This window comes from Eubalaena glacialis, chromosome 9 (genome assembly GCF_028564815.1).
Source record: "Eubalaena glacialis isolate mEubGla1 chromosome 9, mEubGla1.1.hap2.+ XY, whole genome shotgun sequence".
Taxonomy (NCBI): Eukaryota; Metazoa; Chordata; class Mammalia; order Artiodactyla; family Balaenidae; genus Eubalaena; species Eubalaena glacialis.
In genome coordinates this window covers 50613822-50902179 of record NC_083724.1, presented here as the reverse complement: position 1 = coordinate 50902179, position 288358 = coordinate 50613822, and the positions used below count along the sequence as shown (strand labels likewise).

At 37.9% G+C, this 288358-nt stretch overlaps 2 protein-coding genes across 9 annotated transcripts; one reads left to right on the top strand and one right to left on the bottom strand.

Moving 5' to 3' along the window:
* Nucleotides 1–104031: 104031 nt before the first annotated feature.
* PTAR1 (protein prenyltransferase alpha subunit repeat containing 1) lies at nt 104032–142930 on the bottom strand. 4 transcript variants are annotated; one of them, XM_061201203.1, is made up of 8 exons: nt 142783–142930; nt 132736–132905; nt 123346–123412; nt 114572–114676; nt 112276–112489; nt 107041–107345; nt 104859–104893; nt 104032–104774 (listed from the first exon to the last, which is right to left on the bottom strand). In XM_061201203.1, the coding sequence occupies exons 1-8, from the start codon at nt 142866–142868 to the stop codon at nt 104551–104553; spliced, it is 1206 nt and encodes a 401-aa protein (XP_061057186.1). In that variant the 5' UTR covers nt 142869–142930; the 3' UTR covers nt 104032–104550. The 4 variants fall into 4 exon arrangements, with proteins under 4 accessions (XP_061057186.1, XP_061057185.1, XP_061057188.1 ...); XM_061201202.1 differs by having other exon boundaries at nt 104032–104893; XM_061201205.1 differs by lacking the exons at nt 123346–123412; nt 132736–132905.
* A 95-nt stretch (nt 142931–143025) lies between these two features.
* On the top strand, nt 143026–278613 carry CFAP95 (cilia and flagella associated protein 95). 5 transcript variants are annotated; one of them, XM_061201197.1, is made up of 6 exons: nt 143026–143083; nt 148483–148589; nt 229324–229442; nt 230658–230717; nt 260642–260699; nt 278396–278613. In XM_061201197.1, exons 2-6 carry the CDS (start codon nt 148530–148532, stop codon nt 278585–278587), a joined length of 489 nt encoding a protein of 162 aa, XP_061057180.1. In that variant the 5' UTR covers nt 143026–143083; nt 148483–148529; the 3' UTR covers nt 278588–278613. The 5 variants fall into 5 exon arrangements, with proteins under 5 accessions (XP_061057180.1, XP_061057179.1, XP_061057181.1 ...); XM_061201196.1 differs by having other exon boundaries at nt 143032–143140; XM_061201198.1 differs by lacking the exon at nt 143026–143083 and adding an exon at nt 213573–213681 and having other exon boundaries at nt 148500–148589.
* The last annotated feature ends 9745 nt before the right edge of the window (nt 278614–288358 follow it).

Genomic DNA, 288358 nt, shown 5'->3' with positions numbered 1-288358 from the left:
AATGTGATGAGGGAGCAAGAAGGCAAGTGGTAAAAAATGTAGATGAAGAGAAGATTTCCTGTTCTGACGGGAAATGGATAAGTTAAAAATAAAATGATACTGCTCCATTTATTTCTAAGAAACACAGTAGAAGTTCTTTAAAAGAAACACCCCACGGTCCCAACCAGAATTTAATTTGCTTCAAAAATGAGGAGTTCCGCCTTTAGTTGACTCTGTGATCATCTCCTTTGGAGTGAAAAAAGAAAAGCGGCAGCAGCATCCACAGTTACTTCTAGAACTGGTGAATGGGCATATTTATAGTTTTTAATTCAAGCTTCCTCTAACCTAAGCTTTACCCTATGCGCTTTGAATAATACACTGTAGTACTCATCTCTAAATAAAAGCACATATTTTTCTTTTCTTCTGTTTCCCCAAAGTATTTTGTGATAACTTTTGACTTACTAAAGTAAAACATTAATGGGACAAAAACTGGTCTCCTTGTGCCAACCAGTGGAGCATGGAAAGCAGTACTAACCAGAGGTTAGAGCTGTGCCTCCAGATTCAGACCACTTGGGTTGGAATCTCAGTGTTGTCTCTTACTGACTGACCATGGATAAATGTTTTAAGTTGGTTAATCCTTAATTTCTCTATCTGTAAAATGCGGATATTACCAGCGGCTCTTTCATAGGGTTTTTGTGAAGTCATGCATGTAACATAGTAACAGCTAAATAAATATCAGTTATCATTAGACTATGCCTACAAAATATTAGTGCTAACAAGGCAGTACAGGGTAGAAACAAGCCACATCTACTATTTTTAGATTCCTCTGACCACAGGAGATAATCATTTAGTTGGAAGTATATCATACTGTAAACTACCCTATAACTCACCCTTATTATATGCAGTGGTATTCCCCCAATAACACTTAGTATCATATTTGGAAAAGAAATCACAAAATCTTTTTAATTACCATGATGAAAACTGTTGACTGCAAACTCAGTAGTAAAAAATAGAAATGTTTGTTCTTTGATCAAAAAGATAAAAAACTTTGTGAAGATGGAATTATGAAGTTGCCTGAAAAATGGAAGAAGGTAATGGAACAAAATGGTGAATATGTTGTTCAATAAAGGTCTTGGTGAAAATGAAAAAAAAAAAAAAAAGAAATGTTTACCTAGGTGGAAACTGCTACAGTGGTGAATTAGTACACCCACACAAGGTCAAGTACATCTTAATCAATCTTATTTCCTCTTTTATTTTTTAATTGAAAGGATTTTAAAAAATCTATACCATCATCAAATTACTCAAAAGGAAGTGGGGGGAGGGTAGGTGGATCAGAGAGCAGAATTATAACCAATATTCACAGCTAACTTCAGAATATCAAAAGAGCTAAAAAGAAAACGCAGTGAGGAAGACTAATGACACCTTGGGAAGGGATGACGGCCCATTACATGCACAAGTCTTCTTTAAGGCACTAGCCTCCATAAGAACAGTATTTCCAACATACTACTTCAACATACAAAGGGAAAAGAGGTCACAAAGGAATATCTAAATACCATTATCTTCAAGAGGTCCCCTTTGGTTTTCTCCTCCTTAGAAGCAGTGATACAGACCCAGTAGATAATTACATGCAATTACCTAAAGCAAACTGAATTAAAGAGCACCCATGCTGAGAACTTAGGTTTAGGTCATATACCCATCAGGTATCCCTTCCCAACTTTGAGCCCTAATTATGCGATGTTTCCATCACCCTCTGTCCCTCCTCTAAAGATGTGGCTTTTTTCCACCCTTGTGCCACTGTGTTAGCTTTAATATTTTCTAGACATAATCTAATAACAGCCACTAATATTTAATTAGCCCTTCTTATGTGCAAGTAGGTGATACCCACTGTGGTATGGGATCTGCTTTTCATCTAAAACATCAGTTTAACCTATAAACATGTACTGTATGTGTGACAGACTAGGCTAGGGCACTGAAATGAACATAAAACAAACCAGATGTCAATTCTATTCCTTCATGCAACGTTTTTAAAAATGCTTACACTTATTCCTTGCTGAGCATTATACTGGGGAGCGGGAAAAAGAAATGATATTAAATAAAAATAATGACAATTCATGTCTTGAAGGGTTCATCTTCTAGTGGTTGACTTATTCCCTGTCTGTAGAGAGCCTAAAGCCAGATGGAGAAGACTTACACACTACCAAGATGGCATAGTGTAGAAACTGACTGAGCAATTATATTTATACTGGATAACCAATGATGGAATCTCATCTAGTGAGTATGTATGTATTCCGCCTACATGTGGTCATTACCATCATCAACAAATATTTATTGACTATTCCCTATACACCCAACCCCACTTTAAGAGCCAGAAATATGGTTTAATAATAAATTTACCCCAGGTCATGATGCATGTTTGCTGTAGGCTTGGGAAACTGTTGAGAATATGGGAGTATGATTGGAAAGAAGTGGGGATTATACCTCCACTCTCCCCAAAACTGCATCCACCCCTAGTGCTAGGTCATGCAACTTTTAACACCAAATATTTGGGACTTATACCTCTTTTTTTTAACTGTGGTAAAACAGACATAATATAAAATTTATCATTTTAACCATTTTGGGGGTGTAGAATTCAGTGGCATTAAGTACATTCACATGATTGTGAAACTATACTTCCCTTTAAATCCTGCTTTCTTGCCAATGAGAAGATCAAGTCTGGGTGTTTACTGACATACTTAAACAGGCAATGCTAAAGCTCCAGCATCTCAATGTTTTATTGATACTATCCAATTTAAACACACACACACACACACACACACACCCCCTAGGTAGAGCAAAACAGGAGCAGCAACTACATTTTTTAAAATGTCAACTTTAATTGCTTGGTAACGCCTGCTGGAATGTGTGGGAGGTGGAATGGCAGCATGGATGCTCCGGATTTGTCATCCTTGGACTAGTCACTTTAGTGCAGGTTCAGAGCAATGGAACAGAGCTCAGACTCTGACAAGCACGCAGCCATGGACAACAGCTTTGTGCAGCACCCGCACGACTTCTCAGACTCTTCAACCACTGCAGATATAAGCAGCTGGGCTGGCACCAGCTCTTTTCTAGGAACCACTCAGTTTCTCTTGATTCAGTTTAATTCGCTCAACGTTCAGCGTACCCTTGCTATGTGCAAGAGACACTGTTCCAGATGCTGCAATGACTAAATGAAAAGTAGGGTAAGTTCCAATCCCCTAAAGCTTACAGTGTGGAGGGAGGTCAAGGCAGGTACTAGAATAACTATTATGTGAGGAAGGATATGGTACTTTCCACAGAGAGACAAACAGAAGTGGAGGTATAAGGAAGTCAAGGTCACTTGTTACATTCAACTGAGATTGATCTGGGCTAAAAAAGATCAGAGGGTTGTGACAGGGAGGATCAGACAGGGGTGAGAGGTAGGGCAGACCCAGGTAGAAGGAGAAGTGTGATCTATGGCTCAGGGCAGAAAAGGACCTAGGCTGAAGGCAGATTCACTAACACAAAGACAGGCGAGGTCTCAAGTGTCATAAGAAATTCTTAGCATATATTTTTAGCCTTTACTTTTAAAGATATATAGAGGAAAGGTACAAACATGTTGGATCCAGAAGGATCTGGGTTCAAATCCTAGCTTGCCACCTATTAGACTTACGTGGGGGACCTCAGGTAAGTCTCTCAGCTTCTCTGAATGTCACACCTACAAAATAGGGACAATAATGTCTACCTCGATGGACTGTGTGAAAGTTAACTGAGATGCAGTTTGTAGAGCAGCGAGCAAAGTATTCAGCATGTGGCAGGTACTAATACAGTTTGCTTCCCTTTTATTTAAAGGGCTTCCGAGGACTGCACTGGACCACAAAACTACATGGGTCAATATTTATTGAAATAAGCACAGTACTGTTGCTTTGAGGCAATTCGAAAGGAATTCAAGTCTTAGTTCCCACTCTCAAGGAATTCATCCAGTGGTGAACAAAAAGAAATGTATATCTTCAAGAGCCATAAGAAAAGAAATTACATTCATCGAATGGAACCCATAATATGAACATTACTTTAGAAACATACTCTCTGAGTGATTACACAACAGTCGTTTGTGAAGGCTGAGAGCACCGGTGAAGCTACTGGAGAGATCTCTAAATCAGGGAAGGAGATATGAGACGCATAAATACTACACTCATAAATACTACAAACATATTTGCTATTTTATCCCTACTGTTTACTAGCTGTGTGACCTTACACAAATTGTTTAAACTCTCTGAATCTCTCCTTCGTCAACCATGAAGAGCAGATTGCATTCTCTCCTGTCTATCTCAATGGGTGCTGTGAGACTCAAAATAATGTATGTGGACAGGCCCTGCCAACCGCCAAGAGCCATATAAAGACAAGTCATCATTATTACCATCACCTCAAAGAGCACAACAAAATCTCTCAGTTATTAAAATACGGGCCCCCTCCCTGTGCTTAGATTCGGACAAACAGAAAAACCAAGATGAAATTTTATCTGCTTATAAAACAAAACCTGCTTTATGAGAAAGTTTGAACCTGACACTCACTCATTTCTTAAATTCTGGTTTTAATAGACGTTTCCTGACCTAATTATTCACATTGACAGAGGTACTTGGGCTGCCCCCGCATGTGCAACACACACACACACACACACACACACACACACACACACTCACACTCTATGTTCTGCTTGATGACGTAAACAGCAAATTTTCCATTCCTTGTTTGTACAGCCAACAAAATTCTCTGACAAAAATAAAAATTCTTACTCTGGCTTTCTCTGTAAAAAGTTGCCTGAAATCTCTCAACCACTGGAAAAATAAAAAGTTTCCCAACACTCAAAAAGCGGCAATTAAGTACTGAACTGAAAACAGTCTTCCCTTGACAGCTCTGTCCGTCTTCTGGAAAACTAGGTCCCAGTTACTAACATTGCCTCTCTCTCTTTTGCCCCAAATTAGATCTGGCAGTTAGTACTGGTGGCTTGCAACTTCTCCTGAGGATGGTCTAGTGGGTTAAAAAAAAATTATTCTGTAAGCCAGGGCAAAGCCTGGCATAAACGCTAGTCCCTCTTTCCCCTGCAAAGTCCTCAGGAAGAACATGAGAGGCCGTAGGGTACACGTTAAGCTGAGGAAATGGGTAAGATGGAGAGACTGTCCCCAAAGACTGCAGGGAGGTGACACACCACGTCTTCCTTCTGTGGCTGGTCAGGAGGAGCCCCACGGGTCAGAGAGCAGCCACAGGGCCCTGTCCCGGCCCTTTACACCCACTCACTCCGTCTCTGCATGGAAAGGCCTGGGTAAGAGGTTAAAGGAGGCAGGCTCAGGCCAGTCTGGCCACACCTGTGTTGTACACAGATGAACAATAATGAGGTTCCAGAAAGGAAGAGGCGGCTGGAACAGCACAGGGCACAGGTGGCAGAAGGAGGCAGTGCTGCTGGGGATGAATGTGTGAGCTGGGCTTGTATCTGAGCCCTGCTTGTACTGACCGAGATGCAGGGCAAAATATATAACCTCTCAGTGCGTCAGTCTCCTGACCTGTAAAATGGGGATGGGTTGGACTTTTGTTAAGCATCAGCGTTTGGCACAGAGTGATCATTCACCAAATGGTACCTGTAATTACCAGCGAGGTGAGCTTAACTACAGATACTGAAATGTTAAAGGTGCTGACAGCCTGGTGAGCTGGTTGTCTTGATGCAGGTGGTATTTCCTTCAAGTACTAACTCCGCAGGTATTACTTCGCAGAGGATTACACAAAATAATTAAGTTAAATGTTGGATGTCAACACAGTTTCATCAACATGACCTTGTTGTCTGGTACTTCAACATCCTGAAATTCCCTTCTGAAAGGTTACCTACGAGGTCCTAGTTTTCCATTTATTTGACACTGCACCACTCAACACTAGTTATCTTTCCTTTATTTGAGAAAATCTGTGTTCTCTTGGTTTTCTGAAACTGCAGCCCCCTGGTTCTCCTGTTACTTCTTTGACTGCTCCTTTGCCCTTAGCCGGCTCCTCGTCCATCTGGACCAGAAGGGAGGCAACCCTCATGGTGGCTGTTCTCTTTGGCTCTCCCAGCACTCTGTATCCCGCTCCTCACCTATGTCATCCACATCTCTTCTAGTATTTCCCCCACTCTGCTCTTCTACCCGTGTCTCCGCTTCAGAGAGTGAGACCCAACTTTTCCCAATATCCATGATACATCTCAAGCTCAATTTGCCAAACAGATCTTTCCCTGCCAAACCCATGCCCCCTCCACCACCCTGTCTTGGTTAGTACCCGACCATCCTTCCAATCAACCAGCCTAGAAACCCAAAGTAAAAGCAGACAAGCCAGTGACAAACTCTCATCCATGGAGAGTCTGTATAGCACAGCAGCTCAGTGTATCACGCTTGAGTAGGCTGCTCAGGTTCAAGTCCTGGCCCCACTACTAAGTAGCTGGAGGAAGTTATTTATTCTGTGTCTCAGTTTCCACATCTATAAGATGGGTATCACAATAGTCCCACAACATAGAGTGGTTATGAGGATCAAATGAGCGTATATATATATATCTTAGAAAAGCACCTGGCACCAGCACTAAGCGAGTATTGGCCATGATTACAACTGTGCTTCATGAATATAACAGGAAAATAGGAGTGAGTCATGCTCAGCAGGCTTTGTAGGCAAATGTTTTGTGATCTTTAATCTACTTTCTGCTAATGAATAAACCATGGCATTTGGCAGAAACGAAGCAATTAATTGGAACCCTCTGTTGGCTATGATTAGTCATAAACCATGTCCTACTGTCCCAAATGGCAACCTGACAAACAGGATAGGTGTTTCCTCCTGGTCCATCCAAGCCAGAGGGTTCTGAAAGATCACCTGATGCAGTAGGCACCCAACCTGATGTGTACCCAAAACACCCCGAGAGCTTTTTTAAAAACGTAGATTCCCAGGGCCCAGACTCTGCGATTCTGTTTTAGTAGGTCTGGGACGGGTCCCAGGAATATGGGATGCCATCCACGTTTGGGATCCACTGATTCAATCCATTATCTTTCTGTCAAAGATGATGAAACTAAGACTGAGCAGAATCAGCTCACCCCCCTAAGTATCAGAATCGCTAAGAGGCAGAGCAAGGCTCACACATGTCACAGATGTCTCCTCCAGCAAAACCATCTCTAGAAAGTGAAACAAAGAAATGAATCATACACTGAGGCTTAATCTCCAAAGGTGATTAAACATGAGCACGTCTGTGTCGAGGTCATTACGAGAACAGGGAGGTTCTGGCTAGGTTTCGTGGGTTCTTCCATTTGCAGAGACAAATGCCACTGACAGATGTTTCTGGCCTGTGAAGTCATTCAGTACCAATAGCATTTAAGGCCAGTGCAATGAAACAAACGTCTATTTTTATACCTTTTTACACCAAGAAGCCTTTTGGGATCTTCTTGAGATTACATGTTCTTCTGTATGTCCCAGAACAGCTTATCCAGAGCCCAGGAACTAAATTCCTGCCCAAGCTAAAGATATCTCCCTGGAGGTGTCAGTAAGGATGGGGAATATGATTTCCCAACCACTCACAACGAACCCCTCTAACGTTTGGAGAGCAGCTCATGGTCAGCTGTGGTTTTGGCAATCACAGCCCATAGAAACGGCACGTGTTGCCTTTGTGATTTGCACAGGCAGCAACAGAATCTGCAACAATGACCTCATGAATCTAGTGTCTACACCCTTGGCAGAGCCAGGGGTCATTGCCAAAGATGCTCTAAGGGGGTCCCACTAGAAAGAGAAGACCCAAGCTTCATCATTAAATGCCCAGTGTCTGACATGATCTTTGGATCAAACAGCTAAGTTGTACTTGAAAAGTCTGGGAACCAGCAAGTTCAAGAGAGGCTCATAGGCACCCTGCCCTAAAAACCTAGATTAACAATCTATAGTTGTTTTGAAATGTGCAGCTGGTAGGTCAGTGCTTTACCCATACCTGACCTGAGATTGCAACAGAATAGGTGACATGAGGGTGATTCTACAAGTTCAGGGAGGACCTCATTCTCCTTTATTCCTACATGCTTCCTCCACTTCTCCAATAGATTTTCTTTTCTTTCTTTTTCCTTTTTTTACTTAAGACTTGGTCTGTGTGTTACAAAGCAGAAATCCTATGGAGGAGTGGTACTTTTAGCTTTTGCACATCCTCTTCTCAGAGGGAGTTTGATAAAAGAAAGCGGTAAGTAAGCTTGATGGCTCAAAGGGAAGAACAAGATTTGGAGCAGGAGGTAGATGGGTCACAGAAAATCTTCCCCAAACTCGATTTTGCCAAGGGCTGACGTGACTAGACCTGTTAATTGTTCTTAATTTTACCATATATAAAACTCAGCTGGACCACGGTGCTTGACGAATGCAGATTCTAGACTCCAAAACTAGAAAATCTGATTCAGGTTTGGGGTGGGGCCCAAACCTGCATTCTTACAGGCTCCCTGGCCATTTGAACACAGCCCGACCCCCTGCACGATGTGAGCAACAGAACTGGTGGACAGTTGTGTTGTTTCTAGCTTTGTGACCTTGAGTAGGTCACCTTAATGTGTCTGATTCTCCCTTTGTGTGTTGTAAGACCTCTCTCATGTGGATATGTTGAGAATTATACAAGGTAGGTGTGAATGTATTTTTAGAAATGTAAAGCAACATAAAATGTGAAACATAAATTATCATAATCCTTTTTTTTCATTTACTCATTTGTAACCTGTATTTAGAACATGCTGGCAAACTGCTTCTGAGGGAATTCTGGATTCGAAACATAAAGTTCCTGGAGGCCCAAATTAGAATACTGTGTAGTCTGAGCCAGTTTCTGGTGAAAATCAAATGGTCTCTAAATTTAATAAAGAGCAGCATGAATTTATGATACATTGAATTTTAAAGGAGTACCCATACTGTGTAAGATCAGCATAGCGGTGGATGGGGGATGCTTCAGATGAAAACATCCCACACACTTACAAAGCATATAATGCTCATTCTTACCATACCAAACAATTTTCTCAGAACTGGGCCAAGATCCCAAATGAAAAACACATTCAATTTTGAAACAATTTTTATAGTTCAAATAATTTCTTTAATTCTCCTCTCTTATTAATTATTAAGGAAAGTACCCACAAAATAGCATTTTTCTTTGCAAGTAGGAGAGTCTGTGTTCAGTTCCCGCTGCTGTCCTGTGGGAAGTTGAATAGGGCTGCCCCTCCGCCTACCCACAGAGCTCAGGTGAGGTGCCCAGCAGGTAAAAGACCTGGTTTTACATTCTCATCCACGTCAGACCTTCCACCTTCAGTGGAAAGTGAAACTTGTTCTGAATTCTAGAGGGCAACACACCGAAGTCAAATTTCCAAGAAATTACATAAATCTTCGCAACAAAATTAACAGGGTGTGCCCAAAACTTTGTTCTTGAGTGAGGGTTTTAAAACCAGGCATGATTTATCATTTAAGTTTTCATAAATACAGAGAAATCCAGATGTGAAGTTGAGTTTAAATAGATGTCAACAGTAAGTTTAAAATGCTTTAAATTCTTTCTCCACTGTCAAAATGCGACATATTTTTTCCAGGTTTTTCTTCTTTTTTTTCAAAGGAAAAAATAGGTCATGGCCAGCCTTTGTTACAGATACGTAATTGCTGACAACCAAACCACAGCAATAGTCTCCCAAGAGTATGGAGGTCTCTTGTCTCCATACTGCCTTCGTGGAGCTTACATTCCAGGAATCTTTGGGCTCTATCTGTGTGTAATATAAATTCAAACTCCTTTCCCTACCATACAGGGCTCTGTACAACATGGCCCCGACACTGGGCCACCTTTCCCTTTCCTAGCGCGCTACAGCCCACAAAGGCTTTCTCTCCGGCCTTAAACACACCAGGCTTGCACCAGCTGTCCCTTCCGCCTGGAATGCTTTCTCCCCTCATCTTTCCCGGGACTGCTCCTTTTTGACATTGGGATCTCCATTTACAGTCTGTATTTCTCACTGAGACCTTCCCTGAGTCTGATCACTCTTTATCACGAGGCCCTATTTAATTCTCTGCATAGGACTTATCTCCAGCTGATATTTCTCTTGAACATTTATATTTTTGCTAATTGTCTTCTTCCTCAAATGAAATGTAAGCTCCATAAAACAGGGATCTTGTCTGAATTGACCACTGTGGTATCCCCAGTGCCTAGAACCTTCCCTGGCACATAGTCAGCCCATCAATATTTATTGGACATGTGAATAGGGGAAACAGTGAGGTTGCATTAACTGGGCTTAGAGATATGTCACCCATAGACCCAATCAGTTTAAACTTCTGTTCTCTTCTGGAGCTAATTTAGTTAAAACATAATTCAAACTTTTCATTTGTTTTTTATAAAACTTAACATTAACCATATTATTATTAGAGAAGTGCTACTAAAGTCTGAAACACATCCCAACAACTATGAGAGGTTTTGACTCAATGCACGACCATGAACTTGAACATATAAGACAGCAACACATGTCACCGGGCTTCAGTTTCATCACTGCCTAAATTACTCTCTGGGAATAAATTCAGAAGATTAATTCTCAAGCACATTATTGGCGCAGTATATCCAGTGCTACCCTGATCATCTGAAAAGGTTTTATCTGAGTTATTTGGTAAGGGGATTAACTTGGATACTGGGGGAAACTCAAACATTAACTACCATTTAAATATCATTCTAGGTCTAGAAAAAGCAATTTGTTAAGTACAGGTTATGTCAAATTTTTGTTCAAGCCTTTAAATGAAGTTGCCCTTTTTCTAGGCCCAATTGGTAGATTCTAAATATAGTTCACAAGCTTATAAGGTCAGTGAAGAGCAACCTGCATACTGGTGATGTGTGTGGCTATGCTGAGGATGAACTGAGCTTCAGCCATAAGCATCTACCAAAAAGTGAAGAGCAGCCATATTGGCTCATTTCTTGGCCACAGAGGTCTTTCTACTGCACAGGAGTAAACTGGTTTTTGACAAACATGCATTAGGAGTTGTTAGTACTTTAAAAGGATAATATAAAAACCAACAGTGGTGATCCAATAAATCAAATTCAAATCAGTATTTCTCCATTTTAATATGTTACCACACTTCCCATTAAGGACTAAGAGTCACAAATTTTATGATAATACACAAGACAGTAAGAAAGTGCTGTAAGCTACACTGCATACATCAGCATGTCCTCAAAAATATGGAACAGGAAAAATGAAATGTGCTGCCCTCTTTATCTGTCACCCAATCTCTGAGACCTTTGGCTGTTTATATAAATTTACTCTTTAAGACGTGGACAAACCTCCTTGAGAGAATGGAATAGGGACATAAGCTCCCAAAGCCTAAGAAAGAAATATGATTTTCTGTTCATGTCCTAAGGCATACCAATATTCTTAAAAGCCAATGACGTCTCTTCTTATATTTATTTACCTACTAACGCCAGCCATTAAGTCCACAAAGTTTATAATCCTGAGGCCAGTGGGAGAAAAGCAGCACTTGGGGGGAAAAAAAACTTGGATAAATTCAGAAGTATTATTTTAAATAATGCTTTTGCTTTTTCAGATTTCTACCTCACTAATTCTGGCTGTCAGTGCTTAAAAGTGCCTTCTAGTCACTATTCAAATCCTTCCATGCAATGGTACACATAGCTGACCTATTCTTTATTCTGAATAAAGCTAAACCACTCTGTGGGCATTCCTTAAAACACCGCAAGAGCAAGTTATTAGTAAGAATGTAAACAGAAACACACTACATCATATTTACCACAAATATGAACACTCTCAACGTGAGAGATAATTTTTAAAATATCCCAAAATCACTATGCTTTTTAAACTGTGGAGAGTCCCTTTTTGTTTGGGTTTGGTTTAGGTTGTTTTCATTATCAAATAACACCATTTTTAGATTCATTATAGTTCAATGCAGTTAGAGTCACCCTAGGGTTTTTATTTTTCCTTCTCTCTCCCTCTCTCTCAGTCAGTGTGGAAAACAGCTCTCTTCCGTTAACTAGATCTCTGGGGAATAGATCTTTCCTTAACTGGCCTGCATGGGAGGGCAGACTTTCTAATTTTATAGCAAATACAAAATATTTGTGGGTGGGACATGCTCGTTGAGTTCATCTGGACCAGCTCCCATCCTAACTGCAGAACTCCTTTGACAGTATGTGTGCCATCGGTGTCAATTCATTGTTATAACGTAAAGGACTTTCCCCAGTGACATAATGAGAAACCAAGTGGAAGTTGTGTTAATGCCACATGAAACACAGATGACGGCTACTCCAAAACTCTGGAGTCAACCTTCTCCTTCCTCAAAAGCAAATTCTTTGATTTCCTTCCATTATCCTCAATGACTCTCTCTCACCCCCAAAGTAACCAAGAGAGATCCCACAACACAGAAAGAAGCTTGAGAAAAGAACATGAATTAGGCTCCCAACCAGAAAAAAATGAGGTCCAAATTCCTCCATTTTATGTTACCACTCATTTTAGCAAAAGCTATGTATGATGTGATGGCTAAAAGGCAAAAGCATCAGTGTGGGAATGAGGTACCTGAGTATGGCAGACAGACCCTAAAGTGACCCCGATGATGCTACTTCCTCTTGTTCATGCCTTTGTGTGATCCCCTCCCCTTGAGGGCAGGCATGACCTGTAGACTTGCTCCTAACCAACAGAACATAGCAAGGGCGACAGGATGTCACTCCCATGACTAATATATAGTGAGAGATTCTCCTTGTTGGCCTGATGAAGTCAGTTCCCATGTTGAGAAGTCCACATGGCAAAGAGCTGTGGGTGGACTCCCGTTCAAAGCTAGTAAAGGCTGGGCCCTCAGTCTTACAGCCTCAAGGAAATAAATTCTACCAATGACCTGAGTAAGCATGGAAGTGGATTCTTCCCTGGTCAAGCCTCCAGATGAGAACATAGCCTGGCGGACACCTTGAGTGCAGTCTTGTGAGTCTCTGAACAGAGGACCAAACAAAGCTTTGCCCAGACTCTCGACCCATGGAAACTGTGAGATAAGAAACGTGTGTCGTTTTAAGCTGCCAAGTTTGTGGTAATCAGTATGCAGAAACAGAAAACTAATTCACTGAGAGAAGAAATGAGATAAGTCCCTCTCTGCCCACCCTGCAAAGGAATCAGGGTCATTCTAAGTCTGGCTACAGAGCTCTTTGCTAACCCCCTTCCTGTGCAGATAATCCCAGGAAGAAACATTCAGACAGAGCTGGACAGAGCCAGCTGAGCGCCGTATCAACTTTTCCAAAGGGTGCCTATTAGCTTCTTAGACGTTCTGGGTCCTCCGACGGAAAGCTTATTAACCAGAGGAGCTTCTTAAGCAGACAATGAAAAATAACGGGCATAGTGACATGTTCTAAAATCTTATTATACTATATACAGGGAACTTCTAAGTAGCTTTACTTAAAATTCCTGGAAATGCAGAACAATGACATATAACCAATTTGTCTTTGTCTGCCTATAGCTCATGTTTTTGCAAATAAGTTTCCATTAAATCTCTATACCTGTGAGTTCTCATCATCATCTTATCAGTTCTGGAATAAAAGTCAATTATAAAAGAAAGAATGCTTAATGTGGCCTTCTGCTTTGAAGGTATTTTTACAGGGCTGTAAAACTTCCTGTGTTAATCTCTACCTATGTTAACTCAATTACATTTCTTAGACTTTCAATAATTTCTTTATAGCTGTTTTATAGGATGGCAAGTTCAAAAATTAATCACATAAGGTTGCTTAGATAAAACTATACAAAAGGTATCTTTAGAATATGTAGTTCCTATAATAAGCGGAGCATAAATGGAAAAATTACAGCTAACGTCTAAATTGAAACCAATAACACTTAAATATATCCATTATATGTTGAGGATTCTATCAGAATTCCTCTCCTCCACGTGTTCAATGTCAGTGTCAAATATTTGGTTAATGACAAGGTTATTTAGCTAATACTTAGAATATTTAGTTCTTAGTTGAATTTTTACTACACATTATAATTAGATAGCTGATGTTAATGTTAACCCAATTTCTGATATTAATCATGGTACATGATATAGATTTAGATAATCTCTAAGAATCATTCTAGTGCTAATAGTTCATGATTATCTTACTTTTTGAGTAATATTTATTCAGCATATGTATGTATTAAGAAGTAAAAACAGATATAATATCATCCATATAATGATGACAACAAGTTGCATTAAATGGAGCCAGAATTCATATTTTGTGTTACTGCAGATGTTGAAGTTCCAGAAATTTCCAGAGGGACAAAGCATGGCAAAGGTCTGAGAGTACAGGTTGAGAGTCTTAGTTCAGTTGTGCTTAAGGCAAATCAAAAGTCTCAAGTCTGGGAATTCAATCAAGTTAGGGAATGTAACCATCAATCACTCAACAAATATTTATTGAGCATCTGCTATATATTGGCACAGTTTTAGTGCTGGGGTTAACAGCAGCAAATAAGACTGACAAGGTCCCTGCTTGCATTCTAGTTGGGGGACAAAGAGTTAACAAGCAAGCCAACAACTGATCAAAGTAATTTCAGATAGTGGAAAGTTAATTCAAGTGAACATATTAGGGAGGTCCTACTCCTGGCCAGGCAGTGCTCTGCCACTAGAGATGCATCACTGAACAAAACAGACATAGATTCCCACCCTCATGGAGATCACAGTCTACCAGGGGAGAGAAAGAAAAACAAATCACAATAAGTAGGTAATTTATGCACTGTGTTAAAAGGTGATATACGTTATGTTAAAAAGAGAGAGAGGGACTTCCCTGGTGGCTCAGTGGTTAAGAATCCTCCTGCCAGTGCAGGAGACATGGGTCCGATCCCTGGTCCAGGAAGATCCTACATGTCGCGGAACAACTAAGCTTGTGCGTCACAACTACTGAGCCTGCGCTCTAGAGCCCGCGAGGCACAACTACTGAAGCCCACACGCCTAGAGCCTGTGCTCCGCAACAAGAGAAGCCACTGCAATGAGAAACCCGCGCACCGCATCGAAGAGTAGCCCCCGATCGCCGCAACTAGAGAAAGCCCGTGTGCAGCAGTGAAGACCCAACGCAGCCAAAAAATTAATTAATTATTTTAAAAATCTTAAAAAAAGAGAGAGAGGGAACAGGATAAAGGTAATTAGAAGCGTGTACGTGGAGGGGCAGTGGGTCACAATTCTAATTGGGGCAGTCAGGGTAGGCACCAATAAGATGATGACTTCTGAGCAGACTTGAAGAGGAAATGTGCTACAAAGGAGGTAACACAGGGTTATGATGGAGTGACTGGAGAGAGGTGCAGGGGGCCACTTTAGATGAGTGGCCAGGGGAGTCCTTTCTGAGGATATGGCATTTTAACTGAGACCTCTATTTCAAGGAGGAGCCAGACATACAAAGATCTGGGAGCAGAGCATACCAGGCAGAGGGAACCACAAGTGCCAAGGTACTAAGGCAGGACTGAGTTTAGCATGGAGAAACAGAAAGAAAGTGAGAGTGACTGGGCCTAACAACCAAGGAGATGGGGCCAGGGATGTGGACAGGGGCCAGGTCATGTAGAATTAAGTAAAAAAGGTCCATTTTGATCCTCAGTTGTTCTCCCTCTCTGCTACATTATTATCCTCTCACGGTCTGTGGATCCTGTTCATCAGTTTCAAACACATTCTATTGATATCATCTCCTATCTCTCAAGAACCATCCCACTCTCCTGGCTACCACTCAATTTCTTCATCTCTCCCAGACACATTTCTCCAAGGAAAAGTCCAGACATGCTGCCTCCACCTCCTGGCCCTCCCATTTCCTCTTCAGTTCTCACTCTAATTGGATCTGTCTCCTAACACTGCTCTTGCTAAAGCTGCCAATGCTCTCCACATGTCCAAATCCAAGGGACACTTGTCCTTAACTTATCTGTCTGTTACCTTTGGCATAGGTGACCACGCTGTCTTTCTAGAAGTACTCTTCTCTCTCCATGACCCCACAGCCATCCTCATTTTCTCCTAAATCTCAGGCCTCTCCTCAGTTTCTCTTCTTGGGAATGACCCATAAATAAACACAGGTGTTCAGGTGGAAAAGTACTTAGGGGCTTTGGTCACGTGAAAGCTTATTCATCAGCCTTGATGGCCTTGGCCTGGGGCAAGTGACTTAGTCTCTGAGAGACAGTATAGTGGAAAAGATGGAACCAGAGCAAGTGAGACCTGGACTTGCACTTCCTAACTGTGTGACCTTGGGCAAGAAACCATGTCCCCAGGACTCAGTCTTCTCACCTGTAAAATAGGGAGTTTAACAGCTGCCTTGCAGGGATGTTATGATGATCAAATAATTTATCCTTCTCAAGTTCTCTGGCCAGTGCCTGGCACTTGGTAGATGCTATTCTGTTGGTACTGTCCTTCTGAGGCTCAAAAAGAGTACCTTCTGTCTGGATAACAGAGGAAAGAAAAATAACACAAAGGGGGGAGAAAGAAAATCCATCACTAAATTGTTCTAGGTGGGGGTCACAGCTAATGACCCACAAACAAATGAATTTTGCCCTTATAGACCTAAAATTCTCAAGTGTGGGAAGAGAATTCTAACATATAAAATCTCTTCCAATTACCAACTGGAAGCAAATAGTAATCATTACTGAACACTGCAGCCCCCTTCCGCCATCAGATGTATTCTACATACTTTGGCTTTAATGAGTAAGAGGCAGTGCAGGGCAGGAGTGCAGCTCTCCACTTCCTAGCTCTGAGACTGGGCAGATACCTTAAGCTCCCTATGCTTCAGTTCTCTCAATAGTAATATGGGACTAATTACAGTATGTATCTCATAGGATTGTTCTGAAAATTAAACGAGTTAATAAAGATGAAGTATTTAGAACACTACCTGGCACAAAGTAAGCTCCTAATAAATATTAAGATGAGAATGCTGATAACTACTATTTTTAGCCCAATATTATTGGAGTTCTCACTTCCAACCCACAAAGTGATCTGAAATCAGACATCTGAATTACTTGTCCATATTTGTCATTTTTCTAAATAAGACAATCTACATTTGTATACATTATAAGAAATAGATGTTGTTGGATACTCTTCCAATGGCCTCTCTGGATCTACTCTCTATCTGCTCTGTGTTCCAAAGCTGACCTGCCTCAATGGACTTCCTTATCCTCTAGCTTCTGGTTAGATTCAACCAATGGGAGGTATAGGCAGGATAGGACAGAGGAAGTAAAGTGAGTTCTGGGTGTCTGTTCCTATAGCTCCCTCTCTGCTAAGTCACCTCTCCCAAAGGTCACAGCTCCTGCCAGGCTGCCCTCACTTACAGCTCCAGCTACTTTCTCCAAGGTTTGGTAATCTTCCTTCTCCTGGCCCCTTCAGGCCTAGAGGGTGGTGAAGCGTAACGGCTCCCCGCTGTTGCAAGCCCCAGAATGTTTCATGATCTCTTGTTTTCCTTAATCCCGAACATAAGGTTTTAAATAGTCCCTTCAATAAATTACTTGATTGTTTCCTGCTGGGACCTAGCCCGACAAGTAAGTCAAGCTTAGTGACATATGGCCAAGCAAAACCTGAAGGCAAGAGAGCACCTTGAACACTTTAGATATGTGAAAAAACACAGTGGAGCCAGAAGGCTGAGACTCTCACGCAAAGCACGCCACTTCAAACTCTTGCCATTTGAGCTGGTAACTTAGAGCGCAAAGTGGGAGACCCCAATCCTCTCAGCATTTACTCTCCTCGCTGACATTCTGGTCAGGTAAATGTTATTTCCTCTGACAACTTGCAAGATAAGTACACTGGTACACTGTCTCTCAAATGATCAAAGTTTCCTCTCTATCCGCATTCAATCCACCGAGGCACTTGCTACCAGGTCCTTGAGAACAAGTTCAAATACAAGTTTCTCTAACGCTACCTCACCTTATCCAAGCTGGCTTAGAGGAACAGGAGTTGAAAGATACTTCCTGGAGCTCTCCCTGTTAACAATCAAGTCAGCAGTAATACTGAATGCCCCAGGGCTTCAGCTCTTAATTATAACCAGGAGCTTAATTTTAGAAGGTGACACCAGCAGCAGTTTTCAGCTTCACCATATGAATTAATCATGAGTTGCATCTTTAGGTCATACTCTATACGAGAAAATTACTCAATAAATGTTTGTGGGCTGCTTTAGTGATAAACTGTTGGCCCAAGTAAATAAAATGGGTAAAGTACGTTTCAATACTCTGAAGCAGCAGGCCCAGGCTAAGAGATGGTTCTAATATGGAGAATTTCTCATGCAGAGAAGCTGTGTTTGTTGTGTATAACACGTTCTATCTGTTTAATGTGGACCCAAGAGCAAAAGTGATATAAAGTATTAAGATCTTCAATATTGACATGATATTAAAAAAATCATGATTACTGAACATTAATGCTGAAATGACATTTTATTAGGAAAAATGGATAATGGGTCTAAAAATGGAGCTAAAGAAGAGGTGTTTAACATAGGAAAAAGAGAGCCAGGACACATGAGATAAAGAAAGAAAATTCAGGAACATCAGGCCAACTGCATCGTCCAAGTGCGGCACATATTTTATAAATCATGACGTTACCATGAGTGCCTTCCTGTAAAATCCACAACTGAGCAGCATTAGCAGCCTCTGAAAATGATGTTATTTCTTCCAAAACACAACACAACTGATAAGCTGTAACTTTATTGACTCAAGAGACATGCTGCTGAAGAGCTGCGTACAAATCAGATTTTTGTACAGAGAATCATATTTCAAATGCACTAGGGGATCTAGCTTTACGGAACAAACACTCAAGTGAATACTTTGTAAAGTGAATAATAAAGCCCTTACCCCTCGCGCTCTCTTCATTTATGTGTATGAGGTTTTTTTAAAAATTAATTAATTAATTAATTTATTTTTGGCTGCGTTGGGTCTTTGTTGCTGGGTGTGGGCTTTCTCTAGTTGTGGTGAGCGGGGGCTACTCTTCGTTGCGGTGCATGGGTTTCTCATTGCAGTGGCTTCTCTTTGTTGCAAAGCACGGGCTCTAAGGTGTGCGGGCTTCAGTAGCTGTGGTGCCCAGGCTCAGTAGTTGTGGCTTACGGGCTCTAGAGCACAGGCTCAGTAGTTGTAGCACTCGGGCTTAGCTGCTCCATGGCATGTGGGATCTTCCCAGACCAGGGCTCGAACCCATGTCCCCTGTACTGGCAGGCGGATTCTTAACCACTGCACCACCAGGGAAGTCCTATGTGTATGAGATTAAACAGTTGGTTTGTGTGTGTTATGCATGTGGGTATGCGTGAATATGGGTTTAAATAGTGTAAAGAATCTCCGGCTTCAAGTCAGCAAAAGACTCTGAAGTGATTAAAAGTCACATCAAATGTTTACTAAGAAAAGACCATCTTGGAGTCAGTCTAAGCAAAGATATGAAAAATCTTTTACTTCAGATGCCTCAGGGCCCATTCAGAAGGTTAACAGAAAAAAGATAAAAGGTTTAACCTTTAATGAAGTCACAAGAGAATAACGTAGAGATTTAGCCTAGGACAGGGCTTCTCAAACAGGAAGGTCTATGCTCTATGCTAGAACTGTAGAATTTACAGAGGTTTTCATTTCTGTGATAATCCAATCTTCTGTTCCCACCACTTGCACTAAATCATTTTATTACTTATAAATGCAAAAAACCTCTACTTTGCAGGGACAGTTTGCAATTGAAAGACATTTTTATAATATTATATTCATCTATTCTTTTTTTTCCAAAGACTAAATGTTTATTTTTTATTATATTGTAGTTCATTCAATGGAATTCTGTACATTAATGACAATGAACGAATTAGAACTATAAAAAATGGATAAAACTTAGAAACATAATGTTAAGCAAATGGAGAGACAAAAATACATACAACGATTCCATTCACATAAAGTTCAAAAACATGAAAAACTAAACTACATTGTTTAAGAATGCTTACATAATGGTATAACTTCAAAGAAAAGGAAAGGATTATCAAAAGTTAGATAGTGGTTACTGGTGGAGGGCGGGAGAGATTTATGATAAGGGAGAAGTACACTGGGGACTTCTGGAATACCAGCAACATTCTAGTTTCTAACGTTGTGACTGGTTACACAAGCGTTTGTTTTACAATTATTTGTTAAACAATCATATATGATTTATGTACTTTTTTCTGTGTTATTTCAGAATAAAAAAGAATCCACTGCCCACATATTTTATTTTATTTTATTTTTATTATTATTATTTTTTAAAACATCTTTATTGAAGTATAATTGCTTTACAATGGTGTGTTACTTTCTGCTTTATAACAAAGTGAATCAGTTATACATATACATATGTTCCCATATCTCTTCCCTCTTGTATCTCCCTCCCTCCCACCCTCCCTATCCCACCCCTCTAGGTGGTCACAAAGCACCGAGCTGATTTCCCTGTGCTATGCGGCTGCTTCCCACTAGCTATCTATTTTACATTTGGTAGTGTATATATGTCCATGACACTCTCTCACCCTGTCACATCTCACCCTTCCCCCTCCCCATATCCTCAAGTCCATTCTCTAGTAGGTCTGTGTCTTTTTTTATTTTTTTATTTTTTTTATTTTTTATTTTTATTTTTATTTTTTGGTCTGTGTCTTTATTCCCGTCTTGCCACTAGGTTCTTCATGACCTTTTTTTTTTTTTTTTCCTTAAATTCCATATATATGTGTTAGCATACTGTATTTCTTTTTCTCTTTCTGACTTACTTCACTCTGTATGACAGACTCTAACTCCATCCACCTCATTACAAATACCTCCATTTCATTTCTTTTTATGGCTGAGTAATATTCCATTGTATATATGTGCCACATCTTCTTTATCCATTCATCCGATGATGGACACCTAGGTTGCTTCCATGTCCTGGCTATTGTAAACAGAGCTGCAATGAATATTTTGGTACATGACTCTTTCTGAATTATGGTTTTCTCAGGGTATATGCCCAGTAGTGGGATTGCTGGGTCGTATGGTAGTTCTATTTTTAGTTTTTTAAGGAACCTCCATACTGTTCTCCATAGTGGCTGTATCAATTTACATTCCCACCAACAGTGCAAGAGTGTTCCCTTTTCTCCACACCCTCTCCAGCATTTATTGTTTCTAGATTTTTTGATGATGGCCATTCTGACCGGTGTGAGATGATACCTCATTGTAGTTTTGATTTGCATTTCTCTAATGATTAATGATGTTGAGCACTCTTTCATGTGTCTGTTGGCAATCTGTATATCTTCTTTGGAGAAATGTCTATTTAGGTCTTCTGCCCATTTTTGGATTGGGTTGTTTGTTTTTTTGTTATTGAGCTGCATGAGCTGCTTGTAAATCTTGGAGATTAATCCTTTGTCAGTTGCTTCATTTGCAAATATTTTCTCCCATTCTGAGGGTTGTCTTTTGGTCTTGTTTCCTTTGCTGTGCAAAAGCTTTTAAGTTTCATTAGGTCCCATTTGTTTATTTGTGTTTTTATTTCCATTTCTCTAGGACCTGGGTCAAAAAGGATCTTGCTGTGATTTATGTCATAGAGTGTTCTGCCTATGTTTTCCTCTAAGAGTTTGATAGTGTCTGGCCTTACACTTAGGTCTTTAATCCATTTTGAGCTTATTTTTGTGTATGGTGTCAGGGAGTGTTCTAATTTCATACTTTTACATGTAGCTGTCCAATTTTCCCAGCACCACTTATTGAAGAGGCTGTCTTTTCTCCACTGTATATGCTTGCCTCCTTTATCAAAGATAAGGTGACCATATGTGCGTGGGCTTATCTCTGGGCTTTCTATCCTGTTCCATTGATCTATATTTCTGTTTTTGTGCCAGTACCAAACTGTCTTGATTACTGTAGCTTTGTAATATAGTCTGAAGTCAGGGAGCCTGATTCCTCCAGCTCTATTTTTCGTTCTCAAGATTGCTTTGGCTATTCGGGGTCTTTTGTGTTTCCATACAAATTGTGAAATTTTTTGTTCTAGTTCTGTGAAAAATGCCAGTGGTAGTTTGATCCCACATATTTTAAATATCACATTTTCATATCTATATCATACATGGTATGTGAAAAACAAAGAACACCTGCATTATGACTAGTATGTGGGGTTTTTTTCTTACCCACACATGGCAAATTATGTGAACACAAGAAGTTCAACTCTTTAGTGATGCCATAAAAAAATACAAGTTAAGAGCTATACTGTCCTTTTTCATTTGCCAATCTATAGGCTAAATTAAGGACACTGCCCTAACTCATTAAGGGATATGGGGAAAGCATTAAGACTGTAAAAGAAAACAACAAACTATAAAATATGGTTTCTCAAATTTTCACCATCTGTGAATCACTTAATGGGCATTGCACATAACATGATCAATTTATGTAAAAAAATATTCACTGCATTTAAAAACACAAGTAAAACATTTAAAAATGAATAGTAAGATGTTCCTATCAGTGAGAGAGATGACTGCACACTCTCACCATTGTATGTATATCCAGTGTATTTATTTTGCTTCTTATTTGAATTAAACTAGAAAATCTTAATTCAATTATAGCTTGTCAGGAAGTCAGCAATATTTGGTAGTGGCTCTATGACAGTGGTCCCCAACCTTTTTGGCACCAGGGACCAGTTTCATGGAACACAATTTTTCCATGTACGGGGGTGGGGGCGTGGAGGGGGTAGGGAATGGTTCAGGCGGTAATGCGAGCAATGGGGAGCAATGGGGAGCGGCAGATGAACCTTCGCTAGCTTGCCCACCACTCACCTCCTGCTGTGCGGCCTGGTTCCTAACAGGCCATGGACCAGTACCAGTCCGCAGCCTGAGGGTTGGGGACTCCTGCTCTTATTTTCATCTATTCTTAGCTGAGGTCCAAAGCTCACAGAAGCTACATGGTCCTATGCAAATTTTTCTCTTTTAAAAGGTAGTTATAATCCTGTAGTGTTAAATTTGAATGGGAAGGATCAGCATGAACTCATGACGTATTTCGTATTGTAAAAAAATATGCATTTCCCAACTCTTCCAATTAACCTGGCCTAGAAATGATGAGCAACCCAGTAGCAATGAGTAGCCCCAATGGACTGTGGTCTTTACCATTTCTCACTAAAAGGAACCAGGGTTCATAAGAGAAATGGTTGAGTCCAGGTATGGAGCAGGAAATGTAAGAGACGAACCTGGAATATCTTATCACACTAGAAGCAAGGGAGCTATCAAAGACTACTAGGATAATGTCCAAAGGATTCAGGAGCCAACTTTAACAGGCTCCTACTGGCCAAACTGTAATGGATGAAAACACATCAAATGTGTTTAAATTCAGGGCACTAAAGTCAACAATAACAATATAAACTTCTCCTCACTGGTTACCTCTGGAGGGTGTGAGAAAACCAACACTTTATTTTGAAAACTGGTAAACAAAGAAAAAGAACAAAGCAATTAGCCTGCCTTGCCAGTGTGAACTGTACTTCAAAGCAACCAGATAAATGACAAGGGGAAATTTCTCTTTATAGAAGACATCCATCTAATAAAGGAGGAAATGATAAAATTAGAATGTCATCATTTTGTAATGCCCAATAAATCAATAGATTTAGAAAAACCATTTATGAAATGGTCTTGCAAAAAAAATCAAAACTGAATCTGATGACGCCTCTAGATCTGACTACCAATTTATATAAAATGTGAAGACCAGAGAGGACGTTAAATGACACCACAGGGGATGGTCAACAAAATCCAGACTCTGGGACAACCCACAGGAAAATCGACCTGTTTGTTTGTTCAACAAATAAATTATAAAGGGAAGAAAGAGAACAGAAAATATTAATGATAACAAAATTTATTCAGTTTTGATACCAGTCTATTGTGCACAGTACGTATATGTACAACTTTTTAAACCATTACACAAGCACACAGAGACAAACATGTCCTAGATGCATATGTAAACAAAAAAATTGCTTTAAAATTACTAGAAAACTACTACAGTTTTAGAATATCATATTTTTGATTGGGAAATCATAAAACTTAGTGTGAGCCCTCACACTTGGGAAATAAAGGAAATTTGGAAAACTTACAACAGTAATCCTCAAATGAGGCACAGCACCCTTTGAGGGAAGTCTAGGATTGTTGGGAACTATATAATTTGCAAAAGCTTGCAAATTACATTAAAAATATAAGTTTATACTTGGAAAATTGAAAAATATTTAATGTATATAATATTATGATGAGTCAAAATTTATTGATTTCTTACCAAATTCCAGGTTCTATGCTGAATATTTTACATATATTATATAACAACCATCGGAACAAGTATTACTATCCCTATTTCTCACCAAGAGGAAGTAACTTCCCCAATGCTATATAGCTAGTAACTGGTGGATCCAGTACATGATTCCAGAAATTGTGTGGGGTTTTTTTTAACCACTTCACCATTCTGCTTCAAGAAAAGCTGAATCAACTCATCTTGGATTCTAGATATACATGGAAGATATGCGGCTTTTAACCAGGATTTGGTGTAGAGTGTCTGACAGATGAAAAAAAAAATCCTTCAGAAGCATTCTGAGAATCTTTTAGGGAAAATGAGATTTTATGCTGATCATATTAGGGCATAGATTTTGAGATGAGGAAACAGTATCTTCAAGCCTAACAGAATAGAGAAAATCAATTAAACCAAAAGTTGGTTCTTTAAAAAGATCAACAGAATAACAACCAATGCCACAGAAACAAAAAATCATAAGAAAATACTATTAACAGTTATATGCCAACAAATTGGACAACCTAGAAAAAAATGTACAAGTTTCTAGAGACATACAGCCTGCCAAAACTGAGTCAAGAAGAAACAAATAATTTGAACAGACCAATCGGTAAAAGTGAAATAGAATCTGTAATAATAATTAAAAAAAACCTCCCTGCAAACAAAAATCCAGGACTGGATGGCTTCACTGGGGAATTCTACCAAACATACAAAGAAGAACTTATACAATCCTTCTCAAACTCTTCCAAAAGACTGAAGAGTAGGGAACACTGTAAAAGTCGTTCTATGAAGCCACCATCACCCTCATACCAAAACCAGACAAAGACACCATCAAAAAAGAAAATTACAGGCCAATGTCTTTGATGAATCTAGATGCAAAAATCCTCAACAAAATATTAGCAAACCGAATCCAACAGCTCATAAAAAGGATCATACACCATGATCAAGTTGGATTCATTCCAGGGTTGCAAGGATGGTTCAATGCAAATTAATCAATGTGATATACCACATCAACAAAAGAAAAGACAAAAACCATATGATCATCTCAATAGATGCAGAAAAAGCATTTGATAAAATTCAACATCCATTCATGATATAAAGTCTCACCCACAGCCAATACTCAATGGTGAAAAGCTGAAAGCCTTCCCATTAAATTCTGGAACAAGACAAGGATGCCCACTCTCACCACTTCTATTTAACATAGTATTGGAAGTCCCAGCCACAGCAATCAGATGTGAAAAAGAAATAAAAGGTATCCAAATTAGAAAAAAAGAGGTAAAATTATCATTATATGCAGATAACATGATACTTTATATAGAAAACCCTAAAGACTTCACACAAAAACTATTAGAACTAATAAATGAATTCAGCAAGGTAGCAGGATATAAGATTAATATACAGAAATCTGTTGCATTTCTTAGTACTAACAATGAAATATCAGAATGAGAAAGTAAAAAAACAATTTTGTTTAAAATCATATCAAAAAAAAAAAATGTAGGAATAAACCTAACCAAGGAGGTGAAAGACCTATACGCTGAGAACTATAAGACACTGATAAAGGAAACTGAAGATGATTCAAAGATATGGAAAGATATCCCATGCTCTTGGCCTGGAATAATTAATATTGTTAAAGTGGCCATATTATCCCAAGCAATCTACAGATTAAATGCAATCCCTATCAAATTACCCATGACATTTTTCACAGAACTAGAACAAATAATCCTAAAATTTACATGGAACCACAGAAGACTCAGAATTGCCAAAGCAATACTGTGGGAAAAGAACAAAACTGGAGGCATAGCCCTCCCAGACTTCAAACAGTACTACAAAGCTACAGTAATCAAAAGAGTGTGGTACTGGCACAAAAACGGACATGTAGATCAGTGGAACAGAATAGAGAGCCCAAAAATAAATCCAGACATCTACAGTCAATTAACCTTCAACAAAGGAGACAAGAGTATACAATGGAGAAAAGATAGTCTCTTTAGCAAGTGGTGGCTGGGAAAGCTGGACAGCCTCATGTAAATCAATGAAGTTAGAACACTCCCTCACACCATATACAAAAATAAACTCAAAATGGTTTAAAGACCTAAATATAAGACATGACACCATAAAATTCCTAGAAGAGAACATAGGCAAAACATTCTCTGACATAAATCATAGCAATATTTTCTTAGATCAGTCTCCCAAGGCAAAAGAAATAAAGGCAAAAACAAACAAACAGGACCTAATCAAACTTATAAGCTTTTGCACAGCAAAGGAAACCATAAACAAAATGAAAAGATAACCTCCAGACTGGGAGAAAATATTTGCAAATGATGTGATCAACAAGGGCTTAATTTCCAAAATATACAAACAGCTCAGCATGAAAAAAATCAAACAACCCAATCAAAAAATGGGCAGAAGACCTGAATAGACTTTTCTCCAAAGAAGACATACAGATGGCCAACAGGCACATGAAAAGATGCTCAACATCAGTAACTATTAGAGAAATGTAAGTCAAAACTACAATGAGGTATCACCTCACATGGGTCAGAATGGCAATCATCAAAAAGTCTACAAATAATAAATGCTGGAGAGGGTGTGGAGAAAGAAAACCTTCCTACACTGTTGGTGGTAATGTAAATTGGTGCAGCCCCTGTGGAAAACAGTAGGGAGGTTCCTTAAAAAACTAAAAATAGAGCTACCATATGATCCAGCAATCCCACCCCTAGTCATACATTTAGAAAAGACAAAAACTCTAATCCTAAGAGATACATGAACCCCAATGCTCATAGCAGTACTGTTTACAATGACCAAGATGTGGAAGCAACCCAAATGCCCATCAACAGATGATTGGTTTAAGAAGATGTGGCATATATATATAAACAATGGAACATTACTTGGGCATAAATGAAATATTGCCATTTGCAGCGACATGAATGGACCTAGAGATTATCATACTGAGTGAAGTAAGTCAGATACAGAAAGATAAATATTATATGATATCACTTATATATGGAGTCTAAAAAAATAATACAAATGAATTTATTTACAAAACAGAAACAGACTCACAGACATAGAAAGCAAACTTATGGTTACCAAAGGAGAAAGGGCTGGGGAGGAGGAATAAATTAGGAGTATAAGATTAATACATACACACCACTATCTATAAAATAGATAAACAACAAGGATTTACTGTATAGCAGAGGGTACTATATTCAATATCTTGTAATAACCTATAATAAAAAGGAATCTGAAAATATATATTACTGAATCACTTTGCTGTACACCTGAAACTAACACAGTACTGTAAATCAACTATACTTCAATTTTAAAAAAGATCAATAGAATTCACTAACGTCTAGCTAAACTGCTCAGAATAAGAGAGAGAGAAAACACAAATTACCAATATCAGAAATGACATGAGACATCACCACAAATCCTACAGATATTACGAAGATAATAAAGGAATATTGTTGACAACTCTATGCCAATAAATTTGATAACATAAATAAAACAGACAGATTGCTTGGAAGACATGCAATCTGCCAAACTTTACAGAAGAAGAAATAGATAACCTGAGCATCCCTCTGTCTATTAAAGAAATTGAAGCCACAGTCATAAACTTCCCTATAAATAAAACTCTAGACCCAAGTGGTTTCACTGGTTAATTTTACCAAACACTTAAAGAAAGAAGCAATACTGTTTTATACAAACTCCTCCACAAAATAGAAGAGGGGAGAACTCATCATATGAAGCCAGCGTTATCCTGATACCAAATGAGACAAAGATATCACCATCACCAAAAACAACAACAAAAAAGTAAAAACCTACAAAACTATGGACAAATATGCTTCATGAACAGATGTAAAAATACTTAACAAAATATTATCAAATCAAACCTAGCAATATGAAAGAAGACTAATATGTCATGACCAAGTGGGGTTTATCCCAGGGACGCAAGGCTGTTTCACCATTCACAAATCAATCAATTTAATTCACCATACCAAAGGACTAACAAAGAAAAGCCATACAATCATCTCAGTGCACACAGAAAAAGCATTTCAGAAAATTCAACTCCCATTCATAATAAAAACTAGGAATAGAAGGAGAGTTGAAAAGGTCATCTCTAAAAAACAGCTAACATCATACTTAATGATGAATGACCACATCTCTCCCCATTTCTATTCAATACTGATGGTCATAGCCAGCGTAATAAGGCAAGAAAAAGAAATAAAGAAGTAAAATTTCTTTACTCGCAGGTGACATAATCATCTATATAAAGGAAATCCCAAGGAACCTATCAAAGTTATAAAACTAATAACTGAGTTTGGCAAGGTCATAAGACACAAGGCCAATATACAAAAATCAACTGCATTTTTACATGTCAGCAATGAACAAACGGAAGCTGAAATTAAAAGGAAATATCAAACACATGATATAGGGATAAATTTAACAAAATATGTTCATTGAAAATCAAAAAACATTGCGCATTGCCTAACCCTAACCTTAACCTTAACCCTAACCCTAACAGAACACATTGCCTTGCGTTCCTGGGATAAACCCCACTTGGTCATGACATATTAGTCTTCTTTCATATTGCTAGATTTGATTTGATAATATTTTGTTAAGTATTTTTACATCTGTTCATGAAGCATATTTGTCTGTAGTTTCGTAGGTTTTTACTTTTTTGTTTCTGTTGTTGTTGTTAGAAAAATTAAGGAAGAATTTAATAAATGGATAGATGTACCATGTTCATGGGTTAGAAGACTCAATATGTCAATATTGAGATGAGATGTCATTATCCTTCAAATGATCTATTGCTTCAACATAATCCCAATCAAAATCCCAGCAGACTTTTCTGTAGAAATTGACAAGTGGATCCTAAAAGTGTATGGAAATTCCAAGGACCTGATTCTAAAATATATATGGAATGCAAAGTTGGAGGATTCACACTATAGTCGACCCTTGAACAACACAAGTTTGAATTGCTCAGGTCCACTTATTTGCAGATATTTTTCTATAGTAAATACTACAGTACTATATGGTCCATGGTTGGCTGAGTCTGTGGATACAGAGGAACCCTGGATCTGGAGGGCTGACTATAAGTTATTCATGGATTAACCCCCATATTGTCAACTGTTCTTGATAAAATATAATAAAACATATTATATTTTAATATAAAGCTACAGTAATGAAGACAATGTGGTACTGACATGAGGACAGACATATAGATCAATGGAACAAAACAGAGTCCAGAAATAGATCCACCATGTATGGTAAGTTGACCTTTGACAAAAGTTCTAAGATGATTCAATGGGGAACAAATAGTCTATTCAAAAAATGGCACTGGAAGAACTGGATAGTCATATATGAAAAAAAGAACCTCAATCCTTAAGTCTCACTATATAAAAAAATTAGCTTGAAAAGGATTGGAGGCCTAAATATAAGAGCTAGAGCTATAAAACTTCTAGAAGAAAACATAGGAGAAAATCTTTGTGATCTAGGGCTAAGAGAAGATTTCTTAAACAGGACACACCAAAAGCACAAAGTATAAAAGAAAAATTTGATAATTTGGGCTGGGCTTCATCAAAATTAAAAAATTCTGTCCTTTGAAGGACAATGTTAAGACAATAGAACAAGTCACAGACTGGGAGATAATATTTGCAAAACACATATGTGCTAAAGGATTTGTACCTAGAATAAAAACAACTCTTACAGCTCAATAATAAGACAATCCACTAAAAATATAAGCAAAACATTTGAACAGAACACTTTCCTAGAGACAACATATAAATGGCCAATAAGCACATGAAAAGATATTCAAACTAATCAGTCAGTCATTAAGGAAATGCAATGAATTAGCTCTATAACCCAATTAGGGTGACTAAAAATAAAAAAAAAACTGGAAATTCCAAGTGTTGGCAAAGATGCAGAGCAACTGAAACTCTCATATGTTGCTGATGGAAAAATCACAATGGTGAAACATCCATTTTGGTAAAACAGTTTGGCAGTGTGATGGTTAATTTTATGTGTCAAACTGGATGGGCCACAGTATCCAGATATTTGGTCAAACATTATTCTCAATGTTTCTGTAAAGATGTTTTCTGGGTGAGATTAACACTTAAATCAGTGGACCTGAAGTAAAACAGATCACCCTCCATAACATGGGTGAGCCTCTTCCAACCAGCTGAAGGCCTTAACAGAACAAAAACCAACCTCCCCTGAGCAAGAAAAAATTCTGTCAGCATACTTACTGCCTTTCAACTCAAACTGCAGCTCTTCCCCAGATCTCCAGACTGCTTGCCTATCCTGCAGATTTTAGACTTATTAAGACTCCATAATCACATGAACCAAGTCCTTAAAATAAATCTCTGTCACTCTCTATATATACATATCCTGTTGGTTCTATTTCTCTGGATAACTCTACTATAGGCAGTTTCTTATCAAATTATGCATATACATACATATGATCCAGCAGTCCCATTCCTAAGGATTTACCCTCCTAAAAAGAAACAACAAATGTCTACACAAAGACCTTATATTTGTGAATATTCTTAATAGTTTTATTCATAATAGTAGAAAAATGGGAAAAAGCCAAAATGCATATCAAGTGGTAAATGGATAAATGTACATCAAGTGATGTGTCTATATGATAGGATAAAAACAAGATGACAAAAAAGGAACTGCTGATCCATGCAACAACATGGATTAATCCCAAATGTATTATGTTAAGTGAAAGAAGTAAAACATAAAAGATTATATGCTGTAATATTTCATTTATATGACATTCTTAAAAATAGCAAAACTATAGGGATAGAAAACAGACTGTAGTTGTCAGGGGCTGAAGGGGAGGGGAGGGGATTGACTACAGGGGTACAAGAAAACTTTTTTAGGTGACATAAATGTTCTGTAGCTTGATTGTGGTGGATGTTACAAAACTGCATATGTTAGTTAAAACTCATCAAACTGTATACTTTACAAAGATGAATTTTATTGTACGTGCATTACACCTCAATTTTTATAAAAAGCATAACAATCAGTTGTGAAGTAAGCATTATGAACACTGCAAATACTTCCATAGGTGCCTATAATATTTCTTTTTCATTTCTTTATTTATTTGTTTATTTGGCTGTGCCGGCTCTTATTGGCGGCATGCAGGATCTGGTTCCCTGACCAGGGATCGAACCAGGGCCCCCTGCATGGGGAGCGTAGAGTCTTAACCACTGGACCACCAGGGAAGTCCTAATATTTCATTTTTTTGAAGCCCATGAGCTCCTTCTGAGGTCTTTCTTCACCTGCCCAGGCCCAATGACCTTGCCCTCCTCAATGTCCACAGCCCCTTTTCCATACCTGTCATGTGGCATAGAATGGTGTCTGCGTTAGCAACTATTAGGTTGAAAGAAATTGATGCTCACTAGGCTTCCCTGGTGGCGCAGTGGTTAAGAATCCGCCTGCCAATGCAGGGCACACAGGTTTGAGCCCTGGTCGGGGAAGATCCCACATGCCATGGAGCAACTAAGCCCATGCGCCACAACTACTGAGCCCGCATGCCACAACTACTGAAGCCCGTGTGCTACAACTACTGAAGCCCACGTGCCTAGAGCCCGTGCTCCATAACAAGAGAAGCCACCGCGATGAGAAGCCCACGCACCGCAATGAAGAGTAGCCCCCGCTCGCCACAACTAGAGAAAGCCCGCGCACAGCAATGAAGACCCAACACAGCCAAAAATAAATAAATAAATAAATTTATTTATTTAAAAAAAAGAAATAGGAGCTCACTCAAGCTGGCTTATGTATATGTGAATTTACTAGCGAGGACATGGATATTTTATGGAATTTGAAAAAAGGAAACACAGCTGACCTCAGGAAGGTATGAGACCAGGAACTGGCATATCTCCTCTCCTCCTCAAGAGCAGGTGGTCTCTCATAACTGTTTCTCTCCAGTCATATCTACCTCATGCTTCTTCTCTTTCTTGTTCCAGAAACAGGAGCCAAACATGGCCAGCCCAGCCCTGTCTTGTCTCCTACCACCTAATATAGTTTCATATCCAAATTCTCAGGAGAAAGAAATGAATTGATTCATCTTGAGGACTATTTGGCTAAGGATACAGAGCTTATATCCCAAGCCCCAATATCCAGTGAACAGGGGCTGGCCTAGGAGACAACTCTCTGGGAAAGGGATCAGCTTTCTGACCTGTGAGGCCCTACCTGAGCTGACACTGACCACCATTTTTCATACCATTGTCCTTTAGCTCCTTGTTATCCCCAAGGACTCCATCATAATCCTGGCCTCAGTGTCTTTGCATTTGCTGTCTTTTTGTCTAAAAGGCTCATCCCACAGATATTAACAAGGCTGACTCCCTCACTTCATCAGGCCTCTGCTCAAATGGTCAGGTTTTCCCTGGTTGCCATATCTAAAACAGCAAACTCTATGCCATATTCTTTGCCATTACTCTGCTTTATCTGTCCTCAGATCACTGTAAAACACACACACACACACACACACACACACACATACCTGTTAATCTATTTTTCTCCATTAGAATGTAAGCTTCATGAGAGTGAGAACTGTCATGTTCCCTGCTGTATCAATAGGACTCTTGGTATCGGGCATAGAGTAAATGTTCCATAAATATGTTTTATAAAGTACTAATTAATTTTTACATACCCACTTTAATTCAGTGACCATCATCACAGTCCATTTATCCCCACTGATAATATCCCATGGGGGTGGGGTATTTCCTACCATGTCTATGCCCGTATTTTCTACTCTTTCAATGTTGACCTAGTTTTTTTCCATCCCCCCCCCAGCCAAATTCCGCTGTTAGTTCTCAATAAGAGGTTCAGGTCAATTCCTCTTTAGCCATTTAATCACGTTCTGGCAGCTTCAGTTTGGCTTTCCCTATCCATAAGACCCAGATGCTCTCACTAGAGAGTTATATTTCTAGAGGTCCAGCAACCCCCTTCTTCTATCCAACTTGGCCACATCTTAGATGGGACCTCAAGAGTTTAAGCTTCTTTAGACACACCTACAGGACTGGGCACAGTAACTTGTAAACAAAATATGCTTAGCAAGTGCTTGTGGATTGACAGTTACTGATTGATCATTCAGTACACAGGAACCTAAAATAAAAACCTTTGTTCCAGACAATTTAATAATAGTGAGCACGTACTATTGTTGCCCTGTACCGGGGGCTGGAGCCAGAAGAGATGAACAATACAAAGTCCTTAGACACTGCCAAGGGACAGGCTGTTCACTGCAGGGATTAAAATACCACACAGATAACTAATAAGGTAGATTATAAGAAGGGTACTGAGAGGGAAAAATATTCTCAAAGTCAAGGAGAGTAGGGCAAAACAGATTCTGGATGTGTGATGGGGGAGGTATTAGAAAGGAGGCAGCATATAAAAAACCTTCGAGAATGGAGAAAAGAAATACTTAGCACTGAATTAAAATGCAGATAAACATTACATGTGAAAAATATAGAGATGTGGCTAAAACAGTACTTAGAGGTAATTTTATAGTTTTTAAATACAATTATCAGGAAACAAGGAAAGTTTTAAAATAAATGAGCTAGGCACTCAAATAAAAAAGTTGGGGAAGGGCTTCCCTGGTGGCGCAGTGGTTGAGAATCTGCCTGCCAATGCAGGGGACACGGGTTTGAGCCCTGGTCTGGGAAGATCCCACATGCCGCGGAGCAACTGGGCCCGTGAGCCACAACTACTGAGCCTGCGCGTCTGGAGCCTGTGCTCCGCAACAAGAGAGGCTGCGATAGTGAGAGGCCTGTGCACCGTGATGAAGAGTGGCCCCCGCTTGCCACAACTAGAGAAAGCCCTCGCACAGAAACGAAGACCCAACACAGCCATAAATAAATAAATTAAAAAAAAAAAAAAAAGTTGGGGAAAACCCCCCCAGAGCAAACCCAAATTAACAAAAAGAAGTAAATAATTAAGGTAGAAATCCATACATTAGAAAACTAAAAAAAAAAAAAAAAAAAAAATTGAAAAAGTAACATTACCAAAAGATAGTTCTTTAAAAAGGTTTGATAAGATAGACATCTGCCAAGACTGCCAAGAAGAAAGAGGGAAGATTCAAATAAAACAGAATATAAAAGGAGAAATTAGTATAGATAAAACTGAGGTTTAGAAATAAAAGAGTGGAGAATGTCTAGAGAGAGGGAGATGGGGGAAGACACTCCAGGAATAGGACACAATGTGAGCAAAGCCTGGGGATGGGCATGTTTGGGAGACCACAAGTAATTGGTTTGAATAGAGGAAGTTGGGGATATCTGTTGAAACTACAAAATAATTCTGGATGGAGAGCCAGGGTCCTAATGGTGAAGCCTCTTAGAAGCTGACTTTATTCTGAGTAGGGCCTGAATAGGGCTCTGGAAATGGAACCCTAGAAAACAACAGCGGGGGAAGAATATATCTGGACTGGAAGGTGACTAGAAGTATGTGTGGGGATGGGACTAGGTTGGTGGGGATGGGAGAGGTGTCAGATGCTGCCAAAGGGTCAAGCCTGAAGTTGCTGGACTGTTTATTAGGAGATGCACGATAATCCTCAAGATAACAGTGTCAGATGGGGGTTAGACTGCAAAAGAGATATAAAGAAATTGGTTGAGGGGTTGAATAATTACAGCTTATATGTTTTTTACTGTTCCCAAAGCATTTTTCACCTTATTTGTGGCATAGGCAGGTAAGAAAGAATGTAACTTGTCCAAGCCACATGAGCCAAAAGAATTGAAGCCAATTTCTCTAACATGATCAAGACAGAAATTTGGTCAGTTATCTGAAAACATCAGTTAAAGTAAGAACTCATAACAACGTGACTCATGCAAAACATTTTTCTTTCATTCAGCTACCCCTGCCTGAACTTCATTCTGTGTTTGGTGAGTTCATCATTATGAGTCCAAGTTAGGCAAGAAACATGAGAGAAAAAAAACTAGATACCTGCTTGCCCAGTTTCTCTTGCAGCTCAAGGAAAGGCATATGACCTGGACTCTGCCAACCAGGCAAAGCTGTACAGAGGCAGACTCAGGAGCTCGAGATGTGAAAGGGGAAGAGGGGAGCTCGCTTTCTCTTCAGTGGTGGCAGAAGAGGTCATGGCCACTTGGCTGAGTACCTGACACAGAGATAGCTTCAATGATCGTGGGACTAGTCGTGATAAAGTTAAGGTCCTGGGTGATCATTTTCTAATACACCTGGAACTAGCGTAGTGTTGTAGGTCAATTACACTTCAATTAAAAAAAAAAAAAAAGCAAAAAGTTAAGGTCCTGGTAATGAAGTCATGTGTCATGAAGAGCTCAGAAGAGGTGGCATTTTTCTTGTCAGACCAGTTTGGAGGCTTGATATTGGGTGCTGTTCAGGAAGCTCAACCTTCATCCCAGGCCTCCAGGTCTCTGAACAATTCTGCGAGCTACCCAGTAACTTTCCTGCCTGGTCAGCCAGTCACTTTCTATTACTTGCGTCTAAGAACCCTGACTGATACACATTAATACCATAAATGTCACATACGTTACTCTAAATCCTACACGTGTATATTCATTCACTAATCTTACAACCAGTTGAAATCAAGTCCTCCAGCATATAAACAAGCTGAAAATAGGAAAAGTTTTAGTTTGATAAGCTCCTAGGCATCATTTTCCAGATTTATTAAAATTTATGATATTGTTAAGTGAAAAGAGGCAGACATAAAATAGCACACATGCTGTATTTTTGTTACACACACAGGAAGAGATTACACCATAATGTTAACAGTCATTACTTTGGGCTAGTGAGATAAAGAGTGATATTGATTTCCTTCATTTTGCTTATACACAGTTTATACGTTTTCTACCTTGCCTGTGTAACTCTCATATGATAAACAGTCATTTTAGAAGATACAGAAACATGTCTGATATTTTCTGCAGGTATGCTGATCATTACTTTCTCCATCTTAGGAGCAACCTCCTTCCCATGGTCTCAGGTTCCCACGAGGGATATTGAAGGGAGTAACCCTCCCCAACTCTCAGCCACACCCCACTCCTAAACATTCATCCCTCCTCACAAGAGGAGGTGTGTCCCGTGGGACGTGGGAGAGCTGGGAGGAAGCCCTGAGCGTGCCCAGTTTCAACCCTTCCTCTCTCTCACCTCTGCCTGCCCACAGGTGAGCTTACCAGCACGCGCTGACCCTGCTGTGGCAGGGCGGAGAGTGTGAGTGAGACGGATTTCAGATAGTCCTTGGCGGCTGCAGACCGAAGGCACAGCTTCCAGCTGGCTTTATCAGTAACAGAGCTCCATTTGTCTCCTGCCTGATTTGTTCTCACTGGTTCCAGAGTTGGGAGGGGAATTGAGGGATGTGATTAAGTGGTCCCAGACACACCCAGGCACCCAGGGACCTGTGATTAACACTATTTCTCTAGGCTTCTCAGCGCCCTCCATGCTTAAGTCCCGGGACACAGGGGAACACAGCCCCTGATGTGCTGGCAGTCCAGCCTGCAGCCTCTCTCCCACTGCTTCGCTGGGAAATGTATCATTACTTAATATTCAGAAACCGCCCTCCCCCAAATAGGGCTCAATGCCTTAGTTACAGCAGTATATAACCTGTGCCCTCAAATAAAATATCCGAGGCCAGGCCCTGAGGTTTCATTAGCAGCAAGACACTTTAATGGGATTACAGCTCTTTTTGTTCAGAAAGCAGGCACCGTTGAAGCCTAGAAAGCTTATCTATTGATCTTAACCTTTTTGTTCACAAAGAAAAAGAAGCAAATCACGGAATCTCAAACCTACAGTTCTACCCTGGCTATTTTATTATTCTTCGCCTCCCTCAGATAAAGCATCTAAGTTTCATAAATCATTACTCTTAAAATCAAGCCATAAAAAACACACCCATCTTCCCGAGAGTTTATCAGTATTTTGCAAAGTAGCTAGATATGGCAAGTGCTTTAAAAAACCACAGTAAAGGAGCCAGCCAAATTCCAAATATTACATGTAATCTCTATCTGACAGCTTTCAGGGTAGACAATAACTTCTTTCTCAGGTTTCCTGACAATATTTTTCTCAAATTTATTCTTAAGTTATAACTCAAGGTCATGAAAGCAACAGTTTAAGATATGCATGTCATTAAACAGAAAAGCAAACCTCAAAATAACCAAGCTTTAAAAGTTGCTTCCTTAATGCACCGGAATGTACGCTATTAAAATATTAAGACTCAAGCACATAAAAATACACAAAAATGAAACAATACTATTGAGTATCTAAAAATCTTTAGGTAAAATGTTTCTAACAGCATTGTTTTCTAGGAAATCAAGCTAAAGGTGCCAAATGACCAGTGAAGCTCGTGATAAGCCCTTTTTAATAAAGAGTGCAGACTGTCGAGCAGGGGTTCGGTGCTGGCCTCTCCGGGAGTAGGAACAGGGGGGTGACCAAGGCGGGGCTTGAAGGCTGAGCCACACTGCTGGCCCCAGCATGGGCCTGAATCCTGCACCAGCCCTCTGTGACTCTGGGTCAGAGCTCAAAGGCACTCGGATGTCCTTGTTTACAGTGTCTAGACAGGTGAAGGGCTAGTCACCTGCCTGGAAGAGCAGGGCATGGGTAAAAGTCCTCTATGCTGGCTTCCCACAGTCTGGCCGCTAGACCCTTGGCCTCACCATTTCTCACCAAGAGTGATGCCCTTGAGGCAAATCTAAAGGGAGGTGAGAACAAAGTTAGGAACAAAACTATACCAGAGTCTGGGTCAGAAAACATAAATGGGTTTAACTTCACAACAAAGTTACAAGGAGCACTTGAGTAAGTGGCTCTAACACACCTAAAGCCCAGGACATAGAAGTAATTTTTCCAATTAATCAGTAGTTGATACTATAAACTTTACTATTAGCAAGTTTACATGTAAATATGTTTATAAACATTTTACACAAACCATGCACCTATTTTAAAGACGAACTGATCAAATACTTAACAAATTTTCAGTTTAAGAGCAATTGAAGAGCTTGGACCACTGGTGCTATGATAGAGCTCTATGGTTTTAGGACTCCAGATGCAGTCAGTTCAGAGCAGGTCTGAAGCATTGAGAAAGGGCAATTCACCTAGGCTAACTCCTGGTTCTTTGCTCTAGTCCTCATCCACGCTCTTTTTACAACAGCACTTGATCTAACCAAACTCAAGGCATCCCTGTGGATTAGAACCTCATTTCTAAAGCTATGATGCTTGATTAGCATAATCTCTAGTCCGGACCTCCCCTTAGGTTCTAGACGCCTATATCCAAGCACCCACCTTTCGCCCCTCCTTGTAGACTTCACAGACACCTTACGGTCAGTGTCTTCTCCACTCCCTGCCCACCCTCCCAATGAGTCACCTTCCGTTTTCCATCTCTTATTTCAGTAACTGGAGACCCCATCCCTCCAGCAGAACAAAAAACCTGGGCGTCAGCCGTGATGCCCCTTATTTCCTTGCCTCCTACACCCAATCCATCCCCAGGTCTTGATGACTTTACCTGCTAAATATCTTTCAGTCTGTCCATCTCCCAGCTCTTCTACCAGCATTTTCCAAACCATCACCTACCCCTTGGAGTTCTATGATGGGCTCTAATGGGAATCACCTTCCCTTTTGCAAAATGTTTACAAATGTGCTTTCCCTTTTGCCCTCTTTCCAATCTACTGTCTCAGAAAAGCACAAATCTGACCGTGTCTTTCCTTTATTTGAAACATTTAAACGGTTCCCTATTGTCCTCAGTACCCAGCCAGCTGCCCCCACTGTCCCCTCCAGAAACCCCTTCCCCTCCCAGGGCCTTGGTGCACCCTCTCCCTTCCGCTGGGGTTACTTCCTCTGCCTCATCTCAGTCACTTCCCCACACAGAGAAGCCCTTCCTGAGCGACCCCGGCAGGGTTGGCTCCCTGTCACACCTAAGCACCCTCACCTTTCCTTCACAGCACTTATCAGGTGTAATGACAGCAGTGACATTTCTGTGGTTAGTGTGAGTACCTGTCTCCTGGGCTCAACTCTAAATTAGTTCCCTGAGGAGAGGGGCTCCAGGGGCTCTGCTCCTATCAACCCCCTGGGCCTCACACAGGGTTGGCACATTGTCCATGTGTAGCAAATACGTGTAGAATGAATGTCTTGGAGGGTGAACCCTGAGAAAGGAGTTAGTGCTCAGATCACGGTGGTTAAGGCCTCTCTCACCGAGGATCATTCTCCTGCCATACAGAGGCCGGTCTTTCAGGGCCTCAGAGGGTCTGGAGGAACATCCAGGCTCTACCCTTAACAGATTTCCCCAATATAACCTCATGGCTTAAAAAGGGGGAAAGAGGTATTCTTTTTTTTTTTTTTTAATTTTTATTGGAGTATAGTTGATTTACAATGTTGTGTCAGTTTCAGGTGTATAGCAAAGTGAATCAGTTATACATATACATATGTTCACTCTCTTTCAGATTCTTTTCCCATATAGGCCATTACAGAGTATTGAGTAGAGTTCCCTGGGCTATACAGTAGGTACTTATTAGTTATCTATTTTATATATGGTAGTGTATATATGTTAATCCCAATCTCCCAATTTATCCTCCCCCCTTACCCCCGGTAACCATAGGTTTGTTTTCTACATCTGTGACACTATTTCTGTTGGTATTCTTTTAATGTGATTTTTTTTAAGGCAGTGAGAGCAGGTTGGCGTTCTTTAGGCATCTGATTAACAGAATCTGTTCAAGTAACAATAAAGATTTTAACTGCTACAGCTTTAATCTAAACTGAGAAAATGTCTCAGAATTGAAAAAGCAGGAATGCTCTTTCCCTCAGCCCTCTCTTCCATGAATAAACAGAAAGATGAAAGAATGAGTTAAAAGGCAGTGTTGTATAGTGGTTATATGTGTACATACTCTGAATCCTGGCTACTTGCTGGCTGTGTGATCTTGGGCAAGTCACTTGACCTCTCTGTACTTCTGTGTCCACATCTATAAAATGAGGTATATAATAATAGCAGACTTTATAGTGTTGTTGTGAGAATTAAATGAGTTAATGCATATTAAGTGCTTTGAGCAGTGTCTTATATTATTCAACAGTGTCTTATGTGACAATATGTAAATGTTTTCTCTTTTATTATTACTAGGTGTTTTTTAAAGCTGCTTTACGGTATTCTAGCGAAAATGAATATCATTTGGTTCAAATGGGGCTCAATTAATGTTTAAAACTAAGATGTTAAAAATTAAAGTATGCACTGGCTTGTTTTGTTGTGCATAAAACTATTTTTAATGAAAATATTCTGAATGCATAAACTTGTTGATTCAGATAAAGCAAACAAAATGTGTTAGTGGATGGTTGTTGACTTCTTAACAGAGTGTGACAAAAACATTCCTCAAATATGTATGAATAACCTGTTCAGTATCCAGTGAATTCACAAGCATATGCCTCATTTACCTTTGATATATAAAGTAACAAAATCACGTTCTGTTAACTGAGTTAGACAATAAAAGTAATCAGAAAAAAAATCAACAAAACACATCTCTGCCTTAAAGCAGAGCATGTATACCTACAGCTATCCTTGAGTTATGAAGAGGATATGTTAAGACATCAAACAGAAAGGTATTGACAAAAACAAATGATTAAAATGTTTCCAACTAGACACACACCAATCCTTATGATCAAGGAATTCCACTCCTAAATACACATCCAAGAAACAGGAAAAAAGACAGAAAGACATATACAAGAATGTTCATAGCAGCTTTGTTCATATAAGCCAAAAACTGCAAATAACTCAGATGTCCATCAGCAGAACAGATGAACAAATCATTGTGTATTTATACAACTGAACACTATACAGCAATGAGAAGAATGAACCACTGATGCCTGTAATAACATGCATGTAGCTCATAGATATTATGCCAAGTAAAAGAATCTGTACGAAAAAGAAGTACATATGTGATTCTTTTTATATGAAGTTCAAGAATCATCAAACCTGATAAATGATGAGAGAAGTCACAACAGTGTTTACCTCTGGGGAGGGGGGTACACGTAGAGGCTGGGGGAATCGATGGGGTGCTGGCAATGTTCTACATCCTGATTTGGGTGGCAGTTACACAGGTTTATACATATGGAAAATTCCTCAAACTGTACACTAAAGATGTACATACTTTTTGTACTTTACTGTATGTGTTTTACTCCTATTATAAAAAAAAAATCTTCCCGACTAGTAATTTAAATCATGACCAATTGTACTCTGGTTGAACAAAACTGACTGCCACGTGAGTACTTCATGTGTTGTTGCAGAGTTGGCAGAGAACTCTTCCCACGTACGCACCAAACCAAGTGTTATGGACTGAATTGTGTGTCCCCCGCCCCGACATGTTGAAGCCTCAACCACCAGTGTGACTGTATTTGGAGAGAGGGCAGTTAAAGAGGTAAAGTTAAATGAGGTCATAAGGTTGGGGCCCTAATCCAACACGGCTGGTGTCCTTTTAAGAAAAGGAAGAGACATCAAGTATGTGCACACGTGAGAAAAGGACCATGTAAAGACACAGAGACTAGGTGGCTGTCTGCAAGCCGAGGAGAAAGGCCTGCCAACACCTTGATCTTGGACATCCAGCCTCCAGAACGGTGAGAAAGTTGATTTCTGTTGGACAAGCCGCTCAGTCTGTGGTAGTCTGTTATGACACCCCTAGCAGACTAACACACCAAGCAAAGAGGCTTCAAGAAAAACTCCGGGAGCTTGACGTAGGCCCTCTGGAGTTTGGGGACCCAGGTGTTGTTATCTGACTCTGGCTACGAGAAATCAAAAAGCTAGTCAGAACCGGCAGGGCAAAGGGAGAGGGGGCTGTGTTTGCAGCAAAAGGCACGTGTACTGCCAGTGGAACAGCGACATGTGTTTCCTGTGGGCTCCACAGAAGCAGCCTGCTTGAGCTGGAGGAGGTGAAGTTGAATGCTCTACGTGTTTAACACCACTACACACTTACCAGCACCGCTAGAGCTAAATGAATGGTGTGAAACCAGGTGCTGACGAGGATGGGGACTAACCGCAGCTCTCATAGGCCACTGTTGGGGCAGTAAATGGGCCCAACCACTCTGGAAAACCTCTGGGGGATAGCTCAAAACCTAAACGTGCACCTGTTCTATGACTCAGCCATTCCACTCCTATAGAAATGAGCGCTTATGTGCGCCAAAATAAACGTTTAAGGATGTTCACAGTGAGACAACCCAACTGTCCTTCAACAGAAGAATGGAAAATAAACTCAGTATATTCACACAATGGATTACCAAACAGCAATAAAAAGGAATGAACTACTGATACGTATGACAACATAGATGAATCTTGTAAACAGTACTGAACAAAAAAGTCAGACACAAAAGGTTACGTACTCTATGATTCCACGTATATGAAGTTAAAAACAGGCAAAATGCTCTATGGTGATAGAGGTCAAATTATTGGTTACCTTTGGGGTGCTGGTTGATATTAACTGGGAAGGGCCAAGAGGGAGCCTGAGGGGCGAGGGGGAGGGTTAGGATGTGTTCTGTATCTCATCTAAGTGCTAGTTATATGGGTTTTAAGATACATGAAAATTCAACAAATTATACACTTGAGATTTCTATACTGTGTTCAGGTTACTGTGCAATTTTTAAAAGGAATGAGGCAGGAGTTTGGAATTTTTATTATTACACTGGACTATATTATATGATCAGTAGACTGGATTTAACTTTTCACCACTCAAGAGAGGGAAATCTAAAGGACCTGTCCAAGACTGGATTCCAACAGGGAAGAGAAAACAAGTCTGTTAAGTGGACCTGAAGGAGCCATGTAAGAAGAACTGGGGAGGGTGGCTATGTGCACCCTACTGAACCTAACCCGTTCCATAAACCTATTCTACACAGAGGGCAGTTTCTTTAATTCAAGATTCCCTAAATAACAAGACAGTGTTTTGGAGCCTGTCGAAGTTATTAGTACTTAGGTTTCTGTTTACTAGTTAACTGCCAAGATGAACTCTGATGTGATAACATGGGAACCAGGGTTCATGCTGACATCTGCAGTTTACCACGTCTGGTGGTACTATACAAAAATATTGGGGAAGACAGAAGTCCTCTTGCTTAGCCCAAAGATAGCAACAACAACCATTGACTCACAGTACCCAGCTAATGACTGTAACAGATTGTAACTATTCCTTTTGGCTAATACACCACTTTGCTAGGTGATACTAAGATTGGCTAATTCCCAACTATTAGTGTACTTCCATGGAGTTGCAGGAATATAAATGTTTAAGCATATATATGTACATACGTAGGTGTGTGTATATATATTCAGATATATTTTTCAGTCCACAATTCTACTTTAGCTTTTATTTTGAGTGGCTCCTGGTTAAAGGTGACAACTTGACCGTGTACATTTTTATCCTTTTCCTCTCAAGATCCCACTTAAATGAGTATAAAGGCATAGATAAGCCATAAAGCCACAAAGAGAATAGGAGAGAGAATATCTACAAATGAGATTTTAACACATTTCTTTGGAAGTGACTAGACTGTAGAACCCCAGGGATACAGGCCTGGCAAAGGATGGAGGTACAGAAGGCTATGGAAACAGGCGATTCACTGTAACCAGACAGTTGGATCCCAGCCCTCTGCTCGATGTGACACACACATATCACCAGAAGCCAGCAGCCACTTCTCAGGAAAAAGACTGGCATTTGGGGATTCCCAGGGAAGCAGCTGGATTGGCTCCCTGGCCAACCACTCCAAGGAGAAGCCACTGGTCTTGTGGTGGACAATGTTGGGGTCACATCCAAATCCCCACCCGGTCAACAGCCAGCACCTATGACTCTTTTGGGGAGGGCTGCACTAGCTTTGCTTTTTCAAACAGAGAACCAGAAATACCTGAGAATGTATGTCCCCCTCCCCACAGTACCCCCTCATGCCCAGGGCCTTTACCCAATGACTGACAGGTATGGAGTCTGTACTGCCAACCCCACTGACTCTGGTGGGGACAGTCCTGAGGCCACATCATACCAGAGCTTCCCCACCCTCGTGCCTTTGAGATCATACCCTGTTTGACTGCCTCTCCCCTCCCTTCCCAGTCTCCTCTGCGAGCATCTCTTTAATAAAGCAGTGCCTACACACACCAACCCTCTTTTCAGTGTCTGCTCTGGGGAGCCCAACCTAAGACCTTTACAAACCCTGCCAACTAATACAGATGCCTGGCCATCTTCGGTGTCACAGCCTTAATATGAATGGACAATCCATGATGACCAGACATTAGCTGAAAACCTCTGGCATGGAAGGGAGCCATCCAAATAAGCCATGAGATGTAAATGAGCCCACTGTAATTCCCCAAGTGGAAGAAAGAAGGAGGAGGGGGGTGTAAGAAAGGAAAAAATTTACTCAGTAAAAGAAGAAAAGGTAAGATTCACTGTGCAGATAACATAATGAACAAAACCTTAATCATCCACCTGCATGAGCACAGTCTCTACTTCATCAAGGGGAGCCTCATGCCACACAAGAAACCGCAGACAGATGGGTAATTACCACCCCCCCACACCTTGCAGTTCTCAGGTAAGCCTGCCCCCCTCCCTCGCCCCCTCTGCCTCTATCCACCGAGAGTAATTTTGAAAACAGTCTTTGCACTGCCAGTAAGTGGTATGTTGTGTCTCACCAGGAGCAGCTCAGACATAATAGGGAACAAAATCCTGAGCGCCTCAGGCTCCATTCTTCCCCAAGCAGGCTTCGAATACCTCACACGACTTAAGTGTAATATGCACTTCTAACACTGGATTAACATTCTGTCTTCAAGGCTAGACAGCATCTACCAGAGCAGTAACAATTTACGCCAAGTCGAAAGCACACTTGATAATTTCTTTCACACCAGCCGTGGATCTTTTCTCCAGGTTAATATGTTTTGGCAGACTAAAAAAGGTAAGTGCTTATTTGAAAGCTGACCTAACTGTTCTTTTCCTTAACAAATTTTAATAAGGGGCGTAGACTATTAATGATTTTGGTTCCAATTTTCTAGCATATTCCTTCCCCTCCTTAAATACACACACACGTACACGCACATATATTTAATTTCCTCATGACAGAACACAGAGTAATATCTTCATCACAGACTATGTGGAAAAATAACACACATGCATGCTGCAATTCCACCATCCAGTTTCTGCCCATCTTATTTTGAGAAGAAAATTTTAGATTTATGTATTTCCTAATACTGCCACTCCCGAGCCTATATACCTACTAAGAAATAAAACAGGAGTTGTGTTCAAGGCTTTGCTCTTAAGAGGTGTAACTCCTTGATACCTGTTGAGAAAATACAGATGAAAAGATAAAATGCATTCTATCATTCTATCTTTACGTATAGCCAAATGCAGAGTTCTGGCCCCTGAGTTAAATTTTTGGGAAAGCACAGCAGAAAGCAGGGCTGCTGGCAGCTGAGGCACAAAGCACGTCAGCCTCCAGAGCTCCTACAGTGACAGAAAGCCCCAGGGACCAAAGCTAAACGTTTGGCCACTTCAGTTATTCTCTAATAAGCCCTTTTTATGCTGAAATGTTGGTTTTGTTTTGTCTGTTTGCTTTCCCCTTCTTTCTTCCCTGACATTCTTTTCCTTTTTTGGTTAATAGCAGGGGGGAAAAACACGATTCTTAAAGCCCTTAAATTTAATTACAAAATGTTAACTTAATCATTCCCAAAGGTTTACTAGAAAATAGACAGAATTCCTTTTAAAGATGGAAAAATAAGATACATAGAAAAGTAGCAGATTTTCTTATCATATAAATCATATATTCAACAAACATGTAGTCAGCATATACTATATATGTGTGTATATGTGTGCAGAGTATCTACGTGCTATTAGCCTTCCCAGTGCTAAAGGAGATGAAAAAATGTCAGTGGCTGGGTGTGTATTTTGGAAGGACAAGAGAGGGATGGAATAGAGTGAGCACGCATTGCTGCAGTCCAAAGTGAACTGGAGTTGCTCACTAACAACTGGTACAAAGCGCTGTGAACATTTACACCAGGAGTCAGCAAGCTAAGTTCCATGCAACATATCTGGCCCAGTGCCTGGGAGTTGGGAGTGGTTTTACATTTTTAGATGGCTGGAAACAAATCAAGGGAGGAATCAAAATTTTGTGACAAGTGAAAGTGATACGAAATTCAAATTTCAGCATCCAGAAATAAAGTTTCATTGGAGCACCGCCCTGCTCATTGCTTTACACATTGCCCACCACTGAATTTGCACCACAGCAGCAGAGCTGAGAAGTTGTGACAGAGACCGTGTGGCCCCTCGGAACCTATTTACTATCTGGCCATATGCAGAAACAGTTTGCCAACCCCTAGCCTAGAGGAGGGAGATGTCACTTCTGCCCAAGGTCATTATGAGGGAAGTGACACATCTACCTTACTTTCCTATAGCCCTTGATAGCCCATGTGACCCTCCCAGTGGCCCTTTGGGGGACGAGAAGGGAAGGGCAGGTTTCATCATTCCCCCCTTTTACCGCTGGGGAAGCTGAGGCTCAGCCCAATCTAGAGACTTGTTCAATGTTGGTAGCTAATCAGTGGCAGGACCACATTACATCTGTCTTGAGCCTTTCTACCCCAGGGTGCAGAGATTGGAGAGATGCTGGTGCAACAGCTACGCATACACAGACATCCCAGATGGGACAAGGGCACCATAAACAAGAGAGTCCAGCTGGGCAGCTGGTGTGGAGGGCTTCTGCTGGGCCCCAGGACAAAGGAGACAGGAGCTGTCAGGGTCTGCTCCCATCCCTGGACCCGCGGTGAGTCTCTCTGGCCCCGTCCTTTAGTCACTGAGAGAACCTCTGAGAGACTCAAGTCCTATCGGTAACATAAGTCCTCTCCTGATACAGTTATGAAGAGTAAGTGAGGTCAGTATGAGAAGCAAATGAGTTAACTGTGTATATATAGTGCTTAGCACAACACCTGGCACTTCGTAGCTATGATGTTAACCTGCTTTCATTCACTGGACAGGGAGCCTACTGGGCTTTGAAAACAGGAAGTGACATGTCCTTCCACTAGACAACAGGAGAGCCATAAAGAGTGCAATCGCACCTGAACATCAGACTAGGTTAGACTTCCATACCACCCAACACTATGGAAACATTCCACCTGTGGAACAAATTCTAGCTCCTTTAAAAAACCCTCCTAGGTATTAGCTCAGGAAAAAAAGACTCTTGTACTTTCAAGCTATTTGGAAGAGAAGTGGGTGTAAAATCTAGTTTTACATCTAGGAAGAAATGTTAGGTTGAAATTGAGAATTAAGTAATTGAACCGAACATCTAGAACTCCTGGGGTTTGGCGGCAGTGGTTTGAGAAAGAGGCAGGAAGGGAGAAGGGCAGGAAAGAACCATGAGGAGAGATTAACCAGACCCATGAGTGATGATCAGTCCAGCAATGCAGTCGGGACCCAGGGGCTGAGCATGGTTCATACAGCCCAGGAAAGCCGCTAGATTTAAGAACCAATCCATTCATCTTGCTCCACTTTCCACACTAATAATTTCTTCTTTGGGAAATAAAACATTTACTCAAAATAAATTTCCCTTTAGTATTACTGTGACCTCCTACACTCATACTACCAAATATCCAAATATGCTAATAATTTGAAACAAATTTTAAAAACTCTCTGATGTGAAATTATTTCATACTATAAGGAAATAAGCACTCTTCTGATGGATGTAATACAACAGAACACTGTTTCTTAAACCGCTTGTCAGGACCCATTAGAGCTGAAATCAGTTTACTGCGTTGACAACCATATAGAATAGAACAGAAGATATCCAAGTGCATTACACATAATAAAGGACAAGTATTGTTAAGTGAATCTTTTGTTTCAGTTATATGTTTGTGTATGTGTGTGTTTACACACACTCATCTATGTTGCTAGGCTATGATGTAAATGGTATTCTCACTAGAGATCGTGGTCAAACAAGTTTAAAGGCACTGAAATAGAGTGTGATCCATGTAGGTAAATCCAGTATAAAAATCCTAATTCATTGGATAGCCTAATTCATTGAATTACATGAGAGGGTAATTATTATTCCTGATAAGTGGAATTTCTTTAAATGATAAGCTCTTCCTTTGCATTTAAGATATGCTACAGTTTACAGGATAAAGGATTTACGCACGCCTTGTCATGTATACCTCTTCTCCAAAATAAAGTGTATCTGTCAATTAATACAGAATTGATCTTGAGATACAAAATTTATCAAAAGTCAGAAACATAAATGGTTACATTGTTCAGAACGATGGCTGATCACTTGCTTCATGAAACAAAATCACTGAAGTATTTTTCACACTAATTAATCCACCATGGAGCAGAAAAGGAGGAGGCTGGAGAGGAAACAGTGGGCAGGGATGGCTTTTACCACCACTATACTTGAACAACCCCCATGATTACTTGGTGTATACAAAATAAGATGAGATTCCTAGTCCCCCCAAAATTAGGTTTCGGAAAAGAGAAAGTCACCTTGTATTTAACTCCATATGAAGTCTCCCATCCTAAGAGGCATTCCCTCAATCACTCTCTTCTGAATGCCAAAAAGCAAAAAGCCTATTATCGCCAAGATAACAGGAACTGAAATCAAGCAATTCATTAATCCTGGAGGTGATGGCAACTGATTTTAAAGGGAGAAACCATGTCAAGAACATTTATCTGGTAAGACTGAAGATTTTATGAAAAGGAGATGTATGTTTCAGAGGTTACTTGAGAACTATTTGGAGAAGATAGCCAGAAACAACTTCAATCAAAACTAGATAGGGATGCTTACGGAGGTCATAGGATTGAAATAGAATAGATGAATGAATGAATGAAGGGGGCCAAGATTTTAACACCAATTTAAGAATATACCCCTTCACAACTGCCTGCATTGGATGTCCGACAAGTCATGCAGAAGTGCTGGGTTGTGGAGAGCAGGAATATACGCCTATAGGAAGAAAGGAAAAAAACAATTGTTCTTACGCTATGCGAATGGGCACATGGGGCTTAGAATTAAGTGTACAGGGGCAATATCATACAGAAATTCAAGAAGTACTACATTTCAAACGAGTTAGATAGAAATGAATATGCCGAAAGCGGCCTAATGATGAAAAAGACTCTAAAGTCAAAGCATTTGAAGAAATGATTTTGTGAAGTGCAAAAGTAGAAGAATGTCATGTTTTTATTTTATTTTATTTATTTTTGGCTGCGTTGGGTCTTCGTTGCTGTGTACGGCTTTCTCTAGTTGCGATGAGCGGGGTCTACTCTTCGTTGCGGTGCACAGGCTTTTCATTGTAGTGGCTTTTCTTGTTGTGGAGCACGGGCTTCAGTAGTTGTGGCACGCGGGCTCAGTAGTTGTGGCTCTCAGGCTCTAGAGAGCAGGCTCAGTAGTAGTGGCACATGGGCTTAGTTGCTCCGCGGCATGTGGGATCTTCCTGGACCAGGGCTTGAACCCGTGTACCCTGCATTGGCAGGCAGATTCTTAACCACTGTGCCATCAGGGAAGCCCCGAAGAATGTCATATTTTTAAATTACTAATTTTATATAATGTGAGTTAAAATATATGCAAGTAGATTAATAAATATAAGTAGATATTTCATCCTTTATTTACATCCCTAAAACATGCTTATTCAAGTTGATGTAAAGCCATTTAAAAAACCACCTCGTTGGAAAATTGGGGACCACCTCATAATCAAGGGTACCTTATACATGGGCATATGTGGTAATCTCCATCCCAGATAATTGAGGATTGTCAATAGTTGGCTTGTGAGTGAACCTGAAGAGTAGGAAGCTGTTACAATACATTAAAATCCCTAAAATAAAATACCAGTAACTGCTATCAAACAAATTCTTATCTGTTAAAAATTCCCTATGATATCCCTGTGCCATGTGCAACAGAGGCTGTTGCTGTGCTGTCCCCTCAGCCCACTTGGGAGTTCACCTGTAGCTCTGACGGACAGTTTCCCTGCACACTGACAGCTTCCCGCCTCTAGCCCACTTTTCCTCTCTGCTTAGCCACCCAACAGCTTTCTCTGGTGCCTCCAAAGCTTGCTCAGGCTAATACTGGCAGCACTGAAGTGCTGAGGACTTAATGCCCCCAGTATTAAATGGTGGATAAAATTCCAGTTTCCCCACTGCTTGGTGGACAATCATAAAGAACAGTGCCTTCATTGCCCACAATGTTAATCTGCTCACTAATCTGCCTCTTTTCTTACTGGTTTTCCTTCCTTCCCTGTCTCATTTTCTCCATTCTTTCACGTGTGCTTCTTGGGATCACCTCCCAAATAGACTACTTGTACCCAAGTCCTCGTCTCAGGCCCTGCATGCATAAACTACTTAGCATCATGTGGTGATTTTGTGTCCTCTTTGAAAAACAGGTGTCTGCAGGAATCAAGGTAAAAGAGCTTTACCCTCATTCTTTACAACTGAAAAGATCTTTGGAAATATCTCATCCATTCCTTTCAATAAATATTTGATGATCCCTTACTAAGGCAAAGAGTTTTTCTATGGGTTGCAGGGTATGCCCAGATGAACAAAATATAGTTCTAGTTTCAAAGACCTTAGACATGAGAATGAGACATGAAAGATGCAAGAAGAAAAGGAACCCTATCACTGAAGAAGATTCAGGCCACAGAAAAGTGATGCGCAGTTCCAAGAGAGGGACTACTTCCAGCTGACTAGTATTTCATCACCACTCAGACACAGTCACTCTTCAAGTTCTCTAACTCAAACGTGTGATTGAGGACATCTATCTTTTTATAAACTCAGCACTGACTCACCCACAGGTCAGCCCAAACATGGTACGTGTGATACAGCCTTACGGGCAACTGATTCAATACCTAAAGGCAAGGCATCACAATGCAGGGTCCCTAAGTGACCGCTCCAGGTATCATGTGTGACACTACATGGCCAGGCGAAGCAAGGAAACCAGTGAGGCTTCCTTGATCATGCCAAGCATGTTCCCATCTCAGGCCCTTTGCTCTTGACATTCTCTGCCTAGAAGGCCCTGACCTCAAATACCTGCATGGCTCACTCTTTCAGCTGTTTAAGCTCTCTCTGCTCAAGGCCTTTCCTGATCACTCCATATAAAATAACAGCAACCCCTACATCACCACACTCTATTCCTTCCTTGCTTTCTTCTTCATGGCATGCACTGCCACCTGACATATTATATATGTGCTTATTTATGTTTTAATCTCCTCCCTCTAAAAGGTCGGTGGTAGTAGGGACTTTCTCCCCCCTGCTGTATCCCTTGCACCAAGAACAGTGAATGGAAGAGAGAAGGTGCTCAGTGAACATTTGTTGAAGGAATGAACAAATGATTTCATCATCAGAACCTCAAAATCATCACTCACCACAGTCGAATTTCTATATACTTGTCTGGAATCATGACATGACCCTATAACTCAAGGGTCTAAAGAGTACAAAATTATTTTGTGAAAAAAACTTTTGTAAAGCTTCGATGTGTATAGCAGGTATGAATAAATAAAAGTTTTAATTTTGTCATAAACTTGGACAGGCCATGGAATGCAACTCATTCAATGTCCACAGTGTAAATAGGAAAGAAATCCTGAAATTTTAGATCTTAGATACTGTACCTATTTTACTAAAAGAAATAATTTATTCATGTATTCCTGCAAAAAACACTTATTGTGTGCTTATGATGGGCATGGTGTTGGGTGAAGTGCTATACTTGATTTTTCTTTTGCAACATTCTGCCATTACAGATAGGGAAAGTTCATCTTTCTAAAAACACTTACATTTTCCCCCATTATTTATTGAAGTCGGCAATCCCTGAGAGAAAATAGTCACAGGAAATACTTCAGGTGGAGTCTTTTATTCAGCTAATTTTAAAGGCAAACATTTTTCTCTTTTCATTGAGTTTAAGGGAAGGAGGAACCACTGTATTTAACAACATTTAATGTTATTAATTTTAATAACAAAAATTACATAAGTGGTTGTCAAACTAATTACATAGGGCTAACTGGTTCCACCACAAATTCATGCTCTCCAAACAAGGAGGCCCTCATAGTTGGGTGATAATCTTTTATTCACCCCTGATTGACTCACCACTACATTTCCACAGCACTTAGTCCAAGTCTTTATTATTCTACCCATGACCTCAACCTGCCCTCCTCTCTCTGACTTGACTTAGAAGACTATAGCCAAATTCCTTTCTTTCTACCGCAAAGTTCCCATGCTTCTGTCTCAAAAGAGTCTCTCCTTTGAAGAGTCCCATCTTTTTAAAGATTCTGTCCCATCAGTTTAGCCTCTCCCTTACATTTTTGATCTCTTTTTCCCTTCAATGGTTTCTTCTCCTCCGCTTATAAAGTAGGCTCAGGTGTTCTTATACTAAAAAATTACTTTCCCTATACTACACCCTACCTTTGATGTAGTAAACTCTCTCTCCTTCTCCTTCACCCCACTTACTAAAAAGGAACTCTGTCTTCACTGTTTCCATGTGCATCACCCTCTCCTCTTTAACCCCTCACAGCCTGGCTACACTTCTACCTGCCTCAAGATAATCAAGCAACGCCAGGAGTCAAATCCAATGGCTCTTCCTTCACTGCACCTTCATCCCCTTGTGCCGTGCTATAGGAACGACGGTGCTCCCCTCACCTTTCCCAGCCTCCATGACACCACACTACTGCCACCACATTCCTCCAACTGCCCCTTGTTTAACATTGTTCATATCCGCTTTTTTCTCTTTTCCTCTCCAACCCACAGACATCCCCCAAGGATCCTACCCTTAGCCTTCGCCTCTTCTTGCTCCATTTTCTTTATTGGCCATTCCTGAGACATTAAAATTGCTCCTAAGTAGATGACTTACAAATCTCTCTTTGTAGCTCTAACCTCTCTCCAAGACCTACCCCTGTATGGTAGTCCCTTCATTTGGACAAACCTGTCAGGCCCAGAATGAAACTTCTTTTTTCCCCTCTTCCTCATCCTCCTCTGAAGCTCCTTCTTGACAATGACCCAAGCATTCTCTCAGCTGAGCCTTACAATGACCTCTGACTTCCCTGCGTCAGTGTTCAGGTTATTCTTGCACCCTGTCTCTTGAGTCTGCCCTCTCCCCTTCACTCCCACTGTCTCATTTCCTCTTACCCCTAATTTGACAATAGAGTCTATCTGGTCTACTGCCATTCTTTCCTCATTTCATACATCCAACACAATGCTTCAAGATGAGCACCCTGAAGCACAGTTCTGGTCCTGTCAACCTTCCTCCTCAGAAACCTTCCAAGGCTCCCTGGCAGTTACTGAATACAATCCACAGAAAAGTTGCCCCACAGCCTTGAGTGACCCTCTCTTTCTTACCTTACCTCTCACTTCATCTCTGGGCATCTCCTACGCTCCAGCCAAAGCACATCATTCTTTTTTTTCCCCCAGTTTTACTGAGAAAGAATTTTTAAGCACACCATTCTGTTCCCTGAATGGGCACACAATTTCCACCTTTGCTACGCTGTTCCTCCCCCGAGTATGCCCTTCCTTCCCCGCCAGCCCAAACTCCACCTATGTAAATGTCAGCTCAAAGACTCCCTCTTCCAAGAAATCTTTCTTGATTCTTCCTTCTGAAGTCATTGTTGTATCCTGTGAACTCCTACAGCTCTACAGGCGTATAGCTTTTTCAGCACTTAACCATTTTCCACCATTCTTGTAGTTCGTTACATGCATGCCCTGTCTCTCCTTGCTGGCCATGAACTTCCTCTGGGCAGGATCTAAGTCTCCTTATTCTTCAAATCTCCAGCCCCCGTAACATTTCCCAAACCCTATCCAAAGGTATACACTGCCTGAGATGTAGTAGGCAACTAACAAACATTTGTAAATTAATCATTGTGACCCAAAGGGTTAACTTTGGATTTTAGTGCTTGAAATTCTCTCAACTGTAATAACAATTACATTTTCCTTGCAGGATGTTAAGTCCCACCTCCCCCACGGTACCATAGTTTATTCCTTTTGGCCCCAAAGGTCAATTTTCAGATGTCTTTTATTCCCAAGTCTTCCGAAAAACAAACTTCTTTAAAAGACCCAATAGTAGAAAAGAAAAGAATTAATGCTCCTTTAAGTGAAGAAAACGCATCCATGCAAAACAAATTACTTGCTGCAGGCTATAGCAAAAGGTACAACTGTTTAGCAGACTGAATTACAGGATTCAAGCTGTATCATTAACCTTAATAGTCCAATCTTTAGAAAGCTGGGCATTGCATTTTAAAAATCATCACAGTTACGTTAGAAAGGAAATCACTAATTCCTGAGTCATCAATTGTGCTGTTGTATAATTATTCTTTTTCTAAACAGTTGATTTACCTTGATAATTGCTAACATTCTTAAACTTCCTTGTAAGATATTGATATCTCCGTATTTTACTTGCAAATATAAAGATGACAACTTTTTTAAAAAAAAGCTAAAACCTCTTAGAATGCCTTTTACATTCCAAAGTACTTTTCTCAGAAAGAAACTGGCAGAACTAATAAGAGAGTAAAGAACTAAGATTCCAAATTCATTTTTATAAATCTATCCTTAAACCTTGGATGCGATCCAACAACCTCATATTAAAATTTTAGAAGGCTTGACTTAAAGGACATGAGGAAATTTACTTTAATGCTCACAGCTCCAAGAAAACCTGGTCTACGGATCATCATTAATTAAGAGAAAAAAAAAATGTATGTGGACAGCCCTGGTTCTATTACTTTCAATGCAACCTCTGCAAAACAAAACAAAACAAAAATTTTTTAAAAGAGAAAGAAATGTCTGATGCCAACGTGTTGTATACTTACTTGTGTAGCTATGATTCCTACAGGCTCTTCAAGAGGACCGAGGCAGCCAGTTTGGATTCTGACAGCAATGCAGTAGAATCTAAGGTGTTACGATTAAAATAGGTTCTAAGCAGGTTAATCTAGTCCCACAACGTTTTAATAAAGGACTATCAAGATACTAAGTGTAAAGGTGCATACATTCCTATAAATACCGCAGGAGAAATACAGGAGCTGGGGAGTCAAACTGCAGTGGCCACACATATGAATATGCTATCTCCCTTCCTATCTCTCTCTACCCAACCCCACACAAGCCTATCTTTATCACACAGAAACAATTAAACAGCTATAGGCTTTGGATGCAATTCTGTGTCCTGGCTCCCACTGGGTGACTTATTGCCAGCTTGACATTTTCCAAATTCCCTACTAGCAGGCTACATTGGCTAGGAAAGCAGACACACTGACCTGGGACCCCATCACCATGGGTCTTTGGGGATTTCAGTTCCCGAATAATACATGGTACCACCTAGTCATTGTGAAGGCTGGAAGAGTGGATGTCACCAGCAGTAGAAATAAAGTATCCCTTTTCCTAAGGAAAACGCCCTGCCTGTGTGACGCTGACCAAGGCTGGAGGTGGGGGGATACCAAACATTTCTCAGTATGATCTTTTTCTTCTTTTTAAATACTACCCCCCATCTCTTATACACACCTCCAGAGTTCATTCTACAAGAACCCACAAAAAGACCATATTCTGCAGCCATAAGATTTCCAGCGTTTAAATGTGGAAGAAGGTCTAGTTGACATTCAAAGTTATGGGGACAGAGAGAAGGTTGTGACCATTAAAGACCCTTCTCCTTCAGGTCAGAAAGAGATAAACAATAGAAACTGCAGAGTCAGGGCATCTAAGACCCTTACAGAACAGGGGCTGAGGAGAGGAGAAGTGTCACAGGATGCAAGCTCCCTTCAAAACCTGGATGCCAGCAAGCCCAGAAAGGGTAACCATTATCCTGTTTCCCTGCCATGTGCCCAAAACCACATACACACTTCCACATCCCCATGTCAAGAGACATGTGAAAAAAGGGGGAAGTGAGGGGAAGCAAAGGGAAGTGAGAATCCCTACACCCGGCCATCCACGCGGCAGGAGCAGAACCGAGACTGTGCTCAGAGTTGCAGGGTCGAAATAACGAACACTGTCCTACAGTCAACGGGTGGCAGCAAGTCAGGGCACCCGCAGATCTCCGGGTTTGGAGAGCAGTATGCAATCACACGAGTATACAGACATACACAGATTCACACACATGGGATTTTACAAATCCGCACCACCCCAATGCCTCCCTCCACACTCAGACACCAAGTGCATCCTGCCCACTTCATCGTTGCCATCACCACACTCTTTCTCCCGGAGAAGTCAGCCGATAGCTGAGGGATCCTAGCGGGGATTCCTGGAAATGTCATCCCCCAACACCTTCCCCCAACACCGTACGCCACCCCCATCCCTTCGGCTCTACCTTTTACACACACACACACACACACTCCTGCCATGACTGTCATCAGGCCCGCCGCTACCCCCAAAGCACCGCATCTCAGCGCGCACCGTACACCACCTACCCTCAGCGCCCCCTTCCCCCGCCCCGTTAGCTCGATGGCTCAAGTCATTGCCCCCTGGATGTCGCCGGCTGTCCCCTCTCATCCGCACTATTGTTCCTTGCAGGCGCCCAGGGGCGCCCTTCGGCGAGGACCGGGTCTCCATCGGGGGCAGCATCAGCACCGGGGACCCCGCATTCACCCACCCGTCCCTGGCGGTGGTACCTTGCCTGACAGCTGGGTCCGCGGGCCCGCGGGAGCAGGCGGTGCTAACGACAGCGTTGGTGCCAAGGCTGGGAATAAAGCTCCACTCCAGCCGCTCCTACCTCCAGCGCCACCATCTTCTCCCGCCGCCGCCGCCGCCGCCGCCGCCGCCGCCGCCGCTGCTGCTGCAGCGACCGCAGCCGCCCTCGCCCAGCTCCGGCTGGGGCTCCGCAGCCGGCGCTCGGGCCCCTCCGGTCCCGCGGCCCCACCCCCTTCTCCCCACCCCTAGTGACGCGCGCCTGGGCTGAGCCGGCGGGCTGGCGAGGGAGGGCGCCGAGGGGAGCGCGCGCGCACGCCGCGTGCTAGGAGCGTCCTCGCCTCCCACGCCCACCTGCGCGCACGCGCGGCGCGCGAGCCCGAAGCCGCGGGGCGGTGTTTTCCATGCGCCGCCCCTGAAGCTCCACAGTCCCGGCGCGGGTGGGTGTGAGAGGCGCTACTGCCTTTCGCAGCCCATCGCGCCCCAGCTCGGGCGGGCGCGTCCTGGGGTGCGCAGGCCCCACTGGAGCTCCCCGGACCCCCTCCGGCTCCCGGCCCGGCGCACGGAGCGGGAAATGCGGCTGCGGGACCTCCACCCTCCTCGGTAGAAGCCCAAAGGGGTCCCCGGCAGAAGCCCAAAGGGGTCCCCGGCTTCCTCAGCAGCAGCTGTGGCCAACCTCTGCTCGCGGGACCACGAAGCCCGGCCGCCGCGTCGGCTCCTGAGGGGTGTTCCCTTTCCTGAGTTACTACCGAGCTTTCCCGCTCCTCCGGCCCCTTGAATGCTGCCTGCACTGCGCGGCCAGGCAGGCGCACAAGGCCCCCTAAGAAAATGGGGTTGCTGGTGTCTCTGGAGCGCGCTGTAGTTCTGCGTTTTCGCCGCTAGGGAGAGAGCTGCTCGGGTTTGGGGCGCGTTTGCAGCCCTTGAGGGGAACTGCCCAGTCCTGCGGGAAAGAGCAGGAAGCCTCTGGATTATGATGCTGGGAGTGTATTTGAGCCTGGCTTAGGGCATCAGCCCCAGATATGCCTGGAAGGGAGTAAGGGAGGGGACCTTTGCAGCAGGGACCAGGTGGCAGGCGCTCTGCGTTAATGAAAAGCAGTGGGACGGACAGGCCTCGGGAGACCTGGGTTCTGGCGCCGGCCTCACCTGTAATTGGCAGTGTACTATGGGCAAGATCATTTCCCCTCTTCACAGATTTCTCAGTAATAAGAAATGATATTTGCACAAAGCCTTATAGTTTGCAAAGCCATCTTCATACACATATTCTCATCTAGTAAAATGAAGGTAAGCTTTGGTTATCTAGATCCCTCGGGAAAGAGATCTTCTATCACATCGTGTTTCCATATTATTTTAAGCACAGTGCCTCCAGAAAAATCTGGGTATGTAGCCTGAAGCATTCTTGAAGTTTTGTGTTTCAGTTTTAAAATTCACATGAATTTGCATTCTACTCCACGATGAATCTCTCTCTCTCTTTTTCGCTTTAATAAAGTAAATAATAACTTCCCCTCCTCAAAAAGATCTTTTAGTAAAATTGAAATATTATATACTAGGAAGATGTAACATACTTGCCCTGTGACCTTACATTTCCATTTTTTTTCCAGCAAATATTTATTCGACATGTGCTCCAGACAAGGTCCTTGTTCTCCCAGAGCTCTCTGTACAGTGGAGGAAACAGGTATTAAAGAATCAGACTAATAAGTGCAACCACGATCAGTTCTCAAATGCAAAGGTGCTAAGGGTTAACAGGGAAACCTAATATATTCTCCAGGATTGGGTAAGTCTTTCCGGGGAAGTGACCTTTCAAGTTGCCCAGGAGAGGCAGCACTGAGACACTTACAGGTAGACAGAAGGAAGGAAATGTGTAGAAGCCCACCCAGGTGGTGCTGAAGTGAGAGGGAAGGAGAGCCGGGTGGGAGAGGCAGGCAGCAGCAGCCAGAAACTGTAGAACCCTCTGGGCCTTTTTGAATAAGGATTTTATCTTGTGAGCCTTGGAAGGTCTCTGAAAGGCTGTAAGAGTTGGGAGTGAGTGATCATGATCACATTTTAGTACTTTAAAGATGGGTGAGGTAGTGATGTGAAGAAGTGATTCATGGAGGGTAGGGTCCAGGGCAGAGAGAATCTGAGCCCCATGACACATCCCTGCCTATATACTTGGTGAGTATTTAGAGTTTTTAGTCTTTACACTGACTGCTCTTCTGTTTGCTTTTAGTTCTTCCCTCTGCTTTCATATGTACCAGTTTGGGGGCCTTTCAGAGTGCCTCTCTGTAATAGTCCCTATTTTGTTACTTTTAATCTGCTGCAGTTTAGGAAAGAAATTAACTAATCTTGTTAGAATTTCAGGTTCAGTAAGGGGGTGTAGGTTCTGAGTGAGAGGCTTTTTCTGTGCATATGCTTGGTGCCGTTTGGTTTATTATCTCAGTGATCTTTCTGCTTATTTTCTGCTTTTGTGCTGTGCTTAGGGTGAGGCAAAATTCCTTGATGCATGAATGAGAGATGCATTATTACTTTAATAATATAATATCTTTTCTTCAAATCTTGCATCACGGAATTTTTGTGCAGATTAAAGAAAGTGAGTGAAATTACTCTGTGAAGTATTAAGTGCCATATAAAAGAAAATAATCATTGTTATAATGGCAGCTTAGAGACTTCCAAAACTAATTAGTTACCAAATATTCATATCTTGAAAACTCACTCCCTCCTCTTCCCTCCACCCTCCCACGAAAAAACACAGAGATGCCTATTTCTTTTGGAGAGCACAAACTGTCTGAAGTGCTCATGTTACTCTGTGCCTTGGCTGGCAGGAAACTCAAGCCAAATTTGCATGTCATTGTAGGAAATGGGTAGATCCATATGACATTCATATCTATGTCATAGCTCTTCCCTTGGTCTTGTTTTTCTGTTCTATCTATAGTTTTCCTGTGCCTTGTTTATTGGTATTTTTCTACTTTATTATAGGTATTCTTATAAGCCACTTCAAATATTTGTGTCCACCTATTTTAACAAGGGTCAGAACTGCTGTTCAATGTTTCAGAAGCCAGGATATAAAATACTGGCACCCTGCCAGCCATTGTAGCAGGTACAATACTATAGACACTGTGCCAAGTGACTTGCGTTTAAATTCAGGCCTTGTCCACCATTGCATGTGGATCTGAAGTCTCTGTGCATGCCAGTCTAGAGCCTCCTATTACAAGCACACTCAAGTTTGTCTCCCACTGGCTCATAGATAATTTCATAATTTCCTTTAGTGTGATCTCCAAGTTCCCGAACTCATCAGCCTGCCCTGTACTTACAAGTATATCTTAGTGGTATAAGCACGGTTTGTTCAGTTGATGAGAGGGCAGGGATCCATGATCTTTTACTCATTTAGGTTTCTTTTTGTCAGCAAAGACCTGAAGATTCCAGGATTCACTAAATTCATTCACACTTCAAAAGAGTATGACCATGTCTTTCAGCCTCTGTTATGATTCTGGACAGCCCAAACTGGACATGTCTCTTTGGGTAGTGGTAGATACTTTTGCTTGACTTCAGAAAGTTGCTTAGTGATTGCCTTCTTTCTATCTCAGTCCCTGAGTTTGTCTTATGAGCTGAGGTTGTATATAGGACAAACACTCAGCCACCTTCAGGTAATGAGGTTTTTCTTGAGGATTTCAGTTTTGCTAACATTTGATAATCTAGCAACCTTTCTAATCTACAGTATAGTTATTTTGTCACAGAATTTTAAATGTATGGACAAAATAAACAATTATGAAATGGACATATCCTAAATTTCAGTGAATTTACTTTTACACGCTGATTCTTATTTCACCAGCTTTTTCTCTAGACATACATTCCGTCCTGGCTTCAGACAGATCCCCGTCTTTTCTATTCCCCAGACAGGTCAGGCTCCCTCTCTCTCTTCCTTGAATCACATTCACTGTGCCCTTTAATGATTCCCACCAGAATTTTGTACTGTGGCTATGCTTATCTGACCCATTGGAAGATATTCTGGTTCCACACATAGTAAGTCTACAACTGAAAATGGAGTTTCTGAATGAAGAATGTCATGGAAACATATTATCTTGTTTAAATGGTTATGTGCCTGTCCCTGAACCAACCTCCATGGCCAGTGGCAGGACTCCCACCCCTGGAGCTGGGTCGATCCTCCTCAAACCACGTGGTTGATTAAGGATAGAGCAGACCTAAGTATTACCACAAAGAGCGGGAAATGGACAGAGGAAAGCAACTATCTTGTTCATCTTAGGCTTATACCAGAGAAAAATGAGAAAATTTAACATAAATGTACAATAAGGGAATTGGCACATATATTAATATGTCTTTGCAGTGTTATATTATGCAGCCATTAAAATTGTTATATCCACAGCTTTTTTAATAATGTGAAAAAAACACAAGCTTAAGTTCTCATCACAGTTTTTATTTTTTTATAAACATCTTTATTGGAGTATAATTGCTTTACAATGGTGTGTTAGTTTCTGCTTTATAACAAACTGAATCAGTCATACATATACATATGTCCCCATATCTCTTCCCTCTTGCATCTCCCTCCCTCCCACCCTCCCTATCCCACCCTTCTAGGTGGTCACAAAGCACCGAGCTGATCTCCCTATGCTATGGGTCTGCTTCCCACTAGCTATCTATTTTACATTTGGTAGTGTATATATGTCCATGCCACTCTCTCACTTTGTCCCAGCTTACCCTTCCCCCTCCCCATATCCTCAAGTCCATTCTCTAGTAGGTCTGCATCTTTATTCCCATCTTGCCCCTAGGTTCTTTATGACCATTTTTTTTTTTTAGATTCCATATATATGTGTTAGAATATGGTATTTGTTTTTCTCTTTCTGACTTACTTCACTCTGTATGACAGTCTCGAGGTCCATCCACCTCACTACAAATAGTTCCTTTTTATGGCTGAGTAATATTCCATTGTATATATGTGCCACATCATCTTTACCCATTCATCTGTTGATGGACACTTCAGTTGCTTCCATGTCCTGGCTATTGTAAACAGAGCTGCAATGAACATTTTGGTACATGACTCTTCTTGAATTATGGTTTTCTCAGGGTATATGCCCAGTAGTGGGATTGCTGGGTCGTATGATAGTTCTATTTTTAGTTTTTTAAGGAACGTCCATACTGTTCTCCATAGAGGCTGTATCCATTTACATTCCCACCAACAGTGCAAGAGTGTTCCCTTTTCTTCACACCCTCTCCAGCATTTATTGTTTGTAGATTTTTTGATGATGGCCATTCTGACCGGTGTGAGATGATATCTCATTGTAGTTTTGATTTGCATTTCTCTAATGATTAATGATGTTGAGCATTCTTTCATGTGTCTGTTGGCAATCTGTATATCTTCTTTGGAGAAATGTCTATTTAGGTCTTCTGCCCATTTTTGGATTGGGTTGTTTGTTTTTTTAATGTTGAGCTGCATGAGCTGCTTGTAAATTTTGGAGATTAATCCTTTGTTAGTTGCTTCATTTGCAAATTTTTTTTTTTTTAAACATCTTTATTGAAGTATAATTGCTTTACAATGGTGTGTTAGCTTCTGCTTTATAACAAAGTGAATCAGTTATACATATACATATGTTCCCATATCTCTTCCCTCTTGCATCTCCCTCCCTCCCACCCTCCCTATCCCACCCCTCTAGGTGGTCACAAAGCACCGAGCTGATCTCCCTGTGCTATGCGGCTGCTTCCCACTAGCTATCTATTTTACATTTGGTAGTGTATATATGTCCATGACACTCTCTCACCCTGTCACATCTCACCCCTCCCCCTCCCCATATCCTCAAGTCCATTCTCTAGTAGGTCTCTGTCTTTATTCCCATCTTGCCACTAGGTTCTTCATGACCTTTTTTTTTTTTTTCCTTAGATTCCATATATATGTGTTAGCATACTGTATTTCTTTTTCTCTTTCTGACTTACTTCACTCTGTATGACAGACTCTAACTCCATCCACCTCATTACAAATACCTCCATTTCATTTCTTTTTATGGCTGAGTAATATTCCATTGTATATATGTGCCACATCTTCTTTATCCATTCATCCGATGATGGACACCTAGGTTGCTTCCATGTCCTGGCTATTGTAAACAGAGCTGCAATGAATATTTTGGTACATGACTCTTTCTGAATTATGGTTTTCTCAGGGTATATGCCCAGTAGTGGGATTGCTGGGTCATATGGTAGTTCTATTTTTAGTTTTTTAAGGAACCTCCATACTGTTCTCCATAGTGGCTGTATCAATTTACATTCCCACCAACAGTGCAAGAGTGTTCCCTTTTCTCCACACCCTCTCCAGCATTTATTGTTTCTAGATTTTTTGATGATGGCCATTCTGACTGGTGTGAGATGATACCTCATTGTAGTTTTGATTTGCATTTCTCTAATGATTAATGATGTTGAGCATTCTTTCATGTGTCTGTTGGCAATCTGTATGTCTTCTTTGGAGAAATGTCTATTTAGGTCTTCTGCCCATTTTTGGATTGGGTTGTTTGTTTTTTTGTTATTGAGCTGCATGAGCTGCTTGTAAATCTTGGAGATTAGTCCTTTGTCAGTTGCTTCATTTGCAAATATTTTCTCCCATTCTGAGGGTTGTCTTTTGGTCTTGTTTATGGTTTCCTTTGCTGTGCAAAAGCTTTTAAGTTTCATTAGGTCCCATTTGTTTATTTGTGTTTTTATTTCCATTTCTCTAGGACCTGGGTCAAAAAGGATCTTGCTGTGATTTATGTCATAGAGTGTTCTGCCTATGTTTTCCTCTAAGAGTTTGATAGTGTCTGGCCTTACACTTAGGTCTTTAATCCATTTTGAGTTTATTTTTGTGTATGGTGTCAGGGAGTGTTCTAATTTCATACTTTTACATGTACCTGTCCAATTTTCCCAGCACCACTTATTGAAGAGGTGTCTTTTCTCCACTGTATATTCTTGCCTCCCTTATCAAAGATAAGGTGACCATATGTATGTGGGTTTATCTCTGGGTTTTCTATCCTGTTCCATTGATCTGTATTTCTGTTTCTGTGCCAGTACCATACTGTCTTGATTACTGTAGCTTTGTAGTATAGTCTGAAGTCAGGGAGCCTGATTTCTCCAGCTCCGTTTTTCTTTCTCAAGATTGCTTTGGCTATTCGGGGTCTTTTGTTTCCATACAATTTGTGAAATTTTTTGTTCTAGTTCTGTGAAAAATGCCATTGGTAGTTTGATAGGGATTGCATTGAATCTGTAGATTGCTTTGGGTAGTAGAATCATTTTCACAATGTTTATTCTTCCAATCCAAGAACATGATATATCTCTCCATCTATTTGTATCATCTTTAATTTCTTTCATCAGTGTCTTATAATTTTCTGCATACAGGTCTTTTGTCTCCTTGGGTAGGTTTATTCCTAGATATTTTATTCTTTTTGTTGCAATGGTAAATGGGAGTGTTTTCTTAATTTCACTTTCAGATTTTTCATCATTAGTGTATAGGAATGCAAGAGATTTCTGTGCATTAATTTTGTATCCTGCTACTTTACCAAATTCATTGATTAGCTCTAGTAGCTTTCTGGTAACATCTTTAGGATTCTCTATGTATAGTGTCATGTCATCTGCAAATAGTGACAGCTTTACTTCTTCTTTTCCGATTTGGATTCCTTTTATTTCTTTTTCTTCTCTGATTGCTGCGGCTAAAACTTCCAAAACTATGTTGAATAATAGTGGTGAGAGTGGGCAAACTTGTCTTGTTCCTGATCTCAGTGGAAGTGGTTTCACTTTTTCACCATTGAGGACGATGTTGGCTGTGGGTTTGTCATATATGGCCTTTATTATGTTGAGGAAAGTTCCCTCTATGCCTACTTTCTGGAGGGTTTTTATCATAAATGGGTGTTGAATTTTGTCAAAAGCTTTTTCTGCATCTACTGAGATGATCATATGGTTTTTCTCCTTCAATTTGTTAATATGGTGTATCATGTTGATTGATTTGCGTATATTGAAGAATCCTTGCATTCCTGGGATAAACCCCACTTGATCATGGTGTATGATCCTTTTAATGTGCTGTTGGATTCTGTTTGCTAGTATTTTGTTGAGGATTTTTGCGTCTGTGTTCATCAGTGATATTGGCCTGTAGTTTTCTTTCTTTGTGACATCTTTGTCTGGTTTCGGTATCAGGGTGATGGTGGCCTCGTGGAATGAGTTTGGGAGTGTTCCTTCCTCTGCTATATTTTGTAAGAGTTTGAGAAGGATAGGTGTTAGCTCCTCTCTAAATGTTTGATAAAATTCACCTGTGAAGCCATCTGGCCCTGGGCTTTTGTTTGTTGGAAGATTTTTAATCACAGTTTCAATTTCAGTGCTTGTGATTGGTCTGTTCATATTTTCTGTTTCTTCCTGGTTCAGTCTCGGAAGGTTGTGCATTTCTAAGAATTTGTCCATTTCTTCCAGGTTGTCCATTTTATTGGCATACAGTTGCTTGTAGTAATCTCTCATGATACTTTGTATTTCTGCAGTGTCAGTTGTTACTTCTCCTTTTTCATTTCTAATTCTATTGATTTGCGTCTTCTCCCTTTTTTTCTTGATAAGTCTGGCTAATGGTTTATCAATTTTGTTTATCTTCTCAAAGAACCGGCTTTTAGTTTTATTCTCATCACAGTTTTTAAAAATCGGGATACAAAATTAGGTAGACCGTTGATCACAACTTCTTTTTTTTTTAATTTTTTAAATTTATTTTTGGCTGCATTGGGTCTTTGTTGCTGTGCATGGGCTTTCCCTAGTTGTGGCGAGTGGGGGCTACTCTTCGTTGTGGTGCATGGCCTTCTCATTGTGGTGACTTCTCTTGCTGCGGAGCATGGGCTCTAGGCACACGGACTTCAGTAGTTATGGCACACAGGCTCAGTAGTTGTGGCTCGCGGGCTTTAGAGCACAGGCTCAGTAGTTGTGGCAGGTGGGCTTGGTTGCTCCGCAGCATGTGGGATCTTCCCGGACCAGCTCTCAAACCCATGTCCCCTGCATTGGCAGGCGTATTCTTAACCACCGCACCACCAGGGAAGTCCGATCACAACTTTTAAAAAGTGCACAGAATAAAAGGAACATGAAAATGTTAGTAGTAGTCCTCTCAGGTATTAGTGTTCTTTTCCTCTTTCTGTGTTTCAGTAGTTTAGAAATTTTTTTTACAGTATACACATGACCTTAACAATTTGAAAAAATAAGGTTACTAAAAATGTGGCTGTAAAACTTAAAAACGTTACCACCAGATGCCTGATGGCATCCCAAAATAAACGGTTGGGTCACTTTGCATTTCTAAAACATTTTTCCAGATTTGATTTATCCTTCCAGGCTTATTTCAAATACCACATACTTCAAGAAAATGCTTTCAGACTATGTTGCTCTTATTGATGTACCTTAATGTCTGAGCATTTGTTTGAAGCATTGGGAGCCTTACAGCCTCTATGGAATGTCAGGGTATAAGTAGACAAAAACTGATAAAATTGTTTTCTCATTCTATTTAACATCTGCTTATGCACTTGGTTGTTTCCCAATTTATTTCAGTAGTAAACAACTGAATATTATGGTCATCTCGTAGGAACAGCATAAAATATTGATATATTTAATTCATCCTACACACTAGGAACAATTTTACTGGAAGAAAATATGACTATGTGCTCTAGATAAAATATAACATTGCAACCAGAAGTGTATTTACTTAAAAATAAGAAGCTGTGAAATGAAGTGCTCAGCAATTTCAGAAAATTTTTCTCTTAATATGTGTTTGCTACAGATTTATATCTTTTTGCCATCTTACTAATAGAGAAAAGGTAGTAAACATCAATTGCCTAAGGAAGTTGTGTAGGATAAAAATATAAAATTGAGAAAATTCTATTAACCAGTTCTTTTTTTTTATCAGTTCATAAACCAAGAAATAGGCTACCATTATTCATTTTGGGCAGATCACCTCAGTACCGTTTCTACAATAGCACTGACGTATGGAAGTGTAATTTAAAAATCACCGCTTTATTCCTATTTTCTGTTAGGTATTTTGTTTTGGCTATGTTGTATCACCTCCCCAACTAGTTCATGAACACTTAAAGATTAGTGACCAAGTGTCAGTTATATTCCGTTTGTGTTCCTTCCACCAAACACCTAGCATATAATAAAGTTCCTAGGAAGTATTCATCAAATATTTGTTGGCTGGTTGATATATTTACTAACTATCCTTCCAATTACTACAGCTAGGTTGTTCGAGACTACTGAAGTGATTTGCCTTTAAAATAATTACTTTTTCCTTCATTACTAGTTTTACTAGAATTCAATAGCCTCTGAAAAAAAGTTATAAGTATCTCTCTTGACTCAAAAATAAAGAGCCCAGGTAAGGCTTTAATAGTAAATAAAATCAGTGTCAGCAATTTTATCAGAACTTTATGCTCTTTGCCAGCCAAGAGAGGTAATATATTCTCCCTCTCTCTCTCCCTCCCTCTCTCTCTCTCTCTTACTCTGGAAGAGCAGTAACAATATAACTAACAGTCATGGCCATACTGACAATTTCCAGTAGGTTATACTATCAAAAAGTCACTAAGTATTACATTTTCATTCCACAAGCTGCATATGCATATGCTGGTCACTGTGGTAGGCATTTGAGAGACCAAGCCAAATACCACAATCTCTCTACCCTTGAGGACTTTTGTACCTTAAGAAAGGCAGACAGACCTATAAACAAATCATTTCAGGGAAGTGTACAAAGGAGAGCCTGGACAAATGTTTGTTGTTGTTGTTGCTGTCATTGTTTGTTTGTTTTGCTAACTACTATGTGTTCAGGGAATTAAATCAATTCTCTAAAAGTCAGGTCTGTCATTAAGTGCGCAGGGCTTTTTTCCTTAAAAGAAATTTTGTTTCCTAATTTTATAAAATACTATGATCACCTGGAGTTGATTTCCTTTAAACCCAAAGTCTTGTGAGTTTCTCCAAGATGAGAAATACATGTATTTTAAAGCACTATGGGCAGACAAATGTGTCTGCTTCCAGAAAAATAATAGAGATCATCTTTCTAATGAACAAACCTTCTGAAAGCTGAAAAAAAAAAAAAGGACTTAAAGTCTCTGACTTTTTCTTTTTTAAAATTTTATTTATTTATTTATTTATTATACAGCAGGTTCTTATTATCTATTTTATACATATTAGTGTATATATGTCAATCCCAATCTCCCAATTCATCCCATCACACACCCCCCACCCCGCTTTCCCCCCTTGGTGTCCATACGTTTGTTCTCTACATCTGTGTCTCTATTTCTGCCTTGCAAACCGGTTCATCTGTACCTTTTTTCTAGATTCCACATATATGCATTAATATATATTTGTTTTTCTCTTTCTGACTTACTTCACTCTGTATGACAGTCTCTAGGTCCATCCACGTCTCTACAAATGACCCAATTTCGTTCCTTTTTATGACTGAGTAACATTCCATTGTATATATGTACCACTTCTTCTTTATCCATTCGTCTGTTGATGGGCATTTAGGTTGCTTCCATGTCCTGGCTATTGTAAATAGTGCTGCAGTGAACATTGGGGTGCATGTATCTCTTTGAATTATGGTTTTCTCTGGGTATATGTCCAGTAGTGGGATTGCTGTGTCATATGGCAATTCTATTTTTAGTTTTTTAAGGAACCTCCATCCTGTTCTCCATAGTGGCTGTATCAATTTACATTCCCACCAACAGTGCAAGAGGGTTGCCTTTTCTCCACAACCTCTCCAGCATTTGTTGTTTGTAGATTTTCTGATGATGCCCATTCCAACTGGTGTGAGGTGATACCTCATTGTAGTTTTGATTTGCATTTCTCTAATAATTAGTGATGTTGAGCATCTTTTCATGTGCCTCTTGGCCATCTGTATGTCTTCTTTGGAGAAATGTCTATTTAGGGCTTCTGCCCATTTTTTGATTGGGTTGTTTGTTTTTTTAATATTGAGCTGCATGAGCTGTTTATATATTTTTGAGATTAATCCTTTGTCCATTGACTCATTTGCAAATATTTTCTCCCATTCTTAGGGTTGTCTTTTTGTCTTGTTTATGGTTTCCTTTGCTGTGCAAAAGCTTTTAAGTTTCATTAGGTCCCATTTGTTTATTTTTTTTATTTCCATTACTCTAGGAGGTGGGTCAAAAAGGATCTTGCTGCGATTTATGTCCAAGAGTGTTCTTCCTATGTTTTCCTCTAAGGGTTTTATAGTGTCCGGTCTTACATTTAGGTCTTTAATTCATTTTCAGTTTATTTTTGTGTACGGTGTTAGGGAATGTTCTAATTTAGTTCTTTTACATGTAGCTGTCCAGTTTTCCCAGCACCACTTATTGAAGAGACTGTCTTTTCTACATTGTATATCCTTGCCTCCTTTGTCATAGATTAGTTGACAGTAGGTGCGTGGTTTTATCTCTGGGCTTTCTATCCTGTTCTGTTGATCTATATTTCTGTTTTTGTGCCAGTACCATATTGTCTTGATTGTAGCTTTGTAGCATAGTCTGAAGTCAGGGAGTATGATTCCTCCAGCTCCTTTTTTTTCCTTCAAGATTGCTTTGGCTATTGAGGGTCTTTTGTGTCTCCATACAAATTTTAAGATTTTTTGTTCTAGTTCTGTGAAAACTGCCATTGGTAATTTGATAGGGATTGCATTGAATCTGTAGATTGCTTTGGGTATTGTAGTCATTTTCACACTATTGATTCTTCCAATCCAAGAACATGGTATATCTCTCCATCTGTTTGTGTCATCTTTGATTTCTTTCATCAGTGCCTTATAGTTTTCTGAGTACAGGTCTTTTACCTCCTTAGGTAGGTTTATTCCTAGGTATTTTATTCTTTTTGTTGCAGTGGTAAATGGGAGTGTTTCCTTAATTTCTCTTTCTCATCTTTTGTTGTTAGTGTATAGGAATGCCAGAGATTTCTGTGCATTAATTTTGTATCCTGCAACTTTACCAAATTCATTGATTAGCTCTATCAATGGTGGCATCTTTATGATTATCCATATATAGTATATCATGTCATCTGCAAACAGTGAAAGTTTTACTTCTTCTTTTCCAGTTTGGATTCCTTTTATTTCTTTTTCTTCTCTGATTGCCATGGCTAGGACTTCCAAAACTGTGTTGAACAATAGCGGTGAGAGTGGACACCCTAGTCTTATTCCTGATCTTAGAGGAAATGCTTTCAGTTTTTCACCATTGAGAACGATGTTTGCTGTGGGTTTGTAGTATATGACCTTTATTGTGTTGAGGTAGCTTCCCTCTATGCCCACTTTCTGGAGAGTTTTTATCATAAAAGTGGTGTTGAATTTTGTCAAAAGCGTTTTCTGCATCTATTGAGGTGATCATATGGTTTTTATTGTTCAATTTGTTAATGTGGTGTATCACATTGATTGATTTGTGTATATTGAAGAATCCTTGCATCCCTGGGATAAATCCCTCTTGATCGTGGTGTATGATCCTTTTAATGTGTTGTTGGATTCTGTTTGCTAATATTTTGTTGAGGATTTTTGAATCTATATTCATCAGTGGTATTGGTCTGTAATTTCCTTTTTTTGTAATATCTTTGTCTGATTTTGGTATCAGGGTGATGGTGGCCTCATAGCATGAGTTTGGGAGTGTTCCTTCCTCTGCAATTTTTTGGAAGAGTTTGAGAAGGATGGGTGTTAGCTCTTCTCTAGATGTTTGATGGAATTCACCTGTGAAGCCATCTGGTCCTGGACTTTTGCTTGTTGGAAGATTTTTAATCACAGTTTCGATTTCATTACTTGTGATTCGTCTGTTCATATTTTCTATTTTTTCCTGGTTCAGAAGTCTCTGACTTTTTCTGTCAAACAGAAAACTGACTTTTAAAAAAGGACATTAGTCAACATAAAAAACAAAAAACCACAACACTTTCTACTTTTATTTCTCAGAGAAATTTATCCTTCTTTGGCCTTCCATGTCAAACTCATATCTTTTTATTAAATCTAACTGTGGAGATGCTTCTAAGTTAGGTCAGTTTTGCTATGGATTGAATTTTGAAAGCACATTTTAATTTCAGCCTTCATGCAGCCGAGCACTGCTAAATTGAATAGGCTGTGGTTATGGGAACTGCAGGAACTGAGACGGAACCAAGAAATCTTTTACTGGAGAAACCTTTTGAGAGCTGACAGATTTTAAGTCACTCTTAATAAGGTCTGATAGGTTAAGGAATAACATGTTCTGGAATTCAGGAAAGCAGCTTTTCACCCTTCCTTGTCATTTGAGAATTATTTTCATTCTCATGCTACTGCAAGCCCATCGAGAAAACTGAATTGAAATGGGTCTCAGTGAACTGTGTAGCATAAATCTACAACATGTGCAACAATAAAATTCTCTTGCCAAGTGAATAGGTAGGGCTGTGTTGCTACCATGCTGCTCAAAGAGAATCAGGTATGCATTTTAATTCTGTTTGCGTAGAACAGAGAATAATCCTTTAGGCTTCTGTATAGTCTGCTAAAATAATATATGGTTGAGAGATTTCAGCTATAGACTCTTGATCAATGTTGAATCTTAATGTAATAGAAAGTTAAGTATTTCCCAAATTCTTCTATGGATCACTAGTTCTGGTGGAAGGCAGTAGTTATTATGTGGAAGAAAAAAGTTCCAACATTACACAAATCTGAACAACCTGGAGGAAACTAAAATTTATAGTTTGTTTTTGTTGTTTTGTTTTTTAATTTATTGCAAGGCTTCTATGAGCCTTTAATTGTGAATTTCCAGGAGCAGAATAGAGATGAAAGATCTAACTTGAACTCTATCTAACGTGAACTCTATTCAGAAATGTTCCCTTAAATTGAAATACTGTATCTATTTTTATGTGTTCAGTGTAAATCTACATAGGGTTAGGTTCAGTAGCTGGAAAAAGAGATTCTTAGTTTCTCATCTATGCATGTGAATCTAAACATCCACATTGACTCATACTCAGAGCATCTTTGAGAGAGAAAGTTCCATAGCTTAGATTGATGTTACCAACCTTTATTGTAGACAATACTTTCAATTCGTGGTTCTATTATTTATCCACAGCAAACTCTCTGGCTAGAGATAAGAGGTGAACTGTATTGATCCTTACTTGGCAAACAGAGTAGGGGTAAGAAACTGTGGGTAAGGCTCATGGTGACTTGGGTATGATACCAAATATGACTCTTTTAGTCATGTTGACCATATTGCCCAAGACTGAAGTTTCATCTTGAAAGATAAATTAGTAAAAGGGAATTTTCCATAAAGTCAAGGGATGTTCAACTCCGGAACAGAAGTATTTTGTTTTTCTACTAAGAGTGTGTTTACTCAAAGATAAATTGCCACTTTCTGGCTCAGGAGCAAAGGTAAATGGATCCCAGAAATACACAAGGTCTATATGAGAATTTAGGACATCATAAGTGTGGCATTTCAAGTTAGTGCAGAAAGATGGATTATTTAATAAGTGTTATTAGGTCGGCTGACTAGACATTTGTGACAAAATAAACTGGATCTCCATCCCACTCTTTGGGCTGCACGGCATGCGGGATCTTAGTTCCTGGATCAGGGATCAAACCCTTGTCCCCTGCAGTGGAAGCATGGAGTCTTAACCACTGGACTACCAGGGAATTCCTGATCCCACTCTTTATATCAAAATAAATTCCACCTACTTCAAAAATAAAAATGTAAAATAATGAAAAGATTAAAATACTTGAAGAAAGCACAGTGAATATTATTTATAATCTTGGAGTGGAGAGGACCTTTCTAAGCATGACACAAACCCAGAATTAGAAAGTACCAATAAAAGTACATTAACCTTAAGAATTTTTGTACCAAAAAAATTGGAAACAAAGCATCAAAAGAAAACCTTAGAAAATTATGCATATAACATAATAAAGGGCTACTTTCTCTGATATAAAAACAGCTTTCACAAATCAACAAGAAAAGGTAAACAAATAGAAATACAAAGGACAATAATGGCCAATTCCTAGAAAAAAAACAAATGACCAACAGATCTGTGAAAAGGTGCTCAACCTCTCTAATAATTAAAGAAATACAAAGGAACAATGGTAATATTTTGTACCTATTAGGTTGGCCAAAACAAAACAAAACTTGATAATATACTACCTTGTTAAAGATGTAAGAAAACAGGCATTTTCATTATACACTAGTACTGTATAATGTGAGTATAAATATTTTTAAAGGACTGCTTAGCTAATAATCTTTGACCCTGAAATTTAGGAATTTATCACACAAATACTCAAGAGTGATGGATGCTTACTGTAAAATAGTCATACATTTCAGATATTTTTGCATTGTACAAGTATACAAAGACATGTACATATTCAGTGTAGCATTGTTTATAATAATGATTTGGTAACTGAAATGACTATCAATAGGGAACTGGTTAAATAAATTATAGTATACCAAAAAAGGAACATTATAAATCATTAAAACAAAGAAGGAGGCCCATGAGTTCTTAAAAGGGAAGTGGTCTGCAATATATTGTTAACTGAACATTCAAGTTACAAAACAGTATGTTTAGAATGATCCCATTATTTTTTAAATGTTAGATATTCATCCAAAAATTTGGAGTAACATATACCAAACTATAATAGAGTTAGTCACTCTTTCTATCATAAATACCTATAACACTTGAAATGTTTATAACGAGGATTTATTATTCTTATACTCAGAATAAGTAGTTTAGAAAAAGAGCAAATAAAAAAATACTGTTAGTCAATTTTAATAGACTTGTATTTTTTCTAAAAATGCTTTTTCCTCCTCAGGCCCAACTAGTCATCAGGTGTCTTATAGCATTGAAGTGCCAAGCAAGAGAATTTCTGGTCAGACAACTTTTTTTTTTTTTTTTTAACATCTTTATTAGAGTATAATTGCTTTACAATGGTGTGTCAGTTTCTGCTTTATAACAAAGTGAATCAGTTATACATATACATATGTCCCCATATCTCTTCCCTCTTGCATCTCCCTCCCTCCCACCCTCCCTATCCCACCCCTCTAGGTGGTCACAAAGCACCGAGCTGATCTCCCTGTGCTATGCGGCTGCTTCCCACTAGCTGTCTGTTTTACGTTTGGTAGTGTATATATGTCCATGCCACTCTCTCACTTTGTCCCAGCTTACCCTTCCCCCTCCCCGTATCCTCACAGACAACTTTTTTTATATACTTGACCTCTGTATGGCTGCTAGTGCCAGAAGGAATTGGAAAAACTGTCACCATTGGCTTGAAAGTTCATATTGGATTTCTTTATTAAAGTTAGAAACCAGGAATCTGTAATGAGCACATGCTGTGAGATTTCCCTGCTGTTCTAGACATAGCAGTGATTGTTTATGCATCATATTATATATTATAAAAATATAAGCTAATATATTCTCCTCATAGAAAATTTGGTAAATATAAGAATTGAAAGAACAAAATTCCTCACAGCTTCTCCACTCAAAACAACTACTGTTAGCCTATACTTTTAAAAATCTTTTTTCCCCACTTCTTCATTTTTGCAAGTATGTGATCATATTGTAAAAACAATTTTGCGGGACTTCCCTGGTGGTCCAGTGGTTGAGACTTTGCCTTCCAATGCAGGGGGTGTGGGTTCAATCCCTGGTCGGGGATTGAACCTGGACTGAACCCTGGTGTTTTGGCCGCATGCTTCGTGGCCAAAACACGAGGGCATAAAACAGAAGCAATATTGTAATAAATTCAATAAAGACTTTAAAAAATTGTCCCCATCAAAAAAAAAAAAGACAATTTTGCATCTTGCTTTCTTCACTTAGCACATTTTATCACATTATTTTAAAAGTTCCTTTGTAAACATTTTAATGGCTAGTTGATATTTTATTACTTATCTAATAACCCCCTGTATAGCTTGACTTTTAAGTTGTTTTCACATTTTCATTAATATAAATAATTCTTAGTGAATATCTTTATATATAAAGCTTTTTCTTTTGTTCAGGATTTCTCTTTAGGGTGATTCCTAAAAGTGGGATATATGTATTCAAGGATGTCAAGAGTCCTTATACAAATGACTAAATTGCTTATTATTTACACTCCCACCAGTAAAGAGAAAGGGTACATGTTTTATTATACTCTTGCAAATATCTGATATTATTACTAAAAACGAGGAAAACCAAAAACCTTTGCTAATTTGATAGGTATTGAAGTCTTATTTTATTTTGCATTTCTTTGCTAAAACTGATATTTTTCTGCCTTATCTGTTAAGGCACCTTTTTGTCTTTTTGTGAGTGTGTGTGTGTGTGTGTGTGTGTGTGTTTGTGGATATGTGTGCTGTCTGTTTATACCCTTTACCCATTCATCTACTGGGCTCTTGATGTTTTTCTTATCAAATTGCAGGAATTCTTCATATATCAAGGGTGTTTATAAATTTTTTTTATTTTGAAATAACCCTAAGCTTACAAAAAATTTGGAGGTAAAGTATAAAGAACAACAACATTCATTTTTTCATTTGTGGCATGCTTACAAATGTTGCCTCAAGTCCATAGTTTATCTTTCCATTGTTAGGATTTTGTTTTAATTTTAGACTTAAAATTTGAGTTTACTGGGCATTTTTTGCGGTTGATCAATTCTTTTTTTAATTGAAGTATAGTTAATTTACAATATTAGTTTTAGGTGTACAAAATAGTAATTCAATATTTTTATAGATTATACTCCATTTAGAGTTATTACAAAATATTGGCTCTATTCCCTAAGCTGTACATTACATCCTTATATCTTACTTAATTCATACCTAGTAGTTTGTACCTCTTAATCCCCTTCTCCTGTCTTGCCCTTCCCCCCACCCCCACCCCCTCTCCCCACTGGTAACCACTAGTTTGTTCTCTGCCTCTGTGAGTCAGTTTCTGTTATATTCATGCATTTGTTTTATTTTTCAGATTACACATATAAATGAAAACATACAGTATTTTTCTTTCTCTGTCTGACTTATTTCACTAAGCATAATACCCTCCAGGTCCATCCATGTTATTGCACGTGGCAAAATTTTGTTCTTTTTTATTGCTGAGTGATATTTCATTGTATATATATATACCACATCTGCTTTATCCATTCCTCTATTGATAGACACTTAGGTTGCTTCCATATCTTGGCTATTGTAAATAGTGCTGCTATGAACACTGGGTGCATATATCTTTTCAAATTAGTGTTTTCGTTTTCTTCAGATATATTCCCAGCAGTGGAATTGCTGGATCATATGGTAGTTCTATTTTTAATTTTTTGAGGAAACTCCATACTGTTTTCCATAGTGGCTGTACCAACTTATATTCCCACCAACAATGTACAGAGTTCCCTTTTCTCCACATCCTTGCCAACATTTATTATTTGTTGTCTTTTTGATTATATCCATTCTGACAAGTATGAGGTGATAGCTCATTGTTGTTTTGATTTGCTCATCCCTGATGATTAGCAATGTTGAGCATTTTTTCATATGTCTGTTGGCCATCAGTATCTCTTCTTTGGAATAATGTCTATTCAGGTTTTCTGCCCATTTTTTAATTGGGTTTTTTTTTTTGATATTGTAGAGCTCTTTATATATTTTGGACGTTAACCCCTTATCAGACACATCATTTACAAATATCTTCTCCCATTTAGTAGGTTTTCTTTTCGTTTGTTAATGGTTTCCTTTGCTGTGCAAAAATTTTTGCATTTAATTCGGTCCCATTTGTTTATTTTTGCTTTTGTTTCTCTTGCCTGAGGAGACAGATCCAAAAAAATGTTGCTAAGACTTATGTCAAAGAGTGTACTGCCTATGTTTTCTTCTAGGAGTTTTATGGTTTCTGGTCTTACATTTATGTCTTTAATCCATTTTGAGTTTGTTTTTATATATGGTGTGAGAAAATGTTCTGATTTCATTCTTTTACATGTAGTTTTCCAGTTTTCCCAACACCACTTATTGAAGAGACAGTCTTTTCCCCATTGTATATTTTTGCCTCCTTTGTTGTAGATTAATTGACCATATGCCTGTAGGTTTGTTACTGGGCACTTTATCTAAATTATTTAATCATTTCTAAGACATAATTTTCCCCACTTGAGAAATTCAATATTCATTTCTATTTTTGTCAAGATCTTTTAAATAGTTTGACTTATTTTACGTTTATACTTTTAGTCTAAATTATTTAATCATTTCTAAGACAGATAATTTTTCCCACTTGAGAAATTCAATATTCACTTCTATTTTTGTCAAGATCTTTTAAATAGTTTGACTTTTTAAATGTTTATACTTTTAGTCCATCCAAAAGTATGAGATGAGTATCTGAATTGATTTTTCCCAAAATATTTAATGAGTGTTTCCCAAGCAATTTATTGAATAATCTTTCCTGTTGTTACTGGTTTGCAATGTCCCGCTGACCACATATTAAATTCTCATATACAGTAGACACTGTTTTATAGATGTGTCTGCTTACTCCTATGTCTATATATATGTGTTAAATTATTATAGCTTGAGATATGGCTATTCTTCCATTGAATACTCATTTATTTTTCCAAACTTTATAGTCATTTTGTAAAGAAAATTGTGACTTTAATTGGCATTGAGTTAGACGTATGAAATATGATAAATAACAATTTACAAAATTTGTTCTCTCCATCAAAGAACATGATCTCTCTCCTTTTATATCTTTTAGGAGTTTTGTGGTTTTCTTCATATAGGTCCTTCACATTCCTTAGGCTATTAGATTACATTGTGAATAGAATCTTTTCCCATATTTTATCAAGTTTGGTAACTGATTTTTGCTACTGTGTTGACAACAAGCAAAAATGTTTTCTTATAATAACAAAGAACCAGTTGCATATTTATTTTATGTCTAGCATCTTATTGAGCTTTGAATCCAGAAATTTCATTTTATTATCATGGCTTTTCTAGTATATAATATCATTCATAAGTAATGATAATTATGTTTCCTCTTTTCCAAAATTTAGATCTCACTTCTGTGCCATGTATTGTTTGCATTGGCCATAATTCTATCTCAATGTTAAATAATAATGGTGGAAGTTATATACCTGATTTTGTTTCTAATTTTAATGAATATGTTTCTGTGAAGACTTATGTGGCCATTGGTTTCAGATAGATTTTTTTTTAAATTAATTTATTTATTTTTATATTTATTTTTGGCTGTGTTGGGTCTTCGTTTCTGTGCAAGGGCTTTCTCTAGTTGTGGCGAGCGGGGGCCACTCTTCATTGTGGTGCGCGGGCCTCTCACTATCGCGGCCTCTCTTGTTGCGGAGCACAGGCTCCAGACGCGCAGGCTCAGTAGTTGTGGCTCACGGGCCTAGCTGCTCCGTGGCATGTGGGATCTTCCCAGACCAGGGCTTGAACCCGTGTCCCCTGCATTGGCAGGCAGATTCTCAATCACTGCGCCACCAGGGAAACCCACAGATTTTTAAAATATTAAGATAATAGCCTTTAAGTCCTGGGTTATTAAGAGCTTTTTAAAAAAAAAATCGTAGCTAGTCTTGACTTTATTTTGTGTCTTTCACCATCGATTAAAATGATCTAGGGTTTTTTTTTCTTCCTTAGTTGGGCTACTGATGTTATATATTAATATATTTTAAAATATTAAACCATCCTTAAGTCCCTAAGATATGTAAGCTTCGCTTCTATATTATGTATTATCAATTAAATTATCTATTTGTTTATTTATCTATAAGAAATAAACTTCCTCAACTTTATCTCAGTGGATTGAAGGCTGCTTGTAAAATTACATGAAATATAATAGGATAGAAAAAATTCAATGAAATGAATTTATTTAAATGAAATTCATTTATTAAATGAAATGAATGTATCAGGAAATGATACATAGGGTAGGCCAGAGAGAGGTTAAGTGACTTGCCCATGTTCACATAGCTAATAAGTGAAAGCCAAGTTCAAACTCAGAGCATATGCTCTTTACTACCACACTTGCTCCAGGAGTACCTGGCTTTCTGATATCCTTCTAGCTTGATCCTGGGGTAGAGTTTTATTTAAAAGAATGCATGGATCTTTGTAGCCTTCTGAAATTCTTCTTCAGTACTGTGTTTCTCAATTGGAATTTTATTAATGTTAGGAAACAATGAGTTTGCATTCTGTAATGAGTACCCAGACTTGTTATTTTATATTCCCAGCTAAACAGAAACACATCTTCCTTAACAGACAATTCAACTGAGGATAGACCTATATTCTCTTACAGAAACGAAGGAGCTGCAAAAGTTCTGGCTGCCCAAATAAAATGCCCCTCTGATAGAAATGAGCAAGGGAGGGTTCTTAGGGGCAGGGTCAAACTTTTCCTTACAAAGGGCTTTGGATCTCCTCTAACACAGATATAAAAGGGTGACCTTTGGTGCCAGGTTTTGTCGCTTATATCGTGGGTATGATATTTTTAGTCTGAATATTTTTAAGGCAGTTAAACCAGGTGCCTGCTTTAGTCATGAAACAAACTTATAAAAAATCATTGATTCCTTAAAAAATACAGAGAAAACACCTGCTTTAAGTTATGTTACTTCTAGGTGCACTATTCAAGGTAAAACGTGTATAATGTACCTCTAGGTAACTGGATAGGTTAACCTTGTGGGAGTATTATTTTAAATTTGTCGAGTATTGGGAAAGACTTCCATAATTATGAACCTTGTTTCAGAATAATTCATCTATAGTACTTCTGTTATGGCAATAATTAGGGAACAGCATCAGTTGTCTTTAAAGTCACTCTTAGTTTGATATAAAATCATAGTCATAGTGTCTGCACATAAAAGAATGCTTTTCTTTCATCTGTTGCATTTAGCTCATCCCCAAATGATAGTCTCATTAAAAACATGTTAAACAACAACCCTGTTTTATCCTGTTGGAAAAATTTAGCCATCTGTGAAGGGGCCGTTTCTTCCTAGTATGACTCTTATAGTAATCAACATAGCATAGATTCTTCAATGGAGCTAGGCTATGTGAGTGCACCTGGCTTAGAACAAATTCCTATCAGTGGATTCATAAACCAGGGCATGGAAATAAATGACATAATCTAATATTGTTCCTGGAGATTTCTCCTCAAAGTAGTAAAGAGAATGACAAAGATTTGAGGTGAAATCTTTTGGTTTCTGTATGTTGAACCATACAAAAGCCTTTCATTCCTAAAGATAAATCCCACTTTGTTGTGGTGTATAATCCTTTTCATATACTGCTGGATTCAGATCCCTTATAGTTTGTTAAAGACTTTTGTGTCTATATTCACATGGGATATTGGTCTGGTTTTCTTGAGGTGTGTGTGTCTGTTTTCGGTATCAGGATAATATTGGCCTTCTAGAATGAGTTAATAAGTGTTCCCTCCTCTTCTATTTTTGGAAATATTTTGTGATGGATTGTTATTTCTCCCTTAAACATTTGGTAGAATTTACCAGTGAAGTCATCTGGTTCCTGGCATTTCTTTGTGAGAAAAATTTCAATTACTGACTTAATCTCTTTAATCGTTATAAGTCTGTTTAGATTTTTTCTTTCAACTTAAGTCAGTTTGAGTAGTTTGTGTGTCTTTTTAAGAATTTGTCCATTTCATCTAGGTCAGCTAATTTGTTGTTTACAGTATTTCTCATAATCCTTTTTATTTCTGTAAGGTTGGTAGTAATGCCCCTCTTTCATTCCTGAAATTAGTAATTTGTCTTCCTTTTTTAAAAATGATCAGTCTAGTTAAAGATTTTTCAATTTTGTTGATCTTTCCAAATAACCAACTTTTAGTTTCATTTTCTCTATTGTTTTTTCTATTTTCTATTTCCACTGTAATTTTATTATTTTCTTCCCCCTGCTTGTTTTGAGTTTAATTTACCCCCTTGCTTTTGTTTTCGTTTAGTTAGGTGGAAGTTCAGGCTATTGGTTTGACATCTTCCGTCTTGTTAAATATAGGCATTTACAGCCATAAATCTTCCTCTGAGAACTGTTTTTGATGCATCCCATAAGATTTGGTATGCTGTGTTTTTGTGTTCATCTGTCTCAAAGTATTTCATATTTTAAATTGTGATTTTTGTCTTTGACCCACTTGTTATTTATGAGTGTGTTAATTTCCATATATTTGTGAGTTTCCCAAATTTCTTCCTGTTATTGATGTCTAAATCATTCCATGGTGGTCGGAGGAAACTGCATGATTTGAACCTTTTAAATCTATTAAGCCTTATTTTATGGCTTACCACATGGTCTATTCTGGAAAATGTTCCATTGCACTTGAGAAGAATGTGCATTTTGCTGCTGTTGGGTGAAGTATTCTAGAGATGTTTATTAAATCTAGTTGGTGTAGAGTGTTGTTAAAGACTTCTGTTTCCTTGTTAGTATTCCGTCCAGTTGTTCTATCCATTATTGAAAGTGGGATACTATGGTCTCCAGTGATTTTTGTTGAATTGTGTATTTCCCTTTAATTCTGTTAGCGTTGCTTCATATATTTTGGGGCTGTTGTTAGGTGTATATATAATTGGTATATCTTCTTGATGGATTGAAAATTTTATCTTTAGAAAATGTCCTTCTTTGTCTCTAGTAACAAATTTTGTCTTGAAATCTATTTTGTCTGATATTAGCGTAGCTACCTGCTGTTCTCTTTTACATAGTATATCTTCCTCCATCCTTTTACTTTCAACCTATTTGTATCTGTCTTTGAATCTAAAGTATGTGTCTTATAGACAGCATATAGTTGGACCTTTCTTTTTTAAAAACAGGAATAAATAAATATTTATATGTCCAAATATAATCCAGAAACACAAATGTGTATATTTTTAAACGACCTTTAAAAATTAAAGGAAGTGTAGAATGTCTTGACTTTCCAAATTTCCATGCTTTCAATAAAAAATTTAAGTTTGCAATACTAAAATTACATTGCCATTGTGAGACTGTTTTTTTTAAACAGATTTTATTTTTTTAGAGTGGTTTTAAGTTCACAGCAAAATTGAGTGAAAAGTACAAAGATTTCCCATATATGCTCTGTCCCCACACATGCATAGCCTTTCCCATTATCAACGACCCCCAACAGAGTGGTATATTTGTTACAATTGATGGACCTGCATTGATGCCTCATTATCACCCAAAGACTTTAGTTTATATTAGGGTTCATTCTTGGTGTTGTACATTCTGTGGGTTTTGACACAAGTATAATGACCTGTATTCACCAATATAGTATTATACAGAATAGTTTCACTGTCCTAAAAATCCTTTGTGCTCTGTCTGTTCATCCCTCTCCTCCCTAACCCCTGGCAACCACTGATCTTTTTACTATCTCCATAGTTTTGACTTTTCCAGGGCATAGAGTTGAAAGGCTACAATATGTCCATAACATTTTCATGTTGGCTTCTTTCACTTAGTAATATATTTAAGGTTCCTCCATGCCTTTTCATGGCTTGATAGCTCATTTCATTTTAGCACTGAATAGTATTACATTGTCTGGATATACCACAGTTTATTTATCCATTCACTTAGTGAGGGACATTTTGATTGCTTCCAAGATTTGGGAATCACAAATAGGACTTCTATAAAATGTGTGTGCAGATTTTTATGTGTACATAAGTTTTTGACTCCTTTGGGCAAATACCACGGAGCTTAACTGCTAGGTTGTATGGTAAGAGTATGTTTAGTTTTGTAAGAAACTGCCAAACTGTTTTCCAAAGCGACTGTACCATTTTGCATTCCCACAGTAACGAGTAAGCATTCCTGTTGCTCCACATTTTTGTCAGTATTTGGTGTTGCCAGTGTTCTCGATTTTGGCCTTTTTTAAGAAAAATATCTTTATTGGAGTATAACTGCTTTACAATGTTGTGTTAGTTTCTGCTATACAACAAAGTGAATCAGCTATACGTATACATATATCCCCATATCCTCTCCCTCTTGCATCTCCCTCCCACCCTCCCTATCCCACTCCTCTAGGTCATCACAAAGCATCGAGCTGATCTCCCTATGCTATGCAGCAGCTTCCCACTAGCCATCGATTTTACATTTGGTAGTGTATATATGTCCATGCCACTCTCTCACTTTGTCCCAGCTTACCCTTCCCCCTCTCCGTGTCCTCAAGGCCATTCTCTAGTAGGTCTGCATCTTTATTCCCATCCTGCCCCTAGGTTCTTCATAACCATTTTTTTTTCTTAGATTCCATATATATGTGTTAGCATACGGTATTTGTTTTTCTCTTTCTGACTTACTTCACTCTGTATGACAGACTCTAGGTCCATCCACCTCACTACAAATAACTCAATTTCATTTCTTTTTATGGCTGAGTAATATTCCACTGTATATATATGCCACATCTTCTTTATCCATTCATCTGTTGATGGACATTTAGGTTGCTTCCATGTCCTGGCTATTGTGAATAGAGCTGCAATGAACATTGTGGTACATGTATCTTTTTGAATTATGGTTTTCTCGGGGTATATGCCCAGTAGTGGGATTGCTGGGTCATATGGTAGTTCTACTTTTAGTTTTTTAAAGAAGCTCCATACTGTTCTCCATAGAGGCTGTATCAATTTACATTCCGACCAACAGTGCAGGAGGGTTCCGTTTTCTCCACATCCTCTCCAGCATTTATTGTTTGTAGATTTTTTGATGATGGCCATTCTGACTTGCGTGAGGTGATAACTTACTGTGGTTTTGATTTGCAGTTCTCTAATGATTAGTGACGTTGAGCATCTTTTCATGTGCTTCTTGGCCATCTGTGTGTCTTCCTTAGAGAAATGTCTATTTAGGTCTTCCACCCATTTTTGGATTGGGTTGTTTGTTTTTTTGATATTGAGCTGCATGAGCTGCTTGTATATTTTGGAGATTAATCCTCTGTCAGTTGCTTCATTTGCAAATATTTTCTCCCATTCTGAGGGTCGTCTTTTCGTCTTGTTTATGGTTTCCTTTGCTGTGCAAAAGCTTTTAAGTTTCATTAGGTTCCATTTGTTTATTTTTTATTTTTATTTTTAAAATTTTTAAAAATTAATTAATTTTATTTATTTATTTTTGGCTGCATTGGGTCTTCGTTGCTGCATGCAGGCTTTCTCTAGTTGCGGTGAGTGGGGGCTACTCTTGGTTGTAGTGCGCGGGCTTCTCACTGGAGTGTCTTCTCTTGTTGCGGAGCACTGGCTGCAGGCACGCGGGCTCAGTAGTAGTGGCTCGTGGGCTCTAGAGCGCAGGCTCAGTAGTTGTGGCTCGTGGGCTCTAGAGCGCAGGCTCAGTAGTTGTGGCGCATGGGCTTAGTTGCTCTGCTGCATGTGGGATCTTCCCGGACCAGGGCTCGAACCCGTGTCCCCTTCATTGGCAGGTGGATTCTTAACCACTGCGCCACCAGGGAAGCCGCCATTTGTTTATTTTTTATTTTATTTCCATTACTCTAGGAGGTGGGTCAAAAAGGATCGTGCTGTGATTTATGTCATAGAGTGTTCTGCCTATGTTTTCCTCTAATAGCTTCATAGTGTCTGGCCTTACATTTAGGTCTTTGATCCATTTTGAGTTTATTTTTGTGTATGGTGTTAGAGAGCATTCTAATTTTATACTTTTACATGTAGCTGTCCAGTTTTCCCAGCACCATTTACTGAAGAGACTGTCTTGTCTACATTGTATATTCTTGCCTCCTTTGTCAAAGATAAGGTGGCCATATGTGCATGGGTTTATCTCTGGGCTTTCTATCCTGTTCCATTGATCTATATATCTGTTTTTGTGCCAGTACCATACTGCCTTGATTATTATAGCTTTGTAGTATAGTCTGAAGTGAGGGAGCCTGATTCCTCCAGCTCTGTTTTTCTTTCTCAAGATTGCTTTGGCTATGCGGGGTCTTTTGTGCTTCCATACAAATTGTAAAATTTTTTGTTCTAGTTCTGTGAAAAATGCCATTGGTAATTTGATAGGGATTGCATTGAATCTGTAGATTGCTTTGGGTAGTATGGTCATTTTCACAATGTTGCTTCTTCCAATCCAAGAACATGGTATATCTCTCCATCTGTTTGTGTCATCTTTGATTTCTCTCATCAATGTCTTATAGTTTTCTGCATACAGGTCTTTTGCCTCCTTAGGTAGGTTTATTCCTAGGTATTTTATTCTTTTTGTTGCAGTGGTAAATGGGAGTGTTTCCTTAATTTCTCTTTCTGATTTTTTGTTGTTAGTGTATAGTAATGCAAGAGATTTCTCTGCATTAATTTTGTGTCCTGCTACTTTACGAAATTCACTGATTAGCTCTAGTAGTTTTCTGGTGGCATCTTTAGGCTTTTCTATCTGCAAACAGTGACAGTTTTACTTTTTCTTTTCCGATTTGGATTCTTTTTCTTTTTCTTCTCTCATTTCCGTGGCTAGGACTTTCAAAACTATGTTGAATAATAGCGGTGAGAGTGGACACCCTAGTCTTGTTCCTGATCTTAGAGGAAATGCTTTCAGTTTTTCACCATTGAGAATGATGTTGGTTGTGGGTTTGTCATATATGGCTTTTATTATGTTGAGGTAGGTTCCCTCTATGCCTACCTTCTGGAGAGTTTTTATCATAAATGGGTGTTGAATTTTGTCAAAAGCTTTTTCTGCATCTGAGATGATCATATGGTTTTTATCATTCAATTTGTTAATGTGGTCTATCACATTGATTGATTTGCATATATTGAAGAATCCTTGCATTCCTGGGATAAACCCCTCTTGATCATGGTGTATGATCCTTTTAATGTGTTGTTGGATTCTGTTTGCTAGTATTTTTTGAGGATTTTTGCATCTATGTTCGTCAGTGATATTGGCCTGTAGTTTTCATTTTTTGTGACATCTTTGTCTGGTTTTGGTATCAGGGTGATGGTGGCCTCGTAGAACGAGTTTAGGAGTGTTCCTCCCTCTGCTCTATTTTGGAAGAGTTTGAGAAGGATAGGTGTTAGCTCTTCTCTAAATGTTTGAAAGAATTCGGATTTTGGCCTTTCTAATAGGTGTGTACTGGTATCTCAGTGTTTTAATTTACATTTCCCAAATGACATATGATGTGGAGCATTTTTTCATATGCTTATTTGCGATGATTCTTTTAGCTCTTTGAATATATTTAAAATAGCTGATTTAAAGTTTTTGTCTAGTAAGTCTAATAGTTGTTCTTTCTCATGAGCAGTTTCTATTGATTGCTTTTTTCCTTGGGCATGAGCCATACTTTTTTGTTCCTTTCCATGTGTTATTTTTTTGAAAATTGGACATTTTGAATAATGCAATGCATCAGATTCTTCCTCATTCCCAGGGATTATTGTCACTGGTGGTGGTTGTTCAGTGACTTTCCTGAACTAATTTTGTGAAGTCCATATTCTTTATGGTGTGTATTCACTAAAGTCTTACTCAGTAACATAGTGGTTAGCTAATGATTGAACAGAGATTTTCTTGAGTCAGATATCCCAGTTATTGCTAGGACTCTGTGTGCATGTTGGGGCATGGCTTCCATATTATCCAGGCAGTTTATAACTGTCTTAGCCTTCACTTCCTGCTTGTGCTGTGAGAGGTGACAGCTTATGCCCTTCTCAGGTCTTTCCTGAACATGCAAACACCCCTACTCCTTTCATGACCTTCTAGCTTCAAATTTTTAAATCAGATTTAGAGCTCTTTGTGTCCTGTCCAATAAACTGTGTGCCTCAGGGTTGGAAAACTATTCTCCTGTATTGTAGTAGATTTATGAGTTCTCAGTTTTATGTTCCATTCTATGATCCATTTTAAATTAACTTCTCTATATTACAAGAGGTTAAGTGTTGAGGCTCATTTTTCCTATATAGATAGCTTGTCGTTCCAGCACCGTTTATAGAGTTCCCAATTGAAATGACTTTGGTGCCTTGGTCAAAAGTCCATTGACTCTTTGTGTGTAGGTCTGTTTCTGGGCTCTATTCTGTTCCATTGATTTGTCTATTCTTATGCCAAAACTCAGTTTAAATTACTGTACCTTTATAGTAAGCCATCTTTTCAAAATCATTTTGGTTATTTTAAATCCTTTTCATTTCCATATAAATTTTAAAGTAGTTCATCAATTTCATTGAAAAAACCCACTGGAATTTTGATAGATTGTTGAATCTACAGATCAAGTGGGGAGGAATGTTTTATATGGTGTTTACTCCATAAATATGGTACCTTAATTTAAAAATAACTTTGTAGTCTGATTTTTTTTAATGTTTTTCTTCTGTTATTGTGACTATAAGTGAGAAAAAGTGCATAAAATATGTAAGTGTTTATAAAACATGTACCAATGACCCAAGTTCAAGACAAAACCCCACCAGCATCCCAGAAGTTCCCCATCTTGATGCAAGCATTCACCATGGTTCCATTCTTCCCCAACTAGATACAACCACTATCTTAACCTTTACAGTAATAATTTTTGTTTGCTTTCTTCATAGATTTTACCATCTATTTTTAAAACCTTACATGAATGCAATTATGTATATAATATATATAATTCATCAAACATATAATTTATATATAATTAATTTTAATAATTAAATTTAAATTAAAATATAATTTATATATAATTATTTGATATATATAATGGATAATATATATATAATTCCTCAAATAATTTTTTCTGTATGTAGAATTCTATAATGGCAGTTACATAATTCCAGCACATTGAATTTATCATCACTGTCTTTTGACTTTAAATGTTGCTGACGTGAAGTCAGCTATTGGTGTGATGCCTTATCTTCAGTTTCAAGGCTCTTTTGCTGTTGGTGTCCTGCAGTTTCAGTTTGATGTGGATTTCTTTTTATTTATCTTGCCTTGAAGAAAAATTTTAGTAATTTTTCCAAAATCTTTAGTTGTGTCCAGTAGGAGTGCCACTATTGGAAATGGGAACTAATTTTGATTTTTAAATAAAATTAGAATCTTACTTTACATAGTTCTTTATAACTTATTTTTTAAATATGAGTTTTTTTCATGTAACTACATATTCTGTTTTTATGTAGGGTGCATATTATACCATTGTAGGAAAAAGCCAATTTACTGAATCTCCTACTGTTGTGCATTCAAGTTGTTTCTAATTTTTTACTATAATAAATGCTACATAAAATGCTTAAATTAAAAAATTTCTTCACATGGAATAACTAACATTAAGACTTGTATGAGATCAATGTCACAAATTAGATGTGTCCCCAGTTAGTTACAGACAAGAGAGAACTAGTGATTATTTTTGCTGCAGGGGCCCTTAGTAGGTGGGAAGACTCTACAAAACTTCCTTAAAAATAAAACAAATGGGGTGTCTAATGTGGCAACAATCCTATTTATTCACTCACTTTCCAGTATTCTCTCAACAACATGTCTAAGGAGATCACTAGAAATTTAAGAAATATTAGAATACAAAAATATGATGGAGGGCCATTTCAGCCCATTTCTCCCCTACACAGAAAGTAGACCTTCCATCAATCATCTGTAATTACTGTGAGAGGTACATGAGGAAATCTAATATAAGAGATTTATATATGTTCAGAGGATTCCGATACTAAAAGTGTAAATTCAAAAGTATGATCTGTCTGTTCATATAATTAAGGAGTGGTAAGGGAATTCCTCTTGGCAACCAGGATTACTCTAAGAATCTTTCTGTGAAAGAAAAGACACTATAGAAATTATTGCTTCTATTTTCAACTTCTACTGTAACATGGGACACATATAATAATATTGTACTTCTCATAAGAAAAGGGCTTTCTGTAACTTGTTATTTTAAATATAGTTGATGTCCAATCTAGCCATTCTGGAGTGAGTGAAAAGACAGAAGCCGTGCCATTTAATTTAAAAGTGAAAAAAACAAAAAGCACCAAAAGCAAAAATTTGAGCTTCCAGCATAAGGAAAGTGATACTGCTAAATACAGACAAAGCATGAAAGGTTTATCATATTTAAAAGTTGTAATTGGCTAGTGTATTATCCTGCCTTTGTTATTGTTCAAGAAGCATCCTATTAAGCAAAGCACTTTGGTAATATTAATTGTTCTCAGACTTCTTATATAATCTGATTACTAATTCAAATCAAGACTGTCTTTAGTAAGCTACTTCCCTTCCCTAGGTTATGAAAGCAAAAACAATACTGTGGTACTAAACACTGTTTGTGGTACTTTGGCCCGATGCAAAATAAATTCTATATCCTAATTCCTACCAAAAACAGTGATAATAGTAGTACATTATTAAAAATATAATCCTTAGTAGTCATGGGACAAAGTAATAAAGTCCTCTTCCCACAAAACATCCTTTTGAAATATTTAAAATTTGAGTAAAAGAAGTGTCCCTTTCATCAAATACTTTTTGGAGTCTATTTTTGTATTATACCTTTTCAGTAACTCTGAATGCTATATCTGTCTTACATAGAAGCAAGACTCAAGATTAAGAAAACATGGGAGGGGGAAGCTTCAAGGTGGCGGAGGAGTAAGACATGGAGATCACCTTCCTCCCCAGAAATACATCAAAAATACATCTACAGGGACTTCCCTGGTGGTGCAGTGGTTAAGAATCCGCCTGCCAATGCAGGGGACATGGGTTCGAGCCCTGGTCCGGGAAGATCCCACATGCCACAGAGCAACTAAGCCCATGCGCCACAACTACTGAGCCTGCACTCTAGAGCCCGCAAGCCACAACTACTGAGCCCATGTGCCACAGCTACTGAAGCCCGTGCACCTGGAGCCCATGCTCCACAACAAGAGAAACCATTGCAATGAGAAGCCTGTGCACTGCAACGAACAGTAGCCCCCACTGGCCGCAACTAGACAAAGCCTGCACGCAGTAACAAAGACCCAATGCAGCCAAAATTTAATTAATTAATTAATTAATTTAAAAAAAATTACATCTACATGTGGAACAACTCCTACAGAACACCTACTGAATGTTGGCAGAAGACCTCAGACTTCCCATTGGCAAGAAAATCCCCATGTACCTCGGTAGGGCAACAGAAAAAAATAAAGAGACAAAAGAATAGGGACAGGACTTGCACCTCTGGGAGGGAGCTGTGAAGGAGCAAAAGTTTCCACACACAAGGAAGCCCCTTCACTGGCGGAGACGAGGGGTGGGCGGGGGGGAAGCTTCGGAGCCATGGAGGAGAGCGCAGCAACAGGGGTGCTGCAAAGGAGAGATTCCCGCACAGAGGATCGGTGCCGACCAGCATTCACCAGCCTGAGACACTTGTCTGCTCACCCGCCAGGGTGGGTGGGGGCTGGGAGCTGAGGCTCAGGCTTCAGAGGTCAGACCCCAGGGAGAGGACTGGGGTTGGCTGCGTGAACACAGCCTGAAGGGGGCTAGTGCGCCACAGCTGGCCGGGAGGGAGTCCGGGAAAAACTGGAATTGCCTAAGAGGCAAGAGACCATTGTTTCAGGGTGTGCGAGGAGAGGGGATCCTTCCCTGTCTGCCCACAGAAGGCAGAGCACCGCCTAAACGAGCTCCAGAGATGGGCATGAGCTGCAGCTATCAGCTCGGACACCAGAGACGGGCATGAAACGCTAACGCTGCTGCTGCAGCCACCAAGAATCCTGTGTGCAAGCACAGGTCACTATCCACACCACCACACCACCCCACCACGACCACCACCACCCCCCCCTGCCCTGGGAGCCTATGCAGCCCACGACTGCCAGAGTCCCATGATCCAGGGACAACTTCCCTGGGAGAACACATGGCGCACCTCAGGCTTTGCAACGTCACGCTGGCCTCTGCTGCTGCAGGCTCGCCCCGCATTCCAATTATAACTACCATACCCCTCCCTCCCCCTGGCCTGAGCCAGAGCCCCCAATCAGCTGCTGCTTTAACCCCCTCCTGTTTGGGCAAGGAACAGATGCCTGAGGTCGACCTACATGCAGAGGTGGGGCCAAAACCAAAGCTGAACCCCAGGAGCTGTGCGAACAAAGAAGAGAAAGGGAAATCTCTCTGTGCAGCCTCAGGAGCAGCGGATTAAATCCCCACAATTAACGTGATGTACCCTGCATCTGTGGAATACCTGAATAGACAACGAATCATCCCAAAACTGAGGCGGTGGACTTTGGGAGAAACTGTAGACTTGGGGTTTGCTATCTGCGACTGATTTCCTTCTGATTTTTATGTTTATCTTAGTATAGTTTTTAGCACTTATTATCACTGGTGGATTTGTTTATTGGTTGCTCTCTTTATTTTTTGTAATTATTACTTTTTATTTTAATAAATTTCTAAAATTTATTATTTTTTCTTTCTTTTTTTCTCCCTTTTCTTCTGAGCCATGTGGCTGACGGTCTTGGTGCTACAGCTCGGTATCAGGCCTGAGCCCGAGGTGGGAGAGCTGACTTCAGGACACTGGACCACTAGAGACCTCCCAGCCCCACGTAATATCAATCAGTGAGAGCTCTCTCAGAGATCGCCATCTTAATGCTAAGACCCAGCTCCACCCAACGGCCAGCAAGCAACAGTGCTGGACGCCCGATGCCAAACAACTGTAAGACAGGAAAACAACCCCACCCATTAGCAGAGAGGCTGCCTAAAATCATACTAAGCTCAGAAACCCCAACACACCACTGGACGTGGCCCTGCTCCCCAGAAAGGCAAACCAGCCCCACCCACCAAAACACAGGAACCAGTCCCCTCCACCAGGAAGCCTACACAAGCCACTAAACCAACCTCACCACTGGGGGCAGACTCCAAAAACAACGGGAGCTACGAACTTGCAGCCTGTGAAAAGGAGACCCCAAAACAGTAAGTTAAAGAAAATGAGAAGACAGAGAAATATGCAACAGATGAAGGAGCAAGGTAAAAAACTCACCAGACCAAACAAATGAAAAGGAAATAGGCAGTCTACCTGAAAAAGAATTCAGAGTAATGATAGTAAAGATGATCAAAATCTTGGAAATAGAATGGAGAAAACACAAGAAACATTTAACATGGACCTAGAAGAACTAAAGAGCAAACAAACAATGATGAACAACACAATAAATGAAAAATTCTCTAGAAGGAATCAATAGCGGAATAACTGAGGCAGAAGAACGGATAAGTGACCTGGAAGATAAAATAGTGGAAATAACTACTGCACAGCAGAATAAAGAAAAAAGAATGAAAACAATTGAGGACAGTCTCAGAGACCTCTGCGACATTAAATGCACCAACATTTGAATTATAGGGGTCCCAGAAGACGAAGAGAAAAAGAAAGGGACTGAGAAAATATTTGAAGAGATTATAGTTGAAAACTTCCCTAACATGGGAAAGGAAGTAGTCAGTCAAGTCCAGGAAGTGCACAGAGTTCCATACAGAATAAATCCAAGGAGAAACACGCCAAGACACATATTAGTCAAACTATCAAAAATTAAATACAAAGAAAAAATATTAAAAGCAGCAAGGGAAAAGCAAGAAATAACATTCAAGGGAATCCCCATAAGGTTAACAGCTGATCTTTCAGCAGAAACTCTGCAAGCCAGAAGGGAGTGGCAGGACATATTTAAAGTGATGAAAGAGAAAAACCTACAACCAAGATTACTCTACCCAGCAAGGATCTCATTCAGCTTCGACGGAGAACTTAAAACCTTTACAGACAAGCAAAAGCTAAGAGAATTCAGCACCACCGAACCAGCTTTACAACAAATGCTAAAGGAACTTATCTAGGCAGGAAACACAAGAGAAGGAAAAGATCTACAAAAACAAACCCAAAACAATTAAGAAAATGGTAATAGGAACATACATATCGATAATTATCTTAAATGTAAATGGATTAAATGCTCCAACCAAAAGACATAGACTGGCTGAATGGATACAAAAACAAGACCTGTATATATGCTGTCTACAAGAGACCCCCTTCAGACCTAGGGGCACATACAGACTGAAAGTGAGTGGATGGGAAAAGATATTCCATGCAAATGGAAATCAAAAGAAAGCTCAAGTAGCAATTCTCATATCAGATAAAATAGATTTTAAAATAAAACCTATTACAAGAGACAAAGAAGGACACTACATAATGATCAAGGAATCAATCCAAGAGAAAGATATAACAATTGTAAATATTTATGCACCCAACATAGGAGCACCTCAATGCAAATGCTAACAGCCATAAAAGGGGAAATCGACAGTAACTCAGTAATAGAAGGGAACTTTAACACTCCACTTTCACCAATGGACAGATCATCCAAAATGAAAATAAATAAGGAAACACAAGCTTTAAATGACACATTAAACAGGATGGACTTAATTGATATTTATAGGACATTCCATCCAAAGACAACAGAATACACTCTCTTCTGAAGTGCTCATGGAACATTCTCCAGGATAGATCATATCTTGGGTCACAAATCAAGACTTGGTAAATTTAAGAAAATTGAAATCATATCAAATATCTTTTCCGACCACAATGCTATGAGATGAGATATCAATTACAGGAAAATAACTGTAAAAAAATCAAACATATGGAGGCTAAACAATATGCTACTAAATAACCAACAGATCACTGAAGAAATCAAAGAGGAAATCAAAAAATACCTAGAAACAAATGACAATGAAAACACGATGACCCAAAACCTATGAAATGCAGCAAAAGCAGTTCTAAGAGGGAAGTTTATAGCAATACAATCCTACCTCAAGAAACAAGAAAAATCTCAAACAACCTAACCTTACACCTAAAGCAATTAAAAAAAGAACAAAACCCCCCCCCAAAGTTAGCAGAAGGAAAGAAATCATAAAGATCACATCAGAAATAAATGAAAAAGAAATGAAGGAAATAATAGCAAAGGTAAATAAAACCCAAAGCTGATTCTTTCAGAAGATAAACAAAATTGATAAACCATTAGCCAGACTTATTAAAAAAAAAAGGGGAGAAGACTCAAAATCAACAGAATTAGAAATTAAAAAGAAGTAACACTACAGAAAAACAAAGGATCATGAGAGATTACTACATGCAACTATATGCCAATAAAATGGACAACCTGGAAGAAATGGGCAAATTCATAGAAAAGCACAACCTTCTGAGACTGAACCAGGACGAAATAGAAAATATAAACAAACCAATCACAAGCACTGAAATTGAAACTGATTAAAAATCTTGCAACAAACAGAAGCCCAGGATCAGATGGCTTCACAGGCGAATTCCATCAAACATTTAGAGAAGAGCTAACACCTATCCTTCTCACTCTTCCAAAATATAGCAGAGGAACACTCCCAAACTCATTCTACGAGGCCACCATCACCCTGATACCAAAACCAGACAAAGATGTCACAAAAAATGAAAACTACAGGCCAATATCACTGACGAACATAGATGCAAAAATCCTCAACAAAATACTAGCAGACAGAATCCAACAGCACATTAAAAGGATCATACATCATGATCAAGTGGGGTTTATCCCAGGAATGCAAGGATTCTTCAATATATGCAAATCAATCAATGTGATACACCATATTAACAAACTGAAGAATAAAAACCATATGATCATCTCAATAGATGCAGAAAAAGCTTTTGACAAAATTCAACACCCATTTATGATAAAAACTCTCCAGAAAGTAGACACAGAGGGAACCTACCTCAACATGATAAAGGCCATATATGACAAACCCACAGCCAACATCATTCTCAGTGGTGAAAAACTGAAAGCATTTCCTCTAAGATCAGGAACAAGACAAGGTTGCCCATGCTCACCACTGTTATTGAACATAGTTTTGGAAGTTTTAGCCACAGCAATTAGAGTAGAAAAAGAAATAAAAGAAATCCAAATCAGAAAAGAAGAAATAAAGCTGTCACTGTTTGCAGATGACATGATACTATACATAGAGAATCCTAAAGATGCTACCAGAAAACTACTAGAGCTAATCAATGAATTTGGTAAAGGTGCAGAACACAAAATTAATGCACAGAAATCTCTTGCATTCCTATAAATTAATGATGAAAAATCTGAAAGAGAAATTAAGGAAACACTCCCATTTACCACTGCAACAAAAAGAATAAAGTACCTAGGAATAAACTTACCTAAGGAGACAAAAGACCTGTATGCAGAAAACTATAAGACACTGCTGAAAGAAATTAAAGATGATACAAACAGCTGGAGAGATATACCATGTTCTTGGGGAAGAATCAACATTGTGAAAATGACTCTACTACCCAAAGCAATCTACAGATTCAATGCAATCCCTATCAAACTACCAATGGCATTTTTCACAGAACTAGAACAAAAAATTTCACAATTTGTATGGAAACACAAAAACCCCAAATAGCCAGAGTAATCTTAAGAAAAATGGAGTTGGAGGAATCAGGCTCCCTGACTTCAGACTATACTACAAAGCTACAGTAATCAAGACAGTATGGTAATGGCACAAAAACAGATATATAGATCAATGAAACAGGATAGAAAGTCCAGAGATAAACCCATGCACATACGATTACCTTATCTTTGATAAAGGAGGCAAGAATATACAATGGAGAAAAGACAGCCTCTTCAATAAGTGGTGCTGGGAAAACTGGACAACTACATGTAAAAGAATGAAATTAGAACACTTCCTAACACCACACTCAAAAATAAACTCAAAATGGATTAAAGACCCAAATGTAAGGCCAGACACTGTAAGACTCTTAGAGGAAGACATAGGAAGAACACTCCATGACATAAATCACAGCAAGATCCTTTTTGACCCACCTCCTAGAGAAATGGAAATAAAAACAAAAATAAACAAATGGGACTTAAAAGCTTTTGCACAGCAAAGGAAACCATAAACAAGACGAAAAGACAACCCTCAGAATGGGAGAAAATATTTGCAAATGAAGCAGCTGCATAGCACAGGGAGATCAGCTCCGTGCTTTATGACCACCTAGAGGGCTGGGATAGGGAGGGTGGGAGGGAGGGAGACGCAAGAGGGAAGAGATATGGGGATATATGTATACGTATAGTTGATTCACCTTGTTATAAAGCAGAAGCTAACATAACATTGTAAAGCAATTATACTCCAGTAAAGATATTTCAAAAAAAAAAGAAAACATGGGGTATAACACTGAAATAACCAAGTAATTCCCTGCTCCCTACATTCATTTGAAGTATATGGGAAAAAGCATATGTAGTCATAATGATGATTTCACAAGTCAGCTAGTCATTGTTAATGCACTCTAAAGACAACTGCGCTCTAATTTGTTTTTGGCATTTTTTTTTAATGTCCTAGACACAAGTGATATGTTTAAATTTTTTTTACAAATGTAGGTAATCAAATCATTGGCTTCACACAGACAACAGCTCACACCTCCACCCAACTACCACTATCACAGCAATTAAATAGGACAGATTGGGAGACTGAAGTTGAGTTTAAAACACCACCACAAGTAAAAATAAAATCACACTTAACGCTCATTTTAGGAGATGAAAAGTTTACTTAGAAATTGCAAACATTTAGCAAAGACAAGACATAAACACTATTTTCCATATTCTACAGAAATACAATAATTTATAGCTGGCTTGGTACATGGTCACATGATAAAAACAAATATAATGGAAAAAGAAAGGTTCATTCTACTTTTCTGCCACTTATTACAACTTAATAAGTGTACCAGTAAGTACTGGAGAACAGCTGCATAGGCAGATTAGAATCCGAGGGCTGTTTGTTAATACAAATTATTGTATTATAACAATAATATAAAAACAAAATAGGTACAGATATACAATTAACATGCAATTTAAGCTATTATTTTGAAGAAACAGGACAGAATTTAGTGAACACATTGAAAAATGTGTTGTTAATAATATGTTGTTATAATCAGCATATCATGGTATTTTACATGCATGGAAATCCTTCCTTCTTAAATAATGCTTGGCAAATTGAAACTGGTTGACCCTACTTCTAGAGAAAATTTAAAATGAAGACAAAGAAAAAAACGAGTGGACAATTCTGTTCAATGCTTTTCTAAGTATACTAAATAATTTTTAAAGTACCATAATTTCATGCCTACCTCACCATCTCCAATTTAAAGTAAAGCCATACTTTGTATTCTATGAATCTACACTGTCCAGTATAGCAGCCCTCACCCACAAGTGGCTTTTTGAGTATTTGAAATGTAGCTAGTCAGAATTGAGATGCACATGAGTGCAAAATACACGCTGAATTTTGAGGACTTACTACGGAGAAAAAAGAAGGTAAAACACCTCTATTTTGTATATTGATTACATACCTAAAAGATAATATGATAATATTTTTAATATATTGGGTTAATTAAAAAATATTATTAAAGTTAATTTTATGTGTTTCTTTTTTTAATGTGGCTACTAGAGAATTTTAAGTTACATATGTGGCTCACATTTATTTCTACTGGATAGCGCTGATACAGATGGTCTATAGTCATTACATCAGCCTTAGCACTTAGCATTCACACTTAAAGCGCTCTGGAATACTAACTCTCAGAACACCGTAAGCACACTCTGTATGTACGTTATTGCAAAATTTATTTTTATCCCTCTGCAATTACACATTTTAAGTGTAAAAAGAATTCACAAAATATTTAATCCTTAAAAAACGTCAACTAGAATATGGTTAGAGCTAAAGGAAATTCAATGCAGACTGTTATATTGGGGGAAAATAGTTTAAGAGCGAAGACAATTAGTATCTTCAGTAAAATAAGTTAGCCAAACTTATCTTTAATGCCCAGGATCTGACCTTGCACCACAGATCATACATGTAACTTGTCCATTTAACCATAACCTACAAGAAAATCTTAAAACAACACTGACTGCAACCTACTTAATTACTCCATTTTCTGGAGAATCTTCAAGCAATATAAAATTAACACACATAATGAATTCTAATAGCAGAATATAGTATCTAAGAACTATCCCTTCAAGTCCCCAGTGTTAAAGTAAGGAACTACCTAGTGTCCAAGAGACTTGGATTGAAAAAATGTTTTTTAGAAGCTATTAAAAAAAAAAGATCATTGCTCTTTTATCATTTTCTTCCCCTCCTCCTTTTTTAGTTTTTTTGTAGTAGAGGATATAAATATTTGGTATATTCATAATACCTCATCTTTTATTTTGTCCAACTCAAAAACAAGTTAACTTAGTACATACTCCATTATTTTCCTAGGAACAACAAGCACCAAAATACAATACCGACAGTGGTCACCTCAGTCAGAAGCCAGCATCATAGCCATGCATCAAGAACCTCGCCAGGAGGCAATGCCTAAATACGCTTGTGCTGCACACACTGCTTCTCACAGCTCAGGTTGGAATGCTTGTTTTTAAACTGTTTAAATCTGTTTGCATTAGGTAAAGTCTGTCAAAAATGCTCTGAAAGCCACAAATTAATAGACTCTGAAACTACTATATTATTCATAAAAATTTCTCCTTCATTTTGAACATGTTGTCAAAAAACAAGTAGAAGTTATTTAATATAACTTCATACCTTACCATGACTACTTTTAAGACACTGGAAAGTAACCAAGATTTAGGGAGAAATAAACAGTACCTATACTAGATAATACTAGATATACCAACATAGAAATTGACTGCAGAAGACTACAGCAGTTTTCTCTAGAGTTCAGCAGCCTATTAAGACATTCAATCACATTTATGAATGTGCCTTGCACAAAGAGATACTACTTAAACTTTTCACATCTCCTGTCTTCAGACCATTTCTACATAAACAGTACTTTTTTTACACGTTACTAACTCCAACCTAAATAAGCCTAATAATTCATGTCAAATGAGAAAAATTTTCAGTTTCAAACATATATTACTCTAAAAATATACTCCTCAATGAAAAGATGACAACAGTCTCCTTTCTGAAAGCTATTACTTTGATGTTAGATCAATAATCAACTAAATATTTATTGAGCACCTACTATGATTGCAGTCAGCCTATACTCATTCTTCAACCAACAAGAAAAAAAATATCTGCTCCAAATGCAAAATGACATTTGTGAGGGAGGATAACATATTAGCATTTCTAACAGAATGCTGTATGAGTCAACATCTGGACATGTGAAATTGTTCATCCCTATGACACTGAAAAACCTCAAATTTATTACTGATCACTTTATAAAGATAAATAAACATTTGAAGTATGCTGCATAGTACTTTGAGGAAAGTGACTGCCATACATAAAATTAAGGCTGATTCCCTAAAGGTATGGAAGAAAAGTCAAAATGTCATGGTTCGTAAGCAACCAAAGACTTACTATAAACAGTTTACAGCAATATCTGGTTAATTCAAGCAAATGGGCACTTGTGTTAGGTTTCCAACTTTGCTTGAGGGGGCTGGTCTAATAAAGAAAACTGCTTTTAAACAGGAGCACTTCAAGCAAGTATGAAAATAAAAGTCCTTTGGATAAAATTCTTTGTAAAACCAGTATATAAGTTGAAATTCCAAATCTCATTTAAATATGTATACATATATGTGAATACACACACATATGTATGCCTTAAAAGTATCTAAATTGCACTTACAATGCTGTACAGCTGTATATCTTTGCCTTGTATGTTTGAACCTGATTATGTATCTTAAGCACAATACTGTATTTCTCCTGGAGCTAAGAATGTGGACAATGATGATAAGACAGAGATAAATAAGCTAGTTTTAACTTTCTAGCCTTTAACAATTCTGACCTGTTGAATTCCTACAAGGTGCAAGGCATTATGCAACATACTGAACATGTACAAGATCTGACACAAAGCACTCTTTCAGGGAAACTGAAGTTTTAAGAAGGAAAAGAGTTGTCAGTTTGAAAACCAACAGTAATCACTTTCTCAATAGAATTTCTAAAAACTGAGATTGATGTCAACTAAAGCACTCCTACCTCTGCAAAACATGGAAAATAATGCAATACAGAAGTCATTTCCGTAGAAGACACGTTTAAGAGAACATTCATTAATAGAACCATAGGGATTGAAGCAGTGAGATGAACAATGAGGCAGTCACAGAGCTACTGCACTGGTAGTAGTTTATAAAAAATACTATCTATACTAAAATTTTAAGAGCTAGTAATATACTTAGCATATTTTTGCCTTTTTTTGGCCACTGAATATAAAATTTTGTCCTAAATTTACTAAATCTTCTACACCCTGAGAAATAATAACAGATTAATAAAAGAAATGCCAGGGTTAGCTTTATGGACTATATTATTGTCCAGAAAGCACAAGCTATATATAGCTAATATTCTTGGAAGCACAAGATTTCATCAGCAGAGTAAGCTGCTGCTCTCTACTTTTTTTTTTTCTTTTTCTTTTTTTAAGTAAAGAGTTGGTTTTACAGTGTTAACATGGCCTAGTGAGAATACAGAAGTCAAAGTTGGGAGCCTGAAGTCCCTACCCCCCAGATCCACAACTGACACAATAGTTTTCTGTTTCCACTATGAACATGACCTATTGCTGTCCGTTAGGAATACATTATTCGACAGTTCTCTGAAAAGCACTTTGGAATCTTAAGCTATATATTTTAATGAAATTACAATTAACAATTATTTGCTATCTGGAAATATGGAACTCCTATCCCTCCCCTCTCCATACCCACATACATAAAAAGCCACATTTTAAATTTCATCTCAGTATTTGCCTCTTTTCCTCCAATATTTGAAAAGATTAAGATTCCATTTTTCCCCCCACTCAACTATCTTACGTAGGCCTAAATTTGGGATGGAGTTCTTAAAAGTCCTTAAGATGAGGCAAAGGATTCATTTAGGATAACTGTATGGCGTTTCTTTTAGGGCAGAGTGCCACTGTTTTCCTTTAAACATGGGCTGCACAGGGTTTTTGGCTGATCTGTATGCATATGCCGTCCTCTAAATGTGAGGCCTCCAACCCCAAAAACATTAGTTGTCACTGAGAAAGAACTAATTCTTCCTGGTAGGGTGCTTTAAAATGATAACTAATGACATGCAAACCAAAGCATCCTTCCTGCTCTTATCAGTAGCTCACTTAAGGATAAAATATTCCATTGGGCCATGCCTAGCAATTGGAATAAATAAAATAATGAGTCAATCAAAATTTATGAGTCAAAATTTAATAAAATTTTCATCCTTTGTTTTCTACCTAAATGTTAGACTTAAATATAATCTTGCTCCCCCAAAAAGTAAGAAAGGCACTCGAATGAACACAGTATATACAGTTATTTTTTAAAAGACACTGTGTGATGGTAAGGAGAATTCTCAGGGTTGATTTTTCCTGCTCACTGCCTTTATAACACTGAATTTGCCTATGCTTTCCTGTGCCTCCATGAACTTCTCTAATAAAAAGGAGCACATTACAGAGTATACTCAAGTATAGGGAGGCGGCAGCACGTAAAGTGCTAGGGTTTGCACAGTTCTATTTGAGAAATTTACTTAGAAGACAAAAAGTTCAGTTGTCACAATGCTGCTCAAATTTTCTAGCATACTTTAGATATTTTAAAGTTTTAAAATATAATTTTCTAGTAACAAAATAACTAAGCTCACAAAAGCTTTTTGCAAAAACAAAAGTGTTTTCTTACTTCCTTTGATAAACTAAATATTTAACATCTTCTGTAATACAGGGGAACTAAGGTAGAAATTAGATTGCTGCATAGCAAGTGGTAGTTGCATTCCTAAATTATATTTAGCCCTCATGTCAGATACCATCTTGTGCTATTAAGAGAAAAATACTAGGCTGACAATTTGTTCTCAAAAATATTAAAAGTTTTTACACACATGTATGTATGTGTCTAAACAAGCATGAATTCACATGACCTGAATATATCTAAATGACACAGCCTACCACCATGTATGCTTTCCTACAAAATGCCACATAAAAATCCAAGAACTTTTGTTTGCACATCTTGTGTTACATAAGCCCTTATCTGAAGACTTAAGTGGCTTTGAGTGACTTCCTGCATATTTAATCCGATAAATAACGAAGCCTTTAATTTAAATTAGAATTGTACCATAGGAATAAGAGATATGACTCAAAAGTCTGGGCCCAGAGTTTTCAAAGAGGTAATAAAATGCTAAAACCTAGAAAAGAAAGGGTTCTGAGTCTAAAATGACTACTCATGCACAGATACAGATCAACACGTCTTTGAAATCAGTTTCCTCAGATACTCCAAGAGTGGCTATGGCTCTATTGGCAAGATCTGTCCTCCAACATCATAAGTGAGTAGAAAGTAGTGTTCTTGCAAACGGTCTTCATTTTTCTATGAATTTTTAATATATATTATAGTACAGTTATTTGATATTATACAGCTGCATTTCTTGGCTGGGATTTAACAAGCATAAACAAAGTAGTTTAATGAAGGAAAAAAATCTAAATTAACTTATTCTATATGCAATAGCTCCCCCTAAGTATCATGAAGGCAGAGTACATCATTCAATTCACAATCCATTGCTCTATTCCATCAATTTCTCAATAATAACTCACTCTATGCATCACTCATGATTGATCTTTCTCATCTTCAGTTAATCATTCATAAATTTAATAAATATTTAATGAGTCCTTACAATGTGCAAGGCACACAGAATCTGGGAACACCATGTTACCAAAATAGGTACACTTAAAAAAAAAAAAAAGTCAGGTTGGGGAGGGGTAGTGGTAGAGATATTTACAGATCTTATTGCTTTTTTGCTTGTCAGTAGTATTCTTGATCCACAGGATGGCCTACAATTCTTCCAGTGAAAGATGGATGAAATTTGTGTCAATCTAAATCATCTTTTCCTTTAACGACATATTTATAGAAAAATAAGTGAAGACTAATGAGTCCCTAAAAATAGACACATCCTTTCCACTGCATGAGCTCATTCAGTCCAAGAGATAATATCATGCTACAGCTAGTGAGTTTAGATGTCAACCATTTAGGGAAAAAATACAACCATCCAGGGCAATACTAGGTTTTTCAGTGAATGAACACTTGAAAACTGCAAATTTTAGAAATAAAGCAGCACACAAAAGTCAGATATAAACAGTATCCTTTGGATATTTGTATTTTTACTCCCTACTTAAAGCTATTAGGAAGACAGGAGACCAAGATATATTAAAGGACTGCGTGGCTTCATGTAAGGGTGGCTTAAGAGACTTAAAATACATGAAGGCAGTTAACATCAAAGAAGGGCAAGAGACTCTGTGGAAGGTATAAAAAGATGTGGAGCATTATCAAATTTAGCTGATGTTTCACAGAGGATTGTTTGTATTCATGTCTCGACACTCTCACATCAAAGCATAAGAAGCCCTACTACTTGGGATACTTAAAATGATGCTTGGAAGAACGGTAATACTGAGTGAGGCCAGAATTTGGCAACATATATTAGTGGAATGTGCTGAATCTTCCATGTCATCTGTGTGTAGTCTGCCCCCCAAGCCCCGCAGGTGCTAAAAATCATAAATTAATAGTTTTATCCATAGAGGTCTAGGTAGACCTTGAGGTATTTGAATCAAAATATGCTTTGTACACAAAAGGTCATAGAATTATGCTCATAATGCCAATCATTTTCTCACCTAAATACTACAAAAAGCTAAAAAAGGGTAATTTTTGCCCTAAGAGAGAAGGGCAGGCAGCTTCTGTCTACAAGGACCAGTCTGGACAATTTTTTTGGTGTTCTTAAGTCTCACTCAACAGTTTGCCACTCAACAAAATCATGATGTACAAGTAAAGGACCTATTCTTTTCCCTTAAAGGAATGCTCCTCACTCAAGTCCAGAGTCTCCGTAACAGTGGTATAGGAGAGGTCTGCTTTTCCCTACATCTGTCTTCTCACCCTACAGGTGACCTAGCATATAAAGAGGAAAACAGGCAAAGCATAGTGGTCACACTTGTTTCTGCCACTATTACATTTCAAACACACACGGGATAATAGACAACTTCCATCATTAGGGGAACTTTTAGAGGGGCAGTTCATATTCATATTTTGTGTGTGTGTGTGTGTGTGTTTAATGGGGTATGGAATTAACTGGAAACAGAGAGGAGAATATGTTTAGTACACATCCATGAAATACAACAGATAAGGAAAAATATACAAAAGTGGAGATGACAAAAAAATGGATTGGGAAAATAAAGAGAAAGGTGTGTGGAAAGAAGAAATGCAAAGCATTCTTTCATATTAAGACATTAGACATTACCTGGCACTTTCCCCACACCTGCCTCACCTACCTGAAAAACCCAGCCCTTATTATTGAAAAGATAAGATACAGCTAAAAGGTGGATACTTTGGTACCTTGTCCCTGATAAATTTAGTATCAAAGTTTTTAAATTGTTTTATTTTTTAAAATAAAGACTGAAGAACTAACCTTCAAAACTATTCATCCCCCCTGGCTTTTGCCAGTAAACTTTTAATAATCACTTCACAAAAACTTTATAGTTTATCCAGTGTATCCTTAATAACTTAAATTTTAAAAAGGAAGATTTTTAATGGACACATTTCTATGCATAAGCCTCCCATTTTTCATGGTGAATTTGGAGGAAAATAAGTAGTAATAACTAAAAACAGCATTCTAGGTTTTTTTGAAATTCATTTTAATTGAGGTAAAAACAACCTATCAAAGCTAGTAGTAAAAATAATTTTCCACTACAATTACATAAACTCTTAAAATTAGTTTTTAAAAAAATAACCATTTTTAAAATGGACTATATTGGAAGCATGTTGTTCATATACATTCCAATACTTCTGACTTTGGTTATGTTGGTCTATGACTTGAGTAGAACATACTAGAGAAAGAGAAATGGTGTGTATTTTCACACATCCATCCATCTGGCCATTTGATTCTCAAAACAACAATCAGATCAAGTAATTTTGAATTTGTATTGTTCTTAAGCTAAACTACAACATAAATTTTTAATTAAAAAAAAAAAAAAAACTAGCCTATGCAGCAACCACACTGAGGTGGGTTGAGGTGTGTGTGAACCAATCTGGAGAACCAAATGAGAAAAGCCTCAAGTATAGGAATATAAAGGATGAGAAGTTTAAAAGAAAAAAATTAAGACTCACTGTTCAGCAGGAAGGAACTACACAATTATTTTATCCCCAAAGGAATGCCAGTTCTTAACAAAATAAATAAAATGAAACGTTTACTGTGGACTTTTAACCTAAAGATGAAGCACATATAATTAGACAATAATAGCAAACAGTTCATGCAACTATGTAAATAAGAAAGGAAAGCAATATTGCACTAAAAGGGGAACCTTGCAGGACTAATCCACCTCTTTCATTGACTCAATGTAACCAGCCATTTTCTGTATGCAGTGGCAAACCTGGCCTGCTCCACGTTCCGGCAGGTGGACAATACTTGATCGATGAACCTGTGCTCCATTTCCAGGCCCAGGGAGTCTGGAGCAGGGGTCCGCTTCAGGCGTTTGGTTTCCTGGGAATAGCCTTGCTTGCTAGAGTCACTGAGTCCATCCACCTCCATTGCCTGAGATGTGTGTGGTCCTGCTGGGATGAGGTGCAAGTCACTCAAAGTCCCCCCTGGGCTGTCTACAGGTGACAACTGGACCACGCTGTGAGGAAACCTACCATTTAAGTGATGCTGAAGGTAGAATACATGCCGCCTGTGAAAGAGGAGGGGAAGGAAGAGAATAGAAAAAGAAAAATCACATCACAAAGTCAAGCTTTGCAGAAAAAACAAAAAAGTTGATAATTTTAAAACATACAGTACTCAGTTCAGTGCCCCCTTCGTAACCCAGAGCTATCTGGGGGAAGGAGGAAGAATAGTTAAGATGTAGTCTCTGGGTATTTGGACAGAGCCTCACAAACCCAGATTACTGGTTTGTGAGAAAGAATACTACCCCGAAGGTGTTTAAAAAACATTGACTGAGATGATGACAATCACTTGGAGTTATTACACCTTGTTACTATAATATGAAACTAGAAATGGGTCTTAGCTCAATCTCTGCTATAAATTAAAATATAAAACAAAACCAAAAATTAACCTCATTGATATCCTAAAAGACAAGTGATTTTCAGAAACAAGAGAATTAAATAGCTCCTCTAGAGGCTTAGTGTATGGCCTCTATCCAATACTTTCTTTAATAAGAACAGAACTGCTGTGGTTGGACTTATTATCTTAGAAACCCTCTGAATTCTCCCCTAAATCCAGCACTATAGTCTTATTAAACACCGACTTGCAGTAGGGATGTGCTGGGCTCTGAGAAAAGTATGTTAAAAGTCACAGTTCCTGTTCTTCCTCTAAGGAGAGTTCTCCTGCCCTTAGAATCATCTGGAGTTATTTGTTAAAAATGAAGATCCATGTGCCTAATTTCCAAAAATTGTGACTCAAAGGGGTGCACATCTCTGTACGAAATAAGGTAAACTACCTTAGGTAGTTTCTAGGTTGTTATACCTCATCATTCATATTAACAACTCTAAAGCCCTTAAAAGAGAATTCTATTCATTTTCCCAGCTTATTTGGGGGCAGACAAAGGAGCATATAACACCCATTTTACAGAGGACAAATCTTAAAAGGGCTGATAAGCTGCTTAAGGGCACTGAATCAGTAGAAAACTAATATAATTCATTCCTGTAATATACAGGTCATCCAAACTGTCTCTTCTCCCCACTCCAAACTCCAATTAATCTTTATATAAACAAAGAAAGTTTCTGTTCTAATGATATAGCTCTCTCTCAAACACAAATATAATTTTTAATATTCTTTGAGTCTTGCTATTAATGTGTCTAAATATAAAACAGCAATAAAAAATCTGTAAAAGCGAAACATGCAAGTCAAGATCTATCTTCTCTCCTAAAAATGTGGAATAAAAATGTTTTGTTTTTAAGGGAAAAAGAAAATTCTGTATTTATGAAGATACCAAAGACGGGGATTGTCTTCCATCTTCTAATATATCTTCCAAATATATTTAGACTGGAAAAAGGGAACAAATCACATTTAACTTAAAAAATACACAAATATTTAAAATGCCTACCTCCTGCCTAACACAGGCAACTCTTTTGTCTACAAACAGAATCCTGTAACTTGAAGTAAAATCTGTAGATACAATGCCAGAGATGCCTCCCACTAAATGATAATCCAAAATAAATCAATCGGGGGTTCCCATACCTGGATTTCATTTCAACATGAAAAGTACTGTCAAAGGTTCTTAAAACTCAAGTTATGAGGTTGCTAACCCTCTTTCACTCCTTCCTAATAATCCTGATTCACTCCCAAAGTACATTTTACTTTAAAAAAGCAAAAAGTGTTAAGAGATTATACTTAAGGTAAATTAATCTGCAGGCCATCACGGTTGGGAAGAACAATAAAAATGCGTAACTATTCTCAGGGTCTAATCAATGGTCTCAGCCCTGACTGTGCATCAAATTTACCCGTTAGGGTTTTTTCTTTATATTTTAAAAAACAGATGGCAGCACTCCATCCCAGATATGCTAAGTATCAGGATCTCCAAGGAGGGAGTCCAGAAACTTTCTTTAGTTTGAAAGTAACACACCTTATTCTGTGGCGCAGTCAAGGATGACCACCACCATCTTGAGCCGTTGGCAAAGATCTGCATGAGGAACTTCATATTGATCATGACCATGAGGAGAAGTATATGGTAACACAAACTCCTCTGAAGCACTCAGGCAAAGTTCCACAATCAGATTACCATATTTACCCAAGTAGGCACGAGTCAGATGTAAGACCTTCTGTAGCTCTCTTAAGGACACACACAGTTTTATGCAGGAAATAGATCTTCCCTTCTCTTACCTATGACACCAAAGGGTTTCATGTCCTGGGTAGGAATCAATAAGATCAGTGCTGAATTCAACTTCTTCTTCTAGAAGATGGGGAAGATTTATCCTTGATTCCTCTGCTGAAGCCACTGCTTCTTCATCTTTTGGAAGAACTATAGCTGGCTCACTTCTCAAGGTATTTTGCTCCAATGTAGAACCATCTGTCACAGTTTGGCTAACCAAAGACTTTAATAAAAACTGGCGGTAGTGAAATCCACTGTGGTCTGAAACATGCAGGGACGCCCAGTGTTTAGTAGAAGATAGTTCATCAAGAAGAATCTTGTAGGAAGAAAAAAGGGAAGTGAAATGAGGAATTGCCAAAGGTTTTACTTTCTCCATTAATGCTTTGGATTTCTCTTTTGATTCATTTCTTGTTTTGACAATGCCATTCCTACCAATATTTTGTATATAATGTCCAACACAGTGTTGTCATTTAGTGGAAGCTTGCACTTAGCGGAAGCTCAGTAAATTCTAATTTTCTCTTTCTTTTATAAAGTAATTGATTTTTTTTTTTTTTTTTTTACTACCACAGAATTTAAGGACCTTTCCCTAGACTTTGATCAATCACATTCTGATTGGCACACACTTAGAAAAGCCAGATTCTAAAATAATGATAGACATTTGGGTGTTCATTTTCAAGTAATGCTTATATTGAAGGGAAAATATAAATTCAGAGATCACTTTGATGGAAACTTTCTTTTGCATTTAATGAATCTGTATTATACCTAACTTATTTGAACTTATTTGTTCAACAACAGACTCAATGTAATTATTTCTTCTTCACTGTAAGTGTCATCAGGGCAGAGACCATGTCTGTTTTGTTCACTACTTAATTCTAAGGGCTTACTACAAAAACATGATGCAAGAACAACAGGAATTTTCAAGTGCTCGTGACTTTCACTATCTGGCTCAAACTTACTTAACATCAATGATAAATGGCTTTTTTAAGTAGGTAAGACAAAATTCAGCAGTGAATTCTTTAAATCTGCAAACTAAAGAATTTCCAATGGAATGATAAAAAGAAAAGCAGCATTTATGAAAAAATAAGAGTGGGATTGCTGGATCATATGGTAGTTCTATTTTTAGTTCCTTGAGGAACCTCCATACTGTTTTCCATAGTGTCTGCACCAATTTACATCCCCACCAACAGTGTACTAGGGTTCCCTTTTTCCTACATCCTTGCTGACATTTGTTATTTTTGATGATAAACTTTTTGATGACAGCCACTCTGAGAGGAGTGAGGTGGTTTTGATTTGCCTATCTCTGATGATTGTAATTTCAAAACATTTTCATCATCTCCAAAACAACCCCTATTCCTATTAGAAGTCCTCTAATTCCCCATTCCGCCTATCCTCTGGCACCCACTAATCTGCTCTGCTTATTCTGAATATGTCATATAAATGGAATACTACTTTCAATCAGCATAATGTTTTCAAGGTTCACCATGCTATAGTATTTATCAGAACTTCATTCCTTTTTTATGGCTGAATAACATACCACTCACTGTATGGATATACCATATTTTGTTTTTCTATTCCTCAGATACTGGACATTTGGGGTATTACTTTTTTTTGGCTTTTATGAGTAATGCTGCTATGAACATTCTCGTACACGCTTTGGTATGAACATATGTTTTCGATTTTTTTGGATATATACCTAGCAGTGGAATTGTAGGGTCATATATGGTGTTTCTATGTTTAATTTTTTGAGGAAATGCTAAACTTTTCCCCAGTGGCTGCACCGTTTCACATTCCTACCACCAATGTATAAGGGTTCCAATTTCTCTACATCCTTGTCAACACTTGTTATTGTCTTTTTTATTTTAGTCATCCTAGTTGTGTGAAATGGTATCTCACTGTGGTTTTGATTGGCATTTCCCCAGTGGTTAATGATGTTGAACATCTTTTCATGTCTTTCTTGGCCATTTGTGTATCTTTTTTGGAGAAATTACCCTATGTGCTTTTTCAGGTGACACACGATATCAGCTTTTAATTGGCTAGTAGTAATGAACTCTGTTCAACTGTGACTGTTTCCTTCCACCCCACCCTCAAAAATTAGACTATTTTAAAATTTTACTTCAGTATATGTCCACTGAAACACATAAACATCACAGGGAACAAAAAATAGAAAATTAAAACCTCTCATAATTCCACTCCCTAGCACTGGTAAACATTCTTTATTCTCTAACCTTTTTTTTTCTGACTAGAAAACGCATGCTTATAGAAAATATAAGAAAATATATCTGTGACAGCACTGTGTTTGTGTGTATAAATATCTGTTGAGCACTTACAATACGCCAGGTACTGTTCTAAACACATTAAATATCATTCAATGCTAATAACATATTAAAAAAAATTGTAGTAGGCCCATCTCTTAGTTTTATATCCTTAACCTATAATGAACATTTTTCTTTAAATAATCTTCTAGAATATAATTTCTAGTACCAATAAAATATTCCACTTTGTGATGGACTGTAATGTAACCAATCCCTTGTTACTAGAGGATTAGACTGTTTCCAGTTTTTCACTATTATAAACGGTATTTTTATATACCAAACTCCCATATTTAATATAATAGCCAGTGTTTATTGATCAATTAGTATGAGCACTTGTGATAGCCACGTTATGTAGATTCTCCCACTTAATTTACATCACTCGATGAGGTAGGAATTATCATCATCCCCAATTTACAGATGAGGAAACTGAAGGTTAGAGAGGCTAAGAAACGTTCTTAAGGCCACACAGCAAATTGGTGGGAGAGTCAAGATTCAAATTACATCTGTATGACCACTGAGTGGAGCCTTTAATCACTATATCATACTGCATCTCCCATTTTTTCTTTAGGATGAATTCCTAGAAGCAGAACTGCTAGATTAGAGATAACACACATTTTGGGGGGTAATGTCTGATAAATGCTGCCATGTTGCCCTTTGGTAAGATTATACCAATTTCTACAATGCTTGTTTTTATACCCTTATCAATGCTGAATATCAGCACTTTAAAAAATCATTTTCAGTTTTCTAAGTAAAAAAATGCCACTCAGTTCATATGTATTTTTAAGCTGCTCTAGACAACTGGTACTTTTGTGATTACTTCCTCTAACAGGCAAAGCATAGTACATGATCTCCTAGCTGGGCCCAATGGCTTACGAGAACAGAAAGGGGATTTTGTAAATTCAGCACTCTTCACTGAGAGTGAGAGACAGTGGCAGTGGTGACAGGAAGAGTGCCAAGTCCCCCTAAGGGCAGAGGAGGGCAGACTGACAACATGTGAGGCTAGCAGTGGACCAGGGCAGATGAGTCAACACATTACTAACAAGTTGTCATCTTCAACAATGGATGGTCTCAAGGAACCAAGAATTTCACCTTGGCCTCATGTTTCTGATTTATGGGAAAGCCACTTTAAAAGGTCCACATCAAGGCAGGAAAGTTTCCAAAGACCTCTCAGCTTACCTGGACTCTGCCTTCCTTTATCCTCAACCCTCCCCTTACCTCTTTCCACCTCCCACAGGATACCAAGTTGTGGAGCAGAGATGACTGGTTTTAAAGCACTCCATATCCCTCACAACCCAACAGATAACTTGAATTCATTCCTCCAGACACCCCCACAGTGTAGCATCCCTCCCTCTGGCAGCTGTTTCCAATGAGCCCAGTCTGGATGAGGAGCCATTTCTGTGATCCCACTGTACCCGGAGATTCCCTCAGTTCCTGCAAGTGTCACACTGCTTTGTAACTGTTGGTATGTGTTTTCTTCAACTAGATTTTTCAATTTGTTGAGAGCAAGCTTTTTGTCTTTATGCCTCACCCAGTGTATACAACAGTGTCTGGGAATGATAGGGTTTCACTACTTTTTCATGAATGAATTGCACTGAGTTGACCTAGCAAATTGGTAGGCAAGTTTCATCTAAGTTTTCTATCTATGGGGAGCAGAGAAAGGAAATAAAATTTAGTGAGCCTCTATTAGGTGCCCAGTACTTTATACACATTAACACAAGTAATTCTCACAGTAATCCACTGAGGCAGGCAGTAGAGCCCCTATCTTACAGACGAAAACATTAAAGCCTTACTTTACACACACAGCTAATAGGGCCAGAATCTGAACTCAGGTTAATGTGATTTTGTCTTTCTCTTTCCACTCCATTAGGTAGCCTCCCCTCCTAAAATGCAAAGCCATGTAAACTGGAGGGAAGGGCTTCTCTTCCAGAACTGTTTGCTTAAAATCCCTCAGAAGTGAAAGCTCTCCTATTTATCCTGGAGGAATCTCTGGCTAGGACACAGAGAGGGGAGAGGGGACCTGAAGGGAGACGTAGGAAGGGGGTGGTGAGTAAAAATTAGAGAACGCTTCGCCATTAATCTGAAAGCACCACATGAGACATTCTGACCCCTTTAAATTGTCTCAAGCCTGGGAAGCTTTTAGAAGAGTACCCTAGATTCTTAAGGCACTGAGACCACAAGAAGTGAAGAAAAAACAGAGAAGCTGTAGTCTGTAAGAAGGAGCACAAGGATACCTGGCTCTCATTCTGATGAATAATAAATGATACAACTGTGGCTAAGTCCAAGCCATTAAAATTCTACGGAAACTTCCATCTCCTCATTTCTAAACTAAAAGGATTAGGCTGTGACAGTTCTCAACCTGGCTCTGCATCCAAATAACCCCCTGAGCCTGTGAAAAATACTGATCTCTAAATCCTACCTTCATTTCGATTCAGTAGGCCTGGGGTGAGACATAGGAATTCTCAGGTAATTTATAGACTCAGCCCAGTTTGGGAACACCTGGGTGAGATCTTCTGTTCCCTCCCCAGCAGAGGAGATTGTGAAAAGGCAGCCAGCTGATTTAGCACTTTAAGTCACAAAACAAAAGACTACCAAGAAAGAACAATTTCAGTTCTATAAGGTTTAATAATCTCTTCCTGTTTCAGGGCAAAATGAGTTACGCTCAGTCTTCCTTACTGCTTAAACCTGCTTTGTTCTACCAATGGACTAGCCTTAAGAGTGTCAAAACCGTGCTGGTGAGGAACGCAAACTTTTTAAAAAAAATTACCAGGGTTTCTCGGGAGTTATCAGCTCTTACAATCCTCTCCGGCCTACTGAGTCATTAGTTCCTCTACTTCTCTCTTTTAAAGCTCCTCTGAGAAGGAACTACCATATACTACCAGAAGATTTAAATGGCAGGCAGGGAGTATGCCTAGGGACATAGAATAACAGCCCTACCTTGACATCTAGCTTGGCCAGGTGCTGTAAAACCCAGATGCGATGGGACCAGGCATTATAGTTGCTTGGGTATCTCCCTGCTGCTTCACCACAGACCTCCATCTCTTCTCGTATTAGTTGCTGTGTCCTTTCTGCAGGAATTATTCCCAAGTTTCCTTTGGTCACAAAGGAAGGCAAGGAGGTTTCCTGAATTAGGTGTTGTAGCACCCATCGCCTGTTAAGGTAACATGTGGGAAAGAAATGAGGAAAGAAAATAAACCACAGAGGAAAACAACCAGAGTTTTCTTTATTCTCAATTTAATTTCCATTCATAGACAATGCAAAATAATGCCCAGTTTTCAAACTTTTTTTTGGGGGGGGTTGTTTTGTTGTTTTTGTTTTTAAAGACATAATTAATTTGAGCAGCACGGATATGGGTGGTGGCAGGGAATAAAGGACAAAGATTAAAGAAAAAGCTTTCCAAAATGTTAACATTTGTCAAAAAGAGAATGTCATCAGTTCCAAAATGACAACTTCAAAACTTCATTTGGCCAGGAAATGTAAAGGCAACGGGTGTGTGTGTGTGTGTGTGGTGGTACTGTGTGTGTGGGAGGGGGTGATATTAATTAATGGCTGGTAAATACTCAAGAGGAGCATAGTTCACTTTTATTTATTTATTTATTTTTTAAGATTTTTTTTTTTGATGTGGACCATTTTTGAAGTCTTTATTGAATTTGTTACAATATTGCTTCTGTTTTATGTTTTGGTTTTTTGGCCGGTGAGGCATGTGGGATCTTAGTTCCCCGACCAGGGATTGAACCTGCACCCCCTGCATTGTAAGGAGAAGTTTTAACCACTGGGACACCCGGGAAGTCCCGGTTCACTTTTCATTATATGTGCATGCCTCGTCCTATGTGTATTTGTTTGTTTGCAAACAAGAAGCTGTATTAAGCTTTCATGAAGCAAAATTTCTATATTATAGCATAGAATCTGGAAGGAAACAAATAAAATATGATTAGTTAAACCACCAAGGAGGTTTTAAAATGTCTTTATCCACAGATTTTCCCCTTGTCTATTTAAGATTTTCACTAGCACACATTTAAATGAAAAGCACTAAAAAAAGTGTCTCTAACCACTTAATGTCTTTAGGTTTTACAAATATTTTCTCATAAGAAAGCATTCTTTTTACTTTTTAAAAATTTCCAACCCAGGGTACAGAAAATTGAGTAAGAAAACTCATTTTGTCATTTTCAAATAATAGAAGTTATTTTTAACAACCAAAACTTGCTTTATAAAATAATAAACAAGCCAATAAATTGATGGCTGTGTATTTAATAATTCCCTTCCCCTGCCACCACCCCTTTCCTAACCTCTATGCACACAATCATATACCTCTCTGTAGTGTGCTATCCCTATTTCTAGTAGGGAGAAAATACAGCTAACTATATCATTTGGAAGTAGCTGCTCTGCAAGGCTAGCCAAAGGCAAGATTACAGTTAAGATACCTTCAACTGACTTTAAGATCCTGAAAATACTCAGGATTTAAGAAAAGTTATAAGGGGCTTAAGAAACTAAGAACAGATTTCTTCAGAGATTCTCCCCACTGACCCCAACCAGTAAGCCCACACCATCTCATTTTAGTCAAAAGAGAGTAGTTACATGGGATCCAAGATTAAGATGCTTCCAGACAGCCAGGATTTTGAAAAGAGTTCTTACATGCACTTTGGATATCTGCTTCAGGCCTTTAACCTAAAAATATTCTTTGCATTTATGGTCTTAGCAACTTTAGTTCAGCCCACACACCATTCACCTCAGTTGCCCTTATTTGGTTAATTTTAATAACCATAACCATCACCACCACCATCTTTACCAGGAACACACTTGAATGAATTAAATCCAAGTTTAGTAAAACTCAAGTTGCTCATTACAGTTGAATATCTAAATGCAATTTCCATGATTGCTTCAGATAGTTAATAATAATAGCTAAAATTTACTGAGTATTTCATATATGCCAGGCACTGTGGTAGTGTTTACATGCATTATCTCATGTAAACTCAACCATTAACTCTGAGATAGGTATAATTATTATTCCCATTTTACAAATGATAAAACCAAAGCTTGAAGAGGTTAAACAATTTCTGAAGATCACATAAATATAAAGTGATGGCATCTAGACTTAAATGTAGATATAATTTGACTTTAGAATTCATACTCTAAATCACTGTGTGACCTGCTTCACATTCTGTGGTTTTTGTTTCTTTTTTCTCCAGCCATTCTAAATTCTAAGTAAGAACCCTACGGTGTAAATTAACCAAACCTGTGAATCCATGTTTCTGGACTCTTTGGAAACTTAGTTAAGGCCAGTTTTCCCAGATGTAAGTCCTTAATTGGATTTAAAGTGCCAGAGAGGATCAGCTCTTTTCTGTAAAAGAAAAATAAAAAGAACCATTACTTTGTCTTTCTACAGAAACATACTGCATGACTATTAATATAACCTCATTGTGAAGCAAATTTCCAAGAATTAAAAAAAAAAAGAAAACATAAAACTCTCATAAATGTCACACAGTAATCAAGAATGTATTCTCATAATCTTGAAATAACAAATTAAAAAACAGAAACAGAAGCTCTTAAATCAACAGTGGAACTTTAGTTATCTATTTGGTAGAAGGCAAAGGGGTTTTCTGGCTTGTATCATTTCCAAAACTTACACGGCCTGACATCAGTATCTGTAGGGCAGATCCAATACAAGTCAAGAATTGTAGCTTCCTAAGTAGGACTTGATATGGTCTAGTTTGTTACCAAAAAACACACAACAACAAACACACTGGACTGAGATGTAGGAAAAAAATCGTTCATTCAATAACTACCCTAACAAAATTACTATTATTATTTTTGAATTTTCCCTCTACCTTTCCTCATATGCATATGTATTTTAAAATATAATTTTATATTCTGCTATTATATCTTAAGAATTACCCCACAGTTCTATATAATCTTTAAAATGAACATTTTAAATGGTCAAATAGTTTTCATTCAGTAGCTATCCTGTAATTTAATGACCTTTCCCCCTATAATTAGACATTTTAGGTTGCTTCCAAGTTTTTGCTATTCTAAAAGAATTCTGAAACAAAAATCTTTGTGCTTATAACTTTTGTTTGTAATACTACTTAGGATAAGTTTCCAAAAGACATATTACCAGGTGAAATACTTGGATGGCTCTTGATACACTAGACCATTCCTTTTTGAAATATAAACAGAAGTAAAAGGAATATGAGCTTTTTGTTGTTTTAAAACTGTTCAAAGCTTCAGTGCAATTATAAAGTATGTCATGCAAGAGAGTTCCACCTATTTCTCAGGTTACTATAATTTAAGTTTAGACTGAATTTCTCAGATAAGTTTTTAATAATAAGCTCTGATATTACTGATTACACTCCTATTTTTCAATTTATCTACTGTTTTACTATAAAATTAGGTCACTTGCTAGTTTTTATTAACTTTAAAATGTCTTTCCTGTGGTAGGGCTGATCATTCATTTATTTTAGAGATGTTAATCTCAACAAAACCAGAGCCCAGCTCATATGTCTCCACTACCTAGATGGATTTAGTTCCTAAATACCACAATACATTTTCTTTCCAACAGCAATGTACCATTTCTAAAATTTTATTTGATAAGGAAAATAAATTCCTTTTTAATGAAAATACTATATAGTGATAATAAATACTTGCATTTTACAATCAATTTTATTTCAGCTCAGTAACTTCACTCTGTAAAATAATCTGAAGTGATACCAAGGTTTATGGCTGCTTTAAAAAATGATTTATTGACTATTTTTCTTTCAATGTGCAGGAAATCTATGTCATTAAAAGAATATTTTAATGCAACAGCCAGTTACTTCTGCAGTTCTAGATCTCTTCTCTTCTGAAATCAGTAACGTTTTGTTCATACAATAAGTCAGGATACCTGTAGTGTAAAAGAAGGCAAAATATTGCTCTATGTAATTTAAACTACTTTGTAGAGCACTTGTTTCTCACAGTAGGGTCCCTAACTGCAACATCATCATCATTTGGAACTTGTGAGAAATATAGATTCTTAAGTCTCACCCCAGACCCACTGAATCAAAAACTCCAGTGGGGCAAAGCAATGTGTTTTAACAAGCCCTCCAGGGCACACTAGAGTTTTAAAACCACTACTGTAGAGAATTTATTGTATTAAGCCAAATTTTCATTTACTAAATTTAAAACCTCTCCTTATTTACAACTGCCTACCTATATCCCCATATATGTCTATATATAAGGGGAAATAAAATTTTCTTCAGAAAAGAGGAAGTTACCTTACAAATGAATCTTTACAAAGTTTCTTAAATAAGAGCCATCTCTTAATCTCTTTATTTTGAACAACAAAGTCATATTTGTGAAGATTATCTTAGTCTGAAACAACCTCAATCAATGGTATATATGGATGCTTAAAAAGACTGTCTGATAGAATCATTAAAAAAGGTAGCAAAATTTTACTATCAATTTAATAAACATTACTGGGGAAGGACTGAACATTGTAGGCGTTGGATCATTATAAAACAAGTTTTTAAAAGATCACTTGAAAAAGAAATATGGTAAGTGGTTAAGTTATGGCTATCATATGACCTAGAGATCCAACAAAAAACCACCTGCTTTAATATATTCAAGTAGGAATCTCGTCTGAGATAAAACTTCCAGTCACACATGGATATGGAAAGTGCTGTATCTGAAACAACTAAAATGTAAGTAAACACGATGTGCTCTGGAAAACTGTGCTAGATAACTCAAAAAATAGTTCTCGTGATGACAAAGTCACTGATGTCAATAAGCCATGTGAGAAGTCTGAACTGTCTAATGAAATGTGAGTAGCAAAATGAAGAATTTATAAATTAAAATATTTCAGGTAACATGTTATTTTAAAGGTGTGTAACTAAATTGAAAAATTAAATATCCTAAGAAGAAATTTGCTTATTTCATGTACTTACCTTAAAGTTTACATATTGATATTAGCCTAAAAAAATCTTTTTGTTTTTTTTTTTGGACTGTTATTGAGGAAATGGAGTATTGTCTTAAATTTGAGGTGGCTTTATTTTCTGGCATACTGAATAAGTTGGGCTTCTATATTCATCCTAAAAGCCTTAGGTGGTCCACTGCTAAAAGATGAAGAAGGCATGAAGTGAGGGTCATCAAATAAATATGGAAAAAACTAATTAGGAAAGGACAAGGCATCTGTGTCATTTGGGATAGAGAGCAGGGTGGTAAGAAACACTGCTATGCTACACATGCAACCTTGTTATGGGATTAAATTATGTGAGGGCTGACTTTTTTTAAAATGTGGGAGAAGGGAGGAGACTAAAGTTTTAAGAAATAATAAAAAGTAGAATGATAAAAGGAATGAGGTTTCTCACATAGCAGATTTTTCAAACAATAAAAGTTACTCCTTTAAAATTTTTGCTACACATTTCACTTACTAATTAAACAGTATATGAAAAACCTCATTACTTTCCCTTGAAGACTCTAGTTCATCACTGTGAAAATCAGCTAGTGTTGGTTAAAACACACCCACAGGAGCCTCCAGGCTACTACTACATAGTACTTAGTACTACTAAGGTAAGTAGTGTGTTTTCTTCCTCTATGTGAGTTCCTGTGCTTTTATATTTCTGCAAAGTTTATCTTATTTTATAAAGTTTTTATGTCTTCTCTACCATCTCAAACTATGGCTTCTCTCTGCTGTCACTCTATCCAAAATTTGTAGGAGACCAGGGGCCATGTGTATCATGTCCATGGCTAAATCTCAACTAGTTAGCCTCAGTACTTGGCATATAGTAAATACTGAATAAACATATGCCACCGTTTTTTCACCCCTTAATCTTCAGTTATTTTGTGTGAAACAACAATAATGATAATAATAAAAGTCATCCTCATAAAAACTACCATTTATTGAACACTTCTCCTGAATCGGGCAGTGTGTTAAGTGAATTACATATATTTTCTACTTCAATTCTCACAAAGATCCTGTATTATGTTAAATAATATGAAACTGCCAATACTCACTTTTTTTTGTTTTTTTAAAATAAACCTTTTATTTTAGAATTGTTTTAAATTTACAGAAAAGTTCTTAAGAATAGTACAGAGAATTTCTGTATGGCCTGTACCCAGTTTCTCTTATTATTAACATCTTATATTATTACGGTACATTTGTCACAACTGATGAACCATTGATAGATTAGTATTGGAAGTCCATACTTTATTCAGAATCGCTTTGTTTTTACCAAATGTCCTTTTTTTATATCAGGGTCCCACCAGGATATCACATTATATTTGGTTGTTATATCTCTGTAGGCTCCTCTCGGTCCCTTAGATATACCTTGTTTTTGATGGCCTTGACAGTTTTGAGAGTACTGATTGGGTATTTTGTATGATATTTTTCTCACGGTTAGACTAGGGTTATGGGTTTTGAGGGGACCACAGAGGTAAAGTGCCATTTTCATCATATATCATGGGTACATAATATCAGCATGACTTTTCACTGTTGATGTTGACCTTGAATACCTGGCTTAGGCAGTATACGCTAGATTCCTCCACTGCACTTTTTGGAAAAAGGTTACACTTTAAGGAGTGAAGATATATGCTCCATCTCTTTGAGGGGAGTTACCTAGATAAATTATTTGGAATTCTTCTGTATGGGAGAGTTGTCTATTGTCTCTTATTTGTTTGTTTGTTTATTTGAGCATTTCTTTTATCAGTATGGACTTATGGATATCCATTTTCTACTTTGGGGTATAATCCAATACTATGTTATTTTATTGTTCAAACTGTTCCAGCTTTGGCCAATGGAAGCACTTCCTTACTTTCTGGCTCTCAAAGATGTTCCAGGCTCATTTGGTGTATTTCCCAGCCTGGTCCTAGAATCAGCCATTTCTCCAAAAAGCCCAGTTCCTTTTATTAGAGAATGGTGTTAGAAACCAGGATCTGAAAGTTTGGATTTAATCATTTCTGATTTACAAAAAGAACAATTTTATATGGTACAACCCAATGTTACCTCTGTTTTACAGATGAGGAAACAAAAGCTGGGAGAGATTCAGTAACCTGCTCAAGGTCTCCAAGCTCAAAGTGTCTGAACCAAACATCAAATCTGCATAAAGTAAAGTTACCAATTAAATTTAAATCAATCTTTACTTTGAGTAAACAATACGAATCATTGGAGCTTGGTGTCAGCTCTTCTAGCTGCTCAAAGATGTTTTGCTTCTCTATGTTCATAGACTGAGGGAAAAATAGGACATTATTATGAAGTCAACCTCTTTCATCAATTAATTCACCAATTTTCAAAGCAAATTCAAAGCAAAAAAGAAAAAAAAAGTACCAGTCATTTTTTTTCTAGAACCAGCTGGGTTTTTAAACTATATGCATCCCATACTATAATCACAGATCAGCTCAAAAACTTATTCTTGCCCTTGTTTTTCTTCCTAAGACTGCGACACCTATAAAGTGAACTACTGATATGTTACAACATCTTTTAGCAGTTTATAAAATACAGCCAAAGGTCATTCAATGATTCCCCAAGTTACTGCAGAAGAAATGTACGAACAATTAAACATAAAATGTTGAGTATTTGATTTGTGAGAACTTACAGGGTTAGATCAGTTTACTTCCAAAGTTGTTTGTTTTTTGCTGAAAATGTACTCATGATTCTATGTCTTTATATGTCAATCTTACCAATACAAATTAAAATTTACTAGAACACATATCTACAACGGGTTTCTTAAAAATCAAGATTTCCTTTCTACTCATCTAGCACAAAACTTACTAAATCATCTTACTAGAATAGCTTCAAGATTAACTGCTATTAACATCATTAAGTCAGATTTATGGAGCAATTTCCCTTCATAAGACCAAACCACACACAATCAAAACACTGTTTCAACAGAATCATTAAAAAAAAAAAAAATCACCTAATTCAGATCTTTTATTTCACAGATATGGAAACTAAAACTCCTGAGAAGTTAAAGGTCTTGTCCAAAGTCAACTGCTAGTTAATTGATGAAACAGGACTAAGATCCATATATCTTAAGAACTAGGTTTTTTCTTCACCACTAAACTGCCGTATAGAATATACAATGAATTATATGTGTTTGTGTATATACATTATGCTAGTAAGAACCTTTTTTTGTGGGAGGATTTTAAATTCCTCTGTAATGATGAGGAATCTGTGAACATAAATAAAAATGGTACTCCCACTTCTCTATTACACTCATTTCTTTTTCACTGAATTTAATTATTTTCAGTGCCCAGTCTGCAAACTGAGTATCTACTGTATACCAGGCACTAAAGTGTTAGAGGCTAGGGAAACAAGGAAAAAAAAAACCATGGTCTCTACCCTTAAGAAAGCGCTCAGTTTTAAGTTTATAGTACCTTCCTAAAAGTCTCCTTTGTTGATTCTTCCTCATCTTGCAAACTCTAGAACAGCGCTGTCCAATAGAAATATAATGTGAGTCATACATGTGAGCCATATATGTAATTAAAAATTTTCTAACAGCTACATTAAAAACAAGTATAAAGTAATGTATTTAATTAATATACCCAAAATATAATTTCAACATGTAATCAATATAAAAATTACTAATAAGGAAGATATTTTACTTTTGGGGGTACTTAGTCTTCAAAATCTGATGTGTAGTTTACACTTACAGCATATCTCAATGGAGACTAGTCATATCTCAAGGGCTCAATAGCCACTTGTGGCTAGTGGCTACTATATTGAACTGTGCAGCTCTAGAAACTTGTAGTGTCCCAGTGCTTAGTCTTTGGACTGGTTCTCTTCTAATATCTATACCCACTACTTTGGGTATCTCAAACAATCTCATGGCTTTAAATACCATACATTTTCCAGTGATTCCCAAATTATATATGGCCTAGAACTCTCGCCTGAACTTTAGATTCATACACAACTACTTGGACACAAACCTAACATGTCCCAAACTGAACTCTTGACTTCCAACCAGCACCTGCCCCCTCACGCACTTAAATCTGCTCCTCTTCCAGACATCCCCATTTCAGTAAATAGCAACTCCAACCTTTCAGTTGCTCAGGCCAAAAACCAGAGTCAATCTTGACCTTCTTCATTCTCTCACATCCAACTTATCATCTGTGTCTTTAAAATCAGTTTATTAAATACAGTCAAAGCTTACATAGTTTATAAAATACAGTGAGAATCTTACCTGCTTCACACCACTTTTAGTGCTGAGCTTTATCTACCTCAGTCACCATCATCACTCACCTAAATTACTGCAACCACTTCTTAACTTCCTAACTGCTCCCTGCACTCCTACAGTCCACTTTCCATACAGGAACCAGGGTTTTAAAACATAAGATATTGTCCCTCCTAACCTTGAAAACCTTCAATGACTTTCTATCTCACCCCAAGTAAAAGTCAAAATTTCTACAGCAGCTTATGAAGATCTACAAAGCCCAGTGAGATCTGGCCCATCACTCTCTGGCCTCATCTCCTGTTACTCTCTCCCTCATTCATGCTACTCCAGCTACCCTGGCTTCCTTGCTGTTCCAGAATAACCAGGAACACTTCAGTCATGACTGAGGGCTTTTCCACTTGCTGTTCTCTCTACGTGGAATGTTCTTAGCCCAAAACTGACAGAGATTGATCCCTGGCTTCATGGCAGTCTTTGCTCAAATGTCCCCTATTAAAACTGCAATACCATTCCTTCCATTCTCTTACTGGTCTTCCCTACCTTCCTTTCCCATTTCTCCATAGGATTAACCAACACTTGATCTACCATATATTTCACTTATTAATGTCCTTATTGCTTTTCTTCCTCTACTAGAATAAAAGTTCCATAAGGACAGAGATTTTTGTTTGTTTTGCTCATGGTTCTATTCCCAGTGCCTAGGACCTAGCATAGAGTATATAGTTAATCAATAAATATTTGATGAATGAATGAACAAATGTTGTCAAGTATTGTTTGGGTTAAATGAGATAACATATAAAGTTGTAGTATGGTCCCTGGAATATAGTAGTCACTCATAAACATTAGTCTACTCCCTAACCACTGTGGAGCTTTCCATGAAAGAAAATCAGAATTCTAAAATTTGTAAAATTTTAAAGCATTCTATCTCATTCTATCCTTTCTCACTCTTTAAATATATGATCATTATCAGTCAAAAGACAATTTTAAAAAAAATAATAGAGGTTACCTAAATTTAATAAAACTAGTTACAAACATAAAATTCAATGGGTATTATAAAACACTAACGTGGAATTAAAATTCACAGAAAATTAAAGTATTGTTTAAGTCATCTTTAAAGATAAAGAGCTATAATCTATGGCTCTTTCCGATAGGAAATTTTAAATGAATTTACAATGTTCAACAGGACTTCACTTTTATTTATCTACAATTTGTATCCTGCTTTCCTCCAGGAAAATTTGTGTTAGTCTAAAGAACCACCAATTTTTAAAAACCATACATACTGTTTAAATGAAAATTTTAAAAAGTGAACCTGGCTTGAATTTTAATATTTCTATAAAGTATTCTGTGTTTAAAGCTACAACAATCAGAATTAAAAGAACTTAAGATACTAATAAAATGTGGTCCTTCTCCAAAATACTGAGCGCCAGAGACTTCAAATGATTTGCCCACAGAGGTCACAATGTGACTAAACTAACAGTTTGTGACCTTGAATGCTCACTTGTACACTTTCTACTGCACTGCAGTGCTTCTCAAATATACTAACCAACACTTTACAATACAACCAATTATGCTGATTCCTTCTACCCCCCTAAAAAAGGAAGGAAGACAAAAGCATGTATCAAATGGTATACTGTAATTCAACATGAAAATTTATATTTCAGGCAAGAAGTTTAGGGAGAACAGACATAAACATGCAAAAAGGGGCAAAGTGTATATTAGAATTGTCATGGAGATATTATAAAGAAGAAATAAGTTTAAGATGCCATGAATATGTGATTTATATTTCACTTTTCAAAAAGCTAACAATTCATGGGGCTTATATGTCTTCAGAAATTTGGGCAATGTCATTTTATCACTGATGAGAATGACGTACCTCACGTTCCACGCAGTGGTAAAGTCTGGATTTAGAAGTAGCAGGGTGCATGTGACATCTATCAGTTCTAAAATAAAGAGAAGTCATATTAAAAACAAATAGTCCTACCCTTGAAGGTGTGGCTTCTCTTTCTTTTAAGATCCTCTTTATTTTTTATATATATATCACATTATACTTATATCTCATGTCATAGTAATTTTAATGATAACCTTGTTCTAAGCTGTCAGAGACACAAAGATTATCCTCAGATACAAAGACATGAAGATTTTCTTCTACTTACGATAAGTATAACTTTTTAAAAGTTGACACTGAAACCACTTTACGTCTATAAAGAATAATCAAACTAACCTATTCATTCTTTTAGTAGTTTTTGGCACAAAAAAAGAAACACAATTTCTATACCACTATTCATTTAATTTCACAAATATTTCAAGAATTGACTATGTGCAAATTTTCAAAAAGAAAATCACATATAATCCAACTTAGTTAACAATTCATTTACATTCCCCTGCAAAGATTATTCTTTCTTACACACATTTTTACAGTTATAGCAATGATAAACGCACAATTTTGTTCTGTTTTTCACTCAACATTATTACCTATGCATTCTCCTATATTGCTACAGTACGCATTTTTAACAACTGCATAACAATCCTTTAGTTTAATATATTATCATTTATCTTATTCTTTAGGCTGTTTCCTGTTTTGTTTTTACTGTTATGGATAATACTACTACAAACATTTTTAAGCATACTTTTTGTCTCATAGATTATTTTCTTTGGATATTTTTCCAGGAGTAGAACTACTATGTCAAACAATACAAATATCAGTATGGCTCCTACTAAGCACTTCCAAATTGTTCTCCAAATGGACTGTATCTATTTACATCACCAAGAGTAACGTGAGTGTACTTATGTCCCTGTAACTTTGACCTATGTAAGTATATTTTTAAAAATGAATGTGGCAGATAAAAAAATTGTACTTTATTTGTTTTAATTTACATCTTTAATTACAATTATTAATACAAACATTTTTTGATTTTGTTTACTATTTTCTATTTTCATTGTATAGTCTATTCATATTCATTAGCTATGTATCTATCATGGTCTTGAATAAGCTCCATAAGCCTATATTTAATAAAACAAAGTCAGTAATATTTAGACATATCATCTTCATTTTATTAAAACTGAAAAAAAGAATTTTAGGATTAAGATGATCATCCTAGGGCATAATACTAAATTACAGTAACCTCTACCAAGCTCATATTAAATGCTAAGTAAATAAAATAATAAAAACTGTTATAATAATTTAGCATTATTATATATCAGGCACATTATTATTTTATTTACATTATTTCATTGAATTCTCACAATCATAATCCAAGACATTTGGAAATGGACATCTAGAAAGTTTAAGGAATTTGCCCAGAGTCACCCAATTAGTATATGCAATGACAGCGTCTGACTGCTTTTAATAACTCAATTATACTGCAATTGAAATGTCTGTCTACAATAAATAATTGGGACATTCTCTGTTTAAGTAAAAGATAAACTTTTAAAAATCTAAGAGTAAATACACATAAGTGCATCCCTATAGTCATCTTAAAATATTTTAGTGAACACGAAAATCAATTATTCAATTCTCAACCATCTCAATAAGAGATTAACATTTATTGTGAGCCTATGATTTCATTACTACCGAATACATTATAACATTTGATAAATGAGCAACAAAAGGTAGGATTAGCACACATTTATTTTTGAACTTTATCTTCCTCATTACAAGCATCATGAAATGTCTATATTACAAACATACTATATAATATCGATGTATATATTATATAATGTCAGTATGTCTATAAAGAACAATCTAATAAACCTCTTCCTTCTTTTACTTTTAGTAGTTTTTGGCACTAATTTAACATTTACCAGGGAAATTAAATACAATTTTCTATACCATTATTCCTTTAATTCCAAAATATACCAAGTACTGACTATGTGCAGAGATTAAACTGGGCCCACAGGACTGAGAGAATGGATATTATGAGAAATGCAAGACCTCATCTTGCCTTCTAGAAGGTTAACCTTTAGTTGGAGAGAATATGTAAACAATTATAAGGCAAACTAAAATAATTGCGAAGTAGAAACATATACCACATTTTGGGGACCACCAAAGCAGCTGCAATTAATTCTTACTGGAGTACCCAGGGAAGACTATAAATGAGTAAGACAGTAAAGGGCACTACAGACTGTGGAAAAAAGTATGAGCAAAGGTAAAGAGGCAGGGAACTTCACACACAGTATGCTCTCAAAAGATTATGGGTACCCTGAGTGTGACTAAAGCTGAGGGTGCTGGAGAAATGTACCTGGAAAACAGAATCTGGTCCCAATGTCCTTGTCAGCCTGGCTTTCCATTACTTTCCCTTCATGTGCTACCTTCCACTTGAACCAAACACCCCCTATTCCCTAAACATACTGCCCATCTGTCTACCTTTTCTTCTCTGGCTATAACTCAGATTTACCTGCTTCCTATTCTCTCTGCCAGAAATGTCCTCCTATCCCTGAAGTTAAAAGAAAAAAAAAAAGCATCTTTCTCTATAAAGGCCTTCCTGACCTACATGGTTGAAAGCAATCTCTCATCTCTATGTTCTGTGTATATCTTACTTTGTTACTGAACTTATATAAATATTATCCTCTTGATGAGACTGTATATTTTTTGGATGCTGGTCCTCTCTAATACACCTTCAAATTAGCCATTCATTCATCAAAGATGAAAAAAATATGGCCTCTGCCCAAAAGAAATTCCAAGTCTGCCCACATCACAGAGAAGTAGTAAGAGCCCAGGCCTTAAAGCATTCTGCCTGGGTTCAAATCTCAACTTCTCCACTTACTGCCTACATAACTTAATGTCTTTGAACTTCAGTTTCCTTACCTATGAAATGGGGATCATAACATCAACCTTAGTGTTGTAAGCAATGAGATTCATCCCATTTCTCCATAGCTGTTTGACACACAGTTTGACTCAATAAATACTTGTTCAACTAAACACCATTACTACTTATCAAGAAATGAATATTCTCAACATCAATTAATCAAAGAAGTCAGAAAAACTGAGGCAGTTGTTCTTATTGCGAAGCTGTCTAAATTTCTAAACTTGTGTAATAAACAATAACAAAAAACCACTTGGTTATTAAATGGCTGTATGAAAATGTTTGTGCATGATGGGAAGGCCTCTGGAATTTTTTTTTTAAGTCCACAATTTTTCAAAATCCATTACACTTCCCAGATAATGAGATAAACTGGTATTTACTTTCTTGGACTCTCCCTTTCTGCATTAAAAAAAAAGTGTATTTGACCAATCATAGTTGCTATTTGTTTGTACTTCTAATGCAACTCTCCTTCCCTACCCATAAATGAAGAGTTCATCCTCCACAAGATACTTCTGTATAGCAGCACAAGGCAAAAGCTAACACAGAAAATACCTAAGTCCCCACTTTTCATTTTGTGGATGTGTGAAGAGCACTTCTTTTACTGGAGGATCTCCCCCTAGCAGGGCAACAGCAGCTGTTGGGTTCAGAGCCCAGCTCTACAACTGACTGGGAAGTTCCGAGGCACATCAATCTTTCTGTGCCTTAGTGTCCTCCTCATATGTAAAACTGAGCTAATAATGGTACTACCTCATGGGGGTATTAAATGATTCATACCCATGAAGTGTTAGGACAATACCTGACACACAGCAAGCACTCAGTGATAACTCCTGTTACAAAGCCTGTATCTCCTAGCCCAGTTATAAATGATACTGGGATTGGATGCCACCAGAGGGAGGAAAAGAATCTCTTGAGCTGGCTGAGCAGCGACTGCTGAGTGGAGGGAGCCTTCTCAAATCCCCCCTGTTCTCTAAACATACTTATTCTCTAAACACACTTAAAACTTATCAACAGCCTTGGCCAACCACCAGTAATGCCTAGTAACACATACAGTCACATGCCCTTCCCCTTTCCTCTTTGATAAACTGCTAACTCTTTCTGATTCAGGACTTAAGTTCAGATGGGACCTCCTTTAAGAAGCATTCCAGTCAGATCCAAGAGGTGGGCGTGAAGTAGAACACCAGAAATGGAAAAGGGCCAATGAAGTAGAAGTAACTAGGTTATAAATATTGGACATAATTAAAGAATCCTTACTGAATTATATATATTTTTCTGCTCTCCTTCCTCACTGGCTCTGGATAAATGAGAGAAAGGAAACTAGTGTGTCTTGAGAGTCAATGACATGCCAGTCCCTGTGCTGGGTGCTTTACATACACTAATTCATGTGATCCTCACAACAACCCTCTGAGACCTGTGAGAATTCTCTTCTTTTGGTGTGGAACTAGGAAAAGGTTAAGTAATTTGCCTAAAATCACTGCTAAATGACTTCAGTGTGCTGATAAATTGAGTCTAAATCCAGGTCTGTTTTTCTTGCAAAGAAGATGCTCTTTCCAACCTAGCACACTGTCTACAATTACTTTGCTGTCTTCAAGTGAGGGTTGAACCAAAGATCTAAAGATAAACATGTATAATCAACAGTTGACTATTTCACTCTCTCCATCTCATCAACTACATACCATTTCTTTGCAGTTTTACCAAGATGTGAGCTATTGATATCCCTACAGTCTCTTGAAATTAAACAGATCTCTCTCCAAACACCAGAACATATACCAGCAAATAACCATTCCTTTGTTACACACACTCCAATATATGACTAGCTCATCATCACATCCCAAGGAGAAAATGAATCAGGGCACATTACACACAGGAAAAAAAGTACCTAAATTTCAGCTGTAACAAGGAGAACATCTAAGGATGTTACAGAAAAGTCAGAGAAAGACCAATATGCTTTCTTGGCTTCAATGCATTCTAGAAATGGCCCAAGGTGAGCAGTCACCTGGTATTGGACACTGGGTTTGACAACTGTCTCTAACAGAGATATGTTTTCATGCATCTAAAAATAAATCCAAGGTCAACTTGGATTAATTAATCTCTTCCTCTAAAATACATTCAGGTTACCACAACAAGAGAGGCTTGAGGTGAGGCTAGTGGTAAATACCAGAAAGGTCCTGTTTATTACAGAATACAGTCACTGAATCAATAGCCAGACTAAGCTAAAACCTCTTGCTTACCAAACTCGTTACTTATTTGACAAATGTCTATTGAATACATAAAAGTGCTGAGTAAATAAAGACAAGCTATAACCCCTCTTTCTAACAAACCCACAATTTGGCTGGGATAAACATTGTTTAAATAATCAACTACAATAAAGTGTGGTAAGTTCTACTACGCATGCAGTATGAATAAGGACTCCCACAGGAGAGCAGAGGAGTAATTGTTGCTTCCTGGAGCAGTCAAGAGGCTTCACGTGTGTGTGTGTTGGCAAACACAACAATAATGACAACATTAGACCTGAACCTGACCTCAGCAAAGGCATGGAATTAAGGCAGTAGTACACAGCAAAGTCCAAGAATGGAACAGTGTTTGTTGTGGCTGGAATGTACATCAAACAGCTGCAAACTCAAATGCTTCCAGGGTTCAAATAAATGGCAAAAAAGAGGCAAAGCAAACCTGGTAAGTAGCAAATGACACTGCCTCAGTGTCTGAAGGACATGAAGAGGTTGCAGTCAACTGGAATAGGCTTGCCTAGTCAAGAAAAGCAGAGGCTATGATCCTCAGCCAATTGCTGCTGTGCAGAAACGGATGCATCCAAGGCTTCTGATTTTTCAAGTGAAGGCAGAAATCCATATTTCCATCCTAATTTTAGAAGTTCATCCTGATTTGAAATGTTTATCCAACAACAAAGTTGTTTTAAAAACAATTTTAAAAACATTATACAAGCCAAAACGAAATAAACATGTGGGCTGGCTTCAGCCTGGGGGCTGAGAGTCTACAACCTCTGATGCTGAATATAAAGTAGAGGAAAAAGCTGGTAATGCAACCTGGGGACAGATTGTGAAGGCCCTTGAATACCATGCCAAGGATAATGACTCTACCTTGTCCCTCTAGGCATCATGAAACAAGAGGATACATATTTCAGAAAAGCATCTTTCAAACTGTGTTTCTAAGAAGTGTTGTTTGAAACGACTGACTAGTGGCATGACGGACATGGATGACAGAAAGAGGCTGAAAATGGGGTAGACCAACTATGAGGTAATAATATTTGTCCAGATGAGAAATAAGAAGCGAAGAGATAAGAGAGAGCTCAGTGATGGACTGAGAGCAAGCATTGTGAGAAAGAGGGAAGAACAACAACAACAAAAAGATGGAAGGGCTGACTTGGAGATAGAGTGTGGGACAGAGCACTACTCAGTCAGGACTCCAATGCTATGGACTCCTCTCTTGCTTTTTGTTTCTGCCATGGATTTTTCATAAATCAGAATTACAGTATCACCCCTCTCCCAAACCAAATATGGCTATTACTGCAGCACACTTTTAAAAAATATTAGTTTCTCTCTAAGTAATTAAACAGGGAGGCTGTGATGGTTACTTTTGGTTAAACTATGGTTAAACTTGACTGGTTACAGGGTGCACAGATTAAACATTACTAAACATGATTTGAGTGTATTAGTGAGGGTGTTTTCAGATGAGATTAACATTTGAATCTGCAGACTCAGTAGACTGCCCTCCCCAATGTGGGTGAACATCAATCTGTTGAGGACCTGAATAGAACAAAAGGAGGAAAACAGGAGAATTTACCCGTTTTGCTTCCTCTGTCTGCCTGAGTTGGGACACCTCATCTTATCTTCTCCAGCTTTCAGACTGGGATTTAAACCACTGGCTCCCCTGCTTCTGAATCCTTCAGACTCAAACTGAATTAAATCACCGGCTTTTCTGGGTCCCCAGCTTGCAGAAAGCAGATTGTGGGACTTCTCAGCCTCCATAATCATGTGAGCCAATTCATCATAATGAATCTCGTTTTATGTATATATATACATAAAATCTCTATTGGTTGTTGCTATGGAGAACCCTGACTAATAGAGATGATTTTCAAACACCTAAGGAATTCAGCACACTAATGAGAGCATGAATTCAGTTTGGTTAAAAAGAAAAAAAATATATCCCCAGAATAAAGGTCACCTGCAGTTACAGAATACATTCTTAAGGGAATGCCTAGGATTTTGGCATGATCAATCACAAAGACACTGGCATTTCTGAAATTGTTCTTAAACTGCCAGCTTTCTTCACTTGGCTCTTATATGTATATTTTCTACAAAAACAATTTTAAAAGTATAGCATTTTCATGAAATAACTGCTTTTTCCTAATACTTTTAAACTTTCTTTCCTTAGCAAAATTCACCACTGTGTTCTTCAGTTCACAAGTTTAGCAGAACACTCTTATGTTAGTCAGTCTGCATTTTCAGGTATCTTTTTTTGTCAAATCAGAAACTCACTTCCATATTTTTACCAATAATACAATATACAACCTGAGTAATATATGACACCGCATTGAATTATACTGTTGCTGCCCCCAAAAAGTGAAATTGAAAACTACTTCCATGAAGATATAGGTTAAGATAAAATCAAGTTGCTTCTGTACACACGCACAGTTGCATCAGAATTCAAACCTTAGATGTCAGCAATTCATGTGAGTGAGCTTAACCATTTTATCTTCTGCCTGGGTTCTCCTGGGTCTATCAAGATAAAACTACATGATGAGGAGATTTAGTAAAGCCTACAGTGCACTGCCCAGAAAGACAAGAAACAGGGAAATGGAGAGAAGAACTTGGAAGACTACAGGAAGAAGGCGGGTTGGGCTAGCATACATGAATGGGCAAAAGCTAATGATCTGAAACGACAGCCTTTGAGACATTCAAATTCATACTGTTTCTTCTCTACAAGAGCATCATTTGTCTCCCCCTGCAGAGTTAGTTATGTATTGGCTCAATTATACATTTCTGTGTGCCAGAACATACACAATATAGCTCTGTTAGGCAAAAAAATAACTTGATGGATTCACATGGTGCTACTTTGTACCTTAATGTTGATGAAAACTATTACAGGGTAATGGAATGGAGAATGAAAGAGGGTCTAACAACAGATAAATGCCCTTAACTTTAAGTTTCTGCCTAAACTTATGCCTTTAAGTTTCTGCCACAAACTTAAGCTATGCCATAAACTTAGACATAGCCTTATAATTAAGAAATATATATATATCAGTGGACTAATTGAGTGAAACAGAAAATAGAAACTATTTCACATTAAATCTTCAAATCAGATTACCTTTTCTACTGGTCTAAACAGGGAAAAGTGTTATTAACCTATTATGACAGTATATTAAGGACAATGCCAAGAGGAACACAAGGAAATCGGTATGTCACCTTTGGCAACAGTATTCTCCACGAAGAGATTGTTTCTCACTCAACTGTAAGCTTCCTGAGTAAAGGAAACAGGTATTATTCATCTTTTTATCCCCCACAGTACTTAGAACAGCTTCAGGTAGGAGTAGGCCCTCGGTAATGGCTACTGAACTTATAATTAAAATTCTCTAAGAAACAAAGTTCTTATTCAAAATTAGCTACCAGATATACTGAGCACTTTTGAAGGTACTGCTGTATGTGGGAAGGGGAAGGAGCTTTACAGAAACAGTCAAGAATATGGTCTTGGATGAGCACTCTCCAAAAAAGTGAGAACTCAGATCTTACATTTACCTAAAAAGTAAACTGAATTTGTGTACATGGAGGCTTAACATCACATACAGGGGGAAAACAAGGAAAAGACACCAGGTGGGATGAATAGGGATTGTCTGATGCAGCAAAGAACTACCTCAGAGAAGCAGAAAAAATGAAGAAATGGGATGGTTTTCTTTTGCTCATTTCAGCATAGGAACAGAAGAACACAGTGAGCCACAGCTTACTTGGGAGTCAAAGTACAACCATCATAAACCACTGACCTGGTTCACAGTATAACTACCACCATCACACCTTGGTTACCTCATTTGGACTAAATGAGTTCTATTGCTCATAATGTACTAAAGGATTAGAAACCAGAGAATCAGAGCTTGTAGGGACTAGAGTCCACTTCACAGATTTTCGAACTGTTTTTAGCCATAAGATGCTTTCTTCAAATATCTTACAAGTGACCCTAATACATTTAAAAAAAAAAAAAAATCAGAATATCTGTTTGCAGTAGAGGGCCTGGCACCCTGCTTGAGGCACCTTCCACAGAATCATCATGGATGCAAAATTAGAAAACGAGTGATGAGTCCAAGCTCCTCACTTGACAGAGACGTTAAACGCCTGCCCAGGCAGTGAATGAAAAAGCCAGAACTAGAATCCAGGAATGGCAACATCAGAGAGGGTTCTTCCCACTATATTTCATGCTGCTTCTAAAAATCAAAGAAAGAGGATAGACTCCATACTTACCATCTTTGTTCAGCCATTGCTTTCTTGTTCTGTACAAAAGGAGTTTGTTGTGGACATACGGTAAAAGGAACTTGACACACCAGCTCTCCACGCCAAGTTTGTTTTCAACCAGGACTATGGGACTCCGATTATACCTAGCTTCAGGACATGGGATCAGGCCAATTTCATCTCTTAATATGTAAAACATAAAAAAGAATTAAAGATAAGAATACTAGCCTTTTCAAAAATTTTCATATCCTAGAGAATATTAAAAAACTGTACATATTTCCCTTTCTTAAAAATATTTAGCTCACCACTGGATTGGAAGAAATAATAATCTTTTAAAAGTCTGCTAATACTGACAAGAGTATGGAAAAATTAGTATGTTGTACTCGCTGTTACAGGAATGAAAACTGGTCTAATCTTTGAATAGAAATTTGAAAATGTCTGTCAATTTTTAAAGTACATAGGCTCTTTGACCCAGTGAACCTACTGTTCAGAAATTATCCTGTGCCAAAATATATGAATTCATTGGATATTCATGGCAACAGTGCAACAATCTGGAAATACTCTGAATGTGTATCAAACAATATAAGACTGGTAAAATAAATGTGGTTCATCCATGTGATAGAGCTGAAAAAAAAATAATGAGGTAAATCTGCATATGCTGGTATGGAAAGGGTGCTAAGATACATAAAACAAAAAAAGCAAAATGCCAAACGCAGTGTACAGCACAAAGCCCTTTGTATAATCTTTTTTTTTTTTTTAAGGGCAAAGTCCTAGTCTTTTTCCTTTTCTTTTGGCTGTTCTGGGTCTTCATTGCGGTGCGTGGGCTCTTAGTTGTGGGCTTCTCTCTAGTTGTGGTGTGTGGGCTCTAGAGCGCATGGGTTTAGTTGTTTAGTTGCCCCGTAGCATGTGGGATCTTAGTTCCCCCACCAGGGATCGAACCCGCGTCCCCTGCATTGGAAGGCAGATTCTTAACCACTGGACCACCAGGGAAGTCCCTGTATAATCTTTTAAAAAGATATATAGATGCATTAAAAAATTTCTTGAAAGGATACCAAGAACCTTTTGGGAAGAGGATTTATTTTTATACAGTTTAAATTTTCTAGTTACTTGTACATATTATTTATGATTTTTAAAATGTCAAAAATGTATTTATGCTTGCCTGTTAATAAATATATGTAGACCAGATTATTAATAAAATTATATTATCAGTGAGACTGTGGGCCATTTTTTCTTTTCTTTTTTATAATTCTTTATACATTTCTAAAATAAAAAACATGCTAATATGTAAATATTGTTAAAACACAAAATACATTTCAGGATTTGACCATTTTCATCTGTGGTCGCTTCTATATCCCTTAATCCACCTCAACTTAAGTTGAAAATTTACATTACAGGCAAAAAATAGAACTACCATATGACCCAGCAATCCCACTACTAGGCATATATCCTGAAAAAACTGCAATTCAAAAAGATACATGTACCACAATGTTCAATGCAGCACTATTTACAATAGCCAGGACATGGAAGCAACCTAAATGTCCATCAACAGATGAATGGATAAAGATGATGTGATACATATATATAAGGAATATTACTCAGCCATAAAAAAGAATAAAATTGGGTCATTTGTAGAGATGTGGATGGAGCTAGAGTCTGTCATACAGAGTGAAGTAAGTCAGAAAGAGAAAAACAAATATCGTATATTAACGCATATATGTGGAATCTAGAAAAAGGGTACAGATGAACCTGTTTGCAGGGCAGAAATAGAAATGCAGACGTAGAGAATGGACATGTGGACACAGTGGGGGAAGGGAAGGGTGGGATGAATTGGGAGATTAGGATTGACATATATACGCTACCATGTGTACAATAGATAGCTAGTGGGAACCTGCTGTATAGCAGAGGGAGCTCAGCTCGGTGCTCTCTGATGACCTAGATGGGTGGGATGGGGGGTGGGGTGGGAGGGAGGTCCAAGAGGGAGGAGATATGGGGATATACGTATACATATAGCTGATTCACTTTGTTGTACAGCAGAAACTAACACAACGTTGTAAAGCAACTATACTCCAATAAAAAAAAAAGAAAATTTACATTACAGGCAGAGATTTAATAAACAATATATAGGGCAGTTGACTTACACAGTAAATGAACCAGCAAACACAAAAATATTTTTGTAAAACCTGCACTCATTCCTTTCAACTATAAAGAACTTACAGTTCTTGTCTATGTGAAACATCCTTTCTCAAATAGTATGTTCTTCCATTAATTAATGAATAACTTACAAGAAACCTTTTAACAAGAGCAGTTGACATAAATATTTTTAGAGCGTCTAAGCAGATTTTTTTTAAATGTGTTTTTAAAAAACAGAATAAAGAACTGGTTTTCAGAGCTTGTGTGTGACAGCATCTATTATGCCCTTGGATTCCCCTGCCAAGACAGTATGTTGACTGACAAATGCAAAGAGGAAAACTGTTCAATTACAGGTTATAAGAAAAGCACTCTTTATCTGTTAGGCCACCATCACAAACTGGTGGGAGACTGTGGAACTAAAATAAAATCCATCCTGGAAACTCTAAACTGGATAGCTCAGAAGTAACCTACTTGTTACTGATCACTTCATTAGTGACACAGGGATATATCAATACAAGAGGGTATTCTAGGGGTTGCAAGTCACTAACCATTCTTTTGAGCTGATTTAACTCCCAAGTAGACTTTGGGACCTAAGGCTTTTTGTCCCCACAACTGACTCAGTTGACTCAGGGGTGCTTTGATACACCATGCCAGTACTATCTAAACATTTCCTGAGTACTACAACGAATGGGATACTGTGTTAGGTTCTGAAAATGCAAAAATGAATAAAACAAGGTGGTCCCAGACTACACAAAGCTGATGGTTTTGCTGGGGAGTTGTGTCAATATCTATAATAAAATGTTAACACTTTGCCACTCTAGTAATATAAATGAAGTTCTTAGGAAGAATGGGGCAATGCTGAGAGAGCATCTGAGGCCAATGTCCAGTATTTCAAAATATATTTTTGTATTTGGTGATATGAAATCTAATCTAATCTAACACACTATTAGGACAACTAGCCACATCTAGATCTATAACTGACTAAATACATGTCTGAATTGCTGGTATTTTCTGGTGTTCAGGTATTACTATGTAAAACAGAATATTTTAAGAAAACTAGAATTATAGTTAAAAAATAATAAACTCAGTGTAATTATTTCAAGAAAGTCTGTTTTCTGAGATCTAACAACCACCTACAACACTACAAAGAACTGCAAAAGTCAACAATATGAATGTTAGAGTAACAAGAATAAAAGAATCCTAGCTTCTGAGTATAGTCCATTTTGGGGGGAGGACTTTTTACTTAAATTCACAATGTAGAAACCTGCCTTGCTCACTATTTACACCATACATAAAATGCCCAACTAATAATCTGGTACCTAAATGAAAGTACAGAACCATCTGCACAAATAAAAACACATTGCTTTAGTTGGCTATTATCCTTCCAAGAAATAATTTTAAAAAACAAGAATGCCTTGGATATAGCAGGTGCTCAATAACTGCTACTGGAACGCTGATTATCAGTGATAATATTCAAATAGTTTTCAAAGAATATCACTTCTTGACTCTCCAGAAGAACATTACCTCTGATTTCCTTCTAATGCAGTAGGTCCAAATCCTAGCTTTGTCTATATGATATAGATATCTCTCTCTATATATGTATCGATCTCTCTATCTCCTGCCACTTGGCCTCTGTAGACCTCAATTTCTTCATCTGTAAAATAGAGGAATTGCATTACATTTCTAAATAAGGGAAATGGGCTGCTAGGTCTCATCCAGCTTTCAAATTTTATGACTGAGAAACCCAAAAGCTATTCTCATGTAAAGAGAATGAAAATGGTCATATCAGGGAATATAAAGCACTATGAAAAAAAGAAACATTAAAAGAGAGGTAGGAGGATGTAGAGACAAAAGCACTCAATCTTCTAAGGTCCAGGGTTCTAGTTAGTCTCCATTCTACCACTGATCAATGTGAATTTGACTAGGCACTTGCCATCAGTATCCTCATCTGAAATACAGGAATAACAATGCCTTCCCTGCCAGTTATGAAAAGCAAATAATACAATGTAAAGACTGTGGTAAGCTACAAAGTACCAGGCAGAGATGAAGTATATTACCATTAATTCAGTTAAGAGCCTGAGGTCAACCAGAAAAGTTCCTTGGTTAACAGATAATGGGAAGCTAAAGCAAAGAAAGTTAAGCCTTTGTCAAGTTATTTGACCCTAAGATACAGTGCTTTGCTGCTTCCTAAAAATATAACATGTACTTCATAAAGGTAGGTCAGTAAGATTCCAAATAACAGTGTGTTTTACTTCAGATTTCTCCTATGCCTAGTCCCTTAGGTCATAGTCCACTTTTTTTCAGACAATTTAGAACAGAATTCCAGAATCATTTTGAAATTGGAAGGGATTTCATTCCTCCAGTCTCTCATTTTGTCAGATGAGGGAACTGAGATCCACTGAGGTTAAGGTGATTACTCAAGGTCATAGTGCTAGTGGCTTAATTCAAAATCTGGATCTCCTACTTTTTAGCCCCAAACCTTTGCCACTACAGTGAAAATAAAGACATCAGTGAAAGCAAGCAGGCTTTAGAGTTCTAGCAAGATTTCTGGCTATTTAAATTCTAATTTCATACTCAAAGTTGGAAAATTCAGGGAAAAAAACCTGAAAGTCATTTGTCATCCCTCTACCACCACTAATGTTGGGTATGCATCCTTTTTTTCTAAGTAGTTTACAAAAGTGGGATTATATTGGACATACTCTCCTATAATCCTTTTTTAAATTTTATTTATTTATTTATTTGGCCGTGCCCTATGGCATGCGGGATCTTAGTTTCCCGACCAGGGATGGAACCTGTTTCCCCTGTGGTAGAAGCACGGAATCTTAATCACTGGACTGCCAGGGAAGCCCCTATAATTCTTTTTTTTTTTTTTAATTTAACAATTCACATTAAACATTTTCTTATATAATTTTTGTATCGTTCATGGTTGCAATGAATGTGCTGTAAACATCAAATACATCTCCAGTTATTTCCTTATGAAATAGTCTCATAAGAGAAATTTCTGACTCTTTCACTACCACCACATTCCATTCTTTTTTATTTTTAGGTTTCTGGCAATTTAGATTCCTGGTGCTTAACCAGGATACTCAAGTAAATATCTGCATTAACAAGGTCATGGGATTTTTACAAACATGAAAATTTGGGACAGCTATCAAGTTCCAGTCTTCTCAACGAGAAACCACAGTGCTCACTTTTTAGGTTACCTTCGAAGGCTGCTCCAAAGGAATAGCAACATGGAATGAACCTACATACTTACTTAAAAAGATCATCCACAGCATGGTATATCTCCCTTAGCGCTTCACTTCACAATGGGGATCCACTAACTTCCAGATGAAGTTCAAGGTTCATACAGCACTGATACTGACCTTGTTCCTCATGTTTAGACAGCTTCTCTTGTCTGTACTTTTCAGAAACATCAGTCTAACTGGAGTAGGTCCACTTATTTACAAAAGTAATATTGACCAGCTTCCTGTCGGGGAGGTAAGGATGGTCCCCAAATATTAAAACTGAACCCTGTAATGTGGAGTGACTGAAGAGAAAACAGCCCAAGATTCAGCAAATGGTACAAACCTTTTTAATCTAATAGTTATTTTTTTTTCCTTCAAACTGGAATTCTTTCCAGAATGACCAAAAAGTTAGAAAAGTATCTAAAAGAACTGACCCTTGCATATTGTTAACTAAAACTTTACTGGTGATTAAGATATTTCAGAGAACTCACAAGCTTTCTCAATTCTAAAGATTACTATCACTGAAATTATATTACTGACCCTATTTAGAAAACAGATACACAAATTACTATTGTTTACTGAGTGTTTATTACATGCAATGCTCTGTTTTAGGTTTTACATACACTATTTCATTTATTCCACACATTAATCTTATAAAGTAGGAATTTTAATTCCATTTTATAGATGAGGAAAGAGTCTCATCTGAGACTACTCAGCTAGTAAATAACAAGCCAAGGTTCAAATCCAGGACTGTGAGACTGCAAACCCAAACTTTTACAACTATACTACTGTTCAAATAAATAGATAAAAATCAAGTGTTAAGAAGTCAATTAAGATTCTACGCTTTCCTATTCTTCAGTTCAACTTGCAGACGATCTGAAACTGCCTTTCATTACTACTGCCTTACTCAAAAATTCTCACTGGGGCCTACCCACTGCCTAGGAAGTATATTTTCCCTGAGCTAACTCTTATCCAAGCCTCATGTCTCAAATTGCTATTTCCTCAGGAAAACTATCTTGACCTTCCATCCTAAATTAGTCCTCTCTGTTATTATTCTTTCAAACTATCCTTCTCATCCTTTGGGGCTCTTTTCATAATTTGTGTGTTGATTTGTTTAAAGTTCCACTGGGCAGGGACCAAGTGTGGTGTGTTCATCAATCTATACCCCAATCCTAGCCCCATATACCTAGAGACCAGCATTGTATCTATCAAATAGAAACATTCTTTTGCTGAATGCACGGATGGAATGAATGAAATTAAGTCAGATAGTCAAGGACTTCCATAATCTGTCCCTACTTTATCTTTTCAGTCACATTTTGTTACTTTTAGTCCATTCACTGCTTCTTGTAGGGGTCTCCAAGACTGTAAATCCTACCTTGTCTTCAAAGTGCCACTCAAAAACCCACCTCCCCTAAGAGCACTAGCCCAGACATACCCAGCTTCCCTTTTAACTTCTAATAGACTCACGTACGACTTGCTTACCATACTGCTAGTCCAGCCCTTATTATACACTGCTTTGCAGGGTAAATGCACTGTTCATACATACAAGTCTTAGGTCTCCATCTAGACCTGCACCGTGCAAAACAGTGGTCACCAGGCATATGTGTCCATTATGTATAAATCAATTAAAATTAAATAAAACTTCAAATTTAGTTCTTTCGCACTAGCCACATTTCAAGCACTCAATAGCTATATATGGCTAGTGGTTACCATTTGGACAGGACAGATAAAGAACATTTCCAACATCACAGATATTTCTGAGGGCCTTGAGTACAAGAACTGTATTTTATACTTCTTCCTATTCCATACTGTGAAGATGGTAGCTACATAAACAGTGAGAGTTCAATAAATATTACAGAGTAATAAAAAATAATAACTTTCTGGATAAGAGAACTTTGACATGACCCTAATCACACTGTAAACAGCTGTCCTCCACACTAGCACAGGGTCTGTACATTAAGCTAATACCTGTCGCTGGGTCAAGCCTTCAGTTATTTTTCCGAAGTATTCTCTAGGAGTCAACCACACAAACCACATTTTCATGGTATTTTTCAGTGTATAAAGTGCTTCATATTCATCATTCAGTTGGCCAATATATTTCCCAAGGAACACAGGGATTCAGGTTAAGTCTACTATTTACCTAGTGGCAACTAAGTGCACGACACTGTGTGAGGTGATTTTCCTGTGTTTTCATCAGCCTCTAGAGCCCATGCTCCGCAACAAGAGAAGCCACCGCAATGAGAAGCCCGCGCACTGCAAAGAATAGCCCCTGCTCACCACAACTAGAGAAAGCCCGCGCACAGCAACAAAGACCCAACACAGTCAAAATAAATAAGTAAAATAAATAAAATTTTAAAAAAAAGAAAGAAGAAACAGGCTGAGAAAGGGTAACCTATCCATACCCACCGGTAACAAAATCCACATTTCACCCATTATATCTTCAACTCCTACTGGCTAGAAATTTCCAGAGACAAAGTCAATATATTTACTGTAGTAGATGTTGGCTAATAAAATTATGATCTATCTTGTATTCGTAGAAAAGAGGAAAACAAAAAGTAAAGAATGAAAAACTTATAATACTGAAAAGTGTAATTAGGTACTAACTTTTAAGGTAAATGATGCCTTTTTCTTTTAACTAGAAATAGAGCGTATACATTTTGGAAGTAAAAGGGTTAGATGAGGGGAGGAAATATGAGCAATTTTGAAAAGTCCAAATTATAAGACATTTTTAAAGACACATTGTAATATTACTGGAGATATTGCTACTGTAGGGAATATGTACTAAAATATAGCTGAAGATTAATATTAAACAATGAGTTAAGCTATTTAAAATTTTCAGATCTGTATCATTATTTCATATTATTTCAAATATCCAAATTATTTCAAACTTTAAAAAATACTGAATGACCCAAATGTTTATTAATAATTATAAGTTATGCACTGGCAGAGAGCACATTGATGAGATCTCATCATAAAAAATGCGACTGGGGGGGCATTAAAGTCCTTTATGAGTTTCAATAAATACGATCCAGAAGAATTGGGATGTGTTCCAAACTGCACTGTGTCAACCTGCCAGGCCAATGAACACTCAAACTCAAGTTTTTTCAAATATGAAATACTCATGCTTTTCTAGTCTACTTCAAAGAAGACAAAGTAAGATGATTACTGTACTTATTAGACTTCTTTCTAACCGCCTCAATTTCTTTAAGAAAAACAACCCCAAATGATGAGAAAATAGTCATTTCATTTGTCCAGCTTTTTTTTTTTTTTTTGAGAATGTCTCTTATTTGCACTAAAGCTCTCATTCTCAAAAGGGGACTGAAAGACTGATATACAACAAGGCATCAAAGCATTCTTTAGAAGGCCCAGTACCGACTATGGTTACTGCCAGGAAATCATTCCAAACACTCTCATTCTGAAAAAGGCAGCAGTCACAAGGGGAAAGGAAGTGGACGCTGTCAGAGGTGGCAGGTGTGTTTTGAGGCCAGCAGTGTCTTGTTTTTAATGAGGCACAGTTGCAGGTCTCCAACTGTGTGCCACGAGGGAGCAAGACATCTGAGGGCATCACCTTGAAGGAAAAGAACACTTCATTTAGATGAAGGTTTGGCACCTCTTTTCAGCGGAAAAGCTTCAGGAGTTAGAATGCTTAAAAAGAATAATTCATGCGTTCCAGTTTAAAGAATAAAATATTAAAAAAAAAAAACTCCATAAGCAATTAGATAAAGTGAAAACAATGTAAAACTGGATTCCATGCTTCTCTTGAGGGGAGGAGGGATGAAGGGAGGAAAGATAGGAAAATAGCCACTCTCTTGCTTCTTCCTTACTCTTTTGTACAATGTGTAGATATATCTCTCTTTTAACAGCTTCTTTTTCGTTACATAAAAGCAGAAGTATCAGAGAGAATACAGTCTCTTACGGGATCTTCCCGGAGTACTCCAAGTAAAATGGAAAGGAAGGAGGAAAAGATACATGTGTCAGTTCTGTGGTGTCCTACTTAAAGAGGGCAGCAGCGTTTGAATAAAAAAAGAGTTAATATGCTCCCTGTAACTATGAATCAGCTAATGCTAAAAAGTGTCGAGGTTTCATCTGCTTCCCACCAGACCCAACCTGTGCCTACAGAAGCTACTCTCTTGAGAATGCCCTGTTCACCTTCAAAACAAAATGTTTCATCGAAGTTCCTCTACAATTTTGGGACAGGTGAGGCGAAAGTCAAAAGCAGCCTCAAGCTACCTTCGGCTAGTAAACTGAGGGGGTTTTGGCCCATGGAGAATAAGATGATCAGTAACCCCTTCTTACCAAGGTCCGGGATGAACCTCAAAAGAGTTGTGTTAACAAAGCACATACAGACCCACACCGTGTACCTTAAACGGATGTGGGACGTGGACACACGGGTGAAGTCTTTCGAGTTTCGTGAACTCCTGGGAAAGGGGTGGGAGGGAGGAGAACCAAACAAAGTCGCAACGTTTTGATTTTCCGAGGTCACTTCTAAGGACTCGCCCGAGAGCTTGTTCCGGTAGCAGAATGCTGGCCCCGCGGCGGCCGACAACTGTCGGGCCCCGACCCGGCTCCGTCGGCTCTTGTGAGCAGCGCGCGGGTCAAGACCTGCAGTCCGAGGTCGGCTCGAGGCTTGGCCCCGCCCCCTCCCGCCCCCGACGACCCCCGGAGGCGGCGGAGGCGGGGGCACCGCCGGCGCGCGACTCACATGTGCGGGTTCCTCCTGAAGGCGTTGGTGATGTCCTTCACCACCCGCTGCACCAGCACCGCCACCTCCTCGCTCGTCTCGGCCATGTTGGCGGCGTCCGCGGCGGCTCGGGAGCGCCTCCGGGAGAGCGCCGAGCCACCCGCGGGAGTTCCCGGGGAGCGCGCGCGTGTGCGCCGGTTTGGCCGCGCCCCTGCCCCCGCCGTGGAGGCCGCCGCCGAGCACTTCCGGGTCAGCCCGCGGTCGGCCGGTGTGTGGTCCCTGACGAGGCTGAGGCTGGCGGCTTGGTCCCTGACTTCCTCTCGTAAGCGAGTTTCTAAGCGCCCGAGATGCTGCAGACTCATTTGCAAAGTTACCTCAGGTCGCTGTATTACACATTTTATTTTAATTTCCAGTCCACTGGGGGCCGAGGAGGGAGGGGTCCTAAGGTCACTCCCAGAGCCAGAGTCTGGCCTGAATACCCCGCCCAGACCACCCGTCCTCAGCTGTTCATGTAAGGAGCCAGTCCCAGAATGCTCCTGGAGGAAAGTTTAACCGAGAGTGAAGATCCTCTTAAGCAGTTAGTCCCTTGGCGTTCTGAGAGCTTGTTCCCTGTATTTTCTTAGTTGGAGGGATGAGGCCGTCCAGAGATGCTCTTGGCTGAATGAGGCCCAGTCGGACCGTATTGGTGACCTCCTTTTGTACCTGCGTGCCAATTTCGGCCACTAAGCAGACGCTTTCAAAGAGTTAATTTAAAAAGTTTAATAAATGGACTAAAGGAAGAAAAAGGAAAGGAAAGGAAAAGTTATTTGCTCTCTCCATATAGGGAGTAGAAATACAGAGGTATTTTTTAGATTTTCTACATCGAGTGTACTTTGCTTTGCACGTCATTTGGTGTCCTGTGAACGTTGCGTGTTAGTTTTGGAGTTAAAAAACCAAGTCCCTGGCAAGGTTTGCCCTTAATAGCTATTTGCCTTGCTATAAATAATTTTTATAAGAAAAACTGGCTTTCTAGTCCATTTGGATTTTGAAATGCTGTAATTCAAATTTTCATGTATCAGATTTTCTTTCAACCTCTGTGTTAGAAAAAATCCGGCTGCTTTTGGTTCTTTTTACTTAACCCTTGAAGTCTTATCTTTTAGAAACTTTTTTTTTTTTTAAAGCAAACTCACTGTTTAATGTAAACATACGTAGAGCATTTGAAGTAGGGTTGATGATTGTGAAAGTAAAAACCATCCACTGGATGCAAAATTATAAAGCAGTGAATGAGAAATATAAATTATATTCAGTGGTCCATACTCCCTATGGATACGTTTAGAAAGGCTACACCTGCTGTATGGACTTTGGCCTTCTGGTTTTAAAAGAAATGAGCTAGAAGTTTCATAAGATTACAGAAAAGCAAGATGGACAGGTTTGATTTAGTAAAGTCAAACAAACCTTAACATATTGACAAGTTCTCAAATGAGGCAGTGGAGTGAATTTGTGTTTAGATTCCAGGGCCAAAGACAACTTCAAATGTCCTAATTACTCTTAAAATGTAGTACCAATTCTGAAATGGTTTGAGTTCACTGATAAGTCTTCTTCCTATTCAATTAATCAGAGCCTTGCATCCTTTCCTGGTAAAAGTGGGAAATAAATCCTGACTTCTGGGGCAGAGCTTAAAGGACACACTCCGAAATATGACATTTTTTTCAAAGAATTTATTTTTATCTTAAAAATTAGTGTGATTTTTGTATTTCACTCTAATATATTTAACAGGAAAAACAACAGCAACAGCAAACTTTATTCCCAAATCTTGAAGTGAAATTGGTATTCCAGGAAGATAACATCCTATATGATTAGGTGTGTCCCCTTCCAGCACACACACACACGCACACACACACACTACCTTGAAAGGTGTGAATTGTATGTGTCATGTTTCTTCTAAGAGTTCACAAATTGTTTCACCCAATTATTAAAGATCTGCTATGTTTAGAACTTGAATTTTTTATAGTTAGAGCATACTAGGACTCTGACCCAATCCCCTTATTTTGCCAATAAGGAAGCTGAGGTTCAAAGGAGAATTGAAATTCATGTGACTTTAATAATGATATGTTTATAAGAATAGAATATGATGAATTTAGCATGATTTTGTTGAAGGATTCAAAGATTTACGTTCAGGGATCTACAAAATACACTTACTAATAATGAAATATTTTAAATAGCTTAAATGCCCAACTTTGGGGATTGATTAAATTACAGTAAATCTATATGATGAAATACTGTTTAGTCATTTAAAAGCTCACTGTAACTAGGAGAATATGTAGCAAACTCTTAGGAGGAAGTATATTTATAGGAGAATTTTATTTTCTAAGTAACACGAAGAACAAAATATAATTTTTGTAATATAAGAAGTTTTTTAAAGTATATGTTAATAAAAACATGGATATATTTATTTGTTAATTAGCCAACTATCTCTTATGCATAATAATTTTCTTAGAGATTGATTTTTAAGCAACCATGACTCGCTTAAAAATTAATCTCCCCAAAATCATGCCTTTCATATTTTAGAAGACTATTTGACAGTCCTGTGAATGTATTTGACAGTCCTCCCATACCCTCCCCCAAATCATTCCTTTCATATTTTAGAAGACTATTTGATGATGGGGGAAAATGTAGATATATAATGACAAAAACAAGTACCAAAACAGCATATAAGACAATTATATATGTAACCGAGAAGGACCCCATGGGGCCTTCCCAGGACAGGCCTTCCCCCATATCCTCTGCTTTAGCTCCTCTATGAAGTACCTAGATAATAGTATTTGATGCAAATATCCTGAGTTGTTCTGCAGATGTGAACATCCCCCACCCCCCCTCAACAAATGGAAGAACTACTTGATAACCTTGAGCACATAGCCCCAGGCCTCCTGGAGCTTAAGGACTGATAATGTTAACCCTTGTGACACCACCCTGCTACCTCACCATCAGCCAATCAGAGAACTATGCATAAGCTGATCACATACCCTGCAACCCTCCTCCCTCACTTGGCTTTTAAAAGTGCTTTGCAGAAACCTTTTGGGGAGCTCAGGACATTTTAGGGCCTGAGCCACCTCATCTCCTTGCGTGGCCTTGCAGTAAACCTTTCTCTGCTCCACACTCCGACGTTTCAGTTTGTTTGGCCTCACTGTGCGTCGGGCACACGAACTTGCATTAACATATATATATGTTGACAAAAAATTATTCAATAGTTGATCTAAGGAAGAAATGGAAAATTTTATTCAAGCCAACCTGAGGATTATAACCCAGGAGATAGTCTTTCAGAAAGCTCTGAGAACCGTTCCACTTATTAGAGTTCAATGCACAGTTATATAAGTTTTTGAGACAAGTTGTGATACGTCAAATAATGTATCATTGACAGTTTACACAATCCAGATCTACACATACAAAGCGAGTAGTGGGTAATGGGTTATCATGGCCCCTTACAAGATTAAGAAGGAAGGTTATTTTCTTAAGGAGTTGTGACTCTTTGTGAGATTAAGAAGCAACATTATCTCCTAAGGAGGTCTGGCTAACACAAATTCACAACACATGCTAAAGGGGAGGGAGGAAGCCCAACCAGGCAAAGAAAAATTTTATGTTTAAATTTTTCTCATCTTGCCATAGAAAATGAATTTTATTTCATCATATACAAAACAAATTGTACATAATATAAATATAATGTAAGTATTAGACTGGGATGGTATAAAGTAAAATGTTAACAATGGTTATCTCCATATGATAGAACTACTAGAGATAATTAAGACCTATAAATATACATTCTTTATATTACTCTGGTTGTTCCAAACTTTCTACAATGAAAAACCTAATGTATGTGTTGAGGGCGCTGGTGGGAAGAAAGACATCAAGGTGGTTTTAATGACAGACCTAGTACAGTTGACTCTTGAACAACGTGAGAGTTTGGGGAGCTGACCCTCCACACAATCAAAAATCTGAGTATAATTTACAGTCAGCCCTCCATATCCCTGGTTGCAATTCCTCCTTTTCTGTGGTTCAGTATCTGGGGATTCAGCCAAACCTGGATCACAGTACTGTAGTATTTACTATTGAAAAAAAAAATTGTATCTAAGTGGACCTGTACAGTTTAAACTCTTGTAAAATGGTACAGATGAACCTGTTTGCAGGCAGAAATAGAGACACAGATGTAGAGAACAAACGTATGGACACCAAGGGGGGAAAGCAGAGTGGGGTGGGGGGGGATGAATTGGGAGGTTGGCATTGACATGTATACACTAATATGTATAAAATAGATAACTAATAAGAACCTGCTGTATAAAAAATAAAATAAAATTCAAATAAAAAAATCAATAAACTGCAAAAAAAATAACTCTTGTTGTTCAAGGGTCAACTGTAATTATCTTTGTGCAGAGTTGTAAATGACCTTATAATCTGTTTTCATCTTTGCTCTGTATTATTCCACCTTTATCACTATGATGTGTTGTTTATTTACTCCATTATTTGGATTGAAGTCCATTTTACTATGGTAACATTATGCAAGATAGAGTGTAAATAGTACTAAACGTGTTTTTACCATGTGCTATTATTACAAAAACAACAAGTTTATTTCCTCCATTAAAATAATTAAGTGCTCAATTTTAAGTGCTTCATTATAATATTACCATTGTGACTAAATATATACTTATAGTATACCAAACCTCAACCTTAATCACTGTCCTAATATTTAAAATCCAAGAACTTACAAAGAAATAGGAGAAGGGAAATATAATACTAGTCAAGGAGTCACAATATCAATGTCTTTTTATGAATTCTTAAGAAAAATCAATAGGAGTAATGTTATCTGTAAAGTTTTTATTAAAAACCATTTCAAGAAAAGGAATAGAAATTAATAAATGAATTTAAAAAGACATGTACATTAAACTTAGGGGAGTTTTGGTATACATTCTGCCTCAGTGTGTAGGTTTATTTTCCCAAATACAAAACTTCATGTATGATCAAGAACTATTTTTTTTAAAGTCACAAAATCATGAATTGCAAATGCCATCTTTTCTTGTACTTAGTTGATATATCTAGTACTTCATTATTTTTTATTGTTACTATTTATTTATAATTAAAGTATCATTGATTTACAATATTGTGTTAGTTTTGGGTGTACAGCAAAGTGATTCAGTTATATATATATATATATATTTTTCAGATTATTTTCCATTATAGGTTATTATAAGATATTGAATATTGTTCCCTGTAACACTTCACTATTATATTTGTTGAGATAAAGATAAGAAAATGCATGTGATAGCACCTTTAAACTGGGAAGCACTATACAAATTATTACTTATTTCTATGAGTTGACACAACATCATTACAGGTAAATCAGTATTAAAACACAATAGTAAACTAAGATGAAGCTTAATACTAACTTTCAAAATGAAACTCTATTGTTTAATATTCTAAAGAGAATTATACTGCTATTACAATTAATTTCCTAATCAAAACATGAACTTTTTTTAACCAGACAAAGTAGGTAAATGTTATAAAGATGCTTATCATGACAATGACTTTAAATGATCAGTTAGTACTGATGTTGGAATCCATGATGATAGAGGAATGAAGATACTAATTGCATAATATGGTTTTTGTTGCTGAGTAACTGGTGTTTTATTTTTCTTGACATTTGATAGTTCCAAAATGTCATCCTTTTCCTTTATCCTCTTCTCCCTACCACAGAGACCCAGGAAACCCATGATGTAATCTTCAGAAAAGAACAGGAGAAAATGTCTGGAGAGAAGAAGAGCCAATCCAGGCCTTGCATATGGAAACAGCTAGGGAGATGGGTATGTCTCTATGATGGATTCAATGTTTCTCATGTACTGAAGATGTCAAATTTTTCTAGGAATTTCTTAGTAATATGCCATTTAGTGGATGACTAAGGGAAAGAAGTATCCAAATATGAGTACATTCTTAAGGAGTTATTTTTTTTGCTTTGTGTTTTTCTTATTCTTCTGTGTAAATATGACAATCATGTAATAGACTTAGGTTAAAAAATCATAACTGAAAATTCAGGAAAGTAGTAAAAGCTTCATTTTTACTACCAAAGAGGTTTAGTTGAGACTTCTTCGGTAACTGCCTAAAAGTAAGACAGAGCTATATCTCCTCTTCTTTCATCTTACTTCTTAAGCTAATTTTTCAACTCAGAAATTTTATAATTAAAATATACCATATTTCTCAGTTTCTTCCTGTTTCCATGTTTTAAGCCACCTCTGACACTTATCAAAATTAAAAACAGGCCAAAATTACCCATAGGAAATGATGAACTTTCTTTGTTAAATGTTGAATTATGCCCTAACTTGTAGTATAGTATTTATAGAGACTGACAGTCTGAGTTTTAGGAAGGAATGCCAAAGAGTAACTCCCCAGTTACCATCTTCTGACTTTAAACACTTGAATTTCTATGGTAAGTCTGCAAAATCACCATAAGTGTGCAAAAAAGAACAATGCAAAATGTTGTGTATTGGGTTCGTAGGAGGAGAAGGTTAAATACCACCTCTGAGGGATGAGACTCCAAGTAATAGTACTTATTTATTCCACAAATTTTAATGAATGTTACTGTGTATAAGACATTGTGCTTGCTGCTAGGTATACAGTGGTGAGAAAAACAGACATTATTCTAGCCTTCTTGTAGGACTTACCATCTAATGGAAGAGATACACAATATTCAAATAAACAGAAAAATGTATAATGAAAAATTGTAATACATGACACAAAAGGTAAAAGCAAGGCACCATGCTAGATGATAACAGTGTGGAGTAAGAGCAGAGCTTTAGACAGTGTGGTCAGGGAAACCTATTCCAGGTGGTGATATTTAAGCTGAGATCTGAAAGATAAGAAGGAACCAGCCCTGTGAAAAGCAGGGGAAGAGCCTCATCAATAGTGGAAACACCTATGGTCAACTAATCTATGACAAAGGAGGCAAAGATATACAATGGAGAAAAGACAGTCTCTTCAATAAGTGGTGCTGGGAAAACTGGACAGCTACATGTAAAAGAATGAAATTAGAACACTCCCTAACACCATACACAAAAATAAACTCAAAATGGATTCGAGACCTAAATGTAAGACCAGACACTATAAAACTCTTAGAGGAAAACATAGGAAGAACACTCTTTGAAATAAATCACAGCAAGATCTTTTTTGATCCACCTCCTAGAGTAATGGAAATAAAAACAAAAATAAACAAATGGGACCTAATGAAACTTCAAAGCTTTTGCACAGCAAAGGAAACCATAAACAAGACAAAAAGACAACCCTCAGAATGGGAGAAAATATTTGCAAACGAATCAACGGACAAAGGATTAATCTCCAAAATATATAAACAGTCATGCAGCTCAATATTAAAGAAACAAACAACCCAATCCAAAAATGGGCAGAAGACCTAAATAGATATTTCTCCAAAGAAGACATACAGATGGCCAAGAAGCACATGAAAAGATGCTCAACATCACTAATTATTAGAGAAATGCAAATCAAAACTACAATGAGGTATCACCTCACACCAGTTAGAATGGGCATCATCAGAAAATCTACAAACAACAAATGCTGGAGAAGGTGTGGAGAAAAGGGAACCCTCTTGCACTGTTGGTGGGAATGTAAATTGATACAGCCACTATGGAGAACAATATGGAGGTTCCTTAAAAAACTGAAAATAGAATTACCATATGACCCAGCTATCCCACTACTGGGCATATACCCAGAGAAAACCATAATTCAAAAAGACACATGCACCCCAATGTTCATTGCAGCACTATTTACAATAGCCAGGTCATGGAAGCGACCTAAATGCCCATTGACAGATGAATGGATAAAGAAGATGTGGTACATATATACAATGGAATATTACTCAACCATAAAAAGGAACGAAATTGAGTCATTTGTTGAGACGTGGATGGATCTAGAGACTGTCATACAGAGTGAAGTAAGTCAGAAAGAGAAAAACAAATATCGTATATTAACGCATGTATGTGGAACCTGGAGAAATGGTACAGATGAACCGGTTTGCAGGGCAGAAGTTGAGACACAGATGTAGAGAACAAACGTATGGACACCAAGGGGGGAAAATCGCGGTGGGGTGGGGATGGTGGTGTGCTGAATTGGGCGATTGGGATTGACATGTATACACTGATGTGTATAAAATTGATGACTGATTAAAAAATAAAAATAACAGGAAAAAAAATAATGGAAACAGTATGTGTGAAGTCCTTAAGAAGAAGAGAGTTTACATAGCATGTCTCAGAAATTGAAAGAAGGCCACGCTAATAACTTTTACTGACCTGAAAGTGTTTGTAAAGTGATTTCAGATTTAGTATTGCTTTCACCTGGATGTCAGCTATGAGCATGATTGCTTAATTCCAATTTTTCTTACTTTCTGTATCCTCTTTTTTCTTTTTTGTACCACACTGAACAGCTCACCAAGGACAGCTCATGTCACATGGTTACATGGTGTCCCATGGTCAGGTATTTAGTCATGAAGCCCAGTAGCAAACCCAGAACTGTTTCTCAAAAGGCTAATATTTATCAATAGAAGAGGATAGGTTTTTTTCCAAAACCCTAAGAGTGTTGCCATGACATTTAAAAAAAATTTTTTGTTACCACTGGATCTTCTGGGTCATATGGCCCAAGATCAGCTTGCATGGAAGCTCTGGGATCCATTCAAAACTATGAGTTACTCAGTCAATTATTCCAGCTAGAACATTTGAATAGAGTACATATTGCCTCCTGAATCTAAAGTGGCCCGTGTGTCTCTCAGTGGTAGAGTGTACAGGATGAAGCAACTTGTCCTTCACGTTGATAGAAATATTGTGACATGCCCCGGACTACTGGACTCTTAGAAGCTTCACTATCATGTCAGGCCCCTGAATGTTTTAAGGGCTTATCTAGCATCCTCTGTCATGTATGTGTTTTGCCAAGGCATGTAGCATATTTTTACTTACTACACATGAAGTCAAATACCTGAAAGGAAAAGAGGACTAAAGCTCTCATTATATACTCAAGACTCTTGTATTTTTTCCTTGTGGCATATATTAAATGCAATTAACAGTTGTCTAATTAGTTCAATATCTTTATCATTCTATAGAATGTAACTTCACAAGGGCTAGAACCCTATTTTTCCTGTTCAGTGCTGTGTATCTGTACCTTGCCTTGCATATAATGGGCTCTCAATTAATATGTAAATGTACGACTAGATGAATGAAAGAAAAGAAATGGAAAAAAATAAGAAAGGATAGAATAGCCAACATGTAGCATAGATAAAGAAGCTGTAGAGGAACTCACCTAGGAATTTAGTTAGAGGCTGAATCGTGAGGAAACTTGAGACCATATTTTGGCAGTTGAAATTTTTCTGAAAGGGTTGCAGGGAGCCATTGAAGGGGTTTATGCTTCTCTGTTGAAATCCACCCATTTTTCAAGGGTGCTCTCCTTACTTTATACTATGTTTAGTTTTACATACATACGTAAATTGAGCACACACATGTATCTATACATACACAGTTTTGAGTTTTATCACATAATAAAATGAGGGAATCCATTTCATATTTGTTTTCCTAGTACCTGGCATATTACCTGAACATAGTAAGCACTTCAGCATTTGTCAGATGAACAAATAAAGGCCCAGTTCAAATGCCACTTCTCTACTTGTTTTAGTTTCTTAAGATGGAAGGTTAGGTTATTTATTTGAGATCTTTCTTCTTTTTTATATAGGTATTTACAGCTATATATTTCCCTCTAAGCACTGTTTTAGCTGAATCCAATAAATTTTTATATGTTGTGTTTTCATTTTCATTTGTCTCAAGGTATTTTCTAATTTCCATTGTGATATTTTCTTTGATCTTGATTATTTCAGAGTGTGTTGTTCAATTTCCACATGTTTGTGAACTTCCCTAACTTCTTTCTGTTACTTATGTCTTATTTCATTCCATTTTGGTCAGAGACCATACTTTGTATGATTTCAATAGTTAAACTTATTGAGGCTTCTTTTATAATTTAATATAATGGTGTATTCTGGAAAATGTTTCCTGTACTCTTGAGAAGCATACGTATTTTGCTGTTATTAGGTAGGGTGTTCTGTAGATGTCTATTAGGTTCTGTTGATTTATAGTGCTGTGCAAGTCTTCTATTTCCTTAATCTTATTTTTAGTTGTTTTTTTCATTATTGAAGCTGGGATATTGAATTCCTCAATTATTATAGTCAATTTCTCTTTTGATTCTGTCAGTTTTTCCCCTCATGTATTGTGGGGCTTTGTTGATAAGTGAATATATGTTTATAATTGTTATATGTTCTTGATGGATCAATCCTTTAATCATTATGAAATATCCTTCTTTGTCTCTAGTAAAAAATTTTGTCTTAAAGTCTATTTTTTTCTGATATTAGTATAGCCAGTTCTTTTTTTGGATACCGTTTATGTGGTATATCTTTTCCCATCCTTTTCCTTTCAAGCTATTTATACCTTTGGATCTAAAGTAGTGGTCCCTAACCTTTTTGGCACCAGGGACTGGTTTCGTGGAAGACAGTTTTTCCACACACCAGGGGGTGGGGGGCCAGAGATGGTTCAGGAGGTAATGCAAGCGATGGTTCAAGCGGTAACGCAAGCGATGGTTCAGGCTGTAATACAAGCTATGGGAACTGATGGGGAGCGGCAGATAAAGCTTTGCTTGCTTGCCTGCTGCTCACCTCCTGCTGTGCGGCCTGGTTCCTAACAGGCTACGGACTAGTACCGGTCCATGACCCAGGGGTTGGGGACCCCTGATCTAAAGTATCTATCTTGTAGACAGTATATAGTTGGATTATATCTTTTTAAAAAAAAAAATCCATTCTTCTAATCTCTGCCTTTTACTTTGAGATATTAATATATTTACATTTAATGTAATTACTGATAAAGAAAAATATATATCTGCATTTTGTATTTTTTTCTATATGTCTTATGTCCTTTTGTTCCTCTATTACTGTTTTATTTTTCATATTAAATAAATATACTTTACCATTTTAATTGCCTTGTCATTTCTTTTATTGCATTTGTTTTTTGAGTTTTATTTTTGTTGGGTTTCCTAGAGATGGGTTTCCTAGGGATTACAATTACAATCTTATCTTTAACAATCTAGTTCAAAATAAAAACAACTTAATAACAATAGTTTATAAAACTTTGCTGCTGTATATCTCCATTCTCTCCTTCCTCATTTGTGCTGTTACTGTCATACATATTACATCTTTATATATTGTATGCAATTGTATACAATCAATCAACATTGATTATAATCATTCCTTTATGCAATTGTTTTTAAAATCAAATAGGAGATATAAAAAAGAGTTCCAAACTAAACAATATATTTATACTGCTTTTTAGATTTACCTGTTTAGTTACCTCTATTAGTGCTCTTTATTTCTTCATATGGATTTGACTTACTGTCTAGTGTCTTTTCATTTCAACCTAGAGAACTCCCTTTATATTTCTTGTATGGCAGGTCTGCTTATGAAAAATTTTCTGTTTTTTTTAATCTGGGAATGTCTTTTTTCCCTGATTTTTGCAGGATAGTTTTGCTGGGTGTAGGAATCTTGGGTTGATAGCCTTTCTCTTTCAGTGCTTTGGATGTGTCATCCTTCTACCTTCTGATCTCTATGTTTTTTGATGAGACATCAACTGTTAATTTTATTGAGGGTTCCTTGTATATAACTAAATGCTTCTCTTTTGCTGTGCTCAAGTTTTTATCTTTGTCTTTTAACAATTTGATTATGACGTGTTATGACTTTCTTTAAATTTATTCTACTTGGAGTTTTGTTGAGCTTCTTGCATGTGTTAATAATTTGCATCAAATAAGAAGTTTTTAAGTCAATATTTCTTTAAATATTCTGTCTGCCTCTTTTTCTTTTCATTCTAAATCACTCTTTAACAATGTTTAATAAGCTTAGAATTTAAAATTTTAGTATTAAATATTTTATTTCTAGAAGTTCTTTTACAAATATGCTAGCTTCTTTCTAGAGTTACCTATTCCTCTCAGATGCTTTTAGGGTTATGTTTTTATTTGTTTAAATAGAATAACCATAGTTATTTTATAATCTGTATATAATATTTCCAGTATCTGAAGTCTTTGCATATCTGTTTCTCGAAATTATTGTTTTGGTTATTTCGCTCATGATACTGTTTTTGTGTGTGTGTGTGTGTGCTTATTATCCCTGAAAAAGTATTTTGGGGGGGTTCTTTAAAGCTTAAGATGATGATGCCTTCCTCATAGAAGAATTTACTTTTGCTTCTGCCAGGTGCCTGGAAAACCATCAGTCTGTCACCACCTTAAACCAATTCACAGTTTAGGTTCCCTGAATATGAACCTTTTAAAAATCTGTCTTAGGGCTATCCCATGGCCTCAAGTTCTCAGGGTATATTTTCTTTACTCTCTCAGCCTCCCATGTTCCACAGTATGCTATGAGTAGAGGTGAGAGAGGCAGGGGTGTGTTTAAACCTGGTTCATCCATATTTTAATCAGTGTGTCCCTCTGAGATCCTTTTTGATTCCTCATTTGGGGTTGGCCCTTGACCTTGACATCTGTTCCCATGGCAGATGAGGCCAAAACTGAACAACAGTTACCTGGATTAGTAGCTGTCTCAGGACAAACATGGCTAAGAATTCAGGTGTTCCACTTAGCTATCTGGATTCCACTTTCCCTTAGATTTTTGACCTGTTGGTTTCTAGTCTCTTGACAGCTCTTCATTGCTTTGAGGAGCTTTTTAAAAACTTTAGCTAGCATTTTAGTTCTGTTCAACTGAAAGATTAGATTGAACAGTCTAGCCCCCCATTAGCAGAAATAGAAGTCTGCAAAGTTTTTTAAGGATAAATCTTTAACAATACTGTCTGAAATCTTCTCTTATTACATATCATAAGAGACAAAGATTGGAATGGGAAGTTAGAAAGGCATTTTTTAGATTTTTGAATTAATCACAAAAAGAATTTATTTACAAATATTTATTGAATCACTCACTGTTTTGTAGAAGACTGGGTGCTGGAAGGATACAAAGTTTTAAACAGCGTAAATATTTTCATTAGGCAGCTTTTCATTCTAGTAATTCTGAAATTATAGTGTCACCTTTAATTAAATTACCTCTTAGAATTAACTCATTTACAGGAACAGTTATGCTATCTGACCCCCTTAAAATCTCAGTGTGCTGTGGACCTGCTCTTAGGGTAAAGAGGTCTATGGCATAGTTTTGCATAATTACTCTTATTTAAACAGGTTATTTTATTAAAGAGTTTATTTTATTTACACAGTAAGTTATTAAACAGTATTAATTATTTACCAGTATTTTACTTAAACAATACATTTATGTCTTGTTACTTTAAAGTGGTGACAAAACAAGTTTCTTTCAAATTTTACTTTTGCATTATATACAAAGGAACTCTTAACTTTTTACTTGTTTTTAAGGGACCATATATTTTATAGATAGGATTAATGTGGGTTTTTTTGTTTCTGGCCTTTACTTGTAGATTTGCCAGGTTTATGAAGTCTGTTGTCATTCGGCACAATCATTCATTTGAAGTGTACATAAAAAAGAAATTTGGCATAAAGCCACAAATCATTAGTTGATGGATTTTTAACTAAAAAAGAAAGTAAGGTGTTTAACTCTAAGAAACTTCAACATACAACCACATTGACAGCAGAGATTTCTATCTAGATTCATACAACAGTCTTACTGAGATGTTTTTGGATTTGTTACATGTAATTCACTAATCACAAAGCAAAAGTTGATTTTTGTGTGTGTATTATGACAGCATATTTTATTTGTAGGTAAGATTTTTTAAAATATTTTTTCATTTTTTTATTGAGATATAATTGACATATAGCACTGTATAAGTTTAAGGTGTACAACATAATGATTTGACTTACATACATCATGAAATGATTACTACAGTAGGTTTAGTGAACATCCGTCATCTCAGATAGACACAAAATTAAAGAAATAGAAAAAAAAAATCTTTTTCCTTTTGATGAGAACACTTAGGATTTACTCTTTTAACAACTTTCATTTATAACATACAGCAGTGTTATTATCTTTATCACATTGTACATTACATCCCTAGTACTTATTTATTTTATAACTGGAAGTTTGTACTTTTGACTGCCTTCATCTAACCGTCCCTCCCTCCCACCCCTCACCTCTGTTGGCTGCAAATATGATCCCTTTTTTAATGAGTTTGTTTGTTTGTGTTTGAAGTATAATTGACCTGTAGCACTATGTTAATTCCTGGTACACAACATAGTGATTCGATATTTCTCTACATTTCAAAATGATCACCACTAGTTGTCATCTGTCACGCTACAAAGATATTATATAACTATTGACTATACTCCCCACATTGTACATTTCATACTCGTGACTCTTTTTTTTTTTCCAGTTCATGGCAATTTATTTAATTTAAAAATAAAAACAAACAATAAAACAAAACAAAAATCAGTTTCCAATGAAAATACAAACACTTTGGGTGGTTATCCAGCTTTTTTTTTCCCTGTAGGCTATCCTGGGCTCAAACCAATCAAATGAATGAAAACCAGTTTTGATTGGAGCCATAAAGCATGTTGCACCAATTAAATCACACCAATATATTATTATAATATGTTTGAAATGCCTTTCAGACCAATAAATAAAAAAAGACAAATTCAAATTAAAAAGTCAACTTTTTATTACCAAAAAAAAAAAAATAGAAATTAAAGTCAAAACACAGATTAAAAAAAAAATGTGCAGTCAAGTTTCTCTTTTTTTTTCTTCATTTATTTTATAACTGCAAGTTTGTACTTCTTAATGTCCCTCACTTATTTCCCTCCTCCCCCCACACTTCTCCCCTCTGGTAAGCACCTGTTTGTTCTCTGTATCTATGACATTGATTCTGTTTGGTTATGTTTGTTCATTTGTTTTGTTTTTTAGATTCCACATGTAAGTGAAATCATATGGTATTTGTCTTTCTCTGTCTGACTTATTTCACTTAGCACAATACCTCTAGGTCTATCCATGGTGTCACAAGTGGCAAGATTTCATTCTTTTTTATGGCTGAGTAATATTCCATTGTGAATATATACCACATCTTCTTTATCCATTCACCTATTGTTGGGCACTTGGGTTGCTTCCATATCTTGGCTATTGTAAATAAGGCTGCAATGAACATAGAAGTACATGTATCCTTTCTAATCAGTGTTTTTGTTTTCTTTGGATAAATACCCAGGAGTAGAATTGCTGGATCATATGGTAGTTCTATTTTTAGTTTTTTGAGGAATCTCCATACTGTTCTCCATAGTGGCTCCACCAGTTTACATTCCCACCAACAGTGCATGAGGGTTCCCTGTTCTCCACATCCTTGCCAGCACTTATTTGTTGTCTTTTCGATAATAGCCATTCTGACAGGTGTGAGGTAGTATCTCATTGTAGTTTTGATTTGCACTTGGGGGTGGGGCTGGGTCCTGGGTCCTCTGGTGGATGGTGCCGGGTCCCAGGGTGGCTGGAACCTTGGGGGGTCCTATAGCAGCCAGCCTGCTCGTTGGTGGGGTTGTGTTCCCACCCAGCTAGCTTCCTGGCCCGGGGTGTCCCAGGACTGGTGCCCACCAGCTGGTGGGCAGGACTAGGTCCCAGCACTAATAAGCTAGAGGGAGGGTTCCAAAATGGCACTTACCAGCACGAGTGTACTTGTGGTGGGATGAGCTCCCTAAGAATGGCTGCTGCCAGCATCTATGTCCCCAGAGTGAGTTTCAGCTGCCTTCTTCCTCTCCCAGAGACTCTCCAAGATCAGGAAGTGGGTCTGACCCAGGCTGCCTTCAAATTACCGCTTATGCCCTTGGTCTTGAAGCATGTGAGATTTGTGTGTGCCCTTTAAGAGTGGAGTCTATTTCTCATAGTCTTCTGGCTCTCCCAAAATCAAGCCTCACCGGCCTTCAAAGCCAAATGTTCTGGGGGCTCATCTTGCTATGTAGGACCTTGGGTCTGGGGAGCTCCTGATGTAGGGCTCAGACCCCTCACTCCTTGGGGAGAACCTCTGCAATTGTAATTATTCTCACATTTGTGGGTTGCTCACCTGAGGGTCTGGGTCTTGATTATACCATGTCTTTGCCCCTCCTACCCATTTCATTGTGGTTCCTTCTTTATATTCTTAGAGAGATCTTCTTTATATTCTTGAGAAGATCTTTTCTGATGGTTTTCAGGTCCCTCTCATGGATAATTGCTCGATAAATAGTTGCAATTTTGGTGTGCCTGTGAGAGGAGATGAGCTCAGGGTCTTCCTACTCCACCATCTTGGTCACTCCCCCAAGATGTTTCATTCTTAACATGGGATCATGCAAAAATCGTGGGCAATAAATTAATAGAGATAATGTTTCTTTGCTGTATAATTTAATAAATAAAAGCAATGATTTAGCAACTGTAGAGTTTTTAACTGAACTAACCATTTATTAGCTATTAATGAGGTATTATAAGAAGGAATGTTAGTTGACTTATATTCTTAACATGTGTTGAAATATTTTATTAAAGGTATAATGCCTCATTGTAAGGAAAATTGTAATGTAGAATTCTGAGGTTCTTATTCCGTTATTCCATTTTAGACTGAGTGGCAAAAATTACCGTCAATACCTGCAGTATTGTCAGATATTTTAAATTACATTTTGTTTCGTTATTCACTTAAATTTGTTTATTTTATAAGAAGCTAATTCACATGAAATTTATTGTAAGATAGACTTACAAGGACATTCTTACCTTTCTATTTTCTCTTTTAGAAAAGCCTACATTTTCACCATGTTAAATTGCATTATGCAATTGTGATTTCTTAGTGTTATGAAGAATGTAGTGAGGCTTAGCTGTCACATCATGGACTGGTAAAAATGGCATCAGGGAAATGGTGTTAACATGGTTCTCAAAAGAATGAAAGGGGCAGACAGAAAACTAATAACAGTTAAAACTGGATAACAGTTTACTGGAAAAAATTTATAGTTTCTATAGTTTAGTCATAATGAACAGGAATTACAAATATTGAACATAGTATAACTTTTCAAAAATTTTCCTTCCATTTCTTTTGCCACTTGACAGCAAGGAAATGAATTTTGAATTAAATACATAAGCTGTTGTACTCATGTGTATCTTATATTTTTAATGTAAGATGGAAAGCTGGCTTACAGCCACTTTTTAATGCATAAAAACAGTTTTAATGAATGCTAACAAAGTCGTACAGTCTTATGAATATTATTTGCTTGAAAACCTTCCTGTATTTCATAAACTCTAGCTAAAATGACTTTATGTGTTACTTGAGCAAATTTAATCCTGTGCTGATGAATATGTTCTTTATACAAAATTTCAAATAAAATATAAAAAATGTATTTCAGTTAAAATGATTTTATATTTTCCCCCCAACTTTTTGATAAGATTTGATTTTGACCAAGAGCAGTTCTAATCATATTGTACTTCAGGGCCCCCAAAAGTCCACATCCATTTATAACTGTGTCAGAGTGAATTAGGTTTTTCATTGCCATTGATGACATACATTTGAGCCAACAGACCATACTCCAATAATAGAACCAACTAATATAAACTATCTTTTAATCACTTTTTTCATTGTTAAAATCCTTAGGTAAGTCCATGATACAGTGCCAACTCAATACCAACATCAAGAAAGGATTGGCTCTTTATTACTGGCTCTAACAGAGCTGACAATTCTCTTTTATTTCTTTTTATTTGAAAAAAGTGTTTTTTCATAAATATGTTTTTTTCTTTCAAGATAAATGAGTGAAGCCATTTTAGAAATTTATTTTATACTCTTCTTTAAAACTTAAAGAAATAATTATCTAAGGAGAGTCAGTCTGACTAGTGATAAACCTAAATTGTAGAATTTTAATGTGATTTTTTTAATAGCTAGAACTATTAAGTAAATACTTTTAACTTGATGCAGTAAAAAGAGGTTCACCCTGAGAAAACCATAATTCAAAAAGAGTCATGTACCACAATGTTCATTGCAGCACTATTTACAATAGCCAGGACATAGAAGCAACCTGTGTCCATCGACAGATGAATGGATAAAGAAGATGTGGCACATACATACAATGGAATATTACTCAGCCATAAAAAGAAACGAAATTGAGTTATTTGCTGTGTGGTGGATGGACCTATAGACTGTCATACAGAGTGAAGTAAGTCAGAAAGAGAAAAACAAATACTGTATGCTAACACATATATATGGAATCTAAAAAAAAAAAACAATGGTTCTGAAGAACCTAGGGGCAGGGCAGGAATAAAGACGCAGATGTAGAGAATGGACTTGAGCACACGGGGAGGGGGAAGGGTAAGCTGGGACAAAGTGAGAGAGTGGCATGGACATATATACACTACCAAATGTAAAATAGATAGCTAGTGGGAAGCAGCCGCATATCACAGGGAGATCAGCTTGGTGCTTTGTGACCACCTAGAGGGGTGGGATAGGGAGGGTGGGACAGGGAGGGTGGGAGGGAGATGCAAGAGGGAGGAGATATGGGGATGTATGTATATGTATAGCTGATTCACTTTGTTATAAAGCAGAAACTAACACACCATTGTAAAGCAATTATACTCCAATAAAGATGTTTTAAAAGAAAAAAAAAGAGGAGGTTCATTTATGGTTAGCAGCATCCATCTTCACACAAAACATTCTATTTACTGAAGTATTTCAGTTGAGCAAACATTTGCTGGGTATCTGCTATATGCATGGCATGTCCATAGAGGTGACAAAGATGACCAAAACTAGACCCTGCTCCCAAGAAACTTCTTTTCTAAAGCAGATTATCCTATTCACCTATAGTCTTGTTTAGTTGCAAATCTACTTTGCATACCAAGACTTTCTTTTGGAATAGTGCAAATGAAAACTTTTGAGTATCCACTGATTGGAAGATCAGAAACTCTCAATCAGTATATGGTCCTAATAAAGGAGATGTAACTTGTTTAAACAAAATATATTCAGGCTTTTATTTCAGAAATTATATTTGGAAAAATCTAAACTGCTCCCTGATACTTTTTTGACTATGTAAATAAGACTTTTTCATTTTAAATTATAAACCAGAATTGAAACTCAATGTCATACAATTTAATTCCCTTGTTTTTAAGAGGGAGTTAATTGTATATTATTAGCAGCCAAGTGTAGATTTTAAAATTAAGATGGTTTTTTAAAAATCAGATTTGTCCTTTTAAATTCTAGCACGGGGTTATACAAGCAAGCTGTCAGTTCATTCCTATATATATTTTGACTTTAAGACAAGAACTTACGTCACTAGGATAAGTAATTTTCTAGCCTAGTATATTTTTAAGCTTTTGAGAACTCATAGAGGAGAAAGTTTCAAAAAAAATTTACATTATTTTAGATAGCTATTTGCTAGTAGATATGATATTGGAAACCCATGAATTATCTGGATGGAGAAAACTGGTTTTCTTTAATTCCTAGAGTTTTCCCCTTTTCAACCAACACTTAGATTGACTCTGCTGCAAGAAAAAGACTGGAACTAAAAAGCTCCATGTTGTATTTTGAGGCATCATTGTTGTGTGTGTGTGTGCGTGCGTGCGTGTGTGTATTTTAAGATCACTCATGTCGGAGAAAAGTCTGTTTCATGACACTGGCCTCCACTCTATGTACTTGAACATAATTAAATTGAAATGTTAAGGATATTGATAGAAATATTTTAAAGATTCTTTTCAATACTTGCCTTCCTTATTAGGCAGAATTCTTAGCATATGTCCTCTTCTCTTGATGGTATTGATTATGCAGGTCATACCTCCAGACCAAGCCTCCTGCTATCCTCCACACAACTTCCAAAGTGATTTTTCTAATACAGAACAATGACCATGTCATTTCTGTGCTTAACAGTTTTCAGCTACTCTTTACCAATCACCAAAGAAAAATCCAGATTTTTGTTTATGATACAAAAGACTTCCATAATCTGACCCAACCTACTGTTTCTGGACTTAATTCTCAGTGTTAGACTCTGTGCTTGGATTGAAGAGAGAGATGAGAAGTGGATCTTATAACCTTTAAGAGTTCACAGATTGTGAACTGGTGCTGCTACTCAGTAACTGTAATGGTCTGGTTAATGCATAAAGCAGGAGTCACCATGGCATTTCAGAATCCCGGGTGATTATATCCAATGAACAAGTCTGTTTTGGTCATAATAAAGAAGCCTAGAACTGCCCTGGGAAGAGGAGATGGCTGTCAGGTAAATGAGCCTTGAAAAATTGTAGTAGTAGGAGAAGGAGGCTCTGCTGATAGTAATACCACTCATGTCTGCAGGTAAATAATTATAACCCATGTTTTATGCAAAAATACCATCTCTTTTCCCTCTATTTTATGTAGCCCTCAAAACAACTCGTTGAGATCTTGTCAGTATCCTCAATTCACAGGTAAGGAATGAGATGAAATTGCAGGTAAGGAATGAGATGAAATTACTGTATTCAAGATTAAACAGCAAATTAAGTCAGACTTCCCCCTGTCACCAAATTCTATGATCACCATGGATAAAACTTCTGGGTTCACTCTCTGATCCAAGATCAAGGAAGTAGAAAGGAATGGGATTCCAGGTTCTTGAGCTGAGCCTTTCCCCTGCCATCATGAAGCAGCCTCTTGGAACTATCTGTACTCTTTAGTGTGACTGAACCAAAACAAGGGATCATCACTGTGTTTACCTTGTGCCTGGCACTGTGTTAAATGCTTTACATATATTGCATTTAATCCTCAACAACCCTATAAGGTAGCTGCTTTATTTTTCTCCATTGTCTAGATGAGGAAAATAGGGCGTAGAAAATCAGCTTAACCCAAAGGCACATAATGAGTTAGTGGCAGAGCTAGATCTTGAACCCAGATCAGCTTTGTGACAGAGCCCATGTTCTTCTGTTGAGCCTTCCTCTAAGAGAATGGTTAGAAGTTTGGGTTTGTTTTCTTTTTAAAATCGAGGGTAGCTAATTCTAGAATTTTGAATGTCGCACACCAGCTTTTTACAGGGTCCTTCCTCTCTTCTCTTTGGTTCAAAGCCATACTGATTAAATGAAAGGGTATGATGACAACTTATCTCTTCTTTGATCTTCTCATATCCTCAACCTTATTTCTTAGTCCTCCAGTATTACTAAGCCATTAAAATTGCTAAAAGTCAGATTATTTATTATTGCCTTAGTATAAAAATCCTATAAAATAAGTATTTTATAGTAAAAGAAATGTAGAGTAGAAATAACACCAAGATTAGAATCTGAAAACCTGATTTTCCAGTCCTGATTCTGCCCCTTTCTAGGTATGTGTCCTTAGTCCAGCCTTTTCAACTTTTTTGAGGTGTCTATTTTCTTAAGTTTAAATTGTCAATAACCGTTTCCCCTGTGCCTCCCCTCATAGAACATATGGAATATTAAACCAATCAGTTTAGTCAGTAATTCAGTAAAAACAAAACAACCTCAAACATCTGTATCCTGAATTCTCTCACTTTAATTTAAATTAATTTCTATGAAAACCCTCAGAGTACCATGTAAGAATAGTTTAAGAATTTCATTGATTTATCTCTGGAAAATTAAGCCTAACTGATCTCTCTATTTTGATTTGCAGGTCTTAATTTCGAATAGAAAATAGTTTTTAAAATAGTATCAGTGTACCAATCACTTTATATAAAAAATAGATATTTAAGACATATACTCAGAGGGAAAAGACTCTTGAAAACCTCTTTCCTCCCTTTCAGTTCATGAATTGTAATTATGGCAGTTAAGTAGGTGTGTATTCTTTAGTTATTATGAGATCCCTGATTGCTGGTTTCCCCACCAATGCACATTTTGAGAAAAAGACATGAATAATATTTTCGTTGTTCAGCCTCCCCACAATTCTTTATTTTCTGATTCTAAATAGTATCCATTTTTTTCTTGCTATGGCAGACTGGCTGGAATCACTTTGACCTTGGCCAGAACAAATAGAAGATTAATGAAATAGAGCTAACCCCTTGCTTCCGAATGACAGAGCTAGCTCACCATTCACAACAGTCACCTTTCCTTCAATCCTTTTGCCCCTGAGTCTCAATTCTTTCCTCCTAACTCTAATGTTCTCCTACTTCTCATGGGCTGGGGGAATTCCTTTATATGTTGACCTGGAAACCTGGATTTAGTGGTCATTGTGAGTGATGATGTTGTCATCCAGGGAGAGCAAATGAATGTGAAAGAAAGGAACAGTATCAATAGGACAATGCCGTGCATGGAAGACCTCATTTATTATTACAATTTAAATGTATTGCACCAAATAATTTTCTTGTTGGTATTTGAAAGGTTTTCATTAGCTAAATATATAATTGTACACATAAATAAAGTCTGACATTTACTGCAAAATCAGAAGGCTTAAGATCTTTGAAAAGAAAGGTGGATATACCTGATCTCAGAGTGGAAAGTCTTCCAAAACATGTTACCCAAGTCAGAAAACATAAAGAAACAAGATTGATAGATGATATATATATATATATATATATATATATATATATATAATCACATTAATCAAGTTTGAAAGACAAAAATAAAATAAGAAAAAGACATATAGTCAATATTCTTAATATATAAATAGCCCATATAAAAATCAGCAAATGATAAGCAAACCAATAACTGTCCAATGAACATGTTATTATTTTTCAAAAGGTAAATCTTTTCAAAAGAAGGAAATGTATTATTATTTAGTTAGTATAATTTAAATGTACTTAACTAGTAACTAACATGGAAATGTTAGCAGAAAACGGGTTAAGATAAGGAGACATTGCAGAGGATTTATTGTTGCAATGGAGTTCAAATTAATGGAGCTAATAGTCTAATTAGAATATACTGTGTGGGTTCCACTATCAGTGGCATCAGTTACTCCCTAAGTTAATGATATTATAATAGAAAACCCATAATAAAATAAGCCAAAGGGTAACTGGAGTTGAAGCTATGTTTGCTCTAACTTGTTCTACCTTTAGGGAAGTTCTAGGGACAAGTTTAGGAGAGGTCTAGAACACATTATAATAGGAAATTACAAGGGAGTAGTATTGAGCTGTCAGCAAAACTTAAGAAACTTCTTGGGAAACTTCTTAGTCCTATTGGCATCAACCTGCCAATGAAGATATGGTTAGTGCAAATGATGTTTTGTGGATTCATATTGCCTCACCTGTTCTACTGAGCAGTCAGCAGTGCTTGGATGAAACTCGTGTATTTGGCAACTATAAAGAGACTTCTGACGTGGTGGCTCTTGTAAACTACCTTGAGATTTTAATATTGATGTCCGTCTGCAGATTGGATTCCTTTCCCTTTTCTCTTCTGTTTTACTGCCACCAAAAAGGGCTGTGCCCTCCCAAAGGAGTTTAAAAAGATAGAATAGAGAGCAGAACATATGAGAAAATGTTAAAGCAAACTAGTAGTCAAATAAATGCAATTTTAAATAATAACTCTTCATCAAAAATTTTTTCAAAGTTCTTTTTTTAATGTTAATACTCCATATTATCAGATACCACTCATTTCTTACCAAGATTCATCCCACCTCAACTTTTTTTTTTTTTTTTTTTTTTTTTTACTGACAGAATTCTTATGTTTACTCTAGGATAGAATCCAGATAGTCTTAAGGTTTAGCTATAAAGTCTTTCTGGTAGTCCCATTCTTCTTATCAGTGACTGGTTTAGGAGAGGGCATGTCACCCATTTCCAGCCAGTGAGACCTGAGGGAAGTTTGCTATTGGGCTCCTGGGAAAGAGTTCCTCTTCCTAGGAAGGAGACACAAGGAGATATGATCCATTTTTATCTCTGGTTCTGGTCTTGCTGGGATGTTCAGCCCAGAACTGCTTCAGCTATCTTGTAATCCTGAGGGCAAAGTAGAGAGAAAAAGAATGATTTTATTGAGCCATTTAATCAAGCAGTACTAAAAACTGCTCTATCATTGGTCCTTTTTATATTTTTCAAGATATTTTTCCTTATTAACAAGTTTCCATTGGGGCTTTCTGTTCCTTTTAGCTGAATGCAATCTAGTATACCAAATGAACATAAGAATTGTAGTTTACTGCTAATGGAAAGTCAATTTGTTTAATATTTTCAGAAGGAAATTTGTTGAAACATATAAAAAGATTTTGATCTAGCAAAGCCACTTCAGTAAGAAATTTTAATAATTATATATTAGCTTTGTTTATATATGATAATATTGCTTATAATTGTGAAAAATGGTGAAAACTAAATTTCCAAAAATAAGGGACAATGATTAAATGAATATTAGACTATTCAAACAATGCCATATTCCTTTTCACCAATCGAATTAAAAATTATTTAAAAATCAAGTAACTCCTCAGTTATGGCTATAATAATTATATGTATATGTAAGAAAATCTGTTATCACAAAGAAAATATGATTTTAGTTGATCATGAATATACCTTCCATTTTTTTTTTATCAAACTTTTTTGAGTATCAACAATATGCCATTCTAGTAGGTGCTGATGATACAGTGGTTCTATGAAAAGTAAGTCACTGGCCTCATTGAGATTACATTCTAGAGAATAAGACAACAACCAAGTTAACAAAGAAATAAAGAAGGTTGTTTTGGTTTTCTAACAAAGGCAAAGAATAAGGGTATGTGATGGAGAATTACTGCATTGGTGATTGAGGACAACCTTAGTAGGATAGTCTGAGAGGCTCTTTCTGAGGTGGGACATGATAGATGAGAAGATCTGCCCATGCGAAAAAGAGTGAGGAGAAGTGTGATCAAGGAGGTGGAACAGCAAAGACAAAAGTTCTAATGTGGGAAAGAACTCAGCATGCTATAGAAGCAGAATGATGCCAGTGTGGTTGGTATAGTGTGATAGAGGGGGAAAGTAGTACCAAATGGCACCAGAAAGGTGGATAGAATCCTATTTGTGTGTAAGGGCTTGTAAGCCACATAAAGAGTTGTAATTTCATTCCAAGAGCCAGAGGAAGCCATTGAATTATTTTAAGCTGGGAGATGACATGTTATGACTATCACTCCCTGGCTGCTGTGTAGAGAATGGATTGTAGAAGCAGGGAGAACAATTAAGAATCTATGGTCAGATGAGAGAGGGCAATAATAAACAGTAATTTGGAGAAAAGTGGACCAGGTAAAGATATATTTTGGAGGAAGAATGAATAGGTTTTTCTAACTGACTTTATGTTGGTGGTAGTAGTGATGAGAGAAAACAACTAAACAAGTGTAAATCTCAAAATAGGTTGTTACATATATAAGTCTGGAGTTCAGGGATAATGTTTAGGCTGAACGTTGTATCCAGAAGATGGTGCAAAATGGTGATTTACTTTTCCCACTGAGTCACCTTTCATTCTATTTAGAGTCTTTCTTAGATAAACATCCAAGGATCATTTTTCATTTTCCTCATTGTCCCAACCCCCCCCCTCCCCCGCCCCAGCCTTTTTCTGTTACTGTGCTTTCCCCCCAAGGCCCTGGATCTATTCTGGAGAGGCTGAGTTACATCCTTCACATTCTGTGTATCACTGATCCTTGGGATGCATTGTAGTGAAATGTATATAAGACAAACCTTTCTTTTAGGAAAAATCTGGTACATTATTGCATTAACAGGTGGCAAGAGGTAGAAAGGGAAGAAGGGCCAAAGCCAGCGGGAGAATTACCTCCTTAAGTGTAATACTCAGACAAAGAGGGTATGGGGAAATGAACACACTCATGCATTGTGGAAGGAGTATAAATTCTTATAACCTTTCTGGAGGGCTATTTGGTACATAGATCAAAACTTATAAAGATGTGCTTAGCTTTTGATACATAAATTCAATTTCTACATTTTTTTTTTGATGTGGAAGTCATCATGCATGCAGGAAAAGATTTAGTTACAGGATGTTAATGGCAGAATTCCTTATAATAATGAAAAACAGGAAACAATAAATATTTAACAACAGGAGACATTGTATGGACTACCCAAACTTTGAAATGATCTTCCATTATTAACATTTACATTGTGGAATGTTTAATGATATGGAAAAATGTTAACATATTATTGGGTAAAGAAAGTTATAAAATGGTTTGTATATTGTGATTACCTAACAACAAGCATAATTGGAAAGTTTTATACCAAAATATTAATAGTGGTGTTGGTATTGTGACCTACCTCCCTCTCTCCCTCCCTTCCTTCCTTCCTTCCTCCCTTCCTCCCTCCCTCCCTCCTTCCCTCAATATTTCTTTCCTTCTTTCATTTCTCTTTCTTATTTTCTACGATGCATATATATAGGATAGAAAAATCTTGAGGTTAAAAAAAGAAAATTGCTGCTACTTGAATGATATGTTGCAAATCGACAGAAGTGGGAGCTCTATTACAGATGATGACATGAATATTAGCAACTGTGATTAATACCAAAGAGGGAATTGGCAATGCAAAGAGAGAAGTAGACATTCGTATTTAGCACATAATTGTTTTACCTAATGTTCCCTTTGGAAATATTTGTTGACATATTTAGGTCTCAAGTGATTGAAAATGAACATCTGGACTGTGTCACGGTCCCACTTAGAGTCACATGTGATGGTGGTCCTTGTGTAGTGAGAATGAAGGAGAACAGCAGATGGAGATGTCTTGGGAGTTTAGTGGCACCTACCTGGATATAAAACTGAAAATTCCTTCCCTGTCCCTGATGCCGAATGAGAATAATGAGGACAAAGTTTTGAGGATAAAGGAAAGAGAAATTTAGTAATTTGCCAGCAAATGAGGAGGGCAGCAGACTAACATCTTGAAAATTAGTGTCCAACTCTCTGAAAGAGGGCAGGTCTATTTAAGGAGAATTTTGAGGGTGGGGTTGGCAGGACTACATGACCGAGACCTCTCTGGGCTGGCGCCACTTCTTTTGATATTTCCGTGATTCATGGCTATTACGGTTGTCTGCTTCCAGTCAAGATGTGCTGACTGTTTTTCTGCTGACTGCTTGATCCTATGCACCTGTGACTCAAGACGAACTATTCAAACAATATAGCACTTATCAGCATAGTTAGCAGAGAGAAACAGCATGTGTACATTATTTGATTTAATGCATGAGTTAAAAGAGAAAGTTAGTTGTTAAATTTTTAACTCTGTATTTGGCTATAGATGTTGCTTGTCCTCTTAGTGCAAGAGAACACAGAAATAAATGGTGTTAAAAAACTCCCCTCATGGCAAAGTTTGCCTCAGAGTATTTCCTTCCCCTATTCCCTCAGCTTGTAGAAGTTGGAAGTCTGCATTTGAAGTTTGATGTAAACCATATGGCATATTTTGGAGGCTCCTGAGATGTACAACATTGCTTTGTGTGTTCCTGCCTCCTCACCTTTCTTATGCTGCTCTCTCTGCCTTTATTGCCCTTTCTTCCCCAAATGGTACCTGGCTCTAGGTTAAGAAATACTACCATTAGCAGTTATCTATAAATTCTAGCCTTGGACAGAAGACAAAAATCTTTATATTCCTCTCCAAAATATACAAGCCCTACCTATCTAATCTGAGAAGCAGAATGTGCATGATCATTGTATTGACAGTGTTACTTGTAAGCTCAGACTGATGGAAAGACCAGATACATGCTCCTTGGGTAGATCAAGCAGGGTTTAATTATCTAAAGTAAATATAAAAGGAAATCAGCACAATCATGATACACATTGCAGAGGTCAGCAACATATTTCAGGACAGATGGGGGTTCCAGCTTCTGAAATCCTCACCACTGGGTGCATAGTTACACATAATAACATCTGAATAAGAGTAATATTATTCTTAGTAGTCGTTCACTTTGCATTTAGACTTAAGTACACAAGACTGGATCAGTTCTCTAAGTAGACTGCCTGGATATGTGCTGGGGACCACTTTTTTGGAGCCAGGAGCACCTCTTTAAACTCAGATTTATACTGTGGAAATAAATGAAGACTAACCAAATGAAAGCAAGCAAAGACTATTTATTCAGAGCTTGCTATAGTAAGGGAGTCAGCCACTGTCATTTGTGTTTTAGCAGAGACTCAAAGGCAGGCAGAGGAGCAGAAAAAAGAGAAGGTTTCATGTATGCCCTGATTGGAAGCTGTTGCCATGAGGAAGCTGTAAGCAGGCTGGGGACAAATATTAGTAAAACTGTCAATTATTAATCAGGTCCTGGCCATTTGAGGTCAGTTGTTACAGGGGTTACTGTTTGGCTTCCTGGACCATCACTGGAGATAGAAGTTTCACTTCCTGCAAGTCTGACTTATAGCAGGCTGGCTTCCTGGGGCTGGTTGATTTCCTGGTCAAGTTGTTGCGGGTTGTGGGTCAGAGATCTATTTTTATATATGATTTGGTCATTGTTATTTTTACATTAAATCTCTCAATACAGAACACAATATGATTATAGGAGGTGGTACAGTACAGTACAGTACAGTGAACCTAAGCCTAAACAGCCCCTATTCATCACTCTTGGTGCATGCAAACTACTGCATCCTGATCCTAGTATATTCTTTTTTGTTTTGTTTTGTTTTGTTTTTTTATACTGCAGGTTCTTATTAGTCATCCATTTTATACACATCAGTGTATACACGTCAATCCCAATCGCCCAATTCAACACACCACCATCCCCACCCCACTGCAGATTTCCCCCCTTGGTGTCCATACGTTTGTTCTCTACATCTGTGTCTCAACTTCTGCCCTGCAAACCTGTTCATCTGTACCATTTTTCTAGGTTCCACATACATGCGTTAATATACGATATTTGTTTTTCTCTTTCTGGCTTACTTCACTCTGTATGACAGTCTCTAGATCCATCCACATCTCAACAAATGACTCAATTTTGTTCCTTTTTATGGCTGAGTAATATTCCATTGTATATATGTACCACTTCTTCTTTATCCATTCATCTGTCTATGGGCATTTAGGTTACTTCCATGACCTGGCTATTGTAAATACTGCTGCAACGAACATTGGGGTGCATGTGTCTTTTTGAATTATGGTTTTCCCTGGGTATATGCCCAGTAGTGGGATTGCTGGATCATATGGTAATTCTATTTTTAGTTTTTTAAGGAACCTCCATACTGTTCTCCGTAGTGGCTGTATCAATTTACGTTCCCACCAACAGTGCAAGAGGGTTCCCTTTTCTCCACACCCTCTCCAGCATTTGTTGTTTGTAGATTTTCTGATGATGCCCATTCCAACTGGTGTGAGGTGATACCTCATTGTAGTTTTGATTTGCATTTCTCTAATAATTAGTGATGTTGAGCAGCTTTTCATGTGCTTCTTGACAATCTGTATGTCCTCTTTGGAGAAATGTCTATTTAGGTCTTCTGCCCATTTTTGGATTGGGTTGTTTGTTTCTTTAATATTGAGCTGCATGACTGTTTATATATTTTGGAGATTAATCCTTTGTCTGTTGATTCATTTGCAAATATTTTCTGCCATTCTGAGGGTTGTCTTTTCGTCTTGTTTATGGTTTCCTTTGCTGTGCAAAAGCTTTGAAGTTTCATTAGGTCCCATTTGTTTATTTTTGTTTTTATTTCCATTACTCTAGGAGGTGGATCAAAAAAGATCTTGCTGTGATTTATTTCAAAGAGTGTTCTTCCTATGTTTTCCTCTAAGGGTTTTTTAGTGTCCGGTCTTACATTTAGGTCTCGAATCCATTTTGAGTTTATTTTTGTGTATGGTGTTAGGGAGTGTTCTAATTTCATTCTTTTACATGTAGCTGTCCAGTTTTCCCAGCACCACGTATTGAAGAGACTGTCTTTTCTCCATTGTATATCCTTGCCTCCTTTGTCATAGATTAGTTGACCGTAGGTGCGTGGGTTTATCTCTGGGCTTTCTATCTTGTTCCATTGATCAACATTGCTGTTTTTGTGCCCATACCATATTGTCTTGATTACTGTAGCTTTGTAGTATAGTCTGAAGTCAGGGAGTCTGATTCCTTCAGCTCCATTTTTTTCCTTCAAGACTGCTTTGGCTATTCGGGGTCTTTTGTGTCTCCATACAAATTTTAAGATGATTTGTTCTAGTTCCGTAAAAAATGCCATTGGTAATTTGATAGGGATTGCATTGAATCTGTAGATTGCTTTGTGTAGTATAGTCATTTTCACAATATTGATTCTTCCAATCCAAGAACATGGTATATCTCTCCATCTGTTGGTATCATCTTTAATTTCTTTCATCAGTGTCTTATAGTTTTATGCATACGGGTCTTTTGTCTCCCTAGGTAGGTTTATTCCTAGGTATTTTATTCTTTTTGTTGCAGTGGTAAATGGGAGTGTTTCCATAATTTCTCTTTCAGATTTTTCATCATTAGTGTATAGGAATGCAAGAGATTTCTGTGCATTAATTTTGTATCCTGCAACTTTACCAAATTCATTGATTAGCTCTAGTAATTTTCTGGTGGCATTTTTAGGATACTGTATGTATAGTATCATGTCATCTGCAAACAGTGACAGATTTACTTCTTCTTTTCCAATTTGGATTCCTTTTATTTCTTTTTCTTCTCTGATTGCTGTGGCTAGGACTTCCAAAACTATGTTGAATAAGAGTGGTGAGAGTGGACATCCTTGTCTTGTTCCTGATCTTAGAGGAAATGCTTTCAGTTTTTCACCATTGAGAATGATGTTTGCTGTGGATTTGTCATATATGGCCTTTATTATGTTGAGGTAGGTTCCCTCTATGCCCACTTTCTGGAGAGTTTTTATCATAAATGGGTGGTGAATTTTGTCAAAAGCTTTTTCTGCGTCTATTGAGATGATCATATGGTTTTTCTTCTTCAATGTGTTAATATGGTGTATCACATTGATTGATTTGCATATATTGAAGAATCCTTGCATCCCTGGGATAAATCCCACTTGATCATGGTGTATGATCGTTTTCAGGTGTTGTTGGATTCTGTTTGCTAGTATTTTGTTGAGGATTTTTGCGTCTATATTCATCAGTGATATTGGTCTGTCATTTTCTTTTTTTATAGTATCTTTGTCTGGTTTTGATATCAGGGTGATGGTGGCCTCATCGAATGAGTTTGGGAGTGTTCCTTCCTCTGCAATTTTTTGGAAGAGTTTGAGAAGGATGGGTGTTAGGTCTTCTCTAAATGTTTGATAGAATTCACCTGTGAAGCCATCTGCTCCTGGACTTTTGTTTGTTGGAAGATTTTTAATCACAGTTTCAATTTCATTACTTGTGATTGGTCTGTTCATATTTTCTATTTCTTCCTGGTTCAGTCTTGGAAGGTTATACCTTTCTAAGAATTTGTCCATTTCTTCCAGGTTGTCCATTTTATTGGCATAGAGTCACTTGTAGTAGTTTCTTAGGATGCTTTCTATTTCTGCGGTGTCTGTTGTAACTTCTCCTTTTTCATTTCTAATTTTATTGATTTGAGTCCTCTCCCTCTTTTTCTTGATGAGTCTGGCTAATGGTTTATCAATTTTGTTTATCTTCTCAAAGAACAAGCTTTTAGTTTTATTGATCTTTGCTATTGTTTTCTTTGTTTCTATTTCATTTATTTCTGCTCTGATCTTTATGATTTCTTTCCTTCTACTAACTTTGGGTTTTGTTTGTTCTTCTTTCTCTAGTTCCTTTAGGTGTAAGGTTAGATTGTTTATTTGAGATTTTTCTTGTTTCTTGAGGTAGGCTTGTATAGCTATAAACTTCCCTCTTAGAACTGCTTTTGCTACATCCCATAGGTTTTGGATCATCGTGTTTTCATTGTCATTTGTTTCTAGGTATTTTTTGATTTCCTCTTCGATTTCTTCAGTGATCTCTTGGTTGTTTAGTAACGTATTGTTTAGCCTCCATGTGTTTGTGTTTTTTACGTTTTTTTCCCTGTAATTGATTTCTAACTTCATAGTGTTGTGGTCAGAAAAAGTGCTTCATATGATTTCAATTTTCTTAAATTTACTGAGGCTTGATTTGTGACCCAAGATGTGATCTATCCTGGAGAATGTTCCATGCGCACTTGAGAAGAAAGTGTAATCTGCTGTTTTTGGATGGAATGTCCTATAAATATCAATTAAATCTATCTGGTCTATTGTGTCATTTAAAGCTTCTGTTTCCTTATTTATTTTCATTTTGGATGATCTGTCCACTGGTGTAAGTGAGGTGTTAAAGTCCCCCACTATTATTGTGTTACTGTCGATTTCCTCTTTTAGAGCTGTTAGCAGTTGCCTTATGTACTGAGGTGCTCCTATGTTGGGTGCATGTATATTTATAATTGTTATATCTTCTTCTTGGATTGATCCCTTGATCATTATGTAGTGTCCTTCCTTGTCTCTTGTAACATTCTTTATTTTAAAGCCTATTTTATCTGATATGAGTATAGCTACTCCAGCTTTCTTTTGATTTCCATTTGCACGGAATATCTTTTTCCATCCCCTCACTTTCAGTCTGTATGTGTCCCTAGGTCTGAAGTGTGGCTCTTGTAGACAGCATATATATGGGTCTTGTTTTTGTATCCATTCAGCAAGCATGTGTCTTTTGGTTGGAGCATTTAATCCATTCACATTTAAGGTAATTATTGATATGTATGTTCCTATGACCATTTTCTTAATTGTTTTGGGTTTGTTTTTGTAGGTCCTCTTCTTCTCTTGTGTTTCCCACTTAGAGAAGTTCCTTTAGCATTTGTTGTAGAGCTGGTTTGGTGGTGCTGAATTCTCTTAGCTTTTGCTTGTCTGTAAAGCTTTTGATTTCTCCATCGAATCTGAATGAGATCCTTGCCGGGTAGAGTAATCTTGGTTGTAGGTTCTTCCCTTTCATCACTTTAAGTATATCATGCCACTCCCTTCTGGCTTGTAGAGTTTCTGCTGAGAAATCAGCTGTTAACCTTATGGGACTTCCCTTGTATGTTATTTTTCATTTTTCCCTTGCTGCTTTCAATAATTTTTCTTTGCCTTTAATTTTTGCCTATTTGATTACTATGTGTCTCGGCGTGTTTCTCCTTGGGTTTATCCTGTATGGGACTCGCTGCGCTTCCTGGACTTGGGTGGCTATTTCCTTTCCCATGTTAGGGAAGTTTTCGACTATTATCTCTTCAAATATTTTCTTGGGTCCTTTCTCTCTCTGTTCTCCTTCTGGGACCCCTATAATGCAAATGTTGTTGTGTTTAATGTTGTCCCAGATGTCTCTTATGCTGTCCTCATTTCTTTTCATTCTTTTTTCTTTATTCTCTTCTGCAGCAGTGAATTCCACCATTCTGTCTTCCTGGTCACTTATCCGTTCTTCTGCCTCAGTTATTCTGCTATTGATTCCTTCTAGTGTAGTTTTCATTTCAGTTGTTGTATTGTTCATCTCTGTTTGTTTGTTCTTTAATTCTTCTAGGTCTTTGTTAAACATTCCTTGCATCTTCTTGATCTTTGCCTCCATTCTTTTTCTGAGGTCCTGGATCCTCTTCACTATCACTATTCTGAATTCTTTTTCTGGAAGGTTGCCTATCTCCACTTCATTTAGTTGTTTTTCTGCGGTCTTATCTTGTTCCTTCATCTGGTACATAGCTCTCTGCCTTTTCATCTTGTCTATCTTTCTGTGAATGTGTTTTTTTTTCCCCCACAGGCTGCAGGATTGTAGTTTTTCTTGCTTCTGCTGTCTGCCCTCTGGTGGATGAGGCTATCTAAGAGCCTTGATAGGAGGGACTGGTGGTGGGTAGAGCTCTCTCTCTTTTTTTTAAATATTTATTTATTTATTTATTTGGTTGTGCCGGGTCTTAGCTGTGGCACGTAAGATGTTTGTTGCTGTGTGCAGGATCTTTAGTTGTGGCATGCGGAATCTTTAGTTGCAGCATGCGAACTCTTAGTTGCAGTATGTGGGATCCGACCAGGGATCATACCTGGGCCCCCTGCATTGGGATCGTGGAGTCTTAACCGCTGGACCACCAGGGAAGTCTCGATCGTAGTATATTCTTAAACTTAGCAATGCAGAGCCAGAATGGGGTCACTTTGCCAGAAGCCTCTGGGACTAACAAACCCTTAGATCAGCTGTAAAGCTTATCCTGAAATTAGAAAAGTAATATGAATAAGAAATGGAAAGAAAACAGAAGTGATGACTGGTTTTTCTCCCAATACACCTGCATGGCCATCATGTTTCATCCACAAACCTTAATGCAACCACTGTGTAAGCCTTTGCAATAGCTCTCCACTGCTGTCTCTCAGGTTTAAGTGATTTAGGACTGTGTCATCTGATAAAGCTACTCATGGAGCTGTAGTGATAAGTTGGGCAACTTGCTGAAGGATTTGATGATATATCCTGACAGCTGAATCGCCCTTGGACAGGATACCACATGCCGGTGCTCAGAGACTCTTTCTGGGAATTGTAGAGGTACTGCTACGTCCTTGGCATGGGAGTTTAGATTGGAAGGAAGCAAAAGACACTGAAAAGTAAATGAGCCAATCTTTCTCCCTTGGGTTTTGTTTGAACAGGAAGAGAGATTAATTGTCAATTACTGAACTGATTTTTATACATACATTTTAAAATATAGCACTTCAATGTCGAACAATGAGTAGTAACAAGAATGAAACTTTGACAGTGTTTTCGTACCATTCATTTAGAAACATTTCTGCTTGCATTACCAGAGGCCGTATTACTTAAACTTCCCCCACCCCCAGCTGTCTGAGATGTTGTATGAATCCCATGTCTCAAATGAGATTGAAGAACAAACTAATTTCAACTCAATCTAATCAAATAAGCATTTGATGACAGCATACCTTTTTCTGAGCACTGTCATCTTATATATTATCAAGGCATGATATTTTATTCCTGATCTTGAAACATAAAGAAGTGCAAGTTAAAGAATACGTTGGAAGAGCTTCATAAGAACGACTAGTAAAATTAAAAGAAGTAGTTTCACTTTCGAAGTCAATGGGAAATATAGTAGCAAATAAAGCATACTCCATAGAGTAGACAGAAATAAAAGGAAAGCAAGAAAATAGTCAAAAGAAAAAAAGATAATATAACTAGACAAAAAATAAGTTATGACAAAGAAAATGGTTTAAATTTCCTTTGTGAAAAGGAAAGATTAACTATATTCTATCTATAAATGAACCCCATCCTAAATGATGCTAGATGACTAAGAATAAAAAGTAAGCTGAGATGTACCAGGAAAACACAAATAACCACAGAGTAGATGTTGCAATATTAATCTCAAACAAGTGTAATTCAAAGTCAAAATAATTAAAATGGAATGAAGGACACAATTTTACATTGATGAAAATAGCAATCAAAATATCCTCTTTTAGCAAAGATTTTAAGAACTAGGCTCATTGGAGAGTATAAACTAGCAGACTTTTTTCAGCCCTCTTCTTCTACTTAATGTCAGTCATCAGTCATATGACTGATAGGGCCATCTGATACCATTCACTTCACCTTCCCAATCCACTTGCTGCTCATTAGGGATACTTTCTGTACATCAAGATGTGGCTCATCATCTTTAGGCATTTTTTAGTAGTACTTTCTGAAATATCACTTATTTTAGTTTTCTATTGCTGCATAACAAATTACCACAAATTTAATGGCTTAAGACAACACTCATATAATAGCTCACGGTTCTATAGGTCAGAAGTCTGGGCAGACTTCACTGGTTCTCTAAAGAGGGTTTCACATGGCCAAGATCAGGTGTCAGCTGGACTGGGCTCTTTATGGAGTATCGGGGAAAGAAATCACTTCCAGGCTTATTCTGGTTGTTGGCAGAACTCACTTCCCTACAACTGTAGGACTGGAGTGTCCATTTTCCTACTAGCTGTCAGATGTGGACCACTCTTATAGCTGGTAGAGGCCACTCTCCCATCCTTTAAATGGCTCCTCCATCTTCAAAACTAGCAACAGTGCCTTGAATCCTTCTGTTTTAGATCTCTCTGAGTTTCCCTTCTGCCAATAGACAGAGAAAACTCTCTGCTTTCAAAGGGCTCGTGTGATTAGATTAAGTTCACCTGGATAATCTCCCTTTTGGTTAACCCAAAATCAACTGATTAGTACTTTTAATTGCATCTACAAAATCCCATTTGCCATGTAATATAACATAATAACAGATGTAATATTGGATTCATCATATTTGTACTCAGATTAGTGCAGGAAATCTTGGTTGGGGTGGAGGGGAGCATAGATTTTAGGATTCTGCCTACCACACTGCTCTTAGGCCCTTCTGCACTTACTACCTTGTGAATCCTAAAGGCTCAGCAGCCTTTATAAATATTTTGTAGTCTCTCTCTTAATTTTAACAAAATTAAAATTTTTGTTTTCCACATACTTGTGGCTTTCATAAGATTTCCATGATGAGAGGGGGAAACTACTGATTAATGCATCCATGTTCACATTGAAAGTTTCTCTATTTTTGAGAGTGATTTATCCCTTAATCAAATTGTTTTCTGATTCCGAGATTTGTTTCTTTAGAATTTCCTTTCAGAGTTATCTCACATGCTGCATCTAATAATTTGAATATCTGATTTAGGGAGTGGTAGGGGACCTAAATCTGTTCTTTGTTGTTTTCGCTCATCCTAGCTTATTTCTTTCTATATTTGCCAGTCCTTTTTGTGAGCTCACATTTGTTGAATTTAATTTGGGGGAATCCTGAGAGTCTAAATTGGGGATATTTTGCTTCAGAGAGGATTTCTATTTTCATAGGCTCCTTCAATTGTTGTTTTAAAGGCCCTAGGCTTCATGCAGGAGGCTTGCTATAAGCTTTCCAACCTTGCCAGAGGTCCAAAAGCTTTGTCTCCAGATGGTGGTTCTGATCCTAGTATTAGCCTTGGGACATACTTATATTTTGAATTTGTTTATTTCTCCCTGATCTGGTTTCAGTTCACCTATTTTCTGTTTCTTCCTCCCTCCCTCCCTCCCTCCCTCCCTCCCTCTCTTCCTTCCTTTTTCATATCCTCTCTTACTTACTTCCTCTCCTGCTTAGGTTGTGCTAATAAAAGCACAGAATCAAATGTATGGGACACAGTAGCTCCACTGTACTCAGCACTGGTGAGAGTAAAATATTGTGCTCTATTCTGAGAACACTTTTTTAAGGAGATCATGATCAAAGTGATGTACATCCAGAGGTTCAGCCATAATAAAGATGAAGAACAGGTAAGTTTGTTTACTTTGTTTAGCTGGGAAAAGAGAAGCCATGTTATAACTCTTCAAATCTCTGAAAGGATCTTGTGCTCGAGAGAAATAAGGCTTATCTTTTATTTTCAAGAAGCAGAACCAACAGGTGCATCAAGCAAGGAGGTTCACATTAGCTCAGCATAAGATGGAACCTATGATTATACTTGTACAGTATTGGAATGGGCCGCCTTTGTGAAGTGTGTGCTCTAGACTCTGAGCTTATGTGGAGGTAAGATAACTATTCTCAGCAGTAGTTTAGAGGCCAGGGGTACATTTCTACTTTGACTAAGATGCTGTACCAAATAACCTTTACTCTCCCTTCCTATGAGCCCAGATTCTAGGCTTGTTTATTCCATGACTCTTATACATTTAGATAAAATATAAGAAATGATACCCATCTGGAAGAAACATTTATCCCACATTCTGACTATAATGAAAGGAAATTTTGTGTCACAGTATTGAAGAAAACTTTCAGATTGGTAAATAAGAGTAATCGTTAATATATTTTACTTCCAAAATAGTCCTCATAATGTGTCAAGAAAAAAAGGCAATTAATTTTTACACAAAATATTCTCCTCATGCATATCAACAGTGGGAGAAAATATGACGCATTTTTAAAGAATAATGATAAGGTTCACTCAGAAATAGAAATTTAGTTCATCTTAAACTAAATAGAACAGACACTAGTAAATGAGAAGAGATGACACAGCATGAGCTATATGATTACATTTAAAATACTCTGCAGGCCAGAAGGGAGTGGCATGATTATTTAAAGTGATGAAAGGGAAAAACCTACAACCAACATTACTCTACCCAGCAAGGCTCTCATTCAGATTTGACAGAGAAATCAAAAGCTTTACAGACAAGCAAAAGCTAAGAGAATTCAGCACCACCAGAGCACCTTTGCAACAAATGCTAAAGGAACTTCTCTAGGCAGGAAACACAAGGGAAGAAAAAGACCCACAAAAACAAACCTAAAATAATTGAGAAAATGGTAATAGGAACATACATATCAAAAATTACCTTAAACGTAAATGGATTAAATGCCCCAACCAAAAGACACAGACTGGCTGAATGGTTACAAAAATAAGACCCATATATATGCTGTCTACAAGAGACCCACCTCAGACCAAGGGACACATACAGACTGAAACTGAGGGGATGGAAAAAGGTATTCCATGCAAATGGAAATCAAAAGAAAGCTGGAGTAGCAATATTCATATCAGATAAAATAGACTTTAAAATAAAGACTGTTGCAAGAGATAAGGAAGGACACTACATAATGATCAAGGGATCAGTCCAAGAAGAAGATATAACAATTATAAATATTTATGCACCCAACATAGGAACACCTCAATACATAAGGCAAATGCTAACAACCATAAAAGGGGAAATCAACAGTAATGCAATAATAGTGGGGGACTTTAACACCCCACTTACACCAATGGACAGATCATCCAAACAGAAAGTAAATAAGGAAACACAAGGTTTACATGACACAATAGACCAGATAGATTCAATTGGTATTTATAGGACATTCCACCCGAAAGTGACAGAATACACTTTCTTCTCAAGTGCACATGGAACATTCTCCAGGATAGATCACATCTTTGGTCACAAATCAAGCCTCAGTAAATTTAAGAAAATTGAAATTGTATCAAGCACCTTTTCTGACCACAACACTATGAGATTAGATATCAACTACAGGAAAAAAAAATGTAAAAAACAGAAATACATGGAGGCTAAACAGTGCACTACTAGATAACCAAGAGATCACTGAAGAAATCAAAGAGGAAATAAAAAAATACATAGAAACAAATGACAACGAAAACACAACAACCCAAAACCTATGGGATGCAGCAAAAGCAGTTCTGAGAGGGAAGTTTATAGCAATTCAATCTCACCTCAAGAAACAAGAAAAATCACAAACTATCTAACCTTACACCTAAAGCAACTAGAGAAAGAAGAACAAAGAAAACCCAAAGTCAGTAGAAGGAAAGAAAGCATAAAGATCAGAGCAGAAATAAATGAAATAGAAATGAAGAAAACAATATCAAATATCAATAAAATTAAAAGTTGGTTCTTTGAGAAGATAAACAAAATTGATAAACCTTTAGCCAGATACATCAAGAAAAGGAGAGGACTCAAATCAATAAAATTAAAATGAAAAGGAGAAATTACAACTGACACCACAGAAATACAAAAGATTATAAGAGACTACTACAAGCAACTATATGCCAATAAAATAGACAACCTCAAGGAAATGGACAAGTTATTGGAAAGGTACAATTTTCCAAGACTGAACCAGGAAGAATTAGAAAATATAAACAGACCTATCACAAGTAATGAAATTGAAACTGTAATTAAAAATCTTCCAACAAACAAAAGTCCAGGACCAGATGGCTTCACAGGCGAATTCTAGCAAACATTTAGAGAAGAGCTAACACCTGTCCTCTCAAACTCTTTTGAAAAATTGCAGAGGGAGGAACAATCCCAAATTTGTCCTACGAGGCCACCATCACCCTGATACCAAAACCAGACAAAGATACTACAAAAAAAGAAAATTACAGGCCAATATCACTGATGAATATATGTACAAAAATCCTCAACAAAATACTAGCAAACGGAATCCAACAACACATTATAAGGATTATACACCATGATCAAATGGGATTTATCTCATGGATGCAAGGATTCTTCAATATATGCAAATCAATCAATGTGATACACCACATTAACAAATTAAGGAATAAAAACCATATGTTCATCTCAATAGATGCAGAAAAAGCTTTTGACAAAATTCAACACCAATTTATGATAAAAACTCTCCAGAAAGTGGGCGTAGAGGGAACCTACCTCAACATAATAAAGGCCATATATGACAAACCCACAGCAAACATCATTCTCAATGGTGAAAAACTGAAAGCATTTCCACTAAGATCAGGAACAAGACAAGGATGTCAACTCTCACCACTCTTATTCAACATAGTTGAATAAGGAAGTCCTAGCCACGGCAATCAGAGAAGAAAAAGAAATAAAAGGAATCCAAATTGGAAAAGAAGAAGTAAAACTGTCACTGTTTGCAGATGACATGATACTATACATAGAGAATCCTAAAGATGCCACCAGAAAACTACTTGAGCTAATCAATGAATTTGGTAAAGTAGCAGGATACAAAATTAATGCACAGAAATCTCTTGCATTCCTATACACTAACAACAAAAGATCAGAAAGAGAAATTAAGGAAACAATCACATTTAGCATCACAACAAAAAGAATAAAATACCTAGGAATAAAGCTACCTAAGGAGGCAAAAACCTGTACTCAGAAAACTATAAGACACTGATGAAAGAAATCAAAGATGACATAAACAGATGGAGAAATATACCATGTTCTTGGATTGGAAGAATCAATACTGTGAAAATGACTATACTACCCAAAGCAGTCTACAGATTCATTGCAATCTCTATCAAATTACCAATGGCATTCTTCACAGAATTAGAACAAAAAATTTTACAATTTATATGGAAACACAAAGGATCCCAAATAGCCAAAGCAATCTTCAGAAAGAAAAATGGAGCTGGAGGAATCAGGCTCCCCAACTTCAAACTATACTACAAATCTACAGTAATCAAGACAGTATGGTACTAGCACAAAAACAGAAATATAGATAAATGGTACAGGATAGAAAGCCCAGAGATAAACCCACACACATATGGTCACCTAATTTATGACAAAGGAGGCAGGAACATACAATGGAGAAAAGACAGTCTCTTCAATAAGTGGTGCTGGGAAAACTGGACAGCTGCATGTAAAAGAATGAAATTAGAACACTACCTAACACCATACACAAAAACAAACTCAAAATGGATTAAAGACCTAAATGTGAGACCAGACACTATAAAACCCTTAGAGGAAAACATAGGAAAAACACTCTTTGACATAAACGGTAGCAAGATCTTTTTTGACCAACCTCCTAGAGTAATGAAAATAAAAACAAAAATAAACAAATGTGACCTAATGAAACTTAAAAGCTTTTGCACAGCAAAGGAAACTATAAAAAAGACGAAAAGACAACCCTCAGAATGGCAGAAAATACTTGCAAACGAAGCAACTGACAAAGGATTAATCTCCAAAATATACAAGCAGCTCATGCAGCTCAATATCAAAAAAACAAACAACCCAATCCAAAAATGGACAGAAGACCTAAATAGACATTTCTCCAAAGAAGATATACAGATGGCCAACAAACACGTGAAAGGATGCTCAACATCACTAATCATTAGAGAAATGCAAATCAAAACTACAGTGAGGTATCACCTCACACCAGTCAGGATGGTCATCATCAAAAAATCCCTAAAGAATAGATGCTGGAGAGGGTGTGGAGAAAAGGGAATGCTCTTGTACTGTTGGTGGGAACGTAAATTGATACAGCCACTATGGAGAACAGTATGGAGGTTCCTTAGAAAACTAAAAATAGAACTAACATATGACCCAGCAATCCCACTACTGGGCATATACCCTGAGAAAAGCATAATTCAAAAAGAGACATGTACCACAATGTTCACTGCAGCACTATTTACAATAGCCAGGACATGGAAGCAACCTACGTGTCCATCAACAGATGAATGGATAAAGAAGATGTGCACATATATACAATGGAATATTACTCAGCCATAAAAAGAAACGAAATTGAGTTATTTGTAGTGAGGTAGATGGACCTAGAGTCTGTCATACAGAGTGAAGTAAGTCAGAAAGAAAAAAGCAAATACCGTATGCTAACACCTATATATGGAATCTAAAAAAAAAAAATCGTTCCGATGAACCTAGGAGCAGGACAGGAATAAAGACGCAGACGTAGAGAATGGACTTGAGGACACGGGGAGGGGGAAGGGTAAGGTGGGACGAAGTGAGAGAGTGGCATGGACATATATACACTACCAAATGTAAAATAGATAGCTAGTGGGAAGCAGTTGCATAGCACAGGGAGATCAGCTTGGTGCTTTGTGACCACCTAGAGGGGTGGGATAGGGAGAATGGGAGGGAGACGCAAGAGGGAGGGGATATGGGGATATATGTATACATATAGCTGATTCACTTTGTTATACAGCAGAAACTAACACAACATTGTAAAGCAATTATACTTCAATAAAGACATTAAAAAAATAAGGGAAATGCTGAATTATATAATACTATACATTGAGTATTTAATAAATTAATCCCCATGCTGAGAGTTGCAGTTCCAGAAGTAATGCCTGTTGCATGACAGGACTTAATCAATACTAGTTAATAATGGTTTGAGGGCAGGTCAATGCCTAATATGTTTGCAATACAAATTAGAAGCACAGAGGAATCATACTCAAGGTTAAATTCTTCTAGAAAAGACTGTTGGTAGTTACGAATAGTTAAAGGAAAGGAAAGAAGATTGAAGCTTTCATTGGTGTTGATTCCTTTGAGAGTTCCTGGGTCGTTAAACATAAGCTTATTCATATAAACTTTGGCCCTGATTTCTAGGTTTTACTATTTTTCTTTCATATTTTTCATGTAACTGAATTGTACCAGATTGTCTTGGGTGCTCAGCAGTAGATTCTGATTCTAAAATCCATACCACTTCTCACAGAAGGAAGAAGAGGAACAGGAAACAGGGAGAGGGAAGGCAGAAAGAGAGGAGAGGAAAGAAGGAAAGAAGATGAGTAGAGATGGAAGAGGAAGGGATAAGTGGAGGAAAAGTGGGGAAAAGGAAAAGAAGAAGGGAGAGGTGGGAGAGAGGTCAGGAGATAGGGGGACAGAGGGAGCGGGGAGGACCAGACACCTCTCATTCATTTTGACAAACTGGTGGACTCTAACTTTTTTATACAAAATATTTGAAAGTGGGCCCCTAGATGTATATATGGAGGTCCTTATTTGTGGGGAACTAAAAAACTACTATGCAACCCTTGATTAGGACATAAATACTCAGTTTTAAGCCTCTAAGTTTTATACAATTTAAATACAAGTTTTCAGTAGACTTAAACTAGATTCAACGTGGAGATAGTACAAATTAATTTTCTTACATAATTAAAATTTTTCTCTCAGATAATTGCATGACATTTGGTAGAAGAATTTTAATGCTGGGAGAGGATACAATGATGGTGACTTTGGAAGGTCCTGAGCAGGGGCTTTTCCAAGAACTGAGCAGACTATTAAGACAGGAAGGAAAGGAGATGGTAAAGAGGTTAACCTCTGTAAGCATTTACATCTGGCTGGGTTACATCTGTTTTAGGTTTGCTGTTCTCGTCAGGTCTTCTTGGCAACCTCTTTAAGGATCTGATAAAGCTAATAAAGAAATAGAGTAGGCTCAGATGAAGGGATTCCCACTTCCCGAGTTGGTCTGCCTGCAATTATCTTACAGAGAAGTCCTGTTTCAGCCACCTGAGCTGTGATTTTCTAACCCCAAGGATGTTATGGTGAAAAGAGATTAATATAATAGAAGGCATTGTATTAAGCCCTACACTACATTGGTTTGATGAAGCTTGAGGAAAACAGGAATAACTCAAGTATGTTGAGGATCAGTGATTTTATAAAGGATAAAGCTTATTAATGGTCTTGAGAAGATTCCATATGAATACGAAACCATTGTTATCACTGGTAACATATCAAAATATCTTGCCAACATTTTTCTGATTCAGACTATTAAATTTCATATTAAAATATGATAAAAAGATATTCATTAAATAGACCTTGTAGACAGACAAAGCTTGAAGAACAGTGAAGTATAGTTAGGAAACTCTACACAAACAACAAGCACATTTTAGCATACTTTTCCAAAATGATAAGGACAAAGTTGGGATGTAGTAATAGCATTAGTAACTGAAATTTAATTGAGGGCTGAGCATGTATTAGGAACTGTTCCTTCTGCTTTCAATATATTTATCATCTTATGTAATTCTCACAAAACCCCTCTGCAATAAATACTGTTCTATTACTGGTAAGGACGGAATCAGGAACGAAAAATTCCACAGAATGTACTGGTGTATAGAAAGAGAATAGAATACGTCTGAACTTGAGGGTATCAGAGAGTTAATTTCCTACCTCTCAACTCGAAGATGTTGAAAAGTATTTAGTAGACACAGAAGACAATAAAGTTTGTAAAGCTGATATAAAGAGGAAAGAGTAAACAGGAAAGAGCTGATATAAAGAGGAAAAAAGCATTTTCTTAGACTTCAAAAGGCTGTCAGCTTGGCTTAAGGAACTCTAAAATAACAAATTATGTTTGTTTTGTTTGTTTTCGTACTATATTGCTACTTGGTGTGATAAAGAGCTTTTAAATCTCAGCAGCACCAGAGAAAGGGCTTGGCTCTGAGTCAGATTGGCTACAGAGACCTGACATCTTGGTTGTACATATATTATGTTGCTATCACTTAAGGCATAAGTAAAATAAATACACTTTAAGCTTAAATAAAATAAAATAAACCGAAAGATAGTATGATGGTAATAATTTTGGAGTGACAGCAATGTGCTATGCTTTGATTGGACGGAATTGAGCTTAACTTGGATCTTGTTTACCCTTTTAATTTCTATTTTTCTTTTCATTCTTTCAAGAAGAAAAGGGCTAAAATAGCTGTCAGCGCTCTACTAGCACTAAGCTGGTGACAGTGGACTATTTATTTGGTTCTAAAAAGCATGGCTTAACTGTAGCTGTCAGTAAAATAGGGGCCTAAGCATACCACAGGTGCCCACACTGGGTACCACAGGTGCCCACACTGGGTCCCACAGGCCACAAAAAAGCACTTAGTAGTTCTGTGTAATCAAATTTGTGAAATCTGATCCAGAAGAGCACTTCACTATTTATAGGAGTGCCATAATAAATCTTTTGTGAACTAGAAAATCTATTTGTAATGTGAAATATCTCTTAATTTGTGTTTTTAAGTTTGAATTTTTTGTGTAATGTGGCCTTCTTAAAGTAAGAAACTTCTGTAATTTATGGAAGCCCGGATAAATCTAAGGTAATCAAACATAATATTCATTCATTAGTTCACTGATGGTATGTATATATGGTATGTATATACTAAGCGCTATGCCAGGTCCGAGGGATGGCCATGATTAAGTTCATTAATGCCCTTAAGGTGCTCAGCTGAGGTTGGGGAGGAGAATTCTGATGTGCTAAATATTCTTTTCTTGGAAACTCAAAAGTGGAATAAGCACAAGATTTCCTGACGGCAATGCTGTGGATAATCTTTTTGAAATCTCCTTCTTGCATATAACTTACAAAACAATAATGTGATGAGTTTGTATTGTCACAACATATTAAATGTTAAATGTTAAGACGAGAAGAATTTGGCAAATCTTGGGGAGCTGAATGCCCCAGAGCCCTAAACTGTACCTAGAGGTTGAGTCTTTCAGCCATTACAGCCTGAAGGGACCTCTGATTCTTGTGTCCTTCTCAGCCCCCTCCACGATCCCATTCCCTCTCTCGTTTTTCAGAGGAAGAAATTCGTGCTCAGAAAGGTTGAGAGAACAGCTGAAACCGGAACCAGCCAAGCCTTTTTCATCCTCAAACTTTTTAGCTGATTTGCTAGACGATTCTGCTCCTCTTTCTCATTTAGAAAAACTGTAGAGAAAAGACATATTTTATGGTTTGAGGGGTGTTCTCTTGCTCCCTTTTAGTCAAATTTACATAACTTGTAAGCAGAAGGTGTGGTGGCAACAGATGATGAATGGTAAAAAGAAACTTCCCCAAGGACAGCCCGAATAGACCAGCTCCGGGCTCAGGTCCACTTAGTCCTCCTTAACTGACCCAGCGCTCCCCCTTAACTCCGCCCACTCTGAGGAGTAGACTGTTAGGAGAGCGAAACTACAGATCCCAGGATGCAGTTGTCCCTCTCAACCTCTATGTAGCCCTCTCGCTCCCTCATTGCATTCTGGGAAGTGTAGTTTCTTTCTAAGCAGTATCTGCGCACACTGTCTAGGAAACCAGGGCTTTTAGGCTTGAGAGAACCGTCTTTCTACTGGCCCCGCCCTTTACATTGACCCCGCCCCAGGTTGCTTAGGAGATGAGAGACGCCGAATCTTGGGCTGTGTTGGCACAGGCAGCAGGATAGGTGCAGAGAGAAATCCTCTGAGATCTGTAACAGGAGGGCAGCCATGGGGAGCTGTGACAGTTCCTGCCAGGGTTGGTGTAGCGGTAGGCAACACTGGTTTGAACTCGGACCCACGGACTTGATGGAGCGCAAGGGCTCCCTAACCCTCCGCTCCCGTCACAAGAAATACTCGAAGCCAGTGCTGGTGTATTCCTGGTGAGCGAGCTCTCTTGCAGTTCCTAGGTGCTGGGAGAGGGAGAAGAAGGGAAGGGATAGGGGAGGAGAGGAAAGGAGAGTAAGAGAGAGAGGACAAGGGTGGAAAGGATAAAATAAACAGAAAAGAATGAGAAAAGAGGAAAAGAAAAGCAGAGAAAGAAAGAAAAAGATCATACAAGAGAGAGAACTGGGAGAGAAGAGAGAGAAAGGAAAGGGAAACATCTTCAAAGGAAAGATGGAGAGGGTCAGAGTGAGAGTAGGGGCAGGGAGGACGAGATAGGAAAGCCCTTCAAGAGTAGCTCCCTAGCACACACACGGAGACCTGCTGCATCCAGACCCTGTCTGCCAGAGGTCATAGATCGCCCACACAGAGAGTGTAGGTGGAGGGTGTCTGCAGAGGCCTGGAAATCATGTTCTGAGACAAGTGCTTACTTACAAAAGGCAGGGTCTGTTAGGAGACCAAGGGCACAGGAGGAGGACATGTCTGTTCAGAGGATGGCCTCCAGGACTGCCGTTTCTTGGGGGCAGTGAGGCACAATGAATGATTTGAAAGAGGTCCTTAAAATATTCCCTAGGCTACTAGGACTATTCTGGCCAGAGACGGCAGACCGGCATCCCTCACTGGGTAAACCAACAGACATAGTTTATTTGACATGCACTGTGTTTACATTTTTCTTTTAAATTAATTGCCCACATTTAAAACCAGGAGATTTCACATGGAAATCTAGGATTGTGTCTTCTCTTGAAAATCTGAAAGGCTTGGCAACAGAGGATTTTATTCTTTCTGACAACTATGAATGTATTGGAGCTGAACACTGGCTACTCCTTAAGATGAGTCTACTCCTTCTTTCTGGGGTAATTTCAGGTTCTTTCCTGGCTTCAGGAAACATTTTGTTTACTTCCTCTGCATTAGGGTTTGGGTTTGGAATTCACTTAGAGATTCTCCTGTTTATTAAATATTACAGTGACTGATAGTGAAACCATGACATTTAATTGGCAGAACAGTGGGGCCTTTTAGGGTATTTAGAATTCTATCCTTTGGGTCAATTTTCCTGGCTGTACTGTTGACAGTAATTGTTTTTGGACTATTTGGAATATTCTGGGGAAGAGGAAGATTTAAAATGAAATCTCAAATCTTGTCTTCTTTATACTTTCACCTTTGAAAGAAGATGAATGATTTTGACTCTAGCCCTAAGGCTAAGTCCTCCTTGATCCCATTCATTCATGTAATGTATAATATGTGAATCCTGTTGTTTCTGTCTTGCAAACTTTCTACAGCCTACTCACTTTCCCATGAGCTCTCTCCCTTTTACTTCTCATCCCTAAAACCAACTCTCTGCCTATATTGAGCTCACTGTGAGAGGTTATATTAATTTAGAATAAAAATATACATTGGGAAGCAGAAAATCCTCCTTTAACCTCATACAGGGCTTACCTCACAGCCCTCAAGCAAAACACTTAGCTCTTTCATGATTTTGTTACTCCATAAGGATTTAGGTCATAATATAAATCACTGCCAGAAATTACTGTTAAAGAGAAAGACCTTTTTCAAGTGGACAGTGCTTCTGCTCCCTTCTGTACTACCTTTGCTTTGAAAAGTTGCCTTGTGGACATCATAGACATCAATAGCAAAACCACAGAAGAATATAGATGAGAAGGAGATGAGGAACTTGGTAGGAGAGAAGGGTGGTGTAACACTGAAAGTCGTTCTGGCCACTGCTGGAAATGTAGAGAGTTCTCATGCTGTTGGTTTTAGAAAGGTTTGGGGGCAGGAAGAAATAAATTCAACCCAACAAACATTTTTGTGTCATGCACTTTGCTGTGTGTTGGAGACACAGAGATGGATAAAGTGGATTCAGTGAGATAATTTGTGTAAAGCATTTAATACCATGCCTTGCACATAGTAAGCAGTCAATAATATATGGTAACATATTTATTTAGGATAACATAATGGTTAAAAGCTTGAGCTTTAGGTTTGAATACCAACTCTGCAGCTTGTGATATAACAAGTGACATGACTGTTCTAGGCCTTTGTTTCTGCAACTGTAAAAAGGGGGTGATAGGATTCTTGTAAGACTAAACAAGGTATTGTATGTGAAGTATCTTCTGACATATAGCCTGGCACATAGTAAGCACAGTAAAGGTTATATACATGTATTAGGACATGGTCACTGACCTCAACTAATTTCATAGGCCAGTAAAGAAAAATGTCAGTAAATTCAGTATAATCTGATTTGTGCAAAATAGAGATAAGAGGCAAAAGTAACAGGAGAGGGAGGTTAATGTGTATATGGTTTTCTGAGCAAAGTTTAGAAGGAAGAATAGGAGTTCCATAGGTATACAAAAGAGAATAGGCAAGTACAACATAATAGTAAGAAGCAGCATCATAGGGAAATAGAAAGAGTTCTCTATAGTTGGTAAATACAGTTGATCTCATTATCTGTAAATTCTGTATTTGCAAATTCATCTACTTGCAAAAATTTATATGGAACCCCACATCAATACTTGCAGCACTTTCATAGTCATTTATGGACATGTGCAGAGAGGCAAAAAATTTGAATCATCCCACACACATATCCCCATTTGATGTCAGACACTCTGCCTTCTTGTTTCAGCTCCTCTTCCTGTAAACAAGTATTCTTTTCATGGTCTATTTAGTGCCATGTGTTTTGCATTTTTGTACTTTTTGTTGGTGATATCATTGTTCAGATGGCCCCCAAACATAGTGCTGAAGTGCTGTCTAGTGTTCCTAAGTGCAAGAAGGCTGTGATGTGCCTTATGGAGAAAATATGTGCATTACATAAGCTTCATTCAGACATGAGTTACAGTGCTGTTGGCTGTGAATTCAATGTTAGTGAGTCAACAAGATATATTAAACAAGATGTCTTTAAGCAGAAGCACACATAAAACCGGGTCATGTATTAATTGGTTGTTGAAAGTGTGACCAGAGGCTCACAGGAACCTAATCTTGTATTTCCCCTAGGAGCAATGATTTAGTATTTGCTAATTGTTTGTGACTTTATAGAACATAACAACCTTGAATAATGAGAATCAATAGTAAAATTTGAGAAGCACTTGCATTTCTCTGAGCTGGCTCTGCTCCTGGCATCCTTGTTTTCCTTCTGTATTCAACCAGTCACCAAGGTCTGTCCTAGAAAACTGCATAAAGTTCAAATTGTATAAACTTCCAAATGAATAAATGTCATTGACCATTTTGTTTTTATGCATTCTGGTCATAATTGTTTGCTTTCTATTGAATTATTTTATTATATATTAAAAATGTATTGAATTTTAACCTTTTATTAGTGGTTATTTAATTGATGAATGCCTACTATCTAAAATACACCATTTGGGTGGCCTCTCAACTGAGTATTTGATCAACTAAGGGACTGTGCCTATAGGTTTGCAAAATAGAATTTAACTGGGAGAAATTCTGAGGTACCTCTGCTTATACAGTAAACATTTGGATGATTCCTGTGTTACTCTTTATGTGGAATGTAATACCAGTCTGTTTGACTTCACTATACATATTAAAAACAGTTGTGTATAATAGACATGATAAAGTGAAATACCCAGAATGGTTGTTAGAGGTATTTCTGGTCCATTATTGGATAAGAGGTTGCCTAGGAACCATGTCTTCCTTGTAGCTGGAGTGGTGGATAGAGAGCCATATTACCTGCATCACACCTTGATGCTTCTGAGTGAGAAAGGCCTTTTCTAGAAATTATCTTTCTCTATTCATTCCTACAGCATTTATGGAGCTATATCATCAGATGTTTCCATCGGAAATTATGAGTTGAGGGGAAATTTTCTCTTGGGATATTTTCCCACTCGCTGGAATAATGGAATACTAAGAACCAGAACAACTAGATTTGCCCTTAATAAATTCTCTGGTGTAAGGCTAGTTCTTATTTATTTATTTATTTATTCTCATCTCTTCTTCCTTGGCCAAATTGACATCTGTTAATAAGTGATGAGCCAAAAAGTTCGTTTGAGTTTCCATGAAACAGTTCATGCTCTGGTCTCCATGGTGACACTTAAGAATTTTAAGGACTCAGCTTAATTTTATATATTTGTAATTTCAATTACTTCTCTCTCCTGCGTAAGCCCAAAATTAAAGAGCCTGGGCATTTTACTGTCCTCCCCCTGCCCCGCCCGCATTATAGGAAGAAAACAGAAAGAGAAAGGGAAAAAAGGAAGTAAAATTAAAATCCGGTGATAATTGTGGGGTAGGAAACTTGATAGTTTCAAAGATTTTTACAGAAAATCATTTGGGCTGGAGAAGGAAATTAAGGAGCTTTCTATGATGCTCTTCAGACTTATACCCTATTGTGCTCTTTGAACAGGGAGTTCATGTGTATTCAAGGTACTCCACGTTCAGAGGAGAATCCAGTTTCAAGGCACTAGGATATCATTAGTATACTTATTAGAAAACAGAGATGAATTTTCTAATTTGCTGTATGTTCTTCCTATATTTAATCAGCAGTTTTCTCGGGGACTAACCTGGAAGTATTTAGAGTCCTTCACAGCACTAAGGACCAAGCTAGAGTTAAATAGATCTTCTGTAGCCAGCAATCCCATCTTCTCACATCTCCAACGCACACTCAGGATAAAAAGGCAAAGAAAATAAGAAAGCCCTTTAGTAACCACATGTTGCAGCCTGCCTCTGTTGAAATCCATAAATGCTTCCCCTTCCAGCAAGCCTCCATCCTTCTACTTTAACAACTTAAGCCCTCAATCGAAAGCTTTTAACTCTTATTTTGTGCATTTTAAATGTTTGGTTATGTGGAAAGGAGAGAGAAGGGACTTTAAAGAAGCTTTTTTGGTCAGTAATGAGAAGTGAGAAGAGCAAGCCTTGGGACAAGGGATAAGAACACAGTGGGTGCTCAAATAATGTTTATCAAAGAAATTAACAAATGAATGGAGAGAAAGGACACACACAAACACAAAAGGCACTGCAGGCTGGGGGCCTCTATGTTATACTTTAAGAAGACCCTGAGGTAAGGACTACAGGATAACTCAAATCTGTAATAAAGCCAGAGCTGATTTTCACAGCCCTGATCCTTTTTTAAAAAAATTTTATTGAAGTATAGTTGATTTACAATGTTGTGTTAATTTCTGCTGTACAGCAAAATGGCTCAGTTATACATATATATATATATATTCTTTTTCAAATTCTTTTCCATTATGATTTATTACAGGATATTGAATATAGTTCCCTGTGCCACACATTAGGACCTTGTTGTTTATCCATCCTATATATAATAGTTTGCATCTGCTAATCCCAAACTCCCAATCCTTCCTCCTCCCAGTGTCCTCTCCCTTGGCAACCACAAGTCTGTACTCTGTCTGTGAGTCCGTTTCCGTTTCGTAGAAATGTTCATTTGCGTCATATTTTAGATTCCACGTGTAAGAGATATCATATGGTATTTGTCTTTCTCTTTCTGACTTACTTGGCTTGGTATGATAATCTCTAGGTCCATCCATGTTTCTGCAAATGCACAGCCCTAATCCTGATACAACAGGATGACATTGAAACATGTTTGGTCACCTCTGTATAGGTGAATTTAGAAGGGTATAAATCATTAGGCTTCTGATTAGAATGGTAAAGAATTTAAAAATGGGAGCTAAACTCATGTTCTTCCTAGATGCAGTACATGACTTACTAGAGACTGAAGGGTACTTAGGAAATTTTGAGTTAAATAGGGACAAATGGTATTCACACTTTAAAGAGACATCTTAATTTCTTAACTCATACTTTAAAAAACATTGTAAATTATAATACTGTGTGACCATTTAAGATGATGTGATAGTAGACCAAAGACATGGAAATATATTTACTATCTGGTCGGTAGCAGAATTAGAAATTTGCATTCAAGTCAGATGCATATATAAAATTTGTTTTCTAAAACTGATCCTCATGGTTTTTCAACTGTTGGTTACCAGAGAAAAATTCAAACATGCCAATTGAAGGGTTTCTCTGTCTCTTTGAGTTTAAACAGTTTGTTTTGGGTTAAAATAGTCTCTTTCAGAACAGTGCCCACTCTTCTGAGTCCTACCTCATCCACCCTCTCCTTTTCCTAGTGGTGTGTGTGTGCATAAGGGACTGAAGTTATATGACATTTGGGGGATGGGGGAGTGAGGCTCCCAGATCTGCATGTGGGTCCTTGTTCTTGTTCACCTTATCCTTTATCCAGCTTCTGTGCCTGCTGCTGGTGAATTTTTGACTAATCCACTTGGTTTGTTAAAGACCTGAGGTCCTGCTTTCAGACTCATTTCCATTTTGGCTCTCCTTAGGACTATAGATCCTTAAGTCATGCTCATCCTCTCCTGGCCCCTGACAGGCTGGTGGTAGCCACTGTGGTAGGGGCACCTCATCCCTGAACATGGTGGCCCCGTAGCTGGCCCACTGACGCTCAATTCAGCTTTCATCAAATGCCCTGCAGAGAGGGTGTGCGTATGCTGTGGTTTGCCCAGTAGAGTTTACTCCCATTGGCCTGAGATTTATTAAAAGCCCTTCTCTCATTTTTTAAAGTGATCTCCTTTACAAAATAAATGATAGGGTCACCCTACTTATGCCGTGTTTGGGAGCTTCTGGATCTTGTTGTTAATAGAAGTTTGAGAAATTTAGACATTTTTCTTCTTAGCAGGTCCTGACTTTCAAGAAAAACATCTCACTCAGGACTAAAAAAATTTTATTGTTAGTCAGAAGTTAATCACCAGCACTTTATTTTTCTTCATATTCCTGGCAAAACAGTCCTATATCTTCCCAAGGCAAATGTGGATGCCTCTGATTTATTAGAACAAAGGTTATTTTAAAGAGTTAAGCAAAGAAAAGTGCAAAGATTAATATTTGAAAATATAATCTCACTTTAAGTAAGTAAAAAAAGAAGCAGCATGTTATGAATTCTTTTGATAAAAATATATGTCTGTATGTATTGAAAAGAGACTGAAAGGATATTTACCATGTAACACAAAATATTTATTACTGGATGGTGGATTTATGGACTATTTGTCTTTTTCTTTTTTCCTCTTTGCCACTTTTACATTTTCCATAATGAATGTGTATTATTTTCGTAGTAAGAATAAAGTAAAATTACTTGAAAAATTTGATATCACTTTCTACAGCTTTTCCCCTGAAGCAAACATTCTCTAAATGATCAGGATTTAAACAGAATACTTCATCTCTTTCAGAGTCTGAGTCATTCTTCATGGTTTATTATGAGTCTTTTTTAAATATCTTTTTAATTGCTAGTTTATGTTGGGTAAAAAGGATGATGCTCTTCACATTCATTTGGTTTAACCACGCTTTCATTCTTGTCTATGTTCTATAATGGTAGATCCTATGCCATGGTTACTTTTAATCTAGTGCTACATTCTTATTCCTCAACGTATACACATACCCACAAATGCTTTTGAATGTAGTAGTTTTGCAGGGGGGAGCACCTTATTTTCTATTTTTCAGGATGATGCAGGACATTCTACATCCTTTTGTTATGACTATATTTTTCTTTCAATGCTATTCTCTTTAATGAAATCCCAACCAAATTCGTTTTCTGAAAACCAGTGGTTATAAAATTGTGCCTTGACCTTTTCGTGAGGTTTTGCTCAATTTAACTGGTGGCCAAAATAAAACAGCTTCACTTGCAAGATAACCCTTGCTCTGCAAGGCAGAGTATTGTAGGACAGGCATTTCCTCATGTGGGTGCACTTGGATTAGGAAAGATCATTGCTGTATACAAGTACCTCTGCCTGAGCCAACTCCCTACGTGTCCTTGAGACCATCTCTCTCCTGGGCAACAGAAGTCACCAGAGGCTTGTCATAATGCTACTGTAGTCTTCCTCACAGATAGTCACAAGTGCTTTTTCATCAGCTTTCTTTCTCTTACTGATGATCCTTTTCTAGGTAAGGATGTAGGGAGTGAAGGAGGAGGTAAGAAGAATGTGGGGCTTAGTGACATTTTGATAAGGAGAGTTTCAGTCTATGGACACAGGATACCCAGGCTCAGGGCTCAAGGTTTTCAATAGCACTAGAATTAGCACTGTTAGATAAACTTCTCTTAGTTGACCTTGGAAGCCACCCCATTGGTACTATTTTCTGTGTGTACTTATCAGGCTTCTTTTGATTGCAATTGACAGATACGTGGCTTGCACTAGCCTAAGGAAGCAAGAAAATGAATTAGTTCATGATATTCATGGAATGGTTGATCACTAGATAAGAAGGAGGGCACGGGTGCAGCTCGACCTCAGGAACAACAGGCATAAGGGATGCTAGTGCATCTGGGTCTTGCTTCATTTCTCCTCTCTCTTCCTCATTGTGTTTGCCTCATCTTATCATTGAAGACTATAGGAAACATGGCTGCTGTGGTTCTGGAATTTATAACTTACATCTTCATCCAACAAAAAAAGTTGTTTTTAAGGTATTTTCAGTTCTGAATTTAAAAATTCCAGGTCAGATGTCCATTTCTGGGCCAAGTATTTGTTTGGGGTCATCTGACTGGGCAAGGTTTGGTGGAAAATGACAGCTTTCCAATAGCCATGGGGCAAAATGGACATACCCAGGAGAAAGAAGGAGAGCTAGGCTGATAATCCTATAGATATCTACTATATCCCATCCTATCCTATAGATATCTGCTATATCCTATAAAGAGCTACTACAGTGTAGAATGAATTCCAATTTCCAAATACCCAATTTTATAGCAAAAGTTTAGAATATAACCTTTTAATATATCGATGATTTCCTACATTAGCTGTTATTTTGACTTTAAACTCCCCTACCCACCCACCCAACCAGCACCCACCCATGCAGTTTTTAAAAATTGACCTCAGATGTGACAGGCAGAAAACAGAAATATTGTGTAGAGATTTGGTGAACATATTTTTGTGATGCTTTGAAAAAGTTCTGAATAAATTTGAATATTGTATTACTGTTTTTGTTTTTTTTTTTTTAGAGTTGATTCCTTGCTTTTATTTATTTATTTATTTATTTATTTATTTATTTATTGGCTGTGTTGGGTCTTCGTTTCTGTGCGAGGGCTTTCTCTAGTTGCGGCAAGCGGGGGCCACTCTTCATCGCGGTGTGCGGGCCTCTCACTGTCGCGGCCTCTCTTGTTGCGGAGCACAGGCTCCAGACGCGCAGGCTCAGTAGTTGTGGCTCACGGGCCCAGTTGCTCCGCGGCATGTGGGATCTTCCCAGACCAGGGCTCGAACCCGTGTCCCCTGCATTGGCAGGCAGATTCTCAACCACTGCGCCACCAGGGAAGCCCTGTATTACTGTTTTTGATAGACACATCTTTTATTATTGTTTCTAATGTTTAATTTTGAAATACAATTACATTTTAATTGTTATTAGTCACACAGTGTGTTTTCTTTATTTTGATCAAACTAAGTTTTGATGCATTAACAAAGGTAATTAATTGGCAGAAAAATTATAATATGTTTCTTTGTTGAGATGTTAGATCCCCAATCGGATTGTTCCAGGTTCAATCAAATGGAAGAATTAATATAATGTCATTTATCTGTTGCAAAGAATTTAGCCTCCTTTTATAGAAAGTGGTAGCAAGAATATTTTGAAATTAAAATGTATGAATGACTTGTCACAATATTTTAAACACTTGGGAAAACACTGAGATGCTCAGCCAGGAGCCAGAAGCATTAAATGAGCTTTTGAAAACAAACAAACAAACAAAAACAAACCAAAAAAACCCCAAAAAACAAAAAACAAAAAATGTTCTTCTTTCTAAATAAAGAGTTCTCTTATGAATGGCATCTACTGGGTTTGGGATTTGACAGTGAACAAGACATCTTCCCTGTCCTTAGGAGGTCAAGATTACTGTGAGACGGGAGTTGGGGAGGCTTGCTGGGCAATTACTATGCACTGTGATACGTGCTAGGATTGGGGTAAGCAGAGGGCTCTGGGGACATCCAAGAGGAGCACTTAGACTATTAGACCAGGAAAAGTTTTCTAGAGGAGGTTGTCCTAGCTCCTAGGATTCACATGGAGAACTAAAGATGGCACATTAGTTAGTTTTCAACTGAGGGCATTACTGTTCCTTCCCCCAGAGTGTTTGAAAATATGTGTGCATTTTTGATTGCACAATGACTGGTAACTAGTGATGTCAAGTGTGTGATTGCAAGAATTGTGACTCCTATTCCTGGGGTGGCCACAGCATCTTAATAGCATTTATCCATCTATCTATATGATGCCCAAGTTACATATCCATAAACCTACAGTCATATGGGTAGGGACAACAGATATATATTAGCTAGTTTGCATATGGCCATTCATAGCAAGGGTGTGATCAGCAAAGTCTCTGAAAGAAAGATCTCACAGAAAAGGAATTCCCTACTTGTATAAGAATCCTGAGCTTTCAGGGCTCATTGGCACCTGCTCTCATTGTAGGGGTGCATGCCAACAAAGCAACCAAATTTTCATTGCAGGCAATCTCCTAGAGGTTAAGATATTGTGGGCTTCTACCTAGACCTTAATAAGTATGTGTGTTGTATGAATTAGAAGAATTTCATCTAGATAAATTACATTTTACTTACGGGAATTTTTTGGTATTTTAAAACAATCCTGTAATAAATATAAATAGTTGGGAAAGACCACTTCAGGTTGGTTTACACTTATGTCAAAGTGAGTATAGTGAATATAATGTGATTTATTATAGGTGTTATTGACGCCACCAATGCCTGTGTACCTCTGACAAGTGAGCAGCTCAAGGCAGTTCAAATGTCCTGCTAGACATTCAGGCACAGTTAAGAAATTTCCTCCCACAATAAAACCATCTGGGCCTAGTACTGTTTCAGGCGGTAGCTCTTTTTTCCTTTGACAGCTTCTCTGTTTCTTCTTTAGAAATTGTGTGTTTAGACTTTTTGTCTCTACTGAGAACAATTGTAAATTGTTTTTTTTAGAAAGTTATGTGTGCCGTCTAGTTTTCCAAATATATTTGCATCGAGTTATGGAAAGTAGTCTTTAATGATTTAAAATGTTTTCTTCTTTTGATGGTTATATCCTATTTTTATTAAGATATAGTTTACATTCTATACTATCACCCTTTTAAAGGGTATAGTTCAAAGGCTTTTAGTATATTCATGGAGTTGTACATCCGTCAACACAATTGATTTTAAAACAGTTTTATTAACCTTAAAAGAAATCCTCCTCCCTTTGCCCTCGAGCCCTAGACAACCACTAATCTACTTCCTGTCTCTACAGATTGGCCTATTCTGGACATTTCATATGAATGGAGTCATATAATGTATGTTCCTATGTATGGAATATTATTCTGTTTGTATCTCCCCCTGCCCTTTTCCTTGATTTTTTAGATAGGGGTTTGTCTATTTTGCTTACTTATTCGTTTATTCTGTTTTCTAACTTATTTAATTTTGCTTTTATTTTGAATTATTCTATCATTCTGATTTCTTTTGGCTTACTTGTGCTTTTTAATGTTTTTGAATTAGATGTTTCACTTATTTATTTTCATTGTTTCTTTTCTATTGATATAAGTACTTAAAACTTGAATTTTTCTCTGGGTTCTACTTTAGCTATATCCTATGGATTCTTATAAGCGGTATTTCTATTTACTGGTATTTTTGAGAAATTCAACAATTTGTTTGTATTGATCTTTAATTAAAGAGTTGTTTGATGAAGTGCTTACATATTTCCAGATTGAAGAAGGATCTCTTTTTAAATGTGTTATGAATTTCTAGTTTTATTGTATTGCCATTTATATCTTTCAAACGTATTGAAATATTTTTTCTTAATTTTTATGAAAGTTCTATGTGCACTTGAAGTTGTGTTCTTTAGGCAGGTCACCAAATATTGGTTTTACTCTTTCCACATGCAGACCAATTATGTTTACCCATTTACCCAAGGAAAATGACCCAAATTCTATCTAGTCATAGGTCAGAAGTCCAAGATCTCCATATGTTATGCTATTGTTTTTCTACCAAGTCTAGTGTGGCTCTGCTTGGTTCAAAAATCTATAAAGCAGAAAATTTTTCAGCTTGGTCTCCATATAACCAATATAAAGTGGTGGGACAGAGACAAGATAACTGTAATAAGCACTCCGATTCAGAAAGAGGAAGGATGGAAAGGGCAGTCATTTGTCTATGGTCCTTCTTAAGTCCTGTCAGACAGACATTGTTAGGGAGTACTACATTGGTGTCAGAAATGTTCTTTGCTTAGACCCTGATTCTGTTTTCTGGCAGCATACTTTTCCCATTGTTCTTTATGGCCCTTGGCTCTGCCCTGTGTATCATCTTTTCTTTTCCAATATTCTCTTTGACTACACCTGCAATGAATGTTGTAGAATATGCCCTTCTATGGGTTGTTTTGCTTTTTCAGTTCACCTTTTGTTCCCAGAAGTTTGGGGGCCAAAAGTTATTTTAAGTACTGAACAGTTAAAGGATTTTTAAATGCACACCCCTGGCTTACTTGGAAGTACAATTCTTAAAAGCTTAGTAAGTTTCTTACATATTTGAATCCAGTTAGTTCCAGCTGCTGGTAACCTCATTCTCAATTCTTTCTAGACAAAGTCCTCAGACTTGCTATATTTCTTTACTTTTTATCCTTGTAATACCTTGACTGTCACTTTGATACTATTGTAGTTACAGAAATCAGAAACCCTGGGAATTTTTTTTTGGCTCTCTCCTTAAGCATATGCTTGCTCCAATGCAACTTAACTCACTGGGAGGGTCTAACAATAGGATGAACTTTGCTGCCAGGCTGAGCTTTAATGGAACTTTGTCTTGAAAAAGTCTTTTTCAGTTTTCTCTTACTGTTTGAGATCTAAAAGTTGTTGGCCCTTTTAACATTTCAAGGCTCAAAATTTCTGGAATCTCTCATTTCCTTCTATCTTCTTGTAAACTAGACAATTTCCTGAATTTATCTCTCTCTCTTTTTAAAATACTTTGGCAAAACCAATCATCAATATCTATTTGCATATAGAACTAAAAACTGTCTTCCAGTCTCTTTCCCAATCTCACTAGGTACCTGGTTTGACTCTTAACCTACTGAGGCTATCAAATGTTTGACCTCTCCAGCCTCTGATACCAGCTTCCTATTGTCTTTGCCTGGTCTTTAGCCAGTGCCATGTATTTTAGATTTTTGCTATGATAGCACCCACCCCACTTCTGGTACTTATTTTTGTGTTAGAATAGGCTAGGCTTAATCTATGATAACAAACAGCTCCAAAAATCTCAGTGGCCTAACACATAAAGATTTACTTCCTACTCACACAGAGTCTGCTTTAGGTTTTTGGTGGAGGGTAGGCACTCCTCCACATAGATACTCTGGGACTCAGGTTGATTGAGGCTCCACCATCTAGAAAGTCATCAATTGCTCTGGCAGGGGAAAAAAAGACTTGAGAATTACATAAGAGCTTTCACTGTCTTAGCCCAGAAATGACATATATCATTTCTGCTCATTTTTATTTTATTGGCCAGAGCTAGTCACATGGCCTCACTAAATGCAAGGGAGCTGGGAATTTAACCTCTTATATTCCCAGTAAAAAGGAGAAATTGTGTTGGCGAGCATAATATCTATCACATATGGAAGACTTCCTTGTAAAACTCCCCTCCTAGGTTAGCTCCAGGGCTAGACTTTAGTTCCTCTAGCCCCTGAAGCCATTGCCCCTGTGCAATATTAGCAAATATCCCAAGGGCATCAGCAGATTTGGTGTTTTAAAGTTCTATTTACCCCTTTGGTTACAGGCTTTCATCCAAAAATTGGCCTGGAAATTCCCCACTGGATTTTCAGCTCTTAAATACTTTTAATGTGTCAAAATGTAAATATATATATATTCTAGCATTTTCCATTGTTTTCAGTGAAAGAGTTTATCTGCATAACTATAGGAATGTAGTTTGGCTGGTGCTCTGAGAGCTCCTACTTCTGGGCAGTCTCACTACTGAGATTTCTTGCTATAGCCTCTTTCTTTTTTTTTTTTTTTTTTTTTTTTTTTTAAATTTTATTTATTTATTTATTTATGGCTGTGTTGGGTCTTCGTTTCTGTGCGAGGGCTTTCTCTAGTTGCGTTGAGCGGGGGCCACTCTTCATCGCGGTGCGCGGGCCTCTCACTATCGCGGCCTCTCTTGTTGCGGAGCACAGGCTCCAGACGCGCAGGCTCAGTAATTGTGGCTCACGGGCCCAGTTGCTCCGCGGCATGCGGGATCGTCCCAGACCAGGGCCCGAACCCCCGTCCCCTGCATTGGCAGGCAGACTCTCAACCACTGCGCCACCAGGGAAGCCCTATAGCCTCTTTCTTGTCTCTGCTTCTTCCACTTGTCTTCAGCTGGATCTTGGCTGCTCAAAGTAGCCCTTGCACATGATGTAATCTAGGGATTATACAATAACTTCGCTAAAAATTAGTTTTCTTTTAATTTTTCCATTTCCTTTGCTGCTTTTGAATGACTTCTAGGAAGAAATGGAAAAAGTGCTCATTTGTGTAGCTATGTTCATAATGGAAGACTGTTTTAACTATTGATACTATTTATGAAGAAAGGCTTTTTCATTTGTTTCTAATGTGAATAAAATGAATTGCTTTGAAACCTCAGAACCTTGTATTATCTACTCAGTATGCATTGCTCATGGATTCATGGAAGTGTGCATTAAAATGGTCCTTAAGCTCACATAATATAATCATTTGATGTTATTCTAGAGTAATTAATTCAAATTATCTAAGCTGGTAATATTAAGACTATAGGGTTAGGAGTTTATGCAGGTAATCAGGCATTTGTTTCTTGTTTTGCAGGGGCCAAATTGGTCTCCATGCCATTCATGCCAATATACTGTCAAGGTGTTCTTTGGATAACAGTAATTACTGTTATATAATACACTTTAAAAACTCGGTCTCTTTTTAGTCCTACTGTTCCACCACCCAGAGTGTCTATGGCCAGCCGATGTAAGCTGTTTCTGGAGGGGAGATCAAAGGAACCATAAGAAGTTTCCTAGGATCTTAAGATAATTGAGATCCAGTAGTCAAAACATAGGGTAACAGAATGTCCCAATCCTGATTTGACCAGGACAATCCTGGTTTCACCACTCCCAGTGTACCTAGTACCTAATTCCCCTCTCACAGTGTCCCAGGTGGGATAATCAATTATAGTGTCACCCCATTTAATACATGTTCCTCCAGCTGTTTTCAAAGTCATGTGTTTGGCAGTTAATCATACTGACAACATTTATTTAACATTTCAACTGTTAAGATAGGCTCCCATGCTGTATTCCTTTTGTTTACTCCCAATATTCTCCATAGGGCTTCCTGTTTTTGAAGAGTTTCTTATGAAAAAAAATTCATAATAATGGTGGGTCTTATTTACATGCCATTCGATATATGTTGAGTGAAGAAAATAACTTCACTTACCTGTCTCCGTCAAATATTTTTCTTTTGAGTGCAGTTTAGGTTTCAAATTGTGTGGTTTCATAGTTATAGATGCACAAATTGCATACAGCATGAGACACATTGAAAAACAGTGTCCCTCTTCATAAGTCTGAAATGTCACCATTTTTCCCAAGGACGTAAGATTTTCTTTATGACTCTTGCAAATACATCCAAAAGTCTTCATTTGTCAGTTTGATAAATGTGCTGCCAAATAGCACTATCTTGGCATATGAATCATTTGCCTGTGAAATCTTTAAAGAGGATTGTCAAATATTTCTTTGTAGTCTTTGATTCTATTGGTTTTAATGCTTCTAATGTGTCAGGAAATATAGCTGACTCTCTGGGGTAATTTTCTCTTAAAGTCCTAGATAGCAGACGATTATAAAACCTAATGGAAAAGGTATCTTTCTCTTCTCATTTGGCTTAGATTTACATCAGAAAATAACAATAGCTGACAGAGTAGTTGTGAACTACATTAATAATTCTAAAATTTAAAATTAATATATTCTGCCATCTGGAGTCTTAACTAAACATAATTTTAACATCTTTGAAATTCACAAAGAAAATGTGTCTCTTGTCAAGTAACCAGAAACCAGAATTCGGCTCGATTTTCATTGTTCACATGTCAGATATTGCTCGGATCCACACCCCCTTTGCAATCAGTGTCATGCATATGTATGCTGAGAGTTTTCCCATTCAGCAAGCAGATTTATAATTCCTCTAGAGACAAGTTTTTGTTGCAAAGAACTAGCATCTCTATATGCATAATCAATCCTTTTTTTATGTGTGCTTTTGTAGAGTGAGCTGGGATGCTCTTTATTTTTATGGACACATTTGAAAGCCTTTGCTTTCAGCATTTATATTAAGGTGACAGTAACAAAATGTAAGAAATTCAATCAATCAATCATTTAAGATTTAATGAGCATTTACAACGTGTTAGTCTTTGTTAGGCACTGAGATCACAAAGATGAGTAAAAGATGATCCCTGTGTCTAAACGTTCTTAGTCTAATGAAAAGGAAGATTCATTAATGGACAATTATTTTAAAATGTGAAAGGTGGAGAAGTGATAAAGATAATGGTTTCTTTGCAAACCCCCACTTTGCTTCCCCCACTTAGTCATGGGACCACAGAAACCGTAGAGAGTAACTTGGTCTCCTCTCCTGCAAGGAGAATCCTGTGGTCTAACCCCACCTGTCCTCCTCTGGGAACTGGACCACGATGGCTTGGGGCAGCCTGAGGGGAGCTGCAGATCCCTACCTGAGTATGCTCTGGAGTTGTTTGTTTAGTCCTGCAACTCACTTAAGGATTTATATGTGTTCAATCAAGGGGAACTTACAGATTTGATTTGATGTGAAATCATCCAACTCTTATGATAGGAAACTCAAGCTCCCAAAGGACCCCAGATACAGATCCAGAAAGTGCTTTTCACAAGGCTTTACTTGGGACTATGTTAGGCTGGAGGAGACAGGAGATACAGGAGCTAGAGTGTTCAGGTGATTGTAGGATTGGTGGTGGGGAGTTGTCTAGAATGGGACCTGCTCGTGCTATCTTTGCCCTACTAGATTCTATTGACCTTAATCCTCTCTGAATCAGTCCAAGTGGCATTTTTGACAGCAGGGTCATGGTTCCAAGCTCCTTTTTATACAGTTGACAGCTCTGATCCTGTCCTGTCAGCCTTTGCCCTGTTTGTAATTCTATTCATATTCATACTATTTCTCCCACATTACGGTAGGGAAAGCAGATTTCCTTTCTTGTAGTTAAGGATGTCTTACGTAAAGATTTCTCTTATAAAGAAATAGCCACAGCGTTTAGCTTTGGGCTTGATAGAGCAAAGTCCTCAGCAGAAGCAAGGCTGATTGTCAAGGAAGATTCTGGCCCTGCTGGCAGGAGGCCCTGGAGGCTGTCCTCCCAGCAAGAATGTCAGCCTGTGTCTGCACACCTGACATCAAAAACACAGCTCTTCCTTCAGTTAGTAGCACAGAATACCTATATTCAAGCTGCTTTAGCCTTGAACTGACTGCTGCTGTCAAATTCATGTCCGGGGAAAATTAATATCTGCAGATCCAGTCTGTAAACTAGACCAGTGCTGGTCAATAATGACCTTTTTTACTAATCCAAGGTGATGTACAAACTGTAAAGACAACGTAGCAATGTAGCAAGGTTTTCATATAGCTAAATTTATTCAGCTTAAAAGACTCTAAGATTGTTTTTACTTATCTTTGGTGTTAAAAGTCTCCGTATTAAAGATGATAGATGAGTAGGCATAGAGGGAACTTTCCTCAACATAATAAAGGCCGTATATGACAAACCCACAGCCAACATTGTCCTCAATGGTGAAAAACTGAAACCATTTCCACTAAGATCAGGAACAAGACAAGGTTGCCCACTCTCACCACTATTATTCAACATAGTTTTGGAAGTGTTAGCCACAGCAATCAGAGACGAAAAAGAAATAAAAGGAATCCAAATCGGAAAAGAAGAAGTAAAGCTGTCACTGTTTGCAGATGACATGATACTATACATAGAGAATCCAAAAGATGCTACCAGAAAACTACTAGAGCTAATCAATGAATTTGGTAAAGTAGCAGGATACAAAATTAATGCACAGAAATCTCTTGCATTCCTGTATACTAATGATGAAAAATCTGAAAGTGAAATTAAGAAAACACTCCCGTTTACCATTGCAACAAAAAGAATAAAATACCTAGGAATAAACCTACCTAAGGAGACAAAAGACCTGTATGCAGAAAATTATAGGACACTGATGAAAGAAATTAAAGATGATACAAATAGATGGAGAGATATACCATGTTCTTGGATTGGAAGAATAAACATTGTGAAAATGACTCTGCTACCCAAAGCAATCTACAGATTCAATGCAATCCCTATCAAACTACCACTGGCATTTTTCACAGAACTAGAACAAAAAATTTCACAATTTGTATGGAAACACAAAAGACCCCGAATAGCCAAAGCAATCTTGAGAACGAAAAATGGAGCTGGAGGAATCAGGCTCCCTGACTTCAGACTATATTACAAAGCTACAGTAATCAAGACAGTTTGGTACTGGCACAAAAACAGAAATATAGATCAATGGAACAGGATAGAAAGCCCAGAGATAAGCCCACGCACATATGGTCACCTTATCTTTGATAAAGGAGGCAAGCATATACAGTGGAGAAAAGACAGCCTCTTCAATAAGTGGTGCTGGGAAAATTGGACAGGTACATGTAAAAGTATGAAATTAGAACACTCCCTAACACCGTACACAAAAATAAACTCAAAATGGATTAAAGACCTAAGTGTAAGGCCAGACACTATCAAACTCTTAGAGGAAAACATAGGCAGAACACTGTATGACATAAGTCACAGCAAGATCCTTTTTGACCCAGGTCCTAGAGAAATGGAAATAAAAACACAAATAAACAAATGGGACCTAATGAAACTTAAAAGCTTTTGCACAGCAAAGGAAACCATAAACAAGACCAAAAGACAACCCTCAGAATGGGAGAAAATATTTGCAAATGAAGCAACGGACAAAGGATTAATCTCCAAGATTTACAAGCAGCTCATGCAGCTCAATAACAAAAAAACAAACAACCCAATCCAAAAATGGGCAGAAGACCTAAATAGACATTTCTCCAAAGAAGAGATACAGATTGCCAACAGACACATGAAAGAATGCTCAACATCATTAATCATTAGAGAAATGCAAATCAAAACTACAATGAGGTATCATCTCACACCGGTCAGAATGGCCATCATCAAAAAATCTAGAAACAATAAATGCTGGAGAGGGTGTGGAGAAAAGGGAACACTCTTGCACTGTTGGTGGGAATGTAAATTGATACAGCCACTATGGAGAACAGTATGGAGGTTCCTTAAAAAACTAAAAATAGAACTACCATATGACCCAGCAATCCCACTACTGGGCATATACCCTGAGAAAACCATAATTCAGAAAGAGTCATGTACCAAAATATTCATTGCAGCTCTGTTTACAATAGCCAGGACATGGAAGCAACCTAGGTGTCCATCATCGGATGAATGGATAAAGAAGATGTGGCACATATATACAATGGAATATTACTCAGCCATAAAAAGAAATGAAATGGAGGTGTTTGTAATGAGGTGGATGGAGTTAGAGTCTGTCATACAGAGTGAAGTAAGTCAGAAAGAGAAAAACAAATACAGTATGCTAACACATATATATGGAATCTAAGGGAAAAAAAAAAAAAAAAAAAGTCATGAAGAACCTAGTGGCAAGATGGGAATAAAGACACAGACCTACTAGAGAATGGACTTGAGGATATGGGGAGGGGGAGGGGTGAGATGTGACAGGGTGAGAGAGTGTCATGGACATATATACACTACCAAATGTAAAATAGATAACTAGTGGGAAGCAGCCGCATAGCACAGGGAGATCAGCTCGGTGCTTTGTGACCACCTAGAGGGGTGGGATAGGGAGGGTGGGAGGGAGGGAGATGCAAGAGGGAAGAGATATGGCAACATATGTATATGTGTAACTGATTCACTTTGTTGTAAAGCAGAAGCTAGCACACCATTGTAAAGCATTTATACTTCAATAAAGATGTTTAAAAAAAAAAAAAAAAAAAAAAAAGATGATAGATGGTTATTTTATTTTTAATGTTCCTGTCAAGACAAAATGTTGGCAATTTTAGATTGGTTTTACAAATTTGAGTGTAAAGTTTTGCTACTCCATGAAATGCTAAGGTTTGGGGACCACTGATCTAAGAATCTGGTACACAGTCATTCTCTAGAGCTTTCTCAACCTTGGTACTTTTGACATTTTGGATCAGATATTTCTTTGTTGTGGTGGGCTGTCCTGTGCACTGTAGGATGTTTAGCAGCATTGCTGGCCTCCACCCACTAGATGCCAGTAACAACCCACCTCACCCAAATGCAACAGCTAAAAATGTCTCCAGACACTGGCAAACGTCTCAGGGTGGATTGTAATGATATATAGGTGGGGACTGTGATCAAAAAGTTTGAAAGTTACTGTTCTGGAGACATTGTAAATTTTATATCATTATATTCATTATTTTCCCATAAAGAATTTTTATTGCAGTAAATGAGAAGTCATGGCAACCATAAATAAATGCAGGTAGCAAGGCAAACAAGGCTATGTAAAGTGCATATATATATATAAATAACACCTTGATTATTTTTATTTTTATGTATATATATATATGTCTTACAAAGATGCTATAAAACTTAATTGGTATTGACAAAGTATTTAAGAATACCCAACAAAGCGTATTGTAGATAGACACAACATTATTATTTTTTTTTTAATTAATTAATTAATTAATTAATTAATTTTTGGCTGTGTTGGGTCTTCGTTTCTGTGCGAGGGCTTTCTCTAGTTGTGGCGAGTGGGGGCCACTCTTCATCGCGGTGCGCAGGCCTCTCACTATCGTGGCCTCTCTTGTTGCGGACCACAGGCTCCAGACGCGCAGGCTCAGTAGTTGTGGCTCACGGGCCTAGTTGCTCCGCGGCATGTGGGATCCTCCCAGACCAGGGCTCGAACCCCTGTCCCCTGCATTAGCAGGCAGATTCTCAACCTCTGCGCCACCAGGGAAGCCCCTAGACACAACATTATTACACATAATAATATTTGCATTTTTATGTCACTTTTCATTTGAGACTCTCAACCAATTGATTTGTCCTCAGTGTATGATTCTCAGTTCATCTCCGGGAAACTGAGGCACAAGCCAATGTTCAACTGACATAATAAAGTCAGGGAATAATTAGGCCTCCCATTTCCTTTATAATACACTAATCATTTTTACTGTTATTATATGTAGCAAATACATATTTAGTATATAGTAAATATATATTTTATATTTAATTTTATATTTTACCATTTTTTATATATTTTATAATTTTTTAAACATGTATATTTATTTTTGCTAGGCTGGCAGCCTCTGGGAAGTAGGGGCAGGTCTTCAGCTGTGTATCTCTCAGAGCCTGCAGGCTGTGGGCACATCATTTGTGGGCAGCTAGCAGGCATTAGGGAATGCCAACTGCATTAGCTCAGTCCTCCAAAGTTTCATTATAGATTCATGTTTTAGTGCTGGGCTTTTGGCTGTTATCTGAGATTGTGGTAAGAAAAGGAACATATCTGCATTTTTGGTAATAATCTAGTTATAATACAACTTAAAATACATGATGGGATAATCAGGCTGCATTCTGACTTTCATGGACACTAATTATCTTTGCCTCCATGGGTCTCTTCCTCCATTAAAAAAAGTTTAAAATGATAGTTTATGACTGCTTTGGTATAAAGATGGATATAATTCAAACTGGATTATATTCTTTTTTTTTCTGATTTAAAAATGATTAAAACACTCTCCTGGGCCCCTAAAAGTGTCACAAGCCCTGGACACTGTGCCTACAGTGCCTAAAAAAGAGGTGGGGGAGTAGCATCGACATATATACACTACCAAACGTAAAATAGATAGCTAGTGGGAAGCAGCCACATAGCACAGGGAGATCAGCTCGGTGCTTTGTGACCACCTAGAGGGATGGGATAGGGAGGGTGGGAGGGAGACACAAGAGGGAGGGGATATGGGGATATATGTATATGTACAGCTGATTCACTTTGTTATAAAGCAGAAACTAACACAACATTGTAAAGCAATTATACTCCAATAAAGATGTTCAAAAAAAAAAAAAAAAAAAAAGAGGTGGGCCCTGGAGATAATACATTGAAATGTTAACTGGTGCTTTGCCCCTTCATTCCTTTGCTCCTAGCGAGGTATTCTGGTTGTATTGCCTCAGGGAAGAATGACCCAGCAGGCAGCAAAAGAGCCAAATTCTTGGCTTTGGAGTTCAAAAGCTTAGGTTTTAGGATTACACCATAGATTTGGAAGAACAGATGAAGAGCTGGTCTGCTCTCTCCCACAGTAGATGAAGAGTTCATGGACTGAAGATGGAGGAGGCCAGAGAAGTCGAGAACATGTGCATTTGTCTGGGATCCCCAATTTGAATTAAGACTTTGGAAATCCTAGAGCAGATGGGACCTATCACTGCCTAACCCTTCATTCCCAGGGTAGTGTTTTCAGGGCTGTTGAAATGTGGGGCTCTTGTGTCCCCCAAGCCTAATGTGGTGGGGACATGAAACAAGTGCCTTCTTGGTGGGCCAGGCAACAGCTCAGGGACAGGATCTGCGTTTCCAGGAACCCTGGGTGGAGAGGGGCACAAAAAGGTTTTTGGTGGGGTGGATAGTGGCACCCTTATGGCAAAGTGCCAGTCTGTGTAGACTGTGTGGCAGGAATAGGAGGGCATAGCAGAGATCTGCACGGATCCATAATGGAAGACCACAGGAGAATGAGGATGTTTCCACAGATGCCAGCAAGGAGATATGATGACAACAAAGATGGATTCTTGCCATTGTTTTATATATATATATATATATATTTTGGATTCTTGCCATTGTGGTATCACATGAACTCTTTAGAGTTGGAAGGGACCCAGAATTGACCAAGATTAACTTTTTTCCACCTGGAAATGTGAGCTCTTGGAAAAGAAATTAAGTACAATTATGGAAAAGTTAAGTTGCAATTCTTGTACACCAGAATTTTTTGAAGCTGGATTAGTATTCACTGTACATAAGTTTATATGGTTCTTTACAGTATTTGAAGGACCTTCCACCTTTAATTTTTTTCCTTTTAACTCTTATAAAAATCTTAAAAGGAATTGGTATAATTTCTGTCCTCATTTTACACATGTGAAAATAAAAGCACAGAAAAATTAAGTGACTTCCCCGAAGGTCACACAGCTAGGACCTGGCTGAGCAATGACTCAAACCCATAGCCCCGTACACTCTATTACTCCTGGTTCTTAATGTTCAATATTTCCCCAAAGAACTTCAGTGAGAGCTTTCTCTCAGGCTCTCAAAAAATGGTATGGTACCAAAATACTCCTAGTGTTTAGCAATTAATGCTCAGGCGTGAGGAGGACAGAGGGCTCACATGCTGGGCTCCCTCTCTGCTGTGTTCTTTGCAGAGCTCTGCTTCCATGCTTGGAGGTGGGGAGGTAAGTGTATAATCTGAATGCAGTGTGGGGGCCCAGCTCCAGTGCAGTGGGATTAGGTGGGGGGTCAGATCCTAAAGGGTTTTCTAACTTGGAGGCTGGGTGCCCCATCCAGGTTAGTGCATACTGTTCTGCTTCTATAGTCCTGTGCCCACACTTACCACACTGTAGATTTTTCTTGTTTAATTGCCTGTCTCTCTCCAGACTACGAACAACTGAAGGCAGGGATTACATCACACTTACTCCCCATTGTATCCCTTGGCAAAATGCCTGGCATGTAATAGGTACTTTAAATATTTGCTGAATGAATGAACAGATGGGTGTATGGATGGAAGAATTCTTGGGTACCTCAGTGTCCCTCACATAGTCCTAGCCCTGTATCCCTTGATAGCAAAGCATCTTTTGATGGGTGTTTGGGTTCAGCTTCCTTTATCTCACCCAAGAAAACTTTGTGAAAATAGCTACTTCGGTTGCGGGCCACCTCACCTCCTTTTTCCTTTCCTATCCCCAAATCCCTCCTTTATTGTTATCCAACCACCCTTTCAGTCAAGATGTTCAGAATATTTTTTTCCTCTTTCATCTACATGTTTTAAGAACTGTTTTTCCTTCAGACCCTCTTTAGGAGCAGGAAACACTGTTATAAATCCATATGAGTAAATATTTTTCTCTCGTTTTGAAAAAAAATTGTAATTAAAATTCATGGTAGAAAAATTTCTAAAGTGGTAAGTTGCCTTTCTAATATACTACATGTCTTATTTTAGAATTTATTTCAGTAACTAACCTACATTATTAAATAAGATTCACTTCATTGGAGTCACTGAATAATTACTGTGTTAGATAAGTATTGTTTTCGTGATACTATTAGTTTTATCACATGTGCTAAATTGTTTTTAGGAAGTAGCCTCAGCATTACTTGAAAAGAGATGGGAAATACATGTCCCAAATCCAGTAAATTTATTATTAGAACAAGGTCACAAATATAGTAAATTTTCATTGCATCATTTTTACAACATTCAAATGCAATATATGATAAATAAGGTTTATCCCTTAACAGATTCTAATTTTTTTCTTAAGGCACCGTGACAGAGAAACTTATCCCAAAGATTATGATATAGAGGGTCCTGAAGAAGTAAAAAAACTGTGTAATTCAACATATTGGCGACTTGGAACCAACGAACCCCCAGTAAGTAGTAGCTACTAATTTCTTTAAGTCCGGAATCTTCCTCCTAGTAAAACATGAAAAAGTAGAGGGAGGAGCACTTTGTCAGTGCTCCTCTTAGCTGTGTTAGTAACTTAGGCAGGTGACCTAGCCACTGTGTGCTTCAGTGACCTTACCTGTAAAATGGGCGCACTTCATAAGTTTATTGGAAAATTAAATAAAATAAAGTGCTTAACTCAATGCCTGGCACATAGAAAGTGCTCAAGAAATTATCATTATTGTTATGATGCTGTTGCTGCAGCTGCAACATCTTGCTAGATGTCTCCTCTAAGCTTCACCATCACCCTGTGAAGTAGGTATTATTATCTCTATTTTACAACTGGGGAGAATCTCCTAGAGGTTAAGTGATTTACTCAAAGTCACCCAGCCAGGGAGTGGAAGAGTGAGAGTCTGAACCCATTTCTTTGGGTTTCAGATCTTTTGTACTTGTCTTAAGGGGATAGAATTGTGAATAATTTAAACATGCTGTTATTATTCTCATAACATTTGTACAACTAAGTTACAAAAGGAGTATCCATTGCATAGGTACTTCCTATTTGAATTGCTGTGGGTGGGTTACTCCTTGGCTATTTAGGTGTCTGCTCAATCAGTGTGCAGGAACTCAACTCCCTAAAGACTCCCAAATTGTGTCCTACAATGTCAAGAGTTTTGGGACTAGTTGAAGACTCAGTTCAACCTCATAGGATGGCCTTGGGGCCTGAAGAGCTGGTAATTTGACAAGGATGGATGTGAATGTGTTGAGAAGACTGGGTTTGTATATCATATTTTGCCCCCAAAAGGCTGGGCTACTTTGAAAAAGGGTAAGCCTAGGAAGATCCATAATTCTACTTTGGGAATGGTTCTAGAAAATTCTCTGTTCTCCAGGGTGATGGGAATGAATTAGCTTAGCAGAGTCCATGCTGTTTCCTCCCTTCCTGTTATAGTTTACCATAGACAAAGAACGATAAGGATAGCCTGAAAAATGGGGATTTATTATAAAGATACGGCTGCCTGGATATGGAACGAGGACACTTACAGGAACCAAGATGGCTCTAAAGCAAGACATTCTCTCTCTCTGTCTCTTCTCTCTATCTGACACACACACACAATCTCTCTTGGCATCTCTGTTTCTCTCTGCTCTGTTCTCCTTTTGTCCCACAGCTTAAATCTCAGGGGCATTCTGATGGTTTCCTCAGTTTCCACCCTGCCTTCTTGCCTTTGCACCAGGCTGCCTAATTGGTCATTAGCCAGCACATGGATGGAGCTCTAGAGGCCAATGCCCAACCCAGAAAATAACCACCCTGCCCTGCTCTCCCAAACCCAGCTTACCCTTGCTTTCTTGAGCATGGTGAGGACAAGAACAAGTTGGGCAAGGCAGGCATTGCCTGGCATGCACTTAGCATCTTTGACCCTTAAAAACATTTATTTTTGATAAGTGAAAATCTTCTTGGTCTCTGGATTGTGGGAGGAAGTGAGATGAAGTGAAATATGAGGTGTAGGAACCTCAAATATTCATTCCTTATATTCCATGCATTGTAGCAGTTAAGCCTTAGTTTAATAGAGGATGTATAAATAATATTTACCTTCTTTATGACTTTCATTCATAGTCATTGAAACCTTGTCCTTCCTCTACCAGGTTTACAGTGTGTATTAGATAGGAATGTTACTGAACCAAACTTGGGTCCACTTCCCAACATGCAGCAAAGTCAAAATTCAGTTTGAAAATAGAGACAGGATTTTGAAAAAGGTGTGCTGTAATTCTCATCTGCAAACCCCCTTGGGTTCCTGGTGAAGTTATAGATATGAGGCTCTGGTGATCTGTCTGAAGCAGCAGAGCAGAAAGAGAGGAACTAGCTACATATACATCAGTGGTGGGGCAAGGATAAGTGAGTACTCAGGCCCAGATGTGGCTTTGGGGGATCAGATATGGGCCATGTAAAAGAGAAAGATGACAGGGAGCCATTTTAGAGCCTGCCCAAGAGCACCTCATATAGGTATGGAAGAGGGATCGACTGTATTCCTATGGGCTAAGACAGGACATTTAAGTGCAGAAATTGGCATCCTGCACCACAGAACATACCATTGAATATTCCCAGAAAGACTCGCAGCTTCTATTAGAACACCCTAAGAAAGTCAGCTTTGAACGTCCTTCAGTGCCAGACAGGGTCAGACACAGACACGCCCAGAGGAAACCAAAACAAGATTACATATCCACTTTTCCTGCATTTGCTTCTCTCCTTCCTCATGTCCCCTCACCCTCATCTTAAACGCTCAAGGAGCCAGAAGGAGTTGGTGTATAAGGAAGAAGTCCAAGGGGGACAATTGGGAAGAAGCCAACTGAAGCAGGCCAGACTAAAACATGCCCAAGGTGGAGGAATGAGAATCTTTCATTTTAAATGAAGTTTTGGCTAGTACATGGGACTGGGCATTTTACTTACCTCAAAAAGGCTCTTCTTGAGACAGAAGTAGCAAGAAGATTTTTATCAATATATTATCTGAGAGTGACCAGAAAAGTCCTGGAGCGTGTCCTATATTTCATCAAAGAACATAAAAAAGAATAAGACCCTCCAAGTAACTATGAATGGGCAGCGATGGAAGAAGAATAGATTTGTTTTCTAATTGTACCTACTTACAAGTCCCACTTGTTCAATGAGCCAGTTGCCCATTTGTGTGTAAAACAAGTCTGTTCACGTCTCTCTATCCCTTTCCTTTACTTTAGTTTTCTTCATGGCACTTCAATGACTGGACATACTTAAGACTTTTTAGTTGTTAATTGTCTGTCTCCCCCTACTAGAATACAGGCTTCATGAGAGAAGGGACTTTGGTCTGTTTTGTTCTCTGCTGTATCTCCAGTTCCCAGAATGGTGTCTGACACATAGTTGGCGCTCAATAAATATTTGTGGAAGGAAGAAAGGAAAGAAGACTGTATTTAACAAACATGTATTAAGGTCCTGTTATTTTGTTAAGTGCTGGGATAAGAAATGTGTGCCAAGTTACCACGCTGAGTGCTGGGGTAAGAAACATAATTCAAAGCAAGGTTGCTGTACATCAGGAATTCACAGGCTTATGGGGTTAATGGGTGCCTACAACCACAGTGGCAGTGTGCATGATGGATGATATGACACGGAGAAGATCAGGATGCTGTGAGGGGCACTTGAGCTGAAATGGATTGATGGGAGGGTCAAGGATGACTTCCTAGGGAATTCCCTGGCAGTCCAGTGGTTAGGACTCTGTGCTTTCACTGCCAAGGACCTGGGTTCACTCCCTGGTTGGGGAACTAAGATCCCACAAGCTGAGCGGTGGTGCAGCTAAAAAAAAAAAAGATGGCTTCCTAGTGTAGGTGACCACCGTGAAGCTCCTGAGGTGAATGTTTAAAGGAACCATCTGTTGGTGGAATCTGGAAACATACTACCTAACTTTCAGTAGTGGCATAATCGAATTCTTACCCCAGTGGCCCCTCAGGCTTCAGGAGGCTGAGTGGGACCATGGATTCACAGCGGAGCAGTAATTTAATTCAAGCCACTGGAGTTTCTCTGATTGTCTTATTAGTCCACGTGATTATGGGAAATAGTGTTTTAAATTTCAATATTTTGTTTTGGTATTTTATTTGGACTTTATTGATGTACTACTTAGCTATAACAGAGTGAGTCCCATGCAAAATAAATGATCAAGAGTACTTCTATCATTGTTTCTTCATTTGTAAAGTTCCTCACCCATGGACCCTCATGGCACTACCAAAGGCCCTGTCACAATGGCTTACGTAAGGCCACTTCTGAGGAAGTGCTGCATGTTGAATCCCATAAACTCAGAAGGATTAAATACAGAGCAGATTTGATGCTGTGTCATAGAAGGTGAGAAATTTTAGATATAAAGGAACAAAGAGGAACTTGAGAAATTTCATTAAACAGATTTTTCTTATACAGCTTATGGATCAATGCCAAGGCATTTTTGGAACTAACAGGACAACACTGATGAGCAAATTAGGCTAATATTAGTTTTAACAGCATCACAGTCACTTTGGACTTAAAAATGACAAATAAATGAAAAAAGTGTGCTAAAAGCGTACAAATGTGTGCTAACATTCATTTTATGAATAGATGAATACCTAAGTAGGTCTCAAATATGAGCTGTTTTAGTGGATGAAAATACAACATTTAAAAATTAGTGACCCTAGCAGGACAGGAATATAGACACAGACGTAGAAAATGGATGTGAGGACACGGGGAGGGGGAAGGGTAAGCTGGGACGAAGTGAGAGAGTGGCACTGACATATATACACTACCAAATGTAAAATAGATAGCTAGTGGGAAGCAGCCACATAGCACAGGGAGATCAGCTCGGTGCTTTGTGACCACCTAGAAGGGTGGGATAGGGAGGGTGGGAGGGAGACACAAGAGGGAGAGGATATGGGGATATATGTATATGTATAGCTGATTCACTTTGTTATAAAGCAGAAACTAACACAACATTGTAAAGCAATTGTACTCCAATAAAGATGTTAAAAAAATAATAAGAAAAATTAAAAAATTAGTGACCCTAAGAGGGATATAATTATAATGGATCTGAGAAATTCAATTATCATTTACTTAATTGGTTCAGGTATGTTTTTCTTTGATTAACATAGTAGAATAGTATTTTGAGCACTACAATCTTACAGATGCTTCTAGCATTCAGATCTAAGTACCTGAAAGAGGCATATGGATCAAACTGTTGTAAATGGAGTAATTTTAAATGTCAGTGGAGGAGAACCACTTACACCAGGGAAAAGGAAGATATTTAGGGAGAGTGGGCTGTTGAGTCAAGGTTCCCTCTTGCTTCCTATCTCCATAATCTCTGAGTTTGGAGTTGATGCCACAGGTTCCAGCATCCTCTCCTGGATCTACTTTGGATTGTCTATTCCAATATCAGCACAATTGCATCTGCCTTTCCTGTTTCAGGAATTCTGTGTAAATTTTGGCCAACTTGAGTGTAGTTTCTTTGTCTTATGCTGTAACTATGGGCTTATTAATTCTATCAAGTATCTGTTATTTCTAGGGATTTGGAACATGAATGAAATGAGGCATTTGCCATTTTGATCCCATTACCCTCCTTTGCAACTCTTTTTCTGTATCAATAATCATGCCCTAATTTAACTTTTAGAGAAACTAGATTTTAATATTTCATATATATCAATTTGCTTAAGCAGGTATAACTGTTAGGTTGAACAAATGGCACTCAAAAGGTGCAATCACACACACACACACACACACACACACACATTCTTTGCCTCTGTTGTCTTTTCACCCTACTTTGTGGAATTAGTTCTTTCTCTACCCCTGGATAAGATCTTGTGCAATTTCCATAATTTTTATGGTCACTCTCAGATAATTAAAAGTTTATTGGTCACATTTCAATAATTAAAATATCTCATCAAAATGATGAATTTTATTTAAGGTTAAAGATTTTCTTCTCCTCCAGCTAGAGTCTGCTCCAGGCCAGGGAAGTCTGCAGAGGAATGTGTGTGTAGAAGGAGGGTTGGCTGATTTTCTATTTCTTTGCTTAGTCTGCTCTGTCCTTCCCTCAGACAACTAGACAAATAAAAGGCCCTCTTGTGATTATTCTACTAATATTAATTACTTAACTGAGACTGCTTTTGTGACAAGCAGTGGTTTTGTTATCTGAAAGTGACCAGAAGAAAATATGGCACTTGTCCATAATTTATCTCTTCTAGGTGCAGGGAAAGAACCATCCCATAAAGGCTAACTTGAACCGGCAGTGAAGAAAAATAATGAAATTATTTTTTGCACCCCGTAAGTCTCAGTTGTTCAAAATAATGATGGGAAGGGGGCCTCTCTGCTTCTCTGGGATCCTTTAAATAATCTGTATGTGGTACTACTGTGTTCACTTAGACATGAAAGTAGAGCCACGAAAACAGAAAACAGGACAAAACTACTGCTGAGAAATAAGAATAGCCTTCTGGATGATTTTTAAAGGTAAAGACTTTTTAACAAAGTATCTGTATTACTTTTTGATGATGACTTTTTTGGCAGTGGTAGGGGGAGTGCTGTTTAACAGGATAAAATAAGACTTTTCCTCAATTATGACTGAAGATCTAAGATAAAAGATGCCAACTTCTCCATTGCATAATGAGAACATGCAGAACATTTGGATAGTAACTGGTTTTGAACCTCTTGATCTCTCATCCACGTTGAAGGTTAAAAAAAAAAGGAAAAAAGAAAGAAAATGTTGAAATTGAAGAGACCTGGATGAGAGTATTTGGAATTTGGGGGAGTCATTTGGAGGGGTGTACATGCTGAGTCCCATCCCTCTTGTCCCCACTGGGTGGGGAAGCACCCACCAGTGCTGGGTGGAAGCATGTCCTGCTCATCAAGCTATAATGTGGGGCCTGAACATTATCAGACAGGCAATTTGATAAATGTTCCCCTGAAGTAGGGGAACTAGGTGGATTGGGATCTGACTCGTTCCTGAAGCAGCCTGTGGCATCAGAGGGGAGACTTGACTTGAGAACTACCTGCACTTCCGTCAGTATGGGTCAGAGGAGCATGCTTTCAGGGAACTCTATAAGGAAGCCAAAAAAGAAATGTCAATTGGGCATCATTTAAAATGAATCTTGCCAAGAGAGATTCTGCCAGGGGGTAAGTCATCCTCAGCACAAAGAGGCTGGTTACACTCAAATGTGGAACTTGAGGGGAAGCCCTAAGTGACTTGCTCTTTTCCTGTACCTGTTACCCAGGTTATATGTCTACTGGGTTTTCTTTTTTTTAATAAATTTATTTATTTATTTATTTTTGGCTGCGTTGGGTCTTCGTTGCTGCACGTGGGCTTTCTCTAGTTGCGTTGAGCGGGGGCTACTCTTTGTTGTGGTGCGTGGGCTTCTCATTGTAGTGGCTTCTCTTGTTGTGGAGCACAAGCTCTAGGTGCACGGGCTTCGGTAGTTGTGGTGCACGGGCTCAGTAGTTGTGGCTCGCAGGCTCTAGAGTGCAGGCTCAGTAGTTGTGGCGCATGGGCTTAGTTGCTCCGCGGCATGTGGAATCTTCCCGGACCAGGGCTCGAACCCATGTACCCTGCATTGGCAGGCGAATTCCTAACCACTGTGTAACCAGGGAAGTCCCTGGGTTTTCTTAAATGTAGCACATATGGGAAGAGTTCATCTTGGAAGATTAGAAATTGGGACTTAAAAAAATTGATACTCAGGAAAACAGGGAATAAGAATGATATCATGAAGTGCACGTCCTGTACACACATTAGATATTTTTTATATTACCGTTTGACTCAAGCTAGATTTTATTACGCAAATTAAATGGAAATTTTAGTGATTATCCTGTGAGTTGGTGCTGTGTTAATTTAGCTATCTCACATATCAAATTGCCAATCTCCAGTTTGTGATATATATATAAAGCCCCAAAGACTTTTAAACATATGGAAGTGCTTTTATAAATTATCCACCCTATGTCAGGTTATGAACATTTCTAGACCAAAGTGATTTTTCACATTAAGATGGTGTAGGATTAGGTTTGCCTACGTGCAACAGAAACCAAAAATCAACAGTGGCTGTTCACATAAGGTTTTATTCTTTTATGTAAAAATCTAGAGGATAGCAGGCCAGGACTGGTATGGAAGTTCCATAAAGTGTCAGAGACCTACCGCTTCTAGCTTCTTGCTCTGCCATCCCTTGTGTAGGGCCCAATATGGCTTCTGGAAACCTGTCATTATGTCCACATTCCATGCAGCAAGAAGAGAAACAGAAGCAGGACCTTTCCTGGAGGTTGTATATATTTATTCCATTTATGCCCTGTTGTCCAGAACCAGTCACTGGTCATATCTATGTATAAGGGAGACTAGAAAATGTAGTCTGAAACCTCACGGGCCCAGCTAAAATTTGGGGCTTCTATTATTGATGAAGATGGGAAGTCTAATATTGGGGGATAACATTTACCTCTGATACAGGAAACACAGAGGTTAAGAGTGGGCTCTGGAGTCAGATGGCTTCTTACTGATTCTTGGCTCCACCACTTACTAGGTTGTAACTTTGGTCAAGAGTTTACAGTTTTCCATGTCTTTATTTCCTTGGGTGTAAAGTGGGAATAGAGTTTTCATGAGCATTTAATGTGAAGACATTTAGAATGGTGTCTGGCCATGTGCTCTTGTTATTACCATTATCCCCATGATTTATTGCAACTCACCTATGCTACAGCCAGGATAGCCTCTGGGTTTTATTTAATACTCTAGCTCTAGAACTTAGTAGGATGCCTGGCACTTCACAGATATGGATGGCTGAATGAATGAATGAGTCAGACTGCATGTTTTGAATTGTGGAACTTCTACTTTTCTCTCTGGTTTAGCTGGGCATTACTTTATCCCTTTCAGCCTCAGTTTTCCCTTCCTTAAAATGAAGATAAACTATGCCGAAGGTCCTTCCTTTCTCCCTCCAGATCCACTCTCCACCCTTCTCAACCCTGCTCTGTGCCAAGCAGGCTGACCTTTATGGATTGCATCAGTGAGCTCTTTTGCCCTCTGGTTTCCTGTGAATTGCCAGGAACTGGCCTTTGGAAGGCACTGACAGGTGATCAGCAGTGGGAGGAGAGTTGGCTTGGACATTTATTCCTGTGCTTTCCTCCCTGCAGGGCCATGGATTGGCAGTGGCTGTATGCTATGGGTTGAACGTTTGTATCCCTCCCAAATTCAAATGTTGAAATTCTAACTCCTAGTGTGATAGACTTAGGAGATGGGGCATTTGGGAGGTGATTAATTCATGAGGGTGGAGTTCTCATGAATGAGATTAATGACCTTATAAAGGAGACACCAGAGAGCTCCTTCCCCACTTCTGCCATTGCGAGGACACTGTGAAAAGATGGCTGTCTATCAGCTAGGAAGTAGGCACTCACCAGTCACTGCTAGTGCCTTGGTCTTGGCTTTCCCAGCCTTCAGAACTGTGAGAAATAAATTTCTGTTGTTTATAAGCCACTCAGTCTATAATATTTGTAACATAGCCTGAACAGACTAAAACACTGTGTCTGTTCTGAAAGCCACAACTACCAAGTGACCCTCTCTTTACAGCAGTAGATCATTCTGGGTTCCATAACTGCCCTACCCTATGCCTCCCCAATATTGCTGTCTTCAGGGTGCTTCGTCATTGTTTGTTTATTTTCTGAATTCTGGCCACACTTTTATAAATAGATTCTTTATTAAACTCTCTTCATTCCCCATTTGATTTTTCTTTTCCTTCCACCACGATGATTGATATACAACACTCAGGGTTGCTTTAAGTATTTAGGGGAATAACATATATAAAGTGCTTAAGATGGTGTCTGATACAGAATAACCAGTCAATAAACTTAAGAACCAGTAGTGCTATTATCTATTTCCTTTTACTACTCATTATTTCAGTTTGGCAATATCTTTGTTTCATATAATTTTCAATGGTGTTGATTGATTTATTGAAATATTTTACTGTCAAAAATGATGAGATTCACAGAAAGAGAGACAAAATGAAAAGGCAGAGGACTATGTACCAGATGAAGGAACAAAATAAAACCCCAGAAAATCAACTAAATGAAGTGTAAATAGGCAACCTTCCAGAAAAAAGAATTCAGAATAATGATAGTGAAGATGATCCCGGACCTCAGAAAAAGAATGGAGGCAAAGATCGAGAAGATGCAAGAAATGTTTAACAAAGACCTAGAAGAATTAAACAACAAACAGAGATGAACAATACAATAACTGAAATGAAAAATACACTAGAAACAATCAATAGCAGAATAACTGAGGCAGAAGAACGGATAAGTGACCTGGAAGACAGAATGGTGGAAATCACTGCCAAGGAACAGAATAAAGAAAAAAGAATGAAGAGAAATGAAGACAGCCTAAGAGACCTCTGGGACAACATTAAACACCCCAACATTCACATTATAGGGGTCCCAGAAGGAGAAGAGAGAGAGAAAGGACCCGAAAAAATATTTGAAGAGATTATACTCGAAAACTTCCCTAACATGGGAAAGGAAATAGCCACCCAGTCCAGCAATCGCAGAGAGTGCCAAGCAGGATAAACCCAAGGAGAAACACGCCAAGACACATAGTAATCAAACTGACAAAAATTAAAGGCAAAGAAAACTTATTAAAAGCAACAAGGGAAAAATGAAAAATAATATACAAGGGAACTCCCATAAGGTTAACAGCTGTTTTCTCAGCAGAAACTCTACAAGCCAGAAGGGAGTGGCATGATATACTTAAAGTGATGAAAGGGAAGAACCTACAACCAAGATTACTCTACCCAGCAAGGATCTCATTCAGATTCGATAGAGAAATCAAAAGCTTTACAGACAAGCAAAAGCTAAGAGAATTCAGCACCACCAAACCAGCTCTACAGCAAATGCTAAAGGAACTACTTTAAGTGGGAAACACAAGAGAAGAAGAGGACCTACAAAAACAAACCCAAAACAATTAAGAAAATAGTCACAGGAACATACATATCAATAATTACCTTAAATGTGAATGGATTAAATGCTCCAACCAAAAGACACATGTTTGCTGAATGGATACAAAAACAAGACCCATATATATGCTGTCTATAGGAGACCCACTTCAGACAGAGGGACACATACAGACTGAGTGTGAGGGGATGGAAAAAGATATTCCATGCAAATGGAAATCAAAAGAAAGCTGGAGTAGCAATACTCATATCAGATAAAACAGACTTTAAAATAAAGAATGTTACAAGAGACAAGGAAGGACACTACATAATGATCAAGGGATCAATCCAAGAAGAAGATGTAACAATTATAAATATACATGCACCCAACATAGGAGGACCTCAATACATAAGGCAAATGCTAACAGCTCTAAAAGAGGAAATCGACAGTAACACAATAATAGTGGGGGACTTTAACACCTCACTTACACAAATGGACAGGTCATCCAGACAGAAAATAAGGAAACAAAAGCTTTAAATGACACAATAGACCAGATAGAGTTAATTGATATTTATAGGACATTCCATCCAAAAACAGCAGATTAGTTTCTTCTCAAGTGCACACAGAACATTCTCCAAGACTGATCACATCTTGGGTCACAAATCAAGCCTCGGTAAATATAAGAAAATTGAAATCATATCAAGCATCTTTTCCGACCACAACACTATGAGATTAGAAATCAATTACAGGGAAATAAAACATAAAAAACACAAACACATGGAGGCTAAACAATACTTTACTAAATAACCAAGAGATCACTGAAGAAATCAAAGAGGAAATCAAAAAATACCTAGAGACAAATGACAATGAAAACATGACAATCCAAAACCTATGGGATGCAGCAAAAGCAGTTCTAAGAGGGAAGTTTATAATAATACAATCTTACCTCAAGAAATAAGAAAAATGTCAAATAAAGAATCTAACCTTACACCTAAAGGAAATAGAGAAAGAAGAACAAACAAAACCCAAAGTTAGTAGAAGGAAAGAAATCATAGAGACGGGAGCAGAAATAAATGAAATAGAAAACAATAGCAAAGATCAATAAAACTAAAAGCTGGTTCCTTGAGAAGATAAACGAAATTGATAAACCTTTAGCCAGACTCATCAAGAAAAAGGGGGAGAGGACTCAAATCAATAAAATTAGAAATGAAAAAGGAGAAGTTACAACGGACATCACAGAAATACAAAGCATTGTAAGAGACTACTGCAAGAATCTCTATGCCAATAAACTGGGCAACCTGGAAGAAATGGAAAAATTCTTAGAAAGGTATAACCTTCCAAGACTGAACCAGGAAGAAATAGAAAATATGAGCAGACCAATCACAAGTAATGAAATTGAAACTGTGATTAAAAATCTTTCAACAAACAAAAGTCCAGGACCAGATGGCTTCCCAAGTGAATTCTATCAAACATTTAGAGAAGAACTAACACCCATCCTTCTCAATCTCTTCCAAAAAATTGCAGAGGAAAGAAAACTCCCAAACTCATTCTACAAGGCTACTGTCACCCTGATACCAAAACCAGACAAAGATGCTACAAAAAGAGAAAATTACAGACCAATATCACTAATGAGTATAGATGCAAAAATCCTCAACAAAATACTAACAAACAGAATCCAACAACACATTAAAAGGATCATACACCATGATCAAGAGGGATTTATCCCAGGGATGCAAGGATTCTTCAATATACACAAATCAATCAATGTGATACAACCATATTAACAAACTGAAGAATAAAAACCATATGATCATCTCAATAGATGCAGAAAACCTTTTGACAAAATTCAACACCCATTTATGACAAAAACTCTCCAGAAAATGGGCATAGAGGGAACCTACCTCAACATAATAAAGGCCATATATGACAAACCCACAGCTCACATCATTCTCAATGGTGAAAAACTGAAATCATTTCCTGTAAGATCAGGAACAAGACAAGGATGTCCACTCTCACCACTCTTATTCAACATAGTTTTGGAAGTCCTAGCCATGGCAATCAGAGAAGAAAAAGAAATAAAAGGAATACAAATTGGAAAAGAAGAAGTAAAACTGTCACTGTTTGCAGATGACATGATACTATACGTAGAAAATCCTAAAGATGCTAACAGAAAACTACTAGAGCTAATCAATGAATTAGGTAAAGTTGCAGGATACAAAATCAGTGCACAGAAATCTCTTGTATTCCTATACACTGACAACAAAAGATCAAAAAGAGAAATTAAGGAAACAATCCCATTCACCATTGCAGCAAAAAGAATATAATACCTAGGAATAAAGCTACCTATGGAGGTAAAAGACCTGTACTCAGAAAACTATAAGACACTGATAAAAGAAATCAAAGATGACACAAACAGATGGAGAAATATACCATGTTTTTGGATTGGAAGAATCAATATTGTGAAAATGACTATACTACCCAAAGCAATCTACAGATTCAATGCAATCCCTATCAAATTACCAATAACAATTTTTACAGAAGTAGAACAAAAAATCTTAAAATTTGTATGGAGACACAAAAGACCCCGAATAGCCAAAGCAATCTTGAGGGAAGAAAATAGAGCCAGAGGAATCAGACTCCCTGACTTCAGACTATACTACAAAGTTACAGTAATCAAGACAATATGGTACTGGCACAAAATCAGAAATATAGATCAATGGAACAGCATAGAAAGCCCAGAGATAAACCCACACACCTATGGTCAACTAATTTATGACAAAGGACGCAAGGATACACAATGGAGAAAAGACAATCTCTTCAATAAGTGGTGCTGGGAAAACGAGACAGCTACATGTAAATGAATGAAATTAGAACACTCCCTAACACCATACACAAAAATAAACTCAAACTGGATTATAGACCTAAATGTTAGACCAGACACTGTAAAACTCTTAGAGGAAAACATAGGAAGAACACTCTTTGACATAAACGGCAGCAAGATCTTTTTTGACCCACCTCCTAGAGTAATGCAAATAAAAACAAAAATAAACAAGTGGGAACTAATGAAACTTAAAAGCTTTTGCACAGCACAGGAAACTATAAACAAGACGAACAGACAACCCTCAGAATGGGAGAAAATATTTGCAAATGAATCAATGGACAAAGAATTAATTGCCAAAATATGTAAATAGCTCATGCAGCCCAATATTAAAGAAACAAACAATCCAATCCAAAAATGGGCCAAAGACCTAAATAGACATTTCTCCAAAGAAGACATACAGATGGCCAAGAGGCACATGCAAAGATGCTCAACATCACTAATTATTAGAGAAATGCAAATCAAAACTGCAATGAGGTATCACCTCACACCAGTTAGAATGGGCATTATCAGAAAACCTACAAACAAATGCTGGAGAGGGTGTGGAGAAAAGAGAACCCTCTTGCACTGTTGGTGAGAATGTAAATTGATACAGCCACTATGGAGAACAGTATGGAGGTTCCTTAAAAAACTAAAAATAGAATTACCATATGACCGAGCAATCCCACTACTGGGCATATACCCAGAGAAAACCATAGCTCAAAAAGACACATGCTCCCCAATGTTCATTGCAGCACTATATACAATAGCCAGGTCATGGAAGCAAACTAAGTGCCCATCGACTGACGAATGGATAAAGAAGATGTGGTACATATATACAATGGAATATTACTCAGCCATAAAAAGGAATGGAATTGGGTCATTTGTAGAGACGTGGATGGACCTAGAGACTGTCATACAGAGTGAAGTAAGTCAGAAAGAGAAAAACAAATATTGTATATTTACGCATATATATGGAATCTAGAAAAATGGTACAGGTGAACCAGTTTGCAAGGCAGAAATAGAGACACAGATGTAGAGGACTAACGGATGGACACTGTGGAGGGAAAGCGGGGGTGGTGGTGGTGGCGGTGGGATGAATTGGGAGATTGGGATTGACATATATACACTAATATGTATAAAATAGATAACTAGTAAGAACCTGCTGTGTAAAAGTAAATAAATCAACAAAATTTAAAAAAATGATGAGAGCATATCTAAGGTTAATTTTGGGGTCGACCTTATACCTTAAAACAAGATGATACCTAGTAATTTTTTCCCTAAAAGATAACATCTTATTTTTCGTTAAAGTATAAAATATGAAGCCCAATACAGTGTCCCCTGCCACTGACTTGTGAACTTTGGAATCTATGAGGAAGAGTAGTTGAGCTAAGAATATAGGAGTCTGAGCTAGGAAATTAGGCTGGGAGGCTGGTGATTCAGAAGGTTGAGGTCTTAGGGGCCAGTGGTCATAGAAGCCTAGGAGTAGACCAGGGAGCCAGGATCAGAGACTACAGTTAAAATTGCTTTGCGTAGGATGGGTTCTTAGTTTTACAGAGCCTTTTTATACTTGACAAAAATGGACCAAAGGAATTTGACTCTAGCTATGATACTCTTGCAGCTGAAGTCTCCAAATTTCTAAACAGTAGTTTCTCTTTTCTGAACAAAGCTAGTGGAATTAATGTGATCTTGGGCTTCATTGGATGTCTTAGGGAAGCTAGTCTTCAGATTTGGAGAAAGTAGTTGGTTTCTCCGTGGCGGTGAGTTCTGAATCTCTGCTGTGAACCTCCACATTTGTGATCTTCTAGAGTTTTGTATGGGAAGAATATTGAATCCTCAGCATCCATTTTTGTTCTGAGATCCTCTAAATATTACCATGATGCTTCTGCAATTGACTTTAGTACACCCTGTAATTATCAGGTTTTTCTCATAGTGATAATTGCTTGATAATTCATTGAATTATCCTCTGTGATAGAGAATGGATAATGATGATGATGATGGTATCTGAAGTCCTATGTGATTTACAAAGTGATTGGTACATTTTCTTACTTAGAGAAGTTAAAATATACTAATCTTGAGAAGGAAATAGAAAGCAAATAAGCATTAGTATGTAGTTGAATGCGGTACTTTCCATTTCATGGAAACACCAATTTGATTTTTATTTTCCAACAAAACATAGTAAAGAATTGCCACTTTCACATATTTATGATGTAATCATTGACTGCTATGGGACATTTCTTATTTTTTAATGTTAATGGAGTCAACAATTAAAATCAGAATGTACTTCAGAAATATATTTTACTAATTGAGCATTTGTGGCAATTCATTTATTTTCCTTGTATGCGGCTTTTATTTTTCCAGATTTGGATATCAGAAACACATGAGAAAATGGCACAAGTTTGTTTAAACACAGAATTGGCTGAAATAAAGAGCAAAGCTTTATTGAATGAGGAAACGATGAGCTCTGGAATTATTGAAAGGTATGCTTCATACTGTCCTTTGCTTAGAACAGGCACATTCAGGAAAGGGTTTATGTAAGTAGTGAAGAGGTATAGTGGCCCCAGGTACATATTACAGGACCACATCAAGCACAATCAACACATCCCAAGCTTCCATGCTTTCTGTTCATGCTGTTCCCTCTGTTTGGAATTCCTTTCCCTTGTTTGTTTGCCAATCAGCACTACGCATTCTAGGTCCCTCTAAAATGTCATTTCCCCTTTACACATTTTTTTCTGGTCCTGGTTCTGACAACTTAGGTTTGAACCCCATCTCCACAATTTACTTGTGAAAATTATGTGGTATCTATAATCCTCAGTTCATAAAATGGGAATTATAAAAGTATCTACTTCATAGGGTTGTTTTAAGTTTAGATGAAAAGAAGTATGAAATGTGCATAAAAATGCTGCCTGACATGCAGTAAGAATTAGGTAAGCTGTCATTAATCAGAATTAATTGCTCTCGGGGCTTCCCTGGTGGCGCAGTGGTTGAGAATCTGCCTGCCAATGCAGGGGACACGGGTTCGAGCCCTGGTCTGGGAGGATCCCATATGCCGCGGAGCAACTAGGCCCGTGAGCCACAACTACTGAGCCTGCGCGACTGGAGCCTGTGCTCCGCAACAAGAGAGGCCGCCATAGTGAGAGGCCCGCGCACCGCGATGAAGAGTGGCCCCCGCTTGCCACAACTAGAGAAAGCCCTCGCACAGAAACGAAGACCCAACACAGCCATAAATAAATAAATAAATAAATAAAAATTGTATAACTTTAAAAAAAAAAAAAAAAAAAAGAATTAATTGCTCTCATATTCTTGCTCTCTGAGCATTTTGTTTATGTTCTACATAGCAGTTGGACTTACATTCAAGTTATTTATATGAAAGTGTTTCCTCTGAGATTGTTCCTTGAGGGTAGGAACTGTTTCTTAGTCACATCTGTAGTCCTGCAGCCTGGCATAGTGCCTTTCCATGGAGATGTGTGACATAGACTTCATCGTGTATTGTAGTTATTGGACAAAATGCTGAAATTTCTTTCCATTTACTTGTTGGGACATTTTATTTTGCAAAGTGTATTAAAGTTGCAAACATGGAAATCCTTTAAAAAAATTATAATAAAAATTCAGCTCCCAAATTAGTTTTGTATAGCTCTGAAAGTTTATAAATATCAACTTGACATGTTTTCTAAAAATTGTTATCTTGTTTCCAGGGACACTGGATTGCCTACCACAGGTTTTGGAGCTCTCTTTCCTAGACACCCATCAGATTGGTACGAAATGTTCGTAGTCCCTAAACTGCTGCAGATTGTACAAAATGTTTCTTAATAGTTCAGGAGGTTTGTTTGCAGGGGTGAAGGAGTGAGGGGTGAACCAAGGTCAACAAAGTGCCCTTTATGTGCCATCTTACAGACTTCTTTCCTTTTTTTAAAAAAATGGTGTTTATTTTTTTCCAACTTATTAATACCAACAAACCTGTTAGAAGAAAAATAGATTATCATTTAAAAACAATTATGAACAGTGATATGTGTGTGTTTGTGTGTGTGTGTGTGTGTGTACAAAAAAATCAGCATTAGACTTCTTTAACAAAAGTTTTTTCCCATCAATATGCAAGCAATAATAATAATAATAATATAGTAGTCAATACTCATTATTTGTAGATTCTATATTTACAAGTTCTCTTACTTGCTAAAATTTATTTGTAACCCCCAAATCAATACTAAGGGTGCTGTTACAGTCATTAATGGATATGCATAAAGTGGCAAAAAATTTGAGCCACCCAGTGCACACATTCCCAGCTGAGGTGGAACAAGGCAAGACTCTGCCTTCTTGGTCCAACTCTCATACTGTACGCGAGTGTCCTTTTCATGGTCATGTATGTTTTTGTGCATTTTTTTGTGGTTTTTGTTGGTGATTTTGCTATTTGAAATGGCTTCCAAGTGTAGTGCTAAAGTGCTATCTAGTGTTTCTAAGGGCAAGAAGGCTGTGATGTGCCTTATGAAGAAAATAGGTGTGTTAGATAGGCTTCCTTCAGGCATGAGTTACAGTGTTGTTGGCCATATTCAACATTAATGAGGCAACTATATATTGAATAAAATGTCTCAAACAGAAACACACATAAAACCAAGGTATGTATTGATTGGTTGATGAAAATGTTGTGACCAGAGGCTTGAAGGAACCTAGCTCTGTATTTCCTACAGAGCTAGGAAGAGGTTCAGGATTTGCTAATTCAGCATTCACAGTGCCTTTATGGAATATTACTGTGAATAATGAGAATTGAGTGTATAGCAAGAAACTACTATTTTTTACTGATAAATAAATTTCTTTTGGGGGCAGCATGACTTGTTACTACAGAAAAGAAATTTCTACTCATCTTCCTAAAGAAAACAAACTTTCATAATTTCTGTAATGATAAATAGATAAGTGATGAAATATAGGTACTTACAAGCATGAGAAAATTCTGTGTTGGATTGTGTATTATGAAGATATGAGTACATATCATCACTGGAAATTTAGATGTTTTTGCTTCCTTTGAGAGCTGTCTGGCATTAGAGCTAACCTGTTCTGCAGAGTCTGCCTAGGGTGGGGGTGGAGAGTACCCTAAATGATAATGCCCCACCCCATTCATAGTCATCTGTTATAATTTTGGCCAGGTGTTCTAAACTGCAGGTTCTAATCTTCATTACTCCTGCAAGGCTGGCCTGGTCTGTGTCCTCTACAGCCTGCTGTAGCATCTCTAAGTAGGCTGGAAGATCCACAGGGAGTATTCCCAGAATGATCATTGAGGAGGTGGGCTTCTGGCTTCCATCAAGGTGATGAACTAAAAACATCCTGCTGGCTCCCTTTCTTGCACTGAAATCTAGAAATTCCAATAAAGACATGGGTAGACAGAATGAATCCAGAGGCAGACTTTGACAGCTATATCAAAACTCTGAGAAAATCTTTAGAAAATGATGGGCTAGAGCAGAAGATTGCTGAGGGATGGGATGAAGGGAGAAGAGAGAAGGCAGGGTTGAGGTCTCTACATGGAGACTTGGGCCAACCCAGGGTGAGAGCTGTAATCTCAGTGGGCCAGGCTTGGATAGGAGCTGAACAAGGCTTATCTATTGAGTTTGCAAACTTGGATTATATGCTCCAAGTTGGATTTTTCTGCATTGATTTTGACTGCTGTTTTCAGCCCAGGACAGAAAATGAGACACCCAGGGCTTTACATAATAGAAATTTTGATGCCAGCAACCTACCTCCCTGCAGCTCTGATCTCAGCATTGAGATCTATAATGCCAGTACAGATAGCCAGGAGGACCCTGAGTTGTCTCCTCCAACTCCAATTAGGGAAAGCAATCTCAGATATAGAGGAACTAGGCAGTATATCTTGAGGAGAAAGAAATGCCAGGGAAAATAAGTGCAGTTAAGCCCAGAGAAGTACAGTAGAGACACTCAACTCATATCTCCTACACATACACTGAAGACACCAGCTAAGCCTCCCTTTTCAGTGGACCACTTATGTAGTCATCAAAAGCAGAGGCACACATTAAAAAAAAAAAAAAGAAAAAAAAGCAGAGGCAACTGATCATCTTAGTAATAATACAGATGAATTCCCGGTCTTAAAAAAATATCATGACACATGTAAAGAACAAAAGCATGAAGAATGAAAAGATATAGGCAACCTATACCAGATGAAGTAGACCTGATGGAACAAATGTAACAGGAATTTAAAACCAATGGAACCGAAATTTAAAGCTTTATTACTTAGAGAAATAAAGACAGTTAAAAAATAAGGCAAAATAATAAAAATCAGGTTGACATTAACTTCCCAACAGCAACACTGGATGCAAGAGCATAATATTAAAATATTGAAGGAAAAGAATTTTGAACTCAGAATTATTTAAATTTGAGAGTCAAATAAAGATATCTTCAGGCATATGAGGACTGGTTTCAGACTTACTATCCTGCCACAAATAACTACAGGACTGAGCAAAACATATTAGGCAACTGTTGTCAAGGGTTGGATAGCAGCCAGCGTGGTTCTGTGCTCCTGAAGATGAGATGTGAGCATCACTTATGCACTGAAGTCACTTTTCCTGGCTGCAGCGCAGCGGGGTGAGCCCAAGAGTAGAGCAGTGTTATTGTTGAGCTGGGTGGCGGGAATAGGAATTTAGAGCTTCTGATGTAACTGGGATTTGTAGGATACAGTATTGGACAGAAGGAATTTGTGTTTGGAGGTGGGAACAGTAGTCTGCATGGGATTTCCCTCAGGTTCTTAGTCAAGGGCTGGGCTCTGCATGCACTATCAAAATAGTACATACTCCTGCTTTTAAAAAATCAAATAGAACTGTCTATAGTGTATTCTAAAATTTCACAATGGTGCTCCCTCCTGCATGGTAGTATTGTGTAGTGGGCTTCAGGGCTCCATTACCTGCTTTCAAATCCTGGCCCTGCCACTTACAAGCTGTGTGAACTTGGGCTAATTGCTTAACCATTCTGTACCTGATTTTTCTTCATCTGTAAAATGGGGATGATAATTATAAAGCCACCATGTTATAGGGTTGTTGTGACAATTAAGCAAGTTAATACATGTAAAACAGTTAAAATAGTAATTTGTGCATACATGGTAAATGCTATGTAGATCAGTTGGGCTAGACACTTGGCAAACCCTTTTCGTCTAGAAACACGTATCTATCAGTTCAGGAAAATATTCTTGATTTATTTCATTGATGATTTATACCCTCCATTTTCTCTGTTCTCACTTTTTGGAAATCCTTTATGTGGATGTTGGTTTGCCTGGCCTGGTTCTCTAATTTTCTCATCTTCTCTCTATTTTATATTTATCTTTATTGTCTACTTTACTCTCTGTGTCTTCAACCCTACTATTGAGTTCTCTTTTTGTTTTCTGAATCCTTCTGTTTTTATAGAATCCTTTTTTGTTGTTTGTTTCATGACTGAACTATCTTCTCTTATCTGTGTGGGGATGTTAATAATAGTTTGTTTTCCTTAATTTTTTTCTTCATGCATCGTATCTATTTCCTCCAAGATACTTTTTATTAGTTTGCCTTTTATTTGTTTGCTTGGTCTCTATCTTCCATACTAGAAGCTTTCCTCAGATGTTTGATAATTAATTCTTGGTTCTCTGTGCATGATTAAGAGATGAAGGTCAGAACCTGTGTGTGAAGCTTGTTGATTTGGAGCTTTACTGGAGGAATCTAGGTGGGCCATTTTTTTGTAGAAGCCCTGGTATCAGTATTTTTAGTCTTTCCTCATGAGCTGGTCACATTCCCCAGAGGAAGTTCCCCAAACTGCCCATCTAAATGGCGAAGGGCTGGTGCCTGTGTTCTTGAAGTGAGTAGGGCAGTTGGCTGGGACATCAATATTAATCCTTCATCGTGTATGGTCACTGAACTGTGTTGTTGGTCAAGAACTTTCTCTTTTACCCTTCCTAGTGAATAAATTTCTAGTTTCCTGCTGGAGTAGGGGAGGGGCAGTTATCCAGCAGTAGGGTGTAGAGGAGGAGTCTGGAGCTCATGTGCTTCTCAAACAGCTCTCTTCCAATCCTCCTTTGCTGATTTAGGATTTATTCAGCTTTCTGCTAAGTCAGAGACCACTCGTCCATCTCTTGAGTTTCCAAAATTTATTTCTCTTGTCCCTTTTCTGTTCTCCTTGTTCTTGTGGGTTTATTTTTACTTTTCTGAGTATCTTTGACTTTAGTGGAGCTTTTTGAGGAAGCAAGATTTGATGTGTACATTCAGTCTTAACCCTGAAGTCATTCAGTCTCATCTGAAATGTCACCTCCTCCAGAGGACGTTCTCCTTGTTCTTGTGGGTTTATTTTTATTTTTTATTTTTTTGAGTATCTTTGATTTTAGTGGAGCTTTTTGAGGAAGCAAGATTCGATGTGTACATTCAATCTTAACCCTGAAGTCATTCAGTCTCATATGAAATGTCACCTCCTCCAGAGGACCTTCCCTTCCTACTGCCACCCCCAGCCTATCTGGTAGGTCCCTTGTGGGTGTTCATAGCACCATGTACTTCTTTTATCCTTACACTATTCATTTAGGTTGCTATTACTTACATTCTTATTTGTCTTTCTTTATGAATTCAATGCTCTGAAGCACAAGGCTGTCGCAGCTCTCCCCTAGTCCTAACAGAGAGCCTGACCTGCAGCAGATATAATTAATTTCTTGAATGAACAAATTAGTTATTTCTGATGTTGAACAGCAAATTATAATGGAAAAGGGGCATGACTAATTCCTATTTTACTTGATTTAGGACTTTAAGTCCTGAAGAACCAAAGTTGTTCTCAATTCTATTCTGGTAAATACATTAAAAGACATGGTCTTTTAGAAAATCAGCCCTTATTAGTTTGAATTGCTAGAATTACTTGTTTGTTTTACTTGATTCACAAGTATTAACAAGGAAATAAATACATGAGCACCATCAACCATCCTCCACTAATTCCATATGTAATTCTTTCTTTCAGTTAATGTACACTAATTATAGGATGTTCCATACAATAGAATGCTGTGGTGTTTTAGAATCTGCTGTCTTGAATATTAAATATTCTTTTGCTTCTTGCCAACTGTACAGCTGTAGGAGTTAAATGTCAACTTTAAAAGGCAATGAATAAAAATGAGTTTGCTCAATGGACCAAAATAATGTGCTTCAACTTATAAAAGAAAAGCTGTAATCATAATGTAAATTTAAACTTCAGGTTACCTCAGTGGAAAAAATCAGAATACAGGTATAGCTTTGTTATTAAGGAGACATTAGTCAGATGCATTTATCTTAATTTTAGATAACATCCATTATGTAGTGATGGCATTTGACAGTCTGTTTATTTTCTCACAACTCAAGCAATAGCCCACCTACATTATTTTGAACAAATGTGAAGGAGACGCAACACCGTTCTTTCTTAAATTGGCAGCAAACATCTCAGTGGAACATATTGAAAATCAGAACAACTAGAATGTTTGACACCACTGGACTTATCACTCCTCACCTAAACTAGAGAAAAGGGCTTGGTGGATAATTCCTTCCACATGTGTCACAGATGGAGATAAATTTTAAACAATTCCAATATATGGAACAGTCAGGTTGAGACCAAAAGTGATATTGATGACTTACACTTCAAAAATGAGATCAGTATGCTTTGAGGCTAGATTGAGCTCATCCAGAACTAGAGTTATTGCTTCTCTTGACAGTCGATCGCATCAGTGAGTTACCAAGAAATTGGCGTTGGCCAGTGATGGAAGGGGTGAAAGTCAAGGAGGCTCAAAGACCTCTTAGACATTAACAGTGCTCTTATGGTCTCAAATGGATACAGTTGCATGTTTAGGGGTCTCTAACATACATTACTTTTACTACATGGATACAGACATTAAAGTTGTAGAAAAGTAGTGAGGCACATTGCCTTTAAGGCACATAGGAAAAGTGGATGGGAACACGAAGATGTAAGTTAATTTAAGAGTCTTTCTTTGCCCTCCTACCTTGTTCGCAAGAATCCTCAAGGAACGTTCACTTAATTTGGAAGTACTCTTTATGAGGCATGGAAAACTCACTCACTAATTATCAGAAGGCTCCTCGAGTCTGATTATCTAATACAAAATCATATGATTCGTCTGTAGAACCAGACAGTTGTAGCTGATTTATTCTAAGAAGTAAGGTTTTCCACATATAATATCTTGACTGTGTCTGTGACCATTTAACAAACAAAAAACCAGAAAGCAAAACGATAGAATAAAACAACAACAACTCAAGAGAAAAAGGGAGAAAACTCAAATTAATAGAATTAGAAATGAAAAAGGAGAAGTAACCACTGACACTGCAGAAATACAAACGATCATGAGAGATTACTACAAGTAACTCTATGCCAATAAAATGGACAACCTGGAAGAAATGGACAGATTCTTAGAAATGCACAACCTGCCGAGACTGAACCAGGAAGAAATAGAAAATATGAACAGACCAATCACAAGCACTGAAATTGAAACTGTGATTAAAAATCTTCCAACACACAAAAGCCCAGGACCAGATGGCTTCACAGGCGAATTCTATCAAACATTTAGAGAAGAGCTAACACCTATCCTTCTCAAACTCTTCCAAAATATTGCAGAGGGAGGAACACTCCCCAACTCATTCTACGAGGCCACCATCACCCTGATACCAAAACCAGACAAAGATGTCACAAAGAAAGAAAACTACAGGCCAATATCACTGATGAACAGAGATGCAAAAATCCTCAACAAAATACTAGCAAACAGAATCCAACAGCACATTAAAAGGATTATACACCATGATCAAGTGGGGTTTATTCCAGGAATGCAAGGATTCTCCAATATACGCAAATCAATCAACGTGATACATCATATTAACAAATTGAAGGAGAAAAACCATATGATCATCTCAATAGATGCAGAGAAAGCTTTTGACAAAATTCAACACCCATTTATGATAAAAGTCCTGCAGAAAGTAGGCATAGAGGGAACTTTCCTCAACATAATAAAGGCCGTATATGACAAACCCACAGCCAACATTGTCCTCAATGGTGAAAAACTGAAACCATTTCCACTAAGATCAGGAACAAGACAAGGTTGCCCACTCTCACCACTATTATTCAACATAGTTTTGGAAGTGTTAGCCACAGCAATCAGAGAAGAAAAAGAAATAAAAGGAATCCAAATCGGAAAAGAAGAAGTAAAGCTGTCACTGTTTGCAGATGACATGATACTATACATAGAGAATCCAAAAGATGCTACCAGAAAACTACTAGAGCTAATCAATGAATTTGGTAAAGTAGCAGGATACAAAATTAATGCACAGAAATCTCTTGCATTCCTATACACTAATGATGAAAAATCTGAAAGTGAAATTAAGAAAACACTCCCGTTTACCATTGCAACAAAAAGAATAAAATATCTAGGAATAAACCTACCTAAGGAGACAAAAGACCTGTATGCAGAAAATTATAGGACACTGATGAAAGAAATTAAAGATGATACAAATAGATGGAGAGATATACCATGTTCTTGGATTGGAAGAATCAACATTGTGAAAATGACTCTGCTACCCAAAGCAATCTACAGATTCAATGCAATCCCTATCAAACTACCACTGGCATTTTTCACAGAACTAGAACAAAAAATTTCACAATTTGTATGGAAACCCAAAAGACCCCGAATAGCCAAAGCAATCTTGAGAACGAAAAATGGAGCTGGAGGAATCAGGCTCCCTGACTTCAGACTATATTACAAAGCTACAGTAATCAAGACAGTTTGGTACTGGCACAAAAACAGAAATATAGATCAATGGAACAGGATAGAAAACCCAGAGATAAGCCCACGCACATATGGTCACCTTATCTTTGATAAAGGAGGCAAGCATATACAGTGGAGAAAAGACAGCCTCTTCAATAAGTGGTGCTGGGAAAATTGGACAGGTACATGTAAAAGTATGAAATTAGAACACTCCCTGACACCATACACAAAAATAAACTCAAAATGGATTAAAGACCTAAGTGTAAGGCCAGACACTATCAAACTCTTAGAGGAAAACATAGGCAGAACACTCTATGACATAAATCACAGCAAGATCCTTTTTGACCCAGCTCCTAGAGAAATGGAAATAAAAACACAAATAAACAAATGGGACCTAATGAAACTTAAAAGCTTTTGCACAGCAAAGGAAACCATAAACAAGACCAAAAGACAACCCTCAGAATGGGAGAAAATATTTGCAAATGAAGCAACTGACAAAGGATTAATTTCCAAGATTTACAAGCAGCTCATGCAGCTCAATAACAAAAAAACAAACAACCCAATCCAAAAATGGGCAGAAGACCTAAATAGACATTTCTCCAAGGAAGATATACAGATTGCCAACAGACACATGAAAGAATGCTCAACATCATTAATCATTAGAGAAATGCAAATCAAAACTACAATGAGGTATCACCTCACACCGGTCAGAATGGCCATCATCAAAAAATCTAGAAACAATAAATGCTGGAGAGGGTGTGGAGAAAAGGGAACCCTCTTGCACTGTTGGTGGGAATGTAAATTGATACAGCCACTATGGAGAACAGTATGGAGGTTCCTTAAAAAACTACAAATAGAACTACCATACGACCCAGCAATCCCACTACTGGGAATATACCCTGAGAAAACCATAATTCAGAAAGAGTCATGTACCAAAATATTCATTGCAGCTCTGTTTACAATAGCCAGGACATGGAAGCAACCTAGGTGTCCATCATCGGATGAATGGATAAAGAAGATGTGGCACATATATACAATGGAATATTACTCAGCCATAAAAAGAAATGAAATGGAGGTGTTTGTAATGAGGTGGATGGAGTTAGAGTCTGTTATACAGAGTGAAGTAAGTCAGAAAGAGAAAAAGAAATACAGTATGCTAACACATATATATGGAATCTAAGGAAAAAAAAAAAAAAGGTCATGAAGAACCTAGTGGCAAGATGGGAATAAAGACACAGACCTACTAGAGAATGGACTTGAGGATATGGGGAGGGGGAGGGGTGAGATGTGACAGGGTGAGAGAGTGTCATGGACATATATACACTACCAAATGTAAAATAGATAGCTAGTGGGAAGCAGCCGCATAGCACAGGGAGATCAGCTTGGTGCTTTGTGACCACCTAGAGGGGTGGGATAGGGAGGGTGGGAGGGAGGGAGATGCAAGAGGGAAGAGATATGGGAACATATGTATATGTATAACTGATTCACTTTGTTATAAAGCAGAAGCTAACACACCATTGTAAAGCAATTATACTTCAATAAAGATGTTTAAAAAACAACAACAACAACAACAACAACAAAAACTATATAAAGCAAATCCAATTTTGAAAGAGATATAGTATAAATATAATTTTAAGATCTTATTTCTCAGAAGCCCTTATTTAAATATACATATATAACTATATGTGGTCCTGGGATAATGGTTCACAGGAGAAGTTCTTTTTTTTTTTTTTTTTTTTTTTTTACAGGAAAAAGCCAATTCTGGCATAGAATATTTGCTGGGTGAGAAGCAGGTCCATGGGCTCCTGGGTCAGTTTGAGGTCAGCCCAGAAGTACTGACCACCTACTAGAGGATAGAGACAAAGCAAGGTAGACCTCTTACAAGGCCAGCTCTAACTAATGTGTCCTGTCATTTTTGCCAAATTTCATTGCCTTCTGGTGGTAGTGATTAGTGTTTATTGTTGAAATTTTGTGATAAATGTGTCTTGTTTCCAGAATCATCCAAACATTTATGTGATCCACATGACGGGAGAAGAAAGAAATTAGTAGTGTTTTAGATCACTGGGTAGCTTTTTGGACATAGTGTGGTTTTTAAGAAAGGGTGTAGGAAAATAGGAGACCTGGATTCTACTTTGGGACCTGTACTAAACCTGCTATGTGACTTTGTGCTGGCTAATAACCCTCTCTGGGCTCCAGTTGTTTCCATCTGGAAAATGAGAGGATTGAACCAATTAATCTGTAAAGTCCTTTCCTGCTCTAAAATTTTATGGTTCTAAAGAAGAAAGGCATCTGTAGTCACATAAATGGACAAGTTAAATGAGGCCAAAAAGTAGTTCAGATGGTTAAGTTTTCATTGTTGGCAGAGAGCACTTATCCATATGTGTGTGGAGTGATTGCCTCACAGCAGCAGTAGCAAGCTTAGGCCACAGTTTAAACTCTCTCAATTTACTCCTCTCACTGGGGCATTTAACATTTGTAAAACCTTTGGCCCTCTTCAGAGGAAAGGGACTGAATATGACTAGCAGGAGGTTTTTTTTGTTTTTTGTTTTTTCTCAAAGTGCAAGGCATTTACTTTCTTTTCTACTCAAGCACTTGTGTTGTGGCTTGTCTCTTGGTAAAATACCACCCAGTTGTTGGACATTTGTCCATGAGAAAAAGAGTTTAAAAATTGCCCTATGGTGATGGTGATGAGGATAACAACAAAGAAAATGTGGAGAGGAGAATGGTGTGGTGAAAAGGCTATGGAATGAGAATGAGACAGACCTGAATTCAATTCTTTTTTTTTTTTAATTTATTTATTTTTGGCTGCGTTGGGTCTTTGTTGCTGAGCGCGGGCTTTCTCTAGTTGGTGACGAGTGGGGGCTACTCTTCGCTGTGGTGCGCGGGCTTCTCATTGCGGTGGCTTCCCTTGTTGCAGAGCATGGGCTCTAGGTGTGCAGGCTCAGTAGTTGTGGCACACGGGCTTAGTTGCTCCGTGGCATGTGGGATCTTCCTGGACCAGGGATCGAACCTGTGTCCCCTGCATTGGCAGGGGGATTCTTAACCACTGCACCACCAGGGAAGTCCCTTGAATTCAATTCTTGATACCCTTTCTTTTTTAAAAAAATTTATTTTATTGAAGTATAGTTGATTTACAATGTTGTGTTAATTTCTGTTGTACAGCAAAGTGATTCAGATATATATATACACATATGTATATTCTTTTGCATATTCTTTTCCATTATGGTTTATCACAGGATATTGAATATAGTTCCCTGTGCTATACAGTAGGACCTTGTTTTTTAATCCATTCTATATATAATAGTTTGCATCTGCTAATCCCAAACTCCCAATCCATCCCTCCTCCTTGGCAAACCACAAATCTGTTCTCTATGTCTGTGAGTCTGTTTCTATTTTGTAGATTAAGTTCATTTGTGTCATATTTTAGATTTCCCATATAAGTGATATCATATAGTATTTGTCTTTCTCTTTCTGATTTACTTCACTTAGTATGATAATCTCTGTGTTCATCCATGTTGCTGCAAATGGTGTTATTTCATTCATTTTTATGGCTAATATTCCATTGTATATAGGTACCACATCTTTTTTATCCATTCATTTGTTGATGGATATTTAGGTTGTCTCCATGTCTTGGCTATTATGAATAGTGCTGCTATGAACATATGGGTGCATGTATCTTTTTGTTGATTCCCCTTCTTATTTGTTGTAGGACCTTTTATTTCTGTGTGTCCAGCTTTCTTCTTTTGGATAACATTCTCTCTCCCATTCAGTGCAATCCAGTTAGTGTGTATGATAAATGGGCTGATTCTGTTCTCCACTCCCACCTCCCCACAAACCCAAGTGTTGGGCATATGACCCAGGCCAGGCCAATCAGAAAGCACTCTAGGATAGTAATCGGAGTTTTGAGCAAGGTGCCCTCTAGTGCTCCAGGTGACAAGTTACAGAGGGCGTCTTGCTGCTAGTGGAGCATCTATCTGTAAATGAAGCTAAGCAGAGGTGTGGAAAAAGAGTTCTGATTATATTCTTTTTATGTGCACTGGTATTTTCCCTTTTTTTTCTCTTCATCAAGCTTGAATAACTTATAACTTGAGTAATACTAATAATAGCAAATACTTATATGGTGTTTATTATGTGCCAGGCACCATTATAAGGGTTTTACATGTGCTGACTTATTTACTCCCTATAAAAACTCTGTGAGTTGCTTCCATCATCATCTACATTCTATGGAGGGGGGAAAAAAGGTATAGAGAAGTCAAGTAACATGTTCAAACTCTCACAGCTGGTAAGTAATAATGAGCCAGGATTTTAACTGAGACAGTCATACATCAAAGTTCATGGTCTTAGCTACTCTACTAAACTGCTTCTCTGAATGATAGATCAACTAAGACTCCATCACTTTCCTCTGTAAACCCAGAGATGATAATTGCTACATTTAGCCTTGAGCACCAAGCTCTTGAAGGAAGTACTGGTGAAAGTGTGGTCACTTGTCTCCCGAGGTGGCCGCCGACATTTCCTTCCCTCTCTGTACATGCATGCTACAGCTCCCATGAAGAGGCAGGGTTATTCTGAGCTGGCCTTATTACTGTCTTTGATCAATAAAATGTAGCAGAACTGACGTCCTCAGACTTCTGAGTGCAGACCTTAAAGGGACTGGTAGTTGTTGCTTTCTGATTCTTGGACTCTAGTTAACATGCTATAAGTAACCCAAGCCACATGGTGGAGAATTAAGACACTGTATTTGACAGCTCCAACTGAGCTCCCAGACAACAGACAAAACCAGCTGCCAGCCATGGGAGTGAGCTATCTTGGATATTCCAGTCTAGTCAAATGCCTGGATGACTGTAGCTCTAACTGACATCACATGGAGCAGAAAAACCACCCAGCTGAGCCCATGATCTTACATAATAATCAGAGATAATAACATGGTTGTTATTTTAAGCCAGGAACATTTAAGCCACAGCAATAGGTAATTAAAACAAACTTCATGTCTCTACCATGATTACATGGCTACTTCTACCGTTATTTGGCCTATTGGTATAGTTTTGTCATTGCTAATCCATCAGGCATGCAAGCAGTTCAAACTTTTGAAACTGATGAGCTAATAAAACAAATGAGTGGTAAAGATTTTCAAAATGTCAATGTCATGTAATTTATATTTAATCCCATTTCCTTTTATCCCATGCCCATTAATGATGAGCCTCTATTACTAGTATTACTCTTTATAATATTGGAAGTTTATGTGGTTGTCATAAATTTATCATTATTTATAATTACTTAAAATAAGTCTTCAGTGGGTCCCAGTGGATAGAACTATGTTATGCATCTTTGAGCCACAGAGGTGGTTTCACAGGAATAAGAACTTTCCAGAATTACAGAAATCTTTGCTGCTATCCATATTTAATTTGGTCCCATATTTGCTACTTACATAGTTAAATTATTACCCTAACATGTAAGAACAATATATTGTTTTCAAATGGCTTCCAAAAGTTATTAGGCCTGAAGAAATTATATTTGTGCCACATATCTGAGTTTATTCTTTCAACATAAACATTTAATGAGTGCCTATTATGTATTAGGAATATAGAGACAAAAGACACCCCCATTCCTGAATTAGCTCATTATCTCATATATGAAACAGAAAAATAACCAGTCAATACTCGTGTATTAGTAAGGAATATACTTGGCTGAAAGTAACAGAAAACCTAACTAGTAGCAACTTGAATAATTAAGGAATTTGGTCATCTAGCATGAAATATAAGGGAGTTCAAGACTGATGTGGCACCTGAACAATGTCATCAAGGATACAGGGTCTTTTTGTCTTTCTTCTCTACCAGCTTTGCTAGGTAGCTTTCATCCCCATACTCTCAAGATGGTTACTATGTCTCCCAACAGCAATCTGTTCTAGAAAGGAAGACGTGGGAAAACAAAGAGATAAAGGAAACCCTCTTCAGGATCTTCATTTTACATCTATTGGATGGATTGTGACATGGCCACCCTTGGCTGGCCACCCTTGGCTACAAGAGTCTTCTAATTAGAGAAAGACAAGGGAGAAGGGAGGTTGGAATAGGGGTTGAATAAGCCAACCTATACCCTACAACATGCTAGGGTAAACATAGTGATACCTGAGTTGAATCATGGAATAGGAGTTGGAATTAGCCAGACCAACAGGAGAGAAGGGCACCCCAGGCAGAGGATATAGGCCATACAAAGGCAGGGAGGAGTGGGACCTATGATGGGCATACCTGGTTCACAGAGTACATGTTTGCACTGATGACAGCTAAAGTTGGAGAGAGATGCTGGGGACAAAGCAAGCAGGGCCTGAAAACTATGTTAAGGAATTTGGACTTTATCTTGCAGGCAGGAGTGAAAGGTTTTCAAGCGTGGTGTAGGAATGATCAGATTTGTGTTCATAAAGCAGACAACAGATTGGTAGGCACCTGAGACTATAGTCAGAAGACTGTTGAACTAATCAAGGCAAGACATAATAAGGGCCTGAGCTTTAGTGATGGTGGTGTGGAGGGAAAAAAGGGTTCAGATTTTAGACGTATTAAAAGAGAGGAATAGACATTTACTGGATGATTGGTTAGTTATGAGGGTAAAGAAGACTCAAGGTAGAATACCAGGCTTCTGGCTTAGGCAACTGGGGGTTAATGGGGCCATTCATTGAGGCATTGAAGATGGGAGGAAGATCAAATGTCAGATAGCAAGTGGATATTTGAGACTGGAGCATAAGAGAGGTCACTGACCCAGACCCAGTTGCTAATATAAATATCTTAACTAGTTCCTCTGCCTCCAGTCTTGTCCCTTTCAAACCGTTCTCCATCCAGCAGCTTGAATAATCCAATTAAAATGCAAAGTAAATCATGTTCTTCTACTGTTTACTTAATATCATTGCAGTATTGTTTTTTTCTTCTAGTGTTAATGAGCACATACTATGTGTCTGGCACTGAGCTAGGGACTTTCGTACCTTATTTCATTTAATTCTCATTCTTTGAAATGGAGGCTGCAACTATCTCCATTACAAAGGGGTTCAGAGAGGTAAAGTAACTTTCCAAAAGTTCCTTACCTAGTAAGCACCTAGTAAGAGCTGGGTTTTAAATTCATGTCTGGTCTGTCTGACTGCAGAGGCTGTGTTGTTCTTAACCACTATAGTACGCTGTCTTTCATGCTTAAGCGGATAGAGTGCTCCCTATCCTTCAAAGTACTTTCACATGCATTATCCACTATCCCTTTCCTCCTAACATTCATTACAAGGTCATTTGGGTAAGTATTTTATTAATTGTATAGATGAGTAAATCAAAGCACAGAGGTAATAAAGGACTCCAACTCATTAATTAATCCATCCCTTCTATAAATATATATGGATTGGATACTCATAAGGGAAATTAAGATGCAGAGAGTTTAAATTACTTGCTCAAGGCCCCATGACCACTTGGTTGTAAAGCAGAGACTAGAATCTCTGGGTTCAGAGTTCTGTGTTCTTGATGGGAGGGGAATACTGCTTCTAAACTGCTAGGGAACTAAGTCAGGGCTTGGCTTGGATCAGGAGTAAAAGCAGATTCAAATTATCCTCCACTTCATCTTTCCTCCCCACCTCTTTCCCACTGGCTTCTTCAAGGTTGGTTTCTGAAAAATAGTCCTGGCATTCAGCAGTTGTGGAAGAACTGTCAGATTTGGTCTTCGTGGCTTCCTCAGTAAATAGAACGAGGAAATGACAGGGATATCCATTTTAGCTCAATATGAGATTTTTTTTTTTTTAATGATGGTTGCCTGTCGAGAATGAGACAGAATTTCCCAGAGTGGCTGTAAGATCCCCTTTCCCTCGTACCACACAGAGTTAAGTAGAATTCGTGGCCCTCTGTGGCTGTACTCATTCTAAATAATGGATGCTGCTTCTACTGCTGCCAGCGATCGGATTAATTCCAAATTAATTCTCTGCTTCTTTGAGTTACTAACTTAGATTCAGATTCTTAGGTGGGACCATCTGATTTGTTGAATAGATGTCACAAGCCATTATTCTGGCTGCTGGGAAGCTGGGTAAGAAAATATCTGCCCCTTCTCTTGACAAAACAGAAAAGAAGCAGTTAACCTTTAAAGTTCTTCCAGATTTAAGAAACCGTGATTCCAGGGTACATTATCTTTTCCTAGATTTTGGTACATCATCTTGTCATAGAATCACACATGTTACCACTGGTGTTATTGCAGGTGTAGGTATTTTAAATAATACTATGGCTTTAATGCTAACTTCAATATCAGACTCCTTTTCCTTTCTCATCTTACAAAACACCTTTAGTTGTTCTCTACCTTACAACTGTTAAAGGTTGAAGAGGGCATATGTGGCAAACTGTGGGTGGTGCTGGGTGAAAGCCAGCTGGCGAACTTCCAAGCGTCCTTTCATGGTGGCATTATCTTGGTGAATTTACCAGCATCTGGTCTTTAGTTTTACATTTCCAGAAAGACAATTTTATCTGTGCTTCAGAATTTATCTGACTCATGGAAACTGACTTGTGCTCATTAAACTCACAAGAAAAGCCAGAATTCTAATTAGTTAATTTATAATGAGAAATAAAATCTTCAAGCACACCAGTCATGTCAGCCTAATAAAAGCATTCTCTCTCAGTAAAAAAAAAAAAACTGTATAGAAAGCCAAACTGTAATCAAATTGTTGCAAGTCTGCTTGGAATCAGAGTGAAGGGAGTTAGTTATTTGATTACAATGATCAATGGCCTCAGACTTTGACTGCCTGATTGTAATAAGACTCTTTTGGTAGTAAGTGAGAGAAGGCACAATTAAAATTATCTTGGACCAAAAAGGGAGTTAATTAAAAACAGTATTGGCGTACCTCATGGAACTCTGGGAAGGTCCATTGAAGAGCTGGGCTTCAGAGACTGCTGGAATCAGGACTAGAAAACCTAGAGGATTCTCTTCCTGTTGGCTTCATTTGCTCCCTCTGAGGGTAGGGACATTACATCCCATGGTTCGCATCACAGGAGAGTGACTGACCCTTTCCCATTGGTGTCTATTAAGAAATCCCATGGGAGAGCTCTGACTGACATGGGCTGGAGGCTGACATTTGGACCTATCAGCTATGGATAGTGATGGAGTGGTAGAGGAGGGCCACATGGCACAGGCTTGCTCCTGTGGCTCCAGATGTGAATTAAAGTCATTGTTGGCTGCCATAAGTTGGATTTGAGCCCTGACATTGATATACTCCAGCTCGCTTCCTATAACCAGAGAGGTCTCTTTATGAGCCAGAACACCTCTTCCCCAGGATATGCCTAGAACCAATGCCTCTCTTATCTTTCTCCCGTTTTGCTCGCCTGAGTTTCTCTGAAGGCCATTTCTCTTCTAATGGACTTGATCTTTCCTTCCTTATATTATTTATTTGGCTACAACTTTAAGCTGATATCTAAGAGGAAGATCCATGTTGGTTTTTCATATTTTTATTCTCAAAAGACAATCAAATTTGATTAAATATATCACTTAAAGATTGTTACCCCCTTCTTCAAATTTATAAAAAAAGAAGGGGGAATCACAGAGAGTTTATAAGTAACTGTAACTGACTGAAATTCATCATTCAGTGCTGTAAAAGTTTCCATTTGGTCAAGCTACATTGCCTTTTTGAAAAGATAATTGAATATTTTAATCTTCCGCCTCTATTTACTTTGAATTCTCATTGTGGTAAACCTATATCTCTTTATATTTTAATTTTATTTTTATTGCTTTATTCATTTAGTAAATATTTTTCAGTGCCTACCTTGTATTAGACTCTGTGCTGGGAGGTGAAAATAAAGAGAGGGAGAAGAGCCTGAACATGGGGAATGGGTTTCTGCCTGTGAGAAACGCCCGATGAGTGAGTTGAGAGATGCCCGGTGCTGGCTTGCAAGGTCGGCCTGCCTAAAGCAAACTCTGATATTTGACTGATAATTATATCATTTGAGTCATAACTTTAGATGAGAATAGAGCAGGGAAACAAGTTCGTTGTCATCTATTCACACTTAAACATTTTAAGATGGAATATTTCCATATAAAATACTTTCAAACACCCATCTGCTCATTATCCAGTTATAATATAAGTTAATATTTTTACCATATTTACTTCATAATTTTTTGGAGAAATGATTTATCTAGCCATCCAATATATCCACCCTATTGATGGACATTAGTTTCCAAAATTTCACTAGTACAAATAAGGCTTCATTGAGTAGCTGTATGCTTGTCTCCTTGAGTATTTTTGCAAGGGTTTCTTTATACTCAGAAATAGGATTGCTGGGTGTTAAGATATGTGCACCTTCAGTTTTTCAAAATATTGCCACCAGTAGTGTATGAATATGTTTATTCTTTCATATCCTTATCAACATTGTAGAAAATTTTTCCTTTTTACCAGTCTAATGGATATGAAATGGTACATCATTGTTGTTTTACTTTGCATTTCACTAATTACTGAATTTAAGACTGAATTTTAAGCCTGAATTTATTTTCAAATAATAATTAGCCGTTCTGATTTCTTCTACTGTGAATTGGCTAGTTATTTAAAAAATCCATTTTTATGGGATTTTGTCTTTTATTGATTTGTAAGAATTTTTTATTCTCGGTACTAATCTTGTTTTGGTAAATTTTGTAATATCTTCTTCTAGTCTATACCTTCTCTTGTAACTCTGTTTATACTGTCTTTTGAGCAATAGAACTTTTGAATTATAATTTAATCAAGACCTATATATAAAATGTCAGACAGTAAACCTTTTAGAAATTATATATGTATATACATATACATACACATATGTAACATACGTTGAGTCATCCATCATAAAGGAGTTATTTTATGTCCTTCAAAAATTTTAATAAATTTTCTCCATAAATGTCAATCTTACACTAGTTGTATTCCTATAGGAAGCTTAGAGATTTTATTGCAATTATAAGTGGGATTTTACCACTTTAATTACACTTTCTAATTTCTTGTTGCTGGTGTATTGCTATGATATTTTTGTATATTGATCTTGTATCCAACAACCTTCCTGGAACTTGCCTACTTTTATGATTTGTAGATTCTCATGGGTATTCTAACATACAACCTTATCATCTGTTGGAAAATGAAAATATTGTTCTTCCATTCCAGTTTTCTTCTTTTTCTTATTTAACGGTATTTGCTAGAATCTCTAGTACATCATTGAATAGAAATGCTGATGGACTTCTGTGACTATTTGGGAAAATGTTTCTGGGGAGGATTTTCATCAGCTTAGTTTTGATTTTCATTTACTGTTTCCTTCTCATAGTAATGTTGCCCTTTGCTGTTTAAGCATGTTGAATTTTCTTGGACTAGCAGCAATCAGGTAATTGTACAGAGGGGGAATGAGAAGGTTGGACAGTTTCCTCAATATCTTGGTTCAAGAGTGCCCTCTTCTGTTGAATCAGTGAAGTGAACTTTATTTCATTAATGACGTCTTTTTTGGAAGAGTGGTGGTTCTAGGACCCTTAATTTCTGGGCTTGATTTCTTATTTTTCTTTACCTTGTTAGTTCCTCAGAGCAGTGCCTTCCCAAGACTGCTGTTATGGTCTTGCATACTTTCCAAGTCTTTTTCTTGGAAAGTCAATGTTCAAATCCTCTAGTCTCAGACTTGTTCTCAGTATTTTCCCATTAAGGAAGGATGCCCTCTTTTTTTTTTTCCCATTTTATTTTATTTATTTATTTATTTATTTATTTATTTATTTATTTATTTATTTAACATCTTTATTGGAGTATAATTACTTTACAATGGTGTGTTAGTTTCTGCTTTATAATAAAGTGAATCAGCTATACGTATACATATGTCCCCATATATCCTCCCTCCTGTGTCTCCTACCCACCCTCCCTATCCCACCCCTCTAGGTGGTCACAAAGCACCGAGCTAACCTCCCTATGCTATGCGGCTGCTTACCACTAGCTATCTATTTTACATTTGGTAGTATATATAAGTCCATGCCACTCTCTCACTTCGTCCCAGCTTACCCATCCCCTTCCCTGTGTCCTCAAGTCCATTCTCAACGTCTGCGTCTTTTTATTTCTAAACTTTGGGTTTATTTATTTATTTATTTATTTATGGCTGTGTTGGGTCTTAGTTTCTGTGCGAGGGCCTTCTCTGGTTGCGGCAAGTGGGGGCCACTCTTCATCGCGGTGCGCGGGCCTCTCATTATCGCAGCCTCTCTTGTTGCAGAGCACAGGCTCCAGACGCGCAGGCTCAGTAATTGTGGCTCACGGGCCTAGTTGCTCCGCGGCATGTGGGATCTTCCCAGACCAGGGCTCGAACCCGTGTCCCCTACATTGGCAGGCAGATTCTCAACCACTGCGCCACCAGCGAAGCCCCAACGTCTGCATCTTTATTCCTGTCCTGCCCCTAGGTTCTTCAGAACTATGTGTTTTGTTTTTTTTTTTAGATTCCATATATATATGTTAGCATACGGTATTTGTTTTTCTCTTTCTGACTTACTTCACACTGTATGACAGGCTCTAGGTCCATCCACCTCACTACAAATAACTCAATTTCGTTTCTTTTTATGGCGGAGTAATATTCCATTGTATATATGTGCCACATCTTCTTTATCCATTCATCTGTCGATGGACACTTAGGTTGCTTTCATGTCCTGGCTATTGTAAATAGAGCTGCAATGAACATTATGGTACATGACTCTTTCTTTTTGTTTGTTTGTTGTTGTTTTTTTGTCTTTTGTTCAAACAGAAAGTCACAAAAATTATAATCATCCTCATCAGTTCACTCAGTCCCATGTAATTAATGTTTTATTCATCTTGATCTTTTGTTAGCACTTTTATGAATTCATCAGTTTTCCATTAGAGTTCTGAAAATGCTTATTCATTCAGTTCAGCAGTATAGTCAGTTACCAGAAACGTGTGCTGGTCAGGGTCTTTTCCATGAATTCCTTGAAGATGAAACCCTTTTATAGGAACATTTTTGCCAAAGCATCAGAGTACACCCAGAACTGTCTATAAATGACAAAAGACTTAAAAATGACCACAGTTAAAGATTTGATGAAAGTTCATAATAATGCAATTGACAAGGAAATTTAGTTATTTCTGAGATATACATTTTAAAATAATAACTAGAATTATGACTTATAACGTTATACCAGAACATATAAGATTTTTAGGAATTTCATGTAACGTCTGAAACATTTATATTAACATATTTCCATACAAATAACCCAAAGAAAGTTTAGTATTAGTTATTTTTTTTTTTTTGGTTTTAATTTTTTAATTTAATTTAATTTATTCTTTTATACAGCAGGTTCTTATTAGTCATCAATTTTATACACATCAGTGTATACATGTCAATCCCAATCGCCTAATTCATCACACCACCATCCCCACCCCCCTGCAGCTTTCCCGCCTTGGTGTCCATACTTTTGTTCTCTACATCTGTGTCTCAACTTCTGCCCTGCAAACTGGTTCATCTGTACCATTTTTCTAGGTTCCACATACATGCATTAATATACGATATTTGTTTTTCTCTTTCTGACTTACTTCACTCTGTATGACAGTCTCTAGATCCATCCATGTCTCAACAAATTACCCAATTTTGTTCCTTTTAATGGCTGAGTAATATTCCATTGTATATATGTACCACATCTTCTTTATCCATTCATCAGTCGATGGGCATTTAGGTTGCTTCCATGACCTGTCTACTGTAAACAGTGCTGCAATGAACATTGGGGTCATGGGTCTTTTTGAATTATGGTTTTCTCAGGGTATCTGCCCAGTAGTGGGATTGCTGGGTCGTATGGTAGTTCCATTTTTAGTTTTTAAGGAACCTCCATACTGTTCTCCATAGTGGCTGTATCAATTTACATCCCCACCAACAGTGCAAGAGCGTTCCCTTTTCTCCACACCCTCTCCAGCATTTATTGTTTGTAGATTTTTTGATGATGGCCATTCTGACTGGTGTGAGGTGATACCTCATTGTAGTTTTGATTTGCATTTCTCTAATGATTAGTGATGTTGAGTATTCCTTCATGTGTTTGTTGGCAATCTGTGTATCTTCTTTGGAGAAATGTCTATTTAGGTCTTCAGCCCATTATTGGATTAGGTTGTTTGTTTTTTTGATATTGAGCTGCATGAGCTGCTTGTAAAGCTTGGAGATTAATCCTTTGTTAGTTGCTTCGTTTGCAAATATTTTCTCCCATTCTGATGGTTGTCTTTTCGACTTGTTTATGGTTTCCTTTGCTGTGCAAAAGCTTTTAAGTTTCATTAGGTCCCATTTGTTTATTTTTGTTTTTATTTCCATTTCTCTAGGAGGTGGGTCAAAAGGATCTTGCTGTGATTTATGTCACAGAGTGTTCTGCCTATGTTTTCCTCTAAGAGTTTTGTAGTGTCTGGCCTTACATTTAGGTCTTTAATCCATTTTGAGTTTATTTTGTGTGTATGGTGTTAGGGAGTGTTCTAATTTCATTCTTTTATATGTGGCTGTCCAGTTTTCTCAGCACCACTTATTGAAGAGGCTGTCTTTTCTCCATTGTATATTCTTGCCTCCTTTATCAAAGATAAGGTGACCATATGTGCATGGGCTTATCTCTGGGCTTTCTATCCTGTTCCATTGATCTATATTTCTGTTTTTGTGCCAGTACCATACTGTCTTGATTACTGTAGCTTTGTAGTATAGTCTGAAGTCCGGGAGACTGATTCCTCCAGCTCTGTTTTTATTTCTCAAGATTGCTTTGGCTATTCAGGATCTTTTGTGTTTCCATACAAATTGAGAAATTTTTTGTTCTAGCTCTGTGAAAAATGCCATTGGTAGTTTGAAAGGGATTGCATGGAACCTGTAGATTGCTTTGGGTAGTATAGTCATTTTCACAATTTGATTCTTCCAGTCCAAGAACATGGTATATCTCTCCATATGTTTGTATTATCTTTAATTTCTTTCATCAGTGTCTTACAGTTTTCTGCATACAGGTCTTTTGTCTCCTTAGGTAGGTTTATTCCTAGGTATTTTATTCTTTTTGTTGCAATGGTAAATGAGAGTGTTTCCTTAATTTCTCTTTCAGATGTTTCATCATTAGTGTATAGGAATGCAAGAGATTTCTGTGCATTAATTTTGTGTCCTGCTGCTTTACCAAATTCATTGATTAGCTCTAGTAGTTTTCTGGTGGCATCTTTAGGATTCTTTATGTATAGTATCATGTCATCTGCAAACAGTGACAGCTTTAATTCTTCCGTTCTGATTTGGATTCCTTTTATTTCTTTTTCTTCTCTGATTGCTGTGGCTAAAACTTCCAAAACTATGTTGAATAATAGTGGTGAGAGTGGACATCCTTGTCTTGTTCCTGATCTTAGTGGAAATGGTTTCAGTTTTTCACCATTGAGAACGATGTTGGCTGTGGATTTGTCATATGTGGCCTCTATTATGTTGAGGTAAGTTCCCTGTATGCCTACTTGCTGGAGAGTTTTTAACATAAATGGGTGTTGAATTTTGTCAAAAGCTTTTTCTGCATCTATTGAAATGATCATATGGTTTTTCTCCTTCAATTTGATAATATGGTGTATCACATTGATTGATTTGCATATATTGAAGAATCCTTGCATTCCTGGGATAAACCCCACTTGATCATGGTGTATGATCCTTTTAATGTGCTGTTGGATTCTGTTTGCTAGTATTTTGTTGAGGATTTTTGCATCTATGTTCATCAGTGATATTGGCCTGTAGTTTTCTTTTTTTGTGACATCTTTGTCTGGTTTTGGTATCAGGGAAATGGTGGCCTTGTAGAATGAGTTTGGGAGTGTTCCTCCCTCTGCTATATTTTGTAAGAGTTTGTGAAGGATAGGTGTTAGCTCTTCTCTAAATGTTTGATAGAATTCGCCAGTGAATCCACCTGGTCCTGGGCTTTTGTTTTCAATCACAGTTTCAATTTCAGTGCTTCTGATTGGTCTGTTCATATTTTCTATTTCTTCCTGGTTCAGTCTCTGGAGGTTGTGCTTTTCTAAGCATTTGTCCATTTTCCAGGTTGTGCATTTTATTGGCATAGAGTTGCTTGTAGTAATCTCTCATGATCCTTTGTATTTCTGCACTGTCAGTTGTTACTTCTCCTTTTTCATTTCTAATCTATTGATTTGAGTCTTCTCCCTTTTTTTCTTGATGAGTCTGGCTAGTGGTTTATTAATTTTGTTTATCTTCTCAAAGTACTAGCTTTTAGTTTTATTGATCTTTGCTGTTGTTTCCTTCATTTCTTTTTCATTTATTTCTGATCTGATCTTTATGATTTCTTTCCATCTGCTAACTTTGGGGGGTTTTTGTTCTTCTTTCTCTAATTGCTTTAGGTGTAAGGTTAGGTTGTTTATTTGAGATGTTTCTTGTTTCTTGAGGTAAGTTTGTATTGCTATAAACTTCCCTCTTAGAACTGCTTTTGCTGCATCCCGTAGGTTTTGGGCTGTTGTGTTTTCATTGTCGTATGTTTCTAGGTATTTTTTGATTTCCTCTTTGATTTCTTCAGTGATCTCTTGGTTATTTATTAGCGTATTGTTTAGCCTCCATGTGTTTGTATTTTTTACAGTATTTTTTTCCTGTAATTGATATCTAGTCTCATAGCGTTGTGGTTGGAAAAGACACTTGATACGATTTCAATTTTCTTAAATTTACCAAGGCTTGATTTGTGACCCAAGATATGATGTATCCTGGAGAATGTTCCATGAGCACTTGAGAAGAAAGTGTATTCTGTTGTTTTTGGATGGAATGTCCTGTAAATATCAATTAAGTCCATCTTGCTTAATGTATCATTTAAAGCTTGTGTTTCTGTATTTATTTTCATTTTGGATGATCTGTCCATTGGTGAAAGTGGGGTGTTAACGTCCCCTACTATGATTGTGTTACTGTCAGTTTCCCCTTTTATGGCTGTTAGCATTTGCCTTAAGTATTGAGGTGCTCCTATGTTGGGTACTTAAATATTTACAATTGTTATATCTTCTTCTTGGACTGATCCCTTGATCATTATGTAGTGTCCTTCTTTGTCTCTTGTAATAGTCTTTATTTTAAAGTCTATTTTGTCTCGTATGAGAATTGCTACTCCACCTTTCTTTTGATTTCCATTTTCATGGAATATCTTTTTCCATCCCCTCACTTTCAGTCTGTATGTGTCTCTAGGTCTGAAGTGGGTCTCTTGTAGGCAGCATATATATGGATCTTGTTTTTGTATCCGTTAATCCAGTCTGTGTCTTTTGGTCAGAGCATTAAATCCATTTACATTTAAGGTAGTTATCGATATGTGTGTTCCTATTACCATTTTTTAAACTGTTTTGGGTTTGTTATTGTAGGTCTTTTCCTTCTCTTGTGTTTCCTGCCTAGACAAGTTCCTTTAGCATTTGTTGTAAAGCTGGTTTGGTGGTGCTGAATTCTCTTAGCTTTTGCTTGTCTCTAAAGGTTTTAATTTCTCCGTCGAATCTGAATGAGATCCTTGCTGGGTAGAGTGATCTTAGTTGTAGGTTTTTCTTTTCATCACTTTAAATATGTCCTGCCACTCCCTTCTGGCTTGCAGAGTTTCTGCTGAAAGATCAGCTGTTAACCTTATGGGGATGCCCTTGTGTGTTATTTGTTGTTTTTCCCTTGCTGCTTTTAATATGTTTTCTTTATATTTAATTTTTGATAGTTTGATTAATATGTGTCTTGGTGTGTTTCTCCTTGGATTTATCCTGTATGGGACTCTCTGTGCTTCCTGGACTTGATTGACTATTTCCTGTCCCATATTAGGGAAGTTTTCAACTATAATCTCTTCAAATATTTTCTCAGACCCTTTCTTTTTATCCTCTTCTTCTGGGACCCCTATAATTCTAATGTTGGTGTGTTTAATGTTGTCCCAGAGGTCTCTGAGACTGTCCTCAATTCTTTTCATTCTGTTTTCTTTATTCTGCTCTGCAGTAGTTATTTCCACTATTTTATCTTCCAGGTCACTTACCCGTTCTTCTGCCTCAGTTATTCTGCTATTGATTCCTTCTAGAGAATTTTTAATTTCATTTATTGTGTTGTTCATCATTGTTTGTTTCCTCTTTAGTTCTTCTAGGTCCTTGTTAAACGTTTCTTGTATTTTCTCCATTCTATTTCCAAGATTTTGGATCATCTTTACTATCATTACTCTGAATTCTTTTTCACGTGGACTGCCTATTTTCTCTTCAGTTGTTTGGTCTGGTGGGTTTTTACCTTGCTCCTTCATCTGCTGTGTAATTCTCTGTCTTCTCATTTTGCTTAACTTATTTTTTGGGGTCTCCTTTCTGCAGGCTGTAGGTTCATAGTTCCCATTGTTTTTGGTGTCTGCCCCCAGTGGGTAAGGTTGCTTCAGTGGGTTTTGTAGGCTTCCTGGTGGAGGGGCCTGGTGCCTGTGTTCTGGTGGATGAGGCTGAATCTTGTCTTTCTGGTGGGCAGGACCACATCTGGTGGTGTGTTTTAGGGTGTGTGTGAACTTATGATTTTAGGCAGCTTCTCTGCTAATGGGTGGTGTTGTGTTCCTGTCTTGCTAGTTGTTTGTCATAGGGTGTCCAGCACTGTAGCTTGCTGGTCGTTGAGTGGAGCTGGGTCTCAGCGTTGAGATGGAGATCTCTGAGAGAGCTTTCACTGTTTGATATTATGTGGGGCTGGGAGGTCTCTGGTGTATCAATGTCCTGAACTCGGCTCTCCCACCTCAGAGGCTCAGGCCTGACACTCGGCCGGAGCACCAAGACTCCATCAGCCACATGGCTCAGAAGAAAAGGGAGGGAAAAAAAAGAAAAAAAGAAAGAAAAAATAAAATAAAATAAAGTTATTAAATTAAAAAATAAAAGAAATTATTAAAAATAAAAAAATTAAAAATTAAAAAAAAGCAAGAAAGCGAGAGCAACCAAACCAAAAAACAAATCCACCAATGATAACAAGCGTTAAAACTATACTAAAAAACAAACAAACAAACAAAAAAAACGGACAGACAGAACCCTAGGACAAATGGTAAAAACAGAGCTATACAGACAAAATCACACAAAGAAGCATATACATACACACTCACAAAAGGAGAAAAAGGAAAAATATATATGTATATAAAAAAAAGGAAGAAAGCAACCAAATCAATAAACAAATCTACCAATGATAATAAGCTCTAAATACTAAACTAAGATAAACATAAAACCAGAAACAAATTAGATGCAGAAAGCAAACCCCAAGTCTACAGTTGCTCCCAAAGTCCATCTCCTCAATTTGGGATGATTCATTGTCTATTCAGGTATTCCACAGATGCAGGGTACATCAAGTTGATTGTGCAGATTTAATCCGTTGCTCCTGAGGCTGCTGGGAGAAATTTCCCTTTCTCTTCTTTGTTCGCAGAGCTCCCGGGGTTCAGCTTTGGATTTGGCCCAGCCTCTGCGTGTAGGTCGCCTGAGGGTGTCTGTTCCCCGCCCAGACAGGACGGAGTTAAAGGAGCAGCTGATTAGGGGGCTCTGACTCACTCAGGCCACGGGGAGGGAGGGGTACGGAATGCGGGGCAAGCCTGCGGCGGCAGAGGCCAGCATGACATTTCAATAGCCTGAGGCATGCCGTGTGTTCTCCCAGGGTAGCTGTCTCTGGATCATGGGACACTGACAGTGGCGGGCTGCACAGGCTCCCGGGAGGGGAGATGTGGATAGTGACCTGTGCTTGCGCACAGGGTTCTTGGTGGCTGCAGCAGCAGCCTTAGTGTCTCATGCCTGTCTGGTGTCCGCGCTGATAGCTGCGGCTTGCGCTTGTCTCTGGAGCTCATTTAGGCAGTGCTCCGAATGCCCTCTCCTCGCGCACCCCAGAACAATGGTCTCTTGCCTCTTCGGCAGCTCCAGACTTTTTCCCGGACTCCCTCCCGGCTAGCTGTGGCGCACTAGCCCCCTTCAGGCTGTGTTCACGCAGCCAACCCCACTCCTCTCCCTGGGATCCGACCTCCGAAGCCCGAGCCTCGGCTCCCAGCCCCCACCCGCCCCGGTGGGTGAGCAGACAAGCCTCTCAGGCTGGTGAGTGCTGGTCAGCACCGATCCTCTGTGCGGGCATCTCTCCGCTTTGCCCTCTGCATCCCTATTGCTGCGCTCTCCTCCGTGGCTCTGCAGCTTCCCTCCCGCCACCCCCGTCTCTGCCAGTGAAGGGGCTTCCTAGTGTGTGGAAGCTTTTCCTCCTTCACAGCTCCCTCCCAGTGGTACAGGTCCCATCCCTATTCTTTTGTCTCTGTTTTTTCTTTTTTCTTTTGCCCTACCCAGGTACATGGCGAGTTTCTTGCCTTTTGGGAAGTCTGAGGTCTTCTGCCAGCATTCAGTAGGTGTTCTGTAGGAGCTGTTCCACACGTAGATGTATTTTTGATGTATTTGTGGGGAGGAAGGTGATCTCCGTGTTTTACTCCTCCACCATCTTGAAACTCTCCCCCTGTAATAACTGTTAATAAAGTATAATCTATAAAAATACTGAATCACTATGCTGTACCTGAAACTAATATACTATAAATCAACTATACTTGAAAAGCAAAAACCAAAAAAAAAAAAAAGCATAGAGTTGGGCTATATAATACAACTTGATGTTCAATTTAAGTTTGAGAAAATACTTTCACTGATGGGTTTAGTCCCTTTACTTTCATTGTGATTGCCAAGATATTTAATTTTTTATGATTTTAATTTGTTCTTCTGAGCAGAAAAGATTTTTCTCTTTTTTTCTCCTTTCCTGCTTTCTATTAGATTGTTATTTAAAAATAATATCCTATTTGCTGGTTTGAAAGTTACACTTCTAATTTTTGTTCTTTTAATTGCCAATACTCAGACTTTTAGAATCACCTAGAATGCTTATTAAAACATTGATTGCTGGGCCCACCCCCAGAGTTTCTAATTCAGTAGATCTGGCGTAGCCTCCAAGTATTTGCGTTTCTTACAAGTCCCTGGATAATGCTAATGTTGCCCCTCTGGAAATCACACCTTGAAAGACCAGCAGCAATTGGTGGTTACCAGCAGGTAAATATTAGCACCTGTAGCCAATAACCATTCCTAGTTGACTTCCTAATTATTTTTGAATTCTTTTACTTGTTGAGTTCTCTGCTTTCCCACCAGGTCAGCCATGCGTTATAATGTTTAAATTTCATTGTACCCTATATTTTTAGGAGTGCAATTCTCAGAGGAGTTTCTTTGACCATTTAATCCCATAATATTGCCAGGAACAGAAGCAGGACTGTAATTTCTCATAGGAGAATAATTTTTTCCCCCATTCTGAATGCTGAACAGAGAGAAACTTTCTTGGAAGTTTCTGGTCTGATGGCTGGAGTTTCTTTGGTCTCTTTGATATGAGGTACAGCCTTTACAGACTCCTGGCTGTAAGTAGCAGTTTAGCTCTGTGCCTTCTGTGAACCCAAGGCCATGTCTCCTGACCTTGATAGGCAGTTCAAACTCCAGCTTTGAGTCTTGGGATATCAGCTTATGGCTTCCCATTCTAATGAATATCCTCTTCATTTCTAGCACTGCATGGTTTCCCTTGGCTTTGTTTGTAGACTTGGGGGAGGAGGATGTATTTCATTCACCTGTTCTGTGTGTTTCTTGGGGTGGAGGTCGGGGAAGCTATGTAATCTCAGTCCACCTGGTTGTCTTCTATTATTTTTCAGTTGTCATCTAGCAGAGAACACGGAGCATAGGGTCAAAAAGGTTTGAGAAGTAGAAAGTGAGTGGAAAAGAGAACGCTTTGTCTGGAATGCACCTGAGCTTAGGGACTTGGAGTTGGTAGCGTATCATTAGTACTGAAGAATAGTAGGTGGTGCTGAATTGGAAGTAATTGAAGAAAGGCACCTTGCTGGTGTTAGTTAACACTATAAATGAGGCCTGGGAATTTTAAAATTTTAAAATTTTTACTAGGGCCAATCTTCCTTGAAATGTTTTTATTTCGTGTAAAACATATGTTACTAAAATGTTTAAATATTTTTCTTTTGGAGTCTTTCTTTTCTTAAATATTGACTTACCCTTCTTAGGTGTGCATTGACAACATATGCTGAAGAATATGCTCCACCGTATGAATATCAGCCACTTGTGAGTATAAGAGGGCTGAAAAGCCATATTCTAAATATTTATGTACTTAATATGATTCTTTACATCTAGTGTAAATAGTCATGCTTGAGAAGAAAGGACAAATTGCTGAGATTTATGATGTTTTATATTTATTTAGAGATATTAGCTATTTGTGGGAGTTAATGGAATATTTTATGGTTATGATTTATTTTGGGAATAAGTTTATAGATTTCAGGGAGAAAATATTGCAGTGTCCAAAATATATTATTTACTTTCTTCCTCATCTTATTTTATTGTCCCCCTCCCTAAATTCAATTTATCTGGAATAAGAACCTACCTTTCTATTCATTTGTATTGTATTAGCATATGAAAATAAGTGGTTTAATTTAGCTCCGGGAAATATGTATGTTGGAAAAATATGTCCAGCTTACAACTTCGATATACTTGTACTTAAAAATTATACAACAATTATACAAAAGCAAAACAAGGCTGCTTCCTATTAGTCTTTTTTAGGAAGTCTTAACTGGTGCAATAGATAAGAGACTTAACTATTGAAAAAGAGGAGAAAAACAATCTTTATTTTCAGATAGTATGATTATCTTCTCAGGAGAACCAAAATGTTAAAATAAGTAACTAGAATGAATAAGACCATTTAGTAAGGTGATTGAATACAAAATAAATGTATCAAAGACAATATCTTTCCTTCATATTAGCAATAACTGCTTAGTAGGCTATAAAAGAAAAAACATACAAATTACTATAACAACACAAATTTTAAATACTTTTATGAAAAAAATTCTAGATCAAATAAAGATCAATAAAGAATATGTGGTAGTTCGTCTCCAAAGATGGTGGACAGGCCACTTCCCCAGCAAGAGGTAAATGTTCCTCCACCTTTTGAATTTAGGCTGTCACGTGACAGATTTGATCAATAGAACGTGGCAAAAGTAATCCTATGCCAAATCTAGGCTATCTTTAATAAGACTGCTTCCAACTCTTGGAGCCCTGAGCCACCATGTAAGAAATCTAGGCTGCTCTGCTGGAGGGAGAGGCCATGAGAAGGAACACTGATGAGCTTGACTTATGAGCAACAAAGCCATCTTGGACATCCACCCTAGTAAGCTTGGACTGCAGCTCCAGCTGCCATCTGACTGCAAACCATGAGAGATTCCAAGAAGATAATAATAAATTGTTATTTGAAGGCATTAAGGTTCTTTTTGTTTGTTTTTTTTTAATAAATATACACCAAAGGTAACTGAGACAGAAATCTCAAATACAAGGGAATAACTACCATTTGAGGGGACTGGAAAACTAAATTATAAGTTAAATTTATAAATTTAATATAATTACATTAAAAATTCCAATGGATTTTGTTTTCTGTCAGAACTCTAAGATTCTGAAAATTATTTGAAAGTATAAACAGATGAGAATAATCAAAAGTTTTTTGAAACAGTGGCATAACCAATTTAGGGAAGTAAACTATTCATGATACTACTTTCGTTGTGTTTAATCTTATTTATTTTTTCTCATTAAAAAATAGCATTCAAGCCATAAGAAAAGCAAATATGATGGCTTATGGATTAATATGCTTAATACATAAAGAACTCAGACCTATTGGCAGGAAAAATGTTAAAACCCTAGGGAAATGAGCAAAGGTCATAAAAGATAATTCACAAAGTAGGAAATTATTATTATTAACTAGCTGATAAATACAGGGAAAATCCCAATCTACAAATAATAGAATATGTGAATTAAAGCAATAAATTTTTTTGCTAATAAAATTGGCAATATTTTTAAAAATAATAATAGTTGAGTAAAGGTGGGGTGAGATGGGTACTTTTTTCTATTGCCAGGAATATTGTAAATTATTTTAATCTTTTTGGAAGGAATTTGGCGATATGAATTGAGATACTATTTGATCTGATAATTCTCCTAAGGATTTCCCCAAAGAAAAATAATTCATACCAGGGATAAAATTTATATCCAAAGATACTCATCACTGAATTATTTATTACAGCAAAACTTGGAAATTACCTAATGTTTTAGTATTAGGTGTAGTGCTCTAGGGATTCAGAATGAGCCTCCCCAAAATTTGTCACTCCTGCATGAGGATTTTTTTTGAGTTAAAGACATTGAGACCCTGTGTGTTCAAGATAACCTACTGTTCCTCCCTTAACTACCTAGAAGAATTTATACTGGGAATTTTTCCCAGAAAAAAAAAAAGTTATTACAGAGATAAATTTTAGCTAAGTAGCCCCGTCTGTATGGTAGGGCAAATGTCTAATTGCCAAACATCTGCTTTTCTTATTGTCTTGTGAACCCTCCTTTTCTTGGAAGCTCCAGGCCCCTATCCCATTCCTTAGCTCAGGATGACATGTATACCTTATTTTACCTTTCTTTCTTTGAACCTCTCATGTACATAGGGACTCTGACCTTCTCATGTATGTGGGGTTCCTGTATGTATGAAAATAAATTAGACTTTCTCCTGTTAATCTGTCTCATGTCAGTTTAATTCTTAGACCAGTCAGAAGAACCTAGAAGTGTAAAGGAAAGTGTTTTTCCTCTCTGACAGTACTAATTAAATAGGTTATAATCACATGATGAGATATTTTATAGCCTTTAGAAAGTCCATGGATAGTTCTTACTGTCTTGATAAATCTTCTTATTTAAGGTCAAGAAAAACATTAAGATACAAAATTGTATGTGTATTTTATCCAAACTATGTAAAAGTATAGAGGAAAAAAGCCTGAAGAAACTGTCAAAATGCTAGTAAAGTTGACTAGTGAATGGTGAAATTCTAAGTGATTTTCTTCATCTTTATACTTTTCAGCATTTTCCAATGTAGTAAGCATGGTGGTTTATAATCAGAAAAACCACAAGGAAACAAATACATTATGTAAAAATGCAATTCAGGCTCATTTCCTTATATACATGGGATTTGGCTCCATCTCCAAACAAAGGGAAGTTGTAAGACATGTAATTACAAACTCACAAAATTCAAAGGACTAGTTTCCCCAAGAGCATAAATATAAAGAATGTGCGATGTATTCTCAGGGTGCATGAATCTTTAGCTATTGTGTTATATATTCGTGCTTTTAATTTTTTCAGCATTATTTCTAGTATTTCTTATGTTGCTTGTTTCCACATTAACAGCACAGCATGTGCTGGCAGTTGTTTGGCTTTATTTAGAGTTTTGTTCATTCACTTCTAAGTTCTTTATCAAAGGAATTGATTTTGAGGCACTGTTTTTAACACCCCATTTAATGAATGCTTGCATTACATTGTTATAGAATACAGAAAATCTTTTAAATTGTAATGACAATGAATGGTTAAGTAACAGCAGAATAGTGACTGAACTCTGACTTAGAAGTTACTGTGCACATAAACAAATGTATGATTCATAAAATACTGACAAAATAAGGAGAATATTTTTTACTTGCTAGAAACTTCACCATGTGGCCTTAGCATAAACACAGCTCACCATTCACTCAGGCTACCACCTTTGCAATTATGCAATTCCTGAAGAAATCTTAAAATATTTTGATTCGTATTATTTTAAATTTTGTGCGTGAATTGAGACTTTATAAATTTTTATATTATGGTCTCTTACATTTGCTTAATTCATAATTGCATAAAGTGGGATAGCATCATAAGAAGTCTTAAGAGAATGCAAATTATCTCCCCATAGCTCTAGACATGAATGAATAAATACAGAATATTAGGAAGCTATGAAATCATTTCCAAGGAGAGAAATGAAAGAGAATTGCAAGCTACTTTTTCAGAACTTCACCTCTTAAAGCTGGGTACAGTAAGTCACCTACATACAAACAAGTTCTGTTCCAAGAGCATGTTCATAGTCCAATTTGTTAAGTCCAACAAAGTTAGCCTAGGTACCCAACTAACATAATTGGCTATATAGTACTGTACTGTAATAGGTTTATAATACTTTATAATACTTTTCACACAAATAATACATAAAAAACAAACAAATGCAAAAAATAAAGAAAACATTTAAAATCTTACAGTACAGTACCTTGAAAAGTACAGTAGTACAGTACAACAGCTGGCATACAGGGGCTGGTATCAAGTGAACAGGCAAGAAGAGTTACTGACTGGAGGAGGGAGAGGAGGTGGGAGATGGTAGAGCTGGAGGATAGTCAGCAATAGGTGACAGTGGGCAAGCTGCAGTTTCACTCATGCCTGACATTGAGGCACAGGTTCTGGTTCCTTGCTGGATTCAATTCTATCTACCCTCTTGAAAAAACGATCCAGTGATGTCTGGGTAGTAGCTCTTTTTTTCTAATCACAGATGACACGGTAGCACTGGATTGCATTCTGAATGGCTGCTGCAACCTTCATGTACTGTTCTACATTTGGGTCCTGTGCCTCAAAACCTAACAGTGCCTCCTCAAATAAAGAAAATCCCCTTGCCACTTCCTGTGTCGTGAATCTCTTCAGTTCTTCAGTTACTTCTTCTTCTTGTCTCTCTTCGTCCTTTCTCTGGGCCTCCAATTTCATCAGGTCTTCATTAGTAAGCTCCTCGTGTTGCACAGCAACAGTGCTGGACAGTAAAGCACACAAAGGCACAACCACTTGTAGAGGATGCACACACGTGACAATGTACACCAGGCACGTGAACTAATTTACATGAATGGACGTGCAAACACACGTTCGTATCTTTGAAAGTTTGCAACTTGAAGGTTCGTATGTAGGGGACTCACTGTACTTATTATGACTCACCCAATTTCAATGAAAGATACCTTCTCTTAAAAGCTACCCTATCGTTCTCCCAAAGAACCAAAATAAAGGAAAAGTTGCAGAGAAGTTACATCAGAAGATTGGTCTAAACCTGGCTATTTGTACGGTATGTGAGCCTTTGAGACAAAGGACAAGTGAGCTGAGGGTAATGGTGGAGAGTCAACTGAACACACTCAGGATTAGTAAGGAAAATAATTAGTTCAGGCACAGACTAGCAAACTCAGGAAGTTGAAGGGTCCAGGGAATTAAAAAAAGAACAAACACGGCAGTAGTGAAGGAGTGAGAGAGCTAGAAGAATTAGAAGTAGTGAGCAAAGGGAATGTACTGGAATTTTTTGATACTTCAGATGTAGAACAATTCTGGGGAATGACAGATCCCAAGATGTGGTCATGGGAATGAGTTTCTATAATGGAATCCAAGCCATTGACTTGAGAAGGTGAAAAAATGGTAAACCAGAGTGTTGGCTAGATTCTAAATATGGGTGTTGGAAGTCAACCTACAATATAGCAGGATGGAAAGGTAGGGCCAAAGATTGACTCAAGGGACCAGTCCCTCAGTGGGAGCACTTTGGAGGTACATGGCTCCTCCCAGCCCTGCAGCTGCCATTTGAGTACATCTGATTGATCATTTTGTGTGAAGTACCATTTTGTTTTCCTAAATATAGCTGCCTATTGAATTATCTTTCCAGGCGTATAAGTAGCTTTAAACCAAAAAGTGTTGCATATCCTAGTTGTTTCAGAGATAAAAAGCTGAGGAAGTTTTTAATAGAATTATGTTTTAAAGCTGGCATGCATTCCAAATTGATTACAAGGAATCCAAGCAGTGTTTCATAGTAGGTAAGAAAAAGAGGCTGTATCTGTTTAAAATATTACCAACAGTGGTAGGATTGGCCTATCCTATCACTGGGGTTCTATGCCCTAGTACAGATATAGCATTGTTAAAATATTGATATTTCTGTGCTATTTGGAAATTTGCTGTGGCCTTGAGTTTCTTCCATTGAAAGAAAAAAAAATTAATATATTTTACAATTGCATTGCTATAAAGACAAATATAATCCAGGTTGGATTATATTCATTTTTTTTGGATTTAAAGGCTTATTAAAGAGATATATTTCTTAGGCTGTATCTCTCATTGGCATTTTGTAAAGATTACCTATCCTTTTTCCTTTTATACTTTTATACTGTTTTGTCTTCTTGCCTATTTATGACTATTTGTGACTATATTATGGTATTTTATGGCCATGTTATGTGACCACATTATTGTTAAGCCTCCTGAAATTATTACCAATATACTAGTGAATGTTTTTACACAAAACTAAATCATACAATACTCATTTTTTTCTGAGAAGTACTTTTGGACTCTTGTACCCTATTTAAGCAAAATTTTCTGCATAATAGCTGCCATTGTTTACTGCCCTAAGATGTTTATGGATATTAAATTACTGACATCATTTCCTAGCTTCAGTATGAGTTTCTGTCACTTAATAGAGTTGGTTTTTCAAAATGGCGTATGCATTTTTTATTATGGTAAAATATACATAATATAAAATGTACCATTTTAACCCTTTTTTAGTGTACAATTTAGTGGCACCAAGTACATTCACATTATTGTTATATTCATTTTGAAAATTCTGATTTATAAAAAATGAAAACATTTTTGTGGGCCCTTTAAAATACTATGGGCCATAGGCACTGGGCTTTCTGTGCCTCATGGCTGAGTGGGCCCAGCCTGGACCTTATGGTAGTTTAACACCTGCCTGACCAGGGACATCTAGAACTTGCCTAATCTGACTGCCTGGTGTGTGCTAATTTATAAATACTTTGAGTATCATCCCAGACCAAGTTACACCTTGGCTAGGAGTCAGGTGAGCATCATCAAAAGCCTTTTATTGTTCTATTAGGCTCAGTCACATGAAAGAAACTCCCCAAAGGCTAGAATTGTCTTTAGTTTCCTGCTTCCTAGGAGGGGATGTCTAACAGTGGCTTTAAAAAGAAGATAAGGGAAAGAGTGACTTTCTGAAAACCACCAAGAGCTGGGTCAGAAAGTGAATCTAGAACAGGTTGGTGGTTCTATAGGAAGTATCACCTGTCAACTAAATTAGCTTTCATTCCCACTTCTTTTTAAGGCCCTCTCTTTGTATCTTTGCTCCATTCTGTGTCCCCATGATCTTCCATAATTTCATTCCAGTATAGGCAGTCTTTTTCTTTTTTTCTTGTTCTTTTGTTGTTTTTGTTGTTCTGTTTTAAAAACATAATAGCACGAAAAGTTGTGCGATGTAATTCTGGCCACAGGGAATTATCATGTGTAAGCCTTGTAGTCTAGATTAAAGTGTGGTTTTGCCAAACTTTTATTCAGAAAATTAAGGCTGAACTTTAATTAGGTAATGTTTCAGAGTTAATGATGTGTCTTCATGACTTTTATTTTAGTACTACTTTGCTTTGTACTGCATCTTAATATATCTACTATTTAATTTTCTCTTTTTTGTCCTGTTAAGGTTCTGAATCACTATCTATTAACAAAAGAATCATGGCCATTTGCTGATTATGCTTGTTTATCTTATTATGTGCTATTGACTGAAATGAAATTAGAGTTTTAGATTCTTCTGCAAAAGAGGTGCTGGTGGGGGAGTGGAACTGGAGAAGAGGGAAGGGGGTCACATGATTGTACCTAGTATTTTTTGATGAATGTCAAGGTGTTCCAAAATGCTGCTGCTAGTTAACCAGAGAAACAGCCCTCTATTACTTGGGTTCAGAAGGAGATGGTGGCCTTCCTCTGCCTAAATTCATGCCTCTACCTAAATTCCTCCACCTAAATTCAATGTGTGTTGCACATATGTGTGCTGACCTTATATGTATACATATAGGCATGATTTTGTAGTTTATAGGAAAACAATTCTGAATCCGAATCTCATGGCATTCTGCCAGCACTAAGGGACCGCATTTCCTAGGCCCCAGCTTCAACCTTAGGATCTGCTGGCAGCTACTCATATAGCTCCACAGGGCATCCCCAGAGATAGATAGATACATAGATAAGATAGAGAGATAGATAAGATAGGTAGGTAGTCTATCATATCTCTCTATGCTCTCTTTCTCTCTTTCTATCTGTCTCCTGTTGGTTCTGATTCTCTGGAGAACTCTCACTGATATAGACAGAAAGATCTTTATGAGTTCTCTGGCTCTCAAATTCTATGATTTGATTTGATTTGATTCTCATTGATCCTTTCTCATCCTAATAGTTATTTATTTATGACCAAATAATCTTTTTGAATAAGTACCTTGGCAGACATTTAATTCAAGTCTACTTGAAAGTTAAAAAATAAATATTTTAACTCCTGCTCACCTCATGTATCACCAACAGCTGAGAAATTTTGGGTTTTGATTCTCAGGAAACTCAAATCCCCAAGTATTTTTTAGCATTGTGTCCTTTTAGTGGAAAGAACCCTGTTTCCTCTGATAGTATACCTTCATCTTATATTGCTTTCTGAAGTTAAGTAACCATGACCTCCTTTTGTTTCTGGGTCAAGTCATAAAAGTTCAGTTCTACTTCAGGGAACTTGGGATTCTGGGAGATTTTATTTTCCTCCTTTTGATTATCTTTAAATTTCTACAGTGAGCATATTTGACTTCTGTAAAGAAGAAAAAAAAAGAATTGAAAATCAAGAACCCTGGGCCTCAAATTTATATCTAACCACACCACTATAAATATAAAACAGTGGCAAGTGTCCTCATAGAATGTAGACTGAGGAATAAGAAAGATGATGTTTATTTTTTATATTAAAATGATAGGAACAATAAAAATTTGTGCATAAGAAAGAAAAACTTGTCAATAACTAAGGTTTAACAGTGTATTGCTTAGTTTTTGATGCTGGCCATTACTAAAGTTTGAATGATATTTGTCTTTAAAAGTCAGCTTAGGGGCTTCCCTGGTGGCGCAGTGGTTAAGAATCCGCCTGCCAATGCAGGGGACATGGGTTCGAGCCCTGGCCTGGGCAGATCCCACATGCCATGGAGCAACTAAGCCCGTGCACCACAACTACTGAGTCTGCGCTCTAGAGCCCGCGTGCCACAATGACTGAGCCCGCACACCACAACTACTGAAGCCCGCACGCCGTGCTCTGCAATAAGAGAAGCCACTGCAATGAGAAGCCCGCGCACCGCTATGAAGACCCAATGCAGCCAAAAATAAAAAAATAAATAAAATAAATAAATTTATATATAAAAAAAAGAACCAGGGTTCCTCAGAGACCCACTAAACCACTTCTTTGGGTTTTCTTTACATACATGTAAAAATCTGTATGTTTAAAAAAAAAAAAAAAAAGTCAGCTTACTTTGTGATGTGATTGTTCGTGTAGATCTCCATATTTTTCTTTGTGATGACCAGACTCATTAATGATATAGATGTTTATACTTATATTCACAGCCTACACTTCCTTGCATTTCCCATAACTATTTTTCTTTAGTTGAATACCTGTGTTTGTTACAAATGCTTTTTCTTTGCAAAATTTTATCAAATAAAAAGAGATAGTAAAGGTTTCTTAAATAGGTAACAGTAATATATCCAACTAATTACATGTTCTTTATAGCTGCATTTGCCAATTACTCTTATCTGTAATTCAATCACTGGGAGAAAAAATATCCCATAGGAATGAAATCATTTTAAAAGCAGTGAAGGGAAATGAACGAAGGGATCTGTTTAAGATGCCTATCCCATGTGATCCCCAGGGTTAGTATAGTAATTTTGGCTGTAGGGGAATTGTTCTTTTCTTCCCACATCACTCTGCACGTGTGCTTAGAAGACAACCTTACTAGGGGAAGGTGGGTCTTCAGTCAAGTGCACGTAAGTGGGGAAGAATTTTATACATAATGTATACTGAAAATAATCAAACAAAACATCACAGCAATCTACTTTAATATCTATTTTCATTCCATCCAATGTGACATTCAAATAAATAAGCTTGTTGCCTCAATACCTTTTTAAGAGTAAATGGAGTATACCAAATGAGGATACTTATAGGCATGCTAGGGAAGAATGATCTTTGCTGTATGAATGCCAGGTGGCTAATAGCTATCTGTAATGGTGGACACAAGGTTAGTTTGCAGTGACTGATTTGGCCAGGAAACATAACCCATTATGTAGTTTTATGGATGAGCTATCTAGATGAAGGAATTGAGACTGTGCTTTCAAATTATCTTGTAATATTAAATTAAGCAGAGTTACTGATGTTCCAGAAGGCAGGCCTAAAACTGAAAATGACCTTGAAAAATAAAACTATGAAAAATAAAAGGTCCTAAAGAAAAAGGATGAAATCAAATAAGAATAAGTGTAACCACAGAACAACCCCTTGGAAGACTGAGAAAAAAATGGGTAAGGACTGGGTATATGGTTGTCTAAGAAACAGCAATGTCATCTTATTCTAAAAAAAAAAAGGTTTGGGAGATATTGATGCTTAGAGGCTATGGGAATGAGGGTGGGAAGGGGATAGGAATCTAAGAATTGGATACCCATCACTTAAAGATACACTGATACATTTTACTGATATAAGTGGTAAAACTGTGTTCTATTTGTCTTTCACAATGAGGGAAGGTCGACTGGGGACTCAAGAGGACCCTTCTGTAATATCCTAACCTGTCTTTCTATGATCTGTTAAAAAGAAGAAGGAAGAGAAAGAGAAGAAAAGGAAGAAGAAATCTTTATTAACCTTAACGCAGATTTTCCCTACAGTGATTGTCTTGCTGGGTCTTTAATGGTTCCTGTTTCTACAGGGCCTGTTTGCCCTCAGCGTTCTTTTCTCTGACACTTTCTTCCGTCTTCTATCAGGATGTTTCATTCAACGTCCTCAACCCTTCTCTGAAACAGCACACTCAAAGATGAAAAGAGATTGCTTCTTACTGTTGGTTGTGTTTTGTCAGGTCTTGACCTCTATGATGCTTCTTTGGAAGTGAGCAGTTGTTGGCTACCACAGCATTCTTTGCCCTCCCTTTCCTCAGAATTTATGACATTGCAACACTCTCTCCATACCTTTTCTTCTCTGTCTTTCATGGCTTCTTTATGAACCCAGCCATGAACGTCCCAAAGATTTGGGTCCTAGAACCCTGCTCCTCTCATTTTACATAATCTCAGAGAATTCATCCACTCCCATGGCTCTATAACCATCACTTTTTGGGGGTAACTTATTTTTGTATAATTTCAAACTTATAGGAAAGTTACGAGACTAGCAAGAGGAGCTCCCATATAATCTACCTAGAGTCAGCAATTGTTTACCATTTGAGAATAGGCTGGAGACTTTGTGCCCCTTTACCTCTGAACAGTTCAATGTGTATTTCTTAATAACAAAGACACATAGCTATGGTAAAGTTTTCAACCTAGGGGAAAATTGATACAGTATAATTATTTAAGCCACAGTCCATATTCAAATACAATCCATGATCCCAGTAATGTTCTTTATAGCTATTTCCCCAGCCAATGATCACTGCTGTGCACAGGGCACTGACTTCTCTCCAGGCCATCTGTCCCACAACACTGCCTTTACATTTTGTACTGATGTCATCTCTAATTTAAAATGTCTGAGAAGTGACTCATCATTTCCCTCCTTAAACAAGTCCTCTCCATCTCCATGTCTTTTTTATTCTTTTTAACGGTGTTAGAACTCTCTCAGACATCTGGGTTTGAAGCTATGGAACCTCTTTGGTTCTTTATCCACAGTTAAGCTGGTAAGTCCTCTAAATTCTTTCTGTGAAATGTCTCCTCTAGTCCAGCTCCTCTTAAGCTGTTGTGCTCTGATACCCACCCATTCCACACTTCAGACAAATGCTTTCAGTTACCCTCATCTATCTGGAGGACTCAGAAAAAGCTTGCAGTGATTGTCCTATCTTAAGTGAACTTTGTCAGAACTCAGGGTCTGTGTGGCCCCAGAATAGTGGATCAGCCAATAATGTGTGATAATTCACAAATCTCTTTCTATACACAGTTTCTAAATACTTCTTCCCACCCCCACTAAATAAATGTTGAATAAACATTTAAATATTATGTTAGGGTGTTGAAACTATAACGACTATCTGCAACTCACATATGCAGAGGAAGTATGTCTAACTGATAACTGGCCCTCTTCCTGAGCCCATAACCAGTGGGAAAACACTAACTCTTCAATACTCTTAAAGCTTAGTCTGATTCCATAATTTAAATAGTTCCTATAGGAGATATTTAACCTTCCTTGAAAAAACTCTCACTTTCTCAGAGATCCTCTCCCATCCCCTATGTGTAGAAAAGCAGATCTGAGACTGTTATCTGTTAAAAGTCCTGCTTACAAGGTTGGCCTTTGGTTGGCATCTAGAGATAAGAATTCCTGAGTAAGAGTAGCTCACTGTGTCTAAACCGTTTGCACAAACAATGTGGTTTATGTTGAACACCTGTTTTCCTTCTGCGAGTCTGGAATTTTGGTATGTGTTAGGCAGAGGGTGCCTATGTGACCAGCCCCCAAGAAAAATCTTGGGCTTGGAGTCTCTGATGAGCTTCCCCAGTAGATAGCATTTCACAACACATGGCTGGGGGAATTAAGTGCATCTTGTGTGACTCACTGAGGGGAGGCTCTTGGTCTCAGAATTTCGCAGCTGGTTTTTTCTGGACTTTAGCCCATGTGCCTTTTCCCTTTGCTGACTTTGCTTTGAATGAACTTGCTGTAATCAATCATAGCCACAAGTACAATTATATATTGAGTTTTATGAGCCCTCCTGGCAAGTCACTGAATCTAGGGGTGGTCTTAGGAATCCCAGCACACCCTACTTTTCTCCCTGTGGCAGATTGTTATTTTCCCAAAATGGTTGCAACGTGTGCTGGCATCGCACATGCTCTTACAATGTGATTTTGACACTCTTCACATGGAGAGGCAGAGTCCATGTTACCTCCCCTAGAATTTGGGTGAACTGTGACTATGATGGAAGTGATGCTATGTGATTTCCGGAGTAGTTGATTAAAAGCAACGCAACTTCCTCCTGGTTCTCTTTCTGCCATCCTTATTCTCAGAACCCAGTCACCATGCTGTGAGGAACCCCATGCAGGCACAAGGAGTTGTTGTACAGTTGTTCCATCAACAGTCCTAGCTAAAGTCCCAGCAGATAGCCAGCATCAACTACCAGCTGGAATGAGAGATGTTTCCAACCCCAGCACTGAAGTCACTCTCAGCTTTCAGGTCTTCCCAGCTGAGGCCTCAGACATTGTGAAGCAATAAGATGGCTTTGCTGTACCTTTCCAAATTCCTGACCCAAAGAATCTGGAAATGACTACTGTTTTACACTGCTATGTATGGGTTGGCCAGTTATGCAGCAATAGCAACTGTATCTTTTCCTGAGAGATGGCATCCGGGTATATGGAAAGAGGGATGCAACTTAGCATCCTGATGCCAGAGGGGAAGAGCAGCATTTTCTGTGTGGTGGTCTCTGCCTGTTCTGGTCTCTGGGATGATATCTCAAGTCCAGCTTGTTGCTCTTTCCCTTGCCAGCATAAGTGGCTATAGTCTGTGGCTGTTGTTAACTGTCAGTCTTTTTCTATTTCTCACTCTTTTTCTCTGGGCTTGGTTGGAGCCCTCATGGCATGTTTGAAATGTTTGAGACGGCATGTTTGAGATGACTCAGCCTCATTTCCACTTCCATAGATACTGTGGACCCCACAGAAGCCTTCTGTGACTCCCATTCAGTACCTAGCTCCAATGCTCAGCTCTGCAGCTAACAGTTGAACTCCCACTGCAGACTTACAACTACTTCAGGGTCTTGTTTATGCCACAGGATACAAATGTGGCTCAGAATTGATGATTCTCAGGGCCTCCCTTTGCCTGACCATGCTGTTCCACCAGTTTGGGTTTGGCTGTGCCCCAGGCAAATGAAAGAACAGCCTGAGTGGTGGTCTGAGAACACCTGAGTTCTCATGAGAGATGGGGGGCCAGGAGACCCCTTATACCTTTGTGCCATTATTCTCATTTATCCAGTGCACTTCCCTCTGTCCACGTCAATGAGACTCTGTCTACGTCAATGAGATTCTGTCTGATTTAAGTCTGCGGATGGGAAAATTGGGAAATGCATCGACTATTTCTGCTGTCCTGCTTTACTTTTCCCTTATTTTCGTCTTCCTACAATGCCCCAGACTTCTTCCCTATCTTCCTACTCTCCATTCCAACTCTTGTTTAAGCCTTCATGGCAAAGGATGTTTTCTCTACATGCTTGGAGAAATCTATGATCTGAGTCTTCCAGGTATGGTCATGGATATTCTAAAATCCTCAAGACTGTGAACTGGATTGCAAGGCTGTTGTCTCTCGGAAAAACCCTATTTTTCCTTAGAAGGTGATATTACTTTGCTCTTTGGTTGCCATTTTTTTTCTAAAACAAATTTTGATCTCCCCTTGGGAAAATGGGTGGTTACACACACAGAAAAGGGAAAACTACTAATAATTTTGAAATGATTACACCCTCCCTGTATACTTGGTTTGAGAGGTACACCAAATTACTCACTTGTCCAAAACTCCCACCATCTCACTTTAGCCTTGGGTATGAACTGCAGTCAATATAAAGGTCCTTTGAGGTAGGACCTTCTTGGTGAAGCTGCTTTTTTCTATGCTGTTTTGTGCCTTTTGTATTAAACTTTGGAAAACATACTTTGTTCTGCTTTCTTATAATAATTATACCCTCCTGGTTCCTGATAGTTTGTTCTTATTTTTGAAAACCTTCTTTATGCACCTATTCCATGTTTGCATCCTTCTAATTCCTGAGTATATGCTTAGGCACAAATTTACTGCTTGCCTTGACTCCTACTTTTTTATATATGCCCAGCTGCTCCCTTGTTTTTGCTCCATTTCCTTGCTCTAACTCTCAGAACCTCAGTGTTTCAATATTGCAGATTATTCAGTATATATTAGGATGCTTTTAGTAGGTTGTGCAAAAACCAGCTGAAACCAGATCAGACAGTAAAAGTAATTTATTTGCTCATATTTTTTTGAAAAGTCTGGCTTCAGGAAAGGATTGATACGGCAATGTCATCATACTTTTTACTGACTCTCAAACCTGCCTTTTATGGTGTTGGTTTCATGCTATACTGATTGTAGGCAGGCTGCCAACAGCAACCTGGGCTAGATGCTTCCTTACTTATGTCCAATAGTGGAAAAAGAATGTTTTTCCCCCAAACCCTTGAACAAAACCTCAGGCTTTAAGCTGTTTGGACAAACTCAAGTCACATGCCTAACACTGAACCAATCACTGTCATTGAGAGTGGAGTGAGATTATCCTTATTGTCTTAGGCCAATTAGATTCTGCCCCTAGACCTGGAGGGGGGTTAACCTACTCACACTGCATGGCTACTACACAATGCGAAATGGGAGAAGTGGATTCAAGGTGAGCTGGTGTCACCTCTTAAAGTTTGCATGAGATGAGCATGCTCACGTCTTCCCAACTCAGTGTTCACTACTGACTTCACTTGGTAGCTTGAAGTCAACCATGGCAGGAGTATTTATACCACAGAAATTGTCAAATATTACAAATCAGTTGTGTGGGTTTTTTTTTTTTTTGGTGGGGGGAGCTGGTTTACCAATACATCTCTGATAATGGGAGGCAGTCAGTTTTATGTGTTAACAGGCAACAAACATTCTCTTAATTAGTTTTCCTAACTTCAGAATTGCACACCCCTACTTACCACTTTTTAAAAATAATGGCTTTCCTGAGATTTAATTCACCTGCCATAAAATTCACCCTTTTAAAACATATAACACAATCACAAACAGTGATTTTTAGTGTATCTCCAGTGTCATACCATCATCACCACAGTCAATTTCGGTATATTTTCATCACCCCCAAAAGAAACCCCATACCCACTGTAGTAGTTAGGTTTCTCTACAGAAACAAAACCAAAGCTGAAAACCCCGAAAAGCCAGTGATGTAATTCACTTCGAGTTTGAAGGCTTGAGAACCAGGAGTACCAAGGAGCAGGATAAGATTAATGTCTCAGCTTGAGCAATCAAGCAGGAAGGGGCCAATTCTTACTTTCTCTGCCTTTCTCTTCTATTCAGGCCCTCAACAGATTGGATGATGCCCACCCACATTGGGGAAGGCAAACTACTGAGTCCATCAGTTTAAATGCTAATTTCATCTGGAAACACTTTCACAGACACAACCCACAAATAATGTTTAACCACATATCTTGGTGCCTCGTGATCCAGTCACACCCATTAATAGTCACTCCTCATTCCTTCCCCTCCCACTATCCCCTGGCAAAGCTACTTTCTGTCTCTGTGGACTTGCCTATTTTGGACATTTCATATAAGGAATTATACAATCTGTCTTTTGGCTTAGTTTCTTTCACCTCGCATAATGTTTTCAAGGTTCATCTATGCTATACAACTATCAGTATTTTATTCCTTTTATTGCCAAATAATATTTCATTGTGTGAATAGACCACATTTTGTTTATACATCCATCAGTTAATGACATGTGAGTTGTTGCGATCCAGTTCTAATCATAGTTCTGGAATCCGGTCCTTTTCACCTTCAGTCTTTAGTACCTTCTGCGGCTGGAATACTTTTCCTAAAATATCACATTTATTCTTGTCACTCATCACATCAAAATATATTGTCCACTCTGTCTGGGAGATGCTAAAGGAAGGCGTTGACCTTGCATGTGAAGCTGTCCTCAGTTCCACTGCAACTGGGGTAGAAATCAGCAGATCCTGCCGCCTACTTAGAGGGCAGTTTGGCAAGCGATGCTCTAATCTCATTTAAAGGGCCTCTAGCTGACCAAAAACAAACAAACAAACCCCAAAGAAATAGACCCCCAACAACACAAAGCAAAAGCCCAAAACTATATAGAAAGTGACATGGATATTATGTAGCTTTTGGATTTTATTGTTTATATATTTTATCTCTTAAATATTAAGAATTTCATGAGGGTGCTGGTGGGATAATGTGTCTTACAGGCAGATAGCTTGAAGCCCTGGCTGAATCAGTAGCATTCTTTAGATTCTCTCCTGAGATTTTAAGCAAATGGTCTTATATGTGAAATGGGAGTAATAATTCTTACTTCAGAGCCTGTTGTGGATTAAAAGTTATAAATACTCAACTACCGTGTTCAACCCATAATAGGCACTCAGTAAATAAATAGACACTATAATGATTATTATATGGTTAGAATTTTCACTTATTTTCAATAAAGCCAATCTAAGATTAGAACTATTTTGGTGTTCTTTCATTGTTTTATAGTTTTGGTGATTTAATTTCAATATTGTCCTAGTGCTTTAAAATTAGTACCAATTTGAAGCAGAAATTAGATAATCAGTGCAAGGGCTTTATGTTTCTTGTCTACCATTACCCTTGATGTAATCTAGAGAATCAATATTTCCTTTGGGAAATGGTCAATGATAGTGTCTTGTTTTATTACTATAGAAGCTTTTATGAAGTGCTCTAAGGATAAATACCTTAAATATTATACTGGGTTATACTGATGTAAATTTCTCATAGGAATGAATCTTCCAGCTTGGCATTTACTGGCAGGTATGACTTGATAGCAACTATTAAAAATATAACCCACGATATTATTCTTTGGAATGATTATAACATATTAGTAAAAAAGATATTGAATGGTAGTTAAATTGTAATTGTTTTTGTCTTTCTGCAGATGGTCATACAATTTAAATGGTTCTTTATGCTGTATATTTATGGTTTAGAAAAATTTACATATATGATAATTTATCATTTTAATTTTATAAATAAAACAGCCATGAACTAGATTATTCTTTCAGAATTAGAAGTACTTATAAATGCAATAGCCAAATACAAGAGGTGTTAGTAATTTGAGAGAATAAATTAATCAAACGTTTGAAAATTAACCTTTCATCATAATACAACTAACACATTAAAGATCAACTTTTGGAAATCACTCCTTTTTACATATTTCAGTCATTTAATATTATCTTTCTCCCTCCTCCCATAGGGTTATCCTTGTCAAGATGATGATTATTCAGTTGTCCACAGAAAGTGCCATTCTCAGTTCACAGATCTAAATGGTTCCAAAAGATTTGGCATCAACACCTGGCATGATGAGAGTGGGACTTATGCCAATTCATATGTAAAACGAAAACTCTACCCATTAACCAGTGGCCCTGTTGTTCCCTTTTTAAAATAATGTATGGAATCAGATTTTATAACTAATGAAAGGTAATGGATGTAGCAGTTGATGATCTTCTATCCTAATAAATGCAGTGGAAATATTATGATAATAGATTCCTTTAACACAAAATCTTATATTCTAGACCAGTGTGTATATCTTTCTTTTCATACTCTACTCTGGTATTTTCCAAAGTTTAGTATGTTTTTCACTGAAGGTATATAACCCAATTCTAGATGGTACTTGGAGGAATTTTATTTTATGTTACTTTATTTTGTTTTATTTTATTGACTGTGGATTTATTTTAAATTTTATTAGGAAAAAATGCATAAAGCTAACAATCAAGCTCATGATTGCTTAGGGTGTGTCTGATTTAAAAAAAAGAGATAACTTAAATTCCACTTTTGAGTGAATAAAAATTTAGGTGGTACTCAAATTCTACATGAAACTCAAATGGCTGAAGTTTGAGCAACACGGGCCCTATAATAATGTTGAGTGCATGTGTGTGTGTGTGTGTGTGTGTGTGTGTGTGTGTGTGTGTGTTATTGGGGAAGAGTGTGTCTGTTTATAGACTTTAACATATCTATGGTGGCTAGCTGCTCTGTGAATTATCATTCAGCATGGTGTTTTTCCTTATACAATATAACACTTTTTATTGTATGAAGTAGCAGAGATGCAGACAGAATCTTAGTGAAACTTTAGGGGTTTAATGGAAAATCCAGTCATCTAGTGTTAAGTGTAGAATAAATCTTAGCAATTGTTTTGACTCGCACTCCCGTTTTCCAGATGAGCAGAGACTCACAGAGGTTCAAGTAGCTTGCCCAGGGTTACATAAATAGATTCTAGTTGATCTTTGAGGTACATTTGAACTTTTGTTTTTTTCTGAGGATGGGTTTATTTATTTAGTTGGCCTAGGTTAAATTTACTCTCATTGTTTTTCTTTAAAAAAGAAATTCATGAAATAGTATTTCATGATAAATGCTAATTTGATTAGGAAAATATGGGGAAAACTATAAGCCTTGTGAGTAGAGAAATGATAGTAAATAAAGAGAATGTGGATATGCCAAGGAAGCATTCACCAGCAGAGTTTTACTATAATTTCTAGCTGCTTTAAAGTGTGTCTGTACATATACACAAATATATATGTATAAATATGTATATTATATATAAATACGTAATGTTAGTTCTTTTTTTTAATTAATTTTTTTAACATCTTTATTAGAGTATAATTGCTTCACAATGGTGCATTAGTTTGTTAATTCTTTATATATTACCTATTCTAGGGTATACCTACCTAGGATTACCTTTCTTTCCACAGACTACAAATTCAAGTTTAATCACTCCAAACATCCATTAACATATCTAGGGTGGACAGACGTTTGAAGTATGCAAATCTGTATGTCAAGCTACTCATCATTTGATTTTTTTTTCCTTTTGGAAGGAGGAAAAGTCTTAATGGCCATATCATTACCTTTGAACAATGCCTTTACTTAGAAAAAAATTCACCTACTTTATCAGGAATTCTATATTGTCACAATGATTAACATTACATTTTACATAAATGACCTGGGCCTGCCATGAGGGATCAGTTTAGAAATCAGTTTTTGTTTGGTTAGAAGGAGAATGAAATAAGACGGATTTTATTTAAACTAGTAGAATAAAATGATGCATTGAAAAAAATAGAGATTACCTAGATCTTTCAGGTATAATTATTTTGTGTTGATTTGGATTTCTTTAGATAACTTCTTTAATGCTTCACCTCACCAGTATCAAAGACCATTTCAAGCAATAAAAAGTAGAACTCAGATATGATCATTGGAGAATGTCTTCCTTAGGAAATGACCACACTGACTTCTGATGGTTCCACATGTATACTTCATAGGATTCCACCTGAGACACCAAAATAACACTGTATCTTGTGTGTTTATACAGTTAGCATTCATATTTGGTCAGTATTTTTCTTTTGGCCTTTATGTGTTATTATGTCAGACTGTTGATGTGAGCTCACTATGGCAGAATGCAGACTGCTGCTGGGAGAATGGGTAATTGGTTGGGCAAATCCCAAGTAGATGTATGGCAATGGTGGTCCTTGATTAAATTTGGCCTACAGATAAGTTTTATTTAGTCTTCAGAGTGTTTTTTTCATTAATCTTATAAAATTGAGCCAAATTTTATAGACTAGGACATTTTACTTTAAAATTTGAATTTTTATGTCCTTGGCACATTTGCAGATCTGGCAGCACTGGTCTGATTTTGATACAGCAACAATCAGCAGGGATATGATAGGAGACCCTCTTTGGATGGGGGTGAGTTCATCATTTTGCTGTAATTCTCACCTGGTGTACTTATTTATGGAGGCATTGTTACCCTTTACCTAAGGAGAGGTCAGACAAATATGAAATAACAAGTTGTAGAGGGAAGGGGGTGGTAGAAAAATGGCAAAATTGGCAGCTTCTTGGTGACTGAGATTAGGATGATAAAGGCAGAAGCCACATCCTAATAGTAGAGACAGCAAATCTGGTTAAGTTCAAGTAGGCATCAAGATCCCGGAGTATATGACGTAGAAAATAGAGATGGAGAGTGGGTCAAGCGCTTCACCTTAGAAATATAATCTCAGATCCACTGGTTTATACTGGGAGTACATTTGTGCTGAGGCAGGAAGTGAGGGTACCAGACCCAACCTGTAGAATATGGAGCTGGCAGATGAAGACAAGAAGCAGGGCCCAGCCAGCTCACTGGTTTATTTACAGAGGAAAATCACCCCCTGGATTCCCCCTGGGCTCCTTTTTCTAGAGGTACAGAAAAACTCCAGATTCACCAAGACTCTAGGCAGAAATAGTAACGTCCTTCCTATGGGACATAGAGTAGAGGTGGCAGGCTGGTAGAGACCACAGAAGTGCCTGGCACTGCCACCATCAAGAATAGAGCAGCAGATTCTTTCTCAAAGCTATGTTGACCAAAAGCTAACTTTAGAGTCAGCAGCAGTGCAGTTTGCCAGTAGCTGAAAGCCCACTCCAAATAGCTATGGTAGGGCAAGCATGAGGCAAATATTGTAAATCAAAGTGGAAAACCCAAACAAAATCTCACACAGTAAATCAGTGTCCCAAATATTAAGATCATAAGCTTTATAAAAATATTTAACAGCTTTATTGAGATATGATTCACAAACCATAACGTTCACCCTTTTAAAGTATGTAATTGAATGATTTTTGGTAGATTCACAGAGGTGTGCTACCATCACCATAATCAATTTAGAACATTCTCACCACCCCCACAATGAACCCCATATCCATTAACTGTCATTCCCCATTCCCTCCCAATCTCTCAGTTTTAAGCAACCACTAATCTACTTTCTGTTTCTATAGATTTGCCTATTCTGGATATTTTCTATAGGTGGAATCATACGGTGCGTGGTCTTTTGTGACTAGTTTCTTTCACTTAACATAATGTTTTCAAGGTTTCGTGTTGAATGAAGTATCAGTGCTTCATTCTTTTTTGGCTGAATAATATTCCACTTTACAGCTATACCACAATTTATCCATTCATCAGTTGATGGACGTTGGGTTATTTCTGCCTTTTGGCTATTTTAAATAATGCTGCTCTGAGTATTTATGTATGAGTTTTTGTGTGGACATATGTTTTCATTTCTCTTGGGCATATATGTAGAAATGCAACTGCTGGGTCATATGGTAACTCTATGTTTAACCTTTTGATGAACTGCCAAACTATTTTCTAGAGTATTTTACATTCCCACCAGCAATGCATGAGGGTTCCAGTTTCTTAATATACTTGCCAACATCTGTTATTTTCCATTGTTTTGATTATAGCCATCCTAGTGGGTGTGAAGTGGTGTCTAGTTGTGGTTTCGATTTGTATTTTCCTGATGGCTAGTGATGTTGAGCATCTTTCTATGTGCTTATTGGCCATTTGTGTATTTTCCGTGGAGAAATCTTTATTCAGATCCATTTTCCATTTTTAAATTGGGTTATTTAGCTTTTATGATCATAACCTTTTGTAACATAATTTTCAAAAAAATTGGAACACATAATCTGAAAAAAAAGATTTTCGTTTGGGCTTGAGAAGTAGCTTAGAAGCTTTCATTTAGAGTCAAATACTGGAATTTCTGTTCCAATGCCACAGAATATTTGAAAATGAATAGAACCTGGAAGATCTTGTAGGCAGGCACTGTCAAGTGAAAATTTATAATACACGTATGTGGTTTAATCAATATTTTTGGTAATGGTAGTGATAATGATGATACAGTAAGTCAATAAAGTAATATTGAAATTATTCATAAAATTCTGGGGAAATGTGTTCTTTAATTTTTCATCACATAGTTCTACTTTTCATTTGTCAGGGTAATAACTAGGGCTTGTTCTCCAGGAATCAAATTCATCTCATTCTCTAACACTCTTCCCTAGTACTAGAATTTCCCCTTTAAGCGTGGATCTCAACCTGCTGTGCTTATAAACTCCTTTGATGATCTAATGAAATCCAGACCTTTTGTCCTGAGAAAGTTACAAATATTCCTGTTAAGAGAAAAACATTGGGAAACATTCTAACATCACTAAGTAATGAAGTTTTCCTTTCCTTTGGAAGTAGATTAACTAAATTGTGAATATTTAACAAGTTCATATTAGGTTTGTGTGTCCACTTCCAGTGGCAAAGTATACATGTGTATATGTATATATGTACACACACACACACACCCACACACATAATGTATTTATATTTGGCAACCATGAAAGAGAATGTGTAATTTTATCAATTAGCTTTTGCTAACCACCTGAAAACATACTGACTTAACAAATGTTATTTCTTATTGTTCTGTGGTCCACTGGGTGGTTTCTGTGTTCTGGGCCTGGACAGTTCTAGGATGGCCTCTCCTGGTTGGCACTTGGTTCAAAGACAACTGGGATGTCAGGGACGCCCTGGCCATGAGTTGTTCATCATGTGGCATAACAGACTGGGTTTGTTCATTTGGTAGTAGTGGCAGGGATCCCAAGAGCAGCAAATGGCGATGCTTCTGTGCACAAGGACTTGTCAGACATCTGCCTGTGTCATGTTTACTAAAGCCTGTCTAGAGCAAGTCAAGAGGCCAGCCTGGAGTCTGTGTGGGTGGGCTCTACCAAAGAGTGTGGGTAGAAGGAGGGGGTAATTTGTGTCCATTTTTACAGTCTACCACAGTCTTTACTGTTGCATGCTTCTTATGAAAAGTCCTTTGTACAGAAATTATGCCTCCTCCTGTTCAGTACTTCTACTAGAGAATAGAGAGGGAGTTTTCCCCATTTGTGTTAAATTGATAACATAATTTGGTGCTTTTTTGTCACTTGAGGCCCTTTGCTCATGTAGTTGTTTGTCTTCATGGAGCCTAGTTATGGGCTAGGATAACCTCTCTGGATCCATTCCTAAGACAAAGTGAACCCCTCCACTCAGGGGTCCTGGATAGCTGAGAATTGTGAAGAGTTCCTCCTTTGTCAGAGATCTGGAAATAGTGCAAATAGAGAATAAAGGAATAAGAAAAAAAATAATATGTTGACTTCTCTCTATCTCTTGGTATCCTAGAACTGTCTCGTTGCAGTTAAAGGATCAAAGCAGTTTCTAGCTCAGGGAGGCAGCCAGCCCTTAAATTTGGCACACTGTAGGACAGTACCATCCATCCAATGCTACATACCATTTCGGGAGGTTTGCTGATACCCTGAAGCCAAGTCATCCAGGCTTAGAAGTTGGAGGAGGCAACAGTTACATAGGTGAGGAGACTAAACTGAGTTTCTTAAAAGTGGTTAGGGGCTAGAGTACAGAATGTACAGATTTAGAGTCAGTTACCAGAGCTGAGAACCAACATGTGCCAGCACTTTTAGTATACTTACAACATTTCATCATCACAACAACTTCAATGGATATTGGATGCATATATGTGCATGTGTATATGTACGTGTGTGTGTGTGTGTGTGTGTGTGTGTGTGTGATTATCATTAGTACTTCACTTTGGCCCTTAAGCCTCCAATTGGTGAAGGGACTTGTTGGAATGCAAACCAAGATCGCCTGAAAGTGAGCTCAGAACTCCATATCCTCACTGTTGAGGCAAGTATGATTCAACTCTTGGAGATTAAGGAGATACTGTTCATTTAGCCTGTGACTTTCCAGTGTCCTGTGTTGTGGCCAGTTTGTCAAATGGCCACACAATCCATGGCCCACCTGATCCTCCTAATAGAAAGCTAGCTCTTTACTTCTTTAGCCCGACCACCTTCTGCCTGATGTTATGTGTATGTGAAATCCTTGTTTTTCCATGTAATTTATCAGCCGTTGTTTTTATGAACCAGAAGATAAAGGATGCTATGGACTTAGAGGCTCAAAACATGGATTTGTGACCATTTCTGACTGTTTGAGAAACATTCCCCCCTCTAAAATATTCCCTAATTCTCTATAAGTCTGGGATTGGTTGCTCACCAGTCATTTGTGCTTTTTGTGTGTCTCTCTATTATGGCACTCACCTGCTTTTCTTACTACCATTTAACAGCTTTTGGAGAGCAGGCATCATGTGTACTCATTGGGGTTCACTTGTGTCTAAAACACAGTGGGCACTGAGAAATGCTGAGGGAATTGGCATACAGACATCTGTCATAATCGTATGCTGGTATAGTGAGTGCATGGGTTATTGATAATAATTGCAATCCATATGGTCAGAATGGTTTTAGCTAAAAAGACTCAGATAATTAACAGGTTTATATTACCAAGAGCTTCAGTGGTAATCTTGGGAAATGGAAGGAATGGCAAAATTGGCCTAAGAAAATTTTATGTCCTGTATGGCAAGACAGTTTGCCAGAGCATCCATTAATCTGACTGAAATCCTCCTTAAAGTAAAAAAAAAAAATTTGCTCACAAACCAGAGCACCAATTTGAACAAATACTGCTCATGTCCCAAAGATGGTGAAAGTTGAATGATGTAGCGCAATAGGTGTGATAAAGGCAGCTAGTGAGACTGAGAGCTGAAAAGCTGGCGTGGAAGAGGAGCTGAGAGGAAAGCTGTTTTGAAGAAATACTGCACCGAAAGTAAATCAGTATGCACACTACCTTTCTCAGGTCCACAGTCATTGTACAGACTTGGTTATCTAAAGTGTAACAGACCATGGCAGCTATAAACTTGGAGAATGATGGTCATGAATTGGATGTTTGAGGATAAATATTTAATGTGGTATAGTTTGCCTTTTTGTGTTTGTCTCAGCCCTCCTCACTCAAATTTCTTATTGTAGAAAATGAAATTGTTTCATAAGTACTCTGAAGGTCACTTGTGATGGCTCATTTTATCTCTACTCATGCCTTCTGTTTGTATTATGGGCTTGAGGAATATTTAATGAGTAAGTGACAGAATTTTGTCTTTTGTTGTTGTTGTTGTCTGAACACAAACTACCTTACTCTTATGTCACCTTCCTATCATATACTAGGAGTGGATGGCAGCTGTCCCAGTGAAGTAAAACACGTAAACAAACCAAAAGGCTGAAATAAGTAACAAAAATATCAAAATGAATGACATTCAAATTTGACTTCTCCATGGTATACCTATTTACAGCACCATAGATGACCAAGAATTAACCATGGAAGTAGGTACGCTACAGAGCTGCAATTAAAAGGAAAAAAAAAAAAAAACATTGATGGTGGGTACTAATTCCCATCTTCCAGATAAAAATATTATTTTAAAATTTATATTCTCTTTATGAAAGCTCAATTTACATTAACAGTACCTGGGTCTTAAAAATATAGAGGTTGACCAAATAGTAAAATTTGTAACAAGAGAAGGCGGCAATCTGCAGTCTTGGTATACAGCAATGTAAGGAAGAGATGTACTTGAAGAAAAAAATTATAATAATTCAACTCTGAGGAGTCTTGAGAAAAAGTAGGTTATTCTATTCTCCTGAGTTTGTTAATACTAATGAGCAATCTGGTTAAAAGTTAAATATGAAATCTTAAAAGTATTGCCTATCTACAAATTTCATTTTCTAGATCTTTATCCTTCAAGAATGTTTTCTAGAGAGCATCCAGTGCACCAACTAGAGAAACATAGGTGACTTCCTTTGGAGGAGAAGCATTAAAGCAGTCCCACAAATTGCAAGGAAAAGGGCCCTGGCCTCTCCAGTCGGGCTTTTGAGAGGTTGTCCCTTCTGCACCTTGTTACATCAGTTATGCACCCCACCCCTTAATCCTGCTACTCTTTCAAACCACTGTGTCATTCTCAAAAAATGGGCAATACTTAGTTGTCTGCACCTTCTGCCCACCCACTCCTTCCTGTCTGGCTTCTGTGTTCATCTGTGCTGCATATCAACTATTGCCCTTCGGATCCACTTCCCACACTTCTTCTTCCTATTCTGGACCCTGAGAGGCTGTACTTCAGAGATGCTTCAGTAGACTCCATTGCCCTCTGGCTTAGGGTTGACCGGTTTAGCAAATGAAAACACAGGACACCTGGTTAAACTAGAATTTCCAGTAAATCGATAATTTTTTAGTGTATGCCCCATGCCATATGAATATAAACACTTAGATTTACCAGAAATTCAAATTTAACTGTGTGTCTTGTATTTTATCTGACAACCCTACTCTGGCTTCCCATTGGTTTAGTCAATGGGAGTACTAACAGGTAACCGAGGAAATGAGAGTGAGGTCATAGTATTTCCCTGCCCTGTTCCCTCTTGGCTGGGTTGATACAGGCTGATTTTATCCCTTGACAGATGGTCACAGCTCCTGTCAGGCAGTCATTGTGTTCCAGGAACCTCTCCTTTCCCAAGTGCCTTCTGACCTAGGGAAGGTATATACTTCTCCAATGTTCACATTCTTTGTTCCTCCTTAATAGTACCTGGGTACTTCGTTAACCCTTGTCATTTCCCTACTTCCTTCTCACACTTCCCATACCTTTTTAAAAATATTTATTTATTTATTTATTTGGCTGTGTCGGTCTTAGTTGCAGCATGCGGGATCTTTTAGTTGCGGCATGCGGGATATTTAGCTGCAGCATGCGAACTCTTAGTTGCTGCATATGGGATCTAGTTCCCTGACCAGAGATCGAACCCAGGCCCCCTGCATTGGGAGCGTGGAGTCTTAGCCACTGGACCACCAGGGAAGTCCCCCATACCTTTTTAATACTATCTTTATTAAATGCTTCTTAAATAGCCCAGATTGAGCATGTTATCTATTTCCTGCCTGGATCCCTAAACAGATGAGCTCTTACAGATCTAGTCCCAACATTGTCTTTCGGACCCTGGCACCCTCTGTTTCTCACAGCAGTGGCAATGTTGACCCTAGACTCCTTTTGTGAACTGTGGATGCACTGCCCCTCCCTTCTTCAACTCCTCCTTTGCTGGATGTCTTCCTTTCCCTACCTCTAATATCCGGGTATTTCCCTGGGTTGACTTTTACCCTGTTTTCTGTATACAATATCTTGGATTCAACTATTACCTTTATGTAGAACTGATTTTATTCTTTTATTTATCATGATGCCAATGACAGAAAATATTCACGTGTATGACATAATGCCTTGAATTTGCCCAAAGTGTGATGAGGTCCGAAGAAATTGGTTTGGAACTAAAAAAATTGTTGTGATGGTTAATTTTGTGTGTCAACTTGGCTGAGCCATGGTGCCCAGATATTTCAGCAAACATTATTCTGGATGTGTTCTGTGAGGGTGTTTTTGGATGAGATTTACAATTAAATTGGTGGACTTTGAGTAAAGCAGATTGCCCTTTATAATGTGGTGAGCCTCATCCAGTCATTTGATGGATAGAACAAAAATGCTGACCT

What these genes read in the sequence shown, in the direction of transcription:
- CFAP95 (XM_061201195.1), top strand. Translation starts at nt 188,908, where the DNA reads ATGGGGAGCTGTGACAGTTCCTGCCAGGGTTGGTGTAGCGGTAGGCAA. An exon ending in CCAGTGCTGGTGTATTCCTG is followed by an intron (nt 189,060 to 213,572) that starts GTGAGCGAGCTC and finishes TTTTTTCTTAAG; the next exon opens with GCACCGTGACAGAGAAACTT. An exon ending in AGCTCTGGAATTATTGAAAG is followed by an intron (nt 229,443 to 230,657) that starts GTATGCTTCATA and finishes TCTTGTTTCCAG; the next exon opens with GGACACTGGATTGCCTACCA.
- PTAR1 (XM_061201202.1), bottom strand. Translation starts at nt 142,868, where the DNA reads ATGGCCGAGACGAGCGAGGAGGTGGCGGTGCTGGTGCAGCGGGTGGTG. An exon ending in TTCAGGAGGAACCCGCACAT is followed by an intron (nt 132,906 to 142,782) that starts GTGAGTCGCGCG and finishes TTACATATTAAG; the next exon opens with AGATGAAATTGGCCTGATCC. An exon ending in GAAACCCTTTGGTGTCATAG is followed by an intron (nt 104,894 to 107,040) that starts GTAAGAGAAGGG and finishes CCTCTTTCACAG; the next exon opens with GCGGCATGTATTCTACCTTC.